Source organism: Ranitomeya imitator, chromosome 9 (genome assembly GCF_032444005.1).
Source record: "Ranitomeya imitator isolate aRanImi1 chromosome 9, aRanImi1.pri, whole genome shotgun sequence".
Taxonomy (NCBI): Eukaryota; Metazoa; Chordata; class Amphibia; order Anura; family Dendrobatidae; genus Ranitomeya; species Ranitomeya imitator.
Window position 1 is genome coordinate 6,906,550 of NC_091290.1, and position 288,358 is coordinate 7,194,907.

At 50.4% G+C, this 288,358-nt stretch overlaps 3 protein-coding genes across 11 annotated transcripts; 1 reads left to right on the forward strand and 2 right to left on the reverse strand.

Moving 5' to 3' along the window:
- Positions 1–42,667: 42,667 nt before the first annotated feature.
- PPFIBP2 (PPFIA binding protein 2) lies at positions 42,668–176,963 on the forward strand. 9 transcript variants are annotated; one of them, XM_069740081.1, is made up of 28 exons: positions 42,685–42,821; positions 58,420–58,502; positions 70,214–70,428; positions 100,659–100,742; positions 107,097–107,210; positions 131,205–131,336; positions 135,640–135,732; positions 141,248–141,359; positions 141,815–141,847; positions 142,795–142,856; positions 144,905–144,980; positions 146,608–146,714; positions 147,328–147,392; positions 147,991–148,059; positions 148,137–148,197; positions 149,191–149,232; positions 150,047–150,188; positions 156,427–156,553; positions 157,555–157,683; positions 158,370–158,520; positions 158,609–158,720; positions 160,715–160,803; positions 163,958–164,080; positions 165,988–166,113; positions 167,165–167,353; positions 167,781–167,936; positions 173,265–173,330; positions 176,248–176,954. In XM_069740081.1, the coding sequence occupies exons 2-28, from the start codon at positions 58,439–58,441 to the stop codon at positions 176,314–176,316; spliced, it is 2,808 nt and encodes a 935-aa protein (XP_069596182.1). In that variant the 5' UTR covers positions 42,685–42,821; positions 58,420–58,438; the 3' UTR covers positions 176,317–176,954. The 9 variants fall into 9 exon arrangements, with proteins under 9 accessions (XP_069596185.1, XP_069596182.1, XP_069596184.1 ...); XM_069740083.1 differs by lacking the exon at positions 149,191–149,232 and having other exon boundaries at positions 176,248–176,963; XM_069740082.1 differs by lacking the exon at positions 141,815–141,847.
- Positions 176,964–178,044: 1,081 nt separating this feature from the next.
- Positions 178,045–206,130, reverse strand: LOC138649668 (NADH-cytochrome b5 reductase 2). Its single transcript, XM_069740259.1, has 9 exons — positions 206,052–206,130; positions 196,379–196,525; positions 195,088–195,160; positions 194,856–194,962; positions 194,419–194,548; positions 194,091–194,174; positions 184,634–184,719; positions 183,698–183,797; positions 178,045–179,275 (listed from the first exon to the last, which is right to left on the reverse strand). Exons 1-9 carry the CDS (start codon positions 206,052–206,054, stop codon positions 179,103–179,105), a joined length of 903 nt encoding a protein of 300 aa, XP_069596360.1. The 5' UTR covers positions 206,055–206,130; the 3' UTR covers positions 178,045–179,102.
- Positions 206,131–217,784: 11,654 nt separating this feature from the next.
- On the reverse strand, positions 217,785–266,184 carry OVCH2 (ovochymase 2). The gene is made up of 25 exons (XM_069738369.1): positions 266,032–266,184; positions 256,516–256,622; positions 253,437–253,528; positions 250,138–250,310; positions 249,839–249,934; positions 249,604–249,755; positions 248,751–248,946; positions 247,912–247,938; positions 247,743–247,833; positions 242,999–243,132; positions 242,532–242,672; positions 239,022–239,152; positions 238,753–238,846; positions 237,895–238,029; positions 233,700–233,768; positions 233,496–233,549; positions 232,129–232,315; positions 231,945–232,014; positions 230,408–230,582; positions 230,081–230,205; positions 227,014–227,173; positions 223,497–223,574; positions 223,026–223,155; positions 222,703–222,833; positions 217,785–219,546 (listed from the first exon to the last, which is right to left on the reverse strand). Exons 1-25 carry the CDS (start codon positions 266,117–266,119, stop codon positions 219,413–219,415), a joined length of 2,970 nt encoding a protein of 989 aa, XP_069594470.1. The 5' UTR covers positions 266,120–266,184; the 3' UTR covers positions 217,785–219,412.
- Between the last annotated feature and the right edge of the window lie 22,174 nt (positions 266,185–288,358).

Consider the following 288,358-nt stretch of genomic DNA (forward strand, 5'->3'; position numbering starts at 1 on the left):
TGGCGCCGTACCTGTGCCATGGGGGTAACTTGCAGCTTATGGCCCCCAATTATTGCAAGTATTTAATAGCATTGGTCCTGTGAACATAGTTGCAGGTTATATTGACACGTTGTGGATTTTCTTCACAAATTTATCTGGAAATTTACACAGCACTGACAATTTCTGAGTGGAAATTGACAGGAGGTGCAGATTGTCAATTCTTTGTGCAGAATATTTAATGCAGATTTCATTTTATGCCATGCAAAGGATACACACAGAAAACTGCAGCAAATCTGCTAAGGCTGTGTGCACACATTGCATTTTTGTCGCTTTTTTTCTGCGCAGATTTGTCACAAAACCTGAAGGGTTTCCTGATGCAAAGTGAATGAGATTCCTGAAGTCTCCTGCACACGTTGCTTGTTGCGCACTTTTGACTTGCGGATTTAAATCTGCATTGTGTCAATTATTTCAGAGTTGTTGCTGCTGATTTCGCCCCATACTAATGAGTGGGGAAGAATCTGCACCAAAACCGCATGTAAAAAAAAAAAAGGCTATGTGCACACGTCCGGAATTTCCCGTGGGAATTAACGCAGCAATTCCAGAAGTCCCTGTCGCAGGTATAACACATGCGGAATTGGCGTTTTCCCGCTAACCACTAGTGTTTTACAAGCGATCTGTAACATCGCTTGGAAAACCGATTGACAGGTTGGTCATAGTGCACAGTGCTTGACAAGTGTGACCAACTTTTTACTATTAATGCGGCCTATGCAGCATCAATAGTAAAAAGATCTAATGTTAAAAATAATTAAAAAAAAATAATAAATCGTGATATTCTCACCTTCTGGCGTCCTCAGCAGCTTTTCCGCTCCTCGCGATGACCCCGTTCCCAATAATGCCTCGCGGCAATAACCCCAGATGACGTAGCATTTCGCGAGACCGCTACGTCATCACAGGCCATTACTGCAAAGTATCACTGGGAACGGGAGCATCGCGAGGAGCGGGAGGGCTGCCGGGGACGCCGGAAGGTCAGAATATCACGATTTATTATTTTAATTCTTTTTTTTAACAATCATATGGTTCCCAGGGCCTGGAGGAGAGTCTCCACTCCTCCACCCCGGGTACCAACCGCACATGATCCGCTTACTTCCTGCACGGTGGACATAGCCACATGCGGGAAGCGGATCAATGCATTCCTATGTGTGCGGAATTGCAAGAATGAACATGCTGCGTTTTTTTCCGGAATGCGACTCCGACGCGGAAAAGGCAACATGTGCACAAAAAGTGCAGATTGCATTCTAATAATAGGATGCTTAATGTATGCATTTATTTCCGCGGTTTTATCGTGTTTTATAGCGAAAAAAAACGCGAAAATTCCTGAATGTGTGCACATAGCTTTAAAAATGCAGCAAAAACGGGTATTTCCCTCTGCATTTTTCCTGCCAAGAGATGCAGAAATTTCTGCATCAAATCCTTAAGGCTACTTTCACACTAGCGTTGGAATTCGGCCCGTCGCATTGCGTCGGGCCGAGATTCCGACGCTAGCGTTGTTAGCACCGCACAACGAGTGCAGCGGATGCATTTCTCCGGCGCATCCACTGCCCCATTGTGAGGTGTGGGGAGGTGGGGGCGAAGTTCCGGCCGCGCATGCGCGGTCGGAAAAAGCGGTCCGTCTGGAGCAAAAAACGTTACATTTAACGTTTTTTGCTCCCGGCAGTCCGCCACAACACGCAACCGTGTGTCAATACGTCGCAATGCGTCGTAATGTTACGCTATGGGGCAAAAACGCATCCTGCAAACAACTTTGCAGGATGCGTCTTTTCCCCTAAACGACGCATTGCGACGTATTACAAAAAACACCAGTGTGAAAGTAGCCTAATACTTGCACTTTTTGGGCGTCTTACGTGTTCTGCACTGTGGTAGCTCAGATTCTAAAAATCCAGGGTGCAAGACCAGGACCCAAGTGAGGAGAGGGGGCTGTGCAGGGCGAGGAGGGGGCTGTGCAGGGCGAGGAGAGGGGGCTGTGCAGGGCGAGGAGAGGGGGCTGTGCAGGGCGAGGAGAGGGGGCTGTGCAGGGCGAGGAGGGGGCTGTGCAGGGCGAGGAGGGGGGGCTGTGCAGGGCGAGGAGAGGGGGCTGTGCAGGGCGAGGAGAGGGGGCTGTGCAGGGCGAGGAGGGGGCTGTGCAGGGCGAGGAGAGGGGGCTGTGCAGGGCGAGGAGGGGGCTCCGGCCAGTGCCCGGGGGGCTCAGCACCTGGGCAGCGGTGACGTCACGGGTGAGTTCACTTTGTAGAACGCTGGGCGCTGAACGTTCCATGCGGAAGTCATGTGACCCCCAGTGATACATTGTAACGGATCTGCGCTGCCTGCATAGAGGGCTGCGGTGTACAGAGAGCAGCAGACTGCGATTTATGGGATTAGTGGGTCAGACCCGACCTGGGGATTATAGTGTCTCCTCTGTTCACGTCTTTATTACACTGGCACCAACTCTGCACAAATGCTGCAAAGTCCAAACACCTGTTACAATGTGACCCAACAACCTGCTGGGAAGTGAAGGGTGGTTTATAAATGCGCTGCCCTGAAAAGAACAAGGGGCGGAATTTCTAAATTTTCCTAAAAAAAGTGATTTAAACCCAGCAGCCGTAATAATACGACCACAACAACGCTATAGGAAAACGACCCTGAAGCTCCCCAGGAAGACGGCGGTGTTATGGACCAGTTGTGCGTCCCACCATATCGGCCCACGGACACACCGCCGTATTAGGGTAAGTGCCGTCTGTGTGGCGGGATTGACGCAGGTTTGGATTCTGGATTCTGCCCCAATTTCTCGAACAATGTCAATGAGTCTTCGTCATCCAAATGCTGAGGACTTGGCCCGTGCAGATTTGGCCACACGGAGCGGAGTCTGACATTCTCAGCGCCTTCGTTACTTTGCGTTTTTTTATTTCTTATTTCTTTTCTGCTGTTGTCTTCAGCGTCCAAACTTCCCCATGTAATGTAGATTTGTCCTTCCAGCCACAGTAGAATTCCCAACTGCAGATTTCTGAGCCGTAACTTCTTTACGTTCTTTGCAGAGAAAATTCTCAATGTCAAATCCACAACAAAACTGTACGAATTATCGTGGATTTCCCTGTGGATTGTTTATTTGCTGCTTGTATGTAGAAGCTGAAAGGAGAAAGGAAGTTAGGAAAATGGTCCCTGTATTTGGGGTGTGAGGGGAGTTCACACTCGGTGCCTTCCTAGGTTCCCCGTGTTTTATTCCAACCACAGAATGCTCCGAGCGCTGTCTTTCATTATTTGTCCAATCGGCTTTTCAATGGGGGAAAAAAAGGCATAACATGAACAATTCAAAATTAAAAACTGCTCCATAAAACTATGCTGGAAGGAGGCCTTGAAGGGTTGTTCCATTTATAGTATATTCACAGTGATGATGAGAGAAACACACAGGGAGAGCGCACACAGCAATATCACTGCATACAGATAATACACACATTGATGTCACAGCACAGAAATAATGCACACAGTGATGTCACAGTACAGAGAATGCATGCAGCAATGTCTTATACAGGGATAATACACACAGTGATGTCACAGCACAGAGATAATGCACACAGTGATGTCACAGTACAGAGAATGCATGCAGCAACGTCTTATACAGGGATAATACACACAGTGATGTCACAGCACAGAGATAATACACAGTGATGTCACAGCACAGAGATAATGCACACAGTGATGTCACAGTACAGAGAATGCATGCAGCAATGTCTTATACAGGGATAATACACACAGTGATGTCACAGTACAGGGATAATGCACACAGTGATGTCATAGCATAGAGATAATACACACAGTGATGTCGCAGTGCAGGGAGAGTGCACTTGATATCACAGCATAGAGATAATATAGCGATGTCACAATACAGCACAGCGCACGCAGCGGCGTCGCATTACAGGCAGAGCGCACTCAGCGGCGTCGCATTACAGGCAGAGCGCACACAGCGGCGTTGCATTACAGGCACAGCGCACACAGCGGCGTCACATTACAGGCAGAGCGCACGCAGCGGCGTTACATTACAGGCAGAGCGCACGCAGCGGCGTTACATTACAGGCACAGCGCACGCAGCGGCGTTGCATTACAGGCAGTGCACGCAGCGGCGGCGCATTACAGGCAGAGCACACGCAGTGGCGTTGCATTACAGGCACAGCGCACGCAGCGGCGTTTCATTACAGGCAGAGCGCACGCAGTGGTGTCGCATTACAGGCAGGGTGCATGCAGCGGTGTCGCATTACAGGCCCAGCGCACGCAGCGGCGTTGCATTTCAGGCAGAACCCACACAATGACATCTCAGTACTGGAAGAATGTGTAAAGTTATGCTAAAGTGCAAAGATAATTTTCCGAGGGGCAGAACGTCCTGTTGATGACAGTGCCCTTATTCTTCTGCAGCAGATATATAAATAGGCCTGGGTGCCATGTGAGAATGCAGCGATGCTCACACAGATGTGCTGACCGCATAGTCGTGCTTACCGCATAGTCGTGCTGTCCGCATAGTCGTGCTGTCCGCATAGTCGTGCTGTCCGCATAGTCGTGCTGTCCGCATAGTCGTGCTGACCGCATAGTCGTGCTGTCCGCATAGTCGTGCTGACCGCATAGTCGTGCTGACCGCATAGTCGTGCTGTCCGCATAGTCGTGCTGTCCGCATAGTCGTGCTGTCCGCATAGTCGTGCTGACCGCATAGTCGTGCTGACCGCATAGTCGTGCTGTCCGCATAGTCGTGCTGTCCGCATAGTCGTGCTGACCGCATAGTCGTGCTGACCGCATAGTCGTGCTGACCGCATAGTCGTGCTGTCCGCATAGTCGTGCTGACAGAGGTGCAGGTAATAACTGATCAGCGACCTCTAGTGCGGACAGAGGTGGCTCCAGTGACTCGCAGGGACGTGCAGTGACCGGTCACAGATAGCACCGCCATCTAGTTACCACATATGACAAGCAGAGTGATAATACCGCAGGATATGTGCAGAAATTCACTGCCATCTGGTGACATCTAATGCCGCCTGCCTTTCCCAATACTCTGCATTACTTTGGACGAAGATAAAGGGGATTTTTTTCACTGATGAGTGGTGGGCCGCGCCGGCTATTCAGTGCCCCTCTATGTGGCTGATATATTCACAGGAGCCCTTTCCACTTGGCGCTGCACGGCGGGTTCCCATATACAGGACAGCAGGTAATTGTGAGACCTCTGCGGCCATAGTGGGCAGTAAGTGTAGAACTGGCGACATTCATGCCAAGGTCTGACGCTGCGTCTGTCCTCTAGATGCCAGCTATGGATCATTAGTCTTGGGTATAAATTATCAGCAGCGGCCATGCCAACTGAAATGCATCATCCAAGGAAAAGTCCCCATCTCGAATTAAAAGGGTTTTGTAACCCGCACAGTCCTGTCCGCATTATATTATAGGGAAACTGGATCCTTTAAAGGGAATCTTTTTGCTATATAACCTGACAGCAGCATAATGTAGGGACAGAGACCCTGGTTCCAGCAATGTGTCACTTAGTTTACTGGGTTCAGCAGTTGTGATAGAATCACAGTTTTCTCTGCTACAGATCTAGCAGAGCTCGAAATGCTGAGCCCTGTATAACTCCGCCCACATCACCAATTTGCAGATTTGTACGCTGTGTATTGACAGCTGCTAATCAGGGGTGGGGTGTGGTTGGACTGGGAGGCACGAGACCATTTGTCCTGTAGTGACAATCTCCTACTGATTAATCACAGCCCAGTAGGTGACACATCGCTGGAATCAGGTTCTCTGCCCCTTTATCATGGTGCTCTAAGGTTAAATAGCAAGAACCCGGTGACAGATTTCCTTTGAGTCAATGGTCATGCAACCCAAGATTTCCCACACAGCGGTCACTGTAGTAGAAATGTCCAAGTGTTGGCAGCTGCCAGGCCTGGAACGATCGACGGAGCATGATCCAACTGAAATGAATCCTATGAGTGCAAGGACTTGTGCACATTCTGGAGGGTCCCAGTTGCCACCGCCCCCCACCCATCAGCATTGCTGACTTCCATGATAAAAATCCATTGGGACAGTAAAGAAATCCTAAAAATGTATAGAAAACTATTCAGTGTGATCTATAGCAGCTCAAGGGTTAACCCTTGCGGAGGACACGGCTCTATCCAGTACTTCAGTCTGGTGCCAGTTGGGTCATGCGTGGTCCTGAGGGCTGGGATTACGGGAGACTAAATATTGCCGGCTATTAACAGCCATGAATAGAAGATGTCGCTGTGATAAATCGGCACGAAACGCGGCTCTGTGGCAATAATCCTACGATGGGGAATGCCTATCGGGGACTTGGCCAACGAGAGCTGGCTGGTGTGTAGGTGCATGGAACGGTCCTCACGGTTACATGGACGGTCAGTATTGTCCGGGCTGCGGTACTCTGCACACCGCCATCTTGGTTCCTCGGTATGGCATTAGACGTATGTTGCTTTCTCACCAGCTGCGATGACCCACCCCGGACCCTCCGCCAATCACTCAGCTTGAACCAAACACCAGATCACCCTACTCTTCCAGCCGTCTCTGTGGCATCAGGTGGGGACCCTCCATCTTTGACCTGCTAGATCACTATGGTGCACTTGGTCTCCGGCTTCCCACGCTTCTCCCACAGCCATCTCCTTCTGTAGGTCCAGGATTAGTTCCCCCCGTCCCCCAGATTTCCTCTTGTGCCATGCTTCTGCCGCCCCATACAGGCTCCTCTGCCCTATCTCATGCAGGGCCCCGCATGCTTGCATTATGCCTGGCACTTCTATTCTGCTTCTGACTCTTGCACCATGTTCCTGCACGTTCCAGGCCACCTCCTTCTGTGGCCCGAGTCCTTCTCCGCCATCGTCTTGGCCAAGTGTTTTCCCTAGTTGCAGACTTACAGAAGCGTTGCTCCTGACGCCCGCCACCTTCCATCGCAGACAGATTGTTCCCTCTAGTGGTGGAGATGGGAAGCTCAGATTTTCACAAGAGACCTGAGGATCCTGGAATACAGCTGTATACTCCGGGGCAGTGCTCCGAAGCATTTCCCCAAAAATCCAGCCACTAATACTGGACATATGTTTCCAAAGACTTCATGTATATATTTAGCAGCAATCTCACGGGACACAGTATCGCTCGGGACGGGACCTTCGTAAGTGACAGTTGACGGGACGTTTCGGAGGACACCTGATCCTGCTTCATTACTCGCCTTAAATACACTGGATGAGGAATTCATGGAAAGGAAACGCGGTGGGGGTCTTGGCCAAACTTGTGCTCTGTCAACAGTTGCTGTGAAGCGACATAAACCACCCCGAGGATAGATGAGCCTCTAGATATAGCCACGGAAGCAGAAGTCAAAGGGTCTATGGACATCATAGACGGGATCTCCTGCTGTGAGTCAGAACAGAGTCTTTCCGGAGGAGCAGCTTCTTTTTTGAAAATTTAAAGGTGTTTTCCTGGCAAAATAAAACTCTATATGTAAAATGTAACAAACCCAATAATACTCACCTGCCGGCACCCACCTGGATCCGGCAAAGGCCGCATCATGATTGATGCAGAGACAGGAAGTGACAGTGTTACCGATCCACCAGCCGCTGCACCTCTGTGGCCTGTGATTGGCTGCAGAGGTCAAGTGACTTGAGCAGCGTGCTTGTGGAGCCCCCCGTGGGCAGTGGGGTACTCGGTACCGGGTCCTTCAATTCTCAGGGGGATGTCACGATGGCTGACCTGGTCCGTGGCTCTTGGGACGTCCGTGTAAAAGGGAAAGGTCTTTAAAGGGGAAATGTTCGTGACGCCACCTGTGGTATTCAGTCAGGGTGACCGACGCTGCTTAGGGGTCCGCTGGGGTGATGGAATGGCAGCTGGATGGTATAGCTTCCCACAGGTGAAGTGTATCCCCAGGGTGTAAGATGGTGGATGGTGAGAGGCGCGGTGAATAACGAGGACACAAGGTTGCAGTCTCTTTACCTTTGCTGAAGGCTTCAGCGTCCACAGTCCAGGGCACCAGATCACAGGGCAGGCAGAGTCCGGCCGGTCCAAAGGCAAATCCAGAGTCCCCTAATCCAGGTGGAAATCAGTAGCCTTCCTCTAGCGCCTGGGTGTTGTAGTATCTTACTGCTGAGCCTCTCATAAGGTCCTCACAGATGTTGTAGATGTTATGTCTCTCTCTGTCCCCCAGATGGATAGGACAAACCCGTATGACCGGGGGCTTGAGGCGTTTTACAGGGACTCTATCATGCCCCAGCCTCTAAGGGGTGCCACCTTGCCTCCTGGGTGTAGGGGCGAACAGGTAACGTGAAATTAGCTGTCCTGCCGGTCTCTGGAGCAAGGCATAAAGGACTGTTGCTCCCTCGGTGTTCCGGCTACGGGATCCTGCGGCTCAGATGGAGGCAGCCTGTGTAGGACAGATCTCCTCCTGGTATCCACTCATTTGCTATGACTTCTTCACCCGCTCTACAATACAGTTCTCCTTCAGTGTCTCTTTCTAGAAGCTGCTGCACGTAGGGCAGGCGCAGCTCCATGTCCTTATGTCTCAATCTCTGACTTGCTCCCACCCCTGTCAGGGACCAACTACCTGAGCGGAGCTCAGCCAGCAACTGTCTAACTTCCTCTCCAGACAACCAGTTTTACCTAAGTGAGAGAAGTGCCCTTATAAATAGGAGCATAGCTCCCCCTGGTGGCCTGTAGTGTGCGAAATGTGTTGCATGTTTACATAGTAACATAGTAACATAGTTAGTAAGGCCGAAAAAAGACATTTGTCCATCCAGTTCAGCCTATATTCCATCATAATAAATACCCAGATCTACGTCCTTCTACAGAACCTAATAATTGTATGATACAATATTGTTCTGCTCCAGGAAGACATCCAGGCCTCTCTTGAACCCCTCGACTGAGTTCGCCATCACCACCTCCTCAGGCAAGCAATTCCAGATTCTCACTGCCCTAACAGTAAAGAATCCTCTTCTATGTTGGTGGAAAAACCTTCTCTCCTTCAGACGCAAAGAATGCCCCCTTGTGCCCGTCACCTTCCTTGGTATAAACAGATCCTCAGCGAGATATTTGTATTGTCCCCTTATATACTTATACATGGTTATTAGATCGCCCCTAAGTCGTCTTTTTTCTAGACTAAATAATCCTAATTTCGCTAATCTATCTGGGTATTGTAGTTCTCCCATCCCCTTTATTAATTTTGTTGCCCTCCTTTGTACTCTCTCTAGTTCCATTATATCCTTCCTGAGCACCGGTGCCCAAAACTGGACACAGTACTCCATGTGCGGTCTAACTAGGGATTTGTACAGAGGCAGTATAATGCTCTCATCATGTGTATCCAGACCTCTTTTAATGCACCCCATGATCCTGTTTGCCTTGGCAGCTGCTGCCTGGCACTGGCTGCTCCAGGTAAGTTTATCATTAACTAGGATCCCCAAGTCCTTCTCCCTGTCAGATTTACCCAGTGGTTTCCCGTTCAGTGTGTAATGGTGATATTGATTCCCTCTTCCCATGTGTATAACCTTACATTTATCATTGTTAAACCTCATCTGCCACCTTTCAGCCCAAATTTCCAACTTATCCAGATCCATCTGTAGCAGAATACTATCTTCTCTTGTATTAACTGCTTTACATAGTTTTGTATCATCTGCAAATATCGATATTTTACTGTGTAAACCTTCTACCAGATCATTAATGAATATGTTGAAGAGAACAGGTCCCAATACTGACCCCTGTGGTCCCCACTGGTCACAGCGACCCAGTTAGAGACTATACCATTTATAACCACCCTCTGCTTTCTATCACTAAGCCAGTTACTAACCCATTTACACACATTTTCCCCCAGACCAAGCATTCTCATTTTGTGTACCAACCTCTTGTGCGGCACGGTATCAAACGCTTTGGAAAAATCGAGATATACCACGTCCAATGACTCACCGTGGTCCAGTCTATAGCTTACCTCTTCATAAAAACTGATTAGATTGGTTTGACAGGAGCGATTTCTCATAAACCCATGCTGATATGGAGTTAAACAGTTATTCTCATTGAGATAATCCAGAATAACATCCCTCAGAAACCCTTCAAATATTTTACCAACAATAGAGGTTAGACTTACTGGCCTATAATTTCCAGGTTCACTTTTAGAGCCCTTTTTGAATATTGGCACCACATTTGCTATGCGCCAGTCCTGCGGAACAGATCCTGTCGCTATAGAGTCACTAAAAATAAGAAATAATGGTTTATCTATTACATTACTTAGTTCTCTTAGTACTCGTGGGTGTATGCCATCCGGACCCGGAGATTTATCTATTTTAATCTTATTTAGCCGGTTTCGCACCTCTTCTTGGGTTAGATTGGTGACCCTTAATATAGGGTTTTCATTGTTTCTTGGGATTTCACCTAGCATTTCATTTTCCACCGTGAATACCGTGGAGAAGAAGGTGTTTAATATGTTAGCTTTTTCCTCGTCATCTACAACCATTCTTTCCTCACTATTTTTTAAGGGGCCTACATTTTCAGTTTTTATTCTTTTACTATTGATATAGTTGAAGAACAGTTTGGGATTAGTTTTACTCTCCTTAGCAATGTGCTTCTCTGTTTCCTTTTTGGCAGCTTTAATTAGTTTTTTAGATAAAGTATTTTTCTCCCTATAGTTTTTTAGAGCTTCAGTGGTGCCATCCTGCTTTAGTAGTGCAAATGCTTTCTTTTTACTGTTAATTGCCTGTCTTACTTCTTTGTTTAGCCACATTGGGTTTTTCCTATTTCTAGTCCTTTTATTCCCACAAGGTATAAACCGCTTACACTGCCTATTTAGGATGTTCTTAAACATTTCCCATTTATTATCTGTATTCTCATTTCTGAGGATATTGTCCCAGTCTACCAGATTAAGGGCATCTCTAAGCTGTTCAAACTTTGCCTTCCTAAAGTTCAATGTTTTTGTGACTCCCTGACAAGTCCCCCTAGTGAAAGACAGGTGAAACTGCACAATATTGTGGTCGCTATTTCCTAAATGCCCAACCACCTGCAGATTTGTTATTCTGTCAGGTCTATTAGATAGTATTAGGTCTAAAAGTGCTGCTCCTCTGGTTGGATTCTGCACCAATTGTGAAAGATAATTTTTCTTGGTTATTAGCAGAAACCTGTTGCCTTTATGGGTTTCACAGGTTTCTGTTTCCCAGTTAATATCCGGGTAGTTAAAGTCCCCCATAACCAGGACCTCATTATGGGTTGCAGCTTCATCTATCTCCTTTAGAAGTAGACTTTCCATGCTTTCTGTTATATTTGGGGGTTTGTAACAGACCCCAATGAGAATTTTGTTACCATTTTTCCCTCCATGAATTTCGACCCATATGGACTCGACATCCTCATTCCCTTCGCTAATATCCTCCCTTAAAGTGGACTTTAGACAAGACTTTACATAGAGACAAACCCCTCCTCCTCTCCGATTTTTACGATCCTTTCTAAACAGACTGTAACCCTGTAAGTTAACTGCCCAGTCATAGCTTTCATCTAACCATGTCTCGGTTATTCCCACTATGTCAAAGTTACCTGTAGATATTTCTGCTTCTAGTTCTTCCATCTTGTTTGTCAGGCTTCTGGCGTTTGCGAGCATGCAGTTTAGAGGATTTTGTTTTGTTCCAATCTCCTCACTGTGGATTGTTTTAGAAATGTTCTTACCTCCCTTCTGAGTATGTTTTCCTGGGTCGTCTTTGTTCGAGTCTAATGTTTTTCTTCCCGTCCCCTCTTCTTCTGTTTGTGATACCTGGATTCAGTTGTCCTTCTTTGCCTCCAAACATAACATCACTCCCACTAGAAGAGAATATTACTGCAACGACCAGCTCCATCCCTCCCATATACAATAGGACCACTTCTTGAAATGCCACTCCACCAGATTCTTGCTTGGATGTGTCAGACCCTGAGGCTTTGTTCTGGGTCTATAAAGAAAAGTTCCCGCTCCCTCAAAAAATATCACAGTATATATAAATACAACAGAGTTGTAGATTTTTCAGATAATACCCTACAAGTAACAAATACCGCCATACTGTACAAAACCCCGGGTATTGAGACCAGTACTGCCAACACTACAGCAATATAAGGAACACAGAATACCGCCTCATCGTGACCACATATTACTACCAACCTACTGATCATTAATAAAGACCACCGTACTAACACGGACATCAGATAATACCCTACAAGTAACAAATACCGCTATACTGTACAAAACCCTGGGTACTGAGACCAGTACTGCCAACACTACAGCAATATAAGGAACACAGAATACCACCTCATCGTGACTGTTGTGAATTCTGTGGCAGAGTTCACTCCTGTGGTCACAAGTGGTACTTCGGCTGATTCTCTCTGGGATCTTCCGTTTGTGGAGGAAAGTGGTACTGCAGCTTCTGAGTCTCCTCCCTCAGGTGATCTGGTGAGCTCGTTAGCTTCTTCTCTACTTAACTCCACCTGATGCTTTGATCTATGCTTCCTGTCAATGTTTCAGTGTGGGACTTGTTTTTTCCCTGGATCATTCCTGTGGCCTGCTGCTCTGCAAAGCTAAGTTTTGCTTTTGTTATTTTGTTGCTATTTTTCAGTCCAGCTTGCTTTATTGGTTTTTTCTCGCCTGCTGGAAGCTCTGAGACGCAGAGGGACGACCTCCGTACCGTTAGTCGGTGCGGAGGGTCTTTTTGTCCCCTCTGCGTGGTTATTTATAGGTTTTTGTGCTGACCGCAAAGTTATCTTCCCTATCCTCGTTCTATTCAGCTAGTCGGGCCTCACTTTGCTAAATCTGTTTCATCTCTATGTTTGTGTTTTCATCTTACTCACAGTCATTATATGTGGGGGGCTGCCTTTTCCTTTGGGGAATTTCTCTGAGGCAAGGTAGGCTTATTTTTCTATCTTCAGGAATAGCTAGTTTCTCAGGCTGTGACGAGGCGCCTAGGTTCTGGTCAGGAGCGCTCTACGGCTGCCTTTAGTGTGGTTTGATAGGATCAGGGATTGCGGTCTGCAGAGTTCCCACGTCTCAGAGCTCGTTCTTTAATTTTGGGTGTTTGTCAGATCACTGTATGTGTTCTGACCGCTATGTCCATTGTGTTACTGAATTGGTTAACATAACACGTGACCACATATTACTACCAACCTACTGATCATTAATAAAGACCACCGTACTAACACGGACATCAGATAATACCCTACAAGTAACAAATACCGCCATTCTGTACACAACCCTGGGTACTGAGACCAGTACTGCCAACACTACAGCTATATAAGGAACACAGAATACCGCCTCATCATGACCACATATTACCACCAACCTACTGATCATTAATAAAGACCACCGTACTAACACCAACATCAGATAATACCCTACAAGTAACAAATACCGCCATACTGTACACAACCCTGGGTACTGAGACCAGTACTGCCAACACTACAGCTATATAAGGAACACAATACCGCCTCATTGTGACCACATATTACCACCAACCTACTGATCATTAATAAAGACCACCGTACTAACACCAACATCAGATAATACCCTACAAGTAACAAATACCGCCATACTGTACACAACCCTGGGTACTGAGACCAGTACTGCAAACACTACAGCTATATAAGGAACACAGAATACCGCCTCATCGTGATCACTTATCATTAATGATCATTAATAAAGACCACCGTACTAACACTGACATTACTGGCATACAGTAACCATATAATGGCAGACACCAGTTGTAAACCATATAGGTGTATATTGTACAGATAAATCCAGTGACTGGTTCTCTCTGATCGTAGCACTTATTTTTCCCTGCTCTTCTCCGTCCGGCCCAGAACACCATGACAACTTCTTCTTGTTTCTGCAGACACAAATCTTTCTTTTCCAAGTATTCTTCTCACTAGAGACGGGAGAATTGATTCTCGGGAACCGGCTCCATTTTGCAGGTCAGTAGTCTGTGACCGCTTTCCTCCTGGCATTCCCTGCTCTTATTTGAGTACCTAGGCTGACAAGACTCCATATGAGCATCACGACACAATGATGACGCCGCACCAGCCCTGACAAATCAAGAGGAACCCAGAAGTCAGGAGGTAAGAAGGTCTGCAGGTCTCCCAGCCAGGGGTCACGAAGTACTGACCAGGCTAATGGACCACCGTCCGGCAAGTCGATTCTCCCGTCTCCACTTCTCACTCTTACCCACATCTGATCAAACTCTAACCCCATCGCCATATACTAGTTTTGTGCCCCCCATAACTAACACTTCATCCCTTACTGTCCCACAGTTGTATATAGTGCCCCCTCTCTGCCTCCATACCGTAATAGCACCTGCTTTGTGCTCCTATACAGGTCATATCTCCTTTACAATATTACATTGTGTCCTCATTCAATACTTATGCCCCGGTAGAATAAATAAACTCCCCTTTGTTGCCCCATACAATATTTGGGTCCTCCCTTTGTGCCGCCGGATACTAATGATGGCCCTGCTTTGAGTCCTCCAATTTCAATGAAAATATAACTCCAACTCGCCTCAACTCACTCCCAAGACAAGAAGCAAGATCCTTCTTCTTCCTGCAACCTCAGGCCGGAAACGTGCGGAAAGATGAAGTGATGTCACTGTGCTGCCCGACATCATTAATATCGGCCTACAAATATCTGAGGGGCCGTCACAGTGTAGAGGGATCATCATTATTCTCATCTACACATGGAAACAGGAGAAGAAATGGGATGAAACTGAAAGGGAGAAGATACGGATTAGATATTAGAAAAAACTTTTTGGCAGTGAGGGAGATCAATGAGTGGAACAGGCGACCACGAGAGGAGGTGAGTTCTCCTTCAATAGAAGTCTTCAGAGGCTGGACAGACATCGGTCTGAGATGGTTTAGTGATTCCTGCATTGAGCCGGGGGTTGGACACGAGGACACCGGGGGTCGCTTCCTACTAACACGTAGGATTCTCCTCCGATCACTCCCAACTGATGATACGCCACAGGCCTCAGGTGGCTTGTGACTTACTGGAGTAATTGGTGGGGCAGGGAGTCAGGGGAGTCCGCTCCACCACACATTTTAACGTTTTCTATATTTTAAGAATGCAGATACAGTTAAAATCAGTGCCTGTATCTGTGGTCCACCTTCTCCTCTAGTCACAGGCGCACATCCTGCAATCGCGATCGTTACGCCACTGCTCATGGATCTCTTGTCTGATCTCTTGGTTTTCCATGTCAGTCTACAACCAGTTTAATTGCATTGGTGTGTTCCCGGCCGCAGAACTCCATCCCTATCATAGATCTCCAGCCTGATCTCAGTTGTCTTAATCAGTCTACAGGCCAGTAGACTTTCCCTCAGAACTCCATCTCTCTAAAAGGTTCTCCAGCCTGATCTCAGTCGTCTTAATCAGTCTACAGGCCAGTAGACTTCCCCTCAGAACTCCATCTCTCTAAAGGTTCTCCAGCCTGATCTCAGTCGTCTTAATCAGTCTACAGGCCAGTAGACTTCCCCTCAGAACTCCATCTCTCTAAAGGTTCTCCAGCCTGGTCTCAGTCGTCTTAATCAGTCTACTGGCCAGTAGACTTCCCCTCAGAACTCCATCTCTCTAAAGGTTCTCCAGCCTGATCTCAGTCGTCTTAATCAGTCTACCGGCCAGTAGACTTTCCCTCAGAACTCCATCTCTCTAAGGGCTTGTTTTCACTTGCGAGATATACGTCCGTGTCTCGCATGTGGAAACGAAGCTCTGGTGCCGGCACTCCGGAGCGAAGCGTGCGACTCCATGTGTTCCTATGCGGCCGCACGCTCCGCTCCACATTGCCGGCACCAGAGCTTTGTTTCCACATGCGAGACACGGACGTGTTCCTCGCAAGTGAAAACAAGCCCTAAAGGTTCTCCAGCCTGATCTCAGTCGTCTTAATCAGTCTACAGGCCAGTAGACTTCCCCTCAGAACTCCATCTCTCCAAAGGTTCTCCAGCCTGATCTCAGTCGTCTTAATCAGTCTACCGGCCAGTAGACTTTCCCTCAGAACTCCATCTCTCTAAAGGTTCTCCAGCCTGGTCTCAGTCGTCTTAATCAGTCTACTGGCCAGTAGACTTTCCCTCAGAACTCCATCTCTCTAAAGATTCTCCAGCCTGGTCTCCTTTATCCATGTGCGAGGCAGTGTGATTACATTGGTATGATCCCGGCCGGGCACGACACCCCTATCATAGCTCCGCAGCCTGGTCTCTTCGTCTTCTTTCTCCGTCTACAAGTCAATGAGTAGTTTGTTCCTGGAAGTTTCATGTAGTACAGAACATGTAGACATTCAGTAGGAAGTCACCGCTGCACCTTGATTCCGTGTTAATCAGTGGAGTAGAGGAACTGACGCCTTAGGCCTCTTTCACACTTCAGTCTTTTGGCGTCAGTCTGAAACCGCCATTTTCCTCAAATAGCGCGATCCGCCATTTTTTGGGGGCGGATCCGCTATTTTCCCATAGACATACATTAGCGACGGATTGTGGCGGATGGTCGTCCGTTCCATCCGTCATGTGACGGATCCGTCGAGATTTGGCGGACGTCATCTAGACATTGACGGACATTATAACGTTTTTTGTCTGCGCCGAAATGGCGGTTTGCGACGGATCTGTCACGTTCGCCATTCCATAGAATGGCCGCCTATGGGCGACGGATCCGTCGCGACCGTCATTTGGCGGATCCGTCGCCCCAATCTGCTTTTTCAATTGCGCATGCTCCAAAAAGTAGATACCTTTCCCAAACAACCCCCAAGTAATGGATCCGTCAAAAAAACGGATCCGTTAGAACCATTTTCTCAACAATTGTGACGAATCCGTCACTATGTCGGAGCAGACTGATGCCAAACAACTGAAGTGTGATAGAAGCCTTAGTAGACACCAGCGAGAGTTTTCTCGGCACCTGGCAGACAAGATGCAGCTACGTGAACGCTCCGTCCATTGTTGTTTCGCTCCACGGTGACATTTAGGATCTAAAAATATCCCTGTATCTGTGATCCTTCTCCTCTTACTGGTGTGGGACCCCGGCACGGCTCCTACGACGCCTTTCTTACTGGTGGAATATGTACATGGATTTGCACATTAATTTCAGATCAAATTCACTAATAATAATAATAATAATAATAATATTATTTTGGAGAGTTCTAAAAAAAACAAGAAAACATACCGTAATTCTGCGTCTGAGGAGTGAATTCGGGAATGCAGTGTCCTCACACAATGGCTCATTGTTTTCTGGGTAGCGCAGCTGTGGCAGAGAGACTAGGGGCACTAGGGGTCATTGGCGAACAGGGAAAATACAGGGGGCTGCATAAAAAAGGCCAGGCTGGGCCCGCCATGATGATGCCATTCGTTCACTTCCATGTTCTTTGACCCTTTTCATCTTACACAAGTTATCGACACTTGATTTTTTTGGGGGGGAATCCAAAGGATATTGAATAACTTGATTCTTGCTGGGGGTCTGGCTGCTGGGACCCCAGTGATTGTGATATTGGACTCTGGAACCCAAAGGATAGGGCTGTGGAGCCCCGTCCTGAATGGAGCAGAGGTGCTCATGTTCGGCCTCCGCTTCATTCACGGCCTATGGGACGGCAGTCCTACAAACAATGATTGGAGCGGAGGCCGAGCGCTCACCGCATCTACTCCGTTCAGGATGGGGCTGCAGAACCTTGTGCTATGGATGGGGAGAACTTAACGTGATGAGGCTAAAAAAATAACTGTCCTTCTCTGGGAATTTTCTGCCATATCGAAAAATGTCTGATATATTCAGGTCTCACCTTTTGGGGCAAGTACTTTGCTCGAGAAATGGGTCCTGTCCACCTCTTGAGACATAGTGGTGGCCATGTTCTGTCCTCTTCTGAAGAAGTTCTATTAGCTTTTGGAGCTTCTGAAGAGGTGTACGAGGAGAAGGTCTCACCTTTAGGGCAAGTACTTTGCTCGAGAAATGGGTCCTGTCCACCTCTTGAGACATAGTGGTGGCCATGTTCTGTCCTCTTCTGAAGAAGTTCTATTAGCTTTTGGAGCTTCTGAAGAGGTGTACGAGGAGAAGGTCTCACCTTTAGGGCAAGTACTTTGCTCGAGAAATGGGTCCTGTCCACCTCTTGAGACATAGTGGTGGCCATGTTCTGTCCTCTTCTGAAGAAGTTCTATTAGCTTTTGGAGCTTCTGAAGAGGTGTCCGAGGAGAAGGTCTCACCTTTAGGGCAAGTACTTTGCTCGAGAAATGGGTCCTGTCCACCTCTTGAGACACAGTGGTGGCCATGTTCTGTCCTCTTCTGAAGAAGTTCTATCAGTTTTTGGAGCTTCTGAAGAGGTGTACGAGGAGAACCACACATATACAGCCACATCTTCCTCCCCAGCGGCCCTAGGCATGCGCCGCCTTTTCAGAATCGCCATAGTTTTGAATAGTGACAGCTGCGCTTGGGCAACCACCTCTCTTATATGACAGCCTGGACTCTGTGACTGGAGCTCACCGTTGCCACCACAAAGTCCTTGGGGGTCACTACAGTCTGTAGAAGCCATTAGAGGGATTCCGGACTTAAGCTTTAGAAGACAAAATTGATACAACTCACAACTTTCTGATCCACTTAGAGTTCCAAAAGATCCTTGTTTCTAAGTTTGGACATGAGCCGTGGGACAAGTCATGTAAGGTTTTTGTCCTGTATTTTGAGGACCTGGCCAATATGTGCCCGGTGTGAGCGGTGCCACCAGTGGCGTGCCGTCAGAGCGAGGTCTGTTTTGCACCAGGGTTTGAGCATGTGTGGTGAATGAGAAGCCCCTGCCTCGTCGTCGACAGCATGCGATCCTCCATGACCCCTCTGTGCCTCCTACAGCCTGACCACAATCTGTTACCGCTGGTGTCAATGCTATTAATAAGATCTCTGATCCCGTGTAATCCCAGGAGCGACGTGAAGATGCCGGGAGGAAGTCTCGCCTCAGGAGTCAGCAGACGTAGGAAGGAGTCATACACTGGAATTACTGCTCCAAGAGGCACAAGTGCTGGAAAGATGGAAATCCCAGGACCGAGACGTTACTGATCTGCAAATGATTAAAAAATATGTATTAACATTTTTGTTTCATCTGGATGTGTCCAATCCGGAGTCTGAGCCTCGTGCAGAAATCTCGGCACCTCCAGCGTCGACTGTTGTGAATGAGGTCATTAATGGTCGTCTGAGGAAGGTTCTGTCATTGAATGGGCAAATCATCAAGATCCCCTGCAGGCAGCTCCTGTGTAATCACCGACTAATGATGTCCCGATGTGCTCGATGGAGACCAGTCCGGAGACACTGCCGGCAGCTCCTGTGTAATCACTGACCAATGACCTCCCCGATGTGATAGATGGAGACCAGTCCGGAAACACTGCCGGCAGCTCCTGTGTAATCACTGACCAATGATCTCCCCATGTGATAGATGGAGACCAGTCCGGAGACACTGCCGGCAGCTCCTGTGTAATCACCGACCAATGACCTCCCCGATGTGATAGATGGAAACCAGTCCGGAAACACTGCCGGCAGCTCCTGTGTAATCACTGACCAATGACCTCCCCCATGTGATAGATGGAGACCAGTCCGGAAACACTGCCGGCAGCTCCTGTGTAATCACTGACCAATGACCTCCCCCATGTGATAGATGGAGACCAGTCCGGAAACACTGCCGGCAGCTCCTGTGTAATCACTGACCAATGACCTCCCCCATGTGATAGATGGAGACCAGTCTGGAGATTCTGCCGGCAGCTCCTGTGTAATCACTGACCAATGACCTCCCCCATGTGATAGATGGAGACCAGTCCGGAGACACTGCCGGCAGCTCCTGTGTAATAACTCACCAGTAACGTTGCCCATGTTCTCGATGGTTTGGTGGTGGAGTCAGTGGTGCAGCCATTTCCTCAAAGTGTCCCAGGAGCTGTTTTTCCACAAGACAACGCCAGGCCGCATGTTCTTCGCACTACTGTGAGCCGCCTGCAAAGCCTAACCCTGCTCCCATGCCTGCAGCGTCTCCAGGCTTGTATCCATCCAGCACATGGGGGACGTCATTGGTTTACTATGAGAAACGGGCATAAGATATAAGCAGATTATGATTAAACATTGAAACGAACCCTCTGCTGATTTAGTGGCTTTTAGCTACACGTAGCGTTTACGATTTGAGTTAATCTACTATATAATTGTCTAAGGGTCATCCTTGCTGTAAGATAAGAATGCCTCATTATCAGTTCCATCAGAGTGCGCTGATAATGAGGCATTCTTACCTTATCCCACTGATGATGGGGGCCTCTGATGGCACTGATAATGAGGCACTCTTATCTTATGGCACTGATGATGGGGTCCTCTGATGGCGCTGATAATGAGGCATTCTTATCTTACAGCACTGATGATGGGGTCCTCTGATGGCACTGATAATGAGGCATTCTTATCTTATGGCACTGATGGTGGGGTCCTCTGATGGCGCTGATAATGAGGCATTCTTATCTTATGGCACTGATGATGGGGGTCCTCTGATGGCGCTGATAATGAGGCATTCTTATCTTACAGCACTGATGGTGGGGGTCCTCTGATGGCACTGATAATGAGGCATTCTTATCTTATGGCACTGATGGTGGGGGTCCTCTGATGGTGCTGATAATGAGGCATTCTTATCTTACAGCACTGATGGTGGGGGTCCTCTGATGGTGCTGATAATGAGGCATTCTTATCTTACAGCACTGATGGTGGGGGTCCTCTGATGGCACTGATAATGAGGCATTCTTATCTTACAGCACTGATGGTGGGGGTCCTCTGATGGCACTGATAATGAGGCATTCTTATCTTATGGCACTGATGGTGGGGCCTCTGATGGCACTGATAATGAGGCACTCTTATCTTATGGCACTGATGATGGGGCCTCTGATGGCACTGATAATGAGGCACTCTTATCTTACAGCACTGATGGTGGGGGTCCTCTGATGGTGCTGATAATGAGGCATTCTTATCTTACAGCACTGATGGTGGGGGTCCTCTGATGGCACTGATAATGAGGCATTCTTATCTTATGGCACTGATGATGGGGCCTCTGATGGCACTGATAATGAGGCATTCTTATCTTACAGCACTGATGGTGGGGCCTCTGATGGCACTGATAATGAGGCATTCTTATCTTATGGCACTGATGGGGGTCCTCTGATGGCACTGATAATGAGGCATTCTTATCTTATGGCACTGATGGTGGGGGTCCTCTGATGGCACTGATAATGAGGCATTCTTATCTTACAGCACTGATGGTGGGGGTCCTCTGATGGCACTGATAATGAGGCATTCTTATCTTATGGCACTGATGGTGGGGCCTCTGATGGCACTGATAATGAGGCATTCTTATCTTATGGCACTGATGGTGGGGGTCCTCTGATGGCACTGATAATGAGGCATTCTTATCTTATGGCACTGATGGTGGGGCCTCTGATGGCACTGATAATGAGGCATTCTTATCTTATGGCACTGATGGTGGGGCCTCTGATGGCACTGATAATGAGGCACTCTTATCTTACGGCACTGATGGTGGGGGTCCTCTGATGGCACTGATAATGAGGCATTCTTATCTTATGGCACTGATGGTGGGGCCTCTGATGGCACTGATAATGAGGCATTCTTATCTTATGGCACTGATGGTGGGGCCTCTGATGGCACTGATAATGAGGCATTCTTATCTTACAGCACTGATGGTGGGGGTCCTCTGATGGCACTGATAATGAGGCATTCTTATCTTATGGCACTGATGGTGGGGGTCCTCTGATGGCACTGATAATGAGGCATTCTTATCTTACAGCACTGATGGTGGGGGTCCTCTGATGGCACTGATAATGAGGCATTCTTATCTTATGGCACTGATGATGGGGCCTCTGATGGCACTGATAATGAGGCATTCTTATCTTACAGCACTGATGATGGGGTCCTTTGATGGCACTGATAATGAGGCACTCTTATCTTACAGCACTGATGGTGGGGGTCCTCTGATGGCACTGATAATGAGGCATTCTTATCTTATGGCACTGATGATGGGGGCCTCTGATGGCACTGATGATGAGACATTCTTATCTTATGGCACTGATGGTGGGGGTCCTCTGATGGTGCTGATAATGAGGCATTCTTATCTTATGGCACTGATGATGGGGCCTCTGATGGCACTGATAATGAGGCACTCTTATCTTACAGCACTGATGGTGGGGGTCCTCTGATGGTGCTGATAATGAGGCATTCTTATCTTATGGCACTGATGGTGGGGGTCCTCTGATGGCACTGATAATGAGGCATTCTTATCTTATGGCACTGATGGTGGGGGTCCTCTGATGGCACTGATAATGAGGCATTCTTATCTTATGGCACTGATGATGGGGCCTCTGATGGCACTGATAATGAGGCATTCTTATCTTACAGCACTGATGGTGGGGGTCCTCTGATGGCACTGATAATGAGGCATTCTTATCTTATGGCACTGATGGTGGGGGTCCTCTGATGGCACTGATAATGAGGCATTCTTATCTTATGGCACTGATGGTGGGGGTCCTCTGATGGCACTGATAATGAGGCATTCTTATCTTACAGCACTGATGGTGGGGGTCCTCTGATGGCACTGATAATGAGGCATTCTTATCTTATGGCACTGATGGTGGGGCCTCTGATGGCACTGATAATGAGGCACTCTTATCTTATGGCACTGATGGTGGGGCCTCTGATGGCACTGATAATGAGGCACTCTTATCTTACGGCACTGATGGTGGGGGTCCTCTGATGGCGCTGATAATGAGGCATTCTTATCTTATGGCACTGATGGTGGGGCCTCTGATGGCACTGATAATGAGGCATTCTTATCTTATGGCACTGATGGTGGGGCCTCTGATGGCACTGATAATGAGGCATTCTTATCTTACAGCACTGATGGTGGGGGTCCTCTGATGGCACTGATAATGAGGCATTCTTATCTTATGGCACTGATGGTGGGGCCTCTGATGGCACTGATAATGAGGCATTCTTATCTTATGGCACTGATGGTGGGGGTCCTCTGATGGCACTGATAATGAGGCATTCTTATCTTATGGCACTGATGGTGGGGCCTCTGATGGCACTGATAATGAGGCACTCTTATCTTATGGCACTGATGGTGGGGCCTCTGATGGCACTGATAATGAGGCACTCTTATCTTACGGCACTGATGGTGGGGGTCCTCTGATGGCGCTGATAATGAGGCATTCTTATCTTATGGCACTGATGGTGGGGCCTCTGATGGCACTGATAATGAGGCATTCTTATCTTATGGCACTGATGGTGGGGCCTCTGATGGCACTGATAATGAGGCATTCTTATCTTACAGCACTGATGGTGGGGGTCCTCTGATGGCACTGATAATGAGGCATTCTTATCTTATGGCACTGATGGTGGGGGTCCTCTGATGGCACTGATAATGAGGCATTCTTATCTTACAGCACTGATGGTGGGGGTCCTCTGATGGCACTGATAATGAGGCATTCTTATCTTATGGCACTGATGATGGGGCCTCTGATGGCACTGATAATGAGGCATTCTTATCTTACAGCACTGATGATGGGGTCCTTTGATGGCACTGATAATGAGGCACTCTTATCTTACAGCACTGATGGTGGGGGTCCTCTGATGGCACTGATAATGAGGCATTCTTATCTTATGGCACTGATGATGGGGGCCTCTGATGGCACTGATGATGAGACATTCTTATCTTATGGCACTGATGGTGGGGGTCCTCTGATGGTGCTGATAATGAGGCATTCTTATCTTATGGCACTGATGATGGGGCCTCTGATGGCACTGATAATGAGGCACTCTTATCTTACAGCACTGATGGTGGGGGTCCTCTGATGGTGCTGATAATGAGGCATTCTTATCTTATGGCACTGATGGTGGGGGTCCTCTGATGGCACTGATAATGAGGCATTCTTATCTTATGGCACTGATGGTGGGGGTCCTCTGATGGCACTGATAATGAGGCATTCTTATCTTATGGCACTGATGATGGGGCCTCTGATGGCACTGATAATGAGGCATTCTTATCTTACAGCACTGATGGTGGGGGTCCTCTGATGGCGCTGATAATGAGGCATTCTTATCTTACAGCACTGATGGTGGGGGTCCTCTGATGGCACTGATAATGAGGCATTCTTATCTTATGGCACTGATGATGGGGCCTCTGATGGCGCTGATAATGAGGCACTCTTATCTTACAGCACTGATGATGGGGGCCTCTGATGGCACTGATAATGAGGCACTCTTATCTTACAGCACTGATGATGGGGGCCTCTGATGGCACTGATAATGAGGCATTCTTATCTTACGGCACTGATGGTGGGGGTCCTCTGATGGCACTGATAATGAGGCATTCTTATCTTATGGCACTGATGATGGGGGCCTCTGATGGCACTGATAATGAGGCATTCTTATCTTACGGCACTGATGGTGGGGGTCCTCTGATGGCACTGATAATGAGGCATTCTTATCTTATGGCACTGATGGTGGGGGTCCTCTGATGGCACTGATAATGAGGCACTCTTATCTTACAGCACTGATGGTGGGGGTCCTCTGATGGTGCTGATAATGAGGCATTCTTATCTTATGGCACTGATGGTGGGGGTCCTCTGATGGCACTGATAATGAGGCATTCTTATCTTATGGCACTGATGGTGGGGGTCCTCTGATGGCACTGATAATGAGGCATTCTTATCTTATGGCACTGATGATGGGGTCTCTGATGGCACTGATAATGAGGCATTCTTATCTTACAGCACTGATGGTGGGGGTCCTCTGATGGCACTGATAATGAGGCATTCTTATCTTATGGCACTGATGGTGGGGGTCCTCTGATGGCACTGATAATGAGGCATTCTTATCTTATGGCACTGATGATGGGGCCTCTGATGGCGCTGATAATGAGGCACTCTTATCTTACAGCACTGATGGTGGGGGTCCTCTGATGGTGCTGATAATGAGGCATTCTTATCTTATGGCACTGATGGTGGGGGTCCTCTGATGGCACTGATAATGAGGCATTCTTATCTTACAGCACTGATGGTGGGGGTCCTCTGATGGCACTGATAATGAGGCATTCTTATCTTATGGCACTGATGATGGGGCCTCTGATGGCGCTGATAATGAGGCACTCTTATCTTACAGCACTGATGATGGGGGCCTCTGATGGCACTGATAATGAGGCATTCTTATCTTACGGCACTGATGGTGGGGGTCCTCTGATGGCACTGATAATGAGGCATTCTTATCTTATGGCACTGATGGTGGGGGTCCTCTGATGGCACTGATAATGAGGCATTCTTATCTTATGGCACTGATGGTGGGGGTCCTCTGATGGCACTGATAATGAGGCACTCTTATCTTACGGCACTGATGGTGGGGGTCCTCTGATGGCACTGATAATGAGGCATTCTTATCTTATGGCACTGATGATGGGGGCCTCTGATGGCACTGATAATGAGGCATTCTTATCTTACAGCACTGATGATGGGGGCCTCTGATGGCACTGATCATGAGGCATTCTTATCTTACGGCACTGATGGTGGGGGTCCTCTGATGGCACTGATAATGAGGCATTCTTATCTTATGGCACTGATGATGGGGGCCTGTGATGGCACTGATAATGAGGCATTCTTATCTTACAGCACTGATGATGGGGGCCTCTGATGGCACTGATCATGAGGCATTCTTATCTTACGGCACTGATGGTGGGGGTCCTCTGATGGCACTGATAATGAGGCATTCTTATCTTATGGCACTGATGATGGGGGCCTCTGATGGCACTGATAATGAGGCATTCTTATCTTACAGCACTGATGATGGGGGCCTCTGATGGCACTGATAATGAGGCATTCTTATCTTATGGCACTGATGGTGGGGGTCCTCTGATGGCACTGATAATGAGGCACTCTTATCTTACGGCACTGATGGTGGGGGTCCTCTGATGGCACTGATAATGAGGCATTCTTATCTTATGGCACTGATGGTGGGGGTCCTCTGATGGCACTAATAATGAGGCACTCTTATCTTATGGCACTGATGATGGGGGCCTCTGATGGCACTGATAATGAGGCATTCTTATCTTACAGCACTGATGATGGGGGCCTCTGATGGCACTGATAATGAGGCATTCTTATCTTACAGCACTGATGGTGGGGGTCCTCTGATGGCACTGATAATGAGGCATTCTTATCTTATGGCACTGATGGTGGGGGTCCTCTGATGGCACTGATAATGAGGCACTCTTATCTTACGGCACTGATGGTGGGGGTCCTCTGATGGCACTGATAATGAGGCATTCTTATCTTATGGCACTGATGATGGGGGCCTCTGATGGCACTGATAATGAGGCATTCTTATCTTACAGCACTGATGATGGGGGCCTCTGATGGCACTGATAATGAGGCATTCTTATCTTACGGCACTGATGGTGGGGGTCCTCTGATGGCACTGATAATGAGGCATTCTTATCTTATGGCACTGATGATGGGGGCCTCTGATGGTGCTGATAATGAGGCATTCTTATCTTATGGCACTGATGGTGGGGGTCCTCTGATGGCGCTGATAATGAGGCATTCTTATCTTATGGCACTGATGGTGGGGGTCCTCTGATGGCACTGATAATGAGGCATTCTTATCTTATGGCACTGATGATGGGGGCCTCTGATGGCACTGATAATGAGGCATTCTTATCTTACAGCATTGATGATGGGGGCCTCTGATGGCACTGATAATGAGGCATTCTTATCTTATGGCACTGATGATGGGGGTCCTCTGGCACTGATGATGAGGCATTCTTATCTTACAGCACTGATGGTGGGGGTCCTCTGATGGCGCTGATAATGAGGCATTCTTATCTTATGGCACTGATGGTGGGGGTCCTCTGATGGCGCTGATAATGAGGCATTCTTATCTTATGGCACTGATGGTGGGGGTCCTCTGATGGCACTGATAATGAGGCATTCTTATCTTATGGCACTGATGGTGGGGGTCCTCTGATGGCACTGATAATGAGGCATTCTTATCTTACAGCACTGATGGTGGGGGTCCTCTGATGGCACTGATAATGAGGCATTCTTATCTTATGGCACTGATGGTGGGGGTCCTCTGATGGCACTGATAATGAGGCATTCTTATCTTACGGCACTGATGGTGGGGGTCCTCTGATGGCACTGATAATGAGGCATTCTTATCTTACAGCACTGATGGTGGGGGTCCTCTGATGGCACTGATAATGAGGCATTCTTATCTTATGGCACTGATGGTGGGGGTCCTCTGATGGCACTGATAATGAGGCATTCTTATCTTACAGCACTGATGATGGGGGTCCTCTGATGGCACTGATAATGAGGCATTCTTATCTTACAGCACTGATGGTGGGGGTCCTCTGATGGCACTGATAATGAGGCATTCTTATCTTATGGCACTGATGGTGGGGGTCCTCTGATGGCACTGATAATGAGGCATTCTTATCTTACAGCACTGATGGTGGGGGTCCTCTGATGGCGCTGATAATGAGGCATTCTTATCTTATGGCACTGATGGTGGGGGTCCTCTGATGGTGCTGATAATGAGGCATTCTTATCTTACGGCACTGATGGGGGCTCTTTTTGTGCTGATGAGGCATTCTTCTCTTATGGCACTGATGGTGGGGGTCCTCTGATGGTGCTGATAATGAGGCATTCTTATGGTACTGATGATGAGGTCCTCTGGCGCTGATAATGAGGCATTCTTAACTTACGGCACTGATGGGGTCCTCTGATGGCACTGATGATGAGGCATTCTTATCTTATGGCACTGATGATGGGGGCCTCTGGCACTGATAATGAGGCATTCTTATCTTATGGCACTGATGGTGGGGGCCTCTGATGGCACTGATGATGAGGCATTCTTATCTTACAGCACTGATGGTGGGGGTCCTCTGATGGTGCTGATAATGAGGCATTCTTAACTTACGGCACTGATGGGGTCCTTTGATGGCACTGATGATGAGGCATTCTTATCTTATGGCACTGATGATGGGGGCCTCTGGCACTGATAATGAGGCATTCTTATCTTATGGCACTGATGATGGGGACCCTCTGATGGCGCTGATAATGAGTACTCTAATGATCATGAAGCCGTGCTCAGTACGGGCAGAGGCTTTTTCTTCTGTCAGACATCGCGTGCCTCTGGCTGTTGGGTGATGGTGCCATCTCCATCTCCCTGAGCCTCAGTCACTGTTCAGACCACTGTGGGTGCAGCGCCCCAGGGTCCTGGTTGTTGCAGTAATATCGTTCTCTTCTAGGGGAGAGTGATGTTACGTTTGGAGGCAAAGAAGGACAATTGAAATCCAGGTATCGCAAACATACTACACATTTCATACTCCAGTCCACCAGGGGGAGCTATGCTCCTATTTATTAGGGCACTCTTCACACTTAGGTAAAACTGGTGGCCTGGAGAGGAAGTTAGGCAGTTGCTGGCTGAGCTTTGCTCAGGTAGTTGGTCCCTGACAGGGGTGGGATCCTGTCAGAGGCCTAGACAGAAGGACATGGAGCTGCGCCTGCCCCACGTGCCGCAGCATCCTAAGAAAGAGACACTGAAGGAGAACTGTATTGTAGAGCGGGTGAAGAAGTCGTAGCAAAGGAGTGGATATCAGAGGAGTTCTGCCCTGCACAGGCTGCCTCCTTCTGAGGCGCAGGATCCCAGTAGCCAGAACACCGAAGGAGCAACAGTCCTTTATGCCTTGCTCCAGAGACCGGCAGGACAGCTAATTTTACGTTACTGATCCGCCCCTACACCCAGGAGACACGGTGGCACCCCTTAGAGGCTGAGGCATGATAGAGTTCCTGTAAAACGCCTCAAGCCACCGATCATACGGGTTTGTCCTATCCATCTGGGGGACTGAGAGAGACACATAACATCTACAACATCTGTGAGGACCTTATGAGAAGCTCAGCAGTAAGGGACTACAACACCATGACGCTAGAGGAAGGCTTTTATTTCCACCTGGATAAGGGGACTCAGGATTTGCCTCCAAACCGGCCGGACTCTGCCTGCCCTGTAATCCTGTACTCTGGACTGTGGACACTGAAGCCTCCAGTAAAGGTAAAGAGACTGCAACCTTGTGTACTCGTTATTCACTGCGCCTCACACCATCCACCATCTACACTCTGGGAAGCCCTGGGGACATACTTCACCTGTGGGAAGTTATACCATCCAGCTGCTATAACATCACCCCAGCGGACCCCTAAGCAGCGTCGGTCACCCTGACCGAATACCACAGGTGGCGTCACGAACATTCCCTTTAAAGACCTTTCCCTTTTCACACAGACCTCCCGAGGGCCACGGACCAGGTCAGCCACCGTGACATCCCCCCGTGAACCAAAGGACCCGGTACCGAGTACCCCGCTACCCTTGAGGGCGATCCATGGGGCACAGAACATGCGACATCTGTTCTCTAGAAACACAACAATGTTCAGGTGTAACTGGAAATGACACGTAATTGTCCGTAGCGCCCAGACATGATTATATGGGGAGCACTGTGCGTAGACGGCGCATCACAGGGACAAAGCCGCCTCTTCTGGTGCAGCCGTGAGGCGTGAATTCATTATCTGGTAAATTGACGAGACGTTGTACAGGACGTGATCTGGAAAGCCTCCTCCGAAAGGAGAGTTATGTCTTGTGACAAGATGGGGAATCTCATAAACGATCTGCAGCCGCTCTGTCAGCTGGATTCACTTTACCCTGTGAGGCCAGTGAAGTAATCTGGCATCCGATAATCCGGAACGTCTGATCGTCCGGCCGCAGTATAATTAGAGCAGCCTTCCCCGGATCAGAACGTCAGTCCAGCAATGCAGAAGGATTGAAAGGCGTCGTCTTCCGTTATTTATCGCGCTACTTTGTGTGCTGTGCAGACGGCTCATAAATAGCTTTTCCCTCCACCTCCGAGGCGCAGCGGGGGGCTACCGGGGGCAAGGCGAGGATTTCGTATCCCCTACACAGTGGATCGTTGAAAAACGCTGCAAAACTGAAAGAATTGACAAACTTCAAATAAAATAAAAACAGAAGAAAAGAAGATTGAGAGTTTAGAAATCTCATTCTCTAAAGTTTCACATTTGCGTTTAAAAACCCAGCGTTAAAAACGCAAACGCAGGTGGTGAAAAAAAAACGCATGTAAACGTATGCAAACGCTGTGTTTTTTAGACGCATGCGTTTTCATATGCTGTAAAAAACGCGGCGTTTTGACGCGTTTACATGCGTTTTTTCCTGCGTTTGCGTTTTTGAAATCAACTAGAAAACCCACTATAAATAGAAATAGCTAGGGTTAGGGTTTGGATCCCTAGGGTTAGGGTTAGGATCCCTTTATCACCTTGATGGTGGGGGGTTAGGGTTTGGATCCCTAGGGTTAGGGTTTGGATCCCTTTATCACCTTGATGGTGGGGGGTTAGGGTTAGGGTTTGGATCCCTAGGGTTAGGGTTTGGATCCCTCTATCACCTTGATGGTGGGGGGTGGCTTATCAGTGTGTAGACTTGTTTTTTTCTATGGAAACGCATGCGTTTAAAAACGCAACCAAACGCATGTGCTTAAAAACGCATGCGTTTACATAGACAGCAATATGTTTTTTTGCCGCAAAAAAAGCCTCTAGAAATTACTACATGTTGCATTTCTGCAACAAAACGCAAGCAGAGAAACGACGCATGCGTCGTCAAACGCATACAAAAAAACGCATGCGTTTTTAATGTTAAATATAGGGAAAAAATGCATGCGTTTTTTTTGCGCTAAAACGCAGTGCCAAAAAACGCAACTGTGAAACCAGCCTAAGCTGGTACTGTAAAATCTGTCTGAAAACACCCCAGGGTTCGGCATATTTTCATGTTATAAGCTGGAACTCACAGGCTGTGTCAGTGAGACCCTGACAGACTCATGCACTGCAGGACACAAGTATTGCAGTGTATGAGAGCAGCAATCAGAGTAAAATTATACATGTCCCACAGGGAGACGAAGTACAAAAGTGAAAAGAAACAACAAAAAAGTAAAATAAAACATGTAAAAAAAAAAAACACAATAAAGCGCACACAAATCACGGAAAGCCATTTCCCCATTGAAAACGCACCATTAATAATAAGAAATAAACAAGAAATGTACACATAATTGGTTTTGCCACATCCGGAGCAACCTACTCCATAAAACTGGCATGTTATTTATTCCATTTGTCAAACACCGTAAAAAAATAAATAAAACACTTGCTAAGAATGTAGCTCTTTCGTCAGTGACTCACAAAAAAAGTGAAAGAAAACTGATCAAAAAGTAAAATGCAAAAAAAAAGTATAAATGAAAACGCCAAACCGTCCCGCAAAAAAATAAACCATAATAAGGCTAATTCGGCAAAAAAATAAAAAGTTAAAGCTCTCAGAATATGATGATGCAAAAACAAATTCATTTTTGTAAAATAGTGTTTTTGGTGCGTAAAAATAGCAACGCATAAAAAAATATAAATCTCTTATCGCTGTAATCGTGTCAAGCCGATGAACAAATTGGCCTCACTTGCTTGTGCCGATCACCGGCAGAGCAGCATGGGAAAATAGACAGACATTTTGCTACACTACACCGTTCAGCGCGGGTCAGGCCGGCAGGGAAGGCAGCATCAGTGACGTCACCGGTAGTTACTGATGCTATGCGGCAGCATCTCCTCATTCCCCAGTAGATTGCAGCTGGGGCGGTAGCATCTTGGCACCGTCCTGGTTACAAACTGTATATCCCCCAGATATGGATTACTGCGTGGGACACATCGACGGACAGGTATGATATATTGTTGGTTTGTTATTTTTTTTTTTTTTACAGGAGATCGAGGATGTCACATGGATTGGCTGTTTAATAAAGATGGCAAACTGTGTTTAGTGATTTTTTTTTTTCATTAAAATACTTTTTTCTGGCTGTCTCTTTTTCAACCCATTACCAACTATAGGATTAGTAATGGATATTTGTCTTATTGACATCTCTCCATTACTAAGCCGGGCTTGATGTCACCTTACAATCCAAAGGTGACATTAACCCCCATTACCCAACTTGCCACCGCTACAGGGCAAGTGGGAAGAGAGCGGCTAAGTGCCGGAATTGGCGCATCTTACAAATGTGCCATTTCTGGGGCGGCTGAGTGTCGATGTTTGTAGCTGGGGGGGGGGCAATATCCATGGCCCCTTTCTAGGTTATGAATATTAGCCCGCAGCTGTCTGCATAGCCTTTTCTGGTCATTAATTATAGGGGGACCCCACATCATTTTTTGGGGGTCCCCCTATTTTAATAGCCAGTAAAGGCTAAATATACAGCTGCAGGCTGATATTCATAGCCTGGGAAGATTCATGGGTATTAGCCCCTTCCCAGGCTAGAAACGTTGACCCCCAGTCCCAGGCTTTCCCTTTCTGGTTTTAAAAATTGCGCTGGAGCCAACGCCAGTTTTTCCCCCAAAATAATCTTTTATTAATTACCGGTGTGTGTGTATGTGTGTGTGTGTATATATATATATATATATATATATATATATATATATATATATATATCTATTCTATGTGTACACATTTATTCTACCTATTCTACTGGAAGCTGTCAGTGTGATATTACTGTACACCGCACTGAATTGCCGGCTTTTCTCGCTAACACCGCTGCGTATTTCTCACAAGTCACACTGCTGGTCCATGTGTGATCCGTATTTTTCTCGCCCCATAGACTTTCATTGGCGGATTTTTTGCGCAATACACTGACAAACGCAGCATGCTGTGATTTTCTACGCCCGTAAAATACGGCAGATAGGAGCTGCCCCATAGAGAATCATTGGTCCGAGTGCAATGCGTTGTTTTTGCGCCTCTCGCTCGTCCGTATTCCTTTCTAGTGTGACCCCGGCCTTACACTCATGATGTTCTGCGTTTCCACATACGGTAATTCCGCTTCGGTTTTTAGAGTTTTGTCTTTACGGCCACTCATTGTGTGTAAAAATCACCGATAACACGATTCCTCCGGTCACCGCGATCGCGGCAATGCCAAACTTGTGCAGGAGAACAGATACATCAGGGATTGAAAAATTCAGAACTTTGTGAAAACATAAAAAACTAACAATGATTTTGTTGTTGGGATTATTTTCTCAGCCCCATCCTTTATTTTTCCCATCTCTGGGGCTTGTTTCTTGCATGACCCGTTGCACTAACGTATTATTTTTGGTGCATGACTTTTTTTGACCACTTTTTATAGATTTTTGGGGGAGGTGCAGGGGGTACGAGTTATGGCGACTGAAAAACGGCAATTGCGGCCTTTCAGTCTTTCCAGCATTTACCGAGGGGCTCAATAATTTCACATTCCGATGGATCGGACTTTTATGGACAAAATTCAAGCTTTTTTTTTTTTTTTTTTTAATCAATTTATTTTTAAATGGGGAGAACGAGCAAATCAAACTTTTATGTTTTTAAATAGTTTTAAAAACTTTATTTCTTTTATAGTCATTGATACTGCAATCGTTTGTCCGCTCACCTCGTATCCTGCAATAATCCGGTTGTGTCAAATCTCCTGCCATAGGAAGACAATGATGGCCACGACGGAGAGGGGGGAGATGGCGGCCAGAATGGTCGCGTGATACAATTACTCCACTTAGATTCCACGGTCAGAGACTAAAAGTGATCACAACTACTTCCAGTGGCTGCGGATAATGGCAGGCGCTGGCTGTATAACACAGCCGACACCCCAGTCTATGAAGCAGTGTCAGAACACTCTATACACACCAGACACTTACCTGAACGGGGAATATCAGGAAGGGGTTAATCATAGATACATTGAACACATTGTTGACACTAGCAATCATATAAACATTGTTATGGACATGTGACCGCTGCAAGCAATCATTGGCTGCAGCGGTGACACGCCAGCTACCAGTGTGGCCACTGATTGGCTGCAGATGCCACATGCCATCCGAACACAGTCGAATAACATTAATGTGATCTGAGCTGCAGTACCGAGAACGGCCACTATGTGGCGCATGGAGCTATGCCGCTCTGGCTCTGTACATTGAGTCTTGGTCGGCTGTAAACCAATCATCTGCTGATTAGTGGTGTCGGACCCCCACAAATCTCGATGACCTATTTTAATGTGTCATTAAAAAAAAGAAACTATTGTTTAAATCAGATTTTAAAGTCACATGAATTTTTTTTATAATTTGTTGCCAATATCCCCGCCCCCCCCCCCCCCCCCATGTCACAATCTGTATTAAAAATATATGAAAAGAAATCTTGCAATTTTCACACTTCCCACCAGGGCTGCAAATTGCCACAACGGCCGTATCTTTTGTATTAACCTGTGTGAAAATTTCAGAATCACCATTATACTTTCTTTTTTTCAAGAATGTGGCAGGTTTGAAAAAAAACAAAACAAAAAAAAAAACATGTAACACAAAAACCTGATGTGAAGATTAGGTCATTTTCTGATGATACAACTCCCTTTAAGGGAACGCCATCAACATTTTAGTGACTGACAACCAATCAATCAGAGATAGGGGGTCCCCAATCAGGACCCCCACTGTGAACCCGGACAGAGCTGCTTAGAAAGAGAAGCTTCCGCTCTGGATTGCTATATGGTCAACCTTGGAGAATGACCCTACCGCTCCTCTAAGGCAGGAATATGGCTGATGGCTCAATCAGAAGATGGCTGAGATCCTCAGGGGCGGGGCCAGTGGTGATTGGCCAGAGAGTGGGCGGGACCTCGCTCAGAGCTTGTGCTGGGTCCTAGAGGGCTGATCAGCCATGAGATTTCACAGTTGTTGTTTCTGTAGAAGTAACATTCGTCAAAGAGGATATAAAGGGCCCCTGCCCACCCACAATCAGAATGGGGGGCTGCAATGTAAGATAGGATCTTAGGGGGAGGTGTCCAGCTCCTGTAGGAGAAAACACAGGAAATATGCCGTTACCATATGGCGGCATTATGTGGGCTGTGTTATCTTGCCAGTTTATGGTGGTATTATATATGGGTGTTATATTGTAGCATTATATAGAAATACTTTAGTGATGAGAATTCCTAATCCATGGATTTATTATAAATACTTGTCAGTGTCGCTCCACTGATTTCTTTTAACTTCGGAAGATCTTGTTTTTTCAGCAACTTCCGCCTCAAAATTCTTTAGGTATTACGCACATAAAATCCAAGGTGGAGGTGCGCTGCCGACCGACATCCAGACAATCGCCGGGGGCTCCCACTTAGCGGGGGCTAAGAGCACAGAAGAGTACGATGACCACTCAGCTGTGGTATTATCTGGGCTTGTTAAGGTCGTATTAGGCAACTGCATATTTTTGAAGAATTATATGGCAACCTTAACTTGGCAGAGGACCACCAGTGCGCCGATCCGACCACCAGTGTACCTGTCCGCCCACCAGTGCGCCTGTCCGCCCACCAGTGTGCCGATCCGCTCACCAGTGTGCCTGTCCGCCCACCAGTGCGCCGATCCGCCCACCAGTGCGCCGATCCGCCCACCAGTGTGCCCGTCCACCCACCAGTGCGCCGCTCCGCCCACCAGTGTGCCCGTCCGCCCACCAGTGTGCCCGTCCGCCCACCAGTGTGCCCGTCCGCCCACCAGTGTGCCCTTCCGCCCACCAGTGCGCCAGTCCGCCCACCAGTGCGCCAATCCACCCACCAGTGCGCGGAACCGCCTACCAGTGTGCCCGTCCACCCACCAGTGCGCCAAACCGCCTACCAGTATGCCCGTCCACCCACCAGTGTGCCCGTCCGCCCACCAGTGCGCCGATCCGCCCACCATTGTGCCCGTCCGCCCACCAGTGCACTTGTGAGCCCATTTTGCATGGGATTAAAACACAGATTTAGCACAACATAGACCCGGAGAACGACAGTTTAGGCAGGAATGGACTTGTGGTTCCCGCCCGATCCTGCAGGAGCATGTGTGTGTGTTTTATTAACCCTTTACTACTATTGGATTAATAATGGATAGATGTCTTATTGACGCCTCTCCATTATTAATTTGGCTTAATGTCACCTTACAATAGCAAGGTGACATTAACCCTTCATTACCCCATATCCCACCGCTACACAGGAATGGGAAGAGAGTGGCCAAGTGCCAGAATAGGCGCATCTTCCAGATGTGCCTTTTCTGGGGTGGCTGGGGGCAGATGTTTTTAGCCAGGGGGGGAGGGGCAATAACCGTGGACCCTCTCCAGGCTATTAATGTCTGCCCTCAGTCACTGGCTTTACTACTCTGGCGGAGAAAATTGTGCAGGAGCCCACACCAGTTTTTTCCGTGATTTAACCCTTTATTTTAACAGCTAGAGCGCCCAAATGTTACACACATACACTTGTAACATTACTAATGAGGAATATGCAAAAAAAGGGAGATGAAATGATTTACTGTATGTAACCATGTCTCATGTCCTGTCGGGTTTAGGAAGGAGAAAGCAAAAGCCGAAAATTGAATTACCGACTCTTAAGCTACCTAGCGCTGTATTAAATATAAATATACTGCATATATATATATATGTGTCTCACTGATATATATATAGACTGTTTATATGTTTTCATGAATATTTGAGCCCATGGATCCATTCTATGTCCATTTTACAAGCCGGTGAGAAACTCTCGCAGTGCGGATTACATACGGAGGATGCCATGCGCAAAATACGCTGCCACACCCTGCCTACGGAGGAGCTACGGACCACTATTTTGGGAACATTTCTGCGTATTACGCATGTAATATACGGACCATATTTCCCTACGCTAAGTGTGACTCCGGCCTTATAGTCCCTTTTGGGCAAATCTGCATTTTTTGGGGGGGCAGAGTTTTGGGCAGAGTCATAACATTCTGGAACATTCTTTCTTGGGAGAATCGTCCATGGACTTATTGTGGTTCCGAAACTTTATAAACTACTTTCCAGATGCTGATTGGCTGAGACGATCGTTCTCTGCATCGTTTAGGGTGATATCGGCCATTTTGGCTCCTATGTATGGGGCCTCGGGTCATTCATGTTGTGTACGGCTGATGATTGACCTGAATAGCCATAGTTCAGGACAAATGATGGTGGTAGTAGTGCTGATTCCTGCTCCGTGCAATTGCTGCTATAAATAATATTCAGATGAACCGGATCATTTTTTTTGCTCTTGAATTTGAGCATTTGGCATATAATGGATGTGATCTGATGGATGTTGTCAGCGTGCATTCTGAGCAGCGGCAGCTCTCGGGGATTTAGCCACGGTTGTTTACCCGCGGTTCATCGGTGGCCTCCCCAGAATGTCATTAGCCTCTTCTGATAAGTCCTGTGTTTGCCTCTGTGACACCGTCCAGGGACCATTCCAGCGCCTCTCTACACGACCTCTCGGACATTGATAGCACAAAGCCTGGGGGCAACTGAGGAATCCAGGGTATGAGATCCTCCTCACAGAAGGACGTTTCCTCCTAATCAGCACTGAGTATTGTAAATATTCTACAGATTCTGGTCCATTAGTTCCTACCAGGGTCAAAGTGGCCCATCAGAGGATCCCGACGCCAAAGCCGGATGCAACAACAGGTCCAAAAAGTCCAATCTATTTGGAAGGATCTTTGGACTTTCTTCTTAGGGTTTTCTGGTTATCTACAAATAACGTAGACCTGTGTGAATAGAACATGTTCTGTATAAATCAGTTAGACCTCCCTCCTCCACCTCCAGACTCCTCTGCCCTCCCTCTTCCAGACTCTTCTCTCCTCCCTCCCTCTCCCACATCATCCAGACTTCTCTGTCCTCCCTCCATCCTCCTCCAGACTCCTCTGTCTTCCCTCCTCCTCTAGACTCTTCTGTCCTCCCTCATCTTCCAGACTCTTCGGTCCTCCCTTCCTCATCCTCTAGACTCTTCCGGCCCCCCTCCTCATCCTCCAGACTCTTCTGTCCTAATACTGTTCCTCCTCTTCTAGACTCCTCCGTCCTCCCACCCTCTTACTCTTCCTCCAGACTCCTCTGTCCTTCCTCTTCCAGACTCTTCTGTCCTCCCTCTGCAGTGCCCCAGAGTCCTGGTTCGTTGCAGTAATGTTCTTCCACCAGGGGGGAGTGATGTTACGTCTGAAGGCAATGAAGGGGATCTTCTGTCCAGGTATCACAACCATTACATACACTTCACACTCCAGTCCACGAGGGGGAGCCATGCTTCTATCTACTAGGCCACTCCTCACACAGGGTAAAACTGGTGGGTTGGTTAGAAAGGGAGTCAGAATCAGTCTGAGGAGGAGAGGAGAGCAGACAGAAGGTCTGCAGGGGGAGAAGGATACGAAGCTGCGCCTGCAAGCTGCGCCTGCATCCCATGCGGCAGCATCCTAGGAAAGGACACGAAAGGAAGTGTGTTGCAGTGAGTGAGCAACGAAGTCATAGCAACAGGAGTGAAACATCAGTGGGAGACCAGCTGGAAGCAGGCTGCCTCCCACTGAGCACAGATCCGGTAGCCAGAACACCGAGGGAGTAAAGAGCTCTATGCCGTTACTTCAGAGACTGACAGGACAGTTAATTCCACGTTGGATGTCCGACCCATCATACACAGGAGGCTCGGTGGCAACTTGTGGGGGCCGGGGCGTCTCTAGGGTCCCTATAAAAAGCCTCAGGCCACCGGTCATACGTGTTTTGTTCTATCTGACCACGGAGAACAGTGAGAGGAGTAACAACAGTGAGGACCTTATTGGAGCTTATGCAAGTAGGGACCTACTGTATTACTGTGCGCTAGGGGAAGGCTACTGATTTCCACCTGGATAAGGGGACTCAGGATTTGCCATCAGACCGGCCGGACTCTGCCTACCCTGTGGTCCCTACCCTGGACTGTGGATGCTGAAGCCTTCAGTAAAGGTAAAGAGACTGCAACCTTGTGTCCTCGTTATTCACTGCACCTCACACCATCCACCATCTATACACTGGGAAGCCCTGGGGATATACTTCACCTGTGGGAAGGTATACCATCTAGCTGCCATAACATCACCCCAGCGGACCCCTAAGCAGCATTGGTCACTCTGACCGAATACCACAGGTGGCGTCACGAATATTATCCCTTTAAAGATCTTTCCCCCCATTTCATCAACGGACCTCCCGAGGGCTACGGACCGGGTCAGCCACTGTGACATCCCCACTGAGAACAGAAGGGCCCGACTCCGAGTACCCCACGGCCCTACGGGCGCGCTCCACCTCCCTCTTCCTCCAGACTCCAGTCCTTCCTTTTCCTCCTCTTCCAGACTCCTCTGTCCTCTCTCCCTCTTCCTCCAGACTCCTCTTCCAAACTTTTCTTTCCTCCCTCTCCCTCCTCTTCCAGGCTCTTCTTTCCTCCCTCTCCCTCCTCTTCCAGACTCCTCTGTCCTTCCTCTTCGACTCTTCTGCCCTCCCTCTCCCTCCTCTTCCAGACTCCAGTCCTTCCTCCTCTTCCAGATTCTTCTTTCCTCCCTCCCTCTGCCTCCTCCTCCAGGCTCTTCTGTCCTCCCTCTCTTCCAGACTCCTCTGTCCTTCCTCTTCCTCCTCTTCTAGCCTCCTCTTTCCTCCCTCCCTCTTGCTCCAGGCTCTTCTGTCCTCCCTCTCTTCCTCCTCTTCCAGACTCCTCTGTCCTTCCTCTTCCTCCTCTTCTAGCCTCCTCTTTCCTCCCTCCCTCTTCCTCCACGCTCTTCTGTCCTTCCTCTCTTCCTCCTCTCCCAGACTCCTCTATCCTTCCTCTTCCTCCTCTTCCAGTCCTCCCTCTCTTCCTCCTCTTCTAGACTCCTCTTTCCTCCCTCCCTCTTCCTCCATGCTCTTCTGTCCTTCCTCCCTCTCTCTCCTCCTCCAGACTCTTCTGTCCTCCCTCTCTTCCTCCTCTTCTAGACTCCTCTTTCCTCCCTCTTCCTCCAGGCTCTTCTGTCCTCCCCCCTCCTCCAGGCTCTTCTGTCCTCCCTCCCTTCCTCCTCCACCATACTGTTTGGGTTAACATTTTTATTTCCAATGCTTTTTCCAAAATGACCATGATGCCATACCATTCACCATTATGCCTACTTGTCTAATGGAGACCAAAAGTTGACTGCTTTGGCCTCTCTTGGGTAAGTAGGCAGTCATGGCTGCACAGAACAGAGCTTGCTTCCCCGTGCTGACCTTTTTGCCTCTGGTCGCATGTGGTGGACGCCATCTCTGAACTCCCGCCATAGACTAGGCCTGATGAAGCTGATGCTCTGGTCACGTGGGCCATTTCCATTGACTTCCGGTGAACTCATGTTCTCTGGACCTTCATGGTGGAGGATGACGCGTCAGCTCGCAGGTCTCCCTCAGTATAACATCAGATGCATATGGCGGCAATAATCGGCGCAGGTCATCTAATGAACGTCATTACAGACAATTACCGATACTTAGTAACATCTTGTATAACTATCGCTCAGCTCACATGAAGCATTAGCCAGAAATGTAAAGAAGAGGCTTTCATGTGTTCATCTCCTAAATCTGACACCATGGAGTTGTTCTCCAGGGTCATTAGCGATAACAGAGAATTTGGGGGCTCTCGGTATAAACCTAAAATTACCGAAGTGTCCACGCCATCATTGATTACGGCCGACATGGAGCCGCAGTCTGTGACGTCTGTATTTTCCTGGACATGTGTGAAATCCGGAGGAACCCTGCAGTGTTCAGAGCTCCGACTGAAGCTTTACCACTGAACTCGATGGGCTATGAGTGCAAGTCCGTCAGGCCGGGCCCCCCAAAGTCTGGTAGGACCCAACTGAAGGAGGATCTGGAGATATAGCAATCTGTATTGAAGTAATAAAGAGCTCTGAGACCCCCCTACCATGACCCACTGACCCGGGACAATCCGATCACCCTACATGATCTCAGGCTGCCGTCACACTATCAGTATTTGGTCAGTATTTTACATCAGTACTTGTAGCCAAAACCAGGAGTGGGTGATAAATACAGGAGTGGTGCAGATGTTTCTATTATACTTTTCCTCTATTTGTTCCACTCCTGGTTTTGTCTACAAATACTGATGTAAAATACTGACCAAATACTGATAGTGTGACGGCAGCCTCACAGATGTCTTGTTACTAAGATGTTCTATGGGGTCTAGAGGAGTGTGGAGGGAGAAAGAGGAGAAGGACAGAGAAGTCTGGAGGGCGGAGGAGGACAGAAGGGTCTGGAGGGCGGAGGAGGACAGAAGGGTCTGGAGGGCGGAGGAGGACAGAAGGGTCTGGAGGGCGGAGGAGGACAGAGGAGTCTGGAGGGCGGAGGAGGACAGAGGAGTCTGGAGGGAGGAAGAGAAGGACAGAGAAGTCTGGACGGAGGGAGAGGATAAAGACAGATGGGTCTGGAGGGCGGAGGAGGACGGAAGGGTCTGGAGGGCGGAGGAGGACAGAAGGGTCTGGAGGGCGGAGGAGGACAGAAGGATCTGGAGGGCGGAGGAGGACAGAAGGGTCTGGAGGGCGGAGGAGGACAGAAGGGTCTGGAGGGCGGAGGAGGACAGAAGGGTCTGGAGGGCGGAGGAGGACAGAAGGGTCTGGAGGGCGGAGGAGGACAGAAGGGGCTGGAGGGTGGAGGAGGACAGAGGAGTCTAGAGGGCGGAGGAGGACAGAGGAGTCTGGAGGGAGGAAGAGAAGGACAGAGAAGTCTGGACGGAGGGAGAGGATAAAGACATGGGTCTGGAGGGCGGAGGAGGACAGAAGGGTCTGGAGGGCGGAGGAGGACAGAAGGGTCTGGAGGGCGGAGGAGGACAGAAGAGTCTGGAGGGCGGAGGAGGACAGAAGGGTCTGGAGGGCGGAGGAGGACAGAAGGGTCTGGAGGGCGGAGGAGGACAGAGGAGTCTGGAGGGAGGAAGAGGATAAAGACAGATGGCTCTGGAGGGTCTGTTCCTTTATAGGAATCTGCAGGTGTAAAACTGCAGGTGAAATCCGCACAAAAAAAACGGCGGAAATCCGCAGTTAATCTGCAGGTAAAACGCAGGGTGTTTTACCTGCGGATTTTTCAAAAACGGTGTGGAAAAATCCGCACACGAATCTGCAACGTGGGCACAGAGCCAAAACGTGCATTTGTAAGTGTAACGCTCATATGAACTGGCCCAGATGAAAGTTGGCTCATGAGTGGCGGTGTTTGGCGGTGTTTGGTGGTGTTTGGATGCTCCCTGACACTAGATATCTGGGTGCAGAAGGATCGGGAATGTTGGATTCCAACTGCTGATGCATTAATCCTACGGGAAATAAATCGCCCCCAGAACACTTCACATCACCCCCACTGGAAACATGAAAATGCAGGAAAGTCTGCATATACGGGTCCGAGAGCTAGTTGTTGGGCCACTGTGACCACCTCTAGGTCTGCACTGCTTCGGACACTTATACAACCTGGGAATTGATGCATTTTCAGTTAATGTCTATTTTTCTTGCTATTTGTTTGATCACAACATAAATCACAACATCACCTGTCAGCGGTGAAACTTGAAGCTTGTGGACCCCAATGCAAAATCTTCCTCAGGACCCCCCAACTACCACAGATCTTTGAGAGTAATGGTCTTTCCCTATGGTGAATTTGTGACCTTTTGTGCCCTCTAGTCTCCAGGTCCCGGGTGCGATTGCAAACCCTACACTTTATATAGTCTCCTGTCATCCTACAGAAACATAAACATCAAGGTCCCTTTAATATAACGCTTTGAAGTTGGCATGGCTGGAGATGGGGCTGAAGCCTGCAGAGATGTCTCCATGCACTTCCTTGTTAGTCAGCAGAGGGGAGGCTGAACTTCAGCATTGAGGGATCACATTGTGGATGTTCTTGTTTGTCCTGGGCTCTGCTCAGCATTAGTGCACTCATGTGCTGCTGGTGTTCCCTTCACTAGCTCCAGAGTCAGCAGGCTGGGACACAGGAGCTGGAGGATAAGGTGGGTTCTCTGGAGGATAGGGTGGGTTCTCTGGAGAGTAAGGTGGGTTCTCTAGAGGATAAGGTGGGTTCTCTAGAGGATAAGGTGGGTTCTCTGGAGAGTAAGGTGGGTTCTCTGGAGGATAAGGTGGGTTCTCTGGAGGATAAGGTGGGTTCTCTGGAGGATAAGGTGGGTTCTCTGGAGGATAAGGTGGGATCTCTGGAGAATAAGGTGGGTTCTCTGGAGGATAAGGTGGGTTCTCTGGAGAGTAAGGTGGGTTCTCTGGAGGATAAGGTGGGTTCTCTGGAGAGTAAGGTGGGTTCTCTGGAGGATAAGGTGGGTTCTCTGGAGGATAAGGTGGGTTCTCTGGAGGGTAAGGTGGGTTCTCTGGAGGGTAAGGTGGGTTCTCTGGAGGATAAGGTGGGTTCTCTGGAGGATAAGGTGGGTTCTCTGGAGGATAAGGTGGGTTCTCTGGAGAGTAAGGTGGGTTCTCTGGAGAGTAAGGTGGGTTCTCTGGAGGATAAGGTGGGTTCTCTGGAGAATAATAAGGTGGGTTCTCTGGAGAATAAGGTGGGTTTTCTGGATAATGTCTGGCTTCTTGTAGTAAAGAGGAATTTGTCATTTGTTTGGGGTCCACATTGTTTTGCAAAGAAATAACCTGGCCAGAAGTTTATTATTGTGTGTTGTGACTTGTGAGACAATGTATCACTCTGTCTTGTCATGTTCAGCTCTGCTGGATGTCTTTGTGTCACTCCCCCATTAGCGATCAATCCCCCCATAATATCACTGTTAGCCAAGTGTCTGCCCCATACACAGTATTTGCTACAAAGTGCTCACTTTTGTTTTTTGTTTTTGTTTGTTTGTTTTTTTATTTAGTGGCAAACTTGTCATCTGCAACATTGTATCCAAAAGTGATAAAAAGTTTCTGCAGGCTTCCTGATTATTGGGCAGTACAATACAGCCGTGTCTTTAAGGCTGCGGTCACACGTTCAGTATGTGGTCAGTATTTTACATCAGTATTTGTAGCCAAAACCAGCAGTGGAACAATTAGAGGAAAAGTATAATAGAAACATACGCTCCACTTCTGCATTTATCACCCACTCCTGGTTTTGGCTACAAATATCGATGTAAAATACTGACCAAATACTGCTGGTGTGACGGCAGCCTAAATGTAAGGGGCTCGGGGGTCTTTGTACTTATAAAAAACCATGTTAAAATCTGTCTGCAAAATAGTGAGGAGTGCCTGAGAGCCAGAAGGGTTAAAACTGACAAAACTGGTAGGACGAGGCGAGGAGTTGGGCCGGTACCATGTCGGCTAATAAACGCCATCACATCCACCCATGTCGTGCACAGTGAATCACTCATTCATTATTGCTCTGTGAGGTTCATATAGATTCATTAGCTGCAGGCTTTATCTGATGATGAAAGCAAAGCTACACTGACGATGGCTTCTCTCACTGTGATTACAGACCGGAGAGAAGATTATATTGTCCGCCCGATCTCCGCGTAACATTAGGAATGGGAAAGAACGCGCTCATTCTGGGTGGATGTAAAGAAGACCCTAAAGAAGGTGTCTAGAGCCCCCTATAGCAGCAGTCTGGAGGTGTAGTCTGGAGCCCCCCTATAACAGCAGTCTGGAGCCCCCCTATAACAGCAGTCTGGAGGTGTAGTCTGGAGCCCCCCTATAACAGCAGTCTGGAGCCCCCCTATAACAGCAGTCTGGAGGTGTAGTCTGGAGCCCCCTATAGCAGCAGTCTGGATGTGTAGTCTGGAGCCCCCTATAACAGCAGTCTGGAGCCCCCTATAACAGCAGTCTGGATGTGTAGTCTGGAGCCCCCCTATAACAGCAGTATGGATGTGTAGTCTGGAGCCCCCTATAACAGCACTTTGGAGGTGTAGTCTGGAGCCCCCCTATAACGGCATTCTCGAGCCCCCCTATAACAGCAGTATGGAGGTGTAGTCTGGAGACCCCCTATAGCAGCAGTGTGGAGTTGTAGTCTGAAGCCCCCTATAACAGCAGTCTGGAGGTGTAGTCTGGAGACCCCCTATAACAGCAGTCTGGATGTGTAGTCTGGAGCCCCCTATAACAGCAGTCTGGAGGTGTAGTCTGGAGCCCCCTATAACAGCAGTCTGGAGCCCCCCTATAACAGCAGTCTGGAGGTGTAGTCTGGAGCCCCCTATAACAGCAGTCTGGAGGTGTAGTCTGGAGCCCCCTATAACAGCAGTCTGGATGTGTAGTCTGGAGCCCCCTATAACAGCACTTTGGAGGTGTAGTCTGGAGCCCCCCTATAACGGCAGTCTCGAGCCCCCCTATAACAGCAGTATGGAGGTGTAGTCTGGAGCCCCCCTATAACGGCATTCTCGAGCCCCCCTATAACAGCAGTATGGAGTTGTAGTCTGGAGACCCCCTATAGCAGCAGTGTGGAGTTGTAGTCTGAAGCCCCCTATAACAGCAGTCTGGAGGTGTAGTCTGGAGACCCCCTATAGCAGAAGTCTGGATGTGTAGTCTGGAGACCCCCTATAACAGCAGTCTGGATGTGTAGTCTGGAGACCCCCTATAGCAGAAGTCTGGATGTGTATTCTGGAGCCCCCCTATAACAGCAGTCTGGATGTGTAATCTGGAGCCTCCTATAACAGTAGTCTGGGTGTGTAATCTGGAGCCCCCTATAACAGCAGTCTGGAGGTGTAGTCTGGAGCCCCCTATAACAGCAGTCTGGAGGTGTAGTCTGGAGCCCCCTATAACAGGAGTCTGGAGGTGTAGTCTGGAGCCCCCTATAACAGGAGTCTGGATGTGTAGTCTGGAGCCCCCTATAACAGCAGTCTGGATGTGCAGTCTGGAGCCCCCTATAACAGCAGTCTGGATGTGCAGTCTGGAGCCCCCTATAACAGCAGTCTGGATGTGCAGTCTGGAGCCCCCTATAACAGCAGTCTGGAGGTGTAATCTGGAGCCCCCCTATAACAGCAGTCTGGATGTGTAGTCTGGAGCCCCCTATAACAGCAGTCTGGATGTGCAGTCTGGAGCCCCCCTATAACAGCGGTCTGGATGTGTAGTCTGGAGCCCCCTATAACAGCAGTCTGGATGTGTAGTCTGGAGCCCCCTATAACAGCAGTCTGGGTGTGTAATCTGGAGCCCCCTATAACAGCAGTCTGGATGTGCAGTCTGGAGCCCCCTATAACAGCAGTCTGGATGTGCAGTCTGGAGCCCCCTATAACAGCAGTCTGGATGTGTAGTCTGGAGCCCCCTATAACAGCAGTCTGGAGGTGTAATCTGGAGCCCCCCTATAACAGCAGTCTGGATGTGTAGTCTGGAGCCCCCTATAACAGCAGTCTGGATGTGCAGTCTGGAGCCCCCTATAACAGCAGTCTGGGTGTGTAGTCTGGAGCCCCCTATAACAGCAGTCTGGATGTGTAATCTGGAGCCCCCTATAACAGCAGTCTGGATGTGTAGTCTGGAGCCCCCTATAACAGCAGTCTGGATGTGTAGTCTGGAGCCCCCCTATAACAGCAGCCTGGAGGTGTAGTCTGGAGCCCCCCTATAACAGCAGTCTGGATGTGTAATCTGGAGCCCCCCTATAACAGCAGTCTGGATGTGTAATCTGGAGCCCCCCTATAACAGCAGTCTGGAGGTGTAATCTGGAGCCCCCCTATAACAGCAGTCTGGATGTGTAGTCTGGAGCCCCCTATAACAGCAGTCTGGAGGTGTAGTCTGGAGCCCCCTATAACAGCAGTCTGGAGGTGTAGTCTGGAGCCCCCTATAACAGCAGTCTGGAGGTGTAATCTGGAGCCCCCCAATAACAGCAGTCTGGATGTGTAGTCTGGAGCCCCCTATAACAGCAGTCTGGAGCCCCCCTATAACAGCAGTCTGGATGTGTAGTCTGGAGCCCCCCTATAACAGCAGTCTGGATGTGTAGTATGGAGCCCCCTATAACAGCAGTCTGGAGGTGTAGTCTGGAGCCCCCTATAACAGCAGTCTGGAGGTGTAATCTGGAGCCCCCCAATAACAGCAGTCTGGATGTGTAGTCTGGAGCCCCCTATAACAGCAGTCTGGAGCCCCCCTATAACAGCAGTCTGGATGTGCAGTCTGGAGCCCCCCTATAACAGCAGTCTGGATGTGTAGTCTGGAGCCCCCCTATAACAGCCTTCTGGATGTGTAGTCTGGAGCCCCCCTATAACAGCAGCCTGGAGCCCCCCTATAACAGCGGTCTGGAGGTGTAGTCTGGAGCCCCCCTATAACAGCAGCCTGGAGCCCCCCTATAACAGCGGTCTGGATGTGTAGTCTGGAGCCCCCCTATAACAGCAGCCTGGATGTGTAGTCTGGAGCCCCCCTATAACAGCAGTCTGGATGTGTAGTCTGGAGCCCCCCTATAACAGCAGTCTGGATGTGTAGTATGGAGCCCCCCTATAACAGCAGTCTGGATGTGTAGTCTGGAGCCCCCCTATAACAGCCTTCTGGATGTGTAGTCTGGAGCCCCCCTATAACACCAGCCTGGAGGTGTAGTCTGGAGCCCCCCTATAACAGCAGCCTGGATGTGTAGTCTGGAGCCCCCCTATAACAGCAGCCTGGAGGTGTAGTCTGGAGCCCCCTATAACAGCAGCCTGGAGCCCCCCTATAACAGCGGTCTGGAGGTGTAGTCTGGAGCCCCCCTATAACAGCAGTCTGGATGTGTAGTCTGGAGCCCCCCTATAACAGCAGTCTGGATGTGTAGTCTGGAGCCCCCCTATAACAGCCTTCTGGATGTGTAGTCTGGAGCCCCCCTATAACAGCCTTCTGGATGTGTAGCCTGGAGCCCCCCTATAACAGCAGCCTGGAGCCCCCCTATAACAGCAGTCTGGAGGTGTAGTCTGGAGCCCCCCTATAACAGAAGTCTGGATGTGTAGTCTGGAGCCCCCCTATAACAGCGGTCTCGAGGTGTAATCTGGAGCCCCCCTATAACAGCAGTCTGGAGGTGTAGTCTGGAGCCCCCCTATAACAGCAGTCTGGAACCCACCTATAACAGCAGTCTGGAGCCCCCCTATAACAGCGGTCTGGAGGTGTAGTCTGGAGCCCCCCTATAACAGCAGTCTGGAGGTGTAGTCTGGAGCCCCCCTATAACAGCAGTCTGGAACCCACCTATAACAGCAGTCTGGAGCCCCCCTATAACAGCGGTCTGGAGGTGTAGTCTGGAGCCCCCCTATAACAGCAGTCTGGAGGTGTAGTCTGGAGCCCCCCTATAACAGCAGTCTGGAGGTGTAGTCTGGAGCCCCCTATAACAGCGGTCTGGAGGTGTAGTCTGGAGCCCCCCTATAACAGCAGTCTGGATGTGTAGTCTGGAGCCCCCTATAACAGCAGTCTGGAGGTGTAGTCTGGAACCCACCTATAACAGCAGTCTGGAGCCCCCCTATAACAGCGGTCTGGAGGTGTAGTCTGGAGCCCCCCAATAACAGCAGTCTGGAGCCCCCCTATAACAGCAGTCTGAAAAAGAAACTCACATTAGATGGCGCTTCCTGTTATAAGGTACAGAGGTAAAGAATATTGAAAAGCCGCCATATGGTGACCCTGGGGTGCCGCCCCTTGGGCCCAACACCAAGTACTGGTATATGTCGCGGTGCGGAGCGCTGCTGCGGTGCGGAGCGCTGCCGCGTCCCGTCACCATTTTCTCCACATGGGCGTAATGAACCTGAACAGGGATCCAGGGAGGTGACAGGAAATATCTGTGACCACTGACCGTCCGCCCTGCGGAGCTGTGAGTTTGGTGGTCCGCGTGGATGGTATAATATACGTTTATTTGCATGGACTATGACACGTTTCAGCCTCAGCACGGGGTCTTCTTCAGCCTCTCCGCTCTGTGTTATACAGCCACGGGCTGAGACTCTCTGGAATTGGGATTTTAACTATTAACAGCAATGCTAGAGTGTTCCAATATAAGCAATTTTTTTTTTTAGTCCTATAAAAACGACTGTAAAAAGTAGAAAAAATAAGGTTAAATGTGTTAAAATAAAACAGATTGCAGTGTGCCTCCTCTAAAAGTAAATAAAAAAAAATCATAATTGGTGTCTCGGCATCGTAAACCTGATCTATCAAAATATATCATTATATAACCAATAAACTAAAGAACTAAATCTTCCAAAGATGACACAATTGCCAATCTTGCTCCCGGAGTCCCCGCTTATTATTACTGCACAGCAAATGCCGTAAAAGCAAAAGTAAAAAAATATTGGCAACAGTTCAGAGTTATTTCATCACACTTGGAAGGTTTTTTTTTCTTTTAATATTGCAATGCATTATATGGTAACATGAATCTAGTCATTCAAAACTTCAACTCTGCCCACAAAATAGCAGAATCTCATATGGGTATGTCACAACCATTTTTTTTATTTTGGTTGTATCACTAAGGGGTTAAACTATTAACCAGTGTGGAAAGCTACAGCATAGAGCAGATCCTGCGCTGGAGGACTCCGCGCAACCACTTTTTACATCGTCTGCCATTGATCAACATGGACTCTGTGTAGTACTGTATATTTCCTGTAGTGGCCGCTGTGTGAAATGTGTGCACTGCCTGCAGCGATTACATGATCTGATGGTGTGCATATCGGTGAAAAGAGAGTATCAAGTGCTAAAGTTGCAAATATTGAATTTTATTAGATATCGCAATAACAAAAGTCACAATAACACAATAAATATGAACTCCCAGGACAGAACACAATAGGTAAGGGTCACCTTTCCATAGTAGCAAAAGATAAAGTGCCAGTGCATAATTCCACATTCACTAGTAGCCAAACCATAGAAGTAACCAACCATGAGTCAAACACACCATGTAATGTCTAACAACAAATGAGGAATGGCTTACCAGGATAGTGACGACCAACTGGTGGTGACCCCCAATAGGATGTGGACCCCGGCGCGCGTTTCGCTGGCTGGAACGCCACTTTATCAAAGGTATAAAGCATGCCGCACACTGATGACACATGGATGACATCCATATGTCATCAGCGTGACATGTACTGGCACATGGGAAGCAGCAGTACAGTTCACACTGTTCCCAGGTGCCGACTGGTGAAAACATCTCTGATCATTGTCATCTACTCTCCCTGATATCAGTGCGACCAGATGACAATGATGGGAGTTGTATTCAGCACCCGCTGTGTGCATCCTGTGTAAAATAAAGAATTAATTACAAAAAAAATAAAAAATTAGCGTGGGTTCCCTCGTAATTTTGCTAACTAGCAGAGGAAAAGCCCACGGCTGGGGATGATGTTAATATTCTGGGAAAGGGCACAATATCTTAAAAGGTTCTCAGGCTATTAATAATAAGCTCACGGCTGTTTACTTAGCCTTTACTGGGTTAGTTTACAGTGGGACACCAGAAAAAAACATGATGTGTGGTCCCCCTATAAGATCTAACCAGCAAAGGCTAAACAGACAGCTGTAAGGTTGATATTATTAGCCTGGGAAGGGGCCAGATATATTGGCTCCCCTCCGAGGCTAATAACATCACCTTCAGCAGCCCCAGAAATGGCGCATCCATAAGATGCATCAAATCTGGCACTTAGCCTCACTTTTCCCACTTGCCCTGGTGCGGTGGCGAGTGGAGTGATAGGGTTGGGGTTGATGTCAGCTTTGTATTGTCAGCTGACATCAAGCCCAGGGGGTTAGTAGTGGAGAGGCACCTACAAGTCACTGACGGCTGTTCCCACGCTCAGTGGTGATCTCATTAAGGTCACTGCAGTTCATTGGGCCGCTCACAATGAGCTGCGCTTGGAAACACAGATTCATGGATCTGCGGTAGCCTCAATGACGTCACTGAGCTGATCGTCCTAGCACAGCTTCAATGTCTCCTGGATGCCAGGCTGAACGGTCGCATCATGTCACCATTCAGCAAGGCATCCTGATGAAGCAGAGATGGATTACAGCGTGGGACAAATGGATTATGGTTGGACAGAGGAAGAATATGTTTTTTCTTTCAATTTTTAAATTACAGTGTAATATATAGGAAAAGGGGGTCGGGGAAGTATTTATTTCAAATAAAGGATTTTATTCTTGCTGGATGTCAGCGGACATCACCCCCAACCCTACTAACCCACCCCACTTAGTGGAAGCTAAGCCCCAGAATTGGCTCATTGCCGTTTCTGGGATGGCGGAGAGCTGATGTTATTAGTCTGGGAGGGGGCCAATATCCTTGGCCCTTTACCAGGCTATTAATATCAGCCTGCAGCTTTCTGTTTAGCCTTTGCTGGTTTTTGATTATAGGGGGGACCCCACATCCTATAAAAACCAGTAAAGGCTAAACAAACAGCTGTGAGCTGATATTAGCCTGGGAACTTTTATGGCTATTGGCCCTTTTCCCAGAATATTAACATCAGCCCCCAGGGGTCGGCTTTCCCTCATGCTTTTTTTTTTTTTTTATTATTATTATTTTACACACTATGTACACACACAGTGGGTGTAGAGTCCAACTCCCATCTTTGTCGCCTCGCAGGGAGACAGGTAACAATGATGAGAGCTGCCTTCAGCACCCGGCACCTGGGATCAGCGCGAACTGTACTGCTTTTCCCTGGCGCCGGTACGTATAACGCTGATGTAACACGCGGACAGCAAACGGATACACGGATGTCACATACGGTTGGCACACGGACCACGGATATTTTTCCCAGGAATCACCAGGACGGGTGAAGAGCCTAAGGGCAAGTCTGCATGGACTCTTTACTTTCTCCCAGTGTTTGTGTAGATTTGCAGGCTCTCCATCTGCCCTGGTGTTTGACTGAGGGCCACCACAGTACAGCGCTATGGAATATGTTGGTGCCATAGCAGGAATGAGGGCTGTTGGCAGATTCTTAGAAGCAATGCAGGAAAAGCTCCATTGTCCTAGGGGCCCTGATGTGATGTCCTCGTGCTACGAATCCGTCATGAATTATCCAGAGCGCGGCGTATAATTACCGCCAAGCACGAAGCTCGTCCCTTATAATGACATGCGTTGTGTAAGACGACGCCGCCTGTATCCTCGTCACCGCTGACGGCTGATTGTGAACATGGCCGATGTTTCACGCTTACAATTAAAAGTCCATCTGCTCAGAGCTATTTGTGGCGCAGGTTCATGTCGGGATCTAATCATCCAGGGGACGAGCCTGCAAAGCTGCCGGGCCGACTCCAGATCTGACGGCCTTTGCTGAATGTGGTTATCTCGTTGTTACCCGCGGCTTCAGTACGGCACCAACTTATTTCTTTTTTTAATTAAGCACCTGTATTTTTCACAAAATAATTAATTTTTTTTTTAATGGGATTTTATTAGGGACTTTGAACCATTTGTCTTCTTCATCCTGTAGGTATGGACGTACATGGCAGAAAGAGTTACTAGTGATCTGTCAGCGAGCTTGTTCTCTGGTCTGTAATCCTTATCTCTCTGCGTGAACCAGCTGATCTATGACCGGGTGATGGACCATCAGGACAAACTCATTTACTGGTAACTCAGTCTGTAGTCTATGTATAGTGGTGCATAGAGGATGGAGAAGAGAGATAAGGATCACAGACCAGGGACCGAGCTCACTGCCAGATCACTGTTTACTCATTCTGCTATGTACATAGAGGATGCAGAAGATAAACGCTCCAACATTTTTCAGTGATGGCCGACAAGATAGTTGGTCTACATGCTTTTGTCTCCTTAACCGTGAAAGAACGCAGCTATATAAACTCACCATTGTGACCAATAACAAACCTTAGAGGTAAATACACCCAATTTTTTGCTCTTGTAGGACATCTATTCTCATTAGAGGGGGTCCTGCCACGACTTCCACTGACTCCTGAGCCCTAAAGTACAGTCCCTGGTCACCAGCCTCAGCGCTGACGATCTGCCAATTATTTCCTACAAAAAATGAACCACCTCTGTCAAGATATTTCTGCACAATCCCCTCAGAGCCTGGATCCCCTTCACTCCTGCATCTATCACTTTCCATCTTTGAGGCTGTCACAGAAGAAGGGACCCGGCTCTTTGCTTCTTCTCGCCCTACAACCTGCACCAATGACCCTATTCCTTCACATCTCCTCCAGTCCCTCTCCCCAGCTGTCATCACCTAAATATAAAATATTTTACCTCTGGATCATACATGTACATATACAGATACCGGCTGATGACGGATCATACATGTACATATACAGATCCTGGCTGATGACGGATCATACATGGACATATACAGATCCTGGCTGATGACGGATCATACATGTACATATACAGATACTGGCTGATGATGGTCATACATGTACATATACAGATCCTGGCTGATGATGGTCATGCATGTACATATACAGATACCGGCTGATGACCGGATCATACATGTACATATACAGATCATGACCGGTGACCGGATCATACATGTACATATACAGATCCTGACTGATGATGGTCATACATGTACATATACAGATACTGGCTGATGACGGATCATACATGTAGATATACATATACTGGCTGATGACCGGATCATACATGTAGATATACATATACTGGCTGATGACCGGATCATACATGTACATATACAGATCCTGGCTGATGACCGGATCATACATGTACATATACAGATACCGGCTGATGATGGTCATACATGTACATATACATATCCTGACCGGATCATACATGTACATATTGTACTTGTTTTATTATGTATACCCCTCCTCACATGTAAAGCTCCATGGAATAAATGGCGCTATAATAATAAATAATAATAATAATATCATACAGATCCTGACTGATGATAGTCATACATGTACATATACAGATACTAACTGATGACCTGTCATACATGTACATATACAGATCCTGGCTGATGACCGGATCATACATGTACATATACAGATCCTGACCGGTGACCGGATCATACATGTACATATACAGATCCTGGCTGATGACGGATCATACATGTAGATATACAGATACTGGCTGATGACCGGATCATACATGTACATATACAGATCCTGGCTGATGACTGGATCATACATGTACATATACAGATCCTGACTGATGACGGATCATACATGTAGATATACAGATACTGGCTGATGACCGGATCATACATGTACATATACAGATCCTGGCTGATGCTGGATCATACATGTACATATACAGATACTGACTGATGACCGGATCATACATGTAGATATACAGATGCTGGCTGATGATGGATCATACATGTACATATACAGATACTGACTGATGACAGATCATACATGTACATATACAGATCCTGACTGATGACGGATCATACATGAACATATACAGATACTGGCTGATGACGGATCATACATGTAGATATACAGATACCGGCTGATGACAGATCATACATGTACATATACAGATACTGGCTGATGACCGGATCATACATGTACATATACAGATCCTGACTGATGACGGATCATACATGTAGATATACAGATACTGGCTGATGACCGGATCATACATGTACATATACAGATCCTGGCTGATGCTGGATCATACATGTACATATACAGATACCGGCTGATGACAGATCATACATGTACATATACAGATACTGGCTGATGAAGGATCATACATGTACATATACAGATCCTGACTGATGACGGATCATACATGTAGATACACAGATACCGGCTGATGCTGGATCATACATGTACATATACAGATCCTGGCTGATGCTGGATCATACATGTACATATACAGATACTGGCTGATGACGGATCATACATGTAGATATACAGATGCTGGCTGATGATGGATCATACATGTACATATACAGATCCTGACTGATGACGGATCATACATGTAGATATACAGATACCGGCTGATGACGGATCATACATGTAGATATACATATACTGGCTGATGACCGGATCATACATTTACATATACAGATCCTGGCTGATGACGGATCATATATGTACATATACAGATCCTGGCTGATGACTGGATCATACATGTACATATACAGATCCTGGCTGATGACGGATCATACATGTGCATATACAGATCCTGGCTGATGACCGGATCATACATGTACATATACAGATCCTGGCTGATGACGGATCATACATGTACATATACAGATCCTGGCTGATGACCGGATTATACATGTACATATACAGATACTGGCTGATGACCTGTCATGCATGTACATATACAGATACTGGCTGATGATGGATCATGCATGTGCATATACAGATACTGGCCGATGACCGGATCATACATGTACATATACAGATCCTGGCTGATGACGGATCATACATGTACATATACATATACTGGCTGATGACCGGATCATACATGTACATATAAAGATCCTGGCTGATGACTGGATCATACATGTACATATACAGATCCTGACTGATGATGGATCATACATGTACATATACATATACTGGCTGATGACCGGATCATACATGTACATATAAAGATCCTGGCTGATGACGGATCATACATGTACATATACAGATACTGGCTGATGACTGGATCATACATGTACATATACAGATCCTGGCTGATGACGGATCATACATGTACATATACAGATCCTGGCTGATGACGGATCATACATGTACATATACAGATCCTGACTGATGATGGATCATACATGTACATATACAGATACCGGCTGATGATGGGATCACACATATACATATACAGATACTGGCTGATGACGGATCATACATGTACATATACAGATCCTGGCTGATGACGGATCATACATGTATTGTACATATACAGATACTGGCTGATGACGGATCATACATGTATTGTACATATACAGATACTGGCTGATGACAGATCATACATGTACATATACAGATCCTGGCTGATGACGGATCATACATGTATTGTACATATACAGATCCTGGCTGATGACGGATCATACATGTATTGTACATATACAGATACTGGCTGATGACGGGTCATACATGTACATATACAGATCCTGGCTGATGACGGATCACACATGTACATATACAGATACTGGCTGATGACGGATCATACATGTACATATACAGATACTGGCTGATGACAGATCATGCATGTGCATATACAGACACTGGACGATGACCGGATCATACATGTACATATACAGATACTGGCTGATGACAGATCATACATGTAGATATACAGATGCTGGCTGATGAAGGATCATACATGTACATATACAGATCCTGACAGATGACGGATCATACATGTAGATACACAGATACCGGCTGATGACAGATCATACATGTACATATACAGATACTGGCTGATGACCGGATCATACATGTACATATACAGATCCTGGCTGATGCTGGATCATACATGTACATATACAGATACCGGCTGATGACGGATCATACATGTACATATACAGATACTGGCTGATGACGGATCATACATGTAGATATACAGATGCTGGCTGATGATGGATCATACATGTACATATACAGATCCTGACTGATGACGGATCATACATGTAGATATACAGATACCGGCTGATGACGGATCATACATGTAGATATACATATACTGGCTGATGACCGGATCATACATGTACATATACAGATCCTGGCTGATGACTGGATCATACATGTACATATACAGATACTGGCTGATGACGGATCATACATGTACATATACAGATACTGGCTGATGACCGGATCATACATGTACGTATACAGATCCTGGCTGATGACTGGATCATACATGTACATATACAGATACTGGCTGATGACGGATCATACATGTACATATACAGATCCTGGCTGATGACCTGTCATACATGTACATATACAGATACTGGCTGATGATGGATCATACATGTACATATACAGATACTGGATGATGACCTGTCATACATGTACATACACAGATCCTGGCTGATGACAGATCATACATGTACATATACAGATCCTGGCTGATGACGGATCATACATGTACATAAACAGATACCGGCTGATGACGGATCATACATGTACATATACAGATACTGGCTGATGATGGATCATGCATGTGCATATACAGATACTGGCCGATGACCGGATCATACATGTACATATACAGATCCTGGCTGATGACGGATCATACATGTACATATACAGATCCTGGCTGATGACTGGATCATACATGTACATATGCAGATCCTGGCTGATGACGGATCATACATGTACATATACAGATCCTGGCTGATGACGGATCATACATGTACATATACAGATCCTGGCTGATGACGGATCATACATGTACATATACAGATCCTGACTGATGATGGATCATACATGTACATATACATATACTGGCTGATGACCGGATCATACATGTACATTTAAAGATCCTGGCTGATGACTGGATCATACATGTACATATACAGATCCTGGCTGATGACTGATCACACATGTACATATACAGATACTGGCTGATGACGGATCATACATGTACTGTACATATACAGATACTGGCTGATGACGGATCATACATGTACATTCACAGATCCTGGCTGATGACGGATCATACATGTACATATACAGATCCTGACTGATGATGGATCATACATGTACATATACAGATACCGGCTGATGATGGGATCACACATATACATATACAGATACTGGCTGATGACGGATCATACATGTACATATACAGATCCTGGCTGATGACGGATCATACATGTATTGTACATATACAGATACTGGCTGATGACGGGTCATACATGTACATATACAGATCCTGGCTGATGACGGTCATACATGTACATATACAGATCCTGGCTGATGACGGATCATACATGTACATATACAGATACTGGCTGATGACGGATCATACATGTACATATACAGATACTGGCTGATGACGGATCATACATGTACATACACAGATCCTGGCTGATGATGGATCATACATGTACATACACAGGTACTGGCTGATGACGGATCATACATGTACATATACAGATCCTGGCTGATGATGGATCATACATGTACATATACATATACAGATACCGGCTGATGACGGATCATACATGTACATATACAGATACTGGCTGATGATGGATCATACATGTACATATACAGATCCTGGCTGATGACGGATCATACATGTACATATACAGATCCTGGCTGATGATGGATCATACATGTACATACACAGGTACTGGCTGATGACGGATCATACATGTACATATACAGATACCGGCTGATGATGGATCATACATGTACATACACAGGTACTGGCTGATGACGGATCATACATGTACATATACAGATCCTGGCTGATGATGGATCATACATGTACATACACAGATACTGGCTGATGACGGATCATACATGTACATATACAGATACTGGCTGATGACGGATCCTGCAGCTTTATATAACCCTCATTTATTATAATGCTGGCCGGACCGTACATGACGGCACATTCTATTGTATCTCCCTATTTCCTCATAGATTGCAGCAGATCATGACCCTCACTGCTCCTGTTACTGGGGAACTATGTTACTTTGTGATATGTTTGTACATGTCCCCGCTTATTGCACAGCGCTGTGGAATATGTTGGCGCTATAGAAATACATTTATTTCCCTGTTTTGCCACTGACTGTAATAGAGAAGGTGAAGAGAAATCCTATGATGTTTAAACAGTTTTTTTTTTTTTTAAATTTCCAGGTGAAAGACTACGGCAATCATGGCTTCGGATGCCAGCCACATGCTTGAGGCGGCCCTGGAGCAGATGGATGATATCATAGCAGGTATGGGTGTGCTGTAGACATCAACTAGTAATTAGTTATACCAGAGTACAGAGATTGTTCTCATATGCAGACCCCGGGGTCAGACTGACCCTCCAGACTATCAGAGGAGGCATCGATGTGCCCAAAGGTGCAGAAGACATCCCCATGTTGACTAAAGTCAATTTCTTGTAAACGTATTGGGGCCCCTGTGTTCTTCCTGACTTTTTACAGTGGTAACTAAGATCAGAGGGTCCTAAGCTACATAATAGGGGGATGCATCAATACTAGTGCAAGGGAAAGGCTAAGAAGCCAGCCACCTGATTCACTAGAAACCAGTGTGGCGATCAGCCGATTGCCAGGGATCCATGTCCAGAATCTGTTAGTGATCAGCCGATTGCCAGGGATCCATGTCCAGAATCTTTTAGCGATCAGCCAATTGCCAGGGATCCATGTCCAGAATCTTTTAGTGATCAGCCGATCATCAGGGATCTATGTCCAGAATCTGTTACTGATCAGCCAATCGCCAGGGATCCATGTCCAGAATCTTTTAGCGATCAGCCAATTGCCAGGGATCCATGTCCAGAATCTTTTAGTGATCAGCCGATCATCAGGGATCTATGTCCAGAATCTGTTACTGATCAGCCGATCGCCAGGGATCTATGTCCAGAATCTGTTAGTGATCAGCCGATCGCCAGGGATCCATGTCCAGAATCTGTTAGTGATCAGCCGATCCCCAGGGATCCATGTCCAGAATCTTTTAGTGATCAGCCGATCGCCAGGGATCCATGTCCAGAATCTTTTAGTGATCACCCGATCATCAGGGATCCATGTCCAGAATCTGTTAGTGATCAGGCGATTCCCACAGGGGACATGTTTAGTTTTCCTTTAAGCCGGGTTTCACACATCTATGAAACACAGACCATGCTTGGATTAGATGTTAAAAGACCAGATCCCACCACTGGTGGTCCCACCATGACCCATCTTTATCATAGACCTATATGAGGCCGTTAGCGGAGGACGGGAGACGCAGCGGTCCGGTTGGGTGTTCGGATTCGAGCACGGTTCGTGTTTCCCGGATAGGTGATGGAGGGCTTACAAGGCGATGGAGTCTTGTTCCTGTATAGACCTGCAGCATGCGGCCTCGTTTATTGTGGAATTTTACCGGACGGCTCGCTCTGCCTGCGTGAAGCTCATTAGGTGGCATTACTTCTACTACACATTCACAGAAGCTGCCAAGTCAGCGAAGTGCCAGCCGTCCCAGAAATGAAACATTAACCATTAGTTATTAGTTCAATCCTGTAACCTTCACATGACCGTAAACCCTAAATAAACACCGCTAGGGGCAAACAAGGAGATAGAAAGTGCGTTCACCTCTGTGTTCCCCAATCATCGCAGGGACGTCTGATATTACAGGCCTGCAATAGTTGTGAATGGCCCTATACCAGAAGGAGAACAGGGCAGCTTAGCACGGGGCCGACACGCTCCTATCAGCCCAAAAGACAAAAAAAAACAAATTGTACTGCCCAGTCTATAGAAAAGATAAAAGAATACCGCGGACTTCTTGATGTAAGTTCATAAAGCGATCCTCCTCACTAGTCAGAGCCGCGGGGAAGAGATCCCATCATGAATACATTAGACTCTCAGCAGTGAGTCCTCTGTATTCATTGATCACGTCTATTAGTCAAGAGGCAAAATATGTTTCTGGCAAGCGGCATGTCCTGGTTATATGCTGCCCTTGTACCTTGAAGATTTGCATTTATATTTTAATTAACTTCTTCCAGTCATTAAAATCTGGTCTGAAAAACCTTTCTTTGGTCCTTCTTGGCCAGACTCGTCCTTCTTTCCTTCTCTCGGCCAGACTCGTCCTTCTTTCCTTCTCTCGGCCAGACTCGTCCTTCTTTCCTTCTCTCGGCCAGACTCGTCCTTCTTTCCTTCTCTCTGCCAGAATCGTCCTAATTTACTTCTCTCCGCCAGACTCGTCCGCCTTTTCCTTCTCTCGGCCAGACTCGTCCGGCTTTCCTTCCTCTCGGCCAGACTCGTCCGCCTTGTCCTTCTCTCGGCCAGACTCGTCCGCCTTGTCCTTCTCTCGGCCAGACTCGTTCGCCTTCCTTCCTCTTGGCCAGACTCGTCCACCTTGTCCTCCTCTCGGCCAGACTCTTCCGCCTTTCCTTCCTCTCGGCCAGACTCTTCCGCCTTTCCTTCCTCTCGGCCAGACTCGTCCGCCTTGTCCTTCTCTCGGCCAGACTCGTCCTTCTTTCCTTCTCTCGGCCAGACTCGTCCTTCTTTCCTTCTCTCTGCCAGACTCGTCCTAATTTACTTCTCTCCGCCAGACTCGTCCGCCTTTTCCTTCTCTCCGCCAGACTCGTCCGGCTTTCCTTCCTCTCGGCCAGAATCGTCCTTCTTTCCTTCTCTCGGCCAGACTCGTCCTTCTTTCCTTCTCTCTGCCAGACTCGTCCTAATTTACTTCTCTCCGCCAGACTCGTCCGCCTTTTCCTTCTCTCCGCCAGACTCGTCCGGCTTTCCTTCCTCTCGGCCAGACTCGTCCGCCTTGTCCTTCTCTCGGCCAGACTCATTCGCCTTCCTTCCTCTTGGCCAGACTCGTCCACCTTGTCCTTCTCTCGTCCAGACTCGTCCGCCTTTCCTTCCTCTCGGCCAGACTCGTCCGCCTTGTCCTTCTCTCGGCCAGACTCGTCCGCCTTTCCTTCCTCTCGGCCAGACTCGTCCGCCTTTCCTTCCTCTCGGCCAGACTCATTCGCCTTCCTTCCTCTCGGCCAGACTCATTCGCCTTCCTTCCTCTCGGCCAGACTCATTCGCCTTCCTTCCTCTCGGCCAGACTCATTCGCCTTCCTTCCTCTCGGCCAGACTCATTCGCCTTCCTTCCTCTCAACCAGACACGTCCGCCTTTTCCTTCTCTCCGTCAGACTCGTCTGCCTTTTCCTTCTCTCCGTCAGACTCGTCTGCCTTTTCCTTCTCTCGGCCAGACTTGTCCGCCTTTTCCTTCTCTCCGCCAGACTCATCTGCCTTTTCCTTCTCTCAGCCAGACTCATCTGGCTGTCTTACCACCCGGAGAGCAAAAAAATCGATCATTGGAAATGTAATGTGCTGGATCCCCCCCATACAGAATAGAATGTGGGTTGATTCTGACAATGTTAGTCTGTTGTGAATAGGGGTCTTTAATTTAAAGGGGTTAATTCATCCTCTACTCATTATTACTTAAATAATAATGGACAGACCATCAGCAGATTTGGCTTTCAGTACCATCTTTATGCTGATGACACAACTATACACATCCTCCCCTGACCTTACCCCCGCTGTACTACAGAACGCCACTGACTGTCCGCAGTCTCCAACATCATGTCCGCTCTCTATCTGAAACTCAACTTCTCCAAAACTGAACTTCTTCTGCTCCCGCCATCTACTAACCTCCCTAAATCTGACATCTCTAGAATCCGCCCTTTTCTCACCATGGAAACAACAAAAACCCTCACTGTCGCCCTGATCCACTCCCGCCTGGACTACTGCAATGCTCTATTAATTGGCCTCCCCCTCACTCGACTTTCCCCTCTCCAGTCCATCCTTAATGCAGCAGCCAGGGTCGTCCATCTGGCTAATCATTACTCAGACGCGTCCGCTCTTCGCCAGTCGTTACACTGGCTGCCCATTCATTACAGGATACAATTCAAAGTACTTGTTCTCCCCCACAAAGCTCTCCACAGTGCGGCCCCCTTGCATCTCCTCCCTCATTTCTTCCATTCCTGTATAAAGCGTCTCCTTCAAGTCCCGCAGTATAATCAAGATAATGTGAATGGAGTACAGACGCTGATCAGATGTGACGGCCGGACGCCGCCTGCGGGGCCTTTCATGCTACTGTTAAAGGCTCCTACACCCCCGGGAATAGGAGTAAAGGTGGCGACTCGTCACATGTCAACTTTTCACTTGTTAATTGGTTCTAGTATTAAAGAATGTTATTTTACGCTGACTTTTGGCACATTTACGTCTTGCGGACTATTGCCTTCTTGCCGCATTCTCTTCAATGCTGGGTCCATAAGAGGAAATTGATTTTTTTCCAGGAGAAATATTCTGATAGTTCAGCATTAAGGATAATTTTCGGCTGATCCGACTCGCTGTCATCTCCTCTAGGTGACTTCATTGGTGAAGCCCTCGCTCCTGTCTCTGGGAAATTGCCAGTATATGCCATCTTTAATGGTATCTCAGGGCTCACACGGACCCTTAGAATGAAGGGGCTGCAGAGCGGTTTCGGTGGATTTCCAGGCAAAATGCTGCAGTGAGGTTCTAGTCAAGTGAACGTGGCCATCTGCCATTCCCTCCACGTCTGATGGCGGAGTAGATACCTCTTTATGTAGCAGACTAATCTGTATGGGAAGTCTAACCAGGCAGCCGCCATCACATCTTCTCGAAGACCCTGAGGTATGAGTGCACCATCCATAACGCAAGGTAAAGCCTCACCTCAGGCGACAGGCTCGTGTCCGTTTTGACGGAGATCATTCCTGCACTTCTCACATTTAAGGTTGGTGAAGTGGGGGCGCCATTTTATACTCTTTTTTTCAAGTAGCATAATGTTTAAATGAACCACTCCATTAGGTAAAGGTACACCTGGGAGGTTGAGTTTCCGGTCAGAAAGGAGATTTCTGTGTTCATTGTTATTTGAGATTCTTATATATATGGAGGCTTGCGTCACTCTGTAGTTAAGACACATTAATCTATTTCTTAGCACTGCCCCTGAGGATCTTGGCACCGCCCCTGAGGATCTTGGCACCGCCCCTGAGGATCTTTGCACAGCCCCTGAGGATCTTGACCGCCCATACGCTACGCACTTAAGAATGCTAATTCAGAGTAGGCACAAAATCCAGAACCATACACTTACAAAGCATAATAACGTAGTGTATCCAAGCATTAACTATTGCTCATAAAGCCCCAAATCGTATGAGTAAAACCTGTTAGTAGCGTTATTATAATTTCCAGCTTCTTTTATGTTTGTGTGTTTTTCACGTCCGTGCTTGATCCGGTCATGTATTGGATTCTCATGGTGGAGATGCCTAGTCATTTTCTAGCAAAGCTCTGTACATATTTGCACTTTTTATTTGCCGATGATTTGTCTATAATGTCGTGGGGACACCTAGTGGTACAAGGAAAAACAGAACGGGAAAGATCTAGGAATGGCGAATTGGTGCGACGAGCCTCGGGGTTAAAGATCGTTACACTTACAGAAATTGACGGTGCCAGCAATAAATCCAGCTGACACATGGGAGTCATGGGACTGTCATTCATCTTTTGCTACAATATTGATCAGTGTCAGACTGAGGTGTCTGGGGCCCACAGGTGAAATGGACTCTAGGGGCCCACCCTACAGCTATATGCAAACACCTGTTAGCCGCTATCCCCGTTATAGTGGAGCGTTAGCTGTAAAACAGGCGGCTCCTGCTCATATACTGTGCGCCATCATAACCGGAATCTACTATTACGGAAGTTTGCATTGAAGGCTTCTTCGGTTACAACACCCGAATCCATGGGCTCCACAGGATCAGTGATGACTTATTGACCGTTTACATCTGACCATTGGAAACCGCAACAATCGGAAGCATGTGGAACTCTTATCCCCGACAGGACACTTTAATCCCCATTTTAAAATACAGCGGCAGGTGGGATGTCTGACCACATCCATTCATCCTCTTTGGGGTTTCCAGAAAAAAACAAGCATAGCACTCCCGGGTACTGAGGGAATGAACGGATCAGTGGTCGAGTCGCACATGTCGCTCCAGTGTATTGGGGATAAAAGCTCCACATTTTGCCGATCGGTGCGGATCGCAGCAGTCGGACCCCCAACAATCGATAAGTTATCACTTGTCTTGTGGAGAGGGGATTTCTTGTATTCACCAGAGAACCCCTGCAAGTGCATCTTGTTCCAAGTATTTAATCACTAATGGAAATAAAGAATCTTCTAATTAATATCAGAACAGATGACCGCCATACACAACACAATCCACTATAGCAAGACCAATAATACCACATACAAGGGACAAATACCGCCACACCATGACCAGACCACATAATGACCAAATAATGCCACATACAGGGGAGAATTGCTGCCACACCATGACCAGACCACAGATTTACACCACATAGTAACTGAATACCACATGCAAGGGACAAATACCGCCACACCATGACCAGACCACATAATGACCAAATAATGCCACATACAGGGGAGAAATGCTGCCACACCATGACCAGACCACAGATTTACACCACATAGTGACTGAATAATACCACATACAAGGGACAAATACCGCCACACCATGACCAGACCACATCATGACCAAATAATGCCACATACAGGGGAGAAATGCTGCCACACCATGACCAGACCAGAGTTACACCACATAGTGACTGAATAATACCACATACAGGGATAAATACCCCCACACCATGACCAGACCACATATTACCACCACATACTCACTCGATAACACCCCATATTGTACAAGGGAGAAATAACACCACACCATGACTGAACTACATATTACCACCGCATAGTGACTGAATAATACCACATACAGGGATAAATACCTCCACACCATGACTGGACCACTTGTTACGACATAATGACTGAATATTACAATAATGATCATTAATTAAAAAAAACACAATACAAACAACACTGTTATCACCACCGGTTACATTATACACAGGAACTCAGTATATTGTATATAGGTAATACAGTGATCACCAGTAACCTTGTACAGAGGAGTTCTGTATATAGTGTCGGTGTACACGTAATTCAGTGAACAGCAGTGATATTATACACAGGAGCTCTGTATATAGAGTACAGGTAATTCAGTGATCACCAGTGACGTTATACACAGGAGCTCTGTATATAGTTTCAGTGTACAAATAATACAGTGATCGCCGGTAATATTATACGCAGGAGCTCTGTATATAGTGTCGGTGTACACGTAATTCAGTGAACAGCAGTGATATTATACACAGGAGCTCTGTATATTGTGGCAGTGTACAGGTAATACAGTGCTCACCAGTGACATTATACACAGAGCTCCTGTGTATAATGTCACTGGTGATCACTGTATTACCTGTACACTATACACTATATACAGAGCTCCTGTGTATAATGTCACTGGTGATCACTGTATTACCTGTACACTGATACTATATACAGAGCTCCTGTGTATAATGTCACTGGTGATCACTGTATTACCTGTACACTGATACTATATACAGAGCTCCTGTGTATAATGTCAGTGTACAGTTAACACACTGACTTACCAGTGACATCTCTAGGTGAAGTCCTTCAACTTTGGTTTTCTTCTTCATCTGGTACAGAGTGCCTTCATTTCTTCCAGCCAGAACTCATCTCTGCAAAAAATAACACAAAGCTATCAATAGCTGATCGCTTCTAGAGCACATTTCCCGACTTCTACACTATGCCAGATGAAGAAAAAATGCGACATAGTGACGCACTACACAGTAACAGGACCCCCCCCCCCCATATTCTATAAATAAAATTATATTACTGCAGCAATACAGTCCGCTAATTGGGCCCCTACAGTAATTGTCCCCCACTTGTCACCATAAACTGATGGATGTACCTTATTTTGGCCTCCATACAGGAATAAAGTCCCTCAAACTGGCCCATTTAATTAAGTGGACCCCAACCTGGGACCCTGTGTTGCTCCATCTTGAGCCTCTATGTTCTTCGTTCTGGTCCTTATGTCCACTATCCAGGGACCCCATGTTCCACCATCTTGGTCCCCAATGCCCCTGGTCCTGGGCCCCCTATATTTTTCCCTTGTCCTGGGCCCCATATATACTGTATTTCCCTTGTCCTGGGCCCATATGTCCCTTGTCCTGGGCCCCCTATATTTTTCCCTTGTCCTGGGCCCCCTATATACTGTATTTCCCTTGTCCTGGGCCCATATGTCCCTTGTCCTGGGCCCCCTATATTTTTCCCTTGTCCTGGGCCCCCTATATACTGTATTTCCCTTGTCCTGGGCCCCATATGTCCCTTGTCCTGGGCCCCCTATATATTTCCCTTGTCCTGGGCCCCCTGTAAATTTCCCTTGTCCTTGGCCCCATATATTTTATGTTCCTTGTCCTGGGTCCCCTATATATTTCCCTTGTCCTGGGTTGCGCATGTCCCTTGTCTTTGGCCCCATATATTTTTTCTTTTGTTTTGGGTTGCATATATCCCTTGTCCTGGGCCCCATATATATTGTCCTTGTCCTGAGCTCCATATATATTCCCCTTGTCCTGGGCTCCATATATATTCCCCTTGTTCTGGGCCCCATATATATTGCCCTTGTCCTGGGCTCCATATATATTGCCCTTGTCTTGGGCTCCCTATGCACATTGTTCTGGGCTCCATATATATTGCCCTTGTTCTGGGCTCCATATATATTGCCCTTGTCCTGGGCTCCCTATGCCCATTGTTCTGGGCTCCATATATATTCCCCTTGTCCTGGGCTCCATATATATTCCCCTTGTCCTGGGCCCCATATATATTGCCCTTGTCCTGGGCTCCATATATATTGCCCTTGTCTTGGGCTCCATATATATTCCCCTTGTCCTGGGCCCCATATATATTGCCCTTGTCCTGGGCTCCATATATATTCCCCTTGTCCTGGGCTCCATATATATTCCCCTTGTCCTGGGCCCCATATATATTGCCCTTGTCCTGGGCTCCATATATATTGCCCTTGTCTTGGGCTCCCTATGCCCATTGTTCTGGGCTCCATATATATTCCCCTTGTCCTGGGCTCCATATATATTCCCCTTGTCCTGGGCTCCATATATATTCCCCTTGTCCTGGGCTCCATATATATTGCCCATTGTTCTGGGCTCCATATATATTCCCCTTGTCCTGGGCCCCATATATATTGTCCTTGTCCTGGGCTCCATATATATTGCCCTTGTCCTGGGCTCCCTATGCCCCTTGTCCTGGGCTCCATATATATTCCCCTTGTCCTGGGCTCCATATATATTCCCCTTGTTCTGGGCTCCATATATATTCCCCTTGTCCTGGGCTCCATATATATTCCCCTTGTCCTGGGCTCCATATATATTCCCCTTGTCCTGGGCCCCATATATATTGCCCTTGTCCTGGGCTCCATATATATTGCCCTTGTCTTGGGCTCCCTATGCCCATTGTTCTGGGCTCCATATATATTCCCCTTGTCCTGGGCTCCATATATATTCCCCTTGTCCTGGGCTCCATATATATTCCCCTTGTTCTGGGCTCCATATATATTGCCCATTGTTCTGGGCTCCATATATATTCCCCTTGTCCTGGGCCCCATATATATTGTCCTTGTTCTGGGCTCCATATATATTGCCCTTGTCCTGGGCTCCCTATGCCCATTGTTCTGGGCTCCATATATATTGCCCATTGTTCTGGGCTCCATATATATTCCCCTTGTCCTGGGCTCCATATATATTCCCCTTGTCCTGGGCTCCATATATATTCCCCTTGTTCTGGGCTCCATATATATCGCCCATTGTTCTGGGCTCCATATATATTCCCCTTGTTCTGGGCTCCATATATATTGCCCATTGTCCTGGGCTCCATATATATTCCCCTTGTTCTGGGCTCCATATATATTGCCCATTGTTCTGGGCTCCATATATATTCCCCTTGTCCTGGGCCCCATAAATATTGTCCTTGTTCTGGGCTCCATATATATTCCCCTTGTCCTGGGCTCCATATATATTCCCCTTGTTCTGGGCTCCATATATATTGCCCATTGTTCTGGGCTCCATATATATTGCCCATTGTTCTGGGCTCCATATATATTCCCCTTGTTCTGGGCTCCATATATATTGCCCATTGTTCTGGGCTCCATATATATTGCCCATTGTTCTGGGCTCCATATATATTGCCCATTGTTCTGGGCTCCATATATATTCCCCTTGTCCTGGGCTCCATATATATTCCCCTTGTTCTGGGCTCCATATATATCGCCCATTGTTCTGGGCTCCATATATATTCCCCTTGTTCTGGGCTCCATATATATTGCCCATTGTCCTGGGCTCCATATATATTCCCCTTGTTCTGGGCTCCATATATATTGCCCATTGTTCTGGGCTCCATATATATTGCCCTTGTCCTGGTCCCGCATCACGTTGCATCCACAGAAGGAGGGAAAAAAAAAGATTCTGCCTTACCTGCCTGCTCTCCCGGTCTCGCACATCGTACTCTTCCTTCAGGTCCAGCGCGGTCATGTTTAAATGGCCGACGAGCTATCAGAGGCGACGACTGGCTTCAGTGCACCTGTCGTAAGTAGCGCACAACAGTGACATCATACGCTTGCGATGTCACTGTCATGCACCGCTTGTGATGGGCACACTGATGTCCGCCAGACCGCCACCATCAGCCATATTAAATATTACAGTGCTGACTTTATGCCCTGGAATACATTTCAACTGAATGTGCGTCCTCAGATGCACATTCAGTTGAAACAAGTGGGCGCCTTCTATGGCGGCTGGCCAAAGACACGTGGCCCACTGGAGAATTCTCTGGTGTCCCGATGGGCCAGTTCAACCCCGATATTGATTATTGTCGGCTTCTGTAGAAAGCAGATGAGAGGTGCCCCAAAAACTAAGGTCCGTTCCAACTTTTTGTCATTGTTTGACTCCATGGGCCCTTCAGAGAAAATGATTCCGGAGTCCCAGCGTCCGTATAGACATAATGTGCATCTCTACCTCTGGACCCACCATAGGATCCTCTGGTACCATGGCTTCTGACATATCTTTAATGCATGTACAGTAGGACGTACATTGAGGAAGGAGGCTCTTACAGCAAAATCAAAATGGCAACCCACATGCCATCCATGCAGGTTTTTCAGTGGTTTCCTGCCTAATTTATGGGCATGCCCCCAAATAGCTGACCATTTTACCTTTTACACCCCCCACTGGCCACAAGAATTGCAACATATCTGTGTACTAATGGTCGCCAATGGTCCTGAATTTGCCCAGACTCTTAGATATGCAAATCCAGGCATTTGTTCGTTGAAGGGGCGTGGTTTCTGTAAATAGTCAATCCCAGGAGTCCTAGAGGCGGGGCTTAAATATTTCTATTTCAGAAATCCAGATGTTGGTGTGAAACAGACACTGCAGGTTTGAGGCAGAAGACAAAACACAGTAGCCGTGGCCTCAGGTGTATTTGGGCCTCTAGTCTGTCCACTCGTGACAACATGGTTACTTAGATTTCCATTACAGTTGAGCAAAAAGATTTGTGCTGCCCTGCTCCAGTGTCCAGTTTGATCCTCCGTGGCAGCCGGACCAGGGCAGTCCGGACTCTAGGCTCCTCTAGTGTTTACTAAGCCCCACAACTAGAGGCCCCTAGGAGGTCGGGCCGACGAGGCCAACTGGATGCTGGACCAAAGGAGCACAAATATGTTTGCCGAACTCGAATTACCTGGTTTCCCCAATCTCGGTTACATTTGTCCTTCCTTCCAATGTAGGTGTCTAGAATTTAGCTTTGGTGGCAGAGGGTCACGGTTTAGCACCAGTGTGTCTGTCCCCTGCCCAATCTTGGCCCCATTTTCTCTGTGCAGACCTCAAACATCAGACGTTTACATGGTCACTCCGCCAAAGAGAAGCGGAGACTGTAATTGCTTCCATTGCTGATTATAAGAAATATTTTCGTGGTCGTTCATGCTCAATTTTTTTTCTTTCTTTTTTTTTTTTTTTTGCATTAGGCACAAAGGTCATCACAGAATTCGCCAATGGAGTCTTTGATGTGGGATCGCCGGTCCCCTCGGAATATTTTGGGACAATAACAATCCTGCATCTAATAGAGGAATTAAAAATATCCCTGGAAATGGTGGAAAATCCTCAGGAGCGAGAAGCTTTACGGAATCAGATACCCGACTCAACAGCGTCGTACGTCATGGCGTGGCTGGAGAGTAACCTGGTGAGTGACGCGTGCAGCAATGTGCCGGCGTGGCTGGAGCGTAACCTGGTGAGTGACGCGTGCAGCAATGTGCCGGCGTGGCTGGAGAGTATCCTGGTGACACGTGCAGCAATGTGCCGGCGTTGCTGGAGAGTAACCTGGTGAGTGACGCGTGCAGCAATGTGCCGGCGTGGCTGGAGAGTATCCTGGTGACACGTGCAGCAATGTGCCGGCGTGGCTGGAGAGTAACCTGGTGAGTGACGCGTGCAGCAATGTGCCGGCGTGGCTGGAGAGTAACCTGGTGAGTGACGCGTGCAGCAATGTGCCGGCGTGGCTGGAGCGTAACCTGGTGAGTGACACGTGCAGCAATGTGCCGGAGTGGCTGGAGAGTAACCTGGTGAGTGACGTGTGCAGCAATGTGCCGGCGTGGCTGGAGAGTATCCTGGTGAGTGACGCGTGCAGCAATGTGCCGGCGTGGCTGGAGCGTAACCTGGTGAGTGACGCGTGCAGCAATGTGCCGGAGTGGCTGGAGAGTAACCTGGTGAGTGACACGTGCAGCAATGTGCCGGCGTGGCTGGAGCGTAACCTGGTGAGTGACACGTGCAGCAATGTGCCGGCGTGGCTGGAGAGTAACCTGGTGAGTGACGCATGCAGCAATGTGCCGGAGTGGCTGGAGAGTAACCTGGTGAGTGACGCGTGCAGCAATGTGCCGGCGTGGCTGGAGCGTAACCTGGTGACGCGTGCAGCAATGTGCCGGCGTGGCTGGAGAGTAACCTGGTGAGTGACGCGTGCAGCAATGTGCCGGCGTGGCTGGAGAGTAACCTGGTGAGTGACGCGTGCAGCAATGTGCCGGCGCGGCTGGAGAGTATCCTGGTGAGTGACACGTGCAGCAATGTGCCGGCGTGGCTGGAGAGTAACCTGGTGAGTGACGCGTGCAGCAATGTGCCGGCGTGGCTGGAGAGTAACCTGGTGAGTGACGCGTGCAGCAATGTGCCGGCGTGGCTGGAGAGTAACCTGGTGAGTTACACGTGCAGCAATGTGACGGCGTGGCTGGAGAGTATCCTGGTGAGTGACGTGTACAGCAATGTGCCGGCGTGGCTGGAGAGTATCCTGGTGAGTTACACGTGCAGCAATGTGCCGGAGTGGCTGGAGAGTATCCTGGTGAGTTACACGTGCAGCAATGTGACGGCGTGGCTGGAGAGTATCCTGGTGAGTGACGTGTACAGCAATGTGCCGGCGTGGCTGGAGAGTATCCTGGTGAGTGACGTGTGCAGCAATGTGCCGACGTGGCTGGAGAGTATCCTGGTGAGTGACACGTGCAGCAATGTGCTGGTGTGGCTGGAGAGTATCCTGGTGAGTGACATGTGCCAGCGTGGCTGGAGAGTAACCTGGTGAGTGACGTGTGCAGCAATGTGCAGGCGTGGCTGGAGAGTATCCTGGTGAGTGACACGTGCAGCAATGTGCTGGTGTGGCTGGAGAGTATCCTGGTGAGTGACATGTGCCAGCGTGGCTGGAGAGTAACCTGGTGAGTGACCCGTGCAGCAATGTGCCGGTATCGGGTCGTGTACCGGTCCACATCCAGCAGGTTCTCTGCGGTGTATGAGCCGGGTCAGCTTCTGGCGACCATTAATAAATTGTGACGTTCCGACCTTGCAGAGTCTTTATCTAGATCTGCCTGCACCAGTCTTGGTGAAATTGGCGCTGCTTATACCGGAGCTGCCACATCCCGATAAAGACTCGGGAGAGTCGGAACGTCTCAATTTATTGGGAAAAAAATGCAAAGAAAAAAACCAGACGACCTTTATGTCTCACTTGACCTTCCCTAGGCATCAGTTTACGTCGCAGGCAACCAGTGTTTGACTGTATTTTTCGGTTGGGACTACACGTGCATTTCGTGGGCAACTTGTCTGACACCGACTTACTGCTGCAAAACTATTTTAAAACTGCAATTTGCCTTAAAAAAAAAAAAAATGAGACAGAAATCTCAGCCAGATCACAAACTGGTTGTGTCTGAAGTTTATAGGAGCAGAGCTGAGACCGAACTTCCGACATGTTTGGCTTTTTTTGGCCGCCGTGTTGCCGCTGTGTTACATCATAAAGTGGATCAGATGCGACAATCTGAGCTTTGTGGCCGCGTTGCTCCGATACACAGCGAGTGGTGTCCTTGGTGCCGTGGCTCGCTGTCGCTGGGCAGCCGCCTGGCGTTCGCCATATCCTTTCTGTATGATGGACGTACAGTCACCTATGTGTCAGCCGGCACTCGGGTGTTGTTACCTTAGTTCCTCCTTTGAGTTATTTGTGGTCAATGTTCAACAGAGCAGACATCAGAGAGTTGGGCGGAGATGGGCCGGGCGGGGGCACATGTCCGCTGTGAACGCCGCGGCTCCTCAGCGCTGACTCAGTGCTAGATAGCAGCTTTTCTTGCTGCCTTGTGTTTGCCTGGAGGAATGTCCGGACAGGGACGACACACGCAGAGCAGGAAGTCCGTCCATAATCTGCGAGAAAAGGCGACATAGAAGGTAAATTACCGCCGTCCTGCGTGATGTCTTACTCCACATAATGTCATGTTCGTGCCGTAACTCGCATTATCAGATCATGGCTTCCGCTTTAGCACTGATATTGTAACCAGGCGGCATATGGAGGGTTAATTATGTGTAGATATTGGCTCATACACACATGACTGCAGTGCAGATCCTAGACAAACCCGTACCCGCACCGCCGCTACATGCCAGGGGTATAAAGACCACCTGGTGCACCATATGGCGGTGTGCAGTGTCTGCAGGGCTGTAATGGTCGGGCTCCATTATACAGATGGAGCAAAAGTGAAATTGCCAAGCCAGTTACACATTGATGATTTGTGTTGCAGGCGCTCATGTAGTTCGAGATTGCGCTTGCGGCACACCGCGGCGTGATGGCTGCACAGAGGAGCCCGCTATCTTTATTCCATCCAGGCATGACCCCTGGAGCAGCACTCCTGGAGTTTAAAGGGTAAGAGCCAAGATTAGGGGGTCCGGCCTCTGGGACCCAATCAATCCTGAGAACGGGGCTCTTGTCCCATCTGATCGTAGCAGAAGCCAAGAATGTGCATCTCTGCTCCACTCATTGTTAATGGCCGTGCCGGAGACCGCCCGAGTGCAGCGCCGGAGACCGGCCGAGTGCAGCGCTCACTAATATCCAGCAGTCACCTAAAGAATGAGTGGAGCGATGGTGCTGATCTTCAGCCTCTATTCACGGCGGTCTCTTCATGCCCTGTTCTCGGGGTCGGTAAGGTCCTGGACCCCTAGCGGACGTGAACTTATCCCCTATTCTATATACAGAGGTCACCTCTAATCTTCCAAATGCTCTAGCATTGGGGTAATAAGCCGTCAGCCTTTATTTCAGACACGTATTAAAAAAGCCATGACTGCGGAGATCACATGGCGGCCATGTTGGACTTGTCCGTAAAGGATTATTAATACGTGTCTGAATTAACGACTGAAGACGTGTCACCCCAATGCGTGTTTCTCTTGTCGATTGTTATCCGTAGTACCAGGACTGCGCCGTGTGTCCGTCACGCCGGTGGAGGGGAGCTGACAGATACCCCGTTACACAGAGCCTCTAATGTTTGTACATTCCCTTTAAGGCCACGTTCCCACATGGGAAATCCCTGCATTGTAGTCCACACTAAAAGACACAATAGCAGTCTGATCCAATTTTTGTGTTTTTGCTGCATATTCCACTTTTTTTCCACTTGGTGTTTTTTATGTATTTTGCTCTTTAAAACGGGTTTTTTACATCCATTTTTCAGGCTCTCCATAGAAGACTATTAGGTGAAAAAAGGCACCAAGAACCGCACAGGTCCACAGCATTATAAAATGTACAGTGGTCATGAGTTGACCCTGGTCGTTAGTCTGAGGCCGCCGGACAGGACCCCCTCCTATCTGCTGGAATTCCCAGCTCCCCTTTTGCTTAACCGGCCTGTGGCAACATCATGTGTGCATCACGCCACAAAGATGACGCCTCCTCAGGCGTACAAATCCGAACCGGAGATGCCAGCAGGTAGGAGGCCTCCGTCCAGGGTCCGGACCATTTACAACGTGCTATATGGTGCGTTCCTGCGATGACACTGTGCTCTGACTGTATATACTCTGCATCAACACCTGCAGACTGGCTAGGATCACACATGTATTGTCAGGTGTCATCAAGCCCACGGATTAGCAATTGAGAGGCATCTATAAGAACCTATCCATTACTAATCCTATAGTTATATGGTAAATAAAGACACAGCCAGAATAAAGTCTTATTAGAAATAAAATAAAACACACTTTTCCATTTGTATTTAAAAATAACAAACAAAGTTATACTTACCTATCGCCTAATTCCATTGAATCCCTCGTCTCCTGTAATAAAACAAACATAAAAAACAATATCCCTCACCTGTCCGTCGTTCTGTCCCATGCTGTAATCCATGTCTGGAAGAAATAGTTTTCAACCTGGATGGTGCAAGATGCGACCATCGAGGCTGAAGACCGCGGGAGAATGAGCTGCTTCGAGTGCAGCATCAGTGTCCAGTGGCAACGTCATTGAGGTTACCACATGTCACTGAGGCTGCGTTCCCAGCCAGGCCCCTGAGCTGTCATGACCTCAGCAATGTAAGCAAAATTCTCTTGATGCAGCGCTCAGCTTAGAGAATTCACCGCAGTTCACTGTGACCACGGTGAACTGCAGTGAACTCATTGAGGGCTGCACCATGAGACTTTTTCTTATGGTTCTAAGGTTACCACAGTTCAGGGGCACAGCTGCGAACGCAGCCTCAGTGACCCACGGTAATCTTGATGTCACAGCATTTTGGCATCGTCCAGGTTGAAATCTATTTATCCCAGACATTACAGCGTGCGTGGGACGGAATGATGGACAGGTGAGGGATATTGCTAGTTTTTTATTTCTGTTTTATTACAGGAGACGAGGGATTCAGTGGAATTAGGCGTTAGGTGAGTGTAACTGTGTTTATTTTTAAATAAAAATTGAAAACTGTGTTTTGTTTTTATTTCAAAGCAAAGACTTTATTCTGGCTGGTTGTTTATTTACCATATAACTATAGGATTAGTAATGGATAGGTTCTTATAGACAACTCTCCATTATTAGGCCGTAGGCTTGATGTCACCTGACAATACAAAGGTGACATCAACCGCTACAGGGCAAGTGGGAGGAGCCGGGCAAAGTGCTAGAATTGTCGTATCTAAGGGATGCGCCTTTTCTGGGGTGGCTGCAGGCTGCTATTTTTAGGCTGGGGGGGGCAATATCTACAGCTCCTTACCAGCCTGAGAATACCAGACCCCAGCTGTTAGATTTAGCTTGGCTGGTTGTCAAAAATGGGAAGGGGGGGGGGCACGCCATTTTTTACATTATTTAAATAATTTAAAAAATACGGCATGGGGACCTGTCTATTCTTGATAACCAGCCTTGCTAAAGGTGACAGCGGAGGGTTGCAGCCCACAGCTGTCAGTTTTGCCTGGCTGGTTATCAAAAATACAGAGCAACCCATTCCGTTTTTATTATTTATTTATTGCGCAGGCAGCGGCTGAAAAATACTCCCATCAACCTGTTATCAATTTAATACAACTCCCAACATTGTCCCTCGCTGGCGTTGATTGCAGTGCGCGCAGCGGACAGTGATGTCAGCGGTCTTGGTCGCCAGGGAATAGTGCGAACAATACCGCTGATCGCCAGGCACCGTTCCGTGTGATACTGATGCGGCACACGGTGGCCACATGTATGCCACACATATTAAACACACAGACACATGAACATTGATCTCTCAGGTACCGGTTTTTCCAGTACCAGAAATATCAGACGTGTGAAAAACCCCTAAAGCAGTGACTTTGTTCTTTATTTCTTTTCTTTTTTTCTTTTTTTTTTTAGGTCTCTCACACATTAGATTTATGTCTTTCATAAAATTTATGGAGAAAAAAAATAGAATAAGTCTTTCATATTCTCTGGATTTTTTTAGAGGAGTGCGGAAAAAACATCGACTATATTTTACTGCACATCCAAAAACCCCACAAAGAGCCGCAATATGATGTAAATCCTCACAAAGTGTACTTAAGAGAACACGTTTTTCAGCATCTTGCCCATTTTAGTCCAGGTTTACACGTATACATCCAAATTCAGGTTTGAGGGTTTTTTAGCAATTCGGACATCTACATTGTTCAGAGGAATGCACTGTATAAATGTGAACCCAGCCGGACAAAGTGCAGACCACCCAGCTGGGGACCCTCAATGCTGAGGATTTATCTCGGCTTGGTAACTTCAGTGATTTACAGCAACAAATATTTACAGGAGGTGAAGTGAGGATTCCTCTGTATATACAGAGCTGTGGATGGCGGGAACAATAGGAAAGAAAAATGCCAAAAAGACACTTCCCAAACACCAGCCATGCCTCACACAGTAATAGTGACCACCTTGTGTTTCCCCACAGCTATAATGCCCTTCTTGTGCCCCCCACTTACTAGAGTAATATTCCACCTTGTGCCCTCCAGCCAATCAAAATGTCAACTTTTTTTCCATAATACAGTAATGATGTAATTTAAGTACCTCTGAGAAAGTTATTGAGCCCCTTGTGGGTCCTCATAGAGGGTAATAAAGCCCCTTGTGGGTCCTCATAAAGAGTAATAAAGCCCCTTGTGGGTCCTCATAGAGAGTGATAAAGCCCCTTGTGGGTCCTCATAGAGAGTAATAACGCCCCTTGTGGGTCCTCATAGAGAGCGATAAAGCCCCTTGTGGGTCCTCATAGAGAGTAATAACGCCCCTTGTGGGTCCTCATAGAGGGTAATAAAGCCCCTTGTGGGTCCTCATAGAGAGTAATAACGCCCCTTGTGGGTCCTCATAGAGAGCGATAAAGCCCCTTGTGGGTCCTCATAGAGAGTAATAAAGCCCCTTGTGGGTCCTCATAGAGAGCGATAAAGCCCCTTGTGGGTCCTCATAGAGAGTAATAAAGCCCCTTGTGGGTCCTCATAGAGAGTAATAAAGCCCCTTGTGGGTCCTCATAGAGAGCGATAAAGCCCCTTGTGGTTCCTCATAGAGAGCTATAAAGCCCCTTGTGGGTCCTCATACAGAGTGATAAAGCCCCTTGTGGGTCCTCATAGAGAGCGATAAAGCCCCTTGTGGGTCCTCATAGAGAGTAATAAAGCCCCTTGTGGGTCCTCAAAGAGAGTAATAAAGCCCCTTGTGGGTTCTCATAGAGAGTAATAAAGCCCCTTGTGGGTCCTCAAAGAGAGCGATAAAGCCCCTTGTGGGTCCTCAAAGAGAGCGATAAAGCCCCTTGTGGGTCCTCATAGAGAGTGATAAAGCCCCTTGTGGGTCCTCAAAGAGAGCGATAAAGCCCCTTGTGGGTCCTCATAGAGAGTAATAAAGCCCCTTGTGGGTCCTCAAAGAGAGTAATAAAGCCCCTTGTGGGTTCTCATAGAGAGTAATAAAGCCCCTTGTGGATCCTCAAAGAGAGCGATAAAGCCCCTTGTGGGTCCTCATAGAGAGCGATAAAGCCCCTTGTGGGTCCTCATAGAGAGTAATAAAGCCCCTTGTGGGTCCTCAAAGAGAGTAATAAAGCCCCTTGTGGGTTCTCATAGAGAGTAATAAAGCCCCTTGTGGGTCCTCAAAGAGAGCGATAAAGCCCCTTGTGGGTCCTCAAAGAGAGCGATAAAGCCCCTTGTGGGTCCTCAAAGAGAGCGATAAAGCCCCTTGTGGGTCCTCATAGAGAGTAATAAAGCCCCTTGTGGGTCCTCAAAGAGAGTAATAAAGCCCCTTGTGGGTTCTCATAGAGAGTAATAAAGCCCCTTGTGGATCCTCAAAGAGAGCGATAAAGCCCCTTGTGGGTCCTCATAGAGAGCGATAAAGCCCCTTGTGGGTCCTCATAGAGAGTAATAAAGCCCCTTGTGGGTCCTCAAAGAGAGTAATAAAGCCCCTTGTGGGTTCTCATAGAGAGTAATAAAGCCCCTTGTGGGTCCTCAAAGAGAGCGATAAAGCCCCTTGTGGGTCCTCAAAGAGAGCGATAAAGCCCCTTGTGGGTCCTCAAAGAGAGCGATAAAGCCCCTTGTGGGTCCTCATAGAGAGTAATAAAGCCCCTTGTGGGTCCTCATAGAGAGCGATAAAGCCCCTTGTGGTTCCTCATAGAGAGCTATAAAGCCCCTTGTGGGTCCTCATACAGAGTGATAAAGCCCCTTGTGGGTCCTCATAGAGAGCGATAAAGCCCCTTGTGGGTCCTCATAGAGAGTAATAAAGCCCCTTGTGGGTCCTCAAAGAGAGTAATAAAGCCCCTTGTGGGTTCTCATAGAGAGTAATAAAGCCCCTTGTGGGTCCTCAAAGAGAGCGATAAAGCCCCTTGTGGGTCCTCAAAGAGAGCGATAAAGCCCCTTGTGGGTCCTCATAGAGAGTGATAAAGCCCCTTGTGGGTCCTCAAAGAGAGCGATAAAGCCCCTTGTGGGTCCTCATAGAGAGTAATAAAGCCCCTTGTGGGTCCTCAAAGAGAGTAATAAAGCCCCTTGTGGGTTCTCATAGAGAGTAATAAAGCCCCTTGTGGATCCTCAAAGAGAGCGATAAAGCCCCTTGTGGGTCCTCATAGAGAGCGATAAAGCCCCTTGTGGGTCCTCATAGAGAGTAATAAAGCCCCTTGTGGGTCCTCAAAGAGAGTAATAAAGCCCCTTGTGGGTTCTCATAGAGAGTAATAAAGCCCCTTGTGGGTCCTCAAAGAGAGCGATAAAGCCCCTTGTGGGTCCTCAAAGAGAGCGATAAAGCCCCTTGTGGGTCCTCAAAGAGAGCGATAAAGCCCCTTGTGGGTCCTCATAGAGAGTAATAAAGCCCCTTGTGGGTCCTCATAGAGAGTAATAAAGCCCCTTGTGGGTCCTCATAGAGAGTAATAAAGCCCCTTATGGGTCCTCATAGAGAGTGATAAAGCCCCTTGTGGGTCCTCAAAGAGAGCGATAAAGCCCCTTGTGAGTCCTCATAGAGAGTAATAAAGCCCCTTGTGAGTCCTCATAGAGAGTGATAAAGCCCCTTGTGGGTCCTCAAAGAGAGCGATAAAGCCCCTTGTGGGTCCTCATAGAGAGTAATAAAGCCCCTTGTGGGTCCTCATAGAGAGTAATAAAGCCCCTTGTGGGTCCTCATAGAGAGTAAAGCCCCTTATGGGTCCTCATAGAGAGTGATAAAGCCCCTTGTGGGTCCTCATAGAGAGTGATAAAGCCCCTTGTGGGTCCTCATAGAGAGTAATAAAGCCCCTTGTGGGTCCTCATAGAGAGTGATAAAGCCCCTTGTGAGTCCTCATAGAGAGTGATAAAGCCCCTTGTGGGTCCTCATAGAGAGTAATAAAGCCCCTTATGGGTCCTCATAGAGAGTAATAAAGCCCCTTGTGGGTCCTCATAGAGAGTAATAAAGCCCCTTATGGGTCCTCATAGAGAGTAATAAAGCCCCTTGTGGGTCCTCATAGAGAGTAATAAAGCCCCTTGTGGGTGCTCATAGAGAGTAATAAAGCCCCTTGTGGGTCCTCATAGAGAGTGATAAAGCCCCTTGTGGGTCCTCATAGAGAGTAATAAAGCCCCTTGTGGGTCCTCATAGAAAGTAATAAAGCCCATTGTGGGTCCTCATAGAGAGTAATAAAGCCCCTTGTGGGTCCTCATAGAGAGCGATAAAGCCCCTTTTTTATCTACATAAAAGCACTATTGCTCTTCATCTGCCCCATAAAATTTGATATTATCCCCTTGTTCCACCCTAAAAGTTAATAATGCCGCCTAAAAAGCCATAACGCACATGTATACACCCTTAAAAATTAAAATAGTCCTTTATGCCCCCCAAAATAATGTGTGATACCACACAATAAAATATCGTGACTTGGGTCTCCAGAAGTAAAGGACGCTTCTACTTGCCTAACCCGGATTACGAGGACACAGATACCGCTGACACCGCCCTGGGTCACAGAGCCCGGAGGTGAGGGCAAATTCTGGGCCAGTTCGGGGCTATCCTGGACCGGGAAGGACCAGGTTTATATGCAGTCCGGTCATGGCTGATTGGTGCTAGTGATGACCACCTAAACCTTGAGGACCATGTATTTTGGCAGCGTGGAGCTGGGGGGCTTGTGCAGTACGGTGGCAGCATCTACAATGACCCCTTGTCCTGCCACGAATTCTAGAATGTTGTTTTTCCGGTCATGGGAACCTTATTATCCGGCCCGTGCTCTCAGAGCAGATCTAAGCAGCTTTGCTGATTCTGGATGTTCAGAATAGTGGGGACGGAGTTGGGTGTTAATAGGACCCTGTATGTGGGTACACTATAGCAGTGATAGTGAATAGGGTTGTGCTGCAGTACCGTAGACCACCATGGACAGGTGGGGGCGCTAATACAAGGCAGCCATGTTTCTTTAGCATCAGGTTTCAGATCAGATCAGGTTTACAGAAGGTGCGATGCCACCAGAATGTGGTGAACCTGGGCAGTACGGGGGGCCCTGGCGCCTGCGGAGCCCACCCTGCTCATGTTGTGTGTGGCGGATGAGCGCACGGCGTGTATAGAGGGTTCAGGGCTGTCTTGTACCCCCGGCACCCGAGTCTAAGTGCTGCGGTCAGAGCAGTTTAACTCCTTCTATGCCCGCTGTCTATAGGAGGCTGGAAATGAGGGAGGCTTCCCCCCGATGCCCGTCATCCCGCTCCTTCCATTGTGCCTGCGGGTGCCGATGGCATTTTGTCCCCCGCGTCTGCCATGTTTGTATGCGGCTTCACAGGAGATTGGTCATTTTACAATATACCGCAATAGTACAATATCGTGCAGGAGACCGCTGGGTCAATTCCTCGATGGTGAACTGATGATGTAGAAAATCTATATTGTAAAAATAGAAAAATGAGCAGCGTTCCTCTCCCTCCGCCACCTCATCGCCCCTGGACATACGTAAAAGCTACAGAGTAAAAGGGTAAAATGGTTTCCGTTCGGTTTTACCGCGTACGTAACTGTCCGAAGAATAAAAGATCAGAATGTTTATACCGTGCTCCGAAACGGGGGGAGGGTGGTCTAAATGACAGAATCGCTATTGGACTGGAATAATAGATGAGAAAGACCCCAAAATGGTGGAAATAAGAACCGCCGCTCATACTGCAAAAAACCAGCCCCAATAATACACTACTGACCGATGCAGAGGAAAGGCTGAAGGCCAAGAGGCGGCCATAGGGGCTCGTGTACGTCTGCAGCCGGCCCCCTGGCTGACCAGCCTGTCCCAGAAGTGGGGGCCGAAAAGCATCTCAGAATTTATCTTTATGTTACCGTCCTAAAAGAGAGTGATAAAACGAACAGTGGAAAGTTCTCTGTCCGTTCCTTATGATGAGGCCTAATGCAGAATCTAGCACAAGGCCCCGAGCTCTCCGTGGTTACATCTGTCTCTGATGCCCACGGCAACCAATCACAGCGCAGCTTTCATGTTCTAAGGGCCCTGTGAGGGATGAAAGCTCTGCTATGATTGGTTGCTATGACTGAGACACTTTTTTTTCTCCCTTAGAAACTGTCATAAATCTTCAACTGAAATGTACCGGGCGCCCTGACATCGCGTATTATGGAAGTGTAGATACTGCCGGTGTATACGGTGATACGAGGAGATGGGTGTAAGTGGCTCTAAGCTGGAATATATATTTTAAAGAGGTTGTCTGAGTCCATAAAACATGACCGAATCTCCGCTGTCCACGGGTTGAGTGCGGTATTATTGCCCAGCCACATTGTAGTGAATGGTGCTAAGCTGTAATACCGCACACAACCTGTTGACAGGTGTGGCGCCATATTTTACATCCACTTCTTCAGCCTCCTATGTACTTCTAAATCTGGTCAAAGCGAACATGATGGGTCAACCTCCGACATGGGCACTCCGCCCCAGGATCTCCTAAACCGCTGACTCGGTGAGCGTCTGCTACAAGTAACATTACTGTACGTTGATTACAATAATTAATAGTTAAATTGCGGTCAGGGCAGCCTCATTGACAGCACAGGGTGAGGCCGGGACGGACGGCGAGGGAGCCACCCGCTATCGCTTTTGAAGAATACGTTCTACATCTCCAACGGTGATGTGGCCTACGATGCTGTCAAGCTCCTGTCACACGGGGTCTTTATGGCGGCTTTGAAAAAGTTCTTCAAGTTGAAAACGTAACTTGTAGCGTAAGTCTGAGATTGTTCTTTTATCTCAATGTCCATGGTGGACCAAATCCAGAAGCTTCCATTACCAAGCCCAATAATGTTCTCAGTGGTGGCTTCAGGATCGGGCAACACTGTAATGATGTTCAGGCCCATTGTTCCTGGGGGCTTATGGCCCCACTTGGAATTGGGTGGTTTTTGGCACTGAATTGGGGCACTGTTTGAGGGTATCATGGCTGACTGTGGCTGGTGCTGTTAAAAGCTGAAGGGCCGGGTTGGTTCCTGGGCCTCAGACAGTGTAGTAGACGGAAGGCCTTGAGTAGGGATGCGCAAACTCGTGGATGTTGGGGTTCTTTGGGTACCAGAACTCTACCCGAACCCCATAGAGGTCAATGGGGACCCGAACTTTGTTGCTGTAAGATGGTCGTAGTAAGGCCTCGGGGGCTTTCTCTCTCAACAGTATATGGGTCCTTTGCAGTCCGATAGCACAATTCCACCTGCTGTTGGAGGTGGATGTGGCCCCTTTACCTCTGGGGCCCCTGTGCGGTGCACAGGTTGCATCCACGGCATGTCGGACCCCGATTCCAGCAAATGTGGGGCCATCCCTGGCCAAAACGGAAAACTTAATGTTAACCCCACTCCGAAGTGAGAGGTTCTAGCTGGTTTTAGGGTGTTCTCAGGAGCGACTGCTGGCCGGACTCATCTGCCTCTAGTCTGCCAACACTAATGTTGGTGCTCCAATGACCATGGCAGCCAGGTCAGGCCACTGTGAACTCCCTCGAGCGGCACATCATATGTGATTAATAGACCCCCGTGACATCATGATATAGTGGTGGCCTAGTGATCATAAGAAGTGCTGAGGATGCTAACATTTGAGTCCAGTTACCATGAAGTACCTGAAAATCTTGACGCTTAACTCTATTAATCGGGCAAATCTGTAATACTAGGCATGGCCACTACTAAAATGATGGCACTGTAGCTGGTCAACAATAAAGGGAGCAGCAGATTAGCAGGGGTGCCCGCTCTCAGACCCCCACCAATCTCTCCTAATCATCAGCCATCAATTTTAAACAGCTGCCCTTAAACTAAAAAAAAAAAAAATCTTTACCAAAAGGGGGCGCTCATTAGATATTTCTCTAATCATTGGGCGCCTCGTCTAACTGCAAATGCAGGTATTAACTGTCAGAACCTTCTGGACCCCCAGGGATGGTACAGGACTAATGTAAATGTTGTGTTCTCCGCATCGGTAGATGAACCACATCGGTTAGTGATGGCATACCAAAGTGATTTTACAGGTGGAGTGCCCCTATCGACACTCTGCGCTGACATTGGCGGGATTATCCCTAAACTACATTTATTACCCTGGATCAGTGATTATCGGATCTGGACGTGTAAAATCCTCTTCTTCTATCAGCCCAACAGGTGACACTGGAATCGGCAGAGATCCCTCCTGACAGCAGTTGTATGTGACAAGAGGAGGACGGTTTACATTACACCCCGCGGTGAGAGGCCCAGGGTTCTGGATATAAATGGTCATGAGCCGCGGATGCTCAGCTGTGCTGTAGAGGTGTCTGCACGCTTCGGCTCATTTTCCATTACTGTATGAGGAAGTATAAAATATACAACTACTGTAGCAGAATCCGCCATAAAAAGTCCAAGGACAAAATGACACGTGAGATGGTGTTAGGAGATCTGTTCACATGAACGTATCCCGGAGTCAAGCATAAGACACCTTCTGGTAACCTTCAGTTCTGGGAGGTTTTTCATAGCTTCCAAGGAAACTTGACATTGCTCTGAGCTCAGGAAGTGTCACCTTTTGCCAGGAGCTGGATAATATGTCTATAACTTTTGGTTCGAGCTCTTACTCCCCAGTTTGCAGAATCTGTAGATCAGGTGGTCTCACAACCCATTAAAAAGGAGCTTGAGCCCAACTAGAGCTGGGTCCAGGTGTAACTTAAGGTTTCTCAGATCTTGATCACCTACTATGTAAACTTTTGCCGACTGTGTCGGAACGACCTCGTGGAGGGATGCGTGGGCCTGGCACTCTCATGCTCCTTCCTGAGTCCAGTGGATATTTCTCACGCACCAAAGGCCAATCTGTGCAGGCACGGATTGAGCCCCACAAGGTCCAAATCAACTTCAGGAGCATGAAGGATCAACTTCAAAGTCAAAATGAATCCGAGGCACCAGGAAAACCATTCTCATTGGGATAAAAATAATAACTTTTTCTCTTTCTTTAAATGAGTAAGTTACAAATGAGGTAGATGAATCGAGCAACGTTTCGGCCATGACAGCCCGGATGGCTTTTTGTAAACTTGTCATTTTTGGCTTGAAAAAGGCCTGTCATGGTCGAAACATTGCTGGATTCATCTATCTGATTTATAACTACTGTCATCTGCTTTTAAAGAAAGAGTCAAAGTTAATTTTTTATCCCAACGAGAATTTCTTTCCCTGGTGCCTCGAATTCTTTTGGACTTTGAAGCTGACGCTCATGCTCCTTCATCAGGTCACACCAAAAGCTGCTATCAGTCTCCAATTTGCTGCTACTGTCTCGATTTTCCGAATACAAATCCCAACAAATTTACGTCTAATTCTAAAATGGGATGAGGTTACGAGAACCCAGTATAAAAGTGTGAGGACACACTCGGGTCAGAGACGTTTTCAGCTGGGCTAAAGCGCCGATATACCACCAACAGTTATACCGAAAAATGCGACAGGTCACCTGCGTACCTGCAGAGGAGCAATTAGGGCTGTGTACCTCTGTAGTCTATGTAAGCATGGCCCTGCCGGATCTCATAACCATGGCTTAGGCCCCTCCGTATGATACACCCATGGCCTGGAGTAAAACATGGATGCTTTGTTATATTTTCTAAGTACCACAAGCTGAAACTTCCTCACAATAGTCACAATTTGGTGGATTTGTGTTACGCCCTTTAACAAGGCTCTGTCACGTCGGGGATCTTCATTCCCAGTATTTCCCTGCAGACTATTGACCCTGACAATCATGTAAGGTGACTTCATCGGAGCGTCTGTGACTGATTTTGTATATTTAATGTGTCGTAGTGGACGGCACTGTTATCTGCAGCATTGGGGTCCTGGATTCAGATTTTGTTGGCGTTACTTGCTAGACATCAAAATGGACAAGCTCCAGACCCCCAGAGTGTGAGAATGGGGTCTCCTTCTGTGACATCTAACATTCTGCTACAAAAATATCCAATGGGACCATTGGAGATGAGGTGTAATTTGTGGCTAGCCTGGCAGCAGTTGTATGATTTCCCTGCAGCACCTCCGCAGGTGAAATGAGGCATTACACATTTTTCTTAGATGCATTCTGCATCCGTCCTCTGCTCTGGATAATTGACAAGGATCTTGAACGATATTTGAATATTAAGTTCTTACATTAGTAATCTCCTTTTTAAAGCTTTCCTTTTTTCTTTCCAATTTTACAAAAAAAAGGGAATCTGACGAATATGAAAACGAATTAATGCAGCTGCGTTATCATGAAGTTGTCTCCTCCAAAACATGAAGTGCAAATTTACACGGTGTCGCCACGCTCCTGTAAAGAAAAGTAAAAGTTAAGAAAAAGTGGCTATGTGCAATGGGGGGCAAATTTTTCAGACCACTTTTTCCAAGTTCTGCCCAATGTTTGCCACCTAGACCCATCGATCTTCGCTCTGAACATGTCCAATGTGGTTTTCCTCCAGCTGGGGAGACGGAGGTGTTTACTTAAAGGTTTCTTTGTCCCTGTCTCACACACAGGAGGACTGAGGGATCACATTGCAGGGGCTGCTGTAAGGCTTCAGTATCTGGCAGGAGAGGAAGGCGATGAGAAGTGACATTGGAGGCAGCAGCAGAAGTACAGGCAGGAAATGGGGGGTCTTGGAGTAATGAGTTCCAGTCTCCCACCACTCTGAAGCCCAGAGCCGGGGCAGGCATCCTAGGAAAATACTTTTCTCCTGACTCCTTGGCAATATTTAGCTTCGGTGCTGGAGGTAACAGGCGGTTCCTCCTTGTTGTCCAACCGGTCTATGATATTTGTTAGGATTTATTACCCAGTATTAGGAAGCCTGAATCATGCGGCAGGCTTAGGATAATTCTCCCCGTGAGCAGCGCTCCGTAGACAGCCCGGGGGCCGCAGCCGGCGTAGACTACGATCCGAGGCTTCCAACTTTGGGGGAAAAAAAGGGAACTCACGAGACACCAGAACAAAGACCATGTCTCCAGCCAAGAGCCCAACGAGGTTTCCAAAGGGAATGTGATTGGCGAAATGGGCGCAGAGAATGGACGTTGAAATCGATATTTACAAACACTTCACGTGGCTCCGCAGGGTAAGTCCGCTCTGCGCGCTCCGAGTCGCCTTAACTTTCCACTTAACATCTTAACGGCGTTCATTAATTTTATAATAATAATTTTCCATGGGTTTTAGCTGCGTTGTGTCACGTACGTGGTAATCTGAAGAAGGCGAATTATGTGATTTGCTTCTCTCGTGTCCGGGGGTCCTCCGGATGTTTATCTAGTGACGTCGGTACCAGTCCGGCAGTGGCTCGCGGGCTGGGATATTTGTGGAGGACAGATATTCAGGGCCGTGTAAATAGCGTGAGAATATTCTGCGCTGATCCCGGGACCGTGTACAATAAGGTTTATTATTCGGCTTTTTCTGCACTTTTCTCCGGTCTACGGTGTGCGGATTCCATGTTGCACGGGACGGATATACTGGATATTTATTGCCTGGCTCGTCGGTTCGCCATAAACGTATTGGATGGGAACACCCCTTTAATGACCTGAGCTGACCGCATCATTGGGGTCTATAATCCGGTCAGTACGGGTCTTAGGCTATGTGCACACGTCAGGATTTCTTGCAGAAATTTTCCTGACAGAAACCGGATATTTCTGCCAGAAATCCGTATGCGTTTTTTACCGCGATTTTACCGCGTTTTTCACACTTTTTTGTGCGTTTTTTCCCAAATGCATAGAATAGCGGGGAAAACGCAGAAAATCCGCAAAATTAATGAACATGCTGCTTTTTTTTTTTACCGCGATGCATTTTTTTCACGGAAAAAAAGTCATCATGTGCACAATACATGCAGAATGCATTCTAAATGATAGGATGCATAATGTATGCGTTTTTAATTAGTTTTTATAGCGAAAAAATGCAAAAAAAAACGTGAAAAAACCTGAACGTGTGCACATAACCTTAAAACCCAGAGTCAGGCCGGGACAGTCAGGCCATAGTAGGGGCGGAAATGGACCCATAATTACTCTTGTCTCAAACTGGCCCAGAACTGCTAAGACCCCCTGAGCGCAGCAAGGTTTACCATCCCACCCAATGAGCGCCATCGTTGGACAATCGTCCCCACGTGTTCTGCTGCTTACTGTAAATAAAGCTTATTGATAACTGAGTTCTTCATCCTCTCTGCATGGACACTGTTTGTTGTTAACAAGGTTTATTGGCATAAGATCTCTGCGCTGAGTACCTTTACCTGGACTTAGTTGCCGTAGTTACCTGTCGAGCTGTGTTTAGTGTAAATAAAGTTGATTGATATCGAGAGGTAATGTCGCCGTCCCGTAGATCTGATCTCCAGGAGCAAATGAATGCGGGCGCCGGTTACAAATGATCCGTTATATTATATAACGCACGGGCGCATTCAGGATCCATATGATATAACTTTATCAGTGTTGGTGTATATGGGTCAGGTTGGTGTCAGCTTCTGGGGCACAGAGGGTTAATCTCGGGCTGTCGGGGACATACAGGAACAGGGTGGCATTATGTTCTGCTTTTGAAGGTTTTTCTGCCCAACCGGTTTTCTATTTATACCGTTCTGCAAAGGTGAACGCCATTTATACAGCCGAATGGGGTAATAAAGGGAGACTGGACCGGGGCAGCCGGGCAGGAGGCGGCCGGATAGGAGGAGACCGATCTGGGGCGGCTGGGCAGGAGGAGACCAGGCAGGAGGCGGCTGAGCAGGAGGAGACCGGACTGGGGTGGCTGGGCAGGAGGAGACTGGACTGGGGTGGCTGGGCAGGAGGCGGCAGGGCAGGAGGCGGTGGGGCAGGAGGCAGCCAGGCAGGAGGAGACCGGACTGAGGTGGCTGGGCAGGAGGTGGCGGGGCAGGAGGAGACTGGACTGGGGTGGCTGGGCAGGAGGCGATTGGGCAGGAGGCGGCAGGGCAGGAGGCAGCCAGGCAGGAGGAGACTTGCCTGGGTGGCTGGGCAGGAGGAGACTGGACTGGGGTGGCTGGGCAGGAAGAGACTGGACTGGGGTGGCTGGGCAGGAGGCGGCTGGGCAGGAGGAGACCGGACTGGGGTGGCTGGGCAGGAGGAGACCGGACTGGGGTGGCTGGGCAGGAGGAGACTGGACTGGGGTGGCTGGGCAGGAGGAGACTGGACTGGGGTGGCTGGGCAGGAGGCGGCTAGGCAGGAGGAGACCGGACGGGGGTGGCTGGGCAGGAGGAGACTGGACTGGGGTGGCTGGGCAGGAGGAGACTGGACTGGGATGGCGGGGCAGGAGGCGACTGGGCAGGAGGCGGCAGGGCAGGAGGCAGCCGGGCAGGAGGAGACCAGACTGGGGTGGCTGGGCAGGAGGCGGCGGGGCAGGAGGAGACTGGACTGGGGTGGCTGGGGAGGAGGCGACTGAGCAGGAGGCGGCGGGGCAGGAGGTGGCTGGGCAGGAGGAGACCGGACTGGGGTGGCTGGGCAGGAGGAGACTGGACTGGGGTGGCTGGGCAGGAGGAGACTGGACTGGGATGGCGGGGCAGGAGGCGACTGGGCAGGAGGCGGCAGGGCAGGAGGCAGCCGGGCAGGAGGAGACCAGACTGGGGTGGCTGGGCAGGAGGTGGCGGGGCAGGAGGAGACTGGACTGGGGTGGCTGGGGAGGAGGCGACTGAGCAGGAGGCGGCGGGGCAGGAGGTGGCTGGGCAGGAGGAGACCGGACTGGGGTGGCTGGGCAGGAGGCGGCGGGGCAGAAGGAGACTGGACTGGGGTGGCTGGGCCGGAGCAGGAGGCGGCCAGGAAGGAGGCTGCGGGGCAGGAGACTGGACCGAGACGGCCGAGCAGTAGGTTGGCCGGCCCAGGACAGGAGGCGGCCGGATTGGGGCAGGAGTAGGCCAGGCAGGAGGAGGCCGGGCAGGAGGCGGCTGGGCAGGAGGAGACTGGACTGGGGCGGCTGGGCAGGAGGCGGCCGGGCAGGAGGAGAAAGGGCAGTAGGAAGCCGGACAGGAGGAGACTGGACTGGGGCGGCTGGGCAGGAGGAGACTGGACTGGGGCGGCTGGGCAGGAGGAGACTGGACTGGGGCGGCTGGGCAGGAGGAGACTGGACTGGGGCGGCTGGGCAGGAGGAGGCCGGGCAGGAGGTGGCTAGGCAGGAGGAGGCCGTGTCTGCTGCTCTCCACTTATTTCTTTTTTCCTCCCTTATAATGTACAGTAATCTTAATCATCCGGACGACCGCGGAGCTGCGGATGTTGTATGTCTGGGCACAATACATATATAACGGATGTGCCAGGGCTCGCGGACAGGTAGATGACCGCAGCCATAGTGGCAGCCATACTGTTTTTTTCTTTTATTATTGGGGTATCTCCGTAGTAATAACCTGGCAGTGCTCGTTCTCGCTGTTGGGCACAGTGTGTTCTGTCCAAAATGTAATCCTGGACTAGGAAGTGACACGTCTGTCCCCGGGGACAGTTTTCTTTAGCATGACCGGGTGCCAAGATGTAACCCAATGACGGAGCCTCTGCAGGGGGTGGTGGCCGGGCCGAGGGCCACAGAAGTCTGGTCCTGAAGTGGGGAAATGAGGACAGAGCGGCCCCGGCCTCCTCCATGACCTGATCCCACCAGACCTGGCCCATGGATAAGAGTGGCGCTGCTTGTGGTGGGAAGAAAGTGTCGCCTAAGATATAAGCGCACACAGTCGTCCGTTTTCATGGTCGGTGGGACCATATTGTATGTGATTTCATGCAGCGCCTGTGGAGGGTCTTTCGGCCAGACCCCCTGTATTCTCCCATGTGGCCGTGGCTCCAGTAGCTTTTCTCTGCCGCCTGCACCTGGTCTGCTCCAGCCGTCTGACATGATGTCACCAGGGAAGGGCAAGAGTGGGACAATGTCGTATTGTAGGGACAGGAATGAAGACGAGCAAGATGCTGCGGCGTGGAGTCAGGCGGAGCGGGACCTGGCAATGACGGAGGAGCGGCCATGAGCGCGCCTGTGACCTGCAGACACAACGGGCCGCCGGGCCATTACTGGTCCAGTCCAAGGCCCAGAGGGCGCTGTAGTCACATGGGGGGCCGGGACCCCTATATATATATAACGGAAAGGTTTCCATAGAGGTAAATGTTGTGCAGCTCTATATGGAGGTAGATGTAGATACAGAGCTGCACAACATTTACCTCTATGGAAACCTTTCTATTCCAGGTGTCATCTGGTCGATGCCGTGAGACCCCCTTGATCAGGAGATTTCTGCAGGACCCTCTCACTTTACACGTCTAAGGCTCTGTGCACACGTTGCAGATTCGCAGCAGTTTTCCTTGCATTGTACAGTACCATGTAAAGCTATGGAAAACAAAATCCGCAGTGCACATGCTGCAGAACAAAAATGTGCGGAAACGCTGTGTTATATTTTTCCGCAGCATTTCAATTCTTTGTGCGGATTCCTCAGCGTTTTCCACCTGTTCCTCAATAGGAATCCACAGGTGTAAAACTGCAGGTGAAATCCACCCAAAAACCACGGAAAAATCTGCACGCCATTCCGCAACGCGGGCACATAGTCTATGGGTTTGTCAGTAGGAAAGACCCCGATAGCGTCACTTACTGGGAGGTTTATGAGGATCCGTTTTCCGAGCCACAAGTAATTAGTGTTATTACAAACACCGTAAATGTAATAGTGGTGCTATTACCGTGCAGGGCGTCGTCAGGTGTGTAGTTCCAGGTACCGCACAGGATTCAGATGTTTGGGCGCCGCCTTTACATCCTATTAATAGAATACAGGAATGAGTGTGAATACCGCCAGACGCCGGCGAGGACGGACGGACGGTGCGGGGCTTATTACACGTATAACCAGCAGAAAGAAAAGTATCACTCCAGTTATGCACACCACGTATAAAAAAATGAAAACATAATGTAGGAAAAAACACAAGATTTTATTGACACACAACATAATAAAACATACTTGAAAACAGAAAGGCAAGGCCCTGTCCATAACACTCAGTAAATACAGAGTACAATAATATATATAACCCATAATAAGCATACTGATAACCAATGCTATAAGCCTGCCTGTACCCTAGGACTAGATGCAGACCATACGTGGCCAGCTCACAGGACAAACTAACCAACCCAGGCGGATGTATACAAAATCCTAAGTGGCCAGTAAACACCCAAATAGTGCATTTAGCCCGAACGGCTCATGGGACAAAAATATCTACCCTAAGCCAGTAAGGCAACAGGATCCCAAAATAATAGTGGGCTTATTACACGTTGCTCCATTGTTTCTCTTCTTTTACTAGAAAGACTCTGATATATAACGCCCCAATAGTGCAGTGTTCAGAGTCCCAGGATCTGCCACGAGGTGGCGCTGTGCTACACAAGGACTGAACATCTGGGGGAGCTGGATTCAGTGCAGCTTCCAAACCGCACTCTGTGTGTACAGGGGTCTCACACTCCCCCCACAGCACTGAAAAGTAGCATCACACCTAGTTATAGGGAGTATTGCTGAAAAAAAGAAAGACCTTGAGAAGGATTAAAAACATAATACATGGCCGTACAACCCAATTCCCTGAACAAGACCTAGTCTTTCCTATTTTCTATTACCTCCTGTACTCCAGAGCTGCACTCACTATTCTGCTGGTGCAGTCACTGTGTACATACATTACATTACTGATCCTGAGTTACCTCCTGTACTCCAGAGCTGCACTCACTATTCTGCTGGTGCAGTCACTGTGTACATACATTACATTACTGATCCTGAGTTACCTCCTGTATTATACCCCAGAGCTGCACTCACTATTCTGCTGGTGCAGTCACTGTGTACATACATTACATTACTGATCCTGAGTTACCTCCTGTATTATACCCCAGAGCTGCACTCACTATTCTGCTGGTGCAGTCACTGTGTACATACATTACATTGCTGATCCTGAGTTACATCCTGTATTATACCCCAGAGCTGCACTCACTATTCTGCTGGTGCAGTCACTGTGTACATACATTACATTACTGATCCTGAGTTACATCCTGTATTATACTGCAGAGCTGCACTCACTATTCTGCTGGTGCAGTCACTGTGTACACACATTACATTACTGATCCTGAGTTACCTCCTGTATTATACCCCAGAGCTGCACTCACTATTCTGCTGGTGCAGCCACTGTGTACATACATTACTGATCCTGAGTTACATCCTGTATTATACTCCAGAGCTGCACTCACTATTCTGCTGGTGCAGTCACTGTGTACATACATTACATTACTGATCCTGAGTTACCTCCTGTATTATACCCCAGAGCTGCACTCACTATTCTGCTGGTGCAGTCACTGTGTACATACATTACATTACTGCTCCTGAGTTACATCCTGTATTATACCCCAGAGCTGCACTCACTATTCTGCTGGTGCAGTCACTGTGTACATACATTACATTACTGATCCTGAGTTACATCCTGTATTATACTGCAGAGCTGCACTCACTATTCTGCTGGTGCAGTCACTGTGTACATACATTACATTACTGATCCTGAGTTACCTCCTGTATTATACCACAGAGCTGCACTCACTATTCTGCTGGTGCAGTCACTGTGTACACACATTACATTACTGATCCTGAGTTATATCCTGTATTATACTCCAGAGCTGCACTCACTATTCTGCTGGTGCAGTCACTGTGTACATACATTACATTACTGATCCTGAGTTACATCCTGTATTATACCCCAGAGCTGCACTCACTATTCTGCTGGTGCAGTCACTGTGTACACACATTACATTACTGATCCTGAGTTATATCCTGTATTATACTCCAGAGCTGCACTCACTATTCTGCTGGTGCAGTCACTGTGTACATACATTCCATTACTGATCCTGAGTTACCTCCTGTATTATACCCCAGAGCTGCACTCACTATTCTGCTGGTGCAGTCACTGTGTACATACATTACATTACTGATCCTGAGTTACATCCTGTATTATACCCCAGAGCTGCACTCACTATTCTGCTGGTGCAGTCACTGTGTACATACATTACATTACTGATCCTGAGTTACATCCTGTATTATACCCCAGAGCTGCACTCACTATTCTGCTGGTGCAGTCACTGTGTACATACATTACATTACTGATCCTGAGTTACCTCCTGTATTATACCCCAGAGCTGCACTCACTATTCTGCTGGTGCAGTCACTGTGTACATACATTATATTACTGATCCTGAGTTACATCCTGTATTATACCCCAGAGCTGCACTCACTATTCTGCTGGTGCAGTCTGTGCAATGTTGAGCCTACATGGAATGCTGGCAGATTTCAGCTCTGGATCTACAGACTTGTGAATGAAGCTGTGTTCTCTAGCATATAGTGCACTGACAATGTGTCCACCCTCTATGTACATTAATCTTGTATGTAACCGCTATAATGGTGCCATGCTCGGTAGATTTCCCAGTTCCTTATCACCCCAGCCAGTCTGGGCTCCCAGTGCAGCTCCTGCCTTCCCAGTATACGGTTCTTCGTCCCCATATTAGGCAGCACTAGGAGATGTGAGGAGACGTCTGATTAGAAGCACATGTCCACAGCCTTTGTTCTACTAAAATCGTTATCTGTCAAAAATGCACATAAAACCCCAAGAGGAGATGTAGGGGATGGAGCTCCGGCCTGTGGCCTGCGGATGGGATCCATGCTGCAGCATTTCTTTTTCCCGCACTTGTAAATGCTGACGTGTAGGGTTATGCTGTAATGCTCTGTGGGATTCTGTGTCTTCACAGTCCACAACCACGGTTTCCTGGGTGCAGGTATATGGGAAGATAATGGGGCACGAGGTGCTGCTTAGATTGAGGAATTCCCGCCCTCGGCACTTCCTAAGACTGCAGAGGTCCCACGCTTCTGCAATTTGCCATTTAGGGCAAAAGAGACGCTACTTCTGCTTGGGAAGTTCCTGCGCCCATTGCCCGTTGTTTGCCCGAGTTCACACCCCTGCAGACCGCTTTACTGCACCTAGTAACTCGTCAGCCCTAAATTCCCAACTTTTGAGGCCTATTGTCGTTCACTATGCTTCAGTAAGGATGGTGACACAGGACGTTCCCCCTGTCATCTTGCGTTGGAGGACCTACAGACCGTATTCTTGCCTTTATGTATGCGGTCACGTTCCTGCTCAGACCGGGCTCCTGCCTTTATGGATGGCGGTCACGGTCCTGCTCAGACCGGGCTCCTGCCTTTATGGATGGCGGTCACGGTCCTGCTCAGACCGGGCTCCTGCCTTTATGGATGGCGGTCATTTTCCTGCTCAGACCGGGCTCCTGCCTTTATGGATGGCGGGCACGTTCCTGCTCAGATCGGGCTCCTGCCTTTATGGATGGCGGTCACGGTCCTGCTCAGACCGGGCTCCTGCCTTTATGGATGGCGGGCACGTTCCTGCTCAGATCGGGCTCCTGCCTTTATGGATGGCGGTCATGTTCCTGCTCAGACCCGGGCTCCTGCCTTTATGGATGGCGGGCACGTTCCTGCTCAGATCGGGCTCCTGCCTTTATGGATGGCGGTCATGTTCCTGCTCAGACCGGGCTCCTGCCTTTATGGATGGCGGTCATGTTCCTGCTCAGACCGGGCTCCTGCCTTTATGGATGGCGGTCATGTTCCTGCTCAGACCGGGCTCTTGCCTTTATGGATGGCGGTCACGCTCCTGCTCATTCCGGGCTCTTGCCTTTATGGATGGTGGTCAGGTTCCTGCTCAGACCGGGCTCCTGCCTTTATGGATGGTGGTCAGGTTCCTGCTCAGTCCAGGCTCTTGCCTATATGGATGGCGGTCAGGTTCCTGCTCAGACCGGGCTCCTGCCTTTATGGATGGCGGTCACGTTCCTGCTCATTCCGGGCTCTTGCCTTTATGGATGGCGGTCACGGTCCTGGGCTCCTGGTATCTTGGATACTGTTTGTCCGGATTATCTTGTTGATTCAGTTCTGTGTTTTCTGCTTTTATTTCTGGAGCAATTTATTTAAAACCAAACAAACACTTCAGCCCTGTCCTACAAGATGTCGTCTTCAATGTGAGGTCATAAACACTGCCGGGATTGCCCTCTGCTTGCTGCATTAAGGGTGATTCCTATCTTCATAGATGGAAACTGTCTGATACTTCTAGTAAATACAAGCACTTTGGGAATATATCACCTCTCACCAGCCATTTTTGAGATATTAACTTTGTTCTTGTTGTCTGAGACCGACCACCTCTGCGGTCTAACTCGTAAGCGCTGTGCTAAACCTTGCTGGAGCGCGCCGTTACCTCTTAGGCAATCTTGGCCATCTTCACAACACTGCTTACAAGCTCAATAGAAGCAGCCATGGACAGTCTACAAGGCAAGAAGCTACAAAGAAAATTGTGAATATCTCAAGAGCAGTTGAAAATTTTAATAAGCAATAACTTGTAAAACTTCTTCTATTTACAAGCCTCATCCAAAGAAGTTGGGAATAATCCTTTAAGGATTAGAAACTGTAGAAATGTCCCCGAGAGGGTTTCAAGACTAATCTAACCTCATCCCTTATAGTAATCTGAGATGATGGCGCAGGGTCCACTCTCCAAATGTCCTACAATCAAGGGTGGGTTGAAAGCAGAACGGGTGTCTGGTATCCATCAGCTCAAAAGAGGCGTCCATGGACCTGTCTGGGACTCGGAAGAGATGATTTTTTGAACAATGTATCAGTGTTAAGGGGGTACTTTACAGTATTATAATTTGGATACCCCACAAACTAGACGACACCCTAATTAGAAGATCCCAAGAGCCCTCTGGCTCTTCCCCTTTCATACTTTCATGGCCGAGGCCCCGGCGTTGTGTCCGTGGAGTAGCTGTGGGGCAGTAGAGCTGATTGAGTTGGTCCGTCTTTGTTCGCGTTTTCCTGATCTAAGGCTACAGATGTCCCAATGAAGGATTGTTTTTATCGAGATCGGTGAGTGCATTCCATTTTTCCCTATTGGATTAGAGCTGATCGAGTTAGTTGTGGTATGTGGCGGAGGGGCCTTTGGGTCCCTTCAGGTATCGGGACCCGTGTGTGACAACTCCTCTACACCCCCTGAAAAAAAAAAAAGCAACCTCATATTGCATGAGTTCAGCAAAGTCCCATCTGTACGCTGCAATGTATTGATGGATAGACTGTTGATTTCTGGAATGTCCTTGTAACCCCATTCCTCAATGGCCGTCCTGGTATAAATCAACCACCACTGTGCTCGAAGACACCGCTTCATAACTTCGGGGAGGTGCGAAAGCAAAAACATGTCAGATCGACCGCCAGCAATTCAATAGATGATGGCCATGTAATGCAAATATCTCAGAAATGTGGCTGTGGTGCGGTGATAAGTTTGTCCATACTGGACTGGCCACTAGACGGGCCAAATACTGCCTCCCCGCGCCACCATAAGAAATACCAGGGCTATTTGTAGAATGTGGAGCAGTATGAGATGGGAAAATCTCACTAAGCGTAAAGCCCCGACCCTTGGAATGTCTTATTGGGATATGAAAACAGGCAGGGACACTTCTGGGTTTCTAAAAAATAGATTTTTCTCCCACGATATTCTGCAGTTTATTTGTGTTGAGATTTTTCCAAAACGTCTGAAGAGCCAAGATCGTTTCATCTAGTTTTCTTGAGGTCGATGGTCTCTGGAGCAGAAGAGCGAGATCATTCCTCAGATCTGGAGTCTGATGTAATCAGGAACTGTCCTTTACCGTAGCCCTTCTGAGACAAGGGTCAAAAATAGAAAGACACAGATGACCACAGTGGCCCTTCGTGCTGCGGGCTGATACAGAACCAGTAAAGTGGCTTCACAGCTTGGGATCCTTCCAAACAACTCCTCCTATGTCAGCTGCCAGCATGGACATAGGGGAGAATTAACTGCTAATTTTTTAACCTTTTTTCTAGAACAAGCCAATCATGCACATGACTAAGTCATGGACCCTCCCAGTGGCAAATGGAGTCCTACACACTGCTCCAGCTGCTCCATGGTGTCCCAACGAGGGCCGGATCCTCCTTAGATACACTATAGGGTACATTCACACCTCTATACGATGACCATCCAAATTGCATTGAAAATTTGTCTTCTTGCAGGGTGGTCCTCATGGAGAAAATGGCAAGTGTGCTTCGTATAAGATGGAAATGAAGATCTGGGAACCTGGGCTGGATAAGATGGGTCTTCTTAAAGGGGTGGCCTTTTGGAAAGAATTTGCTTGGCTCATGTGACCTCTGGTCGTGATCTTGTAAACAACCTTTTTTATGCCATTTATTTTTGTTTTTAGCTATAAAAAAATCACTGATGCTTCTATATTTTATTACAAACACCAGAATTTCCTAATTTTACTGACTGTACAGAATTTACAGATAGTTGGCAAGTCTAAGCTTCACGTACCTGTTGCAGGTGGATCCATTATGCTAAATTCACCCAGCGAGGTCTCCATGGACCTTGTTTGTGCTCCAACTTGTCGATCTGTTCTCATGAAGTTTCCATAGAGTAGGTTCACTGTTGTGAATTCAGCTTTTGGGCTCCCTCCGGTGGTTGTAGACGGTAATGCAGTTGTGTCTGGATTGCAGGAGTGGACAGGTGTATCTACTAATTGCAAAACTGACTGGGGTATATGGCTTTGCAGGATCCTTTAGTCAGTGCCAGTTGTCCATTGTTCTGGAAGGATTCACTTCCCTGCTGGTCTCTCCAGTTTGCTGTGCTTTTCTACAAAGATAAGTCCTGGCTTTGTTTTTGCTGTCCACCTGCTGTCGACCTTATAGTTCTGTGCTTTTTCATGTTTTTGTCTTGCCCAGCTTAGTCTGTGAAGGATTTTTTGCAGCCTAGCTATTTCTCTGGAGATGCAGATATACCCCCCAAGTCTTTAGTCAGATGTGTGATCCGTATTTTCTGCGGTGGATATTTTCTAGTGTTTTTATACTGACCGCATAGTACTCTGTTCTATTCTTTCTTTTTAGCTAGTATGGCCGCCTATGCTAAAATCTGATTTCATATCTGCGTATGTTATTTCCCTCTCCTCTCACAGTCAATATTTGTGGGGGGCTATCTATCCTTTGGGGATTTTCTCTGAGGCAAGATAGGTTTCCTGTTTCTGTCTTTAGGGGTAGTTGGATCTTAGGCTGTGCCGAGGGGTCTAGGGAGTGTTAGGTACCCCCCACGGCTACTTCTAGTTGCGCTGCTAGGTTCAGGGTTTGCAGTCAGTACAGGGACCACCTTCTCCAGAGTCCGTCTCATGCTGCTCCTAGGCCACCAGATCATAACAGTACAACTGGCCAACAATGAGTTAATTACATCTCAGAAGAAGGGTGGAAAGATTTTGAGCCATTTTTTTTTTCCTTAGCCTGTTTGGTATTTTCCTCCCTCTTTACCTCTGGGTGGCTACGGAGTCTAGTATTAACATGAATGTTCAGGAGTTAGTTTCTTGGATGGATCAGCTTGCTGCTAGGGTACAGGGTATTTCAGATTTCATTGTTCAGACTCCTGCCTTAGAACCTAAGATTCCCACTCCTGATTTATTTTTTGGTGCTGTCTCAGGAGGAGGCTCAGCGTTTTGCTAACCGTCGTTGGTGTGTTGGTTCCCGGCTTCGGGTTGGTGATCTGGTTTGGTTATCTTCCCGTCATGTTCCTATGAAGGTTTCTTCCCCGAAGTTTAAGCCTCGATTTATTGGTCCTTATAGGATTTCTGAGATTATTAATCCGGTGTCCTTTCGCCTGGCGCTTCCGGCCTCTTTTGCTATTCATAATGTCTTCCATAGATCTTTGTTGCGGAAATATGTGGAGCCCGTTGTTCCCTCTGTTGATCCTCCGGCCCCTGTATTGGTCGATGGGGAGTTGGAATATGTTGTTGAGAAGATTTTGGATTCCCGTTTTTCGAGGCGGAAGCTTCAGTACCTTGTCAAGTGGAAGGGTTATGGCCAGGAGGATAATTCTTGGGTTTTTGCTTCTGATGTCCATGCCGTTGATTTTGTTCGTGCCTTTCATCGGGCTCATCCTGATCGGCCTGGGGGCTCTGGTGAGGGTTCGGTGACCCCTCCTCAAGGGGGGGGTACTGTTGTGAATTCAGCTTTTGGGCTCCCTCCGGTGGTTGTAGACGGTAATGCAGTTGTGCCTGGACTGCAGGAGTGGACAGGTGTATCTACTAATTGCAAAACTGACTGGTGTATATAGCTTTGCAGGATCCTTTAGTCAGTGCCAGTTGTCCATTGTTCTGGAAGGATTCACTTCCCTGCTGGTCTCTCCAGTTTGCTGTGCTTTTCTGCAAAGATAAGTCCTGGCTTTGTTTTGCTGTCCACCTGCAGTGGACTTTATAGTTCTGTGCTTTTTCATGTTTTTGTCTTGTCCAGCTTAGTCTGTGAAGGATTTTTTGCAGCCTAGCTATTTCTCTGGAGATGCAGATATACCCCCCATGTCTTTAGTCAGATGTGGTGATCCGTATTTTCTGCGGTGGATATTTTCTAGTGTTTTTATACTGACCGCATAGTACTCTGTTCTATTCTTTCTTTTTAGCTAGTATGGCCTCCTATGCTAAAATCTGATTTCATATCTGCGTATGTTATTTCCCTCTACTCTCACAGTCAATATTTGTGGGGGGCTATCTATCCTTTGGGGATTTTCTCTGAGGCAAGATAGGTTTCCTGTTTCTGTTTTTAGGGGTAGTTAGATCTTAGGCTGTGCCGAGGGGTCTAGGGAGTGTTATGCTGCGTCATGCTGCTCCTAGGCCACCAGATCATAACAGTTCACATTGTGTAGACTTTACGCCCAGCATACATGGTACTTTCACTAGCCTGATGGCCACATGTAGAGTGCCCTTGTATGAACTGATGGGACACGTTCTGCTTCTTCATCTAATGTCTGGACAATAAACATACCGCAACATGTGATTTATTCCCGTTCCCGATGGCGATTGATGAGTATTTTTTTCTTTTTTTCCCCAGGTTAATCACACAGTTGTAAATAATGAGTCGTATCAAGAACGACTGACGCGTCTGGAAGGAGACAAGGAATCTCTTATTTTACAGGTAATTAGACATTAGGGGGTGCGATATAAGATTTCATCGTGATCCACATTTATATTGTATCTAGTGTTCAGAATTGATTCCACCGCCACCAGTGAGACATGTTCCTGTCATCAGATCCTTCGCGGTCACCATGGCTGTCCTAATAGAAAAAGTGGCACTTGGCCGAATTTAGTGTGAGGCTTCCAAACCTGGACCGTCTACAAGTAGTGAGGCGCCATGTGATAATGGCCGACTCTCCTCAGTGGCTTTTCATGAAGCTTTATTAGTTCATGGAGAAAAGCAGATCACTGAAAGTTTTCTACAAAATCACTTGCCCCCTCTACATCTCTTCCAGGCCACGTCCTCACCTGAATGTACAATAGGACCCCAGAGCTTTGTCTGATAATGGCCCATTGGAAGGTTTTGGGGAAATTTGTGAGATTTTCAACTCGCTCAGAGGTCAGAAGGTCGCTTCATCTTTCAGGAGCTTCACGGATGATCTGAGATGTGGCACCCAGTCACCAGTTGGGCCACCATCACCAGCCATTTTTTCCTCCAGGGATCAATAAAGCAATAATCTACGATTACCGTTTTTTTCTGAAGTTTCCTTCCTTGCTACCTACCAGCATGGCCTCTATCACTCCCTGAATTGTACCCTAAGGTTTCTTTTCGGGGTTCCACATAGAGCTTCAGGGGGCTCATACTTCAGAAGACCTATACATTGAGGTGGCTCTGGATGTGTAGGGAAGGGAAAAAAAGTTAATCTGCTCAATTTCCAGGGAGGACAGTTCAGTGTGAAAAGTACTTAGGAACCCTGGTAGACCTTGTCTGGTCAGGGTGTGGTGCAAGGAGTATAGGAACACACCGGGTCAGAAATAGAAGAAGGGTCCATGAGGACTGGGCTCCAGCACCAATGGGAAAATGTGAAAACATCACTTTTACTGTGCAATTAAAAACCTGTTGAGGAAAAGTAAAAACTTAAGCGATGAATAATAAGGGTTGCTAACCCGAAAGTCTGTTTTTTAATCTTTTTGCATTTTCTCACCATGTTTTCCCATTGGTGCTGGAGCCTAGTCTTCATGGACCCTTGTTCCTGGCTCCGGATATACCTCCTGGTCCTGGGCCCTGAGACCCCTTGCACTTTTGCATGCGATGAGCTAATTAGGAAAGCATTGCTCAGTCTGTTGGGAGGTAAAGGGGCTTTTTTTTCTCTAACTTTACCCCTTGTATTGGTTGTTTTACTTTGTGACACCATTTTGGTGCAATTTTGCCGTATGTTGTTGCACTTCAAGCCACATTCCCTTCCTTCTAAGTTGTTTTCATCTCCGTCCCGGGAGGCACAAAAGACACACACTGAATGTGGTGCAGGGCATGTACGCCATTTTTTTTTGCTCAAGATCAACCACAATCCACCGCATTGATCTGAGTAAGTTTCCTCCGTAGTCTTCTCCGACAAGAGGCAAAATGTCCTCTGACGCTCTGGGGTGCATTCATAAAGGCCGCCGGCAAGTGCACAGTGTATTTCCCCAATCTTCTGGACTAACCTTTTGGTATCATAACATCTAAAACTTCACTTATCTTTGAGCATGAAGCATCAATACATGCAAAATCAAGAAAAGAAATAAAATATTGGGGTCTGGTAATCAATAATGAGGGTCTAAAAAAATAACCCAAAATCAGGGGAATACGATCTGAGCCCAAGTGTCCTCATGCAGCCAGGGCACATTATAGGAACGTCTCTGGGCCGCCTCCAAATAGTTAATCACCAGCTTAGTCACTGGATGCCGCTGTGAAGATGTAGCTCCGGGCTCAGCTGTCATGTGGGCCTGACCGAGCATGGCCGCCGATCACCGCGCATAAAGAGAAATAGTTCAGATTGCAGGAAAATCCTTGGCATGCCTTTCTGATCAAGTGAATTTAAAGGGGAATCATTGTGGAACTCTATATATCTGGAAATTACGCACCACGTGGATTAGTGCACACTATTAAAGAGAACTGGTTACTCCCTATAAGTACCTGGACATCTCGCGTGTTCTCTGCAGCCCACCTCATGTGTTCTCGGCAGCCCACCTCATGTGTTCTCGGCAGCCCACCTCATGTGTTCTCGGCAGCCCACCTCATGTGTTCTCGGCAGCCCACCTCATGTGTTCTCGGCAGCCCACCTCATGTGTTCTCGGCAGCCCACCTCGCGTGTTCTCAGCAGCCCACCTCATGTGTTCTCGGCAACCCACCTCGCGTGTTCTCGGCAACCCACCTCATGTGTTCTCGGCAACCCACCTCGCGTGTTCTCAGCAGCCCACCTCATGTGTTCTCGGCAACCCACCTCGCGTGTTCTCAGCAGCCCACCTCATGTGTTCTCGGCAACCCACCTCGCGTGTTCTCGGCAGCCCACCTCATGTGTTCTCGGCAGCCCACCTCGCGTGTTCTCAGCAGCCCACCTCTTGTGTTCTCGGCAGCCCACCTCGCGTGTTCTCGGCAACCCACCTCATGTGTTCTCGGCAGCCCACCTCGCGTGTTCTCAGCAGCCCACCTCATGTGTTCTCGGCAACCCACCTCGCGTGTTCTCGGCAACCCACCTCATGTGTTCTCGGCAGCCCACCTCGCGTGTTCTCAGCAGCCCACCTCATGTGTTCTCGGCAACCCACCTCGCGTGTTCTCAGCAGCCCACCTCATGTGTTCTCGGCAACCCACCTCGCGTGTTCTCGGCAGCCCACCTCATGTGTTCTCGGCAGCCCACCTCGCGTGTTCTCAGCAGCCCACCTCTTGTGTTCTCGGCAGCCCACCTCGCGTGTTCTCGGCAGCCCACCTCGCGTGTTCTCGGCAGCCCACCTCGCGTGTTCTCAGCAGCCCACCTCATGTGTTCTCGGCAACCCACCTCGCGTGTTCTCAGCAGCCCACCTCATGTGTTCTCGGCAACCCACCTCGCGTGTTCTCGGCAGCCCACCTCATGTGTTCTCGGCAGCCCACCTCGCGTGTTCTCAGCAGCCCACCTCTTGTGTTCTCGGCAGCCCACCTCGCGTGTTCTCGGCAACCCACCTCATGTGTTCTCGGCAGCCCACCTCGCGTGTTCTCAGCAGCCCACCTCATGTGTTCTCGGCAACCCACCTCGCGTGTTCTCGGCAACCCACCTCATGTGTTCTCGGCAGCCCACCTCGCGTGTTCTCAGCAGCCCACCTCATGTGTTCTCGGCAACCCACCTCGCGTGTTCTCAGCAGCCCACCTCTTGTGTTCTCGGCAACCCACCTCGCGTGTTCTCGGCAGCCCACCTCATGTGTTCTCGGCAGCCCACCTCGCGTGTTCTCAGCAGCCCACCTCATGTGTTCTCGGCAGCCCACCTCGCGTGTTCTCGGCAGCCCACCTCGTGTGTTCTCGGCAGCCCACCTCGCGTGTTCTCGGCAGCCCACCTCGTGTGTTTTCTGCAGCCCATCGTGCGTGTTCTCGGCAGCCCACCTCGCGTGTTCTCGGCAGCCCACCTCGTGTGTTTTCTGCAGCCCATCGTGCGTGTTCTCGGCAGCCCATCTCGCGTGTTCTCGGCAGCCCACCTCGTGTTCTCAGCAGCCCACCTCGCATGTTCTCGGCAGCCCACCTCGCGTGTTCTCGGCAGCCCACCTCGCGTGTTCTCGGCAGCCCACCTCGCGTGTTCTCGGCAGCCCACCTCGTGTGTTCTCGGCAGCCCATCGCGCGTGTTCTCGGCAGCCCACCTCGCGTGTTCTCTGCAGCCCACCTCGTGTGTTTTCTGCAGCCCATTGTGCGTGTTCTCGGCAGCCCACCTCGCGTGTTCTCGGCAGCCCACCTCGTGTGTTTTCTGCAGCCCATCGTGCGTGTTCTCGGCAGCCCATCTCGCGTGTTCTCGGCAGCCCACCTCATGTGTTCTCAGCAGCCCACCTCGCGTGTTCTCGGCAGCCCACCTCGCGTGTTCTCAGCAGCCCACCTCATGTGTTCTCGGCAGCCCACCTCGCGTGTTCTCGGCAGCCCATCTCGCGTGTTCTCGGCAGCCCACCTCGCGTGTTCTCGGCAGCCCACTTCGTGTGTTTTCTGCAGCCCATCGTGCGTGTTCTCGGCAGCCCACCTCGTGTGTTCTCGGCAGCCCACCTCGCGTGTTCTCGGCAGCCCACCTCGTGTGTTTTCTGCAGCCCATTGTGCGTGTTCTCGGCAGCCCACCTCGCGTGTTCTCGGCAGCCCACCTCGTGTGTTTTCTGCAGCCCATCGTGCGTGTTCTCGGCAGCCCATCTCGCGTGTTCTCGGCAGCCCACCTCATGTGTTCTCAGCAGCCCACCTCGCGTGTTCTCGGCAGCCCACCTCGCGTGTTCTCAGCAGCCCACCTCATGTGTTCTCGGCAGCCCACCTCGCGTGTTCTCGGCAGCCCATCTCGCGTGTTCTCGGCAGCCCATCTCGTGTGTTCTCGGCAGCCCACCTCGCGTGTTCTCGGCAGCCCATCTCGCGTGTTCTCGGCAGCCCACCTCGCGTGTTCTCAGCAGCCCACCTCGTGTGTTTTCTGCAGCCCATCGTGCGTGTTCTCGGCAGCCCATCTCGCGTGTTCTCGGCAGCCCACCTCATGTGTTCTCAGCAGCCCACCTCGCGTGTTCTCGGCAGCCTACCTCATGTGTTCTCGGCAGCCCATCTCGCGTGTTCTCGGCAGCCCACCTCGCGTGTTCTCGGCAGCCCACCTTGTGTGTTTTCTGCAGCCCATCGTGCGTGTTCTCGGCAGCCCATCTCGCGTGTTCTCGGCAGCCCACCTCATGTGTTCTCGGCAGCCCACCTCGCGTGTTCTCGGCAGCCCACCTCATGTGTTCTCGGCAGCCCACCTCGCGTGTTCTCGGCAGCCCATCTCGCGTGTTCTCGGCAGCCCACCTCGCGTGTTCTCGGCAGCCCACCTCGCGTGTTCTCGGCAGCCCACCTCGTGTGTTTTCTGCAGCCCATCGTGCGTGTTCTCGGCAGCCCACCTCGCGTGTTCTCGGCAGCCCATCTCGTGTGTTCTCGGCAGCCCATCTCGCGTGTTCTCGGCAGCCCACCTCTTGTGTTCTCGGCAGCCCACCTCGCGTGTTCTCGGCAGCCCACCTCGCGTGTTTTCTGCAGCCCATCTCGCGTATTCTCTGCAGCCCATCTCGCATGTTCCAGGCAGCCCACCTCATGTGTTCTCGGCAGCCCACGTTGCGTGTTCTCAGCAGCTCACGTCGCGTCTGCTTGGCAGCCCACGTCGCGTCTTCTCGGCAGCCCACGTCGTGTGTTCTCGGCAGCCCACGTTGCGTCTTCTCGGCAGCCAACGTCATGTGTTCTCGGCAGCTCACGTCCCGTATCCTCGGCAGCCCATGTCGCGTATTCTCGGCAGCCCATCTGGCATATTCTCGGCAGCCCACGTCGCGTGTTCTCGGCAGCCCATGTCACGTCTTCTCGGCAGCCAACGTTGCGTATTCTCGGCAGCCCATCTGGCATATTCTCGGTAGCCCATCTGGTGCATCCTCGGCAGCCCATCTCGACAGCGATAATAATAAGGTCCGAATAAACTATCTGTTCGGCTGATCGATCACTGACTGATCGCTGTCATATTTACACGGACAAGCGGTCAAGTGATGATCGGCCTTAACAGCCGTGGGCGTCAGTCACTAGAAGGAACATATAGAAATGCCCGATGTGCCAAAGGTTGCTACAGAACAGCTGTGCCGCCCAGAACAACCTGCACTTAAGCATGCAGGGATATCTCCATAATGCCATAATAGCAGTGTGACCTCGCCGCGTGCTCTAGACGTGTGATCCTAATTTACTGAGAGTCGATATAAATCCTGCGGCTCGTCAGCAGCCTCTTGGCCTGGGTGCGCAGACTTGTTCCAGACTCTTTTTTTATAGATCTATATTGGAGTGCCAATTCCACTTGTGTGGATAAATATTCTGCTCATCTCTGGTGTTTTCTGCACTCGTGTAGTAACTTGCTAAGTTAGGAAACGTCTCAAGCCTCCGCTCGGTTAGTGCTTAAACTTGCCCTGCGCTCATTACATGTTTGCCGCCACGGCTGATGCGGATGGCTACGGCTCTCCGCTTCAATTGTCGGCAGTGAAACAATCGCTCGGCTCCCAGAAGAAAGATTTTATTGTTTTTTTCCACGTAAAGCAGAGTGCTGACAGAGCCCGAGTCTGAGATTGCTTCACTGCTGCGAGAAAACAGGGTTGTGAAACCGAAGGCAGCAGAAGGAAGCCGAGAGCCGGCGTCGTCGGTGCGCAAAATATCAGAACTAGGGAGGTAAGAGGGGCTCGTTGTGAAGAAACGTCAGGCTGAGAACGGGAAGTGTCTCGCCTTCTGCTTTCCTCTGTTTACTGCTCTTTACGAGACCTCGTCCCACATAGTCTTCCTCCTGTGACAGTCATGTCCTTGCTCTCGTAGGTGAGTGTCCTCACAGATCAGGTGGAGGCCCAAGGAGACAAGATCCGGGACCTGGAAACCTGCGTAGAGGAACATCAAGTGAAACTTAATGCTACCGAGGAAATGCTCCAGCAGGTAAGATCGCTGCCGAGATCGCGGTCTATCGGTGGGCAGCCAGTATGGGTGGTTCATGGTAGGAGGCAAGTTTGGGATTGTAGTCATCGTAGAACATGGCTGAGACCAGTGAGGTGTCCTTCAGACCCTGGGTGTCCTTCAGACATGCACCCAGTATAGGTACGACCCTGTAAACGAAGGGGAACTACACTTTTAAAACACTTTGATATGTTGTCTCTGTTGTTGAGGAGGTTGTCTCCCTGTCAGTCTTCAGGAGCGCACCGCTCCTCTACCTCCTGACTTCTGGTTTGTCAGGGGAGCAGTGTTCTCCTGATGATTGATAGTGCAGACTGGCGGCATGGCAGCGCCATTTGCATGAACTGTGCGGTTATCAGAGGCAGCTTTACCTTTGTAGGATCGGAGGGAACTCAAGCTGGGAATCCACAATCTGGCTAGAGGTAGAGCAGCGCTTGCAAGCTCCATAGAAAACAGCATGTGAGTGCTGAGCTCATTGCCTAAGACACCGGCCACTGCTGATAGACTGCAGAGGTGGCTGGTAACATAGGCTACAAGCTGTAAAATATATAATTACGATTATAACTTTCAAACCTACCACAGTCTCAGCCCAGACATAGAGTGCACAAATGCAAGGACCGCGCGGCGTGCAAAGTGTAATGTGATTGGTGGTGGATGTAGTTGGCGCTGTAGCCAGAAGGCAGTGACAGCACGTTCATGGCGGCTAAGACAAAACCGGTAATCTGGTGGAAGCGGTGGATCCTATATGAGAGCGGGAGGCGTGAGTGCCGCTGTAGTATCTGGGTAATTGGGCGGATATTGGATGCTTAATGAAATGTTACCTCCAGCGATCAGGTGCAATCTCTGGGGAACCTGCCAATTTCTCTACAGCACCTCCGCAGGATAAATGAAGCATTACATCAATGCGTTGTGTGTGTATAATGCAGGACAAGACTGGTCCTTTAAGGAGCAAGGGATCTTTATTAACTCAAGGAGGGCCTATGTAAATGGGTTTCCTATACTGGACAATCCCTTTAAATCGTATTGTTTCTTTTAAATATGGCTGCACAATTCAGGCCCATGTGACGCCACAGTGTATTCTGTATGATCATTAGGGACCGCAATCTGAGGGGCGATCCTAATAAAGAAAAAGTATATCTGGGAATTGTCCTTCATGCCATGGTAACACCGGCTGTCATTTACAGTTCACTGTGGAGGCGGAGTCTCATGGAGATCTATGTCCAGCCCATAGATCTTAACAACTCATTTCTATCTTAAGAAAAACATGGCTTTTTCTGGAACAAGACATCAGATCACAGATATCAAGGTGTCATTTTATGCAGCTCCCTATAACCTACATGTCCTTATAGATGGTCTTCAAAGTCATGACCCGACCCAGGTAGAAGTAGACACTTTTAGGTGGGGTTTCCTTAGACCAAAGCATTTTCCACCTGGGATTTTGCTGCTTTTCCTAGACTTGTACCTGCTCCTCCAGCCTCCTTAGCTATGAAACCAAGCGTTTCTCCATCTCGGTTATGCAGAACAGTATGGAATCCATGTCCCGCCATTTATTGACATGTCAGGAAGTGTATAGATGTCTTGTGCGCCACAAACGCTGACATTTTTGAGCTCCGTACGGTCCAAACCCTGAAGTTAGCAAAGCAACGGGGAACTGGAAAAAGATAAAAATCTGACTTTTTTTTTTTTAAGCAATTGATGTAAAGCCTAGTAGGCGAGGCGGTCGTCAGTAATGAACTTGCTCGACAGGTTCCTCGTGCTCCGAGCCTCGTCGTGTCTCCGACCACCTCACGCAGACGAGAGCCAACACCGCATGTGCCAAGCGAGGCCAGCCATGGCGTTTCTGCAGGATTCCCAGACCCATCTCTCGTATTGTTCCACGCCGGCCCCCACTGTATATTCCCATCTAGCTGGGACAACATGGAGCTTTCTCAGTAATTATCACGACGGCCTGAGGCTCTGCGGCTGGCGCTCCTTCATGAAAGGGTTTCATTGTGAAGGATGATTGAACGCGCTGTCATCATCGTATGTGCTGGAGAACCAGTCCTTCATCGTAAGCCCACGTGGAATTATTTATGTGTTTATTGCTGCCACTCTTCTGAGTGAGCGTGTGACAATGGTGGGCCGAGTGATCACACCGGCTCCATCAGGGCTGAACATGGCTCTCCCTTCACTAGAAAGCTAGAAATCATTGATGAATACGACAGGAACCATCTTCATTCTATGGATTTAGTGTCACTTATAGGATTGGGAGAAGATGGGTAAAGTCCTTGTATTAAGATTTTATGATCTTACTATTATCTCATAAATATGTGATGAGCGGAGTAAACCCCCCCAGGGTTGCCACAGGGCACAGCAAGTTCCGTGCTTTGCTCCCCATAAGCTGTAGACTGAGGAACAGAACATCTTAAAAATAATGTTATATAGTTTTATATTTTGTATGTATTTTTAATGTAACTACGGTATGTTATCACCATAGCCCTAAACTTAACTCTGGCACTAGTCATAACCTTTACTCATCTTGTCCCCTTAATCCTAGTTTACTCCTTAACCCTAGTCCCCGACCCTACCTCTAGTCCCCGACCATATCTCTAGTCCCCGACCGTACCTCTAGTCCCCAACCCTACCTCTAGTCCACGACCCTACCTCTTGTCCCGACCCTACCTCTAGTCCCGGCCCTACCTCTTGTCCCCGACCCTACCTCTAGTCCCGGCCCTACCTCTTGTCCCCGACCCTACCTCTTGTCCCCGACCCTACCTCTTGTCCCCGACCCTACCTCTAGTCCCCGACTGTATCTCTAGTCCCCGACCGTATCTCTAGTCCCCGACCGTATCTCTAGTCCCCGACCGTATCTCTAGTCCCCGACCCTACCTCTAGTCCCCGACCGTATCTCTAGTCCCCGACCCTACCTCATGTCCCCGACCCTACCTCTTGTCCCCGACCCTACCTCTTGTCCCCGACCCTACCTCTAGTCCCGACCCTACCTCTTGTCCCCGACCCTACCTCTAGTCCCGACCCTACCTCTAGTCCCCGACTGTATCTCTAGTCCCCGACCGTATCTCTAGTCCCCGACCGTATCTCTAGTCCCCGACCGTATCTCTAGTCCCCGACCCTACCTCTAGTCCCCGACCGTATCTCTAGTCCCCGACCCTACCTCATGTCCCCGACCCTACCTCTTGTCCCCGACCCTACCTCTTGTCCCCGACCCTACCTCTAGTCCCGACCCTACCTCTTGTCCCCGACCCTACCTCTAGTCCCGACCCTACCTCTAGTCCCGGCCCTACCTCTTGTCCCCGACCCTACCTCTTGTCCCCGACCCTACCTCTTGTCCCCGACCCTACCTCTAGTCCCCGACTGTATCTCTAGTCCCCGACCGTATCTCTAGTCCCCGACCGTATCTCTAGTCCCCGACCGTATCTCTAGTCCCGACCCTACCTCTAGTCCCCGACCGTATCTCTAGTCCCCGACCCTACCTCATGTCCCCGACCCTACCTCTTGTCCCCGACCCTACCTCTTGTCCCCGACCCTACCTCTAGTCCCGACCCTACCTCTTGTCCCCGACCCTACCTCTAGTCCCGACCCTATCTCTGGTCCCCGACCCTATCTCTGGTCCCCGACCCTATCTCTGGTCCCCGACCCTATCTCTGGTCCCCGACCCTATCTCTGGTCCCTCTCCCCAACCTTTATCCATACAATGGAAAGATTAGACTCTATTGGTTATCCGTCCTGTATAAGTGATAATAGCCATCAAAATTACAACACAAGTAAGCGCACACATTCTGCATCAATGGGCGGGGGATCTCAGAAGCATCGTCTCTGGTGGCCCAAAAGAAGGAGCCTCAGTCTAACACAGTACAGCCACAACTGTGCCACGTGAATACCTGCGGCTATTGGCCAACACCTCCTTATTTACCAGTCTATCCCATTCCCCACACTGTGAAGAGGAGGAGCCATATGAAGTCCTTCTGGTGGGTTTATGTCTATGCTCCTTGGACAACTGGGTGGTCTCTCTTTCTTAATAGTGGGGATTATGGACTGAGTGATAACATTCTGATATAACCTGAGAAAAAAAACACAATATTACACTGGGATTAGAAGATTGTTTGGTTTTTTTATGTCCTGCTGAAGACGGGGCAGAGGGGGGAGGCTCCTGTTGCAGCTAGTTGTCCAACAGCCACATACAGGGCAGAGGGGAGGCTCCTGCTGCAGCTAGTTGTCCAACAGCCACATACAGTGCGGTGGGGGGAGGCTCCTGCTGCAGCTAGTTGTCTAACAGCCATAGCGCCGAAAAGTGAGGAGGAAGAGGTCATGTCTGATCCACTGACACACACAAATATATTTCTTTATGTAATTATGAGACAAAATAGGGTCCATGAAAAGGAGGAAACTAAGAAATGAAGTTTTTTTTTAGTCTTTAAATAACATGTCACCTCAGCCTAATTCCATGTCCCTTTTATATAGTACCAAAACCTGTCCTGAAATTATCTGTCATATTGTGCCATTAGGAGGGAGTAGTTCCTCCTTTAGAAGCCTTATAAAGCTGTTTCTTTAAATACACCTGGTCGATGCTTAATACTGTTGAGTGATCCTATGAGTCTTTTATTAAAGCATCTACTTATTTTTTCGATAAACAGCACCACTTATGTCCCACAGGATGTGTCTGGTATTGCAGCTCATCTTCACTCAGAATGGAGCTGCCCCGCAGTACTAGATTTGGCCTGTGGAGGGGGGTGGTGCTGTTTGTAGGTAAAAAGCAGGCGGCAGCTCCTAGTTCATTTTGCATCGTCTGTAATAGTATATGGGGGAAGGGGTGACAGAAATCTATCTATACCTGTACTGTAAATGTGGTGTAAACTCAAAAACACAGACCTGGAGATGAGGATTTAATCAGATCGCAGATGGACATGTGCAGAACATATTGGGACGTTCCGGGATCCCGGGGGAGGGGTTGGATGAAACTCATTAGGCACCCAGTATTGTTGATGTCTGCGACCCACTGATCAGAGAACGAGCCGCCCAGAGCAAGAAAGCTCAGAAATTGTATGTGGAAAGGGAGAATATAATGTGAAGGAGGGAGGGGAGAAAAGATAACGTTTTGAAAAAACATTTGTAATTGATGAAGCCCCCTTTTAATTCAAGCAATTGGGGGTTTGGCGGAGGAGGTATGGTGCATCGGGGGGCTGGCAGAGGAGGTATGGGGCATCGGTGGGTTGGCGGAGGAGGTATGGTGCATCGGTGGGTAGGCGGAGGAGGTATGGGGCATCGGTGTGTTGGAGGAGGTATGGGGCATCAGGGGGTTGGCGGAGGAGGTATGGGCATCGGGGGTTGGCGGAGGAGATATTGGGCATCCAAGGGTTGGCAGAGGAGGTATAGGGCATCAGGGGTTGGCAGATGAGGTATAGGGCATCAGGGGTTGGCAGATGAGGTATAGGGCATCAGGGGTTGGCGGAGGAGTTATGGGGCATCGGTGGTTGGTGGAGGAGGTAAGGGGCATTGGTGGTTGGCGGAGGAGGTATGGGGCATCGGGGGTTGGCGGAGGCGGTATGGGGCATTGGTGGTTCGTGGAGGAGGTAAGGGGCATCGGTGGTTGGCGGAGGAGGCATGGGGCATCGGGGGTTGGCGGAGGAGGTATGGGGCATCGGGGGTTGGCGGAGGAGGTAAGGGGCATCGGGGGTTGGCGGAGGAGGTATGGGGCATCGGTGGTTGACGGAGGAGGTAAGGGGCATCGGTGGTTGGCGGAGGAGGTAAGGGGCATCGGTGGTTGGTGGAGGAGGTAAGGGGCATCGGTGGTTGGTGGAGGAGGTAAGGGGCGTTGGTGGAGGAGGTAAGGGGCATCGGTGGTTGGAGGAGGAGTTATGGGTCATCGGTGGTTGGCGGAGGAGGCATGGGGCATCGGGGGTTGGCAGAGGAGGTATGGGGCATCGGTGGTTGGTGGAGGAGGCATGGGGCATCGGGGGTTGGCGGAGGAGGCATGGGGCATCAGGGGTTGGCGGAGGAGGCATGGGGCATCGGGGGTTGGCGGAGGAGGCATGGGGCATCGGGGGTTGGTGGAGGAGGTATGGGGCATCGGGGGTTGGCGGAGGAGGTAAGGGGCATGGGGGGTTGGCGGAGGAGGTATTGGGCATCCAAGGGTTGGCAGAGGAGGTATAGGGCATCAGGGGTTGGCAGATGAGGTATAGGGCATCAGGGGTTGGCAGATGAGGTATAGGGCATCAGGGGTTGGCGGAGGAGTTATGGGGCATCGGTGGTTGGTGGAGGAGGTAAGGGGCATTGGTGGTTGGCGGAGGAGGTATGGGGCATCGGGGGTTGGCGGAGGCGGTATGGGGCATTGGTGGTTCGTGGAGGAGGTAAGGGGCATCGGTGGTTGGCGGAGGAGGCATGGGGCATCGGGGGTTGGCGGAGGAGGTATGGGGCATCGGGGGTTGGCGGAGGAGGTAAGGGGCATCGGGGGTTGGCGAAGGAGGTATGGGGCATCGGTGGTTGACGGAGGAGGTAAGGGGCATCGGTGGTTGGCGGAGGAGGTAAGGGGCATCGGTGGTTGGTGGAGGAGGTAAGGGGCATCGGTGGTTGGTGGAGGAGGTAAGGGGCGTTGGTGGAGGAGGTAAGGGGCATCGGTGGTTGGAGGAGGAGTTATGGGTCATCGGTGGTTGGCGGAGGAGGCATGGGGCATCGGTGGTTGGCAGAGGAGGTATGGGGCATCGGTGGTTGGTGGAGGAGGCATGGGGCATCGGGGGTTGGCGGAGGAGGCATGGGGCATCAGGGGTTGGCGGAGGAGGTATGGGCCATCGGTACCATCCTATCCTATTTATTGCAGTTCATGAATCCAAAATCAGGAGTGGAGTGAATAAAAAGCAGCACTGTCCCGACTCGCTCCTGCTTGTCCCTCTGACTATATACCGTACTCCTTCCCTTAACATCAAAAACTGCATCCAAAACTTCTTAGGTTTTTCTGGTGTTCAAAAAGCATAAGTTTTTGCGAGTAGAAACTTTTTTCAGTTAATGCTCTGCTTTGAGGGGAATCTGGAAGAGTAAGGGTATGTTCACACTGAGGACAGAGCCTAGTTTGAAAAGATTTCCTTCAAAATCCACTTCTAAGATGTGACCTGCGTTTTCTATTTTTCCACCAGATGTTTCTCACAAATTAGAAATAGAAAAATTAAATGGCTCAACAGACTGAACGTGTCCAAATATTTTTCCGAATGTTTTTGAGGAGGCTTTTGTAGAGGATCCGCTCCCCAAAAGTCTTCAAAAACTCTCTATCAGCCGCCGGATATGCGCAGACAGAGTTTTTGAGGAGTTTTTTTTGTTTTTTTTTTAGTAGATGAGCTAAAAAATGCCACAAAAGTCCCCTAAAAAAAACTATTGAAAGAGTTCCTATGCATTTCACTGTTAATCTTCTTTCCTGTTCATATGAAGAGTTTTTTTTTATCGTTTTTTTTTCTGCTTCAGGTTTTTAAACCGCTTGGTAAAAAAAAAAAAAAATGCATGTCACTTCTATGAAGCGTCTTCTGATGGAATCCACCCCAAATTAATTCTTGTCTAATAAAAAATGCAAGAAAACCAGTTCAGAAAAAAAAACCTTCACAATGTTTCAAACAAAAAACGTCCTCCAAAAACTCCCTAAAAAGTAGCGTTTCCTGGTTCCTGCTTTATTGCGGAGTTTCTATATAATTTCAGACTTTTTAAGGCTGACTGTAAAGACGAGTCCATTGAGTTCCTCTATGACCCAACGGGAGTTTTTTTTCGCACTCATTTTGCGCCAAAATCCTTTAAAAAAAAAAAAGTTTCAAATCTGCTTCTCATACACTTGATTGGATTTCACCCCATTGTGCCCCTTCTTCCCGCACATGTCAATTTATTCATTGCTTTCTGCTTGTAAATCACAGCAAAAACACAGATTTTTTTTTTTTAACTTTTTTCACATATATATTTTTTTATTTTTTTTTTTGCAATATGTATTTTTTTTGCAAACTTCTTTTTTTTGTAGAAAGAGTCCCCAAAACAAAACACTCCATCTCTGTACCCCATGCCATAATGAAAGATGTGTTAAGGTCCCTTCAAAACCAGCAACAATGTAGCATCAAAACCGCCTCTGGAGAGAAAGTTGATCAGCGCTGAATTCCGAGCAGAATGTCCACAGAGGATACAGGTACACAAACTTCTAGAATAAGTCTAGAAAAGTGTCCAGGAGGTGCAATGGCCCCGCTCATCCTGCGCCACCTGTTTCACCCCAGCAGAGAATAGAACAGTGGCCGCCTCTGCTGCACTTGGCTCCTGCGGACGCAGCTGTTCCCTGCGGCTCCGGGAATGTTAATCCTGCGCTCTCAGCAGTAAAGCCCCCCGTCTCTGGTTGTACCGGAGATTTAGGGTCTCCTCTTACTATTCTGATTGACCCGAGCGTTGTGACTAATCCCGGCCCGTGGACGTCTCGGGGAGCGGCGCTGCAGCTCTGGACTTTGATGTTGGCGTCCATTGTATTCCCGCAGATTTCTGCACGTGTCGGCTCTGTGCCAGGAACAGGAGAAGTCAGTGCACCCTATGGCTCCTGTCCAGTAGGATCCTATGTAACCGGACTACTACTCCCAGCATGTCGGTGAAGGTTCAGTGCTGAGATCTGTGCATTTGTGGCTTCAGTAAGGAAAGAAAAGAATCTAAAAAAAAAAAAAGCGCACAAAAAATCCCCTGCATCAAATCTGCACAAAATAAAAAGCACAAAATAGAGGTTTATTACCATTTATCCTGCAGCTAAGAAATCGGGAGCAGCGAAGACCCATGTACAGCGCCCGTCCGCCATAGAGGGTGGCGAGATTACTGAGTGCGGACAGCTGCGCCCAAACCACAGGGCGACTCCACCCGAGGCCACGGCGAGATTATATGTTGTGCTCCAAACCACCGTCACGTACCAGAGACTCAAAAATAGAAATAATGGAGGAGGCAAATCTGCTGGGGCCGGCCTAACCCTGTGTCTCCATACCAGGACCTTCCTAACCCTGTGTCTCCATACCGGGACCGTCCTAACCCTGTGTCTCCATACCGGGACCGTCCTAACCCTGTGTCTCCATACCGGGACCGTCCTAACCCTGTGTCTCCATACCGGGACCGTCCTAACCCTGTGTCTCCATACCGGGGCCGGCCTAACCCTGTGTCTCCATACCAGGACCTTCCTAACCCTGTGTCTCCATACCGGGACCGTCCTAACCCTGTGTCTCCATACCGGGACCGTCCTAACCCTGTGTCTCCATACCGGGGCCGGCCTAACCCTGTGTCTCCATACCAGGGCCGGCCTAACCCTGTGTCTCCATACCGGGACCGTCCTAACCCTGTGTCTCCATACCGGGACCGTCCTAACCCTGTGTCTCCATACCAGGGCCGGCCTAACCCTGTGTCTCCATACCAGGGCCGGCCTAACCCTGTGTCTCCATACCGGGACCGTCCTAACCCTGTGTCTCCATACCGGGGCCGGCCTAACCCTGTGTCTCCACACCAGGGCCGGCCTAACCCTGTGTCTCCATACCAGGACCGTCCTAACCATGTGTCTCCATACCGGGACCGTCCTAACCCTGTGTCTCCATACCGGGACCGTCCTAACCCTGTGTCTCCATACCGGGGCCGGCCTAACCCTGTGTCTCCATACCATGGCCGGCCTAACCCTGTGTCTCCACACCAGGGCCGGCCTAACCCTGTGTCTCCATACCAGGACCTTCCTAACCCTGTGTCTCCATACCGGGACCGTCCTAACCCTGTGTCTCCATACCGGGACCGTCCTAACCCTGTGTCTCCATACCGGGGCCGGCCTAACCCTGTGTCTCCATACCATGGCCGGCCTAACCCTGTGTCTCCACACCAGGGCCGGCCTAACCCTGTGTCTCCATACCAGGACCTTCCTAACCCTGTGTCTCCATACCAGGACCGTCCTAACCCTGTGTCTCCATACCGGGACCGTCCTAACCCTGTGTCTCCATACCAGGACCGTCCTAACCCTGTGTCTCCATACCGGGACCGTCCTAACCCTGTGTCTCCATACCAGGGCCGGCCTAACCCTGTGTCTCCATACCAGGACCTTCCTAACCCTGTGTCTCCATACCGGGACCGTCCTAACCCTGTGTCTCCATACCGGGACCGTCCTAACCCTGTGTCTCCATACCGGGGCCGGCCTAACCCTGTGTCTCCATACCAGGGCCGGCCTAACCCTGTGTCTCCATACCGGGACCGTCCTAACCCTGTGTCTCCATACCATGGCCGGCCTAACCCTGTGTCTCCACACCAGGGCCAGCCTAACCCTGTGTCTCCATACCAGGACCTTCCTAACCCTGTGTCTCCATACCAGGACCGTCCTAACCATGTGTCTCCATACCAGGACCGTCCTAACCCTGTGTCTCCATACCGGGACCGTCCTAACCCTGTGTCTCCATACCGGGACCGTCCTAACCCTGTGTCTCCATACCATGGCCGGCCTAACCCTGTGTCTCCACACCAGGGCCGGCCTAACCCTGTGTCTCCATACCAGGGCCGGCCTAACCCTGTGTCTCCATACCAGGACCTTCCTAACCCTGTGTCTCCATACCGGGACCGTCCTAACCCTGTGTCTCCATACCGGGACCGTCCTAACCCTGTGTCTCCATACCGGGGCCGGCCTAACCCTGTGTCTCCATACCGGGGCCGGCCTAACCCTGTGTCTCCATACCGGGACCGTCCTAACCCTGTGTCTCCATACCATGGCCGGCCTAACCCTGTGTCTCCACACCAGGGCCAGCCTAACCCTGTGTCTCCATACCAGGACCTTCCTAACCCTGTGTCTCCATACCAGGACCGTCCTAACCATGTGTCTCCATACCAGGACCGTCCTAACCCTGTGTCTCCATACCGGGACCGTCCTAACCCTGTGTCTCCATACCGGGACCGTCCTAACCCTGTGTCTCCATACCGGGACCGTCCTAACCCTGTGTCTCCATACCAGGACCGTCCTAACCCTGTGTCTCCATACCAGGACCTTCCTAACCCTGTGTCTCCATACCGGGACCGTCCTAACCCTGTGTCTCCATACCGGGACCGTCCTAACCCTGTGTCTCCATACCATGGCCGGCCTAACCCTGTGTCTCCACACCAGGGCCGGCCTAACCCTGTGTCTCCATACCAGGACCGTCCTAAACCTGTGTCTCCATACCAGGACCGTCCTAAACCTGTGTCTCCATACCATGGCCGGCCTAACCCTGTGTCTCCATACCAGGGCCGGCCTAACCCTGTGTCTCCATACCAGGGCCGGCCTAACCCTGTGTCTCCATACCAGGGCCGGCCTAACCCTGTGTCTCCATACCCCAGCACCCAGGGAACGCGCCCCCGAGACCCCCTCCATCCCCCTGAGCTTCGGGTCATTCTCCCACCCCATAATATCTCGTCTGCGCCTGCACTAGGATCGATCAGGGGCCACAGAGACAGCGGATGTGTAGATTCACAGCGCAGTGCTGCACCAGCAACGAGGTCAGAGGCTCACTGCAAGCACTGCACAATGCAGGGGCCGCCCACTGCAAGGACTGCACAATGCAGGGACCGCCCACTGCAAGGACTGCACAATGCAGGGACTGCCCGCTGCAGGGACTGCGCAATGCAGGGACCGACCACTGCAAGGACTGCCCGCTGCAGGGACCGCCCACTGCAAGGACTGCACAATGTAGGAACCGCCCACTGCAAGGACTGCACAATGCAGGGACCGACCACTGCAAGGACTGCACAATGCAGGGACCACCCACTGCAAGGACTGCACAATGCAGGGACCGCCCACTGCAAGGACTGCACAATGCAGGGACTGCGCAATGCAGGGACCGACCACTGCAGGGACTGCAAAATGCAGGGACCGCCCACTGCAAGAACTGCACAATGCAAGGACCGCCCACTACAGGAACTGCACTATGCAGGGACCGCCCACTGCAGGGACTGCACAATGCAAGGAAGGCCGGCCTAACCCTGTTTCTCCATACCAGGGCCGGCCTAACCCTGTGTCTCCATACCCCAGCACCCAGGGAACGCGCCCCCGAGACCCCCTCCATCCCCCTGAGCTTCGGGTCATTCTCCCACCCCATAATATCTCGTCTGCGCCTGCACTAGGACCGCCCACTGCAAGGACTGCACAATGCAGGGACTGCCCGCTGCAGGGACTGCGCAATGCAGGGACCGACCACTGCAAGGACTGCCCGCTGCAGGGACCGCCCACTGCAAGGACTGCACAATGTAGGAACCGCCCACTGCAAGGACTGCACAATGCAGGGACCGACCACTGCAAGGACTGCACAATGCAGGGACCACCCACTGCAAGGACTGCACAATGCAGGGACCGCCCACTGCAAGGACTGCACAATGCAGGGACTGCGCAATGCAGGGACCGACCACTGCAGGGACTGCAAAATGCAGGGACCGCCCACTGCAAGGACTGCACAATGCAAGGACCGCCCACTACAGGAACTGCACTATGCAGGGACCGCCCACTGCAGGGACTGCACAATGCAAGGAACAACCCGCTGCAGGGACTGCACAATGCAGGGACTGCCCACTGCAAGGACTGCACAATGCAGATAATGCCCACTGCAGGGACTGCACAATGCAGGGAACGACCCGCTGCAGGGACTGCACAATGCAAGAGGACCGCCTGCTGCAAGGACTGCACAATGCAGGGACCGACCACTGCAAGGACTGCCCGCTGCAGGGACCGCCCACTGCAAGGACTGCACAATGTAGGAACCGCCCACTGCAAGAACTGCACAATGCAGGGACCGACCACTGCAAGGACTGCACAATGCAGGGACCACCCACTGCAAGGACTGCACAATGCAGGGACCGCCCACTGCAAGGACTGCACAATGCAGGGACTGCGCAATGCAGGGACCGACCACTGCAGGGACTGCAAAATGCAGGGACCGCCCACTGCAAGGACTGCACAATGCAAGGACCGCCCACTACAGGAACTGCACTATGCAGGGACCGCCCACTGCAGGGACTGCACAATGCAAGGAAGGCCGGCCTAACCCTGTTTCTCCATACCAGGGCCGGCCTAACCCTGTGTCTCCATACCCCAGCACCCAGGGAACGCGCCCCCGAGACCCCCTCCATCCCCCTGAGCTTCGGGTCATTCTCCCACCCCATAATATCTCGTCTGCGCCTGCACTAGGACCGCCCACTGCAAGGACTGCACAATGCAGGGACTGCCCGCTGCAGGGACTGCGCAATGCAGGGACCGACCACTGCAAGGACTGCCCGCTGCAGGGACCGCCCACTGCAAGGACTGCACAATGTAGGAACCGCCCACTGCAAGGACTGCACAATGCAGGGACCGACCACTGCAAGGACTGCACAATGCAGGGACCACCCACTGCAAGGACTGCACAATGCAGGGACCGCCCACTGCAAGGACTGCACAATGCAGGGACTGCGCAATGCAGGGACCGACCACTGCAGGGACTGCAAAATGCAGGGACCGCCCACTGCAAGGACTGCACAATGCAAGGACCGCCCACTACAGGAACTGCACTATGCAGGGACCGCCCACTGCAGGGACTGCACAATGCAAGGAACAACCCGCTGCAGGGACTGCACAATGCAGGGACTGCCCACTGCAAGGACTGCACAATGCAGATAATGCCCACTGCAGGGACTGCACAATGCAGGGAACGACCCGCTGCAGGGACTGCACAATGCAAGAGGACCGCCTGCTGCAAGGACTGCACAATGCAGGGAACGACCCGCTGCAGGGACTGCACAATGCAGGGAACAACCCGCTGCAGGGACTGCACAATGCAGGGAACAACCCGCTGCAGGGACTGCACAATGCAGGGACCGCTCGCTGCAGGGACTGCACAATGCAGGAACCGCCCGCTGCAGGGACTGCACAATGCAGGGAACGACCCGCTGCAGGGACTGCACAATGCAGGGAACGACCCGCTGCAGGGACTGCACAATGCAGGGACTGCCCACTGCAAGGACTGCACAATGCAGGGAATGCCCGCTGCAGGGACTGCACAATGCGGGGACCGACCACTGCAAGGACTTCACAATGCAGGGACCGCCCGCTGCAAGGACTGCACAATGCCTGGATCGCCCGCTGCAGGGACTGCACAATGCAGGGAACAACCCGCTGCAGGGACTGCACAATGCAGGGACCGCCCACTGCAAGGACTGCACAATGCAGGGACCGCCCACTGCAAGGACTGCACAATGCAGGGACCGCCCACTGCAAGGACTTCACAATGCCTGGACCGCCCGCTGCAAGGACTGCACAATGCAGGGACCGCCCACTGCAAGGACTGCACAATGCAGGGACCGCCCACTGCAAGGACTTCACAATGCCTGGACCGCCCGCTGCAAGGACTGCACAATGCAGGGACCGCCCGCTGCAAGGACTGCACAATGCAGGGACCGCCCGCTGCAAGGACTGCACAATGCAGGGACCGCCCACTGCAAGGACTGCACAATGCAGGGACCGCCCACTGCAAGAACTGCACAATGCAGGGACCGCCCACTGCAAGGACTGCACAATGCAGGAACCGCCCGCTGCAGGGACTGCACAACCCCTTAGATGCTGCAGCCAAGCTGATGGTACATCTCCCATATTGGTACTTCCGTGAAGATCCGACCATGGACGAATAATTCTACTAAAGATACCAAGGTCAATGATTGCGGTGTTTTGTGATCGCAACTTTAAGTTTCCTTGGTGCGACTAAAAAATGTAAAAAGTAAATAAAAACATTTAAAAATGGTTAATTAAAAATTTAGAAACAGAAGAAAAGAACAGAAGTACAAAAAGTAAAGTTGTCAGCGGCAGGACGTGGTTAATGAATTGCCGTTCCTCTTTGTGCCGCACAGCGCGCCTGCCCAGCGTTTGTGGCTGCAACGTGTGAATGCGGCCCAATAAAGTGAGCAGTCATCTGCCTCTACCTCTCGCGCCCCGGCCCACCCTGCCTCCTGTCAGTGAATGGCAGCCTTAGTGGCAGGCTAAGAAGGGTTAAAGTGCAGGCAGCGCTCCTTGTCTGCACATGTTTCTCATTTGCTGGCGGCGGCGGTGCTGCGCGCTTCATCCCTCGGCGCTCACTTATGGCCGGGACTGCGGAGGGGAACACAAGCCTCAGATTAGACTCTAATTATCTGCAGCCGGCGGTCCGCGTCGCTGGCAGCGCACAGTTCTGTAGAAGTCTCCGAAGCTCCACGTGGAAGTCTCCGCCACCGTCAAACCTGCGGCATCGCTCCTGTGCCGGGCGCTCGCTGCGACCATCAGCGGCAGATCTAGGACTCGGCACAGCGGACGCAGATGAGGAGATGGAGACGCGTCCGTGGAAGGTGAGTTTTCCTATTGATTGTCCTTTTTTGCAGATATTTATTCACCTTCTGGCGACACTTTTTTTTATTTTTGCGCAATTTGCACAAAGTTAATGCCGTTTATTAAGGGAAAGGTCACTGCACTCGCCCCGGCTTTTGTGCTGGGATAAGGGGGCGACCATCACAATTACCATTTGTAAAAAAAATCACATTTAATTGTTTTTCTTCCATTAAAGCTGTCATCCGCTTTGTGATGGAGCAGCTGCCTGACATTTCTTGCGCCACTTATCTTGATGGAAACTATACAATGTCTGGCCGGAGCTGCACACATACACGTGCCGTATAAAGTTGTCGCTCCAATGGGGGGTGAGATAAGCGGCCAAGAGTCACTGGTGCCGCTGATCTTCAAGAGAAACAAATGATCAGGCATGTCGAAAGCAATCTGTCTGATCCTGGGACACATCACGGAAGAGGAGATGCCATCAAACCCAGCGGGATTGTAGATTCGCGGCTGTTGGGTGGGACGGCTTCCAAAAATCTCAATAATTAGGTTTTATTGACATTTACTAATCGCCGGGTACTAATTAAATCTCTCATTTTGTCAGTCGCCCAGAAATCTTAGTGATGTTTAGTCCTTGCTGTCTCTTCCTTTAAAGCGAGATGTGTGCAGGATTTTTACTGCAGCTTTGGATGTGACTAGTGTCCGGCATGATAGAACTAGAGGACCGTACAAAATCGGTTAAACGACTGTTATTCCAGCTGCACTCTCGCATCGCTGGAAATCTCCCTAAAAGTGAGCGCGGAGAGTGGTCCCGAGGGTGCAGAGAGTGGTCCCAAGGGTGCGGGGAGAGTCGTCCCGAGCGTGCAGACAGGTGTCCCGAGTGTGCAGACAGGTGTCCCGAGTGTGCGGGGAGAGTTGTCCCGAGCGTGCAGAGAGGTGTCCCTAGTGTGGGGAGAGTCGTCACGAGTGCACAGAGTCGCACATGTGCAGCTACCTGTTCAAGTAGAGCTCCACTGCACCAGTCAGAACACTGATCAGGTACCTGAATCTGGGGACAGGATCCAATCCAAGGAGAAGGGTGGAATCCACATGGACGCCATCGATTAATAATGCAGTCGCCCCGAACATAGAATTGTCCCTGATGTGGCTTTTTTCACACGGCCCCGTGACTGCAGCCCCCGTGACTCTGGCCCCCGTGACTCTGGCCCCCGTGACTCTGGCCCCCGTGACTCTAGCCCCCGTGACTCTGGCCCCCGTGACTGCAGCCCCCGTGACTCTGGCCTGTTATGTTTGCTAATGACAGGTGTTATGAAGGCAATCCAGAAACACAGTGTGCTTAGCGATCAGAGCGCACACAGTGATCTGACAAATACCCAAAAATACAAGAACGAGCTCTGAGACGTGGAGACTCTGTAGACTGCACACCTGATCCTATCCTAAACACAACTAAAAGCGGCTGTGGATTGCGCCTAACAACTACCTAGGCAACTCGGCACAGCCTAAGAAACTAGCTAGCCTGAAGATAGAAAAATAGGCCTGACTTGCCCCAGAGAAATTCCCCAAAGGAAAAGGCAGCCCCCCACATATAATGACTGTGAGTAAGATGAAAAGACAAAACGTAGGGATGAAATAGATTCAGCAAAGTGGGGCCCGATATTCTAGGACAGAGCGAGGACAGTAAAGCGAACTTTGCAGTCTACAAAAAACCCTAAAGCAAAACCACGCAAAGGGGGCAAAAAAAACCCACCGTGCCGAACTAACGGCACGGCGGTACACCCTTTGCGTCTCAGAGCTTCCAGCAAAACAAAAGACAAGCTGGACAGAAAAAAAGCAACAAAAAAGCAAAAAGCACTTAGCTATACAGAGCAGCAGGTCACAGGAAAAATCAGGAGAAGCTCAGATCCAACACTGAAACATTGACAAGGAGCAAGGATAGCAGCATCAGGCGGAGTTAAGTAATGAAGCAGTTAACGAGCTCACCAGAACACCTGAGGGAGGAAGCTCAGAAGCTGCAGTACCACTTGTGACCACAGGAGTGAATTCAGCCACAGAATTCACAACAGTACCCCCCCCCTTGAGGAGGGGTCACCGAACCCTCACCAGAGCCCCCAGGCCGACCAGGATGAGCCGCATGAAAGGCACGAACAAGATCGGAAGCATGAACATCAGAGGCAAAAACCCAGGAATTATCTTCCTGAGCATAACCCTTCCATTTAACCAGATACTGGAGTTTCCGTCTAGAAACACGAGAATCCAAAATCTTCTCCACAATATACTCCAATTCCCCCTCCACCAAAACCGGGGCAGGAGGCTCAACAGATGGAACCATAGGTGCCACGTATCTCCGCAACAACGACCTATGGAATACATTATGTATGGAAAAGGAGTCTGGGAGGGTCAAACGAAAAGACACAGGATTGAGAACCTCAGAAATCCTATACGGACCAATAAAACGAGGTTTAAATTTAGGAGAGGAAACCTTCATAGGAATATGACGAGAAGATAACCAAACCAGATCCCCAACACGAAGTCGGGGACCCACACGGCGTCTGCGATTAGCGAAAAGTTGAGCCTTCTCCTGGGACAAGATCAAATTGTCCACTACCTGAGTCCAGATCTGCTGCAACCTATCCACCACAGAATCCACACCAGGACAGTCCGAAGACTCAACCTGTCCTGAAGAGAAACGAGGATGGAACCCAGAATTGCAAAAAAATGGAGAAACCAAGGTAGCCGAGCTGGCCCGATTATTAAGGGCGAACTCAGCCAACGGCAAAAAGGACACCCAATCATCCTGGTCTGCAGAAACAAAACATCTCAGATATGTTTCCAAGGTCTGATTGGTTCGTTCGGTCTGGCCATTAGTCTGAGGATGGAAGGCCGAGGAGAAAGATAGGTCAATGCCCATCCTACCACAAAAGGCTCGCCAGAACCTCGAGACAAACTGGGAACCTCTGTCAGACACAATATTCTCAGGAATGCCATGCAACCGAACCACATGCTGAAAGAACAAAGGTACCAAATCAGAGGAGGAAGGCAATTTAGCCAAGGGCACCAGATGGACCATTTTAGAAAAGCGATCACATACCACCCAAATGACTGACATCTTTTGAGAAACGGGAAGGTCAGAAATGAAATCCATCGAAATATGTGTCCAAGGCCTCTTTGGGACCGGCAAGGGCAAAAGCAACCCACTGGCACGAGAACAGCAGGGCTTAGCCCTAGCACAAATACCACAGGACTGCACAAAAGTACGTACATCCCGTGACAGAGATGGCCACCAGAAGGATCTAGCCACTAACTCTCTGGTACCAAAGATTCCAGGATGACCAGCCAACACCGAACAATGAAGTTCAGAGATAAGTTTATTAGTCCACCTATCAGGGACGAACAGTTTCTCTGCTGGACAACGATCAGGTTTATTCGCCTGAAATTTTTGCAGCACCCGCCGCAAATCAGGGGAGATGGCAGACACAATGACTCCTTCCTTGAGGATACCCGCTGGCTCAGATAAACCCGGAGAGTCGGGCACAAAACTCCTAGACAGAGCATCCGCCTTCACATTTTTAGAGCCCGGAAGGTACGAAATCACAAAGTCGAAGCGGGCAAAAAATAACGACCAACGGGCCTGTCTAGGATTCAAGCGCTTGGCAGACTCGAGATAAGTAAGGTTCTTATGATCAGTCAATACCACCACGCGATGCTTAGCTCCTTCAAGCCAATGACGCCACTCCTCGAATGCCCACTTCATGGCCAGCAACTCTCGATTGCCCACATCATAATTACGCTCAGCGGGCGAAAACTTCCTGGAAAAGAAAGCACATGGTTTCATCACTGAGCAATCAGAACCTCTCTGTGACAAAACCGCCCCTGCTCCAATCTCAGAAGCATCAACCTCGACCTGGAACGGAAGAGAAACATCTGGCTGACACAACACAGGGGCAGAACAAAAACGACGCTTCAACTCCTGAAAAGCTTCCACAGCAGCAGAAGACCAATTAACCAAATCAGCACCCTTCTTGGTCAAATCGGTCAATGGTTTGGCAATGCTAGAAAAATTACAGATGAAGAGACGATAAAAATTAGCAAAGCCCAGGAACTTTTGCAGACTTTTCAGAGCTGTCGGCTGAATCCAATCCTGGATGGCTTGGACCTTAACTGGATCCATCTCGATAGTAGAAGGGGTAAAGATGAACTCCAAAAATGAAACTTTCTGCACACCGAAGAGACACTTTGATCCCTTCACAAACAAAGAGTTAGCACGCAGGACCTGAAAAACCATTCTGACCTGCTTCACATGAGAGTCCCAATCATCTGAGAAGATCAAAATGTCATCCAAGTAAACAATCAGGAATTTATCCAGATACTCACGGAAGATGTCATGCATAAAAGACTGAAACACAGATGGAGCATTGGCAAGTCCGAACGGCATCACTAGATACTCAAAATGACCCTCGGGCGTATTGAATGCAGTTTTCCATTCATCTCCTTGCCTGATTCTCACCAGATTATACGCACCACGAAGATCTATCTTAGTGAACCAACTAGCCCCCTTAATCCGAGCAAACAAGTCAGAAATCAATGGCAAGGGATACTGAAACTTAACAGTGATCTTATTAAGAAGGCGGTAATCAATACACGGTCTTAGTGAACCATCCTTCTTGGCTACAAAAAAGAACCCTGCTCCCAATGGTGACGACGATGGGCGAATATGTCCCTTCTCCAAGGACTCCTTCACATAACTGCGCATAGCGGTGTGTTCAGGTACGGACAAATTAAATAAACGACCCTTAGGGAATTTACTACCAGGAATCAAATCGATAGCACAATCACAATTCCTATGCGGAGGTAGGGCATCAGACTTGGACTCTTCAAATACATCCTGAAAGTCCGACAAGAACTCTGGGATGTCAGAAGGAATGGATGACGAAATAGACAAAAATGGAACATCACCATGTACTCCCTGACAACCCCAGCTGGTTACCGACATAGAGTTCCAATCCAATACTGGATTATGGGTTTGTAGCCATGGCAACCCCAACACGACCACATCATGCAAATTATGCAACACCAGAAAGCGAATAACTTCCTGATGTGCAGGAGCCATGCACATGGTCAGCTGGGCCCAGTATTGAGGTTTATTCTTGGCCAAAGGTGTAGCATCAATTCCTCTCAATGGAATAGGACACCGCAAAGGCTCCAAGAAAAACCCACAACGTTTAGCATAATCCAAATCCATCAGATTCAGGGCAGCGCCCGAATCCACAAACGCCATGACAGAAAACGACGACAAAGAGCATATCAAGGTAATGGACAGAAGGAATTTGGACTGTACAGTACCAATGACGGCAGACCTAGCGGACCGCTTAGTGCGCTTAGGACAATCAGAAATAGCATGAGTGGAATCACCACAGTAGAAACACAGACCATTCATACGTCTGTATTCCTGCCGTTCAACTCTAGTCATAGTCCTATCGCACTGCATAGGCTCAGGTTTAACCTCAGGCAGTACCGCCAAATGGTGCACAGATTTTCGCTCGCGCAAGCGTCGACCGATCTGAATGGCCAAAGACAAAGACTCATTCAAACCAGCAGGCATAGGAAATCCCACCATGACATCCTTAAGAGCCTCAGAGAGACCCTTTCTGAACAAAGCTGCCAGCGCAGATTCATTCCACTGAGTGAGTACTGACCATTTCCTAAATTTCTGACAATATACTTCTATATCATCCTGACCCTGGCACAAAGCCAGCAAATTTTTCTCAGCCTGATCCACTGAATTAGGCTCATCGTACAGCAATCCGAGCGCCAGGAAAAACGCATCGACACTACTCAATGCAGGGTCTCCTGGCGCAAGAGAAAATGCCCAGTCTTGAGGGTCGCCGCGCAAAAAAGAAATAATAATCAAAACCTGTTGAATAGGATTACCAGAAGAATGAGGTTTCAAGGCCAGAAATAGCTTACAATTATTTTTGAAACTTAGAAACTTAGTTCTATCTCCAAAAAACAAATCAGGAATAGGAATTCTTGGTTCTAACATAGATTTCTGATCAATAGTATCTTGAATTTTTTGTACATTTATAACGAGATTATCCATTGAAGAGCACAGACCCTGAATATCCATGTCCACACCTGTGTCCAGAATCACCCAAATGTCTAGGGGAAAAAAAAAAAAGTGAACACAGAGCAGAAAAAAAAAAAAATGATGTCAGAACTTTTTCTTTCCCTCTATTGAGAATCATTAGTTTGGGCTCCTTGTACTGTTATGTTTGCTAATGACAGGTGTTATGAAGGCAATCCAGAAACACAGTGTGCTTAACGATCAGAGCGCACACAGTGATCTGACAAATACCCAAAAATACAAGAACGAGCTCTGAGACGTGGAAACTCTGTAGACTGCACACCTGATCCTATCCTAAACACAACTAAAAGCGGCTGTGGATTGCGCCTAACAACTACCTAGGCAACTCGGCACAGCCTAAGAAACTAGCTAGCCTGAAGATAGAAAAATAGGCCTGACTTGCCCCAGAGAAATTCCCCAAAGGAAAAGGCAGCCCCCCACATATAATGACTGTGAGTAAGATGAAAAGACAAAACGTAGGGATGAAATAGATTCAGCAAAGTGGGGCCCGATATTCTAGGACAGAACGAGGACAGTAAAGCGAACTTTGCAGTCTACAAAAAACCCTAAAGCAAAACCACGCAAAGGGGGCAAAAAAAACCCACCGTGCCGAACTAACGGCACGGCGGTACACCCTTTGCGTCTCAGAGCTTCCAGCAAAACAAAAGACAAGCTGGACAGAAAAAAAGCAACAAAAAAGCAAAAAGCACTTAGCTATACAGAGCAGCAGGTCACAGGAACAATCAGGAGAAGCTCAGATCCAACACTGAAACATTGACAAGGAGCAAGGATAGCAGCATCAGGCGGAGTTAAGTAATGAAGCAGTTAACGAGCTCACCAGAACACCTGAGGGAGGAAGCTCAGAAGCTGCAGTACCACTTGTGACCACAGGAGTGAATTCAGCCACAGAATTCACAACACTGGCCCCCGTGACTGTGCCGTGACTCTGGCCCCCGTGACTGTGGCCCCTGTGACTCTGGCCCCGGTGACTGCAGCCCTCGTGACTCTGGCCCCAGTGACTGCGGCCCACGTGACCTCGCCCCCGTGACTGCGGCCCCCGTTACTGCGGCCCCTGTGACTCTCACCCTCGTGACTGCGGCCCCCGTGATTGCAGCCCTCGTGACTGCGGTCCCCGTGACTCTCTCCCTCGTGACTGCGGCCCCCGTGACTCTGGCCCCCGTGACTGCGGCCCCTGTGACTCTGGCCCTCGTGACTGCGGCCCCTGTGACTGCGGCCCTCGTGACTGTGGCCCCTGTGATTGCGGCCCCTGTGACTGCGGCCCCTGTGACTCTGGCCCTCGTGACTGCGGCCCCTGTGACTGCGGCCCCTGTGACTCTGGCCCCCGGGACTCTGGCCCCCGTGACTGCGGCCCCTGTGACTGCGGCCCCTGTGACACTGGCCCCTGTGACTCTGGCTCCTGTGACTGCGGCCCCTGTGACTCTGGCCCCCGTGACTCTGGCCCCCGTGACTCTGGCCCCCGTGACTGCGGCCCCCGTGACTGCGGCCCCTGTGACTGCGGCCCCTGTGACTGGCCGGACGGATCGGCCCTGGCTGCTGTGTAACACTTGGCACCTCGTCCTTTTCCCGACTCCTGGAGAAGTTGTTTCTCTGAGGTTTCCAATTAATGAGGCCGGAGTTGTGGACGCTGTCGATCAATGGAGCCTGAGTCACATTTACTTCTACATCACCTGCGGGGCGATTATAAGGCACCGCAGAGACCCCGAGACCCCACATTGCACCCACAGGAGTAGATGTAGGTCACAGACAGCGAGGGTCCGATGTAATGGCGTATAAACCCCCCATAGCGGGGAACCGTCCGTACCCGCAGAATATGGCACTGTAGGAAGTGGACAGCTCCGGGTTATGGGAATGGGGGAGTCCTAGAAATGGAGGAATTGTTGACGTTCTGCCTAATTTACCTACAGTAACGTCCTCCGATGTCACTGCTGTATAGTGGTCATTTGTGGTCACTTTATGTTGGTGGTGTTTGAGCACTGCATGATTGCTTCACATGAGCACTATATAGAGGCATTATTCGTGCACTGTGTGGTGGAATCATTTGGGCACTGTGTGTGGCGGTCTTATCCCTACATTGTATGGTAGTGTTAAGGACATTGTATTATTTGGTCACTGTACGGTGGTATTATTTGGTCACTGTGGTGACCCAAAACAGTGACATTAATGAAATTTATCACAGCAGATTATATCGGTTATACACAGTGACACAACAATATACATCTGTAAATGTAATAAACCTTTTATGTTCCATTATTACATTCACATTTGTGTAGCACTGTGTATTATGTAATGGTATCTGGTCGCTGTATCGAGGCGGTATGTGAGCGCTGTCTGGCGGTATGTACGTGCACTGATACTTATCACTGTGTAACATGAAGGTCCATTATATGGCGTCTTACTGTAAGGATATGTGTACGCCGTATTGTGGAGGGGGCTCCACCGCCCCGATATCTGTGTGTGTGTGTATATATATAATATATATATATATTTGTGTGTATTTTGTGCGGTGTATCTGTAGCATTGATGACTCTTCTCTTTTTAGGAGCTTCTGAGTCGGACGTCTCTAGAGACCCAAAAGCTGGATCTGATGGCGGAGATTTCCAACCTGAAGATAAAGCTGGTCGGTTTGGAGAAAGAGAAAAACGACTGTGAAGATTCGCACACGAAGGCTGAGGTCAGTCGCCCCCTCGGCCCTCCACACATAGTCTTATATACACTCCGACATCTGCTCGGACCCCTCTGGGATTGACGTCCTCCTGCCGCCGGTCTCCATCCCACCCGAGATCAGATCTATTCCCAGAACTTTCCCCGGATGCAGTAACTTCGTTTCTCCTTCTCTCCATTTTTTCCTTTAAGTGTTAGAGAATTGATTTAGTTTTGGATCCAAGTCCCTAAAGTGGATGTGAAATACTAGAGGGCGGACGACCCGAGCGCTCATCGACAGCCTGGCCTGATGCTACCGACGCTCCACTTTTATCATCGTCTTCTTTCCACTTATATCTACATGAACTTTTCACTATTTTTCATTCATCCTTCGAGATCCTCTTTGCCGCGGAGACTGTCAGCAATCAGGCCAGGTGCTGCTTACAGATCTGATTAGGTTGTTAATTCCATTTTTTGGCGGCTTGTAAGAATACACATGAATGCCGGCTAATGTGAATAATGATGTGAAGGACTCCGAGGATTATTCCATTGTAGGAGACCATTATCCATAGGAAGAATAACGGCTCGGTGAGCAGCAGCTTGCTGATGGTTTTCATCTAGATGTTTTACACAATGTAACACGAGGACATAATGGCAGGAAGAGTCAGTGTCCAGTTCTCCATCTGTCAAAAAGAGCGAGGATCTTCCAAATGCAACACAAAAGGGGTCTCGTGGCGGCCCTGTTATATTGGGGGTCCCTCAGGGTTCGCACAGTATACTTCCTCACCTTAAAGGGTTATTCCCAACATTTAAAGTCATAGCTGGACATTACGTTCGCTCAGTTGGACCAGTTTTATTTACTTCAAATAAAATAGTTCTGACTCAAAGGTGTCCTGAAAAGACCCTTATTATCCTCCGAGATCTCTCCAGACCCAGACAAATAAGAAGGAGGTCAGAGAAGGGGTTAAAAAAGAGCAGTCAGTCTCCTTAACTGGTCCCTCGCCCGTCCTTACTCCTCTGCCTCTCCCCGGTCCTCCGCGCTGAACTTCAGTCCTTTGCGGTTCTTCTGGCGCTGTGGTCAGTGATCGGTCACACGGGGGGCGACGCTCGTCCTTCACCATGAGACCATCACTATCCTCAGCGCTACAAGGCTAAAGATCGGAGGAAGCGGTGGTGGAGACATGTTAGGAGGAGGGGAGGAATCTGTGTGAATAAACGAGGACGTCTCATGGAAAGTTCCAGAATTTCGGACATTTCTGGAGTTTTCCTTCCATCGTAAATTGGTCATAAGCAATCATTTTTATTTTGTATATGGATCCCAATAATTTGGAAGGATCCACCTCCAGACGGACCCCTGAGATGGGAGGATGCGCCGTGTGTCGGATGGGACATCCTCACCTGAGCGAACGACATCCTAAATCCTCATGACAATAGAAGTTAGTTTGGGCCATTACCACATTCGGGCCGCTATGTGCAGCCATAATACCCATGCTAAACTGCCCCCGCGTACAGGTGGGTGACAAATAAGGGGGCGCAGATCCAACAACTACAGCTGCAGTCTCGGCGGAGGTTGTTTTTCACGGGAGAAAATAAATAAGTACACACGCTGCTATCGGGAGACATGACTGAGACCATGGGAAGCAGGTGAGGTTCGACCGGTCCACCAGCAGGACTGACATTGCTTTTGGGTGGTCCCGGTGGGCCTCAGAAATCTTTGTTCATCCTTTTTAAAAAGTAACATTTTTACTCTTACCCCTCTGTGATACAGTTCTTATAGATTTGTGTTGTTGTTTTTTATTTGTTGTTTATTTTTGGTGCACTTTTTTTTATCTTTTCATTCTTGCCTTCCTATGACTGTTGTTTTAGTTTTCTGGTTGTTATTTTTTTCTCTTATACATTTTTTCTATTTTTTTGCCTTTCTGTTATATAATTCTTTTAGTTTCACGTTTTTTTTCTTTTACACACTTTGTTTTTTTTTTTTCCTTTCTTTGCCTTTTTGCAGTCTGTAGTCAATCTGATCAATGAGCTCCAGGAACAGATGTGCAAACTCCAACTGGAGATCAATACTAAAATCCAGGAGCGGGAGATCCAGGCTAGCATAACTGACCTGATCGAGCCCGTCCGGCACGACAGCCCAAGCTGTGACCCCCCACAACCTGGGAAGTGCTGCTCTGGCTGTGAAGGGAAGCATGTATGAGAAGTATTCTGAAACTTGCATGCCTTGTGATTGGGTTCTGGACCTTGCACTGAGGAAGTCTGAGAATTGCTGGAGCTTTTTGGAAATGTTTGAGGACTATTGGAATTGTGTTATGTCTCAAACTTCTATTTGTCACTTGGAGCCTAAATATTCTCTGCTGAGGCCTTCGGTCAGGAGGCCCCTTACTCATCCATTCACTATAGAGGGGCTGAACATCTGAGCCGACCCCATCCTATAGCTGCCCCTACGGTTCAGATGTCCTCGGCCAATTGATTCACTCATCGCAAATTACAATTGCCCATTTTCTAGGTGGCCACTTCTTCTGGGGGAAGTTGTGGTCCTCGGTGCTGTCTGTGCTTGCTGTGTCTTCTAGCAGTGCAGTCCCCGTTCTCGAATGGCTCTCTGCTGATGGTTCTCTGCTGATGGTTTGCTGTGACTCTACAGAACGCTTTGCATGATTGTTTGGGATTGAGTAATTCATCACAATCTGCACTTTCCTCCTCTGGGGCACGGGATTTCTAAATATCAGTATGGTGGGGATAAAGCCTCCTACCTCCCACCTTAGAAATTGGAACCCATCCTCTACTGCAATGTTCCCCAAGTCTGGTCCTCAAGAGCCACCAACAGGTCATGTTGTCAGGATTTCCTTAGTATTGCACAGGTGATAATTGCATCCCCTGGACAGGAAAACATTCAATGACCTGTGCAATACGAATGAAATCCTCAAAACATGACCTGTTGGTGGCTCTTGAGGACCGGAGTTGGGGAACACTGCTCTACTGGCTAAGAAGTTCTGGTATCTCCTGATGTCCTCCCAACCTGGTGGTCGCAGTCTAATGACCACGTTATGGTGAATTCCGTACGTAACTGTAGTAAGGCAGCTATAAAAAGGCTTCACGTACTTACAAAAAATAGGGGCCCAGTCCTGCTCAAGAATACCTACAACCCTACTGAGGGACATGCAAAAAAAAAAGCGGGGCCGCTCACCATCAGGATGGGTGTCTACAAAACCCACAACTTCTCAGCTGTAGACTGAGTCAAACGTGTCAGGGTTTTGTGCAAAAAATCAAGATCGTTTCTGAAACGTGTGACTTTTGGCAGCTAGACCGTATTTTTTTTTTCTAGAGCATCTCGGTAACAGGTTGCGATGTGGAGGCACCGTAGATCGGCGCGTGTAATCTGGAACTGTAGGGCTTTGTAGACTTAAGGTCAAGCCAAACTTGACAACTTGTTCTTACTGCGTTACAGGACGTGGGGGCTTGCATGATTGCATGATTGGATTTTTCTTTATTTGCATGACCGCAGCACTTTTTCAGTAGGCGACACCCGTTCCACCAACATTTCCAACCTACAAATGTGCCGCTGGGCTTCAGGGGTCACCGGCAAAGCACTGAACAAATGCTGGGGGAGCACTGCTTTCTGAGAGGCTTGTGCGTTAATCAAGGGGCATTTGCGATCTCTTCCAGGAGTTTGGGGGGGGGTCTCCTCTTGTCTTCTGGAAGCCTCCAACTCATTATGAGTCTCCTCTAGATGAGTCTTCTCTAGATGAGTCTTCTCTAGATGAGTCTTCTCTAGATGAGTCTTCTCTAGATGAGTCTTCTCTAGATGAGTCTTCTAGGCTTTCACATGTCCACAGATGGTAACCAGAGAGGTTTCCACAAGGTTTTGGCCAGAGACATTCCCATATATCCAATTTGTTCACGATCAGTAGTCCATCCATATTGCTTTGGATGAAGGAGATCCACCTCTGGATGGCAGTTGTGCCTTATATCGAGCCATTGGCTCGGCTTCCGTTACTCTCACACTGTCCCACTGTAAAACTATTCAGGTTTCCCCTCCAGGAGGATTTTTGTGCTTTGGAAGCAACAAGTAAAATCTCTTTTTGCCCGGAGCGATGCACGGACTTGCTGAGACACCTTCCAGAACTCGTCCACCTGTTCTCATGTTTTCGTGACATGGGTGGGAAAGTTCCTAATCTGTAAAGCACATCAGACTCAAGTGTGGACAGGCTGGAGAGCGGTGGCGTCTCCTGCGGATCTGCTGTGCGGATGAGCATTGTGAACCTTTTGCCTGCGCTGTGTGGATGTCCGCTCCTCGCCCGCTGCTCATGGAGTATATTTCTTGGTCTCGTTCACAGATGTTAATGCAAGAACTGAAAAGCCTGAAAATTAGGGTGGAGGAACTGGAGAACGAGCGAACACAGTACGAGTGGAAACTCAAGGCAACAAAGGTGAGCTACCAATGTCCATGCACTTAAACTTATACACGCCCGTATCTGCTGTGCCCGCGGAGCCTGTATGGCCGTGATCAGGTACCGCGATGCCAATGTCGTGTGCTGCATGTACAACGTCTCCTCTAGGTCATACTCGTCGTCTACCCTGGGACATCAGGGACGCTCCTGGAAAACAGGAGACATGCCAGTCACCCAGGAGAGTCAGCAAATGTCCCAGGTCTCTCTATAAACCTCCTGAAATCTAACAATTCTGGAAGTCGTCTCAGGGATGTGGGGCCAAGTTGTGGAGAGGGGACAGCAAATGGGGGCGAGCCGGGTCTAGGAAGAGGGCATGGTTACGGCTGGACATGTTCGGAGGTGCACAGAGCGTGCCGCTCAGCTGCCCATCTCCTGGATGCCGTCCATCTACAGTGGGCAGGATCGCCCTGTGCAGGATTCCCTGCAGCTATCGGTGTGAGATCCGAGACGCCCAGAAAGACAAAACCGTCCTGTTCAGGAGCCTAGAGGCCGTCCCTTGGGTAACATTAACAGTGCCAAACTAGAGATACTTTAAAGTATAAAGTAGTGCAAGGGAAAAGCGGAGATGTCGGCCATGGTGGTCAGAATTCAGATCTGGGGGTCTCTAAAAAAATAAATAGATAACATTTGACAACTGTTTAACGTCCCCTTGTCAGTCAGGACTTGTCCCGCAGTGTCTGGGACGGGCAATATACTACGTGGGCTGTGCTATACACTACGCATACATATTCTAGAATACCCGATGCGTTAGAATTGGGCTACCATCTAGTTTATTATAATTAGGAAAGACCAATCTAAGAGTGGTCAGAAGCTGCCATGTTGTGCGCCGTCCGATCTGTGGACGTCCCAGTACAGTGCTGGAGGAGCCAATGAGATGTGTGTATATGTAGATATATAGTTGAGATCCCCAGTGTTTGTGCACGAGTCCAGTGGGCGGTGCTGCTAGTGATTGACAGCTTCCTCTGCATGGACAGTTGTACAGGTAGGACTGTCGATTACTATGTAGTGCCGCCCACTGGACCCATGTGCACAAACACCACAGATTTCGCTGAACAATATACAAGTTTTGCTGACCCTTTCCCCACAGTAATGTCTGACTTCTCGGCTCCTCCTGTTCTATAACATCCTGGCCGCGGATCAGACGGCATTGTCAACATGAACGGTTCCCTTCAAAACTTACTTTTGACTGGTTGGTGGCACCTAGAGCACAAGCCTCGTTGCCGCAGACTGGTGTTGAGCAGACGTGCTCTGGGAACGTCTTATCGGAGCATCTGGACGTCGTCCTATATTGGCGTTCAAGTCCCTGCGCGATTTGCGGCTGTTAGACATCCTGAGCACGTGGGGATTCCCTAACAAGCAGGCCGTCCCTATATGTGATCAGTCTGTCTAACAGCGGCAAATAATGCAGCCACGAGCACGCCCAAGATACTCGGATAAATAGTTCTCTGCGCTCATTCGCTCATCACTACCGCCTTCCCCTCGGCTACACTGCTCATATGCCATTGTAAAGAAGCCTCTGTGTAGAGCTCATTCCGGTCATCTTCTATGTAGTGGCTATGCTGTGTGTAATGTTCATGCTCTCTGTGATACATACAGTGGTCGCGCTCTGTATAGCTGTCATGCTCATTGTGCTCGGTATAGCAGTCATGCTCTGTATAGTGATCATGCTCTCTATAGTGATCATGCTCTCTATAGTGATCATGCTCTGTGTAGCGGTCATGCTCTGTGTAGCGGTCATGCTCTGTGTAGCGGTCATGCTCTGTGTAGTGGTCATGCTCTGTGTAGTGGTCATGCTCTGCATAGTGATCATGCTCTGTGTAGCGGTCATGCTCTGTATAGTGATCATGCTCTGTATAGTGATCATGCTCTGTATAGCGGTCATGCTCTGTGTAGCGGTCATGCTCTGTATAGTGATCATGCTCTGTATAGTGATCATGCTCTGTATAGTGATCATGCTCTGTATAGCGGTCATGCTCTGTGTAGCGGTCATGCTCTGTGTAGCGGTCATGCTCTCTATAGCGGTCATGCTCTCTATAGCGATCATGCTCTGTATAGCGGTCATGCTCTGTATAGCGGTCATGCTCTGTGTAGCGGTCATGCTCTCTATAGCGGTCATGCTCTCTATAGCGATCATGCTCTGTATAGCGGTCATGCTCTGTATAGCGGTCATGCTCTGTATAGCGGTCATGCTCTGTATAGCGGTCATGCTCTGTATAGCGATCATGCTCTGTATAGCGATCATGCTCTGTATAGCGGTCATGCTCTGTATAGCGGTCATGCTCTGTGTAGCGGTCATGCTCTGTATAGTGATCATGCTCTGTATAGTGATCATACTCTGTATAGTGATCATGCTCTGTATAGTGATCATGCTCTGTATAGTGATCATGCTCTGTATAGTGATTATGCTCTGTATAGTGATCATGCTCTGTATAGTGATCATGCTCTGTATAGTGATCATGCTCTGTATAGTGATCATGCTCTGTATAGTGATCATGCTCTGTATAGTGATCATGCTCTGTATAGTTATCATGCTCTGTATAGCGATCATGCTCTGTATAGCGGTCATGCTCTGTATAGCGGTCATGCTCTGTATAGCGGTCATGCTCTGTATAGCGATCATGCTCTGTATAGTGATCATGCTCTGTATAGTGATCATGCTCTGTATAGTGATCATGCTCTTGATGGTGATCATGCTCTTGATGGTGATCATGCTCTGTTTAGCGATCATGCTCTATATAGCGGTCATGCTCTGTATAGTGGTCATGCTCTGTATAGTGGTCATGCTCTGTATAGTGGTCATGCTCTGTATAGCGGTCATTCTCTGTATAGCGGTCATGCTCTGTATAGCGGTCATTCTCTGTATGGTGGTCATGCTTTGTATAGTGATCATGCTCATTGTGCTCGGTGTAGTGGTGGTCGTGCTCTGGGTGGTGGTGGTCGTGCTCTGTATGGTGATCACGCTCTATGGTGGTCATGCTCTGTATGGCGGTCATGCTCTGTATAGTGATCATGCTCATTGTGCTCGGTGTAGTGGTCATGCTCGGTGTGGTGGTGGTCATGCTCAGCGTGGTGGTGGTCGTGCTCGGCGTGGTGGTGGTCGTGCTCGGCGTGGTGGTCGTGCTTTGTATGGCTGTGGTCGTGCTCGGTTTGGTGTTGGTTGTGCTCGGTATGGTGGTGGTCGTGCTCTGCGTGGTGGTGGTCGTGCTCTGTGTGGCTGTGGTCGTGCTTGGTGTGGTGTTGGTTGTGCTCTGTGTGGTGGTGGTCGTGCTCTGGATGGTTGTGGTTGTGCTCGACGTGGCGATGGTTGTGCTCGGCGTGGTGGTGGGTGTGCTTGGCGTGGTTGTGGTCGTGCTCGGCGTGGTCGTGCTCGGCGTGGTCGTGCTCGGCATGGTGGTGGTCGTGCTCGGCATGGTGGTGGTTGTGCTCGGCGTGGTCGTGCTTGGCATGGTGGTGGTCGTGCTCGGCATGGTGGTGGTCGTGCTCGGCATGGTGATGGTCGTGCTCTGGGTGGTGGTGGTCATGCTCGGCGTGGTCGTGCTCTGGGTGGTGGTTGATGTGCTTGGCATGGTGGTGGACGTGCTTGGCATGGTGGTGGTCGTGCTCGGCATGGTGGTGGTCGTGCTCGGCATGGTGGTGGTCATGCTCGGCGTGGTCGTGCTCTGGGTGGTGGTGGTCGTGCTCTGGGTGGTGGTGGTCGTGCTCTGGGTGGTGGTGGTCGTGCTCGGTATGGTGGTGGTCGTGCTCGGCATGGTAGTGGTCATGCTCGGCGTGGTCGTGCTCTGGGTGGTGGTGGTCGTGCTCTGGGTGGTGGTGGTTGTGCTCGGCGTGGTGGTGGTTGTGCTCGGCATCGTGGTGGTCGTGTTCGGCGTGGTGGTGGTGCTCTGGGTGGTGGTGGTCGTGCTCGGCATGGTGGTGGTTGTGCTCGGCGTGGTCGTGCTTGGCATGGTGGTGGTCGTGCTCGGCATGGTGGTGGTCGTGCTCGGCATGGTGATGGTCGTGCTCTGGGTGGTGGTGGTCATGCTCGGCGTGGTCGTGCTCTGGGTGGTGGTTGACGTGCTTGGCATGGTGGTGGACGTGCTTGGCATGGTGATGGTCGTGCTCGGCATGGTGGTGGTCGTGCTCGGCATGGTGGTGGTCGTGCTCAGCGTGGTCGTACTCGGCGTGGTCGTGCTCTGGGTGGTGGTGGTCGTGCTCTGGGTGGTGGTGGTCGTGCTCTGGGTGGTGGTGGTCGTGCTCGGTATGGTGGTGGTCGTGCTCGGCAGGGTAGTGGTCATGCTCGGCGTGGTCGTGCTCTGGGTGGTGGTGGTCGTGCTCGGCATGGTAGTGGTCGTGCTTGGCGTGGCGATGGTCGTGCTCGGCGTGGTGGTGGTTGTGCTCGGCGTGGTGGTGGTTGTGCTCGGCGTGGTGGTGGTTGTGCTCGGCGTGGTGGTGGTTGTGCTCGGCGTGGCGATGGTCGTGCTCGGCGTGGCGATGGTCGTGCTCGGCGTGGTGGTGGTTGTGCTCGGCGTGGTGGTGGTTGTGCTCGGCGTGGTGGTGGTCGTGCTCGGCGGGTAGTGGTCGTGCTTGGCGTGGTGGTGGTTGTGCTCGGCGTGGTGGTGGTTGTGCTCGGCGTGGCGGTGGTTGTGCTCGGCGTGGTGGTGGTCGTGCTCGGCATGGTGGTGGTCGTGCTCGGCGTGGTGGTGGTGCTCTGGGTGGTGGTGGTCGTGCTCGGCATGGTGGTGGTCGTGCTCGGCATGGTGGTGGTTGTGCTCGGCGTGGTCGTGCTTGGCATGGTGGTGGTCGTGCTCGGCATGGTGGTGGTCGTGCTCGGCGTGGTCGTACTCGGCGTGGTCGTGCTCTGGGTGGTGGTGGTCGTGCTCTGGGTGGTGGTGGTCGTGCTCTGGGTGGTGGTGGTCGTGCTCTGGGTGGTGGTGGTCGTGCTCGGTATGGTGGTGGTCGTGCTCGGCAGGGTAGTGGTCATGCTCGGCGTGGTCGTGCTCTGGGTGGTGGTGGTCGTGCTCGGCGTGGTAGTGGTCGTGCTTGGCGTGGCGATGGTCGTGCTCGGCGTGGTGGTTGTGCTCGGCGTGGTGGTGGTTGTGCTCGGCGTGGTGGTGGTTGTGCTCGGCGTGGTGGTGGTCGTGCTCGGTGTGGTAGTGGTCGTGCTTGGCGTGGTGGTGGTTGTGCTCGGCGTGGTGGTGGTTGTGCTCGCCGTGGCGGTGGTTGTGCTCGGCGTGGTGGTGGTTGTGCTCGGCGTGGTGGTGGTCGTGCTCGGCATGGTGGTGGTCGTGCTCGGCGTGGTTGTGCTCGGTGTGGTGGTGGTCGTGCTCGGCGTGGTGGTGGTTGTGCTCGGCGTGGTGGTGGTTGTGCTCGGCATGGTCGTGCTTGGCGTGGTGGTGGTCGTGCTTTAACATTTCACATCTTTGTTTCCCACTAACACTTTTTCTGGCAGATTGACCCTGTAAGTTCTCTTGTGGCAGAATCCGGTTTTCTGACATTTTCTTACTTTTCCTATTAGGCGGAGATCGCACAACTCCAGGAGCAGCTGGCTTTGAAAGACGCAGAAATTGAGCGCTTACAGAGCCACATCTCCTCCAAAACAATCGCACAAAATGAATCTTCAGAACGAGGTAATAAGTGACGGCAGAGACCAAGAGATGCAAAGGAGAACCTGAAAGTCCCCCGCTGTCCTGTGTATACAGCTCCTGAGCAGAGCCATGCGGCTCCATGGCTGCAGACCACACACGACCCCTGGCTGATCTCACCTTTATCTTTATCTTGGCCGCCTATTGAACGCACTTTAGGACGAGGTTGGGGCGACGGCCGGGAGTATGGCGTCAGGATCACACTGTAACTATGGAGACACATAGCCGTGTGCAGGAGCTGCGTACACACAAACGGAAGGACAGCTCTAGTCTAGAGTCTTTTAACAATGGCTTCATTTTGTATGTTAGAAGCAGTTGGCCAATGCAGGTGTTGGTTGCAGAAGTGTGCACGCCCTCTGCTTAGTAGGAGTAAGCGATGCCTCCATCCTACAGAGAGTAACTGCGTTATTTTGCTTTCTTTACTTCTTCCCGTCCCCTAGAAGAAATATTTAAGAGGAGGATAAAAGAGAAAAGTAAGCCATGGTCCTTCTTCCTTCGTGTCCCCCCTGTCGTCTGTAACGCTACATTGTTGCAATAACCTTTCCCTGATCGCTAGCAGCACACAGACGGCTAACCTCCGCGAATCACGGGATTTATGGTGGTCTCCGATCCTGGGGGGTCGCTGTCTGGTTGCTCTGTGTGTGTCAAGATTGGATTAATCCCCTCTGATTGTCGCCTCTGAATTGCCGCCTTTTATTTTTGCCTTTTTTCCTGGGGTGATTTGTTTTAACATTTAATATTTTCTTTCCATTTCACATATAAAGGAAATTCTGGTCACTTATTCCGGTAGTTTTATTTTTTTACAAACGTAAAAAACGGCAGCATATAAAAAAAAAAAAAAAAAAAAGTAAAAAAAAGGTACTTTTTATTTCCAGTTTTCTCCGGCCCACCAGGGGCAATCATTCTAAGGTTAAGGCTAGGGTGATATAGATGCCCCAGGTCTGTTACTTTAGGGTAACTGTATGTGTCAAATTTAAGGGGGTCCTCTCCAGTGTGAAGTCCAATGCAGCTGATCGGGCCGGGGGGATACTGTCAGCCGCTCATTTTCCCTGCAGTGACCACTAGAGGAGAAATGTAGTACTGCGTCTCCTTAAATGAATGGGCAGGGGCCACAGGTTTTCTTATAGATTGATCCCCCTCAGAAGACGTCCACACTGTACAGACCGCCCCCTTAGGACCCCTCATTATGTCAGATAGTTGTGGCCACCTGCAGTACCACGCGCTTCTGATCCCGATAGGCCTGGATCTGTAGGAATAGTCACCGCTCGGGTTCTCCGCACCACGCGCGCTTCGTGTTACAAATCTGCGCTTTCTGCAAACCTAATCATGTGACCGGAATGGAAACCGACAATCATAAAAAAACTATATATATAAAAAAAACCAGGTGACATCATTATTAATGTGATTTTCTGCCCTGCAGATCAAGAAGTCCAGAGGCTAAAGTTGGGAATGGAGACGTTACTGGCGGCCAACGATGAGAAGGTGAGAGCGGCGCTGTCCAGGGGACGCGGATGACGGCGGTCGGGTTCTGTTTGTTTTTAAGATTGATCTTTGCTGTGAATCTCCACCAGATTCTTTAGATTTCCCACTTTCTGCACCTGTTGATTTCTATAAGAAGTTGTTCAGGACTCAGATGTTGGATCAGCGGGTGTTCGGCACCTCCACTGACCGCGCTGTGTACCACTGTGGCGGAAAAATGGGCAACTTTTCTTCGTTTTTCAAAAGTGATGATAAATGCGGACAATAAGTCTCCTGGTCTTGCTGCTTTCCGGGAGATATCAGGGGCTTCAATGGTGCACAGGAGATTTGCCCGCTGTTTGGGACTTCGGGAGGTCTCCCCCTGTTCTTTGGCCTGAGCTGCTCATACCCCAAATTATGAAGAATACTGATTAATGTACAATGTATCCTTGTGGAATAAACGCTGTACTCACGAAATATGGGGTAGATAAAAGTCCGAGAATCCAAGAAACAACAGACGGAGGGACTGTGACGTGGACATCGGCCATAGTTATAATCAAAAGTATGTGTCAGAATATTGGCGCCGAATGCTGTGCCTGACGACTGACGCTGTGCCTGACGCTTTACCTGGCGACTGTCGCTGTACCTGACTGATGCTGTGCCTGACGCTGTACCTGGCGACTGACGCTGTACCTGGTTACTGACGCTGTACCTGCCGACTGACGCTGTACCTGCCGATTGTCGCTGTGCCTGACGCTGTACTTGGCGACTAACGCTGTGCCTGGCACCTTCCCAGCCTTCTACTGTTTCTTCTACCCCAGCCTTTTTCGGTGGAGCGGACACTTTAAACCGTGCATGACTTTACTCTGTTCTTCCATGGACTTGGCAGCCGTGGAGAGAGGGAACACGTGGCGTCTGTTCTGGCACAGGACGGCCCTGGAAACATCTGAGCTGTGAGCCATGAACTCTTCGCTCCGGAGTGGCTTTCTGGTGGTTTCACAGCTACAGCTGTTGTTTTAGGTCTGGTATTCGGTGGTTGGCATCTTGTAGGATGGCACAGAGTCCCGTACATGGCAGCCATTATATAAATGCCCTCATTAGCTCTTGAGAGGCTGAAGGGGGCCGGGCCGGTGCTGTGGGCTGGTTCAGACTTCTATTCACCCTGAAGCCCCTTTTCTAGACAGGGCCCTGCCGTGTGTTGTGTTGTGGGGTTCGTTCTGTGCTCACTTGTTGTTCAGAGTCCTTGTTACCTCCCCGTCCTTGGGATCGGATACAACTGTACACACGACGGGAGACATTTCATCCGGTTCAAAAGTCAGTTTTACCGTGCAGTTCAGATACACTTGGCTGCGGCATACAGTATGAGACCGAGGCCCCTGATTGGTGTTCCCTTTGCCCGGTACGCAACCAGATCTCGCCTCCGTTGTGCCCAAACCGCCCGCTCCTCAACAGCTTCTGTTGGATCCAGGGGTTTTCTATCCGACATAGCTTTTCTGAGGCCCACCATCTTTCCCTCCTTCTGTGACTCGTCCAACCTCTTCAACTTAGGGGAGAAAGAGTCATGGACTTCGAAGCCTCTTCTAGGCCCTGGACCACCCCGGGATCTGCACGAAACTTCAGAGGTCCTCATACTGTTTGAGAAACTTGAAACTGATAGTACCCTTTGGCGCTTATTCATCTGACGACCTTGAACCTGTCGCTACTAACACTGTCAGAGACTTCCTTCCCGCTAGGAAGTGCTTCCCCTTTTTATCTGATCTAACCCCTCCCACTATATGGGCTGTTCCCAAGTTGTTAACTATATCTTACCCTGACTGCAGCTACCTGCATCACTATGCCTTGTCATGGTTCCCCTATGGACAGCCCTCCACTATCCCCGGGGACGGCCTTAAGGTAAAACCTCCAGGAAACCGAGACGCAAACCGGCCATAAGGATAAAATGCAGATTTTTTATAAAACATGTCAAAATTAAATACTTTTATAACATTTTACTCTTTCTTGACACGGCGCCGTCTTCTCACGGTCATCTGTCTGCTATGTGAACGGCTGTGTATTTTTCATTTGCCTTTTAGGACCTCCGAATTGAGGAACTCACCATGCTCCTAAACCAGTACAGACGGGTGAAGAACTTTGTGATGGCAACTCATGGTGAGTGGCGGCACATATTAGATCACTTCGTATTAGTGCCACCCATCTGGAGTCACAGGCAGCCCTTGTGCCATAGGGCAAGGATGCCTAACATGAGTGCCAACCCCTTGACCAGACCAGCCGAAGGTGGCATTTGTGGCTCCCACAAAATATTAGTCACAACCTCTTTGGTACATTTGTAATTTACAGTTTTACACGGATTCTTCCTTGTGGATTCTTCCGCGAGATGAGGCTCATGTACGGTCTCCCTGCCGCGGTATGGTGCTGGTGGACAGAGAGGAAGCTATAGCGGGGTCGGGGTTGCACCATGGCGCGAAAGGTCCCATTGAACCATTTAGGACCAAAGCTATTAAGGGTCTATGATACTTTGCAGTGGGACAAGGTACCCCCCCATTCTGACTATTTTGGGGTCCACAATTCAGGAATCCCTAAATGACTTTGATTTTCTGAACTCAGAATTTGTCTTACAAACTTGTGCAGGTCCGTTCTGAGACTACTATCCATCAAGGTCCTGATGACCCTTAGTTTGCTGGTTCAGGAGGGCTACTTTCCCCAAAGAAGTCAATTGACAGGTGGTCAAGATGGGCTAACCATGGGATTCTATGGGGATCTGATAATGGGTCCGGGTCTTGTGGCCAAATGCTGGCTGACTATGGGACTTTATGGGGGTCCGGGTCTTGTGGCCAAATGCTGGCTGACTATGGGAGTTTATGGGGGTCCGGGTGTTGTGGCCAAATGCTGGCTGACTATGGGACTTTTTGAGGGTCCGGGTCTTGTGGCCAAATGCTGGCTGACTATGGGACTTTATGGAGGTCCGGGTGTTGTGGCCAAATGCTGGCTGACTATGGGACTTTATGGAGGTCCAGGTCTTGTGGCCAAATGCTGGCTGACTATGGGACTTTATGGGGGTCTGGGTCTTGTGGCCAAATGCTGGCTGACTATGGGAGTTTATGGGGGTCCGGGTCTTATTGCCAAATACTTGCCGCCGAAGACACTTGGTGATTTCCACCGCCCCACTCCATCTTGGAAATGGAAGTTTGAATCTCCAGTATTATTTTTTCCAGAGATTATTTGCCTCCATAGCGCCAGCATGTTCCATAGCGCTGTACGGACATTGATGTGGTGTTCTCTTTCAATACAGAATACAGCATTCCTATATCGTTCCTATATGGCGCTCCATTCTGTTGCAATCGCGTTCAGAAAACTTTTCCCCTTCGTCATGTGGATTTAGCAGTGTTTGGGCTGCTCAGTCGCTGTGTCCCCATGATAACACTTCTTGTCATCTGCTTTAGTCCTGGGGGTCATTGGTGTAGAGCCAAATCACCAGCCACATTAAAGCTTTTTCATGTGCATTTGTTTGGGATCATGATTTGGATTTACATAATTCACGTAAAAAAAATATATATATTGAACGCCAGGCAGGAAGTGTTGTCATAGTGGATGTGGATCAGAGAAGCTTGGGCCTGGTATGAGGTTAGATCCTGGCCAGATCTGTACCACTGGTAGAGGGGCCTGGACAAGACCCCGGGATCGTGCCAAGTGCAAGGAGCATCATCAAATTCACCCTTGAAGAAAATTAGGATCTGAGTGTCCTAAACATGTAATGGTCTTCAAACCTTCCCAACAGGCTCTTCAGAACGAATCCTGTCTGCCGGCAGCGAGGACGAGGTGGAGTCCACCATCAAGAAACTGATTCCAAAGAATAACCAGTCGATGGAGTTACTAAAGTCGGAGGTGATGAGGCCTAAATGTGGTACTTACTAATGTGTAAACTGTAAGTCCCACCAATGCCTGGGACCTCTCCCAAAACGCCTACTCTGGCCATGGTCTGGGTGAAGCTCTGCCACTTCTAGCCGCAAATTCTGGACTGTTGCCAAGCACAGACATTCAATTTTGCCCGGCCACTTGTAACGGTCCCGGCACCTGTGGAAAGAGACATGACGGTGTGACAGAGAAATAGGCCTCATGGAAACCAATATGGCCGACAGGAAGCTGCCACATCACTGCTTCCTGTCATAAAAAATGCAATCCAGACTAGTCTACAGGAAGAAATCTAAAATAAAGTGGGGTTTTTTTGTGCCTGGAGGTGCAGTTTCAGTTTTTTTGTGGCAGGAAGTGGTTGTATAGCTGCTTCCTGTCGGCCATCTTGGTTCTCATGAAGATGATTTTTCTGTCGCCCATCTGTGTTTAGCCTGGTATTAGCTATCCATCACTGTGCTCGTGCTTTCTATTAGGAGATTGTAATCTAGGCCTCCATATCGACACACACATAGGCTTTATATATCAGGAGCAGACTTGTCAGAAATGACGGCCATTAATTCCTTATGAGGTTTTTTCTGTCTTGTAGGTGAACTCAACTGTGTCATCCCCAACTGCGCCAACGTCGCCTCCTCAAAACATCTTGGAAAATGGGTAAGAATGGAAGACGAGACTATGGTGGTAGAGCGATGGAGGCGTGAGAAATTCTTACTCACCCTAGGGGTCTTACACGGGGACGGGGGACTAAATACAGAACTTAGAGATGCAAGTGGTGCTGATTCTTAAACCATGTGACCGTGTATTTCTACTTCCGGACATCCCCTTTAAGAGGTTAGGCTGGGTTCAGGACCTGGCTGTGAATGGCCATCAGTAGTCCATTTATATCGATTGCCCTCCGTGTACTATAATACAAACATAGCGCTCAGTAATGTGACAAGCGGCCATGTCGCCTTATTAGAACAGGATGATGAGTTGCAGAACGCATCTGCTGAGTTCGTAATCTTAACTGCGGCTGCAAACCTTGTGCCCAGCAAACTCAGATGATGTTTTACAGCCCGGTTATAACACAGCAGCAGCTTTTTCATCAACCTTTATAACAAGCTTTTGTTATAGAGAAGTCAAATATATGAAGCACTGTGCAAAAGTCTTAGGCAGGTGTGAAAAAATTACTGCAAAGTCAGAAGTTTGTAAAGTTTCTGAATCTCCAGTATAGCCCCAAGAGTTGTCCATTTAAAACCTATATTCATTACAGGATTAGTACTCCTGTACCGCCAGAAAATGTAATCTCTCTGCAAGAAGAAAACTTAGAGACCAGAAATAGGTGAGAAATCTTGTATATCAGTAATGGATTTTATTCTTTACGGAAATCGTTTTAACAAAAAAAATGTTCCTCAATAGAGTCCAACCCCGACTACTGTCCACCAGCTTGGAGGATTTGCAAAGTGGATCTATGGAAAAGGTACAATAATCTTCTCATCAGCAATGTAGGACTGAGTGTTCATTTAGAGAAGTTTGCAGTTCTGTGAAACTTGGTTAAACTATGTATTGCAGGATATATTTTAGAACCTGTGTAAATCCAATTCCGAATAACCATAAGTATAATACATACCATTGAGAACCATTCCCACTGGAAACTAATAATACCCTTGCATGATTTTAGACCCCATGGCGGTCCCTAATTGTTGAACATAATTGTACAGTCAACAGTATTGAAATACATTTTGGATTGCCGAAGATATGGGCATGTAAATATCTAAAATCATAAAGCCACGATCAGTTCATCTACAAATAAAATCTTCAACCTTATGATCCTGAGGGTTGAAAACTGGTTTTGCAGGGGTTAAATGTAAGTTATCAAAACAATATCATTTCTGTTTTTTGGCATAGGAATCATAAAATATTAATATATGGTGTGTGCTTTGTGTGGTGTATACTTGTGAAAGTGAATTTGAGGAAACGTCTTTAGGGCTTGCATGATTTTTATAATTGGCAAATTGTATATTACATTTACAGATTCTTATATCTGATATAATTAGTAATCGGTGTGCACGTCTAATATAAATGTCCTAATTTCTGATGGGGGCACATATTCTCCTGCATGACCAGTGTTTGCAATCCATTGGAGGATTCATACATGTTAGATCATGACCCTACATCAAGTAGGATGAGTTCTGGGAGCTCCTCACCAAGGAGCCACCAATGAGAGTTTAGGACAGATCAATCTTTTCTAAACCATCATTAAAGGGTTATTCCCCAAATATATAGCTTTATGGTCACAATAGAGATATGTCGTTATATCGCAGAACTTAAATGTAGAAGTGTCCTACAAAGGTCCTAAGGAGTAAAAGGGTTAATTGCCGTTGATGTCTTTTATTCTAACCGTTCACTGCCTTTGTTTTTGCACTTACTAACCGTTTGGTGTCCTTTTCCCTTACGTCTTGACACTGTGTAGCATGCGGATGGGGAAATCTCAGAGCCTGTTGTAACACCCGAGGTATTAACTTCATTAAAACTTCTTGTCTCATTAATGAAACTTTGTGTCTGATGTTTTGTAGTTTGCAAATAACGATTTACCGTCCTGTTTGTCTGTGCGGTCGGTCACCTTCATCCTACTAATCATCCAGCCACCCAAATATCAGGCGTCATATTTAATACAGTATAAATATATTATTTGTGCATCAGGGGTTTATCGGCTTTAGTTTTTTCCATTGATGTAAATTGGGGATGAAGCCCCTTAAGAAATGGTATCCCACCCCTCTCCACCTCTGTTGCTGCTGCATCCACTTGGGAAGTGGTGGTAGTGGTGCGCCATTTCAATTTTTCTAAAACCAGTATTCAGTACTTGGTGGTGGAGTGCTGCCCCCCTATGGGTCGCCCCTGGCCATGCTAAACTGTATTTGGCAAAATTTTGTAACTTTTTTACGTTTTTTAGTTTTTGTGATCACAATAGAAATGTTAGGGATCACTCCGGGCAAAACTGATATTGAGGTGTGAGTGGGCGGAGCATGATCAAACATCAAGGGGAGGAGCTTTGTGTCATGCTCCACCCACTCCAGCCCTGCACGAGGTGGAACAAGGAGCAGGAAATCAGTTTTGCCTGAAGTCTGCACCTTCCGACCACCATCCCACACCTCGCCCATAGCTGGGGCCACCACCTTCCCGCATTGGGGGGGAGCAAGGCTACCAAAACAAGGTGCCATCAGCCGCCAATCAGAGCGGAATCTTGAGGATTATTGTTATTTCTGCATTGTTTTCTATGTGCACGTATATTCTGTGTAGGGGTCTAACCAGTCCTTTGTCCATGTCAGAGTAAAGCAGATCCCAGGTACCAGACCTTACCGGGAAAACTGTCCCGCTCCACTCCCAACGGGTCACACGACGGCTACCGGAAACCTGCATCCCAGAATGCTTTGCACATAAACAGTGACACAAACGGAATGCCGAGCCTGTGTAAGTGACAGCCTTCATTATGTAACCGTTACCATGTTCAGCGTGCGATAGACCGTGATTTATGGAGGAACCTAAACTATGCCGGCCGCCTACTGGGCACCGCCACTAGTCTGTACCACCCTTGGTTTTCATATGGCGGCATCCCTCCATAGAGCGTCACAATGGAGCTTGTGTGTGACCTAAGATCTTCACTCTTCAGTGATGTCTGATCTGGATATGGCCCCTCCTCTGCCAGTGGTGACCCGCCCCCGAGGAGCTTTACTTTCTATTCCAGAAGAACAAAGGAAGATTTCTGCCAGTACCAGTGCAAGGTTCCTAAAAAAAGGGTTATTTTCTATATTTTTTTAATTGGCCAATAAGCAGGAAATTAATTTGTAAATGTAACAAGAAAATTAGTCACCCACACTATTTATCTGAAACACGAAGACCTGTGGACTTTCTGCAGAGAAAACAGGGTTAATGTGCTGATTGATTAAATTTGCAGATGACTGAAGACACACCCCCTTAGAAGTGGGTGGGGCTTCGTTATCTGTTGTCCTTTTGCTAACAAGGCAGAGGGGGGAGGCTCCTGCTGCAGTTGTCTTAGGACCACACAGGACAGTGAGGAGGAGAAGGACGTGGCCAATCTCATGGGACACAGAAGATACTTTATACATTTGTAAGATTTAATTGTATTATGAACCAAAATAGGACAGAGGTGCAGATTATTGGAGACAGCGCGGAGATGTCTTTACATTTTTCTGTGTTTAGTGTTCCTTTAGGGAAGATGATCAGGAGACGCCACCATGATCTTTACCTCCTTCCGTCTCTCTGTTACGGTAGTCCCCTGATATACCAGCGCAGTTGTGGCATCTTCAGATATTTCAGTGTTCCTTGCCAGTGCTGGAGCTGATCAGGCGGCAGCCATCTGTGGTGTCGTCTCTGGATTCCACCACCTTCATTTCTGTATTGTCATATTTTGCTTTTTCTCTTTTGTGTGCTCTTGTTGGATTGATGTGAAGATTTCAGCAGAAGTGCCAGCGCCCCAGTAATAGGTACCGTACCTGGAATGGTTGACACCGCATGCGTGTGACTTTTTTCCGATCTCGGTGGCATTTTTGCTCTTTTTCTACTCGGCTGCAAATGTTTAAGTTTTCTGTGAGTTTAGACTTTGTGTGATCGCAGCTGGTTGCTTTGGTCGTGGACGGCTCAACATTTGGTTTGCCTGGACCGCGTTGGACAGGCCGATCCTGCTAGAAAAGTTGTCTCCAAAGTCATCTCTAGATGGGGATTGTCTTCTTCTTTGGCACCCATTGATGACCAGATTATCTGGTGATGGGTCACTCTGACCTGAGGTAGAGGTGGCCCCTAACCGGAGCTAGAGGTGGCCCCTAACCGGAGCTAGAGGTGGCCCCTAACCTGAGCTAGAGGTGGCCCCTAACCTGAGCTAGAGGTGGCCCCTAACCTGAGCTAGAGGTGGCCCCTAACCTGAGCTAGAGGTGGCCCCTAACCTGAGCTAGAGGTGGCCCCTAACCTGAGCTAGAGGTGGCCCCTAACCTGAGCTAGAGGTGGCCCCTAACCTGAGCTAGAGGTGGCCCCTAACCTGAGCTAGAGGTGGCCCCTAACCTGAGCTAGAGGTGGCCCCTAACCTGAGCTAGAGGTGGCCCCTAACCTGAGCTAGAGGTGGCCCTTAACCTGAGCTAGAGGTGGCCCCTAACCTGAGCTAGAGGTGGCCCCTAACCTGAGCTAGAGGTGGCCCCTAACCTGAGCTAGAGGTGGCCCCTAACCTGAGCTAGAGGTGGCCCCTAACCTGAGCTAGAGGTGGCCCCTAACCTGAGCTAGAGGTGGCCCCTAACCTGAGCTAGAGGTGGCCCCTAACCTGAGCTAGAGGTGGCTCCTAACCTGAGCTAGAGGTGGCCCCTAACCTGAGCTAGAGGTGGCCCCTAACCTGAGCTAGAGGTGGCCCCTAACCTGAGCTAGAGGTGGCTCCTAACCTGAGCTAGAGGTGGCCCCTAACCTGAGCTAGAGGTGGCTCCTAACCTGAGCTAGAGGTGGCTCCTAACCTGAGCTAGAGGTGGCCCCTAACCTGAGCTAGAGGTGGCTCCTAACCTGAGCTAGAGGTGGCTCCTAACCTGAGCTAGAGGTGGCCCCTAACCTGAGCTAGAGGTGGCCCCTAACCTGAGCTAGAGGTGGCTCCTAACCTGAGCTAGAGGTGGCCCCTAACCTGAGCTAGAGGTGGCCCTAACCTGAGCTAGAGGTGGCCCCTAACCTGAGCTAGAGGTGGCCCCTAACCTGAGCTAGAGGTGGCCCCTAACCTGAGCTAGAGGTGGCCCCTAACCTGAGCTAGAGGTGGCCCCTAACCTGAGCTAGAGGTGGCCCCTAACCTGAGCTAGAGGTGGCCCCTAACCTGAGCTAGAGGTGGCCCCTAACCTGAGCTAGAGGTGGCTCCTAACCTGAGCTAGAGGTGGCCCTAACCTGAGCTAGAGGTGGCCCCTAACCTGAGCTAGAAGTGGCCCCTAACCTGAGCTAGAAGTGGCCCCTAACCTGAGCTAGAGGTGGCCCCTAACCTGAGCTAGAGGTGGCCCCTAACCTGAGCTAGAGGTGGCTCCTAACCTGAGCTAGAGGTGGCTCCTAACCTGAGCTAGAGGTGGCCCTAACCTGAGCTAGAGGTGGCCCTAACCTGAGCTAGAGGTGGCCCCTAACCTGAGCTAGAGGTGGCCCTAACCTGAGCTAGAGGTGGCCCCTAACCTGAGCTAGAGGTGGCCCCTAACCTGAGCTAGAGGTGGCCCCTAACCTGAGCTAGAGGTGGCCCCTAACCTGAGCTAGAGGTGGCCCCTAACCTGAGCTAGAGGTGGCCCCTAACCTGAGCTAGAGGTGGCTCCTAACCTGAGCTAGATGTGGCCCCTAACCTGAGCTAGAGGTGGCCCCTAACCTGAGCTAGAGGTGGCCCCTAACCTGAGCTAGAGGTGGCCCCTAACCTGAGCTAGAGGTGGCCCCTAACCTGAGCTAGAGGTGGCCCCTAACCTGAGCTAGAGGTGGCCCCTAACCTGAGCTAGAGGTGGCCCATAACCTGATAGCCCGACCATCACAACCACAAACGTCACTAGGTTTAGATGTGGTTTTCTTGATCTAACTTTTACTTTAGGAGAACAGTTGACTAAAACATTTGTCTACCGCGATCGTGCTTGATTTTAATTTACTTTCGGCTTCTTTGAGGACTTTGTGGTAAATGCATGGATGTTTGCTTGAAGGATATTATTGGAGGTGGGAAACTGTAGATATTAGAAATGTGGAATCCAAATAGGAACTAGTGCAACCTTGTGTGGGGGTCCAGCACTAGCTTGGAGCCATGACCTCCATCCAGGTACGGACTGGGACTGAAATTCAGCTCTGGCATTTAAAATCACACAGGCCCATGCTGTCCCCGTCCCCAAGCACCAGATGGAATATATTACTAATATTACCCTGGATGGAGGAAAGCAAGAACTACTACAACACCAATATTTCTAACGATACCCGTTGCCTGCTGGGGTACGTGATGATGTCAGTGACTTTGTGCTCCATCACAACTCTTAACAGTATGAGTGTCTTAAGAACACCGATTCTGTTAACAACATAGCAGACAAGGCAGCCCACGACCAGACAGGCCCTTCTGGCATTTGCCAGAATTGCCAAATGGCCAGTCCGGCCCTGCCTCCATCCAATAACGTACAGACTACTGGGGGTCTGGAGACATCCCCCTAAGAGCAGAGCTATGAAGGTAGAATGTTGCTGGATATCTGGGCTGAGGTTCTGTTTGTGTGGCCCCCGGTGACCTCAATGACTGATTTTTGGTGCCAGGAACACGAGACATCTCCATGTGTCAGGTGTTGGCCTTCACTTAACAGCGAGTCGTTGGCCATCTGCCCATCTCCCAGCCAAGTGTTCATCAGCTGGGAATGAAATCTCTCCATATTTATCAGGGCGCCGTCCAATGCGTCAGTTATCCGGCCTCAGACGTTGCAGTAATTGCATGGACATTAATGATGGTATTTTGCCTCAGATTTGGCAAACGCAATAGGTAAAATCCACAGCAAAAAATTAATGTTCCATAATTGTACAGAAGCAGAATTTGCAATGTATCGATTGTGTCCAAACGATTCTGGAGGTTCACTCTGGAGGAGGACTGGAGGGACCACAGAGGGGGACTGGAGGGTGAAGGGGGACAACAGAGGGGACTGGAGAGTGAAGGGGGACGACAGAGGGGACTGGAGGGTGAAGGGGGACGACAGAGGGGGACTGGAGGGTGAAGGGGGATGACAGAGGGGACTGGAGAGTGAAGGGGGACGACAGAGGGGACTGGAGAGTGAAGGGGGACGACAGAGGGGACTGGAGGGTGAAGGGGGACGACAGAGGGGGACTGGAGGGTGAAGGGGGATGACAGAGGGGACTGGAGAGTGAAGGGGGACGACAGAGGGGACTGGAGAGTGAAGGGGGACGACAGAGGGGGACTAGAGGGACGACAGAGGGGGACTGGAGGGTGAAGGGGGACGACAGAGGGGACTGGAGAGTGAAGGGGGATGACAGAGGGGACTGGAGAGTGAAGGGGGACGACAGAGGGGACTGGAGAGTGAAGGGGGACGACAGAGGGGGACTAGAGGGACGACAGAGGGGACTGGAGAGTGAAGGGGGACGACAGAGGGGGACTAGAGGGATGACAGAGGGGGACTGGAGGGTGAAGGGGGACGACAGAGGGGACTGGAGAGTGAAGGGGGACGACAGAGGGGACTGGAGAGTGAAGGGGGACGACAGAGGGGACTGGAGAGTGAAGGGGGACGACAGAGGGGGACTAGAGGGACGACAGAGGGGACTGGAGAGTGAAGGGGGACTAGAGGGACGACAGAGGGGGACTGGAGGGTGAAGGGGGACTGGAGGGTGAAGGGGGACGACAGAGGGGACTGGAGGGTGAAGAGGGATGACAGAGGGGGACTGGAGGGAGGAGGAGGGGGTAGAGGACTGGAGGGAGGAGGAGGGGGACGACACAGGAGGACTGGAGGGTGAAGAGGGATGACAGAGGGGGACTGGAGGGACGATAGAGGGGGACTGGAGGGTGAAGGGGGACGACAGAGGGGACTGGAGGGTGAAGGGGGACAACAGAGGGGACTGGAGGGTGAAGGGGGACGACAGAGGGGACTGGAGGGTGAAGGGGGACGACACAGGAGGACTGGAGGGTGAAGAGGGATGACAGAGGGGGACTGGAGGGACGATAGAGGGGGACTGGAGGGTGAAGGGGGACGACAGAGGGGACTGGAGGGTGAAGGGGGACAACAGAGGGGACTGGAGGGTGAAGGGGGACGACAGAGGGGACGGGAGGGTGAAGGGGGACGACAGAGGGGGACTAGAGGGACGACAGGGGGACTGGAGGGTGAAGGGGGACGACAGAGGGGGACTGGAGGGTGAAGAGGGATGACAGAGGGGACTGGAGGGTGAAGGGGGACGACAGAGGGGGACTAGAGGGACGACAGAGGGGGACGACAGAGGGGGACTGGAGGGTGAAGAGGGACGACAGAGGGACTGGAGGGTGAAGAGGGATAACAGAGGGGGACTGGAGGGTGAAGGGGGACGACAGAGGGGGACTGGAGGGTGAAGAGGGACGACAGAGGGACTGGAGGGAGGAGGAGGACATACTGAGTCTAAACAAGTCTTTGCTATGGCAGGTAAACATGAAATCTTTGAAATTTGATTTGTATTACTGCTGTAGAAAATAGTATAAACAAATCTACTTAGCGCATAATTTGACCAATTCATCTGGTCCAGCAACCACCACAAGGCGATCCTCTCTGCCGAGAACTTAGTTTAACGTGATTCCTCTCCTGGGCTGATGGTTGACATTTCTATGTGTAGGTAGGATCCTGCTCGGTCAGGGAGCCTTTCTACACAAATATCAGAATATTTCATGTTTTCAGTCTATAGCGTTAGAGTGATCTGTGGAGATGGCTGCTCTCCGTACGCTCCTGTACACACCAGCTTTCTTTCTGTTTGGAAGGGACGCTCAGTCTTTTGATATTTTTGAACACTCGGCTGAGCCCAATGTATGTGTGTGCGGAGCAGTCAGGAGGAATAACAGATCCGTCCATGGTGAATGTGCCGCCTCCTCAGCACCGGGCTCTGTGTGCGGTTACTGCAGGTCCTATGAGGACATGTGACTGAGGAGCCGCCGGTATCCTCCTCTCTCTATAGACGCGGCCGCTTCACAATCTGACTATATCTCGTCACACAGGTGAGACTGAAAACAACCTGGACATCACCTTTAATGACCTCTCTTCAGGGGGGGAGTCCGGGCCGCACTCTCCGCTCTCTCCTGAGGGCAAGAAGAGCCCAAAAGGCATCAAAAAGTTTTGGGGAAAGTAAGTTTTGTCTTTTTCTCATGATGCAGACCTGTAATATGTATATGCTGGCTATGCTGCGCATGGGGCCCGTCTATGCTGCGTGCCTGGGGCCCGGCTATACTGCGTGCATGGGGCCCGGCTATGCTGCGTGCGTGCGGCCCGTCTATGCTGCGTGCGTGGGGCCCGGCTATACTGCGTGCATGGGGCCCGGCTATGCTGCGTGCGTGGGGCCCGGCTATACTGCGTGCCTGGGGCCCGGCTATGCTGCGTGCGTGGGGCCCGTCTATGCTGCGTGCCTGGGGCCCGGCTATACTGCATGCATGGGGCCCGGCTATGCTGCGTGCGTGCGGCCCGTCTATGCTGCGTGCCTGGGGCCCGGCTATACTGCATGCATGGGGCCCGGCTATGCTGCGTGCGTGCGGCCCGTCTATGCTGCGTGCGTGGGGCCCGGCTATACTGCGTGCATGGGGCCCGTCTATGCTGCGTGCGTGGGGCCCGGCTATACTGCGTGCCTGGGGCCCGGCTATACTGCGTGCCTGGGGCCCGGCTATGCTGCGTGCGTGGGGCCCGGCTATACTGCGTGCATGGGGCCCGTCTATGCTGCGTGCGTGGGGCCCGGCTATACTGCGTGCCTGGGGCCCGGCTATACTGCGTGCCTGGGGCCCGGCTATGCTGCGTGCGTGGGGCCCGGCTATACTGCGTGCATGGGGCCCGTCTATGCTGCGTGCGTGGGGCCCGGCTATACTGCGTGCGTGGGGCCCGGCTATGCTGCGTGCGTGGGGCCCGTCTATGCTGCGTGCGTGGGGCCCGGCTATACTGCGTGCCTGGGGCCCGGCTATGCTGCGTGCGTGGGGCCCGTCTATGCTGCGTGCCTGGGGCCCGGCTATACTGCGTGCATGGAACCCGGCTATGCTGTGTGCGTGCGGCCCGTCTATGCTGCGTGCGTGGGGCCCGTCTATTCTGCGCGTGGGGCCCGGCTGTGATTACCACGCGGCTCATGTATCCATTATTTGTTGCAGAATCAGGAGAACGCCATCCGGAAACTTCCATACAGATGAGTTAGGACTGTCTGAATTCAAGAGGGGAGGGATGAGAGCGACGGCCGGACCCCGACTCTCCAGAACCAAGGACCCTTACAATAAGAATAGGTAATGGAGGTTTCCTGCTGATTCCTAATATCACAGCATTGGAAAACATGGCAGCGCTGGTATGTCACCCACCGGGCACAGCCCCTGATGATGGGCGCCGGCTACGATATTACTATTAGATGGAGCCATTGCCCCCTGGCCGTTCATAAAGGACAACAATAAAAATCTGGTCCCTTTCAAGGAGCTGCTGGACACCATGACACCTGGGACAGAAGGAGCTGTTGCCCCCCGGCCATTTCCATGGCTTCAGCATATTATCTCCCCTGCCCTCTGTCCAGGGGCTCATGGGTGGTCTTTGCTTGTGATATTTTTCATTCCCAGGCAGCGCTATCTTTCCTCATTGGCTCCGGTTAGTCCACGATTGGGGTCCTTAGTGGAGACCCTTGTGTTCCGTGCTGCTGGTGGGGAGGAGAAGTTTCTCCCTGAGTGTGCAGAGTTGGCAAGGCTCATGGGGTCCGGTCTCCTTCAGCTGCCCGGACCACCCTGACATGCAGCACTCCCCCGTTTGGCATTGACTATCACTTCTCCCCTTTGTCCATTCTGCAGCAGCCAAACCTTAAGGGGACGTGCAGGGTCCTTGCACAGTTGGGCTCCGGTCACTGCGTACCAGCGCGCCTCATACACCCTGTGCAGGTAGATAATTCCGGGATCTGGTCCCCTCTAACGGCCGAACGTTTCCTCCCCAGTGATTATAACGCCCCGTTCGCTCAGTGGAGTAATGAGCAGGTCTGTAATTGGCTGGAAGATTTCGGTTTGGGACAATACGTTATGTTCGCCCGGCAGTGGGTGAGCTCGGGGCACACGTTACTAACGGCCACGCCGCAGAGCCTGGAAAAGGTGAGAAACGTGTCATCATGGCCGCCGGTGTGGGGTCACCCAGCGATGAGGGATGTAATAACCACCATGTTTGTGTCCGAATATAAAGGAACTGGGCATAAAACACCCGCTGCACCGGAAGAAGCTCCAGCTGGCCATCAGCGCCATCAGCTCCAAAAAAGAGGAGAAATCCGGGCAACTCGATCACATGTGGGTGACAAGTAAGTGGATCCTAAGATCGAAAAAAAGAGTCGTGTCCCACCGTTATGTGTATGCAGCTCCCATGCTCTTCCTTCCTTCTGTCCAATATTTCTTGCATATAAGTATAAAGGAGGAGATAGATGGACGGGATCCTGACTGCAGGATGGGACTGCACGGGGTTTGTATACCGTAACCATGCATACGCATGAGTCTGTACAGGAGCTGTGGACACAAAACGGTGAGATAATTTCAAGAGGTAAAATTGCTTAGTTGGTGGATATGGCCTTAAAGGGCAGAGTCACTTCTGAGCCGCTGTCCAGAAGAATTGGAAATTACAGTTATGCATGCTCTGACTTCATAAAGGGTCTATGTGCCACACGTGGATACTCGGCTGAGATGCTCTGAATGGGGCTGCACTTGGTGCTTGTATCCAAGCTCCTCTTCTCCGCATACACAGGGTGACATATTAGTCCTGTCACTACTTGCTTTAAGGTGCTCACACCTTCACCAGCATTACCACTCTCCATCTAATTGGCCAAGCGCCGCTGCGCCCCCCGAAAAACTGTTCTACAACAAAGGGCTGTGGTGACTATTAGGAGGAGGACCCCCGGAGGGGATTGATTAGCAGAACCACTCAGGTCTGTAGGGGTTCTTCTGTTCTCCCACGCCATGGACGTATAATGCACAGATTCACTGGGCCCAGGGCGATAGTGAGCCGGGGTCCCAAACCGTCTACCGGCTGTGGTGCGGGGCCTCGTGTCATTTGCCGGCTGTGGTGGGGGGCAGCGTGTCGTCTGCCGACTGTGGGGGAAGGCAGCGTGTTGTCTGCCGACTGTGGTGGGAGGCAACGTGTAGTCTGCCGGCCGTGGTGGGGGGCAGCGTGTCGTCTGCCGGCTGTGGTGGGGGGCAGCGTGTCGTCTGCCGACTGTGGTGTGAGGCAATGTGTAGTCTGCCGGCCGTGGTGGGGGGCAGCGTGTTGTCTGCCGGCTGTGATGGGGGCAGCGTGTCGTCTGCCGGCCGTGGTGGGGGGCAGCGTGTCGTCTGCCGGCTGTGGTGGGGGGCAGCGTGTCGTCTGCCGGCTGTGGTGGGGGGGCAGCATGTCGTCTGCCAGTCGTGGTGGGGGCAGCGTTTCGTCTGCCGGCTGTGATGGGGGCAGCGTGTGGTCTGCCGTCTGTGGTGGGGGGGCAGCGTGTCGTCTGCCAGTCGTGGTGGGGGGCAGCGTGTCGTCTGCCGGCTGTGGTGGGGGGCAGCGTGTCGTCTTCGTCTGCCGGCTGTGGTGGGGGGCAGCATGTCATCTGCCGGCTATGGTGGGGGGCAGCGTGTTGTCTGCCGACTGTGGTGGGGGACAGCGTGTCGTCTGCCGGCTGTGGTGGGGGAGCAGCGTGTCGTCTGCCGGCTGTGGTGGGGAGCAGCGTGTTGTCTGCCGACTGTGGTGGGGGACAGCGTGTCGTCTGCCGGCTGTGGTGGGGGAGCAGCGTGTCATCTGCCGGCTGTGGTGGGGGGCAGCGTGTTGTCTGCCGACTGTGGTGGGGGGCAGCGTGTCGTCTGCCGACCGTGGTGGGGGACAGCGTGTCGTCTGCCGACCGTGGTGGGGGACAGCGTGTCGTCTGCCGGCCGTGGTGGGGGACAGCGTGTCGTCTGCCGGCCGTGGTGGGGGGCAGCGTGTCGTCTGCCGGCTGTGGTGGGGGGCAGCGTGTCGTCTGCCGGCTGTGGTGGGGGACAGCGTGTCGTCTGCCGGCTGTGGTGGGGGACAGCGTGTCGTCTGCCGGCCGTGGTAGGGGGCAGCGTGTCGTCTGCCGGCTGTGGTGGGGGGCAGCGTGTCGTCTTGTCAGTATGGATCCAGCTGCAGGCTACTGTCAGATCAGCAGACTCCTTGGTGTCAGTGGATCGTCCGCTGTGGTTCTTGTCGTCCTTCTTGTATTTTGGGGATTTTCCATGCACACAGTTTTCTAATATTGTGAAAATCGAAGCCGAATATAATCATTTAGCCACTTACACCGTCCATTATTCTCAGGGTGGCTGGATGATATCGGCCTGCCGCAATACAAGGACCAGTTCCAGGAAGCCCGTGTGGATGGGAGAATGCTGCAATACTTAACTGTGGTAAGGAGTCCGGGGGGAGGTCCGGGGCAGTGAGTGTTGTGGTATGGAGTCCGGGGGGAGGTCCGGGGCGGAGAGTGTTGTGGTATGGAGTCCGGGGGGAGGTCCAGGGCAGTGAGTGTTGTGGTATGGAGTCCGGGGGAAGGTCCGGGGCGGAGAGTGTTGTGGTATGGAGTCCGGGGGGAGGTCCAGGGCAGTGAGTGTTGTGGTATGGAGTCCGGGGGGAGGTCCGGGGCAGAGAGTGTTGTGGTATGGAGTCCGGGGGGAGGTCCGGGGCAGAGAGTGTTGTGGTATGGAGTCCGGGGGGAGGTCCGGGGCAGAGAGTGTTGTGGTATGGAGTCCGGGGGAAGGTCCGGGGCGGAGAGTGTTGTGGTATGGAGTCCGGGGGGAGGTCCAGGGCAGTGAGTGTTGTGGTATGGAGTCCGGGGGGAGGTCCAGGGCAGTGAGTGTTGTGGTATGGAGTCCGGGGGGAGGTCCGGGGCAGAGAGTGTTGTGGTATGGAGTCCGGGGGGAGGTCCGGGGCAGAGAGTGTTGTGGTATGGAGTCCGGGGGGAGGTCCGGGGCAGAGAGTGTTGTGGTATGGAGTTTGGGGGAGGTCTGGAGCGGAGAGTGTTGCGGTAAGGAGTCCGGTGGGAGGTCCGGGGCAGAGAGTGTTGTGGTAAGGTGTCCAGGGGGAGGTCCAGGGCAGAAAGTGTTGTGGTACAGAGTTTGGGGGGAGGTGCGGGGCAGAGAGGGCTGACAGCAAGCAGAGTTTTTCCCATCGGCTGACAGCGAGCAGAGCTTTTCCATCGGCTGATGACAGCGAGCAGAGCTTTTCACATTGGCTGATGACAGCGACCAGAGCTTTTCCCATCGGCTGATGACAGCGACCAGAGCTTTTCACATCGGCTGATGACAGCGAGCAGAGCTTTTCCATCGGCTGATGACAGCGAGCAGAGCTTTTCACATTGGCTGATGACAGCGACCAGAGCTTTTCCCATCGGCTGACAGAGAAGAGCTTTTCCCATCGGCTGATGACAGTGAGCAGAGCTTTTCCCATCGGCTGATGACAGTGAGCAGAGCTTTTCCCATCAGCTGATGACAGTGAGCAGAGCTTTTCCCATCGGCTGACAGAGAAGAGCTTTTCCCATTGGCTGATGACAGTGAGCAGAGCTTTTCCCATCAGCTGATGACAGTGAGCAGAGCTTTTCACATCGGCTGATGACAGCGAGCAGAGCTTTTCCATCGGCTGATGACAGCGAGCAGAGCTTTTCACATCGGCTGATGACAGCGAGCAGAGCTTTTCACATTGGCTGATGACAGCGAGCAGAGCTTTTCACATCGGCTGATGACAGCGAGCAGAGCTTTTCCATCGGCTGATGACAGCGAGCAGAGCTTTTCCCATCAGCTGATGACAGCGAGCAGAGCTTTTCCCATCGGCTGACAGAGAAGAGCTTTTCCCATCTGCTGACCTCGTGCAGAGCTCTGGATGTGAGGGATTTTCAGGAAATTGCAGAACATTTCATTGGGACAAGTAGCGAGCACAGTGACCCCTGCCGGCCACATCTGATTGCCACTCATCAGGAGTGCAGAATGCGTCGGCTGCGTATTTTCTAATCCTCGTGATCAGCAACAGCTAGAGTCACATTTTGGGGGACTACAACTCCCAGCATAGACTGACAGCCCTGTAGTGTTTGCACCATGGGAGTGTAAATATTTTGCTTGACAACATACCGTGATGAGGATTTGGAGCCCTGGGCCAAATGTGATCCTGTCCTCACGGGGCTCGGAGACAGGTGCTGGGGGGGAGGAGGCCACAAGGAGCCGGTCAGGGAGCGCAGGAAGCAAAGGCTTAGAGAGTCCGCGCTAAAAATGGGCTGTGGTAATCCAATAACGAACCTGAGAAAATCTGCCGCAGGAAGTGGGAATTCTGCACCGAGCGCTGGAAAATAAACAGGAGTGCGTGCCAGGAAGATTTAAAGAGGAATCGCCCCCAGGAGAGAGCATACAGGGAAAGAAAGCTGCAGAGACCTGATATGTAAGATCTCTGCTTGCTGTCACTCCGTGGAATCTGTCCTGTGATGGACGCACTGCGGCTTGTACAGATGTCGGAGCCTTGTAACAAGGATCATCACTGAAGGTCTATTGGGTGACAGCAAGCAGAGATCCTGACAATACTGATGGCGTCCGGAGGCCGAGGGCGGCTGAGCTCCGGGGTTCTGTGTGTCCATACAGCGCGGTTCATCCCCATATCGGGGTCTTCACCTGTATCCTGAGGGTTTGATACATTGTATCCAGTCTGCAATCACCAGGAAGATACATTGTAGAAGCGATCCCTCCAGGAGAGCTGCAGACCTCGGCTGTGTTCACACAGAGCTGTTTTGTTACGGTTTTAATTTGTTTCCATATTACTAAAAAAGCTTCAAAACCACAATGGAGAAAACTGCAATAAAACCCCTGAAATAATCGCTTGACGTGCTGTGTCTTAGGGCAAAAGATGCCAGAAAAAGACGAGATCTCCACGGGAGCGAGATCTCTGAAGACGCCTTCATTCTGCTTTTATTAGAAAACGCTGCATTTTTCCACACACACAAATGGGGGAAAAAAGAAAAAGCATCAAAAGCCGCAGATGTGAACAAGCCCCTATAGTGAGAGCGGACAGTCTGGGATTGTAAATGGAGACTTGGGGTCTATTCCGATTTGCAGCCTCGGATAGAAGGTTTCTATTTCCTGACAGCAAGCAGAGATCTCTGCTGTCCTTCCGTCTGGGCGGGTGACAGACTCCAGTCTTGCAGACACTTTGATGTAATTCTCTCTGACCTGGATCCCTGCGAATTCACGTTTCCCCTTTTAACCCCTAGTGCACTTCTCTATGTATCCAGCAAGCATTTCTATAACGGGGTCCGGGGGGTCCGAGGCGACAGCGGCATCAGCCAATGACAATTCGCTCTGTTCCTTTGGTATAGGGACCCAGCGCTCGGCCCCCAGGACATGGGGACCCCCAGCAGCAGGATTCACTCAGGACTCACTAGTCAGTGACAGGAATGTAAATGCACAGCTGGCGCCCCCCAGTGGCCGCTGCCGAGAACTGCTGTTGGGCTGAAATTCTACATAATCAGACAGTAAAGTTTGGAGCCAAGTTCTGTGTCTTGTTCTCAGGGAATCTGGTCTCTTTCAGAATGATCTCCTGTTCCTGAAGGTGACGAGTCAGCTGCACCATCTCAGTATTAAATGTGCCATCCATGTGCTGCACGCCAACAAGTTCAACCCCAACTGCCTGCGCCGGCGGCCGGCTGATGAGGTCAGTAGTAGCGGATATGTGATTATCATTATTATTATTATTTATTGTTATAGCACCATTTATTCCATGGCGCTTTACATGTGAGGTGGGGTATACATAATGAAAACAAGTACAATAATCTTAAACAATACAAGTCATAACTGGTCCAGGAGGAGAGAGGACCCTGCCCGCGAGGGCTCACAATCTACAGGGGATGGGTGAGGATACAGGAGGAGAGGACCCTGCCCACGAGGGCTCACAATCTACAAGGGATGGGTGAGGATACAGGAGGAGAGAGGACCCTGCCCGCGAAGGCTCACAATCTACAAGGGATGGGTGAGTATACAGGAGGAGAGAGGACCCTGCCCGCGAGGGCTCACAATCTACAAGGGATGGGTGAAGATACAGGAGGTGAGAGGACCCTGCCCGCGAGGGCTCACAATCTACAAGGGATGGGTGAGAATACAGGAGGAGAGAGGACCCTGCCCGCGAGGGCTCACAATCTACAAGGGATGGGTGAGGATACAGGAGGAGAGAGGACTCTGCCCGCGAAGGCTCACAGTCTACAGGGATGGGTGAGGATACAGGAGGAGAGAGGACCCTGCCCGCGAGGGCTCACAATCTACAAGGGATGGGTGAGGATACAGGAGGAGAGAGGACCCTGCCCGCGAAGGCTCACAGTCTACAGGGATGGGTGAGGATACAGGAGGAGAGAGGACCCTGCCCGCGAGGGCTCACAATCTACAAGGGATGGGTGAGGATACAGTAGGTGAGGATAGAGATGGTCATGCAGCGGTTTGGTCGATCGGTGGTTACTGCAGGTTGTAGGCTTGTCGGACGAGGTGGGTCTTCAGGTTCTTTTTGAAGGTTTCGATGGTAGGCGAGAGTCTGATGTGTTGGGGTGGAGGGTTCCAGAGTAAGGGTGATACGCGAGAGAAATCTTGTATACGATTGTGGGAAGAGGAGATAAGAGGGGAGTAGAGTAGGAGATCTTGTGAGGATCGGAGGTTGCGGGTAGGTAAGTAGCGGGAGACGAGGTCACAGATGTATGGAGGAGGCAGGTTGTGGATGGCTTTGTACGTCATGGTTAGGGTTTTGTACTGGAGTCTCTGGTTAATGGGGAGCCAGTGAAGGGATTGACAGAGGGGAGAGGCCGGGGAATAGTGGGGGGACAGGTGGATTAGTTGGGCAGCAGAGTTTAGAATAGATTGGAGGGGTGCGAGAGTGTTAGAGGGGAGGCCACAGAGCAGGAGGTTACAGTAGTCGAGGCGGGAGATGATGAGGGCATGGACTAGGGTTTTTGCAGATTCTTGGTTGAGGAATGTACGGATCCGAGAAATATTTTTGAGTTGAAGTCGGCAGGAAGTGGAAAGGGTTTAGATATGTGGTTTGAAGGAGAGATCAGTGTCAAGGATTACCCCGAGGCAGCGAGCTTGTGGGACTGGGGAGAGTGGGCAGCCATTTACTGTAATGGATAGGTTCGTTGGGGGGGTCGCGTGAGATGGGGGAAAGATGATGAATTCTGTTTTGTCCATGTTAAGTTTCAGAAATCTAGCGGAGAAGAAGGATGAAATAGTGGACAGACATTGAGGGATTCTGGTTAGTAGGGAGGTGATATCTGGTCCAGAGATGTAGATCTGTGTCATCAGCATAGAGATGATACTGAAAGCCATGAGATTCTATGAGCTGTCCCAGGCCAAAGGTGTAAATGGAGAAGAGCAGGGGCCCAAGAACTGAACCTTGTGGGACTCCGACAGATAGGAGGTGGTGTGTGAGTGGGAGACGCTGAATGTCCGGTCTGTTAGGTATGATGAGATCCAGGATAGGGCCAAGTCTGCGATGCCAAGGGATGAGAGGGTCTGTAATGTGGATATATATGATAAACTGAGTGTAAATAATAATGTGTCTAATCTATCCTCCACCGACAGAATAATATCTCCCCCTCAGAAGTGGTGCAGTGGTCCAATCATCGAGTCATGGAGTGGCTGAGATCTGTAGATCTGGCGGAGTATGCACCGAATCTGCGGGGCAGTGGTGTTCATGGCGGTCTGATTGTAAGAAATCTGTTTAGTCTGTATGTCACAGTGTACAGATTTATACAGTCACCACTAGGGGGAGCTCACTGCATACAGAATTATACAGCCACCACTAGGGGGAGCTCACTGCATACAGAATTATACAGCCACCACTAGGGGGAGATCACTACATACAGATTTATACAGTCACCACTAGGGGGAGCTCACTACATACAGATTTATACAGTCACCACTAGTGGGAGCTCACTACATACAGATTATACAGCCACCACTAGGGGGAGCTCACTGCATACAGAATTATACAGCCACCACTAGGGGGAGCTCACTACATACAGATGTATACAGCCACCACTAGGGGGAGATCACTACATACAGATTTATACAGCCACCGCTAGGGGGAGCTCACTACATACAGATTTATACAGCCACCACTAGGGGGAGCTCACTACATACAGATGTATACGGCCACCACTAGGAGGAGATCACTACATACAGATTTATACAGTCACCACTAAAGGGAGCTCATTACATACAGATTTATACAGTTACCACTAGAGGGAGCTCATTACATACAGATTTATACAACCACCACTAGGGGGAGCTGACTACATACAGATTTGCACAGCCACCACTAGAGGGAGCTCACTGCATACAGATTTATACAGCCACCACTAGGAGGAGCTCACTACATACAGATTTATACAACCACCACTAGGAGGAGCTCACTACATACAGATTTATACAGTCACCACTTGAGGGAGCTCACTACATACAGATTTATACAGCCACCACTAGGAGGAGCTCACTACATACAGATTTACACAGCCACCACTAGAGGGAGCTCACTACATACAGATTTATACAGCCACCACTAGGAGGAGCTCACTACATACAGATTTATACAACCACCACTAGGAGGAGCTCACTACATACAGATTTATACAGTCACCACTAGAAGGAGCTCACTATATACAGATTTACACAGCTCCTCTCTCTCTGTCAGACTTGTGTGGTATAGGATACTAGTAGTAGCTGTCATTTCTGGAGCTTCGTTTTATTTTGTCCACAGATCCTTGAGCCCCGGTTTAACTCTGATACCCTCGCCATGCTCCTAAACATTCCCACTCAGAAGACCCTGCTGAGGAGACATCTAGCCACCAACTTCAGCTTACTGATCGGTCCAGAGGCTCAACAGGAGAAACGTGAGATAATGGACTCCACCACGTATACGGCCCTGTCTACCACTGCCAAAGTCCGGGTATGTTCAGTAACTTTCCTCTTACCAAGGGGGCAGAGAACCCCAAATGACTCTGTTCTCCCCAAACTGGGCTGATTTACATTGTGGCCCATGGTTTCTTTTCAAATTATTACAGAGTAACCAGAGACCCTTATCCTTACGGTTTTAGAGATTCATGTGGTCGCTGATCCCTAGGATGGGCCTCCGGTGGCAGATCGGCCCTGCCTTGTTTAGCAGGGACAGCGCCAGACATTCTGTGGTGGCAGTGCCTGGTACTGCAGATCTTTGCATCTCAGTGAATGGTCCTCAGCTGCAGTTCCAGGCATCGCCACTACCGACTGTAAGGCGCTGTGCCCGGTGAATAATTCTCACATGATCCACAGAATCACTGAATTTTGGGTAGTTTTTGCTTAGTGACTGTCATTTATTTTTTTTGTTGGTTTTGCAGCCAAAGAAGCTGGGACTTTCCCACTTCAGTAACCTGCGCAAGAAAAAGTTTGACGACTCCACGGACTTTGTGTGTCCTGTAGACGCCAGCACACAGAAGAGCGACTTCAAGACCCCCAACAACAGTTCCATCAAAGACGTAGACAAACTGGAGCAGGTGGGCAGACTAATCTGAGGGCAGCTGCACTGGCACGTTCCTCACCCCTCACTGTGTTTGTCTAACCATCGCCCCATACCCATCATTACCAGCATGATGCCATCCAGAGACTGACTAATATCTATATGTATCGCCACCTGCGGCCGGAGCGCAGTTGCCCCTGACCACTGACACTTTACAGATTTTATACAGAATCTAATTTATCCAAATATATTTATCTCCAGATCGTACATGTAAATACTCGCTGTATAGTGTAAGGAAATGTTATATTGTGAAGACCAGGAAATAAAGAAACCTGATTATTACTGTGCGTGGATTTACATCACTCTAAAGTGTTTTTGGTACGTAGACAGGCGCCCCCACGGCTACCCAGTATTGTGTCTACAGTATTAGTATGGAGTGGGGGCTGTATAAGTCTGTATATAGTGAGCTCTCTCTAGTGGTGGCTGTATAAATCTGTATGTAGTGAGCTCCCCCTAGTGGTGGCTGTATAAATCTGTATGTAGTGAGCTCCCTCTAGTGGTGACTGTATAAATCTGTATGTAGTGAGCTCCCCCTAGTGGTGGCTGTATAAATCTGTATGTAGTGAGCTCCCTCTAGCGGTGCCTGTATAAATCTGTATATAATGAGCTCCTCCTAGTGGTGACTGTATAAATCTGTATGTAATGAGCTCCCTCTAGTGGTGACTGTATAAATCTGTATGTAGTGAGCTCCCTCTAGCGGTGCCTGTATAAATCTGTATATAATGAGCTCCTCCTAGTGGTGACTGTATAAATCTGTATGTAATGAGCTCCCTCTAGTGGTGACTGTATAATTCTGTATGTAGTGAGCTCCCTCTAGTGGTGACTGTATAAATCTGTATATAATGAGCTCCTCCTAGTGGTGACTGTATAAATCTGTATGTAATGAGCTCCCTCTAGTGGTGACTGTATAATTCTGTATGTAGTGAGCTCTCTCTAGTGGTGACTGTATAAATCTGTATGTAGTGAGCTCCCTCTAGTGGTGACTGTATAAATCTGTATGTAATGAGCTCCCTCTAGTGGTGACTGTATAATTCTGTATGTAGTGAGCTCCCTCTAGTGGTGACTGTATAAATCTGTATATAATGAGCTCCTCCTAGTGGTGACTGTATAAATCTGTATGTAATGAGCTCCCTCTAGTGGTGACTGTATAATTCTGTATGTAGTGAGCTCCCTCTAGTGGTGACTGTATAAATCTGTATATAATGAGCTCCTCCTAGTGGTGACTGTATAAATCTGTATGTAATGAGCTCCCTCTAGTGGTGACTGTATAATTCTGTATGTAGTGAGCTCTCTCTAGTGGTGACTGTATAATTCTGTATGTAGTGAGCTCCCTCTAGTGGTGACTGTATAAATCTGTATGTAATGAGCTCACTCTAGTGGTGACTGTATAATTCTGTATGTAGTGAGCTCTCTCTAGTGGTGACTGTATAATTCTGTATGTAGTGAGCTCCTCCTAGTGGTGACTGTATAAATCTGTATGTAATGAGCTCCCTCTAGTGGTGACTGTATAATTCTGTATGTAGTGAGCTCCCTCTAGTGGTGACTGTATAAATCTGTATGTAATGAGCTCCCTCTAGTGGTGACTGTATAATTCTGTATGTAGTGAGCTCCCTCTAGTGGTGACTGTATAAATCTGTATATAATGAGCTCCTCCTAGTGGTGACTGTATAAATCTGTATGTAATGAGCTCCCTCTAGTGGTGACTGTATAATTCTGTATGTAGTGAGCTCCCTCTAGTGGTGACTGTATAAATCTGTATATAATGAGCTCCTCCTAGTGGTGACTGTATAAATCTGTATGTAATGAGCTCCCTCTAGTGGTGACTGTATAATTCTGTATGTAGTGAGCTCTCTCTAGTGGTGACTGTATAATTCTGTAAGTAGTGAGCTCCTCCTAGTGGTGACTGTATAAATCTGTATGTAATGAGCTCCCTCTAGTGGTGACTGTATAATTCTGTATGTAGTGAGCTCCCTCTAGTGGTGACTGTATAAATCTGTATATAATGAGCTCCTCCTAGTGGTGACTGTATAAATCTGTATGTAATGAGCTCCCTCTAGTGGTGACTGTATAATTCTGTATGTAGTGAGCTCTCTCTAGTGGTGACTGTATAATTCTGTATGTAGTGAGCTCCCTCTAGTGGTGACTGTATAAATCTGTATATAATGAGCTCCTCCTAGTGGTGACTGTATAAATCTGTATGTAATGAGCTCCCTCTAGTGGTGACTGTATAATTCTGTATGTAGTGAGCTCTCTCTAGTGGGGGCTGTATAATTCTGTATGTAGTGAGCTCCCTCTAGCGGTGACTGTATAAATCTGTATATAATGAGCTCCTCCTAGTGGTGACTGTATAAATCTGTATGTAATGAGCTCCCTCTAGTGGTGACTGTATAATTCTGTATGTAGTGAGCTCTCTCTAGTGGTGACTGTATAAATCTGTATATAGTGAGCTCCCTCTAGTGGTGACTGTATAAATCTGTATATAGTGAGCTCCCTCTAGTGGTGGCTGTATAAATCTGTATGTAGTGAGCTCCCTCTAGTGGTGGCTGTATAAATCTGTATGTAGTGATCTCCCTCTAGTGGTGGCTGTATAAATCTGTATATAGTGAGCTCCCTCTAGTGGTGGCTGTATAAATCTGTATATAGTGAGCTCCCTCTAGTGGTGGCTGTATAAATCTGTATATACTGAGCTCCCTCTAGTGGTGGCTGTATAAATCTGTATATAGTGAGCTCCCTCTAGTGGTGGCTGTATAAATCTGTATGTAGTGATCTCCCTCTAGTGGTGACTGTATAAATCTGTATATAGTGAGCTCCCTCTAGTGGTGGCTGTATAAATCTGTATATACTGAGCTCCCTCTAGTGGTGGCTGTATAAATCTGTATATAGTGAGCTCCCTCTAGTGGTGTCTGTATACATCTGTATGTAGTGATCTCCCTCTAGTGGTGGCTGTATAAATCTGTATATAGTGAGCTCCCTCTAGTGGTGTCTGTATACATCTGTATGTAGTGAGCTCCCTCTAGTGGTGGCTGTATAAATCTGTATATAGTGAGCTCCCTCTAGTGGTGTCTGTATACATCTGTATGTAGTGATCTCCCTCTAGTGGTGGCTGTATAAATCTGTATATAGTGAGCTCCCTCTAGTGGTGTCTGTATACATCTGTATGTAGTGATCTCCCTCTAGTGGTGGCTGTATAAATCTGTATATAGTGAGCTCCCCCTAGTGGTGACTGTATAAATCTGTATGTAGTGAGCTCCCCCTAGTGGTGACTGTATAATCTGTAAGTAGTGAGCTCCCCCTAGTGGTGACTGTATAAATCTGTATGTAGTGAGCTCCCTCTAGTGGTGACTGTATAATTCTGTATGTAGTGAGCTCCCCCTAGTGGTGACTGTATAATTCTGTATGTAGTGAGCTCCCCCTAGTGGTGGCTGTATACATCTGTATGTCGTGAGCTCCCCCTAGTGGTGACTGTATACATCTGTATGTAGTGAGCTCCCCCTAGTGGTGGCCGCAGCCTGATTACATTTTATGAAGTAACTCTATGGCTTTGTGAAGTTAAGCAGGGGATTTGGAGCTCTGTATCATGCAAAATTGCTCCTCGATGCCTATAAAGAATTTTGAGCTATTTAGATGCGACGTTCTTGACTCTGAAGTTTCTTTCCACCTTGGAGTAAAGTTGAGGCTCCTGAATTGGAGAATTAGCTGTTGTGATGCACAATGCCTAGAGATGAGGACGGTGCTTCCAGTGAACGTGTCCTCATTCCGTGACCGTCGGACCTGGTCCCTGACCTCTTATGATTGCCGCACGGTGCAGGGTCGTTGTGGTGGGACATACATAATGGCTACCGGAGGTGCCAGGGGACGGGGGTTCACGGGCTCCGGTCCGGCAGCCATGGATTACAGGCCGTGAACCAGGGTCCTGCATGTTGAACAATGGCTGTTGTAACCCGACGACAACGTGACACTTGGAGATGGTCTCAGATGGTGTTTCCAACTGTGAAGTGACTATGAAAGGAGAATATTTGTAGCCACGTGGGACTAATGGACCAGAAACTAAACATCTGCGACATCTCTGGCCGCAGTTCACAGGCAACGTCCGACCATTAACATCGTTTCTGCTTGTTCAGTCATCTCCATCGTTCACATGTCCGTCCTCTGTCCTGTGACTTACACGGTGGATGTTGTGTGGGGATGAATCTAACACCCCAGAACTATTTGTCCCCCAAACATTCGCAGTCTGGAGATGACTGTGCCGCTCCATCCTAACACGAACCCCGCACTAATCATACGCATGCAATACCACCGTACACCACAGGATGGCAGTGCGGAGTAGTGGGAAGTACCTGCCCCGTTACGTGGGGTCACCACCGTGAACACCGTGTGCTGCATGCAATACCACCGTACACCACAGGATGGCAGTGCGGAGTATGGGAAAAACCTGCCCCGTTACGTGGGGTCACCGCCGTGGACACCGTGTGCTGCATGCAATACCACCATACACCTCAGGATGGCAGTGCGGAGTATGGGAAGTACCTGCCCCGTTACGTGGGGTCACCGCCGTGGACACTGTGTGCTGCATGCGATACCACCATACACCACAGGATGGCAGTGCGGAGTATGGGAAGTACCTGCCCCGTTACGTGGGGTCACCGCCGTGAACACCGTGTGCTGCATGCAATACCACCGTACACCACAGGATGGCAGTGCGGAGTATGGGAAAAACCTGCCCCGTTACGTGGGGTCACCGCCGTGGACACTGTGTGCTGCATGCGATACCACCATACACCACAGGATGGCAGTGCGGAGTATGGGAAGTACCTGCCCCGTTACGTGGGGTCACCGCTGTGGACACTGTGTGCTGCATGCAATACCACCATACACCACAGGATGGCAGTGCGGAGTATGGGAAGTACCTGCCCCGTTACGTGGGGTCACCGCTGTGGACACCGTGTGCTGCATGCAATACCACCATACACCACAGGATGGCAGTGCGGAGTATGGGAAGTACCTGCCACCAGAGGTGTCAAACTGCATTCCTCGAGAGCCTCAGACCATGTGTGTTTTCAAGATTTCCTTTGCATTACACAAGGTGCTGGAATCATTCTCTGCAGGTGATTAAATTATCACCTGTGCAGTACAAGGAAATCCTGAAAACATGACCTGTTTGCGTCCCTTGAGGAATGCACTTTGACACTGCCTGCCACAATACCTCAAGTCACCGCCGTGGACACCGTGTGCCGCATGCGGCATCGCTGTTGCAGTTTGTGAAGCTTTTGTTTCCTCCATATTTACGAGTTCACTGATTTTACAGATGGCGCATTCAGAGGGGATGGTAAAGCAAATAGGGGCTTTCTCTGAAGGCATTAATAACCTCACGGTAAGTAACACCTTCCTTCTAACAAATCGGGGAAGCATCAAGTATGGAGGGCGCCCCCTATATACAGTGCAGCAGCGTAACACCCTCATTTACGGAACATCTGCACCCCCTATATACAGTGTAACCCCCTATATATGGTGTAATCCCCTATATACAGTGTCACCCCTATATACAGTGTCACCCCTATATACAGTATCACCCCCTATATACAGTGTCACCCCCTATATACGGTGTCACCCCCTATATACGGTACATCTGCGCCCCCTATATATGGTGTAACCCCTCGTGCACGGTACATCTGTGCCCCCTATATACGGTGTAACCCCTCGTGTACGGTACATCTGCGCTCCCCATATACAGTGTAACCCCCAATATACAGTGTCACCCCTATATAGTGTCACCCCTATATACAGTGTAACCCCCTATATACAGTGTCGCCCCCTATATAGTGTTGCCCCTATATACAGTGTCGCCCCCTATATACAGTGTCACCCCCTATATACAGTGTCACCCCTATATACAGTGTCACCCCTAATATACAGTGTAACCCCCTATACAGTGTCACCCCCTATATACGGTGTAACCCCTATATACGGTGTAACCCCCAATATACGGTGTAACCCCCAATATACGGTGTCACCCCCTATATACGGTGTCACCCCCTATATACAGTGTCACCCCCTATATACAGTGTCGCCCCCTATATACAGTGTTGCCCCCTATATAGTGTTGCCCCTATATACAGTGTCGCCCCCTATATACAGTGTCGCCCTTATATACAGTGTCACCCCCTATATACAGTGTAAGCCCCTATATACAGTGTAACCCCCAATAGTGTCACCCCTATATACGGTGTAAGCCCCTATATACGGTGTAACCCCCAATATACGGTGTCACCCCTATATACGGTGTCACCCCCTATATACGGTGTCACCCCCTATATATGGTGTAACCCCTCGTGCACGGTACATCTGCGCCCCCTATATACAGTGTAACCCCTCGTGTACGGTACATTTGCGCTCCCTATATACAGTGTAACCCCCAATATACAGTGTCACCCCTATATACAGTGTCACCCCTATATAGTGTCACCCCTATATACAGTGTAACCCCCTATATACAGTGTCGCCCCCTATATACAGTGTCGCCCCCTATATACAGTGTCACCCCTATATAGTGTCACCCCTAATATACGGTGTAACCCCTATACAGTGTAACCCCCTATAGTGTCACCCCCTATATACAGTGTAAGCCCCTATATAGTGTAAGCCCCTATATACGGTGTAACCCCCTATATACGGTGTAAACCCCTATATACGGTGTAACCCCCAATATACGGTGTAACCCCTATATAGTGTCACCCCCTATATACGGTGTCACCCCCTATATACGGTGTCACCCCCTATATACAGTGTCACCCCCTATATACAGTGTCACCCCCTATATACGGTGTAACCGCCTCGTGTAGGTACATCTGCGCCCCTATATACGGTGTAACCCCTCGTGTACGGTACATCTGCGCTCCCTATATCGTGTAACCCCCTATATACAGTGTCACCCCCTATATACAGTGTCGCCCCCTATATACAGTGTCGCCCCCTATATACAGTGTCGCCCCCTATATACAGTGTCACCCCTATATAGTGTCACCCCTAATATACGGTGTAACCCCTATACAGTGTAACCCCCTATAGTGTCACCCCCTATATATAGTGTAAGCCCCTATATAGTGTAAGCCCCTATATACGGTGTAACCCCCTATATACGGTGTAACCCCTATATAGTGTCACCCCCTATATACGGTGTCACCCCCTATATACGGTGTCACCCCCTATATACAGTGTCACCCCCTATATACAGTGTCACCCCCTATATACGGTGTAACCGCCTCGTGTAGGTACATCTGCGCCCCTATATACGGTGTAACCCCTCGTGTACGGTACATCTGCGCTCCCTATATCGTGTAACCCCCTATATACAGTGTCACCCCCTATATACAGTGTCGCCCCCTATATACAGTGTCGCCCCCTATATACAGTGTCGCCCCCTATATAGTGTCACCCCCTATATACGGTGTAACCGCCTCGTGTAGGTACATCTGCGCCCCTATATACGGTGTAACCCCTCGTGTACGGTACATCTGCGCTCCCTATATCGTGTAACCCCCTATATACAGTGTCACCCCCTATATACAGTGTCGCCCCCTATATACAGTGTCGCCCCCTATATACAGTGTCGCCCCCTATATACAGTGTCGCCCCTATATACAGTGTCGCCCCCTATATAGTGTCACCCCCTATATACAGTGTCGCCCCCTATATACAGTGTCGCCCCCTATATACAGTGTCGCCCCCTATATACAGTGTCGCCCCCTATATACAGTGTCGCCCCCTATATACAGTGTCACCCCCTATATACAGTGTCGCCCCTATATACAGTGTCGCCCCCTATATACAGTGTCGCCCCCTATATACAGTGTCGCCCCCTATATACAGTGACGCCCCCTATATACAGTGTCGCCCCCTATATACGGTGCAGCCTCATCTTATACTTCCCCCGGGGGAGTTGGGTTTTTCTAGTTCATTGGGGGAAACCAAACCTGCGACTGATCTACAGCACCATCGCACACAGTTCAGATTAATAATCGTCAGCGCTGATTAATTTACAAGATCTTTTGGTGAAATCCCGTCCGACCCCCACACTAGAAATCGCATCAATGGCCCCATTTACAGGGTTAACCCTACCTGCGGCCCCTGGGGCCGGTACGTGGTGTGAGCGGCTCCTCCACATAGGCAGTGGTGTGCAATGTATGGGTCCTCTGCAGAACTACAGCTCCCAGCATTTCCTGCACCGCTCTAGTGCATGTCCTGACCCCGGCAGCTTTTCTCCGTCACCATACTGGCTGTTTCCATTTCAGAACATGCTCAGTCAGGACGAAATCCTCAATAACTACAGGTGTCTGTCCAGCTACGATTCCTGGAGATAGCGCCGCGGAGCCGCCGTGCGGAGCCGGAGCCACGACCGGACTGACGGGGTCCTCAGCACATTATTTATTTTGTCCCCGTACGACCATGATGAAAATCATTTTTTGGGGGGATTTGACTAACGGGTGTACATTATTATTTTTTTTTTTAAAGTTTATAAAAAAAAATAATATAAAAATATTCCGTGCCGACATGTATATAACGGTGTAAGGTTTTACTGTGATGTTTTTTTATTTGATATGAAAGGGGAAGTTCACTTTTGACAACCAGTGTTAAAGGGCTGAGAACATTCATGGATGGCTCCTTTTTTCAGTGCCACCTTTATCCTCGGTCCCATTCACTTAGCTGCACTACCAGACTCAGCCTCGCAGGGGCGTTGTTTTAGGAGTAAGTAGCCATGTGTATTTGACGTTGATACAACCCCTTTAAGAGGCGACTACTACCCCCATCCACATGTCGTCCTAGGTCAAATATGTTGAGGAGAACGATTTAATAAGCTGTAATTAAAAATGAACTTCCCCTTTAAGTGGAACATAGTTTGCTCTGTATCTTCAGTGTTATTTCCTTAAAGGGACGGCGTTGTCTTTGCTGCTGTATATTATGAATAATTCTTGTAAAATAACAAAATAAACTTAATGCATGAAGAAGGAAAGAAATGTCAAACTTTTCTTTTCAACAGAAGCTTCTGCAGCAGATACGGATCAGCGTACCCCTCTCTATTCATTATCGGCTGTGGTATAGAGACGCACTACACGTCCCAGCATGCTCCGGAATGCTTAGCATTTTACACATGGGTGTAGGTTTTCTGCCACTTTTTACTCTGGACCAAGTCGCGTTCTGCAGCTTTTACTTTTAGGGAATGTTATCAGAAAATGATCTAGTGCTTAAATCAAATGATAAAACCTGGTGCATTTTTTTTCGTAAATAATTTTTCATATTCTGATCTATAAAAATAATGGTGACCCTGAAATGTCGCAGTTTTCACATAAGATCTCCGCAATCATCTCGTTATCATCACAGACTGTAACAATGTAACACCTACATATAGAAAATACAGGATCTACCATGGATATAGTGCACCTCCCCCTCTCTGCACAATGACCCCTGCACAGGCCAAAGAGCATGCTCCCATCACTCTTCCATAGATACATCTCGCCTCATCGCCTACTCCTCCTTGTACAATGATCTATGCACTATCACACAACATGGCCACAACTCTACTCCCCCTCTGCAGAGGTCACAGAGCATGCCCACGACACTCTGCCACAGAAGATAGTAGGTGATGGCACAGCTCATCTCTTCTTCTCTCCATAATGACCGCAGCACAAGTTAAAAAGCATGATATCCTATAAATAGAATTCAATGAATATCTCCAGTCTACCTATGGTAGATAACATAGGACCCACAATTCACTGCAAGTTCACCTCTTCCTTCTCCCTGCACAGTGATCTCTGCACATATCACAGAGCATGCCCACAACATTCTCCCATGGAAGACCTGTTGATTCGCTGATCACTGTGGCTGCGGTAAAGCAAACCTCTTAATGCAGCAACTCCGGCAATACATCTGCCCCAATAATCATGTACAGAAATTAGAAGAAATAATCCTAAAATAAAAACAATTTACAAAGCAAAAATATGTATCAGTATCTGGACTTAAATCTAAAAATAACATAGGTGATACATTTTCTTTAACTGGGGCAAAGCTGAAATAACATTTTATGCAACAAACAAGTTTAAAGATGAAGTTTAATCATCTAAACCAGTTCCGATGACAATGGGGCATTATTACAATAAAAGATGTACAAAATGTTACAGTCTCAAATCTTAAGTAATAACTTGATCATGAAACATCTTACAAAGAAATATTGATCCTGAGTTGGTTCTTATTCTGCAATTCACAGCTAGATAAACAGTAGTTCAGTGTATCACAATTTCATCTGCCTCAATGCAAAAAAAATAATACAACTATTAGGGTACCGTAATGGGGTCGACAGCCATCCCATGTTCAGCTTCATAATAGATATACTAAAAATAGATAATTTATGACTGCAGGAAATAGCTTATTGTAGTCGAGTGATCTGTAAACTGTAATACTGTAGCTGCTGAAAATCTACTAACTGTGTAAATCTACGGACGTTCAATGTGTAGAAAATCTTAAACTCCTGCTGGCTGTCAGTGCCTGTTTGGAATTGTAATTTTGCAAAAGCTGAAAAGCAGCAGTATGTAGACCACAGCTTTAGTAACTGTCAAGATATGTTAAAGTTAGTACTCGTTTTGTCACTACCATCTGTAAGAAATATAAAGTGAACAGCAAAAATATCACATCCTCTTACTAAAATAGACATTGTATAGCCCTTACAAAACGTTTACAATTAATGGATTCCCTGTCAGTCTACATGTATTGCATGCAGTGGAGCCAATCTGTGATCCTTGAGAATAATTTGCAACACAGAAGACCCCTTTTATTTGAGCACTACAGTTGACACACAGTTATGCCTATTGCAGGGCCTAAGTCAGTGAAACTTGCCATTTCAGACACTGCCCTACGAAAAACACAGACACACATTATTGACTTCGTGATAATGGTCGCACAACCGCAGTCATCGTGGACAGGAACATATATGACAGCAGTAGGATTAAAAAAGATTTTGAGGAGGAGAACCACAAGATCAGGTAGAGGTATTGAAGGATGTAGGCACCTGGCCCCCCCAGCTGGGTATTGTCTGGGTGGTCCCATCATTCATCCGGATCCAGTCATCCTTTCCAGAATTGATCTGCAGTCCGTTTTAGTAGGAGAATCTCCGCTCCTCCGGGTACCCGAGCTTGGTCAGGTTGTCCTGACATGCAAACTGGATCATAGGTGGGGGGCCGCACATAAGCACCAAGGGGTTGTCTGAAGGGGGAGGCAGATGCTTCTTTATCATGTCGGCCGTGACAAATCCGCTTCCATGTTTCCAACCTGGATACAATGTATGAAGTAGTGAATGTTAGACCCCCAGACACCAGACCCCCGGGATGCTTGTTCCTCCCTGTCCTGCCTTACAGCTTGGCCTTTCCCTTAATGATGTTATTTGGGATTTTTAAGTTGATGGCTATTCCCATGTCAGTAAGTGGCGGCAGAGCGAAGAGGTTGGCGTCCGTGTCCTGTGGAGCTGGAAGCACCAAAGAGCAGGGAAAAAAACACAAAAATGGAGCACAATGCTGAATTTGTGCCCCATACACTCAGAATACACGGGGGTCCTTGAGATGGGATCCCAGTGATATGTTATGGCTTACGAGATGAAAATAGCCCTTTAAGATGGCGTCCTTTATACCGAATGTCTCGCAAACACACAGATATTGTCCCATATACATCTATTAACCTGAGAGCCCAGGGGCGATAGATGGGCCCATATAGAGGGTCAGAAAACCTGTGACGCCATTGTAATCAGAGCCCAGGCGGTGTTACCGGCCCGTTTAACCCAATGACTGGGGTCCGGTTTCCAGCCGATGCCCTGTACTGATAGAACGCAGGAGCAGCCCCTTTAACTAAAAGGATTTTGGGTGATTACAGTCAGAGGCATAAACTGAAGAGCATTAACGAGTGGCCCCCAACTATCTAGTGTCTCCTGTGGTGTAGCGGCCCCTGGACCCCCATGTACCAGTCTCTGGGTCTGCCCCCCTCTCCCCCGGTTATAGGGGCCAGTGCACAGATGCGTTACCTTGTGGCGGAGCGGCCCCTAGACCCCCATGTACCAGTCTCCGGGTCTGCCCCCCTCTCCCCCGGTTATAGGGGCCGGTGCACAGATGCGTTACCTTGTGGCCGAGCGGCCCCTGGACTCCCATGTACCAGTCTCTGGGTCTGCCCCCCTCTCCCCCGGTTATAGGGGCCGGTGCACAGATGCGTTACCTTGTGGCGGAGCGGCCCCTGGACCCCCATGTACCAGTCTCCGGGTCTGCCCCCCTCTCCCCCGGTTATAGGGGCCGGTGCACAGATGTGTTACCTTGTGGCCGAGCGGCCCCTGGACCCCCATGTACCAGTCTCCGGGTCTGCCCCCCTCTCCCCCGGTTATAGGGGCCGGTGCACAGATGCGTTACCTTGTGGCCGAGCGGCCCCTGGACTCCCATGTACCAGTCTCTGGGTCTGCCCCCCTCTCCCCCGGTTATAGGGGCCGGTGCACAGATGCGTTACCTTGTGGTGGAGCGGCCCCTGGACCCCCATGTACCAGTCTCCGGGTCTGCCCCCCTCTCCCCCGGTTATAGGGGCCGGTGCACAGATGCGTTACCTTGTGGCAGAGCAGCCCCTGGACCCCCATGTACCAGTCTCCGGGTCTGCCCCCCTCTCCCCCGGTTATAGGGGCCGGTGCACAGATGCTTTACCTTGTGGCGGAGCGGCCCCTGGACCCCCATGTACCAGTCTCCGGGTCTGGCTGGCCCCCTCTCCCCCGCTTATAGGGGCCGGTGCACAGATGTGTTACCTTGTGGCGGAGCGGCCCCTGGACCCCCATGTACCAGTCTCCGGGTCTGGCTGCCCCCTTCTCCCCCGCTTATAGGGGCCGGTGCACAGATGTGTTACCTTGTGGCGGAGCGGCCCCTGGACCCCCATGTACCAGTCTCCGGGTCTGGCTGCCCCACTCCCCCGCTTATAGGGGCCGGTGCACAGATGCGTTACCTTGTGGCGGAGCGGCCCCTTGACCCCCATGTACCAGTCTCCGGGTCTGGCTGCCCCTCTCCCCCGCTTATAGGGGCCGGTGCACAGATGTGTTACCTTGTGGCGGAGCGGCCCCTGGACCCCCATGTACCAGTCTCCGGGTCTGGCTGCCCCTCTCCCCCGCTTATAGGGGCCGGTGCACAGATGTGTTACCTTGTGGCGGAGCGACCCCTGGACCCCCATGTACCAGTCTCCGGGTCTGGCTGCCCCTCTCCCCCGCTTATAGGGGCCGGTGCACAGATGTGTTACCTTGTGGCGGAGCGGCCCCTGGACCCCTATGTACCAGTCTCCGGGTCTGGCTGCCCCTCTCCCCCGCTTATAGGGGCCGGTGCACAGATGTGTTACCTTGTGGCGGAGCGGCCCCTGGACCCCCATGTACCAGTCTCCGGGTCTGGCTGCCCCTCTCCCCCGCTTATAGGGGCCGGTGCACAGATGTGTTACCTTGTGGCGGAGCTGCCCCTGGACCCCCATGTACCAGTCTCCGGGTCTGGCTGCCCCTCTCCCCCGCTTATAGGGGCCGGTGCACAGATGTGTTACCTTGTGGCGGAGCGGCCCCTGGACCCCCATGAACCAGTCTCCGGGTCTGGCTGCCCCTCTCCCCCGCTTATAGGGGCCGGTGCACAGATGTGTTACCTTGTGGCGGAGCGACCCCTGGACCCCCATGTACCAGTCTCCGGGTCTGGCTGCCTCTCTCCCCCGCTTATAGGGGCCGGTGCACAGATGTGTTACCTTGTGGCGGAGCGGCCCCTGGACCCCTATGTACCAGTCTCCGGGTCTGGCTGCCCCTCTCCCCCGCTTATAGGGGCCGGTGCACAGATGTGTTACCTTGTGGCGGAGCGGCCCCTGGACCCCCATGTACAGTGGGGCAAAAAAGTATTTAGGCAGTCAGCAATAGTGCAAGTTCCACCACTTAAAAAGATGAGAGGCGTCTGTAATTTACATCATAGGTAGACCTCAACTATGGGAGACAAACTGAGAAAAAAAAATCCAGAAAATCACATTGTCTGTTTTTTTAACATTTTATTTGCATATTATGGTGGAAAATAAGTATTTGGTCAGAAACAAAATTTCATCTCAATACTTTGTAATATATCCTTTGTTGGCAATGACAGAGGTCAAACGTTTTCTGTAAGTCTTCACAAGGTTGCCACACACTGTTGGTATGTTGGCCCATTCCTCCATGCAGATCTCCTCTAGAGCAGTGATGTTTTTGGCTTTTCGCTTGGCAACACGGACTTTCAACTCCCTCCAAAGGTTTTCTATAGGGTTGAGATCTGGAGACTGGCTAGGCCACTCCAGGACCTTGAAATGCTTCTTACGAAGCCACTCCTTCGTTGCCCTGGCGGTGTGCTTTGGATCATTGCCACGTTTCATCTTCAATGCCCTTGCTGATGGAAGGAGGTTTGCACTCAAAATCTCACGATACATGGCCCCATTCATTCTTTCATGTACCCGGATCAGTCGTCCTGGCCCCTTTGCAGAGAAACAGCCACAAAGCATGATGTTTCCACCACCATGCTTTACAGTAGGTATGGTGTTTGATGGATGCAACTCAGTATTCTTTTTCCTCCAAACACGACAAGTTGTGTTTCTACCAAACAGTTCCAGTTTGGTTCATCAGACCATAGGACATTCTCCCAAAACTCCTCTGGATCATCCAAATGCTCTCTAGCAAACTTCGGACATGTACTGGCTTAAGCAGTGGGACACGTCTGGCACTGCAGGATCTGAGTCCATGGTGGAGTAGTGTGTTACTTATGGTAGGCCTTGTTACATTGGTCCCAGCTCTCTGCAGTTCATTCACTAGGTCCCCCCGCGTGGTTCTGGGATTTTTGCTCACCGTTGTTGTGATCATTCTGACCCCACGGGGTGGGATTTTGCGTGGAGCCCCAGATCGAGGGGGATTATCAGTGGTCTTGTATGTCTTCCATTTTCTAATTATTGCTCCCACTGTTGATTTTTTCACTCCAAGCTGGTTGGCTATTGCAGATTCAGTCTTCCCAGCCTGGTGCAGGGCTACAATTTTGTTTCTGGTGTCCTTTGACAGCTCTTTGGTCTTCACCATAGTGGAGTTTGGAGTCAGACTGTTTGAGGGTGTGCACAGGTGTCTTTTTATACTGATAACAAGTTTAAACAGGTGCCATTACTACAGGTAATGAGTGGAGGAAAGAGGAGACTCTTAAAGAAGAAGTTACAGGTCTGTGAGAGCCTGAAATCTTGATTGTTTGTTTCTGACCAAATACTTATTTTCCACCATAATATGCAAAAAAATATGATAAAAAAAACAGACAATGTGATTTTCTGGATTTTTTTTTCTCAGTTTGTCTCCCATAGTTGAGGTCTACCTATTATGTAAATTATAGACGCCTCTCATCTTTTTAAGTGGTGGAACTTGCACTATTGCTGACTGACTAAATACTTTTTTGCCCCACTGTACCAGTCTCCGGGTCTGGCTGCCCCTCTCCCCCGCTTATAGGGGCCGGTGCACAGATGTGTTACCTTGTGGCGGAGCGGCCCCTGGACCCCCATGTACCAGTCTCCGGGTCTGGCTGCCCCTCTCCCCCGCTTATAGGGGCCGGTGCACAGATGTGTTACCTTGTGGCGGAGCGGCCCCTGGACCCCCATGTACCAGTCTCCGGGTCTGGCTGCCCCTCTCCCCCGCTTATAGGGGCCGGTGCACAGATGTGTTACCTTGTGGCGGACGGTCCAGAGTGTAGAAAAGCTTAAACTGCTCCGGATGAGACTTCATGACAGATTCCAGCTCTGACCGAACTAAAATGTCGTCTTCAGTCTAAAGAACAGAAACACCAGATCCGTCACCTCCGAGATCCCAGAAATCTGCACCTGCCTCCTCCATACGTGGGATCTACTCCTCCGTGTCTGGGATCTACATCTACTTCCTCCTCCATTTATGGGATCTACTCCTCAATGTCTAGGATCTACTCCTCCTCAATATCTGGGATTTATTCCTCCATATCTGGGATCTATTCCTCCATATCTGGGATCTACTCCACCATGTGTAAGATTTTTTCTTTCCCCTCCATAGCTGGGGCCTATGTCTACCTCCTCCTTGTCCTCCATTTATGGGATCTACTCCATATCTGGGATCTACTCCTCCATGGCTAAGATTTTTTCTTTCTCCTCCATATCTGGGATCTATTCCTCCATGTCTAACATTTTTTCTTTCTCCTCCATAGCTGGGGCCTGTGTCTGCCTCCTCCATTTATAGGATCTACTCCTCCTTCTCTATAGAATATCTCGGATCCATCTCTGGGATCTATTTCTGCATCCTCTACAGCACAGCTTCCTCATCACCGGCACAATCTGAAAGTAATCCACTGGATCTTGTGATATCTAACACAAGGCGATGTCTGTGTACAAATGGATGGGATCTGATGAGGATCAGCACAGGATGTGGTATGACAGGAAATAGATTAAAAAAGATCCCGTGTGAAGGAGAAACTGGAGAAAAACTGCACAAAACCGGAAAATACTGAACACAGAAGGTTCCTATTTCTCTGCTGGGAGCGGCTGATAACTGAGAACAATAGACGGCTTCATGTCCAATAGTCGGCAGCGCGTTATGAGACTTTCACTGCGTTTTTTTCTAGAATTGATTCTTATTACCTGGTTGGCGAATATGAGGGAACATCTCGTGTCATCGTTCGGATCCTGAGTGATGTGACGGATCAGCTGCAGCATTGGAGTAATGCCTGGAGACAGGAGAAAAAATAATACCGCAATACACCGCATGCATATCACTGATATACAGTGTCCACATATCACCGCCATATCCACAGAATACACACAGGCATGACCGACATCACATGCCCATAGGACTGTCATGCAATAGCAGCATTATGCTGCAAAACAGTGCCCACAATACTGCCATATGGTGCCAATATGATATTACCACTCACTGCCCATATATTACCACCATGCAGTGTCTAAACTAAGCTGCCATACACTGACCACATATTACTGTCACACAGTGCAAAAGTGATACCGCCATACACTGACCACATATTACTGCCATACAGTGCAAACATGATATTGCCATAGACTGACCACATATTACTGCCATATAGTGCAAACATGATATCGCCATACACTGACCACATATTGCTGTCATACAGTGCAAGCATAATATCGCAATACACTGACCACATATTACTGTCATACAGTGCAAACATGATATCGCCATACACTGACCACATATTACTGTCATACAGTGCAAACATGATATCGCCATACACTGACCACATATTACTGCCATACAGTGCAAACATAATATCGCCATACACTGACCACATATTACTGTCATACAGTGCAAACATAATATCGCCATACACTGACCACATATTACTGTCATACAGTGCAAACATGATATCGCCATACACTGACCACATATTGCTGTCATACAGTGCAAGCATAATATCGCCATACACTGACCACATATTACTGTCATACAGTGCAAACATGATATCACCATACACTGACCACATATTGCTGCCATACAGTGCAAACATGATATCGCCATACACTGACCACATATTGCTGTCATACAGTGCAAGCATAATATCGCAATACACTGACCACATATTACTGTCATACAGTGCAAACATGATATCACCATACACTGACCACATATTGCTGCCATACAGTGCAAACATGATATCGCCATACACTGACCACATATTGCTGCCATACAGTGCAAACATGATATCGCCATACACTGACCACATATTGCTGCCATACAGTGCAAACATGATATCGCCATACACTGACCACATATTGCTGCCATATAGTGCAAGCATAATATCGCCATACACTGACCACACATTGCTGCCATATAGTGCAAACATGATATCGCCATACACTGACCACACATTGCTGCCATATAGTGCAAGCATAATATCGCCATACACTGACCACATATTGCTGCCATATAGTGCAAGCATAATATCGCCATACACTGACCACATATTGCTGCCATACAGTGCAAACATGATATCGCCATACACTGACCACATATTGCTGCCATATAGTGTAAACATGATATCGCCATACACTGACCACATATTGCTGCCATATAGTGCAAACATGATATCGCCATACACGGACCACATATTGCTGCCATACAGTGCAAACATGATATCGCCATACACGGACCACATATTGCTGCCATACAGTGCAAACATGATATCGCCATACACTGACCACATATTGCTGCCATACAGTGTAAACATGATATCGCCATACACTGACCACATATTGCTGCCATACAGTGCAAACATGATATCGCCATACACTGACCACATATTACTGCCATATAGTGCAAACATGATATCGCCATACACTGACCACATATTGCTGCCATACAGTGCAAACATGATATCGCCATACACTGACCACATATTACTGTCATACGGTGCAAACATGATATCGCCATACACTGACCACATATTGCTGTCATACAGTGCAAACATGATATCGCCATACACTGACCACATATTACTGCCATATAGTGCAAAGTGATATCGCCATACACTGACCACATATTGCTGCCATATAGTGCAAACGTGATATCACCATACATAATACGGCAATACTGTGCCCACATAAGTGTCATACAGTGCTTACATATCGCTGCCATGCCATTCTGACATAATACCGCCATACAATGGTTATATAATACTGCTGTACATTGTCCACATAACACTGACATTCTGTGCCAAAATAATTCTGCGGTGCAGCATCCACACAATGATGCGGGACGTGCACAGAATACTGAGTGACCGCCATATAGTGCATGAGAAAAGCACACGTCAGAGTAGAGCTGTCGCTACAGCACATGCCGCTATAATGTCATCAGGCCATTGTATGTCAGTGTGCGGTGTGTCCTGCAGCCATTCCACGAGGCCTCGTCCACACACCAGCGCGTTTCACCTGTCACTCGGATTATGTCATATTACCGCCATCTAATGTACTACAACCCCCATCAGATGATGTATAATTCCTAGTACATAAGCCGCCCCTCTATATTACAGACGTCTGGTATGGATAATGGCTTAGCATTCCGGCCCCATACCAGCGCAGCTCTCCCAGCCCCCCACAGATGCAGCACTCACCCATCCCCCCCAGCCTGAACAGCACTCACCCATCCCCCCTCCAGCCTGAACAGCACTCACCCATCCCCTCCCCCCGATGCAGCACTCACCTGTGCCCCCTTTCCCGCCAATGTAGCACTCACCTGTCCCCCCTCCCCCCAGCGCAGCACTCACCTGTCCCCCCTGCCCCCAGCGCAGCACTCACCTGTCCCCCCCGCCCCCAGCGCAGCACTCACCTGTCCCCCCTGCCCCAGTGCAGCACTCACCTGTCCCCCCCCACCCCCCGATGCAGCACTCACCTGTCCCCCCTCCCCCCGGTGCAGATCTCACCTGTCCCCCCTCCCCCCAGCGCAGCACTCACCTGTCTCTCCCTCCCCCCGCTGCAGCACTCACCTGTCCCCCCTCCCCCCAGCGCAGCACTCACTTGTCCCCCCCTCCCCCCAGCGCAGCACTCACCTGTCCCCCCCTCCCCCCAGCGCAGCACTCACCTGTCCCCCCCTGCCCCCAGCGCAGCACTCACCTATCCCCCCCAACCCCCGGTGCAGCACTCACCTGTCCCCCCTCCCCCGGTGCAGCACTCACCTGTCCCCCCTGGCGCAGCACTCACCTGTCCCCCCTCCCCCCAGGTGCAGCACTCACCTGTCCCCCCTCCCCCCAGGTGCAGCACTCACCTGTCCCCCCTCCCCCCAGGCACAGCACTCACCTGTCCCCCCTCCCCCGAGCACAGCACTCACCTGTTCCCCCCTCCCCCCAGCGCAGCACTCACCTGTCCCTCCCTCCCCCGATGCAGCACTCACCTCTCCCCCCTCCCCCCAGCGCAGCACTCACCTGTCCCCCCCTCCCCCCGGCGCAGCACTCACCTGTCCCCCCTCCCCCCAGCGCAGCACTCACCTGTCCCCCCTCCCCCCAGGCGCAGCACTCACCTGTCCCCCCTCCACCGGTGCAGCACTCACCTGTCCCCCCTCCCCCCAGCGCAGCACTCACCTGTCCCCCCTCCCCCCAGGCGCAGCACTCACCTGTCCCCCCCTCCCCCCAGCGCAGCACTCACCTGTCCCACCTCCCCCCAGCGCAGCACTCACCTGTCCCCCCTCCCCCCAGCGCAGCACTCACCTGTCCCCCCTCCCCCCGGCACAGCACTCACCTGTCCCCCCTCCCCCAGCGCAGCACTCACCTGTCCCCCCAGGCGCAGCACTCACCTGTCCCCCCTTCCCCGGTGCAGCACTCACCTGTCCCCCCTCCCTCCAGGCGCAGCACTCACCTGTCCCCCCTCCCCCCAGGCGCAGCACTCACCTGTCCCCCCTCCCCCCAGCGCAGCACTCACCTGTCCCACCTCCCCCCAGCGCAGCACTCACCTGTCCCCCCTCCCCCCAGCGCAGCACTCACCTGTCCCCCCTCCCCCCAGCGCAGCACTCACCTGTCCCCCCTCCCCCCCAGCGCAGCACTCACCTGTACCCCCTCCCCCAGGCGCAGCACTCACCTGTCCCCCCTCCCCCCAGCGCAGCACTCACCTGTCACCCCATCCCCAGCACTCACCTGTCCCCCCTCCCCCTGACGCAGCACTCACCTGTCCCCCCTCCCCCCGGCGCAGCACTCACCTGTTACCCCTCCCCCCAGCGCAGCACTCACCTGTCCCCCCTCCCCCCAGCGCAGCACTCACCTGTCCCCCCCTGCCCCCAGCGCAGCACTCACCTGTCCCCCTCCCTGATGCAGCACTCACCTGTCCCCCCTCCCCCCAGGCGCAGCACTCACCTGTCCCCCCTCCCCCCAGCGCAGCACTCACCTGTCCCACCTCCCCCCAGCGCAGCACTCACCTGTCCCCCCTCCCCCCAGCGCAGCACTCACCTGTCCCCCCCTCCCCCCAGCGCAGCACTCACCTGTCCCCCCTCCCCCCAGCGCAGCACTCACCTGTCCCCCCTCCCTCCAGGCGCAGCACTCACCTGTCCCCCCTCCCCCCAGCGCAGCACTCACCTGTCCCCCCCTGCCCCCAGCGCAGCACTCACCTGTCCCCCCCGATGCAGCACTCACCTGTCCCCCCTCCCCCGGTGCAGCACTCACCTGTCCCCCCTCCCCCTGGTGCAGCACTCACCTGTACCCCCTCCCCCAGGTGCAGCACTCACCTGTCCCCCCTCCCCCCAGGCGCAGCACTCACCTGTCCCCCCTCCCCCCAGCGCAGCACTCACCTGTCCCCCCTCCCCCTCAGCGCAGCACTCACCTGTCCCCCCCTCCCCCCAGCGCAGCACTCACCTGTTCCCCCCTCCCCCCAGCGCAGCACTCACTTGTCCCCCCTTCCCCAAGCACAGCACTCACCTGTCCCCCCCTCCCCCCAGCGCAGCACTCACCTGTCCCCCCCGATGCAGCACTCACCTGTCCCCCCTCCCCCGGTGCAGCACTCACCTGTCCCCCTCCCCCTGGTGCAGCACTCACCTGTACCCCCTCCCCCAGGTGCAGCACTCACCTGTCCCCCCTCCCCCCAGGCGCAGCACTCACCTGTCCCCCCTCCCCCCAGCGCAGCACTCACCTGTCCCCCCTCCCCCCCAGCGCAGCACTCACCTGTCCCCCCCTCCCCCCAGCGCAGCACTCACCTGTTCCCCCCTCCCCCCAGCGCAGCACTCACTTGTCCCCCCTTCCCCAAGCACAGCACTCACCTGTCCCCCCCTCCCCCCAGCGCAGCACTCACCTGTCCCCCCCTGCCCCCAGCGCAGCACTCACCTATCCCCCCCAACCCCCGATGCAGCACTCACCTGTCCCCCCTCCCCCGGTGCAGCACTCACCTGTCCCCCCTGGCGCAGCACTCACCTGTCCCCCCTCCCCCCAGGTGCAGCACTCACCTGTCCCCCCTCCCCCCAGGTGCAGCACTCACCTGTCCCCCCTCCCCCCAGGCACAGCACTCACCTGTCCCCCCTCCCCTGAGCACAGCACTCACCTGTTCCCCCCTCCCCCCAGCGCAGCACTCACCTGTCCCTCCCTCCCCCGATGCAGCACTCACCTGTCCCCCCTCCCCCCAGCGCAGCACTCACCTGTCCCCCCCTCCCCCCGGCGCAGCACTCACCTGTCCCCCTCCCCCCGGCGCAGCACTCACCTGTCCCCCCTCCCCCCAGGCGCAGCACTCACCTGTCCCCCCTCCACCGGTGCAGCACTCACCTGTCCCCCCTCCCCCCAGCGCAGCACTCACCTGTCCCCCCTCCCCCCAGGCGCAGCACTCACCTGTCCCCCCTCCCCCCAGCACAGCACTCACCTGTCCCACCTCCCCCCAGCGCAGCACTCACCTGTCCCCCCTCCCCCCAGCGCAGCACTCACCTGTCCCCCCTCACCCCAGCGCAGCACTCACCTGTCCCCCCTCCCCCGAGCACAGCACTCACCTGTTCCCCCTCCTCCCAGCGCAGCACTCAACTGTCCCTCCCTCCCCCGATGCAGCACTCATCTATCCCCCCTCCCCCCAGCGCAGCACTCACCTGTCCCCCCCTCCCCCCGGCACAGCACTCACCTGTCCCCCCTCCCCCCGGCGCAGCACTCACCTGTCCCCCCAGGCGCAGCACTCACCTGTCCCCCCTCCCCCGGTGCAGCACTCACCTGTCCCCCCTCCCCCCAGGCGCAGCACTCACCTGTCCCCCCTCCCCCCAGGCGCAGCACTCACCTGTCCCCCCTCCCCCCAGCGCAGCACTCACCTGTCCCACCTCCCCCCAGCGCAGCACTCACCTGTCCCCCCTCCCCCCAGCGCAGCACTCACCTGTCCCCCCCTCCCCCCAGCGCAGCACTCACCTGTCCCCCCTCCCCCCCAGCGCAGCACTCACCTGTACCCCCTCCCCCCAGGCGCAGCACTCACCTGTCCCCCCTCCCCCCAGCGCAGCACTCACCTGTCACCCCCTCCCCAGCACTCACCTGTCCCCCCTCCCCCCGGCGCAGCACTCACCTGTCCCCCCTTCCCCCGGCGCAGCACTCACCTGTTCCCCCTCCCCCCAGCGCAGCACTCACCTGTCCCCCCTCCACCCAGCTCAGCACTCACCTGTCCCCCCCTGCCCCCAGCGCAGCACTCACCTGTCCCCCCTCCCCCCAGGCGCAGCACTCACCTGTCCCCCCTCCACCAAGCGCAGCACTCACCTGTTCCCCCCTCCCCCCAGTGCAGCACTCACCTGTCCCCCCCTCCCCCGATGCAGCACTCACCTGTCCCCCCTCCCCCCAGCGCAGCACTCACCTGTCCCACCTCCCCCCAGCGCAGCACTCACCTGTCCCCCCTCCCCCCAGCGCAGCACTCACCTGTCCCCCCTCCCCCCAGCGCAGCACTCACCTGTCCCACCTCCCCCCAGCGCAGCACTCACCTGTCCCCCCTCCCCCCAGCGCAGCACTCACCTGTCCCCCCTCCCCCCAGGCGCAGCACTCACCTGTCCCCCCTCCACCAAGCGCAGCACTCACCTGTTCCCCCCTCCCCCCAGTGCAGCACTCACCTGTCCCCCCCTCCCCCGATGCAGCACTCACCTGTCCCCCCTCCCCCCAGCGCAGCACTCACCTGTCCCACCTCCCCCCAGCGCAGCACTCACCTGTCCCCCCTCCCCCCAGCGCAGCACTCACCTGTCCCCCTCTCCCCCCAGCGCAGCACTCACCTGTCCCCCCTCCCCCGAGCACAGCACTCACCTGTTCCCCCCTCCTCCCAGCGCAGCACTCACCTGTCCCTCCCTCCCCCGATGCAGCACTCACCTGTCCCCCCTCCCCCCGGCGCAGCACTCACCTGTCCCCCTCTTCCCCCGGCACAGCACTCACCTGTCCCACCTCCCCCCAGCGCAGCACTCACCTGTCCCACCTCCCCCCAGCGCAGCACTCACCTGTCCCCCCTCCCCCCAGCGCAGCACTCACCTGTCCCCCCTCCCCCCAGGCGCAGCACTCACCTGTCCCCCCTCCACTAAGCGCAGCACTCACCTGTTCCCCCCTCCCCCCAGTGCAGCACTCACCTCTCCCCCCCTCCCCCGATGCAGCACTCACCTGTCCCCCCTCCCCCCAGCGCAGCACTCACCTGTCCCACCTCCCCCCAGCGCAGCACTCACCTGTCCCCCCTCCCCCCAGCGCAGCACTCACCTGTCCCCCTCTCCCCCCAGCGCAGCACTCACCTGTCCCCCCTCCCCCGAGCACAGCACTCACCTGTTCCCCCCTCCTCCCAGCGCAGCACTCACCTGTCCCTCCCTCCCCCGATGCAGCACTCACCTGTCCCCCCTCCCCCCAGCGCAGCACTCACCTGTCCCCCTCTCCCCCCGGCACAGCACTCACCTGTCCCCCCTCCCCCCGGCGCAGCACTCACCTGTCCCCCCAGGCGCAGCACTCACCAGTCCCCCCTCCCCCGGTGCAGCACTCACCTGTCCCCCCTCCCCCCAGGCGCAGCACTCACCTGTCCCCCCTCCCCCCAGGCGCAGCACTCACCTGTCCCACCTCCCCCCAGCGCAGCACTCACCTGTCCCCCCTCCACCCAGCGCAGCACTCACCTGTCCCGCCTTCCCCCAGCGCAGCACTCACCTGTCCCCCCTCCCCCCAGCGCAGCACTCACCTGTCCCCCCTCCCCCCAGGCGCAGCACTCACCTGTCCCCCCTCCCCCCAGCGCAGCACTCACCTGTCCCCCCTCCCCCCAGGCGCAGCACTCACCTGTCCCCCCTCCCCCCAGCGCAGCACTCACCTGTCACCCCCTCCCCAGCACTCACCTGTCCCCCTCCCCTTGGCGCAGCACTCACCTGTCCCCCCTCCCCCCGGCGCAGCACTCACCTGTTCCCCCTCCCCCAGCGCAGCACTCACCTGTCCCCCCTCCCCCCAGCGCAGCACTCACCTGTCCCCCCCGATGCAGCACTCACCTGTCCCCCCTCCCCCGATGCAGCACTCACCTGTCCCCCCTCCCCCGGTGCAGCACTCACCTGTCCCCCCTCCCCTTGGTGCAGCACTCACCTGTCCCCCCCGATACAGCACTCACCTGTCCCCCTCACCCGGTGCAGCACTCACCTGTCCCCCCTCCCCTTGGTGCAGCACTCACCTGTCCCCCCTCCCCCCAGTTGCAGCACTCACCTGTCCCCCCTCCCCCCAGGCGCAGCACTCACCTGTCCCCCCTCCCCCCAGGCGCAGCACTCACCTGTCCCCCCTCCCCCCAGCGCAGCACTCACCTGTCCCCCCCTCCCCCAGCGCAGCACTCACCTGTCCCCCCTCCCCCCAGCGCAGCACTCACCTGTCCCCCCTCCCCCCAGCGCAGCACTCACCTGTCCCCCCTCCCCCCAGCGCAGCACTCACCTGTCCCCCCTCCCCCAAGCGCAGCACTCACCTGTTCCCCCCTCCCCCCAGTGCAGCACTCACCTGTCCCTCCCTCCCCCGATGCAGCACTCACCTGTCCCCCCTCCCCCCAGCGCAGCACTCACCTGTCCCACCTCCCCCCAGCGCAGCACTCATCTGTCCCCCCCTCCCCCCAGGTGCAGCACTCACCTGTCCCCCCTCCCCCCAGGTGCAGCACTCACCTGTCCCCCCTCCCCCCAGGCGCAGCACTCACCTGTCCCCCTTACCCCAAGCGCAGCACTCACCTGTTCCCCCCTCCCCCCAGTGCAGCACTCACCTGTCCCTCCCTCCCCCGATGCAGCACTCACCTGTCCCCCCCTCCCCCCAGCGCAGCACTCACCTGTCCCCCCCTTCCCCAGCGCAGCACTCACCTGTCCCCCCTCCCCCCAGCACAGCACTCACCTGTCCCCCCCTCCCCCCAGCGCAGCACTCACCTGTCCCCCCCTCCCCCCAGCGCAGCACTCACCTGTCCCCCCTCCCCCCAGCGCAGCACTCACCTGTCCCCCCTCCCCCAGCGCAGCACTCACCTGTCCCCCCCTCCCCCCAGCGCAGCACTCACCTGTCCCCCCTCCCCCCAGCGCAGCACTCCTGTCCCCCTCCCCCCAGCGCAGCACTCACCTGTCCCCCCTCCCCCCAGCGCAGCACTCACCTGTCCCCCCTCCCCCCAGCGCAGCACTCACCTGTCCCCCCCGCCAGCATCCCCAGGTGCTTAGTGGACTTAGTCTGAGGCTCCGACTTCTTATCCGGTCTGATGGCGAATTTACCTGAAAGTAAAGAGGAAATGAGTCCGGCCCCGGAGCCGTCATAGCGGATGCTGGGAGGGATGTAGGAACGAGCCATACTGGGAGTTGTAGTCCGTCGCAGAGCTGTGGAATAGGAAATCGCTTATACGGCAATTCCTGGTGAGTGAAGACTCTGTGGATCCCAACGTGTTGGAGTCTTCCTACAATTAGGGAATTGTCATGTAAGCGATTGCCTGTCAGTCACCGGACGGGGCGGAGCACGCACCCTTTCCCTTGTAGACCAGAAGACCATTGGGGCCACGGAAATCCACGGTGTCCCCGATCTTTAGGCCGTCCAAATACTGGGACATTTTCCCCCCATCCGGGAATTTTGGGTGCACTTTTTTGTAGTAAACCTGGGGAGCAGAAAAGGACGAATTATTATAGGTTTATTATGTCCCCCACAATGCAGAGCACAGCCCCCCGCAGACCCCGAACCAGCAGGACATCAGCTGAAGCTGCTATTTGTCTCCAATCACATCCAGAGCTGCACTCACAGTTCTGCTCATTGTCTCTCTCTACAAACAGCGCCCCCTTCAGGTTCAGTGTCTGCATGCAGCGTGCGCTGTGCATTGTGGGAGATGATAAAGTGCATTCTACATTACCCACAATGCACTGCAGACCCCTATACGCATGCTTCTGTCCCATGCAGCAATACTTTACCTTTACAACAAGGTCCACGTGACCTTTCACCTCATCGCTGGACACGGGGGTGTACGCCCGGACCACCAAGCTGCCATTCACTTTTGCTGACAGATAAACGTGTTGCCCTGTGTGGTAAAGTCGGTACAGTTATAGGGAAACATGGCGCAGCGCCCTCACCAGCCGCAGTACCACACACGGCCTGCACACCGTGGAGGCGCTGCTCTCGGCAGCCATGTTTGTTAGTCCTCACCTATAGGAAGCCCCAGGATGTGTTCGGACGACGGGAGGCCAAACCTGAATCTCTTGGTGTCATGGCTGATTTCCTGAAAATAGAGAATAGATCGAATTCTCCTCCGGTGACGCTGGACGTCAGAGCGCTGCATGACTAGCAACTCCCTAAATACCAATAGTCCTACATCCCTGCCCTTACAAAACGGGGAGAGCGCCCGACGCCAAGAGATCCTCCACTAATCAGGTGACGTCATCAGTGGCTCAGCGATGTCATCAGTGGCTCAGCGATGTCATCAGTGGCTCAGCGATGTCATCAGTGGCTCAGCGATGTCATCAGTGGCTCAGCGATGTCATCAGTGGCTCAGCGATGTCATCAGTGGCTCGGTGATGTCATCAGTGGTTTGGCGATGTCATCAGTGGTTTGGTGATGTCATCAGTGGCTCAGTGATGTCATCAGTGGTTCGCTGATATCATCAGTGGCTTGGTGATGTCATCAGTGGTTCTGTGAAGTCATCGGTGGCTCAGTGATGTGCTCAGTGATGTCATCAGTGGCTCGGTGATGTCATCAGTGGCTCAGTAATGTCATCAGTGGTTTGGTGACGTCATCAGTGGCTCAGTGATGTCATCAGTGGTTTGGCAAAGTAATCAGTGGTTTGGTGATGTCATCAGTGGCTCAGCGATGTCATCAGTGGCTCGGTGATGTCATCAGTGGTTTGGTGATGTCATCAGTGGCTCAGTGATGTCATCAGTGGCTCGGTGATGTCATCAGTGGCTTGTCGATGTCATCAGTGGCTCAGTGATGTCATCAGTGGCTCGGTGATGTCATCAGTGGCTCAGTGAGGTCATCAGTGGCTCAGTGATGTCATCAGTGGTTCGTGATGTCATCAGTGGCTCAGCAATGTCATCAGTGGCTCAGTGATGTAATAAGTGGCTTGGTGATGTCATCAGGGGTCACTTGACCCTGTTCCTACTGAGCCAGTGATTGCAGCATGACCAGGGCTGCCCATCTATCCTTCCCAGGGTGCACTGCAGCTGGACTCCCGTGAAGATTTGGCAAATCTCCCAGCACTTCTGGAAGGTCTCAGATGAAGCCTTGGTGCGAAACGCACAACAAAGGGGGCACAACACGGTGTGGGAGGCGCAGGGACTGTAGACGGGGGTCACAGTGATGGCAGATTTTTATGGCATAGTTGGCGGTACGTGATTCCAGGGCCTGTATACCAGGGGCAGAACGTGGCGCACTGTGGGGACCGCGGGGCCCCCGCCACCAGTCATCCTCATCGCCACCAGTCATCCTCACACTGCACTACCTGCTTGTCGATCAGCGGCAACGGATACTTGGTGTTCGGATCCAGGAGGGTGACCGCTGCTTTCTTCTGCTGAGATCCTAAGGATCGGATGAGGAATAATAAAAGGGTGACGCCAACCACGGCAAGCGCGACCACCACACCGGTTTCCTGAAAAACAAGAGGAGCGAAGCGCGTCACTGTGCAGCCATCATGTCAGCACTGAGGACGCAGCGTCCCGCTCTTCTATCTGTACCGTATAATACGGACACACAGCGGCATCTGCCATCGGCGTCTACACGGACCAGGAACGTACTAGTGTGAACGTGATTTTATGCCGCCATCTGTGCCCCCGGGGGCTGTGCCATATTCACTGTTTACCGGGAGAAACTCAGAAACCGCAGACTACAAAACCAGAGGTGCAGAGCAAAAAAGGTGTGCACTGTATAGCAGTATTATTATTAATAATAATCTTTATATAGCGCCAACATATTCCGCAGCGCTTTACTCATGGTATATCATGTGTTACACAGTGACCGTCATATGTGAGCAAGGGACACGGACGACACAGTATGGGCCTGTGTCAGTATAGCGGTATTTCTGCACCATACACGGTGCATTTCTATAATAACCAGACAATACAATACTGAGGATCAGTCCCAGTGACCCCCACAACCCACCTCACTTTAGAAATTGAAATCAATGAACAGATTTGTTAGATGTGTTGGGCAGCTATGTCTGTTTTTCCTGACCTTCCCATAGGTGGCGGGAGTCATACAGATGACTTACCCAGAAGTTAGCACTCAGGCAGCATGATGGCTCAGTGGTTAGCACTGCTGGTGTCCTGGGATCAACTCTGACTGAGGACAGTGAGATTCCTCCTCTCAGGTGTATTTTAGAAATTGCAGTCAGTGATTGTAATGAGACCTACTCTGTTTTTTTTCTGATCTTCCCATAAATGCTGAGAGTCCTATTAATGATCTGGCGAGAAATAAACTCTCAGCAGCACAGTGGCTCAGTGGTTACCTCCATTGCCATCCTACACTTGGGTCCTTAGTTCAATTCTGACTGAGGTCAATGAGATTCCTCCTCTCAGACACATCTTAGAAAATGAAATCAGAGACCTCAAATGAAACCTGATCTTCCTTTTCATGATCGGTCGGTGGACACTGATAGACATATTGATGACCTAGCGATCCGGTAAAGCTAGGGTGGCTCAGTGGTTAGCACGATTACCTTTCAGCACTTGGGTCCTTAGTTCATTTCTGGCTGAGGTCGCAGTAATTCTACCTCTCAGTTGTGATTTAGAAATTGCAAAAATGACCTGCTCTGGTTTTTCCTGATTTTCTCGTACGTGCTGGTAGTAATATCAATGACTTTGCCGAAGGTTATCTCCTGAGCAGCACGGTGGCCCAGTGGAAAGCACTGGTGCTCTGCAGCATGGGAGTCCAGGGTTCTAATCCCACCATGGATGACATCTGCAAGGAGTTTGTAGGTTCTCCCTGTGCCCAGGTGGGCGGCCACCCATGCTCCAGACATACAGGTAGGGGCCAGTGATGGACGTGCTGCTCGGAAGATATCGTTGGGCAAAGTCATTGCTATCACTACCATGGGCATTCCTTCCCAGCTTACCATAGTTATACCAAGCAATCCCGTCCTACAAATGCATATGTACGATGCCATATACAGAGCGCTGGGCCCTGCGGCCGCCTGTCACGATATACAGAGAAGGAAGACAGTGGGAACCGCTAAATTAAATTTGTGTAATATCCACGGTGCTACAGTTGTACCCAAAAGCAGTAAATGTATAAAAAGAAGAAAAAAAGAAGGTACAAACATAGTGCACTCAATCGGTAGCAAGATAGAAAATAGCTTTATTGATAACAAAAGAAAGTGCACATAACATACATAATAAGAACAAAACACTTCAAACAAATACAAGGAATCAAAGTCGCATATGGCGCCAAGATACAGTCTAACAAGATAGAGATGCTACGTGATGATGCTTTATAATTAAATATCGGATGAAGGCATACTATCCCATAATTAATACAAGACATAAGCCGTTATTATATAGTTATGAATATTATACAGGAGTAAAGAATAGATTATATATAGTGTAAATCAGCAGGGTCATAGGCTACTTACAAAATAATTATCTGAATCCTGATCATTACATGCAATGCCAATATAGCAAGTGTCACCCAGAGGTTATGGTGATATAATTAGATAAATAAAATAAAAGATAATATAAACTCACCAAATCTTCAATGGAAGGCAGCATGAATGATCCCCACCATCCCTACATGTATCACTATCAACTGTAGCTTCGTCAGGGGAAGATTCTTTTGTTATCAATAAAGCTATTTTCTATATTGCTACCAGTTAAGTGCACTATTTTTGTATTGCCTGTCACGATATGTAGCGACCCCACAGGAGGTAGCTCAACGGACGGCACAACACACACACACACAAAATGGGATGGAAATGGGAAGAGGAAGGCCCTACTGATAGGGAAATGGGGGATGGACACCTCCTGCTCAAACCTGAGACTGACCCTGCACTCCCCTAACGCCCTAAGTGGGTCCTTCCCCCCACCACTATCAGGAACCTCATCCCCTATTGTCCGGCAAGTGCATTAGCCTCATCACTGCAGATGGAACGACACAGGGAACAGTGACAAACACAAGACAGACTAGGACAAAAACTCTAAACTTAGTTTAATAGCCTTCTCTGCTGCAAAACACTGCACAGCAGAAGAAAGGCACCCCAACCACAAATCCAGCTGAAACACCACAGCAGCCATAGAGCTCCTTCCTCCAGGCTTGGTCATTATAGAATGCTCTATCACCGACAGTCAGCAGATGCATCAGGTGACTATGTAAAGGAAGGTGGGAGTGGTCACCACCCACATCAGCTGACCTAACCACTCTGCAGTTCAGCAGGGTTTCAGCAAAGGAAACTGACATTAACCCCTGCTGGCCCTGAAAGGAAAAAGGCTCCATTTAAATCAAAGTGGAACCAGAGCTGCTACAAATCCAAAAATGAGTTATCCTCGCACTGGGTCAGTGGACGGTTCACCACCGTGTCCGGCCGGTCCCAGATCTTTATTCTGCAGTGCAGGTTTTGCATGTGAGCTGCGGTTATATACTACATAGTGTTATAGTAGATAATTTTCTGGACTGCAGGACAGTATAGATCTCAACTTCGTATAAATATCACATCTCAAAAATACATTGTCTACATTTAGATTGTTGATAATTGTTATCATTGCTACACCCAGAAACCCCTCTAACCTTATTAATATTCCCTGCATGCCTTCTGTCTCTTTCAATTGTGCCCTTTGGAATTCTCGCTCTGTGTGTAATAAACTCTCCTTCATTCATGACTTCTTCCTTTCTAATTCTCTTAATCTCCTGGCTCTTACTGAAACCTGGATCCAGCAGTCAGACACCACTGCTGCTGCTGCTGCTCTTTCATATGGTGGACTACACTTTTCTCATACCCCAAGGTCAGACAACAGAGCAGGTGGAGGCGTTGGTCTGCTCCTTTCACCCAAATGTACTTTCCAAGTTATCCCCCAAGTACCCTCACTTGTCTTCCCTTCCTTTGAGGTCCATGTGGTCAGACTCTACGTCCCCTTCTCCATGCGAGTGGCGGTGGTGTATCGTCCTCCCGGCCCCTCTCATCAGTTCCTGGATCACTTTGCCACCTGGCTTCCACACTTTCTCTCCTGTGACACCCCCACCCTTATCATGGGTGATTTCAACATCCCCATTGCCTCTCCCCTCTCCCCATCTGCTTCTCACCTTTTATCTCTATCCTCCTCTTTTGGCCTCTCGCAGCATACTAACTCTCCAACACATGAAGATGGAAACTCCCTTGACTTGGTCTTCTCCCGACTTTGCTCAGTGGATGATTTCACAAACTCCCCTCTCCCGCTCTCTGACCACAACCTTCTTTCATTCTCTATCAAGAACTGCCATCCCGCTCAGGTCACCCCCACTTTCCACACTTATAGAAACATACAGGCCATTAACACCCAGAAACTTATGAAGAACTTGCAGTCCTCATTGGCCCCAATCTCCTCCATCTCATGTCCTGATTCTGCATTGAAGCATTACAATGAAACCCTGCAAAGTGCTCTGGATGAAGCTGCTCCTCCTATACATAAAACAACTCGGCACAGACGGCAACAACCGTGGCACACGCTGCAAACACGTTTCCTGCAGCGGTGCTCCAGGTGCGCAGAACGTCTGTGGAGAAAATCTAATCTACCCGAAGATTTCATCCATTATAAGTTCATGCTAAAGACATACAATTCTGCCCTTCACCTCTCCAAACAAACCTACTTCAACACCCTCATCACCTCCCTGTCCAATAACCCTAAACGTCTCTTTGACACGTTCCAGTCCCTACTCAACCCAAGAGAGCAGGCCCCAACCACGGATCTCCGTGCTGACGATCTGGCCAATTACTTCAAAGAAAAAATTGACCACATTCGACAGGAAATCATCTCCCAATCTCTTCATACCATGCACTGTCCTCCCTCCCCCACTGCATCTAGTTCACTCTCTGACTTTGAAGCAGTTACAGAAGAAGTAAGCAGGCTCCTTGCATCTTCTCGCCCGACCACTTGCACCAGTGACCCCATTCCATCACATCTCCTCCAGTCCCTTTCCCCGGCTGTCACCTCTCACCTAACAAAAATATTCAACCTTTCCCTCACTTCCGGTATTTTTCCCTCCTCATTTAAGCATGCCATCATACATCCATTACTTAAAAAACCATCCCTCGATCAAAACTGTGCCGCTAATTATAGACCTGTCTCTAATCTTCCCTTCATCTCTAAACTCCTCGAATGCCTGGTCCACTCCCGTCTTACCCGCTATCTCTCAGATAACTCTCTTCTCGACCCTCTTCAATCTGGTTTCCGCTCTTTACACTCTACTGAAACTGCCCTCACTAAAGTCTCTAATGACCTACTAACAGCTAAATCTAATGGTCACTACTCCATGCTAATTCTCTTGGATCTCTCTGCAGCATTCGACACTGTGGATCATCAGCTCCTCCTCACTATGCTCCGCTCCATCGGCCTCAAGGACACCGTTCTCTCCTGGTTCTCCTCCTATCTCTCTGACCGATCCTTCACTGTATGTTTTGCTGGTTCCTCCTCCTCTCACCTTCCCCTTACTGTTGGGGTTCCTCAAGGATCAGTCCTAGGCCCCCTACTCTTCTCGTTGTATACTGCCCCTATTGGACAAACAATCAGTAGATTTGGTTTCCAGTACCATCTCTATGCTGACGACACCCAATTATACACTTCGGCTCCCGATATCACACCGACCTTTTTAGAAAACACCAGTGATTGTCTTACCGCTGTCTCTAACATCATGTCCTCCCTCTATCTGAAACTAAACCTGTCAAAAACTGAACTCCTCGTGTTCTCTCCCTCTACTAACCTACCTTTGCCTGACATTGCCATCTCCGTGTGCGGTTCCACCATTACTCCAAAGCAACATGCCCGCTGCCTTGGGGTCATCCTTGATTCTGACCTTTCATTCACCCCCTACATCCGATCACTGGCTCGCTCTTCTTACCTGCATCTCAAAAACATTTCTAGAATTCGCCATTTTCTTACTTTCGACTCTGCAAAAACTCTTACTGTTTCACTTATTCATTCTCGTCTGGACTATTGTAACTCTCTACTAATTGGCCTCCCTCTTGCAAAACTCTCCCCGCTCCAATCTGTCCTGAATGCTGCAGCCAGGATCATATTCCTCACCAACCGTTACACCGATGCCTCTACCTTGTGCCAGTCATTACACTGGTTACCCATCCACTCCAGAATCCAGTACAAAACTACTACCCTCATCCACAAAGCACTCCATGGCTCAGCACCACCCTACATCTCCTCCCTGGTATCAGTCTACCACCCTACCCGTGCCCTCCGCTCCGCTAATGACCTCAGGTTAGCATCCTCAATAATCAGAACCTCCCACTCCCGTCTCCAAGACTTTACACGTGCTGCGCCGATTTTTTGGAATGCACTACCTAGGTTAATACGATTAATCCCCAATCCCCACAGTTTTAAGCGTACCCTAAAAACTCATTTGTTCAGACTGGCCTACCGCCTCAATGCATTAACCTAACGATCCCTGTGTGGCCTATTTATAATAAAAAAAAAAAAGGTTCCTCGCATCATGTTCTCATACACTTTATGCAGTATTAGCCCTCTGTGTCTGTACTGCTACATACTGGTTCATGCAGCTTTACATGAACACCCGAGCCTTACACTATGGCCGGTCCGAATAACTAAAGCAATTGTTACCATCCACCTCTCGTGTCTCCCCTTTTCCTCATAGTTTGTAAGCTTGCGAGCAGCAGGGCCCTCACTCCTCCTGGTATCTGTTTTGAACTGTATTTCTGTTATGCTGTAATGTCTATTGTCTGTACAAGTCCCCTCTATAATTTGTAAAGCGCTGCGGAATATGTTGGCGCTATATAAATAAAAATTATTATTATTATATTATTATTATTATTATCATTGTGCAAAGAGGAGAAGATCACATCATCTGCATGACCGACTCCAGGAGGAGCAAAAACTACAGAGAAGAAAAATCAGAAGATTCACCATAAACCAGTATGTGGCGGTACAAACAACGAGAGACAATGTAGCTTCATTCTTCACTCAGGGCTATTGTCACTAATGGATGATGAGAAATGGATGAACATCCAGCCAGAAAGAGGAGAACCACAAGAGTCAGTGTCATTATCATAGATCCCAGGAATCAGTGTGTAATTATTCTGCTCCGTAATTGTCAGCATCATTACTCCCTATTCAAGGTATCAGTGTCATTACCCTGTACCCAAAGTGTCAGTGTCATTACCCTGGACCCAAAGTGTCAGTGTCATTACCCTGGACCCAAAGTGCTAGTGTCATTACCCTGGACCCAAAGTGCTAGTGTCATTACCCTGGACCCAAAGTGTCAGTGTCATTACCCTGTACCCAAAGTGTCAGTGTCATTACCCTGTACCCAAAGTGTCAGTGTCATTACCCTGGACCCAAAGTGTCAGTGTCATTACCCTGGACCCAAAGTGTCAGTGTCATTACCCTGGACCCAAAGTGCTAGTGTCATTACCCTGGACCCAAAGTGTCAGTGTCATTACCCTGGACCCAAAGTGTCAGTGTCATTACCCTGGACCCAAAGTGCTAGTGTCATTACCCTGGACCAAAAGTGCTAGTGTCATTACCCTGGACCCAAAGTGTCAGTGTCATTACCCTGTACCCCAAGTGTCAGTGTCATTACCCTGTACACAAAGTGTCAGTGTCATTACCCTGTACACAAAGTGTCAGTGTCATTACCCTGTACACAAAGAATCAGTGACATTACCCTGTACCCCAAGTGTCAGTGTCATTACCCTGTACCCCAAGTGTCAGTGTCATTACCCTGTACACAAAGTGTCAGTGTCATTACCCTGTACCCAAAGAATCAGTGATATTACCCTGTACCCCAAGTGTCAGTGTCATTACCCTGTACCCAAAGAATCAGTGTCATTACCGTGTACCCAAAGTGTCAGTGTCATTACCCTGTACCCAAAGAATCAGTGTCATTACCGTGTACCCAAAGTGTCAGTGTCATTACCCTGGACCCAAAGTGCTAGTGTCATTACCCTGGACCCAAAGTCTCAGTGTCATTACTCTGGACCCAAAGTGTTAGTGTCAATATGCTGTAACCCAAGTGTCAGTGTCATTATGTACTGTTCGGAGGAGGGAAAATGAAGCAAGCACTGAAAGGAACACCCTGCCTACAGTGAAGCATGACAGGGGGCTTGGGCATGTCTACAGTGAAGCATAGTGGGAGCTTAGTGATTCCTACAGTGATGCATAGTGGTGGCTTGGTGATGCTTATAGTGCAGCACTGTTGCATTTGCCGGGTAAAACAATGGATGTTGCCAACTAGTACAGTGGCTCAGTGGTTAGCACTGGAGTGATTGGTTCAACTCTGACCAACAATAATGAGATTCCGCCTCTCAGGTACACTTCAGAAATTAAAATCAATTAACTGATTTGATGCCTTGGGCATGTAGCTTTCTCTTTCATGATCTTGCCATTGCTGCTGCTAGTCATATTGATAACCTACCTATAAATAATCTTCTGGGCAGCATGGTGGCTCAGTTGTTAGTAATGTTGTTGAAGTCATGGGTTCACCTCGGACAGAGCACGCTGAGATTCCACCTCTCAGGCACACTTTAAAAATTGAAGTGATTGGCTGCAATGGGAACTACAGTAGTTTCTCTCTTCACATAGGCGATGGAGTCATTTTTATGACTTAGTGAGTAAACAGCTTCTGGACAGCACGGTGGCTGGGTGGTTATGTTGGCAGTGGATTAATCTGTGTACAGTCCAGCTGTTCAACAGTGAAGATAGATTTATTCATGAACAAAGATAACGCAGCTTACAACTGGTATTTCTTACAGCTTGGGATCTCAGCATCTCGTCTGCCAGCTTGTAAAGTGAAAGCAGAACGTGCTCCAGCTACACACAGTGTGAGCAGCGGGAACGTCCTGGATTACTGACAATATATAACACTATTGTTGGAGACAGCGACTCGTGCACCAATAAACAGTAGGACATTGTAGCTGGAATATGCAATAATAAACATTATTCCCACAGGTCGGCGTTGGAGGTTTCCATCGCTCGGGTTATTGGTTCAAATCTAACCAAGGACAAGCATTTTCCAGTGAGTTACGTTCTTTGCTGGAGGATTTTTCTGTAACATGATCCCGATAGTCAATAATTCGCTAAAGCCAACATGTTAATCCCCGTTATACGTGCAAACAGTGAAATCATGCACCTGCCCCGCGCCCCAGGCTTTATAATGGGCTATCCCAGAACCTGCAGCCACCGACCCTCCCAGGGCCGGACACCACCTCACCCGCTGCATGGGGCTAATGGACGCTCAGCCCTCCCTCTATACATCAGACCAGGAACCCCCCCCCCCATCCCCCGGAGCCATGAATGGAGATACTATACAGGTGTAGCAGAGCCGAGCCGGTCATGGGGTGTAGTGTCAGACAAGGAGGAGGCGTCCAGGCGACGGGATCGCTCAGGTCACTGCGATATCGGAGGCAGAACCGTATTCACACTACGACCTGCTACACCAAGAAAAGCAAACGGAGAGGGCGGACGGAGAGATGGATGGAATAGATAGATAGATAGATAATAATATAGATAAATAGATAATAGATAATAAATAGATAATTAGTGGATAATAGATACAGAACATGTCAGTGCTGTTTGGCTATTTCAGCTGTATCACTAATAGACACTTTGTATCAATATTTCCACCTTTGTTACATTGTGTTGATCCTCTGCTTCTATTAACCCTCCGATGGCCGCAGCTCAGAGTCCTGTGCATCCAGACAATGTAAATCCATGTCTCCAAAGGTGTGATTAATTCTGCAACCTGCCCCAGCAGCAGAGGAGCCCTGCACTTACCATGATGGGACTTACCATGATGGGACTTACCATGATGGGACTTACCATGATGGGACTTACCATGATGGGACTTACCATGATGGGACTTACCATGATGGGACTTACCATGATGGGACTTACCATGATGGGACTTACCATGATGGGACTTACCATGATGGGACTTACCATGATGGGACTTACCATGATGGGACTTACCATGATGGGAGCTCTGCTTCCTGCTGTGGAGGGCAGCAGACAGCTCCTGATATCAGAGGTGCCTCCTCCCTCCAGGCCAGGATCCTCCTCCCTCCAGGCCAGGATCCTCCTCCTGCCCAGGGGCCAATGCCGGGGGAGGGGAGAGGAGGCTGCAGGTGTGATGATGATGATGCATGCTGGAACTTGTGGTGCCACAGGTACAGAGCTGAAATACACCAATGCTCACTCTGCTGACACTTCGTGATGTATTTGAGGTCCATGTTAGGACTTGTGAGTGTGTGCATGATAGGGGTGGTAGTGCTGTTTTTTTTTTTACCTGTAAACATTGGGTCTTGTAGTTCCCCTTTTTTAGTAAAGGTTTGGAAGTTAAGAATGTATATGTTTGCACCACTTTCATCTGACTTTTGCAGTTTTTTGTATTTCGTTTCAAATCCTCCTCGTCTTCTCGCTTGTGATTTTCCATGGTTTTCGGCCACTTTATCATTTGTGACTTTTTGTGGAATATCGCATAATCGTCTTATCTTAGTTTTGCTCCAGGTTCAAAGCGGAGGATAAAATCCATAAAATATTGTAAACAGGCGACAACAAAAGGGTCGTGCAACATTTTACACTAACAATGCGCAAAAGAGAAGACGGAAAAATGACAACGCGACTGATGAACGAGGGCCGCAGTTTATTGTGTCAGGATTAGGCAGAGACGATCTGATCCTTTCTCAGTGCATCCTGGGACCTGTAGTGCCATGTAATCTGGTGTTAATGTTGGACTGGGCCCCGGAGCCGCCCTGGGGCGTTACATAGGATCTTACAGTCACATATAGCGAGGGGCGTAAGGCTGCACCCCAGGGAGCACTGCTGGGACCTGTAGTGCCATGTAATCTGGTGTTAATGTTGGACTGGGTCCCGGAGCCGCCCTGGGGTGTTACATAGGATCTTACAGTCACATATAGCGAGGGGCGTAAGGCTGCACCCCAGGGAGCACTGCTGGGACCTGTAGTGCCATGTAATCTGGTGTTAATGTTGGACTGGGCCCCGGAGCCGCCCTGGGGCGTTACATAGGATCTTACAGTCACATATAGCGAGGGGCGTAAGGCTGCACCCCAGGGAGCACTGCTGGGACCTGTAGTGCCACGTAATCTGGTGTTAATGTTGGACTGGGCCCCGGAGCCGCCCTGGGGTGTTACATAAGATCTTACAGTCACATATAGCGAGGGGCGTAAGGCTGCACCCCAGGGAGCACTGCTGGGACCTGTAGTGCCACGTAATCTGGTGTTAATGTTGGGCTGGGGCCTCGGAGCCGCCCTGGGGCGTTACATAAGATCTTACAGTCACATATAGCGAGGGGCGTAAGGCTGCACCCCAGGGAGCACTGCTGGGACCTGTAGTGCCATGTAATCTGGTGTTAATGTTGGACTGGGCCCCGGAGCCGCCCTGGGGCGTTACATAGGATCTTACAGTCACATATAGCGAGGGGCGTAAGGCTGCACCCCAGGGAGCACTGCTGGGACCTGTAGTGCCATGTAATCTGGTGTTAATGTTGGACTGGGCCCCGGAGCCGCCCTGGGGCGTTACATAAGATCTTACAGTCACATATAGCGAGGGGCGTAAGGCTGCACCCCAGGGAGCACTGCTGGGACCTGTAGTGCCACGTAATCTGGTGTTAATGTTGGACTGGGCCCCGGAGCCGCCCTGGGGCGTTACATAAGATCTTACAGTCACATATAGCGAGGGGCGTAAGGCTGCACCCCAGGGAGCACTGCTGGGACCTGTAGTGCCACGTAATCTGGTGTTAATGTTGGACTGGGCCCCGGAGCCGCCCTGGGGCGTTACATAGGATCTTACAGTCACATATAGCGAGGGGCGTAAGGCTGCACCCCAGGGAGCACTGCTGGGACCTGTAGTGCCATGTAATCTGGTGTTAATGTTGGACTGGGTCCCGGAGCCGCCCTGGGGCGTTACATAAGATCTTACAGTCACATATAGCGAGGGGCGTAAGGCTGCACCCCAGGGAGCACTGCTGGGACCTGTAGTGCCACGTAATCTGGTGTTAATGTTGGACTGGGCCCCGGAGCCGCCCTGGGGCGTTACATAGGATCTTACAGTCACATATAGCGAGGGGCGTAAGGCTGCACCCCAGGGTGCACTGCTGGGACCTGTAGTGCCACGTAATCTGGTGTTAATGTTGGACTGGGTCCCGGAGCCGCCCTGGAGCGTTACATAAGATCTTACAGTCACATATAGCGAGGGGCGTAAGGCGGCACCCCAGGGAGCACTGCTGGGACCTGTAGTGCCACGTAATCTGGTGTTAATGTTGGACTGGGTCCCGGAGCCGCCCTGGGGCGTTACATAAGATCTTACAGTCACATATAGCGAGGGGCGTAAGGCTGCACCCCAGGGAGCAGTGCTGGGACCTGTAGTGCCATGTAATCTGGTGTTAATGTTGGACTGGGCCCCGGAGCCGCCCTGGGGCGTTACATAGGATCTTACAGTCACATATAGCGAGGGGCGTAAGGCTGCTCCCCAGGGAGCACTGCTGGGACCTGTAGTGCCATGTAATCTGGTGTTAATGTTGGACTGGGCCCCGGAGCCGCCCTGGGGCGTTACATAGGATCTTACAGTCACATATAGCGAGGGGCGTAAGGCGGCACCCCAGGGTGCACTGCTGGGACCTGTAGTGCCATGTAATCTGGTGTTAATGTTGGACTGGGCCCCGGAGCCGCCCTGGGGTGTTACATAGGATCTTACAGTCACATATAGCGAGGGGCGTAAGGCTGCACCCCAGGGAGCACTGCTGGGACCTGTAGTGCCATGCAATCTGGTGTTAATGTTGGACTGGGCCCCGGAGCCGCCCTGGGGTGTTACATAGGATCTTACAGTCACATATAGCGAGGGGCGTAAGGCTGCACCCCAGGGAGCACTGCTGGGACCTGTAGTGCCATGCAATCTGGTGTTAATGTTGGACTGGGCCCCGGAGCCGCCCTGGGGCGTTACATAAGATCTTACAGTCACATATAGCGAGGGGCGTAAGGCGGCACCCCAGGGTGCACTGCTGGGACCTGTAGTGCCACGTAACCTGGTGTTAATGTTGGACTGGGCCCCGGAGCCGCCCTGGGGCGTTACATAGGATCTTACAGTCACATATAGCGAGGGGCGTAAGGCGGCACCCCAGGGAGCACTGCTGGGACCTGTAGTGCCATGCAATCTGGTGTTAATGTTGGACTGGGCCCCGGAGCCGCCCTGGGGCGTTACATAAGATCTTACAGTCACATATAGCGAGGGGCGTAAGGCGGCACCCCAGGGTGCACTGCTGGGACCTGTAGTGCCATGTAATCTGGTGTTAATGTTGGACTGGGCCCCGGAGCCGCCCTGGGGCGTTACATAGGATCTTACAGTCACATATAGCGAGGGGCGTAAGGCTGCACCCCAGGGAGCACTGCTGGGACCTGTAGTGCCACGTAATCTGGTGTTAATGTTGGACTGGGCCCCGGAGCCGCCCTGGGGCGTTACATAGGATCTTACAGTCACATATAGCGAGGGGCGTAAGGCTGCACCCCAGGGAGCACTGCTGGGACCTGTAGTGCCATGTAATCTGGTGTTAATGTTGGACTGGGCCCCGGAGCCGCCCTGGGGCGTTACATAAGATCTTACAGTCACATATAGCGAGGGGCGTAAGGCTGCACCCCAGGGAGCACTGCTGGGACCTGTAGTGCCATGTAATCTGGTGTTAATGTTGGACTGGGCCCCGGAGCCGCCCTGGGGCGTTACATAAGATCTTACAGTCACATATAGCGAGGGGCGTAAGGCTGCACCCCAGGGAGCACTGCTGGGACCTGTAGTGCCATGTAATCTGGTGTTAATGTTGGACTGGGCCCCGGAGCCGCCCTGGGGCGTTACATAGGATCTTACAGTCACATATAGCGAGGGGCGTAAGGCGGCACCCCAGGGAGCACTGCTGGGACCTGTAGTGCCATGTAATCTGGTGTTAATGTTGGACTGGGTCCCGGAGCCGCCCTGGGGCGTTACATAAGATCTTACAGTCACATATAGCGAGGGGCGTAAGGCGGCACCCCAGGGTGCACTGCTGGGACCTGTAGTGCCACGTAACCTGGTGTTAATGTTGGACTGGGCCCCGGAGCCGCCCTGGGGCGTTACATAAGATCTTACAGTCACATATAGCGAGGGGCGTAAGGCTGCACCCCAGGGTGCACTGCTGGGACCTGTAGTGCCATGTAATCTGGTGTTAATGTTGGACTGGGCCCCGGAGCCGCCCTGGGGCGTTACATAGGATCTTACAGTCACATATAGCGAGGGGCGTAAGGCTGCTCCCCAGGGAGCACTGCTGGGACCTGTAGTGCCACGTAATCTGGTGTTAATGTTGGACTGGGCCCCGGAGCCGCCCTGGGGCGTTACATAAGATCTTACAGTCACATATAGCGAGGGGCGTAAGGCGGCACCCCAGGGAGCACTGCTGGGACCTGTAGTGCCACGTAATCTGGTGTTAATGTTGGACTGGGCCCCGGAGCCGCCCTGGGGCGTTACATAGGATCTTACAGTCACATATAGCGAGGGGCGTAAGGCTGCACCCCAGGGAGCACTGCTGGGACCTGTAGTGCCATGTAATCTGGTGTTAATGTTGGACTGGGTCCCGGAGCCGCCCTGGGGCGTTACATAAGATCTTACAGTCACATATAGCGAGGGGCGTAAGGCTGCACCCCAGGGAGCACTGCTGGGACCTGTAGTGCCACGTAATCTGGTGTTAATGTTGGACTGGGCCCCGGAGCCGCCCTGGGGCGTTACATAGGATCTTACAGTCACATATAGCGAGGGGCGTAAGGCGGCACCCCAGGGAGCACTGCTGGGACCTGTAGTGCCATGTAATCTGGTGTTAATGTTGGACTGGGTCCCGGAGCCACCCTGGGGCGTTACATAGGATCTTACAGTCACATATAGCGAGGGGCGTAAGGCTGCACCCCAGGGTGCACTGCTGGGACCTGTAGTGCCACGTAATCTGGTGTTAATGTTGGACTGGGTCCCGGAGCCGCCCTGGAGCGTTACATAAGATCTTACAGTCACATATAGCGAGGGGCGTAAGGCGGCACCCCAGGGAGCACTGCTGGGACCTGTAGTGCCACGTAATCTGGTGTTAATGTTGGACTGGGTCCCGGAGCCGCCCTGGGGCGTTACATAAGATCTTACAGTCACATATAGCGAGGGGCGTAAGGCGGCACCCCAGGGTGCACTGCTGGGACCTGTAGTGCCACGTAATCTGGTGTTAATGTTGGACTGGGTCCCGGAGCCGCCCTGGAGCGTTACATAAGATCTTACAGTCACATATAGCGAGGGGCGTAAGGCGGCACCCCAGGGAGCACTGCTGGGACCTGTAGTGCCACGTAATCTGGTGTTAATGTTGGACTGGGCCTCGGAGCCGCCCTGGGGCGTTACATAAGATCTTACAGTCACATATAGCGAGGGGCGTAAGGCTGCACCCCAGGGAGCAGTGCTGGGACCTGTAGTGCCATGTAATCTGGTGTTAATGTTGGACTGGGCCCCGGAGCCGCCCTGGGGCGTTACATAGGATCTTACAGTCACATATAGCGAGGGGCGTAAGGCTGCTCCCCAGGGAGCACTGCTGGGACCTGTAGTGCCATGTAATCTGGTGTTAATGTTGGACTGGGCCCCGGAGCCGCCCTGGGGCGTTACATAGGATCTTACAGTCACATATAGCGAGGGGCGTAAGGCGGCACCCCAGGGTGCACTGCTGGGACCTGTAGTGCCATGTAATCTGGTGTTAATGTTGGACTGGGCCCCGGAGCCGCCCTGGGGTGTTACATAGGATCTTACAGTCACATATAGCGAGGGGCGTAAGGCTGCACCCCAGGGAGCACTGCTGGGACCTGTAGTGCCATGCAATCTGGTGTTAATGTTGGACTGGGCCCCGGAGCCGCCCTGGGGCGTTACATAAGATCTTACAGTCACATATAGCGAGGGGCGTAAGGCGGCACCCCAGGGTGCACTGCTGGGACCTGTAGTGCCACGTAACCTGGTGTTAATGTTGGACTGGGCCCCGGAGCCGCCCTGGGGCGTTACATAGGATCTTACAGTCACATATAGCGAGGGGCGTAAGGCTGCACCCCAGGGAGCACTGCTGGGACCTGTAGTGCCATGCAATCTGGTGTTAATGTTGGACTGGGTCCCGGAGCCGCCCTGGGGTGTTACATAGGATCTTACAGTCACATATAGCGAGGGGCGTAAGGCGGCACCCCAGGGTGCACTGCTGGGACCTGTAGTGCCATGTAATCTGGTGTTAATGTTGGACTGGGCCCCGGAGCCGCCCTGGGGCGTTACATAAGATCTTACAGTCACATATAGCGAGGGGCGTAAGGCTGCACCCCAGGGAGCACTGCTGGGACCTGTAGTGCCACGTAATCTGGTGTTAATGTTGGACTGGGCCCCGGAGCCGCCCTGGGGCGTTACATAGGATCTTACAGTCACATATAGCGAGGGGCGTAAGGCTGCACCCCAGGGAGCACTGCTGGGACCTGTAGTGCCATGTAATCTGGTGTTAATGTTGGACTGGGCCCCGGAGCCGCCCTGGGGCGTTACATAAGATCTTACAGTCACATATAGCGAGGGGCGTAAGGCTGCACCCCAGGGAGCACTGCTGGGACCTGTAGTGCCATGTAATCTGGTGTTAATGTTGGACTGGGCCCCGGAGCCGCCCTGGGGCGTTACATAGGATCTTACAGTCACATATAGCGAGGGGCGTAAGGCGGCACCCCAGGGAGCACTGCTGGGACCTGTAGTGCCATGTAATCTGGTGTTAATGTTGGACTGGGTCCCGGAGCCGCCCTGGGGCGTTACATAAGATCTTACAGTCACATATAGCGAGGGGCGTAAGGCGGCACCCCAGGGTGCACTGCTGGGACCTGTAGTGCCACGTAACCTGGTGTTAATGTTGGACTGGGCCCCGGAGCCGCCCTGGGGCGTTACATAAGATCTTACAGTCACATATAGCGAGGGGCGTAAGGCTGCACCCCAGGGTGCACTGCTGGGACCTGTAGTGCCATGTAATCTGGTGTTAATGTTGGACTGGGCCCCGGAGCCGCCCTGGGGCGTTACATAGGATCTTACAGTCACATATAGCGAGGGGCGTAAGGCTGCACCCCAGGGAGCACTGCTGGGACCTGTAGTGCCACGTAATCTGGTGTTAATGTTGGACTGGGCCCCGGAGCCGCCCTGGGGCGTTACATAGGATCTTACAGTCACATATAGCGAGGGGCGTAAGGCTGCACCCCAGGGAGCACTGCTGGGACCTGTAGTGCCATGTAATCTGGTGTTAATGTTGGACTGGGCCCCGGAGCCGCCCTGGGGCGTTACATAGGATCTTACAGTCACATATAGCGAGGGGCGTAAGGCGGCACCCCAGGGTGCACTGCTGGGACCTGTAGTGCCATGTAATCTGGTGTTAATGTTGGACTGGGCCCCGGAGCCGCCCTGGGGCGTTACATAAGATCTTACAGTCACATATAGCGAGGGGCGTAAGGCTGCACCCCAGGGAGCACTGCTGGGACCTGTAGTGCCATGTAATCTGGTGTTAATGTTGGACTGGGCCCCGGAGCCGCCCTGGGGCGTTACATAGGATCTTACAGTCACATATAGCGAGGGGCGTAAGGCGGCACCCCAGGGAGCACTGCTGGGACCTGTAGTGCCATGTAATCTGGTGTTAATGTTGGACTGGGTCCCGGAGCCGCCCTGGGGCGTTACATAAGATCTTACAGTCACATATAGCGAGGGGCGTAAGGCGGCACCCCAGGGTGCACTGCTGGAACCTGTAGTGCCATGTAATCTGGTGTTAATGTTGGACTGGGCCCCGGAGCCGCCCTGGAGCGTTACATAGGATCTTACAGTCACATATAGCGAGGGGCGTAAGGCTGCACCCCAGGGTGCACTGCTGGGACCTGTAGTGCCATGTAATCTGGTGTTAATGTTGGACTGGGCCCCGGAGCCGCCCTGGGGCGTTACATAAGATCTTACAGTCACATATAGCGAGGGGCGTAAGGCGGCACCCCAGGGTGCACTGCTGGGACCTGTAGTGCCACGTAACCTGGTGTTAATGTTGGACTGGGCCCCGGAGCCGCCCTGGGGCGTTACATAAGATCTTACAGTCACATATAGCGAGGGGCGTAAGGCGGCACCCCAGGGTGCACTGCTGGGACCTGTAGTGCCACGTAACCTGGTGTTAATGTTGGACTGGGCCCCGGAGCCGCCCTGGGGCGTTACATAAGATCTTACAGTCACATATAGCGAGGGGCGTAAGGCGGCACCCCAGGGTGCACTGCTGGGACCTGTAGTGCCATGTAATCTGGTGTTAATGTTGGACTGGGCCCCGGAGCCGCCCTGGGGCGTTACATAGGATCTTACAGTCACATATAGCGAGGGGCGTAAGGCTGCACCCCAGGGAGCACTGCTGGGACCTGTAGTGCCACGTAATCTGGTGTTAATGTTGGACTGGGCCCCGGAGCCGCCCTGGGGCGTTACATAGGATCTTACAGTCACATATAGCGAGGGGCGTAAGGCGGCACCCCAGGGAGCACTGCTGGGACCTGTAGTGCCATGTAATCTGGTGTTAATGTTGGACTGGGCCCCGGAGCCGCCCTGGGGCGTTACATAAGATCTTACAGTCACATATAGCGAGGGGCGTAAGGCGGCACCCCAGGGAGCACTGCTGGGACCTGTAGTGCCATGTAATCTGGTGTTAATGTTGGACTGGGTCCCGGAGCCGCCCTGGGGCGTTACATAAGATCTTACAGTCACATATAGCGAGGGGCGTAAGGCGGCACCCCAGGGTGCACTGCTGGGACCTGTAGTGCCATGCAATCTGGTGTTAATGTTGGACTGGGCCCCGGAGCCGCCCTGGGGCGTTACATAGGATCTTACAGTCACATATAGCGAGGGGCGTAAGGCTGCACCCCAGGGTGCACTGCTGGAACCTGTAGTGCCACGTAACCTGGTGTTAATGTTGGACTGGGCCCCGGAGCCGCCCTGGGGCGTTACATAGGATCTTACAGTCACATATAGCGAGGGGCGTAAGGCGGCACCCCAGGGTGCACTGCTGGGACCTGTAGTGCCACGTAACCTGGTGTTAATGTTGGACTGGGCCCCGGAGCCGCCCTGGGGCGTTACATAAGATCTTACAGTCACATATAGCGAGGGGCGTAAGGCGGCACCCCAGGGTGCACTGCTGGGACCTGTAGTGCCACGTAACCTGGTGTTAATGTTGGACTGGGCCCCGGAGCCGCCCTGGGGCGTTACATAGGATCTTACAGTCACATATAGCGAGGGGCGTAAGGCTGCACCCCAGGGAGCACTGCTGGGACCTGTAGTGCCATGTAATCTGGTGTTAATGTTGGACTGGGCCCCGGAGCCGCCCTGGGGCGTTACATAAGATCTTACAGTCACATATAGCGAGGGGCGTAAGGCGGCACCCCAGGGAGCACTGCTGGGACCTGTAGTGCCATGTAATCTGGTGTTAATGTTGGACTGGGCCCCGGAGCCGCCCTGGGGCGTTACATAGGATCTTACAGTCACATATAGCGAGGGGCGTAAGGCGGCACCCCAGGGTGCACTGCTGGAACCTGTAGTGCCATGTAATCTGGTGTTAATGTTGGACTGGGCCCCGGAGCCGCCCTGGGGCGTTACATAAGATCTTACAGTCACATATAGCGAGGGGCGTAAGGCTGCACCCCAGGGTGCACTGCTGGGACCTGTAGTGCCATGTAATCTGGTGTTAATGTTGGACTGGGCCCCGGAGCCGCCCTGGGGCGTTACATAGGATCTTACAGTCACATATAGCGAGGGGCGTAAGGCTGCACCCCAGGGAGCACTGCTGGGACCTGTAGTGCCATGTAATCTGGTGTTAATGTTGGACTGGGCCCCGGAGCCGCCCTGGGGCGTTACATAGGATCTTACAGTCACATATAGCGAGGGGCGTAAGGCTGCACCCCAGGGTGCACTGCTGGAACCTGTAGTGCCATGTAATCTGGTGTTAATGTTGGACTGGGCCCCGGAGCCGCCCTGGGGCGTTACATAGGATCTTACAGTCACATATAGCGAGGGGCGTAAGGCGGCACCCCAGGGTGCACTGCTGGGATCTGTACGGACTTCATGCATGGAGCTCAATCTGAAAGTCAAAATCTACAAGAAACTCCATTAAAGGGTTGGCCTCGCCTTCCTGTCTTTATGGGTGCACCGCTCCCCTTCACCTCCCTGCTTGGTGAGAACAGTGCGCTCCAGAAGATTGACAGCTCTGGCCTGCAGTTTGGTCGCACCGCCGCTCCGCGCTGCCCCCTCACCTACAGAGGTAACTTTGCCTCTGCAACCCTGAAAAAGTGTAAGGTGACTGAAGATGCCAACTTCAGAGCAGCGCTCACAGGCTCCATACCAAACAGCATGCAAGCGTGCGCTCCTTATCTAAGAAACCAACCACCTCTGATAGATGGCAGCGGTGGCCGGTAACCATGGCAATAATCCGTATACTACGTTATTGAGATCAAAGAGGACTTTTAACAGCAGGTAACATTTCACAGTTTCACAGGATTTTACAACAACTTTCTGTTCCCGCTGCTTCTATTCCTTCAGTTTGTCTTTATTTAAGGCCCCTTCACATTATCCGGATCGCTGCAGCGTCGCTGTTTGGTCGCTGGAAAGCTGTCACACAGACCGCTCTCCAGCGACCAACGATGCCGGTAACCAGGGTAAACATCGGGTAACTAAGCGCAGGGCCGCGCTTAGTAACCCGATGTTTACCCTGGTTACCATCCTAAAAGTAAAAAAAAAAAAACACTAGATACTTACCTACCGCTGTCTGTCCTCGGCGCTCTGCTTCTCTGCTCTCCTCCTGTACTGTCTGTGAGCCGGAAAGCAGAGCGGTGACGTCACAGCCAGTACAGGAGGAGTGCAGAGCGCAGCGCCGGGGACAGACAGCGGTAGGTAAGTATCTAGTGTTTGTTTTTTTTTACTTTTAGGATGGTAACCAGGGTAAACATCGGGTTACTAAGCGCGGCCCTGCGCTTAGTAACCCGATGTTTACCCTGGTTACCAGTGAAGACATCGCTGGATCGGTGTCACACACGCCGATCCAGCGATGTCTCCAGGGAGTCCAGCGACGAAATAAAGTTCTGGACTTTATTCAGCGACCAACGATCTCCCAGCAGGGGCCTGATCGTTGGTCGCTGTCACACAGAACGATTTCCTTAACGATATCGTTGCTACGTCACAAATAGCAACGATATCGTTAACAATATCGTTATGTGTGAAGGTACCTTTACTATCAAAACACGAAGCAACGGGCGATTTGTGGTTTTGTCCTCCGCGGCGCCCGACTGGCACAATAACAGGAAGCCGACTTCACATATTTCCCAGGTTCTTTAGCGCCGTGTTCACACGCGTCATCTGATTCACAGCAATTCTCAGAAATCCTATACAAATGAAGGGAAAAAAATGTGCAAGCGCGGCCACCGCCCCACCCCGAGGACAGAAGATGGCCGCCCCCTGGGAGGGTGGGATGCTATAGGGTGGGGTGCAATCGTGCACTGTTCACACCGGGGTGGGCGGCATTTACAGCACAGGATTTATGGAGTCACTGATAATGGGGGGCTTCAGTAGGGCAGCGCTCGGGGGTGGGGGGCTTGTGGACGTCAGCGTATCCGATACCAACGTGTGACAATCCCGTGTAATAAATGACTTGCGCTGATTACTTTTATTATAGGAGACAGGAAATACAAAATACGCAAATCAGAAAAGATGCAACAAATGTCAGTCTGCACAGCGCTGAACCTGTCTGAGCTGCAGTATGTGCTGCAGAGCTGAACTTCTGGCGACAAAAAGCGCCTTCTAGACTGATAGAGCCTAATAGACAAGGAACAGGCACAAGGGAGGCAACCACGGGCCGGCCCATGAGGTAGCCCATGAGGTGGTTCACTAGGCAGCCACGAGACGGCCCACGAGGCAATTCACTAGGTGGCTACGAGGCGGTTCACTAGGTGGCCACGAGACGGCCCATGAGGCAATTCATTAGGCGGCCATGAGACGGCCCACGAGGCGGTTCATTAGGCGGTTCACTAGGCGTTCACTAGGCGGCTACGAGGCGGTTCACGAGGCGGTTCACTAGGCTGCCCACGAGGCGGTTCACGAGGCGGCCCACAAGACGGTTCACTAGGCGGTTCACTAGGCGGCTCACGAGGCGGTTCACTAGGCGGCTACGAGGCGGTTCACTAGGCGGCTCACGAGGCGGTTCACTAGGCGGCTCACGAGGCGGTTCACTAGGCGGCTCACGAGGCGATTTACTAGGTGGCCACGAGGCGGCTCACGAGGCGATTTACTAGGTGGCCACGAGGCGGCTCACGAGGCGGTTCACGAGGCGGTTTACTAGGTGGCCACGAGGCGGCTCACGAGGCGGTTCACTAGGCGGTTCACTAGGCGGCTCACGAGGCGGTTCACTAGGCGGCTACGAGGCGGTTCACTAGGCGGCTCACTAGGCGGCTCACGAGGCGGTTCACTAGGCGGCTCACGAGGCGGTTCACAAGGCGGTTCACTAGGCGGCTACGAGGCGGTTCACTAGGCGGCTCACTAGGCGGCTCACGAGGCGGTTCACTAGGCGGTTCACTAGGCGGCTCACGAGGCGGTTCACTAGGCGGCTACGAGGCGGTTCACTAGGCGGCTCACGAGGTGGTTCACTAGGCGGCTCACGAGGCGGTTCACGAGGCGGCCCTCGTACAACCGTCCCCTCTCTGGTTTTCTGTAGGATCTTATGGACTGGGGGGAATCATTATGCGCTGTCCCGGCACAGGGGGGCTGTCACCAGGATTCGGACCACCGGTGAGATAGTGACCGCACCGCCGCCTGTATTACTGCGCAGCCTGTGGGAAAGGCGAATGACGTCCCCATGGGGAGAGCTGAACGTCAGAGCTGACATTGTAATGAAGTGAGCACAGTAACATCCCGACAATCCAAAATTTTTAAAAGTCCAATCCTCATTTCTGGCACAAAATTCCTCTAATCCAGGATCAGACTTCAGGTTAGCAAATATTCTGGATTATCGGGCAGTCATAGAAAAGAATATGAGGCTCGCTGGTAATACAGGAATCATCCGGGAATCCTCGGTGATTGTCTTGTGTTTTTCCGCTTCAATTTTGGTCAGATTCCACTTTACATTGAAGTTGAGTGCAGGAGCCGGATTATCAGTATTACTTTCTGGATTATGAGATGCCGGATTACAGGATGCTCACTGACATTCTAGGTAAGGCTCTACAGTTACTGATAGTTTGTTTTGTGTGCCGGGTCAGGCGCAGGTTTGCTCTCAGGCTTCAGTTCTGCTCATGGAAGGAGTAGGATAGCCACAGCTGAAGCTCGGAGCCTTGGGCCGAGCCGCCGAACACTATGGTGATGGCCGAGCCGATGGACTTCATGGTGATGGGGATCTTCTCCTTCGTCAGCCGAGCTGAAGAGAGAGGTTATATGTCAGCCAAGATCCGGCACCGGAGGGAGATGTTACTCAGCGCTGTGCACACAGACATGCAGCAATCGCCGCGATGCCACAGAGCAGCAGCGACGCTTCATGCAGGACGTTTCGCCTCGTCGGGGTCTTTGTCAGGAGTCGCAGAGAATGGATAGAATTACTGTTTGCAAAGTTACAGCCGATGTTGCAGAGAAGTGTTACAAGGTATCAGGCCCCAGCACCGCGCCCACTGACTACGTCAGCCAAGAACGCAGAACAAAGGTGAATCCTGAGGTTTATCTACAGAGCAGAGTCCGAGGGCAGAGACCGTGCACAGAGTCCACACCCGGGAGACACGTAGAGGCGAAAGCTGCACTGCGCTGTATACTATATACTGTGCACCGCGTGCCGTACGCTATATACTGTGCACTACGTTCTGTACACTATATACTGTGCACTACGTGCCGTACGCTATATACTGTGCACCGCCTGCCGTACACTATATACTGTGCACTACGTGCCGTACGCTATATACTGTGCACCGCGTGCTGTACGCTATATACTGTGCACTACGTGCCGTACACTATATACTGTGCACCGCCTGCCGTACGCTATATACTGTGCACCGCGTGCCGTACGCTATATACTGTGCACCGCGTGCCGTACGCTATATACTGTGCACCACGTGCCGTATGCTATATACTGTGCACTACGTTCTGTACACTATATACTGTGCACTACGTGCCGTACGTTATATACTGTGCACTACGTTCTGTACACTATATACTGTGCACTACGTGCCGTACACTATATACTGTGCACCGCCTGCCGTACGCTATATACTGTGCACCGCGTGCCGTACGCTATATACTGTGCACCGCGTGCCGTACGCTATATACTGTGCACCGCGTGCCGTACGCTATATACTGTGCACCGCGTGCCGTACGCTATATACTGTGCACCGCGTGCCGTACGCTATATACTGTGCACCGCGTGCCGTACGCTATATACTGTGCACCGCGTGCCGTACGCTATATACTGTGCACCGCGTGCCGTACGCTATATACTGTGCACTACGTGCCGTACCCTATATACTGTGCACCGCGTGCCGTACGCTATATACTGTGCACCGCGTGCCGTACTCTATATACTGTGCACCGCGTGCCGTACGCTATATACTGTGCACCGCGTGCCGTACGCTATATACTGTGCACCGCGTGCCGTACGCTATATACTGTGCACCGCGTGCCGTACGCTATATACTGTGCACCCCGTGCCGTACGCTATATACTGTGCACCGCGTGCCGTACGCTATATACTGTGCACTACGTGCCGTACACTATATACTGTGCACCGCGTGCCGTACACTATATACTGTGCACTACGTGCCATACACTATATACCGTACACTATATACTGTGCACTACGTGCCGTACACTATATACCATACACTATATACTGTGCACTACGTGCCGTACACTATATACTGTGCAGTACGTGCCGTACACTATATACCGTACACTACGTGCCGTACACTATATACTGTACACTACGTGCCGTACACTATATACTGTGCACTACGTGCCGTACACTATATACTGTACACTACGTGCCGTACACTATATACTGTACACTACGTGCCGTACACTATATACTGTACACTACGTGCCGTACACTATATACCGTACACTACGTGCCGTACACTATATACCGTACACTACGTGCCGTACACTATATACCGTACACTACGTGCCGTACACTATATACCGTACACTACGTGCCGTACACTATATACTGTGCACCGCGTGCCGTACACTATATACTGTACACTACGTGCCGTACACTATATACCGTACACTACGTGCCGTACACTATATACTGCACACTATGTGCCGTACACTATATACTGTGCACTACGTGCTAAACACTATATACTATACACTATGTGCTGTACATTATATACCGTACACTATATACCGTACACTACGTGCCGTACACTATATACCGTGCACTATATACCGTACACTACGTGCCGTACACTATATACTGTGCACTACGTGCCGTACACTATATACTGTGCACTACGTGCCTTACACTATATACCATACACTATATACCGTGCACTACGTACCGTACACTATATACTGTGCACTACGTACCGTACACTATATACTGTACACTACGTGCTGTACACTATATACTGTACACTACGTGCCGTACACTATATACTGTGCACTACGTGCCGTACACTATATACCGTACACTATATACTGTGCACTACGTGCCGTACACTATATACTGTGCACTACGTGCCGTACACTATATACTGTGCACTACGTGCCGTACACTATATACTGTGCACTACGTGCCGTACACTATATACTGTGCAGTACGTGCCGTACACTATATACCGTACACTACGTGCCGTACACTATATACTGTACACTACGTGCCGTACACTATATACTGTGCACTACGTGCCGTACACTATATACCGTACACTACGTGCCGTACACTATATACTGTACACTACGTGCCGTACACTATATACTGTACACTACGTGCCGTACACTATATACTGTACACTACGTGCCGTACACTATATACTGTACACTACGTGCCGTACACTATATACCGTGCACAACGTGCCGTACACTATATACCGTACACTACGTGCCGTACACTATATACTGTGCACCGCGTGCCGTACACTATATACTGTACACTACGTGCCGTACACTATATACTGTACACTACGTGCCGTACACTATATACCGTGCACTACGTGCCGTACACTATATACCGTGCACTACGTGCCGTACACTACATACCGTACACTACGTGCTGTACACTATATACTGTACACTACGTGCCGTACACTATATACCGTGCACTACGTGCCGTACACTACATACCGCACACTATGTGCTGTACACTATATACCGTACACTATATACTGTACACTACGTGCCGTACACTATATACCGTGCACTACGTGCCGTACACTATATACCGTGCACTACGTGCCGTACACTACATACCGTACACTACGTGCTGTACACTATATACCGTACACTATATACTGTAATATAGTGATGTTGTACACAATGACGAGCTCGGCTCTGCTACATCTGCACATGGCTCCTCACTTATTCTTACCTTTAAAGGTTTTATTGTGGGATTCCCCATCGTAAACCATCAGGGAGCAATGATCGCAGGACGCGCTGCTCAACTGCATGAGATTCAGCAAAATATTCTGATTGTGCGGAGCCCGAAATACGACGCGGCACCTGGGAATGTCAGAAATAAGGAAGGATGGAGACCATGAAGTGATGAGCACGACTTATACTAACAATGTACATGGACCTGCAGACTGCGGCCTCGTGTACAGTTTACATACCCCGGCAGAACTTTACATTACGAGATACAAGGCCACAATATGGCGCGCTCCACCTGGTCTGACCACTATTTCGTACATTTACCTGTCGCGGTCCGGACTGTCCTGACCGCCGGCCACCAGCTTGATGTTTCCCGGTGATTGTAGGGACACGTCGTCTTTACAGAGCACATAGATGTTCTGTGCAGAGCCGGAGCCATTGTCTGCAGGACGCTCTGCAAGAGACACACGATCAATAATGGCGGATTTATTTCGATCATGTTCATTTGTGCTCTGGCGGTTCTGGCATATGACCGCTGCAGCCAATCAGTGACCAATAAACCCACTGATTGTCTGCAGCGGTCTTGTGCCTGCATGTCGGACCTCTGCACTGCACGTGATGAATGGGTTGTAATTATTTTGCTGTGTTTTAGTATTTTCTGCCGTTTTGCTTCTTTTTTTCTCCCTAATAACACATTAACCGTTTGTGCTCTGCTTGTTGTGAGGTTATTTCTGCGTCCACACATCTGGCTCAGTCCTGTGATGTAACGTACAGAGAAGTGATGGACGTCAGTACCTGACTGCTGGGAGAGGTCATATAGCTGATCCGGAGGGAGAAGAGGATCCTGGGGCTGAAGACCAGAGTCGCCCGCTCCTGCAACCAAACAGAAAGGGTTAAAATGTATTACACAATGGCTGACGGCGTCACACATCAGACAACACGTGAAGACTACATGCCCCCCACACATATGGCCTCCGTGCATGGCCCCCTCCCTATACACGGCCTCCCCCCATACACAACCCTCATACAAGGATCCATACACGTCCTCCTCCTGTACGGCCTCATCCCCACACATGGACCCCATCCCTAAACACTGCCGTCATACATGCCCACATACACGGCCACCCCCCATACATGCCCACATACACGGCCACCCCCCATACATGCCCACATACACGACCACCCCCCATACATGCCCACATACACGACCACCCCCCATACATGCCCACATACACGACCACCCCCATACATGCCCACATACACGACCACCCCCATACATGCCCACATACACGACCACCCCCCATACATGCCCACATACACGACCACCCCCCATACATGCCCACATACACGACCACCCCCCATACATGCCCACATACACGACCACCCCCCATACATGCCCACATACACGACCACCCCCCATACATGCCCACATACACGACCACCCCCCATACATGCCCACATACACGACCACCCCCCATACATGCCCACATACACGACCACCCCCATACATGCCCACATACACGACCACCCCCCATACATGCCCACATACACGACCACCCCCATACATGCCCACATACACGACCACCCCCCATACATGCCCACATACACGACCACCCCCATACATGCCCACATACACGACCACCCCCCATACATGCCCACATACACAACCACCCCCCATACATGCCCACATACACGACCACCCCCCATACATGCCCACATACACGACCACCCCCATACATGCCCACATACACGACCACCCCCATACATGCCCACATACACGACCACCCCCCATACATGCCCACATACACGACCACCCCCCATACATGCCCACATACACGACCACCCCCCATACATGCCCACATACACGACCACCCCCCATACATGCCCACATACACGACCACCCCCCATACATGCCCACATACACGACCACCCCCCATACATGCCCACATACACGACCACCCCCCATACATGCCCACATACACGACCACCCCCATACATGCCCACATACACGACCACCCCCCATACATGCCCACATACACGACCACCCCCCATAAATGCCCACATACACGACCACCCCCCATACATGCCCACATACACGACCACCCCCCATAAATGCCCACATACACAACTACACAACCACCCCCCCATACATGCCCACATACACAACCACCCCATACATGCCCACAGACACGACCACCCCCATATATGCCCACATACACAACTACACAACCACCCCCCCATACACGACCACCCACATACATGCGCACATACACGACCACCCCCCATACATGCCCACATACACGACCACCCCCATACATGCCCACATACATGACCACCCCCATACATGCCCACATACACGACCACCCCCATACATGCACACATACACGACCACCCCCATACATGCCCACATACACGACCACCCCCATACATGCCCACATACACGACCACCCCCATACATACCCACATACACAACCACCCCCATATATGCCCACATACACGACCGCCCACATACAATTTGTGCTCAAAAGTTTACAAACCCCATCAGAATTTTTGCTTTCTTTACCTTTGTTCAGAGAATTTGAATAACACCAAAGCTTCTTCTCCACTCATGGTTGGTGGTTGGGTGAAGCCATTTATTGTCATCTACTGTGTTTTCTCTTTATAAATCATAATGACAACACAAAACATCCAAATGACCCTGATCAAAAGTTCACATACCCCGGTGATTTTGGCCTGATAACATGCACAGACGTTGACACAAATGAGTGTGAATGGCTACTAAAGGTAACATCCTCACCTGTGACCTGTTTGCTTGTAATCTGTGTGCATAAAAGCTGAGTGAGTTTCTTGGATCCAGATAGACTCTTGCATCTTTCATCCAGCCACTGATGTTTCTGGATTGTGAGTCATTGGGAAAGCAAAAGAATTGTCAATGGATCTACGGGAAAAGGTAGTTGAACTGTATAAAACAGGAAAGGGATACAAAAAGATATCCAATGAGTTGATAATACCAGTCAGCAGCATTCACACTGCGATTAACAAATGGAAAATCAGGGTCTCTGTAAAAACAAAACGACGGTCAGGTAGACCAACAAAAATGTCGTCCACAACTGCCAGGAAAATTGTTCGGGATGCAAAGAAAAACCCACAAATCCCATCAGCTGAAATACTGGACTCTCTGAAAACTAGCGGTATGGAAGTTACAAGATGCACAATAAGAGGCACTTGAAGAAAAATGGGCTGCATGGTCGAGTCGCCAGAAGAAAGCCATTACTGCGCAAATGCCACAAAGTATCTCACCTTCAATACACAAAACAGCTCAGAGACAAGCCTCAAAACTTCTGGAACAAGGTAATTTGGAGTGATGAGACCAAAATTGAACTTTTGTGCCACAACCATAAACATTTCATTTGGAGAGAGGTCAACAAGGCCTATGATGAAAGGAACACCATTCCTACTGTAAAGCATGGAGGTGGATCACTGATGTTTTGGGGATGTGTAAGCTACAAAGGCACAGGAAACTTGGTCAAGGTTGAAGGAAAGATGAATGCAGCGTGTTATCAGCAAATACTGGAGGCTAATTTGCACTCATAAGCCTGTAAGCTGAGCATGGGACGTACTTGGACGTTCCAACATGACAACGACTCGATACACAAGGCCAAATCAACCGGTCATTGGCTACAGCAAAACAAAGTGAAGGTTCTGGAGTGGCCATCTCAGTCTCCTCACCTCAGTATCATTGAGCCACTCTGGGGAGATCTCAAGTGCGCAGATTATTAAAGACAGCCCAGGAATTTACAGGAACTGGAGGCTTTTTGCCAAGAAGAGTGGGCAGCTTTACCATCTAAAAAAATAAAGAACCTCATCCACAACTACCACAAAAGACTTCAAGCTGTCATTGATGGTAGAGGGGGCAATACACGCTATTAAGAAATGGGGTATGTGAACTTTTGATCAGGTCATTTGGATGTTTTGTGTTGTTATTAGGATTTAAAAAGAGAAAACACAGTAGTTTGACAATAAATGGCTTCACCCAACCACTAACGATGAGTGGAGAAAAGGTTTTGTGTTATCATTCATATTTTCTGAAAAAGGCCAAGAAAGCAAAAACTCTGCTGGGTTATGTAAACTTTTGACTACAACTGTACATGACCCCCCCCATACACGACCACCCATCATACACGACCACCCTCGTGTGTGACACCGCGCAGGCGACGGCACAACCAAAAGTGATAGTGACAAAAAGTGAGGAATAAGACTCCAAAGCCAAGACAAAAGCTAGAAAGTTACTGCAAACTAATGGTGCACTTACTGGAGAGAATCCTTTCCCGTATCCACTGAGTAAACATGGGGACCTTGCTGTACACGCCCGGCTTGGGTTTTTTATTGAATCCAGTGCCCCCGATATCAACACCATAAATAATGAAGTTGCCTGTATTAGACATATAGACCAGCGGGGCTCCAGACTGCGCCTATGATGCACAAACACCTCGTTAGTCAGCCATTATCTCATAGGAAATAATAACATAGATTCGCCTGTTACAGCAGAAGCTTGTGCCCCAGAGCTGCTCTTCCCACTGTAATTGGGGACAGATAATACAGTATATGTGATATTACGGAGTCTTCACTAGTTGTGCAAACGTATACATGCGGACTCTGTGCTCTTCATGCTCCACCGGCCTGGGCCTGAAGGGGCGCTGATCCCCGTGTCACCGCAGGGACCTGCACCAAACCCGAGAACTCAGCTCTGAATCAAAGCGGTGGCAGAAACGCTCGTCTCCATCAGTCCCTTAGCCAATGAATGGAGCAGAGAAGCGCATGTGCAGCAACAGCTCCGCTCCAATGAGGCACTTCAGAGCCATGTTGGGAAGAAGTCGTGGTGCTGATACCTGTGGTCCTGAGAAAGGAGTGCTAAGATGTCCGCTGTCGGAGCAGTAGCAGTGCCCATGCGGTCATCACTCCAACCACGGTTATTCTCAAGGTTGGTGGCGGTCCCAGCGGACGTGACACCCCCTGCGGTCTTGAGAAAGAGGAGCTAAGATGTCTGCTGTCAGAGCAGTAGCAGCGCACATGCGGTCATCACTCTGAGCACGGCCATTCTCAAGGTTGGTGGCGGTCCCAGCAGAGGTGACGCCCCCTGCGGTCCTGAGAAAGAGGAGCTAAGATGTCTGCTGTCGGAGCAGTAGCAGTGCCCATGCGGTCATCACTCCGACCACGGTTATTCTCAAGGTTGGTGGCGGTCCCAGCGGAGGTGATGCCCCCTGCGGTCCTGAGAAAGAGGAGCTAAGATGTCTGCTGTCGGAGCAGTAGCAGTGCCCATGCGGTCATCACTCCGACTACGGTTATTCTCAAGGTTGGTGGTGGTCCCAGCAGAGGTGACGCCCCCTGCGGTCCTGAGAAAGAGGAGCTAAGATGTCTGCTGTCGGAGCAGTAGCAGCACATATGCGGTCATCACTCTGAGCATGGCCATTTTCAGGGTTGGTGGCGGTCCCAGCGGAGGTGACGCCCCCTGCGGTCCTGAGAAAGAGGAGCTAAGATGTCTGCTGTCGGAGCAGTAGCAGCGCACATGCGGTCATCACTCTGAGCACGGCCATTCTCAAGGTTGGTGGCGGTCCCAGCGGAGGTGACGCCCCCTGCGGTCCTGAGAAAGGAGCGCTAAGATGTCCGCTGTCGGAGCAGTAGCAGTGCCCATGCGGTCATCACTCCAACTACGGTTATTCTCAAGGTTGGTGGCGGTCCCAGCGGAGGTGACGCCCCCTGCGGTCCTGAGAAAGAGGAGCTAAGATGTCTGCTGTCGGAGCAGTAGCAGCACATATGCGGTCATCACTCTGAGCACGGCCATTTTCAGGGTTGGTGGTGGTCCCAGCAGAGGTGACGCCCCCTGCGGTCCTGAAAAAGAGGAGCTAAGATGTCTGATGTCGGAGCAGTAGCATTGCCCTTGCGGTCATCGCTCCAACCACGGTTATTCTCAAGGTTGGTGGCGGTCCCAGCGGGGGTGACGCCCCCTGCGGTCCTGAGAAAGAGGAGCTAAGATGTCTGCTGTCAGAGCAGTAGCAGCACATATGCGGTCATCACTCTGAGCACGGCCATTTTCAGGGTTGGTGGCGGTCCCAGCGGAGGTGACGCCCCCTGCGGTCCTGAGAAAGAGGAGCTAAGATGTCTGCTGTCGGAGCAGTAGCAGTGCCCATGCGGTCATCACTCCGACCACGGTTATTCTCAAGGTTGGTGGCGGTCCCAGCGGAGGTGACGCCCCCTGCGGTCCTGAGAAAGAGAAGCTAAGATGTCTGCTGTCGGAGCAGTAGCAGCGCACATGCGGTCATCACTCTGAGCACGGCCATTCTCAAGGTTGGTGGCGGTCCCAGCAGAGGTGACGCCCCCTGCGGTCCTGAGAAAGAGGAGCTAAGATGTCTGCTGTCGGAGCAGTAGCAGTGCCCATGCGGTCATCACTCCGACCACGGTTATTCTCAAGGTTGGTGGCGGTCCCAGCGGAGGTGACGCCCCCTGCGGTCCTGAGAAAGAGGAGCTAAGATGTCTGCTGTCGGAGCAGTAGCAGTGCCCATGCGGTCATCACTCCGACCACGGTTATTCTCAAGGTTGGTGGTGGTCCCAGCAGAGGTGACGCCCCCTGCGGTCCTGAGAAAGAGGAGCTAAGATGTCTGCTGTCGGAGCAGTAGCAGCACATATGCGGTCATCACTCTGAGCATGGCCATTTTCAGGGTTGGTGGCGGTCCCAGCGGAAGTGCACCCAGCAATCAGCAAGTTATCAGCCATCCTGAAACTGACACATATGAGAAAAGTGCCAAGGTGGCAGCCGCGGTGAAAACAGAAACAAAATCCTGTCTAAAGATTGCAGGAAAAGTAAAAACCCGCTACGCTACCATGAGGGAAGTTCATGTGGGGGTCGACAGCAGCTAGAGGGGCTGACAGAAGTGTGACCCGGATGGTGGCAGGGACCACACCGATCGGTTCCTCCCCTCGGGTCAGGGCAGTTACAGGACCGAGCAGGACATGGGACTTGTCGGACAATTATTTTGCAGCTCTGTGCCGGATCATTGGGATTTGTAGAGTAACCGGCGCCGGTGCGATGTCCCTGCTGCTCTGAACACAAGTTTTACTTTACACCTGAAGATTCATTCACATTGCAATAAACGGCACAAAAGACTAAGAAGTGCATGGACCGGAGCCAGGTCATCGCGTCTCGGAGATGGAGTCCACCATGACACAGCGACGGCCCTCCCGATGAACAGAAGTTTGGCATTGGCCCCAGAAAGGTTCATCCGTCACATAAGAAAAGGGAACGGAATTGGATTTTCAGTACAAAAAAAAAAGTAATCTCCAAGGAAGAAGCACGAGAAACCATGTTTGTTCTGGTCACTTACCAAATTTTGTTCTGCCACGAGCCCAGCACAAAACATGGTGTCCGTCAGGCCTCTGTAGTATTTCTTGCAGATGTCGTCCAGGAGGATCGGGACTTCCTGCTGCTGCAGTTTCTTAAATAATTTCTCTACAAATGAAATGTGTACAGGTGGTGAGACCCGAGTGCAGACTGTGCAGTCAGTGGATCCAGGCCGGCAGCACACGGCGGATGTGATCACCCCCTGATCCATTGTCAGTCTGTACGAGAGCCCCTTCAATAACACAAATTTTACATGGCGTGTGATGTAGTGGGGCCACATTGTGTCACTGGAGCCTCACATTGCACTCACTATTGAGGCTCCATCCGGTCACGACGCAGAGGTCCGATGGTTCCAGGGTGCTCTGAGGGTCCGGGAGACACACGGGCTGCACGTAGGGGCCGGACTGGAAGGGCTCATCCACGTGGATCAGGGCCACATCATAGTTCTTTTCAGGATGAAAAATAACTTGCTTCACCCGCCGCATCTGAAAAAAGGAAGAGTAAACTGGCAGAGACTAGAGCTAATCCACAAGTCCTAGCCGTGCGTTACCGCAAACTCCGAATAACAAGGTCAGAGCACCCAACGCTTACTGCGTACGGTACCGCAATCTCCGAATAACGAGGTCAGAGCACCCAACGCTTACTGCGTACGGTACCACAATCTCCGAATAACGAGGTCAGAGCACCCAACGCTTACTGCGTACAGTACCGCAATCTCCGAATAACGAGGTCAGAGCACCCAACACTTACAGCGTACGGTACCACAATCTCCGAATAACGAGGTCAGAGCACCCAACACTTACTGCGTACGGTACCGCAATCTCCGAATAACGAGGTCAGAGCACCCAACACTTACTGCGTACGGTACCACAATCTCCAAATAAAGAGGTCAGAGCACCCAACGCTTACTGAGTACGGTACCGCAATCTCCGAATAATGAGGTCAGAGCACCCAACACTTACTGCGTACGGTACCGCAATCTCCAAATAAAGAGGTCAGAGCACCCAACGCTTACTGCGTATGGTACCGCAATCTCCGAATAACGAGGTCAGAGCACCCAACGCTTACTGCGTACGGTACCGCAATCTCCAAATAATGAAGTCAGAGCACCCAACACTTACTGCGTACGGTACCGCAATCTCCAAATAATGAGGTCAGAGCACCCAACGCTTACTGCGTACGGTACCTCAATCTCCGAATAATGAGGTCAGAGCACTCAACGCTTACTGCGTATGGTACCGCAATCTCCAAATAATGAGGTCAGAGCACCCAACGTTTACTGCGTACGGTACCGCAATCTCCGAATAACGAGGTCAGAGCACCCAACACTTACTGCGTACGGTACCGCAATCTCCGAATAACGAGGTCAGAGCACCCAACACTTACTGCGTACGGTACCGCAATCTCCGAATAACGAGGTCAGAGCACCCAACACTTAACTGTGTACGGTACCGCAATCTCCAAGCCATGACACAAGTGATACATGAGGCATCTCTGGGGTAACATACACCCCAAAAGTGTTGTAATTCTACATTTGTAAACCTAATGTTATCATACGGAGTCATCCAGGTCTCCCACGACCATTGAAGAGAATGGACCATCCTCCACAAAGAGGGTCTTGAATAGCAGGACCTCCACTATTAACTAGGAGTTACCAGCCCAGAGAATGTAAAAAGTGATTTCATAGATCAGACACTCCCTTTAATATCATGAAGGAGCCCAGCAGTACCGTACCCCGGGGCATAACCCTCGGCTAGCTGCAGTATAAGGTCTGGACATCTGGACCACGAAGTCTATGGAGGAATCCAGAGGCCAAAGACTCTACCAAAAGTGACTAATAACCAAACCTGAGTGTGCAGAGAGACCTCCAGATCGTGCATTCCGGCCACAATCATCCCGACATCATACAACGACTTCCTAAAACAATGTGGAAAAGGTCAAAAACATCCACAACATCAAATAATCCAGAATTTCGGAGAAATCCTTGCCAAGAAGGCGCATTGTAGACCACGACAGACGGCCTGCACCTACAATTCTGTCACACAGCCCGCAGAGGTCAGGACGGTGCCTTCAGAGACCATCGTTCCGCTACACATGTGCTTGTTACCAGCACTCATGCTGACGTGCCAGGGCCAGGAGTTGGGCATCGCTTCCTCCGCTGTGCTTATGCTGTGAGAGATGAACCAGGGAGGTTTTATGGGGGCTCCGCAGACCTCATCTAGGAGAAAACAGCAGACATGAGAAATGATGGTGACATCCTCCAAACTCTGGCATCTCCTGTGAGGGGTCAGATGGGGAAGACCATGGCCGGCTCTCGGGGCCATTCACACTCTATGTGTTTGCTCTATGATGGATATTGTTCGTCTGGACATGAGGAGGCTCAACAGTAGGTGAAAAAAGTGTAGGCACCGCCAGGTGGGCAGTAGGAGACTAGCCCGAAAACCAGGAAAAAATTCTACAACTCAGAATAAGCAGGAACCAATATGACCTTGGCCCAGGGAAGACCACCACAATGGCCATGGGCACCGAGAGGCACAATGAGCCATTCCCTGCATACGCGGATAGTGAATGTAGACGCCGAACCCTGCCCCTCCAGGGTGGCGAGGATGAGGCCGCGCTCCAAGACGGACTGAAGAACAGAAAGAATCCTAGAAAAGGAGAACCCATGGGATGAAGTCCTGCTGTTCACACAATGGTGGACAGGACCTCCAGTTACGGTGGTAAACCTTGGCAGTCTGGGGCAAGGAGGCCCACCGTCATGCCCTCTACTTTCACTAGATGATGATGCCCTGCAGCAGATGAGGAAGAGATAGAGCAGAGAGAACTGTCCATGGAGGGACCGGAGCGTCTACTACTGAAGCCCTTGGTTCTCGGGACCTGGTGACGCAAGTAGGAATGCATGATTAAAGTGGGACGGGAGAAGGTCCACGTCATCTTCATCATCCTCGTCAGTGGTGCCCAGTGAAGTCGGATCTGGATGAAGATCTCTAGAAGGACAGACGACTCTTCCGGATGTAGAGCTTCCTTCCTGAGAAAGTCTGTGGTGCAGTTTACCAGGCCAGGAACATGGATCGCAGAGAGCACTGGAAGGTGCTGCTCCTCCGCCCCATGAAGAAATACCGCGCGTTCATCTCCTCCATCCGCTACGTGTGACATATATATGAATGCCAAAAAAAAAATCACCGAAATGCGTCTGTCCTGGACAGGTCATAATGGTCTTAGGACGACGCAGGACAAAAAACATGAATATCATGTGCATAAACATTCAGCGAGACTTGTGATATCTGACGCTTTGGTTTTTCTGAGGACAGCAAAAATTTGCACAGGATTTGGAGTCATTTTTGATAAATGTGAATCACAAGGGAATCTGTAAGGAAACAGTACAACAAATGACTTACTGACGTCCTCCGCTGCTTGCTGACTATTCCGCTGGATCTCAGGACTGACATGACCTGTAATGTACAAGAAGTAAACTAGATGAACGGACATAAGCGGATCCTAAGGGGAATCTGTCATCGGATCGTCCCTCCTGAGCCGTCTATAATCACGCCTTAATATCTGCGATCCGATGTAAATCGTGACCGGTACAATAAATCACTTACTGACGTTTCCCTCTGCGTCCGGACTTTTCCGTGGCTGATTCTTGTCTTGTGTCTCAGGATTAATATTACCTGCAATAAAAGAGAAAGGAACAGAGACGATCGGCTCTTTGTCTAGAGGAGCAAATACTTTATGGAAGGAAGAAACCTGGAAAGAAAAAAACGCAATAGGGACTTATCCAGTGACAATGGGGTGTCAGGAAAAGGGGAGACACACTCACCCTGTTATTATGCTGAATGGCAACACTTAACGGGCGTATACCGGCCAAGAAAACGACCAAGGATGTGGAGAGAAGACGGAAGTATCACTCATGCGCTGCTGATGGCGAATTACACAGGGGAACAATTTGAAATCCTATAGTTCAAAAACTTGACGTGATAGAGAAAAACTGAGATCATTTCTGGATTCATCATCCAAAAATTAATTAAGAACAGTTGTCTGACCTAACTCTTAAAAAATTGTGTTCTCCAGTGTTATCGGTCAAATACAATATTTTTATTTAAACAGGTTTAAAAGTCAGAACTTTTCAAGGTCACAAAGGACAAAACCTGGTCATAAGGTGACCCCAAAAAGAGCTGGCTCCTAAACCCGTTTAAATAGAAAAAATTGTATTTCACCGATAATTTGCCATCAGCAGCGCATGAGTGATACCTCTGTTTTCATCTCCAGATTCTCTATGATCACTCTCCCCAGCAATGCACCCCTATATCCCCTCCTCTATCTCACCCGTCCTCTCCATACATTACACCCCTATATCCCCTCCTATATCTCACCCGTCCTCTCCATACATTACACCCCTATATCCCCTACTCTCCCTCCCATCCTCTCCATACATTACACCCCTATATCCTCTCCTTCCCGTCCTCTCCATACATTACACCCCTATATCCCCTCCTCTCCCTCCCGTCCTCTCCATACATGACACCCCTATATCCCCTCCTCTCCCTCACCCGTCCTCTCCATACATTACACCCCTATATCCCCTCCTCTCCATACATTACACTCCTATATCCCCTCTCCCTCCCGTCCTCTCCATACATTACACCCCTATATCCCCTCCTCTCCCTCACCCGTCCTCTCCATACATTACACCCCTATATCCTCTCCTCTCCCTCCCGTCCTCTCCATACATTACACCCCTATATCCCCTCCTCTCCCTCCCATCCTCTCCATACATTACACCCCTATATCCTCTCCCTCCCGTCCTCTCCATACATGACACCCCTATATCCCCTCCTCTCCCTCACCCGTCCTCTCCATACATTACACCCCTATATCCCCTCCTCTCCCTCCCGTCCTCTCCATACATTACACCCCTATATCCCCTCCTCTCCCTCCCATCCTCTCCATACATTACACCCCTATATCCCCTCCTCTCCCTCCCGTCCTCTCCATACATTACACCCCTATATCCCCTCCTCTCCCTCCCGTCCTCTCCATACATTACACCCCTATATCCCCTCCTCTCCCTCCCGTCCTCTCCATACATTACACCCCTATATCCCCTCCTCTCCATACATTACACTTCTATATCCCCTCCTCTCCATCCCGTCCTCTCCATACATTACACTTCTATATCCCCTCCTCTCCCTCCTGTCCTCTCCATAGATTACACCCCTATATCCCCTCCTCTCCCTCCCGTCCTCTCCATACATTACACCCCTATATCCTCTCCTCTCCCTCCTGTCCTCTCCATACATTACACCCCTATATCCTCTCCTCTCCCTCCCGTCCTCTCCATACATGACACCCCTATATCCCCTCCTCTCCCTCCCGTCCTCTCCATACATTACACTCCTATATCCCCTCCTCTCCCCCACCCGTCCTCTCCATACATTACACTCCTATATCCCCTCCTCTCCCTCACCCGTCCTCTCCATACATTACACCCCTATATCCCCTCCTCTCCATCACCTGTCCACTCCATACATTACACCCCTATATCCCCTCCTCTCCCTCCCGTCCTCTCCATACATTATACCCCTATATCCCCTCCTCTCCCTCCCGTCCTCTCCATACATTACACCCCTATATCCCCTCCTCTCCCTCCCGTCATCTCCATACATTACACCCCTATATCCCCTCCTCTCCCTCACCCGTCCTCTCCATACATTACACCCCTATATCCCCTCCTCTCCTCTCCATACATTACACTCCTATATCCCCTCCTCTCCCTCCCGTCCTCTCCATACATTACACCCCTATATCCCCTCCTCTCCCTCCCGTCCTCTCCATACATTACACCCCTATATCCCCTCCTCTCCCTCCCGTCCTCTCCATACCTTACACCCCTATATCCTCTCCTCTCCCTCCCGTCCTCTCCATACATTACACCCCTATATCCCCTCCTCTCCCTCCCGTCCTCTCCATACATGACACCCCTATATCCCCTCCTCTCCCTCCCATCCTCTCCACATTAAACTCCTATATCCCCTCCTCTCCCTCACCCGTCCTCTCCATACATGACACCCCTATATCCCCTCCTCTCCCTCAGCCGTCCTCTCCATACATTACACCCCTATATCCCCTCCTCTCCCTCCCGTCCTCTCCATACATTACGCCCCCTATATCCCCTTCTCCCCCTCCCGTCCTCTCCATACATTACACTCCTATATCCCCTCCTCTTCCTCCCGCCGTCTCCATAGATTACACCCCTATATCCCCTCCTCTCCCTCCCCTCCCGTCCTCTCCATACATTACACCCCTATATCCCCTCCTCTCCCTCACCTGTCCTATCCATACATTACACCCCTATATCCCCTCCTCTCCCTCCCGTCCTCTCCATACATTACACCCCTATATCTCCATCTCTCCCTCACCCGTCCTCTCCATACATTACACCCCTATATCCTCTCCTCTCCCTCACCTGTCCTCTCCATACATTACACCCCTAAATCCTCTCCCTCACCTGTCCTCTCCATACATTACACCCCTATATCCCCTCCTCTCCCTCACCCGTCCTCTCCATACATTACACCCCTATATCCTCTCCTCTCCCTCACCTGTCCTCTCCATACATTACACCCCTAAATCCTCTCCCTCACCTGTCCTCTCCATACATTACACCCCTATATCCCCTCCTCTCCCTCACCCGTCCTCTCCATACATTACACCCCTATATCCCGTCCTCTCCATACATTACACCCCTATATCCCCCTCCTCTCCCTCCTGTCCTCTCCATACATTACACTCCTATATCCCCTCCTCTCCCTCCCGTCCTCTCCATACATTACACTCCTATATCCCCTCCTCTCCCTCCCGTCCTCTCCATACATTACACTCCTATATCCCCTTCTCTCCCTCCCGTCCTCTCCATACATTGCACCCTTATATCCCGTCCTCTCCATTCATTGCACCCCGACATCTCATCCTTCCCCCCCTGTATCACCGTATCCAGGCTTTGCTTTTTTCGTGCTGCATCAGTTCTCCGGAATGAACTACCCCAATCAGAGTGGCCGGTGACGACTCCCGCAGCTGTACATGGACTTCCCTCATATAAGATGTCTGCACCTTCCAATACTAGCACTTCTGACCTCCTGTGCCCATCTCCTTATAGATTGTAAGCCCTTGTGACCAGGCCCGCACCCCTAGCTTATGAATTGTTGATTGTGCCGGAATGTCGGATTTTGCTCGTACATGTATCCGTGGAATATGTTACAGACATATAAAGATTGTTATTATTAGGAATAGTTACATTAAAAAAAAACGGTCCAGGACCAACTCTTCAATTATTGAAGCCTCGTCTTTAGCAAAAAGAATTTCAGAAAATCTATATGCACCTAATTATGAGCTTTGCTTTGTCATAAGCAAATATTAAAGGGGTCATCTAAGTCTTAAAGTAAGAGCAGCAGTAAAGATTATTAAAAAATTGTACTCTCTACTTCTGCAGACCTTACGTGCAGCGACCCGGTCCTATGAGACGGTGGCTGTACGTGACGAATTAGTGGCACCATATGGCAGCACTAAGCCGGGAGCACGTGCCATAGCGATCATATGCTGCTGGGAGGACCGCCGGGGCATCAGTGCTACCAATTCTACCATTTGTGGCCATCTTATATATATTTTTTTAAAGTTGAATGCCTCCTTTAACATTTGGAAAATTGAGAATGGAAATCCCGACACAGCCCTGATTTACGATGTTTCCCGCCTTTACACGACCTATAACTATTATGTGCGTTCAAAAAAGAAGTTTCTTACGAGACTTCGAAAGCACGAAGGAAATGACAGCTCGAAACCCAATGTAATTGGCGGCGTAGTCGGAGATGAACGTGATCTGCAGGACGTTGGAGACGCTGACGATTGGGTCAGGAATGGAAAATCCGCAGAACTTTCCTAGAGAAAGAAAGAAAAAAAATGAATCAAGAACGTCACGTGGCGGCAGAAGGGTGCACCGCCGTCTCCGTGCGTCAGAAGGATTGGGAGTGGGCCATCAGTGCAATGTCCGAGATCGTAGACCCGTGGCCAATCATTAGGGATGACCATGAAGATTGGCAGGACCCCGGGCTGGTGGCCATGTCTGTAGTCCGTGGCCGTTGACCTGAACCCTATGAACCTCCTGCAATCTGTCGGCATCCCCGGGGTCTCTTCGGATTAGTCGGTCCGGCCCACCCTGCAGTACAAGGCACGCATGGCGTCCCACCAAGCCTACTGATCATAAGTGGCACCAGGGATGGCGGCAGGGAGGAGGAGGTTCGCAGGACTCAGATGTAGCGGCTGCGCCAGGGTCCTACAAATCGTCTACCAACCATGCATCACTGATGGAGGTCCCACCCCAATTCCATCAATCAGCAAGTCATCCCTTCACTACGTTGCCTGACGCAGCGACACCCACGCGTATATGGCCGTGTCTGGTACTGCAGCTCATCCCATTTAGCTTCTTTGCTCCTGCTGATTAGTGAGGGGCCCAGGACCCCCATAATCACACTGAAGGCCTAGAAAATCCAAGAAAACGCCAAGTTTCCATTTTAGTAAAGAATCGGTTAAATGAGACTTTCAGCTTATAACCCCAACTCTGTGTGATTGTCTGCAGCGCTCCTCACGACCACAATGTCTGACCTGCCACCATGTTTCCTTGCAGGTCATGATGAACGACCACGTAATCAAAGATGCATTCTTCATGGGACTCAAGCTCGAAGGTTTGAAAAGTTAACTGGAAAAAAGAAAGACGAGACGGTGAGAGGACATTGCCGGACGCGAGGACCCCAACATCATTACATGGAAAAAACGGATATTGGACCCCACAAAAGGTGGTAGATTATATAGATTGGGGTTCATTTAACCCCACATTTCCAGGTAATGTCCCTTTAATTGCAAGCAGCAAGTACCTCGATGACGTGGGATGGTGGACAGTGGACCACCCACTGACAAATGGCGTTACTGCTGTACGGCTCGGGGTGATTCATTGACTGGATTTCTCCTTCCTCAAAGATAACAGGGACAGATCCACATTCAGAATCTGAAATAAGGGTAAAAATAAAGACAAGAACCAGAGGGAGATTGTGACTCCGTAATTAAAGGGGTTTTCCAATAACATCAAGAATCAATCTAGACTAACCCCACCACCCCATATACATTGGACCAACGTCGGACGAACCCACCAATATCGAGAGGTGCAGCCAACAGTGTAATGTGTACGGAGCCCCCTGCAGATGATTATCAGACCGCCGATCCAATGGGGACCCCGTGCAGATGATTGTCAGACCACCTATCCGATGGGGACCCCGTGCAGAGGATTATCAGACCACCTATCCAATGGGGACCCCGTGCAGAGGATTTTCAGACCGCCGATCCAATGGGGGACCCCGTGCAGAGGATTTTCAGACCGCCGATCCAATGGGGGACCCTATGCAGATGATTGTCAGACCGGCGATCCAATAGGGACCAAGTGCAGAGGATTATCAGACCGCCGATCCAATGGGGACCCCGTGCAGATGATTGTCAGACCACCTATCCGATGGGGACCCACGTGCAGATGATTATCAGACCGCCGATCCAATAGGGACCCCGTGCAGATGATTATCAGACAACCTATCCGATGGGGACCCCGTGCAGAGGATTATCAGACCACCTATCCGATGGGGACCCCGTGCAGATGATTGTCAGACCACCTATCCGATGGGGACCCCGTGCAGAGGATTATCAGACCGCCGATCCAATGGGGGACCCTATGCAGAGGATTATCAGACCGCCTATCCCATGGGGACCCCGTGCAGATGATTGTCAGACCGCCTATCCCATGGGGACCCCGTGCAGATGATTGTCAGACCGCCTATCCCATGGGGACCCCGTGCAGATGATTGTCAGACCGCCTATCCCATGGGGACCCCGTACAGAGGATTATCAGACCGCCGATCCAATGGGGGACCCTATGCAGAGGATTATCAGACCGCCTATCCCATGGGGACCCCGTGCAGATGATTGTCAGACCGCCTATCCCATGGGGACCCCGTGCAGATGATTGTCAGACCGCCTATCAAATGGGGACCCCGCGCAGATGATTGTCAGACCGCCTATCCCATGGGGACCCCGTGCAGATGATTGTCAGACCACCTATCCAATTGGGACCCTGTGCAGATGATTGTCAGACCACCTATCCGATGGAGACTCCGTGCAGAGGATTATCAGACCGCCGATCCAATGGGGACCCCGTGCAGATGATTGTCAGACCACCTTTCTGATGGGGACCCCGTGCAGATGATTGTCAGACCGCCTATCCCATGGGGACCCCGTGCAGATGATTGTCAGACCACCTATCCGATGGGGACCCCGTGCAGATGATTGTCAGACCACCTATCTGATGGGGACCCCGTGCAGATGATTGTCAGACCACCTATCCGATGGGGACCCCGTGCAGATTATTGTCAGACCACCTATCCGATGGGGACCCTGTGCAGATTATTGTCAGACCGCCTATCCCATGGGGACCCCATGCAGATGATTGTCAGACCACCTATCTGATGGGGACCCCGTGCAGATGATTGTCAGACCGCCTATCCGATGGGGACCCCGTGCAGATGATTGTCAGACCACCTATCCGATGGGGACCCCGTGCAGATGATTGTCAGACCACCTATCCGATGGGGACCCCGTGCAGATGATTGTCAGACCACCTATCCGATGGGGACCCCGTGCAGATGATTGTCAGACCACCTATCCGATGGGGACCCCGTGCAGATGATTGTCAGACCACCTATCCGATGGGGACCCCGTGCAGATGATTGTCAGACCACCTATCCAATGGGGACCCAGTGCAGATGATTGTCAGACCACCTTTCCGATGGGGACCCCGTGCAGATGATTGTCAGACCACCTATCCGATGGGGACCCCGTGCAGATGATTGTCAGACCACCTATCCAATGGGGACCCCGTGCAGATGATTGTCAGACCACCTATCTGATGGGGACCCCGTGCAGATGATTGTCAGACCACCTATCCGATGGGGATCCCGTGCAGATGATTATCAGTCCGCCGATCCAATGGGGGACCCTATGCAGAGGATTATCAGACCGCCTATCATATGGGGACTCCGTGCAGATGATTGTCAGACCACCTATCCGATGGGGACCCCGTGCAGATTATTGTCAGACCACCTATCCGATGGGGACCCTGTGCAGATTATTGTCAGACCGCCTATCCCATGGGGACCCCGTGCAGATGGTTGTCAGACCACCTATCCGATGGGGACCCCGTGCAGATGATTGTCAGACCACCTATCTGATGGGGACCCCGTGCAGATGATTGTCAGACCACCTATCCGATGGGGACCCCGTGCAGATGATTGTCAGACCGCCTATCCGATGGGGACCCCGTGCAGATGATTGTCAGACCACCTATCCGATGGGGACCCCGTGCAGATGATTGTCAGACCACCTATCCGATGGGGACCCCGTGCAGATGATTGTCAGACCACCTATCTGATGGGGACCCCGTGCAGATGATTGTCAGACCACCTATCCGATGGGGACCCCGTGCAGATGATTGTCAGACCACCTATCCGATGGGGACCCCGTGCAGATGATTGTCAGACCACCTATCCGATGGGGATCCCGTGCAGTCTGCAGATGATTGCCAGATCACCTATCCAATGGGAACCCTGTGCAGATGATTGTCAGACCACCTATCCATTGAGGGCCCCATGCAGATAATTGTCGGACCTCTGATCCGATGAGGGCCCCATGCAGATAATTGTTGGACCTCTGATCCGATGTGGGGTCTGTGCAGATCATTGTCAAAACACTGATCCAATCTGAGAGAAGAGCCAACACCAGAGATGTCAGTCATTGCCTGTCAGAGAGGAGCTCGGCGCAGGGAGCGCTCCTGGGCACTGGCGGACACAGACAGAACAGGGCCCCTTTGCAAGAAGAAAATCTGGGCCCCTGTGCAGTACAATTGCTCATCGTAGTGCACCATTCCAGCTGCTATGGAGGGGATAGTGGCCCCTTGACCTCTTGGGCCCCTGTGCGGGCGGCACACAGGTTGCGCCCTGATATGTGTTCCCCTGCCCACCGTATGGGAGATATGGACGAGATGGCTGCCAGCACAGCGATCGTTTGGCCGACAGAAATCGAAGGTTCTCACGTGCTGCCATTCCTTCTGAAGTCGATGACTGGCTGCAGCGGTCACATACACATGGTTGCTATGTCCACACTGCAGGCAGTCAGCAATGCATATTAAGTTAAAAGTTTGCAGAAATGTTTCCGCACATTCACCCACATAGCGGTAGATGTCAAATCCGAGGCATCCGAAAACTCCGCACCTTTACACAGCACCCACCGCCGCAAAGCAAACTGTACCCCGAAATCAGGAACAAGTTTACAAAAGGCGACGGAGTCACCTGGATAAAGGTTCGGATCCACCGCCTCGTAAGAGAGGGAGAATCCAGAGCGGAACTCCTGAAAATCAGAGAAGAACTTCACAGTGACGTTTCTGTCGGGGATCAGCAATGGCCGCGGCCGGATGTCGCCACAGAATTTCCCTGGAATGAGGAGGAAATGGCAGTCAGTCACTTTGATAAAAAGCAAATTATCTACAGCCCCGGAAAGTTTCTTTGGACACGATCAGGCCGTCATGTACGATGGTGCCGGCTCTCCCAGCAAGGTCACCCAGTCCACACCTGGGTCACGGGTGCACTACAAACTGGGGTGGGCCGGTGAGTGACGCCGGGCTGCACTCTGATGGCTGAGTGAGTAAGAGCCCACCATAGGAGCAGCACTTTCATACTTCAGCAGTCAGGCAGGGCACACCTATGTAACACACAAGCCCCTGGTACACCGCTCTCGCTCCGCACAGTATTGGACTCACCAATGAGATGCCCCGATGAAGAGTACACCCCCAGATAATCCAGATCACAGGAATAATCCCACTCCACACTGAAGCGATGGAACCTCAGGAGGATGTGATTCCCTTCAGGGACGAGAATTCTCCAGACACAATTTCTAGAGAGGAAAAAAGAAATAAACATAAATATAAAAATTAATTTAAAAAATGTAGGGCAAAATTAAAAAATCACCACCCATTTTCTGGGGGTCAGACAATCACTGATCCGATACTTATGTAGGCCTTAACAATATGTGGTTGGAGGCTGCCAACCATACAGGTGCTGGAGCGGACCCAAATGATGGGGGCTCTAGGGTTGGCACCTCTGAGGGCACTAGGGCTGGCACCCATGATGGGGGCACTAGAGATGGTACCTCTATGGGCACTATGGATGGCACCCATGATGGGGGCATTAGAGCTGGTACCTGTGAGGGCACTAGGGCTGGCACCCATTAAGGGGGCCCTAGAGATGGTACCTCTATGGGCACTAGGGCTGGCACCCATGATAAGGGCACTAAGGCTGGCACCTCTAAGGGCACTAGGGCTGGCACCCATGATGGGGGCACTAGAGATGGTACCTCTATGGGCACTATGGATGGCACCCATGATGGGGGCACTAGAGATGGTACCTCTATGGGCACTAGGGCTGGCACCCATGATGAGGGCACTAAGGCTGGCACCTCTAAGGGCACTAGGGCTGGCACCCATTAAGGGGGCCCTAGAGATGGTACCTCTATGGGCACTAGGGCTGGCACCCATGATGAGGGCACTAAGGCTGGCACCTCTAAGGGCACTAGGGCTGGCACCCATGATGGGGGCACTAGAGATGGTACCTCTAAGGGCACTAGGGCTGGTACCCATGATGGGGGCACTAAGGTTGGTAGCTCTGATGGCACTAGGGCTGGCACCCATAATGGGCTCAGGGTGAGACCACGGAGATCGGCAAGACCACCACCATTCCCTACATATAAACCTCTTAGATGCTACGATCAATAACGACAAAACACTGGAAATGCTTTTGCTTTCCATCTACCTCCCTACAAATGGAGTAAAGAACAAAATTCTTCCAATTTAAGCATTGACTCATACCATGATAAAACAAGCCCTGACACAGATCCATCAACAGAGTTATGAGTTATAGCGCTGGGAAGAAGACACACAAAAACTAATCACTTTCTTTTTCCTAAAAAAAAAATAATTTTATTGTACAAAAGTAGGAAAGGTACAAAGAAAAAAAACAAGCAAAAAAAAAAACCCAACAGTATAAACTATACCACCAATCAGTAGATTTGGTTTCCAGTACCATCTCTATGCAGATGACACCCACTTATACACCTCTTCTCCTGTTATCACGCCGACCTTTTTAGTAAACACCAGTGATTGTCTTAGGGTACCGTCACACAGTGCAATTTTGATCGCTACGACGGCACGATTCGTGACGTTCCAGCGATATAGTTACGAGATCGCAGTGTCTGACACGCTCCTGCGATCAGGGACCCCGCTGAGAATCGTACGTCGTAGCAGATCGTTTGAAACTTTCTTTCGTCGTCTAGTGTCCCGCTGTGGCGGCATGATCGCATGGTGTAACATATATCGTATATGATGTGCGCATAGTAACCAACGGCTTCTACATCGCACATACGTCATGAAATTATCGCTCCAGCGTCGTACATTGCAAAGTGTGACAGCAGTCTACGACGCTGGAGCCATATTGTTACGATGCTGGAGCGTCACGAATCGTGCCGTCGTAGCGATCAAAATTGCACTGTGTGACGGTACCCTTACCGCTGTCTCTAACATCATGTCCTCCCTCTATCTGAAACTGAACCTGTCAAAAACTGAACTCCTCGTGTTTTCTCCCTCTATTAACCTACCTTTGCCTGACATTGCCATCTTCGAGTGCGGTTCCACCATTACTCCAAAGCAACATGCCCGCTGCCTTGGGGTCATCCTTGATTCCGAGCTTTCATTCACCCCCTACATCCGATCACTGGCTCGCTCTTCTTATCTGCATCTCAAAAACATTTCTAGAATTCGCCCTTTTACTTACTTTCGACTCTGCAAAAACTCTGACTGTTTCACTTATTCATTCTCGTCTGGACTATTGTAACTCTCTACTAATCGGCCTCCCTCTTACCAAACTCTCCCCGCTCCAATCTGTCCTGAATGCTGCTGCCAGGATCATATTCCTCACCAACCGTTACACCGATGCCTCTACCTTGTACAAGTCATTACACTGGTTACCCATCCACTCAAGGATCTAGTACAAAACTACTACCCTCATCCACAAAGCACTCCATGGCTCAGCACCACCCTACATCTCCTCTCTGGTCTCAGTCTACCACCCTACCCGTGCCCTCTGCTCCGCTAATGACCTCAGGTTAGCATCCTCAATAACCAGAACCTCCCACTCCCGTCTCCAAGACTTTACACGTGCTGCGCCGATTCTTTGGAATGCACTACCTAGGTTAATACGATTAATCCCCAATCCCCTCAGTTTTAAGCGTTCCCTAAAAACGCATTTGTTCAGATTGGCCTACCGCCTCAATGCACTAACCTAACGATCCCTGTATGGCCCATTAAAAAAAAAAACAATCCGGTTCCTCGCATCATGTTCTCCTACACTTTATGCAGGTAATAGCCCGATCCTTACACTATGGCCGGTCCGAACAACGAAAGCAATTGTTACCATCCACCTCTCGGGTCTCCCCTATATCCTCATAGATTGTAGCTTGCGAGCAGGGCCCTCATTCCTCCTGGTATCTATTTTGAACTGTGATTTCTGTTATGCTGTAATGTCTATTGTCTGTACAAATCCTCTCTATAATTTGTAAAGTGCTGCAGAATATGTTGCCGCTATATAAATAAAATTATTATTATTATACCACACAATGAATATCCCCAGAGCTCAGCAATAATTTTACAATGCAACTTCAACTTTTTTTTTTTACCATGGCAACCAGAGCTCAGCATTCCTTCCACCATGGCAACCAGAGCTCAGCATTCCTTTTACCATGGCAACCAGAGCTCAACATTCTTTCTACCATAACAACCAGAGCTCAGCATTCTTTTTACCATAACAACCAGAGCTCAGTATTATTTTTACCATAACAATGAGAGCTCAGCATTCTTTCTACCATGGCAACTAGAGCCCAGCATTTCTTTACCATGGCAACCAGAGCTCAGCATTCCTTCTACCATGGCAACCAGAACTCAGCATTCCTTCTACCATGGCAATCAGAGCTCAGCATTCCTTCTACCATGGCAACCACAGCTCAGCATTCTTTCTACCATGGCAACCAGAGCCCAGTATTCCTTCTACCAAGGTAACCAGAGCTCAGCATTCTTTTTACCATGGCAACCAGAGCTCAGCATTATTTTTACCATAACAACAAGAGCTCAGCATTCTTTCTATCATGGTAACTAGAGCTCAGCATTCTTTTTACCATAACGACCAAAGCTCAGGATTATTTTTACCATAACAACCAGAGTTGAGCACTATTTTTACAATAACAACAAGAGCTCAGCATTCTTTCTATCATGGTAACCAGAGCTCAGCATTCCTTTTACCATAACAACCAGAGCTCAACATTATTTTTACCTTAACAGTGAGAGCCCAGCATTCTTTCTACCATGGCAACCAGAGCTCAACATTCCTTTTACCTTAACAACCAGAGCTCAGCATTCTTTTTACCATAACAACCAGTGCTCAGCATTCTTTTTACCATAACAACCAGAGTGTAGCATTCTTTCTATCATGGTAACCAGAGCTCAGCATTCCCTTTACCATAACAACCATAACTCAGCATTCCCTTTACCATAACAACCAGAGCTCAGCATTCTTTTTACCATAACAACCAGAGCTCAGCATTCTTTTTACCATAACAACCAGAGCTCAGCATTCTTTCTATCATGGTAACCAGAGCTCAGCATTCTTTTTACCATAACAACCAGAGTTCAGCATTCTTTTTAACATGACAACGAGAGCTCAGCATTCTTTCTACCAAGGTAACCAGAGCTCAGCATCCTTTTTCCAAGATCAGTGTAAATAAATGCTGAGCTCTGATACGTTTTCTAGCCTTGGTATCAGATAGTTTTATCCTGTTATGGAGTTGGAATTTTTTTGTTTTTGTGCTTTATTTTTTCCCTTCATTGGCTCCAAGAGCCATAACTTCTGTATTATTTTGGCAACCGCGGTTTGAAGGCTAGTTTGTTTATTTTGCATTATCGGCGGTAGTTTTTGAAGGGCACTGTGTATTTTACCATATAACATAAGGGAACGAGAGGAAATTGAGAAACAAAAAAACACAAAAACTTAATTCTGCCACTGGTTTTTGGGCTTTAATTTTCCATCTTTTATTCTGTGGCAAAACTGACCTGATAATGTGATTCTCCAGATCAGCACGATCACGGTGATACCAACTCTGGACAGATTTTTATTGCTTTAGTGGGGAACAAAATTCAGAAACCTACATTAAAAAGATTAAAAAAGGGAAAAATGGGGGGTGGTTGCTATTTCCTTAGACCTGTTACTTTTTTTTAAATGTTTCTGTCCTCGAGGCTGCGAGTGATCGAAGGTGGACTATAAACAGCTCATCTGCAGCGACAGGACCGAGCTCCGATCGCTGCAGGCACCAGCACATGCTGGCCGGTGACATGTACGTCACTGACAGTTACAGGGTTAATAAATACACAGACGCAGGCACAGACCACCTTACAGGACACTCACTCGTTATTGGAGTAATATCTCCTGCTGCCTCTCGGGTGTGTGATTTCCCCGGCCGTTCCCCTCAGGAGCCCATCGGTCGTGCTGCACCGTACTGCGCCATATGAGAAATCTCTGGTAACCATACGCCGGTCATGTCAATCAGCGAGGAGCGCGAGCAGATAGTAATTACCGTGAGTCGCAGGCAAATGTGGGTCCGCTAGAGAAAACACAAAAATGATACAAAAGATAAAAGTTGTCAGTTGTCAGGTTTTTATCGAAGGTGTTTGGCAGCGGATAATGATCATGTGCAGGATTCTGGAAAGGCTGGTCAGACGTTACATATCCTGACAGTATGGTGGTGAGTGCCCCTGATTAGCCCCAAATGGGGCAGAAGCACCGGGGGTTCACATAATCCCCTTCATCATAATGCAGAATTTATTGAGATTGTTTCCAAAATTTCAGGACAATCCCTCTAAATTCGGCTACTATGTAACCATGGGTAGCCATAAATCCAGCCGTCAGTGGAAGGAATGGAGTGCAGTACTGGAGGGGTATTCCACCACTGGACTGGTGAGGGTCTGATCGTTGGGACCCCAACTGAGTACAATCACTGAATGGAACGGCAGGACTCGCGCTCCGCCGATGCCCCGTCTCGATCTCCAGGCTGTGGTTATGCAGCGGGTAGAAATGGGGAGCAAGGGACCCCCATCCTCATGGTCAGTGGGGGACCCCATTATTGGACCCAGCACTGATCCAACTCACAAATATCTTAAGAGGAGTGAACAGTAAATTCTCAGAATAGGTGATAACCTGATGATCGCTGGGAACCACCCACTGGGACCCCCAATGATCCCCAGCGACAAAAGAGTGGCGGAGCGTATGTGCTACCATCACTCCATTTAAGTAGAGCCCTCCAGAGCCCCATTCTGTGGATCGGTGAGGGTCCCGGTGCTCGGCCCCCAGCGATCACTAGTTTAGCATCCATGCTGTGTGTAAAGTGAGGCTCTGTGATGTCCTGAGAGTAGTTACCTTGATTCAGCTTTGTAGTGATCCAGCCACGAAGCTTCTGAATATCCGTGAAAATACCTGGCGAGCCCCGCTTGTCCGGTGGGCGCAGGAAATTGTCAATCCATTTCCGAGCACATCCCAGTCCCCAGGAGGTCACACCAACCAAAACCCACCTCCCGTGGCTCCTCTGACAGAGGAAAGGACCTCCAGAGTCCCCCTAAAAAGAGTAATAAAGATACTTACTGACATCATAAAACAACTTACTGCTGACAGATGCCCAAAAGTGGCCACTGCAACCAATGACTGGCAGCAGTGGTGACCAATGAGTCATCACTGCATCCAGTGATTGATTGCACTGGTCAGATACCAATCCCGACCATACAGGAAGTGCAGAGACCGGCTGGGGGACCTAGTCTATATTATTGACTGGTGGGTCGTCGTTAGGGTGAGCATGACAAATTTTATTCATTCATAGAATTAATTTTCAACATTTAGTCGCTGGATGATCCCTTTAATGCCCAAAATACAAGACTTTGGGTGATGACACAAGTGACCATAACGCGTTGACTATCCATCGTTTACATATATGTGCTGAGCCAGGTGATCAGAACCATAGAAGCACTGACATTGGGACTAGTCCAGGGTGGTCCCATCATGGATGCCATTAGATGACGAGAACCTATTTAGGACTTTCAAGAGAAGCGGCATTGCTGGCAAACAAAGGGTGGAGAAATCGGCCTGTCCTTAGCCCGTCTGTCCCGGACCCATCCGTCCTGGGTGTGAAGCTTGATGTGATCTATCAGGCCCCCTTTCCATTGATGCCACCACTCTGGAGGACCTCCCAATCCCTCAGGTCATCTCTAACACCATGCACCTGGCAGGCGTCTTTCCCTCCTTCCGGATATCCTGCGCAGACCACCGTTTTAAATTCCGAACGCTGATCCACGGTTTTCATGATGCTCATGCACCTTTTGTTCTCAATGATCGGCAAAGACACTTGCTGCAATTTGGTGGGTAACTTGCCATCTGAAATACCAAATTTGGGGTGAAGAGTAGTTACTGCCAGATATATGAAGTTCTCCTTGCGTGATATGGCCGAGGCTTCTTACTTTCCTCTAGCCGCCCCCATCCCAAAGTATCGCACATATATCCTTTGGGAAATTCCTCGTCCGGGCTTGGCAGGCATGCCGGCTGGATATTGCTGCCTGAAAGGTCAGAATGCAGAAAGATGCATTAATAGTGACGTACATGGACCCTAATAATATTCCCTGGCCCGGTGCATTGGGCGGACTATGTATGATGGAGCTCCCATGAGCATGAGTGCTTCCACTACAAGTCCGGGCCACCTCACCAGCGATGCGGCGCGCCGTCCACTCCATCCCTGGGCAGATCTAAGATTATTAGTTACCAAATGTTATGCGTCCCACCAGCTCCACCACGGCAACGTCGTTGTTGTACGGCTGTTTGCTGTTGAAGTCGGGGTGCTTGTGAACTGCTCGTACATGGAAACTCTGCTCTGTGGATTCCTTCATGTCAAAATCATAGTCTCCAACAAAAACTCTCATGGTAAATTCAATGTTTCTGTGAAGACAGAGACAAAAACAGAGGAAGATTCCGATACATATATTTGTCTCTGGGAATGGTCACTTTTTCACCTGTATGACAGTGCTGTGAGATGAGAGCTGCAGTGTGCGATCAGTACCTGGGATAGATGCAGAACAATGTCTGTAATGACGCACAGCTCTGCTCTCCTACGCCCACGCAGTTAGACATGTTTCTTAACATATCACAGAGAAAAATGGTATTGATCTTTTTTTATTTTTTTCTCATGCTTATAATTGGACAACATCATACAGAGGTAAAAGTAACCACTCCCAGAGACGGATTTATGATAACGCCCCCTTGGTTATCATATAAATAAGAAGATAAGCTACATTTTATTCAGATCTTCAGCCACTTGCCCAGTTTTGCATGTAAAATGTTCTAAAGGTCCTCTCTAAATTGGTTATTTCACTGAACACCTGCAGGAACGCATGGTCTTGCTGCCCCCACATCACTTTAGGCCCGCTTTTGGGGCACATACCAGACTAAGGTGTCTAGGAAGGGTCCCGATTCTCATGCCTTGTAACTTGTCATTCACACTTTGTGGGTGGGCACCTCTTTTATATCAGTATTCTGCCAGCTCTATAGGAGCTGGAACTACCTAACATCCCAGCATACATTTCTCTCAATATTGTCCGAAAGAATGCCTGCTCTGAACGGAAAGATTGTCCTTCCGTTTGCCTGTATACAATTTACCAAAAAGGAGAACAGGAGAAAAGAGCCGCCGCCACTTTCTGTAGACAGACCAAGTCGCCCACCTCTTCTCTTAGAGATACAGACCCACCCCCACCTCCTGTAGAAAGATAGACCCTTCCCCACTTCCTGAAGAGAGACAGACCAATCCCCACTTCTTGTAGAGACAGACCCGCCTCCCACTTCTTGTAGAGACAGACCCGCCTCCCACTTCTTGTAGAGACAGACCCGCCTCCCTCTTCTTGTAGAGACAGACCCGCCTCCCACTTCTTCTAGAGACAGACCCGCCTCCCACTTCTTGTAGAGACAGACCCGCCTCCCACTTCTTGTAGAGACAGACCCGCCTCCCTCTTCCTGTAGAGACAGACCCGCCTCCCTCTTCTTGTAGAGACAGACCCGCCTCCCTCTTCTTGTAGAGACAGACCCGCCTCCCACTTCTTCTAGAGACAGACCCGCCTCCCTCTTCCTGTAGAGACAGACCCGCCTCCCACTTCTTGTAGAGACAGACCCGCCTCCCTCTTCTTGTAGAGACAGACCCGCCTCCCACTTCTTCTAGAGACAGACCCGCCTCCCACTTCCTGTAGAGACAGACCCGCCTCCCACTTCTTGTAGAGACAGACCCGCCTCCCACTTCTTCTAGAGACAGACCCGCCTCCCTCTTCCTGTAGAGACAGACCCGCCTTCCACTTCTCGTAGAGACAGACCCGCCGCCACTTCCTGTAGAGACAGACCCGCCTCCCTCTTCTTGTAGAGACAGACCCGCCTCCCACTTCTTGTAGAGACAGACCCACCGCCCCACTTCTCGTAGAGACAGAACCGCCCCCCCCACTTCTTGTAGAGACAGACCCGCCTCCCTCTTCCTGTAGAGACAGACCCGCCTCCCACTTCCTGTAGAGACAGACCCACCCCCCACTTCCTGTAGAGACAGACCCGCCTCCCACTTCTTGTAGAGACAGACCCGCCTCCCTCTTCTTGTAGAGACAGACCCGCCTCCCACTTCTTGTAGAGACAGACCCGCCTCTCACTTCTTGTAGACCCACTTCTTGTAGAGACAGACCCGCCTCCCACTTCTTGTAGAGACAGACCCACCTCCCACTTCTTGTAGAGACAGACCCGCCTCCCACTTCTTGTAGAGACAGACCCACCGCCCCACTTCTTGTAGAGACAGACCCACCGCCCCACTTCTTGTAGAGACAGACCCACCGCCCCACTTCTTGTAGAGACAGACCCACCGCCCCACTTCTTGTAGAGACAGACCCGCCTCCCACTTCTTCTAGAGACAGACCCGCCTCCTACTTCTTGTAGAGACAGACCCGCCTCCCACTTCTTGTAGAGACAGACCCACCGCCCCACTTCTTGTAGAGACAGACCCACCGCCCCACTTCTTGTAGAGACAGACCCGCCCCTCATCCCTTAGGAAGATCCATCCCCTCTTCCCATAGAGAGACAGACCAATTCCTGTAGGCAGGGCTGCCCTCTTCCTGTAGACAGACCTGCCTCCATCTCCTGTAGACAGACCGTGTCCCACTTCCTGTAGACAGACCCTCCTCCACTTCCTGTAGACAGACCCGCACCTATTCCTGTAGACAGACCCTCCTCCATCTCCTGTATACAGACCTTCCCCCACTTCCTGTAGACTGACCCTCCTCCATCTCCTGGACAGACCCTCCCCCACTTCCTGTAGACATACCCACCTCCACTTCCTGTAGACAGACCCTCCTCCACTTCCTGTAGACAGACCCGCACCTATTTCCTGTAGACAGACCCACCCCTATCTCCTGTAGACAGACCCACCCCCACTTCCTGTAGACAGACCCTCCTCCACTTCCTGTAGACAGACCCGCACCTATTCCAAAGACATACTGATAGGGAATGTAGATTGTGAGCCCCATTGGGGACAGCCATGATAATGTCTGTAAAGCGCTGCGGAATATGTTAGCGCTATATAAAAATAAAGATTATTTATTTATTATTAGACAGACCCACCTCCACTTCCTGTTGACAGACCCTCCTCCACTTCCTGTAGACAGACCCGCACCTATTTCCTGTAGACAGACCCACCCCTATCTCCTGTAGACAGACCCTCCCCCACTTCCTGTAAACAGACCCACCTCCACCTCCTGTAGACAGACCCGCCCCCACTTCCTGTAGACAGACCCACCCCTATCTCCTGTAGACAGACCCACCCCCACTTCCTGTAGACAGACCCACCCCCACTTCCTGAATGCTGTCTCCTGCTTCCTGTACTTGTCATGGTTATTAGAGATGAATTACAATTGACAACAGGCAGTGGGCAGCTAGTGGTCGGCACTTTTTTTGAGAGGTATTAGAAATATATAACGTGATTTTCAGCTCGTCTATCACATTATCAGATGTACATCAATTTCTGAAATACAGAAAACAGTCCCTTACTTGTCCATTAAGCAGTGAGCGGCGGTCACTACACGGTTATCACTAATAATGGTTGCTCCACAGAAGTGTTTCCCATCTTTTTTCAATGAAGCCTAAAAAAATAAAAATATTTTTGAATTCTGGTAGTTTCATTCATGGTGAGTATACAGAACTAGTAGTGCTGGATGGCCAAACTGCACACAGCTCGGAAGGCTATGAGCAACCTGGGCTTGGTATTTATTACTCTGTTTACATCTTGAGTAAAAAAGCTGCACTTTGGCTTGATTTACGCAGCGCTCATCTGTGCTTTATGCAGCGCTCATCTGTGCTTTACGCAGCTCTCATCTGTGCTTTACGCAGCTCTCATCTGTGCTTTACGCAGCTCTCATCTGTGCTTTACGCAGCTCTCATCTGTGCTTTACGCAGCTCTCATCTGTGCTTTACGCAGCTCTCATCTGTGCTTTACGCAGCTCTCATCTGTGCTTTACGCAGCGCTCATCCGTGCTTTACGCAGCGCTCATCCGTGCTTTACGCAGCGCTCATCCGTGCTTTACGCAGCACTCATCTGTGCTTTACGCAGCTCTCATCTGTACTTTACGCAGCTCTCATCTGTGCTTTACGCAGCTCTCATCTGTACTTTATGCAGCTCTCATCTGTGCTTTACGCAGCTCTCATCTGTGCTTTACGCAACTCTCATCTGTGCTTTACGCAGCGCTCATCTGTGCTTTATGCAGCTCTCATCTGTGCTTTATGCTGTCTGTCCGAGGCTCCCTGAAAAACGAGACTCAGATGTGCCCCAGATAAAGCCATAAAGTCCAACGAGACTAATGGAATTGTAATGGACGCCGTTTGTGCTCTTTTGCGGTGAAGTTTGTCTGTTCAGATGGGCATAAGGCAATAGTCTACTATGTCCTGATGCCCATCTAAAAATATGGACAACACTGCAGAGGCGCGAGTCCATTTGTTTTTCTCATTGCACTGAATGGCTCTGTCCACAGGGCAAAACATCCGAAACACATTTTTTTAATGATTCCGAGGCCATGAAAGCAAAGCTAAGCACAGAGTGAATGTAGCCTACGTTTCATCCTGCAATCTCCATTCCTTAATTCTCTTTCCCCTGATTTGAGACTTTTCTCCTGTGATTGTGTCCCCTCTAGTAACATATGCTGGATGTGAAAGCTGTGTGTCCATGATGCTTCGGCCTGCACTAGCTCTTATGTACAACCCCTGGAAAAAATTAATCACCGGCCTTGGAGGATGTTCATTCAGCTGTTTAATTTTGCAGAAAAAAAAAGCAGATCACAGACATGGCACAAAACTACAGTCATTACAAATGGCAACTTTCTGGCTTTAAGAAACACTAAAAGAAATCAAGAACAAAAAATGTGGTAGCCAGTAATGGTTACTTTTTTAACCAAGCATAGGGGAAAAATTATGGAATCACTAAATTCTGAGGAAAATTTGGAATCATGAAAAACAATCAAACAAAAAAGACTCCAAAACATCACTAGTATATTGTTGCACCACCTCTGAGGTCTGCAGTCTCTGAGGCCTGGACTTACTGAGGGTCACACAGGACTCTCCATCAATCTGGCTCCAACTTTCTCTGATTGCTGTTGCTGATCAGCTTTGCAGGTTGGATTCTTGTCATCGACCATTTTCTTCAACTTCCAAAGATTTTCAATTGGATTGAGACCCGGACTATTTGCAGCCCATGACATTGACCTTATGTGCCTTTTTTCAAGGAATGTTTTCACAGTTTTTGCTCTATGGCAGGATGCATTATCTTGAAAAATGATTTCATCTTCCCCAAACATCCTTTCAACTGATGGGATAAGAAAAGTGTCCAAAATATCAACATAAACTTGTGCATTTATTGAAGATGTAATGACAGCCATCTCCCCAGTGCCTTTACCTGACATGCGGCCCCATATCATCAATGACTGTGGAAATTTGCATGTTCTCTTCAGGCAGTCATCTTTATAAATCTCATTGGAACGGCACCAAACAGAAGTTCCAGCATCATCACCTTGCCCAATGCAGATTCGTGATTCATCACTGAATATGACTCTCATCCAGTCATCCACAGTCCACGATTGCTTTTCCTTAGCCCATTGTAACCTTGTTTTTTCTGTTTAGGTGTTAATGATGGCTTTCGTTTAGCTTTTCTGTATGTAAATCCCATTTCCTTTGGGCGGGTTCTTACAGTTCGGTCACAGACATTGACTCCAGTTTCCACCCATTCGTTCCTCATTTATTTTGTTGTGCATTTCCTGTTTTGGAGACATATTGCTTTAAGTTTCCAATCTTGATACTTTGAGGTCTTCCTTGGTCTACCAGTATGTTTGCCTTTAACAATCTCCCCATGTTTGTTTGTATTTGCTCCAGATTTTAGACACAGCTGACTGTGAACAATCAACATCTTTTGCAACATTGTGTGATGATTTACCCTCTTTTAAGAGTTTGATAATCCTCTCCTTTGTTTCAATTGACACTCTGGTGTTGGAGCCATGATTCATGTCAGTCCACTTGGTGCAACAGCTTTCCAAGGTGTGATCACTCCTTTTTAGATGCAGACTAACAAGCAGATCTAATTTGATGCAGGTGTTATTTTTGGGTATGAAAATTTACAGGGCGATTCCACATTTTTTTCCTCAAAATTGAGTGATTCCATAATTTGTCCCCAATGCTTTGGTTAAAAAAAAAGTGACCATTACTGACTACCACATTTTTTGTTCTTGATATCTTTTAGTGTTTCTTAAAGCCAGAAAGTTTCCATTTGAAATGACTTTAGTTTTGTGCCATGTCTGTGATCTGCTTTTTTTCTACAAAATTAAACTGAATGAACATCCTACAAGTCCGGTGATTCCATAATTTTTGCCAGGAGTTGTATAAGCGAAGCTTCAACCCTCTAGTGATTTCCTCTTCATGTGCTTTCTTCCCTATCTACACCCTTTTAGCTCTGTCCTCCCAGAGAATGTAGATGCTTTTTGAACTCTCAACATTCTGATCTGCTCTGTACAACCCTCTCCTTGCTACTATCTCCAAAACTGAGAAGAGAGAGAGGGGGACAGAAATATTGCATATGATTGTCGCTTACTATCCACGGACATTCCTCTTTCTTTGCAGTTGTTCCTCCAACAATACGTGAGAGCAGACTGTAGTTGATTGATTCACTGGTAGCTGGACGCTCTCCACACCTAGAAACTAAGGCAATAGGTTACGTACATTTTATGTGCATACAGTTAGGTCCAGAAATCTTTGTCCAGTGACAAATCTTTGTGATTTAAGCTCTGCAGTTCGCTATTTTGCTATTTTTTATTTTAAATAAAACAACTGAGACAATTGAAGTGGAGACTTTCAGGTATAATTAAAGGTGTTGAACAGAAATCTAAGGTGAAACGATTAGGAATTGCAGCCATTTTCCAACAAATCCTCATTTCAGGGGCTTAGAAGTAATTGGACTAATTCACTTTCCCATAGATAAAATATTGATATTTAACCCTTTGTAGAGAATCCTTTACAGTAATGACGGCCTGAAGTCTGGAGGCCATGGACGTCACCATTGCTAGTCTCCTCTGGTGTGAGGCTTTGCAATAATGACGGCCTGGAGTCTGGAGGCCATGGATGTCACCATCGCTGGTTTCCTCCTGTGTGAGGCTTTGCAGTAATGACGGCCTGGAGTCTGGAGGCCATGGATCTCACCATCGCTGGTTTCCTCCTGTGTGAGGCTTTGCAGGAATGATGGCCTGAAGTCTGGAGGCCATGGCAGTCACCATCGCTGGTTTCCAACTGTGTGAGGCTATGCAGGAATGATGGCCTGAATTCTGGAGGCCATGGATGCCACCATCCCTGGTTTCTTCCTGTGTGAGGCTTTGCAGGAATGATGGCCTGAATTCTGGAGGCCATGGATGTTGCCATTGCTAGTTTCCTCCTGTGTGAGGCTTTGCAGCAATGACGGCCTGAAGTCTGGAGGCCATGGCCGTCCCCATCGCTGGTTTCCTCCTGTGTGAGGCTTTGCACCAATGACAGTCTAAAGTATGGGGGCCATGGACGTCACCATTGCTGGTTTCCTCCTGTGAGGCTTTGCAGCAATGATGGCCTGAAGTCTGGAGGCCATGGACATCACCATCACTGGTTTCCTCCTGTGTGAGGCTTTGCAGGAATGATGGCCTGAAGTCTGGAAGCCATGGCAGTCACCATCGCTGGTTTCCACCTGTGTGAGGCTATGCAGGAATGATGGCCTGAATTCTGGAGGCCATGGATGCCACCATCCCTGGTTTCTTCCTGTGTGAGGCTTTGCAGGAATGATGGCCTGAAGCCTGGAGGCCATGGCTGTCCCCATCGCTGGTTTCCTCCTGTGTGAGGCTTTGCACCAATGACAGTCTAAAGTCTGGGGGCCATGGACATCACCATTGCTGGTTTCCTCCTGTGTGAGGCTTTGCAGTAGTGAAGGCCTGAAGTCTGGAGGTCATGGCAGTCACCATCGCTGGTTTCCTCCTGTGTGAGGCTTTGCAGCAATGACGGCCTAAAGTTTGGCGGCCATGGATGTCACCATTACTGGTTTCCTCCTGTGTGAGGCTTTGCAGCAATGATGGCCTGAAGTCTGGAGGCCATGGACATCACCATCACTGGTTTCCTCCTGTGTGAGGCTTTGCAGGAATGATGGCCTGAAGTCTGGAAGCCATGGCAGTCACCATCGCTGGTTTCCACCTGTGTGAGGCTATGCAGGAATGATGGCCTGAATTCTGGAGGCCATGGATGCCACCATCCCTGGTTTCTTCCTGTGTGAGGCTTTGCAGGAATGATGGCCTGAAGCCTGGAGGCCATGGCTGTCCCCATCGCTGGTTTCCTCCTGTGTGAGGCTTTGCACCAATGACAGTCTAAAGTCTGGGGGCCATGGACATCACCATTGCTGGTTTCCTCCTGTGTGAGGCTTTGCAGTAGTGAAGGCCTGAAGTCTGGAGGTCATGGCAGTCACCATCGCTGGTTTCCTCCTGTGTGAGGCTTTGCAGCAATGACGGCCTAAAGTTTGGCGGCCATGGATGTCACCATTACTGGTTTCCTCCTGTGTGAGGCTTTGCAGCAATGATGGCCTGAAGTCTGGAGGCCATGGACGTCACTGCAGTGCCCCAGGGTCCTGGTCGTTGCAGTAATATCATTATCCTCTAGGGGGGAGTGATGTTATGTTTGGAAGCAGTAAAGGAGATCACTTTACCAGGTAACACCAACATACAACACATTTCATACTCCAGTCCACCAGGGGGAGCTATGCTCCTATTTACTAAGGCACTCTTCATAATTAGGTAAAACTGGTGGCCTGGATAGGAAGTTAGGCAGATGCTGACTGGGCTTCGCTCAGGCAGCTGCTATCTGAGCTCCGCTCTGGTAGTTGGTCCCTCACAGGGGTGGGATCCTGTCAGAGGCCTAGACGGAAGGACACGGAGCTGCGCCTGCCCCACATGCGGCAGTTCCTAAGAAAGGACACGAACAGAGAACTGTATTGTAGAGAGTGAGAAAGAAGTCATAGCAAAAGGAGTGGAAACCAGAAGGAGTTCTGCCCTGCACAGGTTGCCTCCTTCTTAGGCGCAGGATCCGGGTAGCCGGAACACCGAGGGAGCAACAGTCCTTTATGCCTTGCTCCAGAGACCGGCAAGACAGCTAATTGCAAGTTACTGATCCACCTCATACCCAGGAGACACGGTGACACCCACGAGAGGCCAGGGCGTGCTAGAGTCCCCGTAAAATGCCTCAGGCCACCAGTCATACGGGTTTGTCCTATCCATCTGGGGGACAGAGAGAGACATAACATCTAGAACATCTGCAACAGTTGTGAGGACCTTACGAGAGGCTCAGCAGTAAGGTACTACTACACCCAGGCGCTACAGGAAGGCTACCGATTTCCACCTGGATAAGGGGACTCTGGATTTGCATCCAAACCGGCCGAACTCTGCCTGCCCTGTGATCTGGTGCTCTGGACTGTGGATGCTGAAGCCTTCAGTAAAGGTAAAGAGACTGCAACCTTGTGTCCTCGTTCTTCACTGCGCCTTTCACCATCCACCATCTTACACACTGGGAAGCCCTGGGGACATACTTCACCTGTGGGAAGGTATACCATCTAGCTGCCATAACATCACCCCAACGGACCCCTAAGCAGCGTCGGTCACCCTGACCGAATACCACAGGTGACATCACGAACATTTCCCCTTTAAAAACCTTTCACCTCTACAACGGACCTCCCGAGGGCCATGGACCGGGTCAGCCACCGTGACATCCCCCTGGAGAACCGAAGAACCCGGTACCGAGTGCCCACGGGGGTGCTCCAATCATTTTGGCGTCACAAACAGGATCTACTTAAGCCTGAAAATCGGGTCATGTGCGCCTAAGAACTGTGCCAGAATTGGGCTTGAACTGTGGTTTGCTAAAAGACTGTGTACTGCAAAAGACTGCCAAAATTCCCGCCCAAACCGCCGCCATTACAGCGCCACGAGGAGTGCAGAAGAAGGGCGTGCCATTGTGGGCGGGTCCCGCAATGCGGCGCCAAAAATATGCCCATTCCTGGCCAAGACTGTGATGTGATGAAGGAGGAGGTGCCGAAAAACAACATGGCGGATGGAGTTGAGCGGACCCCGGAGCGTGGGATGGAGAACGAGGACTCTCCCAGCAGGGCCTGCAAGAACTGCACCCTTCACCAACGATGAATCCGGACCTCCTGCGGAAGGAAGAGGAAGAACGCACCTGTCAGCTCGTGCGCCAGGACCTGGAAGCTGTGGCCGGGTGGAAGAAGACCTCCATCGGGAGCCTCACCAGATGTCTGTCGGCAACCTTGTCTGGTCTGGAGCAAGAAAGAAGCTCCGGCGCTCCGAAGCCAGAAAGCAAGGCCCTGCTGGAAAGAGAGATGCTGCAACCGGAGACGACCACGCCGCAGCACAAGGCCCTGCAACCAGCGTTCCAGACCCCAGCAGAGGAGCAGACCGGCACCGGAGGGACCGCATCTGAAGCAGGTATGAAGAACGACCCTGCCCTGATAACCGACCCCACTCCAGCGACTGCTCGTGCCACAGCTACTGACCCCGCTCCAGTGACTGATCTCACCGCGGCCCCAGACTGTGCCACGCTGCAGGCCGACAAGTCACTGGTAGGCCTGTTCTCAGCACCATCAGCCCTCCGATCTGATTGGGCCATTGCTACGTTCCCTGGGACCATGGCTCTGATATGGAGAGACAGTGGCCCCTGACCCACCAAGCATAAGAGAAAGTAAAAGAAAGAATGTGACTGTAAATAGTTAACTGTTTGCTGCAAGTTCCTGAATTGACTGTTGCCGTTTTCAAGTTTATTAAACCCGTTAAGGGTTATTTCTTAAAAGGGGTCCCACGTCTAAAGGGATCCTCAGTTTGCACAAGTTTCATCATTGCCTTAAGAACGTTTGAATCATGGACAGTGAATGGTTCACAAACTGTCTTGTAAATAGTTTGCACCTTCTTAAAGGTGCTTCCTACTGGTTTTGCAACTGAGGCTTTTACAGAGACTGCCTCCAATGGAGACTGCTATCAATCCTGTTGTAAGAATTGCTTTGTTTTTCAGACCTGAAGAAAAACCCGTTGGTGTGGCAGAATTCCGGGTCAGGATACACGTCTTGTTGCCCGCCCAAGACCAACGTTGGGGGTTCGTAACGGGTCCCTCGCATTACATCACTTTTGTTGCTAAACTGACTTGATTGATAATGTGATTGATACTTTGCACTACCTCAGAAAAGACTTGAGTTCGCCCTGAAAGGGAATGTTTAAACTGTTGTATTTAAAAGAGTTAATATAATAGAGAAGAATTAAGTGTACATAGTCGATAGTATGTAGCCAATATTATAGAGTAGAAGTAATACTTAAATGATGCACTTTTGAATAAACTTGTCACGGAACATCAGCTAGGCGGAGTTGGTACGATAGGAGAATAGCTGGGCAGACGTGGGAGTCTGTAGCTCCTAGTAAAAGAAAGAACTGAGAATCAATTTGAAATTGACGTTTGTTGTACACGTGAATAAAATGAAGAGAAAGAAAATGCAGTGAGCCCATGGGGGTTGATAGACTCATCTGCAATTGAATAAAGTAAGCCCGTGGGGGTTGGTTGATAATTTTGCACTTAGAAGAGAACAATTGTTTTGCACTTGAATAAAGATAGAATGTTTGCCTTTGCACTTGATAGATAGTATACCTGTATGGGTAATCGTATTTCATAGTTAGTATACTGTTTACTAGATTGGTCTCACCATGTAAATATGTTTTTGTTTGTAACGTTCAAGTGTTCTCACCTCCCATAAAGGGAAGCACAGTTAAATTAACTTGTTTTATAGCATTTTAAAAATTGCATGTCTTTTTTGCTAATGTATTGTTGTTTTCTTTTCCCAGTCCCGGAGTACTGGATTTAACGGGGGGTGGGGGGTTGGGGTAGTGCAGCGCCCCAGGGTCCTGGTCGTTGCAGTAACATCATTCTCCTCTAGGGGGAGTGATGTTACATTTGGAAGCAATAAAGGAGATCACTTTACCCGGTAACACCAACATACAACACATTTCATACTCCAGTCCACCAGGGGGAGCTATGCTCCTATTTATTAGGGCACTCTTCACAATTAGATAAAACTGGTGGCCTTGATAGGAAGTTAGGCAGATGCTGACTGGGCTTCGCTCAGGCAGCTGCTATGTGAGCTCCACTCAGGTAGTTGGTCCCTGACAGGGGTGGGATCCTGTCAGAGGCCTAGACGGAAGGACACGGAGCTGCGCCTGCCCCACGTTCGGCAGTTCCTAAGAAAGGACACGAACAGAGAACTGTTTTAGAGAGATTGAGAAAAAAGTCATAGCAAAAGGAGTGGAAACCAAAAGGAGTTCTGCCCTGCACAGGCTGCCTCCTTCTGAGGCGCAGGATCTGGGTAGTTGGAACACCGAGGGAGCAACAATCCTTTATGCCTTGCTCCAGAGACCGGCAGGACAGCTAATTGCAAGTTACTGAACTTCTCTGACTGCATGTTGTGGGTTCACAGCAACAGCTTCCAAATCCAAACGCAATCAGCTCCATACCTTTTACTTACTTAACCAATGATGCAATAACCCATTAAAGAGCCTCTGATATAACTGTCCAATCACTTTAGGTCCCTTTCAAAAGAGGCGGCTCCATATTAAACCCTTCCTCCAATTAGGATGCGAATCCCATCAAAATTGCAGCTGAGAGTCGGCACTTTAACCCCATATTTATTATAGAACTGGATCTTGAATATGTTTGGGTAAAAAGCTAAGAGGCCAAAACTTGTGTCACTGTCCAAATATTTCTGGACCTAACTGTATATAGGATCCTTTGGCAGCTGCGATTTATACATACAGTATAAATGGAACTTATACATTCATCATGTCTAAGGATTCAATAAAACTTGTAAAATACTTATTATAGTGTCCGCTTTTTTAGGACCTAGGAGTCCAGGGGGCGGTCCCACAACATTATTTTCTATATGTGTACATAAACAGCTCGCTGTCAATCACACTGCATCTTCTCATAAATTATATCTCTGTCTGCTCGGCTTTTCCATGCACATTGGGCGGTGTGGTCAATGTGGCCGGTTCCTCATACAGCAAAACTCCTCTGTAAAAAGTCTTATTTATGAATTTGGCAGATCAGTTTCATGTGCGGCACTGTGAACACCAGGCTGCATGACTCTCCAGATGAGGATGGCTCGGTGATGACATACACATGGCAGGGAATTACTTCTGCTTGAGACAGGACCTAACACCGGGTACAGGTCTTTGAGGACACAAATGTGGGAGTTTCACATCAATGATGGAACAGATTGTGGAATTACACCAATAATGAGGAGCTGAGCTTGTAAGTTACACAAGAATACTGAGGCGCTGAGCTTGTAAGTTACATAAGAAAGAATACTGAGGCGCTGAGCTTGTAAGTTACACAAGAATACTGAGGCGCTGAGCTTGTAAGTTACATAAGAATACTGAGGCGCTGAGCTTGTAAGTTACACAAGAATACTGAGGCGCTGAGCTTGTAAGTTACACAAGAATACTCAGGCGCTGAGCTTGTAAGTTACACAAGAATACTGAGGCGCTGAGCTTGTAAGTTACACAAGAATACTGAGGCGCTGAGCTTGTAAGTTACACAAGAATACTCAGGCGCTGAGCTTGTAAGTTACACAAGAACACTGAGGCGCTGAGCTTGTAAGTTACACAAGAACACTGAGGCGCTGAGCTTGTAAGTTACACAAGAATACTCAGGCGCTGAGCTTGTAAGTTACACAAGAATACTGAGGCGCTGAGCTTGTAAGTTACACAAGAATACTCAGGCGCTGAGCTTGTAAGTTACACAAGAATACTGAGGCGCTGAGCTTGTAAGTTACACAAGAATACTGAGGCGCTGAGCTTGTAAGTTACATAAGAATACTGAGGCGCTGAGCTTGTAAGTTACACAAGAATACTCAGGCGCTGAGCTTGTAAGTTACACAAGAATACTCAGGCGCTGAGCTTGTAAGTTACACAAGAATACTGAGGCGCTGAGCTTGTAAGTTACACAAGAATACTGAGGCGCTGAGCTTGTAAGTTACACAAGAATACTCAGGCGCTGAGCTTGTAAGTTACACAAGAATACTCAGGCGCTGAGCTTGTAAGTTACACAAGAATACTCAGGCGCTGAGTTTGTAAGTCACATAAGAAAGAATACTCAGGCGCTGAGCTTGTAAGTTACACAAGAATACTCAGGCGCTGAGCTTGTAAGTTACATAAGAAAGAATACTGAGGCGCTGAGCTTGTAAGTTACACAAGAAAGAATATTGAGGCGCTGAGCTTGTAAGTTACACAAGAATACTCAGGCGCTGAGCTTGTAAGTTACACAAGAATACTGAGGCACTGAGCTTGTAAGTTACACAAGAATACTCAGGCGCTGAGCTTGTAAGTTACACAAGAATACTGAGGCGCTGAGCTTGTAAGTTACACAAGAATACTGAGGCGCTGAGCTTGTAAGTTACACAAGAATACTGAGGCGCTGAGCTTGTAAGTTACACAAGAATACTGAGGCGCTGAGCTTGTAAGTTACACAAGAATACTCAGGCGCTGAGCTTGTAAGTTACACAAGAATACTCAGGTGCTGAGCTTGTAAGTTACACAAGAATACTGAGGCGCTGAGCTTGTAAGTTACACAAGAATACTGAGGCACTGAGCTTGTAAGTTACACAAGAATACTGAGGCGCTGAGCTTGTAAGTTACACAAGAATACTCAGGCGCTGAGCTTGTAAGTTACACAAGAATACAGAGGCGCTGAGCTTGTAAGTTACACAAGAATACTGAGGCGCTGAGCTTGTAAGTTACACAAGAATACTCAGGCACTGAGCTTGTAAGTTACACAAGAATACTGAGGCGCTGAGCTTGTAAGTTACACAAGAATACTCAGGCACTGAGCTTGTAAGTTACACAAGAATACTGAGGCGCTGAGCTTGTAAGATACACAAGAATACTCAGGCGCTGAGCTTGTAAGTTGCACAAGAAAGAATACTGAGGCGCTGATCTTGTAAGTTACACAAGAAAGAATACTGAGGCGCTGAGCTTGTAAGTTACACAAGAAAGAATACTGAGGCGCTGAGCTTGTAATTTACACAAGAATACTGAGGCGCTGAGCTTGTAAGTTACACAAGAATACTCAGGCGCTGAGCTTGTAAGTTACACAAGAATACTCAGGCGCTGAGCTTGTAAGTTACACAAGAATACTGAGGCACTGAGGTTGTAAGTTACACAAGAATACCGAGGCACACTGAGGTTACACATTAAGGGCTCTTTTCCATTTGCAAGAAACACGTCCGTGTCTCGCATGTGAACACCAAGCTCTGGCGCCGGCACTTGGGAGTGGAGCGTGCAGCTCCATGTGTTGCTATGCGGCCGCACGCTCCGCTCTGGAGTGCCGGCACCAGAGCTTGGTTTTCACATGCGAGACACGGACATGTTTCTCGCAAATGGAAAAGAGCCCTAATACTGAGGCAAAGAGCTTGTAGGTTGCACATTAATACTGAGGCACGGAGCTTGTAGGTTGCACATTAATACTGAGGCGCTAAGCTTGGCGGCTTCACATTAATACTGAGATGCTGAGCTTGTAGGTTGCACATTAATACTGAGGAGCTGAGTTTGGCGGCTTCAGGCGGTCAGTACTTTGCCAAGGGTACAAGTATTGCTTATGGTAGAGAAAGTGGTGCCATATATACGCACCATGCACATGACACCTCCTGGTACAACATAGGAGCTCTATACAGAGGCATAACACTCCAATGTAAAACATGTAACATGGCCCATGAACCATTACGCCTCACTTCATATTCTCGACTCCTCAAATTCAGCAGAGGGAAGCCTTCAGCCTCCAGAAGGGACTGCGATCTTTGCCCCCCTTGGGTGACATTACTGGTCCAATATACTGACACAACAGAAGATTTCCTAAAGTAGAGGGCACCAAGTATCTATGGCGGTGTCCATGTGACCGTGAAATAATAACTTTCCTACAAGAACCTCCGATAACAGAAATAAAGTAATAATATAGTAAGAGTCATAAAAGTCAAGTCCGGGAACACTCCGGCTGGAACCGCACTTACGTCTGCCATAGTTGCTAGTTTCTCCTCGCCCTGTGTGGCTCATCACTGTCAGCAAGATAACAACATAAGAAAGAGATGTGTCCGCCATGTTCTCCCATGGAAATCTCCGGCGAGCGGCTGGTAGCAGTTTTATAGGCGGCTCTGGTCCTCCGTGGGGGAGCTGGCACTGATTGAAGAGCACCCTGGTTGATTATTGACTTTTCACGGCACATCCTGCATTGCCAGGTGTAGCCAACCATTGTGTCCTGTGCCCGATGCGGAACTTTACTTTCTTCCAGCAATTACCTTAACCTGGGAAATGTGATCAAGCGTAAGTGGAAAGGAATAGTAAGTCAGGGAACGAAAGAGGTGGGAGGGCAGAAAACAAAGCCGAGAACGATAAGAGATCCCGGAAATGTTCATTCTCATTCTGGGGACCTTGATGGATGTTCCCAAGACTTTCACAAGAAAACGTACGTCTGGTGTGTATTACGGCATGTAGTGGTCACATACGATGGTCTGGACAGCCCACCCAAGTATAAGGACTGTCCCAAGACGCTCCCCCGGCGGTCACTTACAGAAGACACAGCCCTAAACTGTGTTGTATTGGATACGTGAAATTTGCAGCCAGCCCGAGGCACGCGGTACCGTGCCTACCGTTTTTACCGTACAGTTTTTATTGTCACTGACACCATCCATGAAATGCAGCCGTTGTACACGTGGAGTGTGAGAAGCCGCCATATATAATGTATGGAAATAGGCCGGTGCCATCATAGAGCTCTACCCCATGCGCAGACTGCTGACGTCATCTGTGCAGAACACAAAGGCGGTAAGGTGCCTGGTGGTCTATGTGGTGGACATTTGGGAGAAGTCTGTCGGCTAGTAATGGCAGTAAGATCTGTTGGAGATTGCAAAGAGAGAGCAACTTGTTACAGACCTTTCCCCAGAAACTGTTGGTGACTGGGAAGTGTAAGAAAACCCTGACCAACTTTATTGACCTTGAGGAGGGAACCCTAAAGTGATCTGCAGCTACCGACTGTCCGACCCCGAGACCTCATGTGGGGACATAGCACGGTGTTGTGAATTCTGTGGCTGAATTCACTCCTGTGGTCACAAGTGGTATTGCAGCCTCTGGGCTTCCTCCCTCAGGTGTTTTGGTGAGCTCGTTGGCTGCCTTGCTATTTAACTCCACCTGAGTCTGTCTTCCTTGCTCCTTGTCAATGTTCCAGTGTTGGATCTGAGCTACTGCATCTTTCCTGTGGCCTGCTGCTCTGCTAGATAAGTGTTACTTTGTTTTTGTTTCCGTTTTTTCTGTCCAGCTGTGCTATTCTCTTTTGCTGGAAGCTCTGAGACGCAAAGGGTGCACCGCCGTGCCGTTAGTTCGGCACGGTGGGTCTTTTTGCCCCCCTTTGCGTGGTTTTGCTTTAGGGTTTTTTGTAGACTGCATAGTTCTCTTTGCTATCCTCGCTCTGTCTAGAATATCGGGCCTCACTTTGCTGAATCTATTTCATTCCTACGTTTTGTCTTTTCATCTTGCTAACAGTCATTATATGTGGGGGGCTGCCTATTCCTTTGGGGTATTTCTCTGAGGCAAGTCAGGCTTGTATTTCTATCTTCAGGCTAGTCAGCTCCTCAGGCAGTGCCGAGTTGCATAGGTAGTGATAGGCGCAATCCACTGCTGCTTATAGTTGTGTGAGGATAGATCAGGTACTGCAGTCTACAGAGATTCCACGTCTCAGAGCTCGTCCTATTGTTTTTGGTTATTGCCAGATCTCTGTATGTGCGCTGATTACTGCACGCTGTGTTGCCTGATTGCCAGCCATAACAGTACAAGGAGCCACACCAATGATTCCCAATAGAGGGAAAAAAGAAATCCTGACATCATTTTTTTTTCTTAGCTCTGTCTTCAGTCTTTTTTTTCCCCTAGACATTAGAGTGCTTCAGGACACAGCTGTGGACATAGATATTCAGGCTCTGTGCTCCTCAATGGATAATCTTGTTATAAATGTACAAAAGATTCAAGATACTATTGATCAGAAATCTATGCTAGAACCAAGAATTCCTATTCCTGATTTGTTTTTTTGGTGACAGAACTAAGTTCCTGAGCTTCAAAAATAATTGTAAGCTATTTCTGGCCTTGAAACCTCATTCTTCTGGTAATCCTATTCAACAGGTTTTGATTATTATTTCTTTTTTGCGCGGCGACCCACAGGACTGGGCGTTTTCTCTTGCGCCAGGAGACCCTGCATTGAGTAATGTTGATGCGTTTTTCCAGGCGCTTGGATTGCTTTACGATGAGCCTAATTCAGTGGATCAGGCTGAGAAAAATTTGCTGGCTTTATGCCAGGGTCAGGATGATGTAGAAGTATATTGTCAGAAATTTAGGAAGTGGTCAGTACTCACTCTGTGGAATGAATCTGCACTGGCGGCTTGGTTCAGAAAGGGTCTCTCTGAAGCTCTTAAGGATGTCATGGTGGGATTTCCTATGCCTGCTGGTTTGAATGAGTCTATGTCCTTGGCCATTCAGATCGGTCGTCGCTTGCGCGAGCGTAAATCTGTGCACCATCTGGCGGTATTGTCTGAGAGTAAACCTGAGCCTATGCAGTGCGACAGGACTATGACTAAAGTTGAACGGCAAGAACACAGACGTCTGAACAGGCTGTGTTTCTACTGTGGTGATTCCACTCATGCTATTTCTGATTGTCCTAAGCGCACTAAGCGGTCCGCTAGGTCTGCCGTCATTGGTACTGTACAGTCCAAATTCCTTCTGTCCATTACCTTGATATGCTCTTTGTCATCGTATTCTGTCATGGCGTTTGTGGATTCAGGCGCTGCCCTGAATCTGATGGATTTGGATTATGCTAAACGTTGTGGGTTTTTCTTGGAGCCTTTGCGGTGTCCTATTCCGTTGAGAGGAATTGATGCTACACCTTTGGCCAAGAATAAACCTCAATACTGGACCCAGCTGACCATGTGCATGGCTCCTGCACATCAGGAAGTTATTCGCTTTCTGGTACTGCATAATCTGCATGATGTGGTCGTGTTGGGGTTGCCATGGCTACAAACCCATAATCCAGTATTAGATTGGAACTCTATGTCGGTAACCAGCTGGGGTTGTCAGGGAGTACATGGTGATGTTCCATTTTTGTCTATTTCGTCATCCATTCCTTCTGACATCCCAGAGTTCTTGTCTGATTATCAGGATGTATTTGAAGAGCCCAAGTCCGATGCCCTACCTCCGCATGGGAATTGTGATTGTGCTATCAATTTGATTCCTGGTAGTAAATTCCCTAAGGGTCGTTTATTTAATTTGTCCATGCCTGAACACACCGCTATGCGCAGTTATGTGAAAGAATCCCTGGAGAAGGGACATATTCGCCCATCGTCATCACCATTGGGAGCAGGGTTCTTTTTTGTAGCCAAAAAGGATGGTTCGCTAAGACCGTGTATTGATTACCGCCTTCTTAATAAGATCACTGTTAAGTTTCAGTATCCCTTGCCATTGATATCTGACTTGTTTGCTCGGATTAAGGGGGCTAGTTGGTTTACTAAGATTGATCTTCGTGGTGCGTATAATCTGGTGAGAATCAGGCAGGGAGATGAATGGAAAACGGCATTTAATACGCCCGAGGGTCATTTTGAGTATCTGGTGATGCCGTTCGGACTTGCCAATGCTCCATCTGTTTTTCAGTCTTTTATGCATGACATTTTCCGTGAGTATCTGGATAAATTCCTGATTGTTTACTTGGATGACATTTTGATCTTCTCTGATGATTGGGAGTCTCATGTGAAGCAAGTCAGAATGGTTTTCCAGGTCCTGCGTGCTAATTCCTTGTTCGTGAAGGGATCAAAGTGCCTCTTCGGTGTGCAGAAAGTTTCATTTTTGGGGTTCATCTTTACCCCTTCTACTATCGAGATGGATCCGGTTAAGGTCCAGGCCATCCAGGATTGGACTCAGCCGACATCTCTGAAAAGTCTGCAGAAATTCCTGGGCTTTGCTAATTTTTATCGTCGCTTCATCTGTAATTTTTCTAGCATTGCCAGACCATTGACCGATTTGACCAAGAAGGGTGCTGATTTGGTTAATTGGTCTTCTGCTGCCGTGGAAGCTTTTCAGGAGTTGAAGCGTCGTTTTTCTTCTGCCCCTGTGTTGTGTCAACCAGATGTTTCTCTTCCGTTTCAGGTCGAGGTTGATGCTTCTGAGATTGGTGCAGGGGCGGTTTTGTCACAGAGAGGTTCTGATTGCTCAGTGTTGAAACCATGTGCTTTCTTTTCCAGGAAATTTTCTGCTGCTGAGCGTAATTATGATGTGGGCAACAGAGAGTTGCTGGCCATGAAGTGGGCATTCGAGGAGTGGCGTCATTGGCTTGAGGGAGCTAAGCATCGCGTGGTGGTATTGACTGATCATAAGAATCTTACTTATCTCGAGTCTGCCAAGCGCTTGAATCCTAGACAGGCCCGTTGGTCGTTATTTTTTGCTTGTTTTGATTTTGTGATTTCGTACCTTCCGGGCTCTAAAAATGTGAAGGCGGATGCTCTGTCTAGGAGTTTTGTGGCCGACTCTCCGGGGTTATCTGAGCCGGCGAGTATCCTCAAGGAAGGAGTCATTGTGTCTGCCATCTCTCCTGATTTGCGGAGAGTGTTGCAGAAATTTCAGGCTAATAAACCTGATCGTTGTCCGGCCGAGAAACTGTTCGTCCCTGATAGGTGGACTAGTAAAGTTATCTCTGAACTTCATTGTTCGGTGCTGGCTGGTCATCCTGGAATCTTTGGTACCAGAGAGTTAGTGGCTAGATCCTTCTGGTGGCCATCTCTGTCACGGGATGTGCGTGCTTTTGTGCAGTCCTGTGGGATTTGTGCTAGGGCTAAGCCCTGCTGTTCACGTGCCAGTGGGTTGCTTTTGCCCTTGCCGGTCCCGAAGAGGCCTTGGACACATATTTCGATGGATTTCATTTCTGACCTTCCCGTTTCTCAAAAGATGTCGGTCATTTGGGTGGTCTGTGATCGCTTTTCTAAAATGGTCCATCTGGTGCCCTTGGTTAAATTGCCTTCCTCCTCTGATTTGGTGCCTTTGTTCTTCCAGCATGTGGTTCGTTTGCATGGCATTCCTGAGAATATTGTTTCTGACAGAGGTTCCCAGTTTGTCTCGAGGTTCTGGCGAGCCTTTTGTGGTAGGATGGGCATTGACCTATCTTTTTCCTCGGCCTTCCATCCTCAGACTAATGGCCAGACCGAACGAACCAATCAGACCTTGGAAACATATCTGAGATGTTTTGTTTCTGCTGACCAGGATGATTGGGTGTCATTTTTGCCGTTGGCTGAGTTCGCCCTTAATAATCGGGCCAGCTCGGCTACCTTGGTCTCTCCATTTTTCTGCAATTCTGGGTTCCATCCTCGTTTCTCTTCAGGACAGGTTGAGTCTTCGGACTGTCCTGGTGTGGATTCTGTGGTGGACAGGTTGCAGCAGATCTGGACTCAGGTAGTGGACAATTTGACCTTGTCCCAGGAGAAGGCTCAGCTTTTCGCTAATCGTAAACGCCGTGTGGGTCCCCGACTTCGTGTTGGGGATCTGGTTTGGTTATCTTCTCGTCATATTCCTATGAAGGTTTCCTCTCCTAAATTTAAACCTCGTTTTATTGGTCCGTATAGGATTTCTGAGATTCTCAATCCGGTGTCTTTTCGTCTGACCCTCCCAGACTCCTTTTCCATACATAATGTATTCCATAGGTCGTTGTTGAGAAGATACGTGGCACCTATGGTTCCATCTGTGGAGCCTCCTGCCCCTGTTTTGGTGGAGGGGGAATTGGAGTATATTGTGGAGAAAATTTTGGATTCTCGTGTCTCTAGACGGAAACTCCAGTATCTGGTCAAATGGAAGGGTTATGCTCAGGAGGATAATTCCTGGGTTTTTGCCTCTGATGTCCATGCCCCAGATCTTGTTCGTGCCTTTCATGTGGCTCATCCTGGTCGGCCTGGGGGTTCTGGTGAGGGTTCGGTGACCCCTCCTCAAGGGGGGGTACTGTTGTGAATTCTGTGGCTGAATTCACTCCTGTGGTCACAAGTGGTATTGCAGCCTCTCGGCTTCCTCCCTCAGGTGTTTTGGTGAGCTCGTTGGCTGCCTTGCTATTTAACTCCACCTGAGTCTGTCTTCCTTGCTCCTTGTCAATGTTCCAGTGTTGGATCTGAGCTACTGCATCTTTCCTGTGGCCTGCTGCTCTGCTAGATAAGTGTTACTTTGTTTTTGTTTCCGTTTTTTCTGTCCAGCTGTGCTATTCTCTTTTGCTGGAAGCTCTGAGACGCAAAGGGTGCACCGCCGTGCCGTTAGTTCGGCACGGTGGGTCTTTTTGCCCCCCTTTGCGTGGTTTTGCTTTAGGGTTTTTTGTAGACTGCATAGTTCTCTTTGCTATCCTCGCTCTGTCTAGAATATCGGGCCTCACTTTGCTGAATCTATTTCATTCCTACGTTTTGTCTTTTCATCTTGCTAACAGTCATTATATGTGGGGGGCTGCCTATTCCTTTGGGGTATTTCTCTGAGGCAAGTCAGGCTTGTATTTCTATCTTCAGGCTAGTCAGCTCCTCAGGCAGTGCCGAGTTGCATAGGTAGTGATAGGCGCAATCCACTGCTGCTTTTAGTTGTGTGAGGATAGGTTCAGGTATTGCGGTCTACAGAGATTCCACGTCTCAGAGCTTGTTCGCTTGTTCTATTGTTTTTGGGTTATTGCCATATCACTGTATGTGCGCTGATTACTGCACACTGTGTTGCCTGATAGCACAGCATAACAGCACGGCCTAAGACGGCAATACAGACTGTGGCCTGTGTGTAACGTGGAGCCCTGGCCAGAACCAGTGGAAAGGGCTGCGAGGACACGCTCAGTCATGGCCTCAGATAGCAGCATGGAAGATGGGAAGCGATGTTGGAAAAACTGCAGAGATCGTGTGTTTGTGCTTCTAAGTATAATTTTGTCCTGCACCCGTGAGTGCACATTATGGATCGATGCTGGAATGTGCTGACACTTTCTGGAATTATACCTGTTTATGTTAAAGAAAACATTTCTGTAAAATAGATGTAACCACCAAAAACCATGGAACCATGGTACTGTACAGAACTGGATCCATCAAGTTAAGTGCCCCCTGTAAAGGGTGTGTCACCAACAAGCTCTATGCCTCTGTACAGGGTATGTATCCAAGCTATCCCATTATAGGGTAGTACAGCCAAGTTCTGTGCTCCAGTAAAGCACCGTGACCATGTTACGTGCCCCTACATAGGACGTGTAACCGCCAAGCTCAATGCCTCTGTACAGGGTATGTATCCAAGCTATCCCATTATAGGGTAGTACAGCCAAGTTCTGTGCTCCAGTAAAGCACCGTGACCATGTTACGTGCCCCTACATAGGACGTGTAACCGCCAAGTTCTATGCCTCTGTACAGGGTATGTCTCCAAGCTATCCCATTATAGGGTAGTGCAGCCAAGTTCTGTGCTCCAATAAAGCACCGTGACCATGTTACGTGCCCCTACATAGGACGTGTAACCGCCAAGTTCTATGCCTCTGTACAGGGTATGTATCCAAGCTATCCCATTATAGGGTAGTACAGCCAAGTTCTGTGCTCCAGTAAAGCACCGTGACCATGTTACGTGCCCCTACAAAGGACGTGTAACCGCCAAGCTCAATGCCTCTGTACAGGGTATGTATCCAAGCTATCCCATTATAGGGTAGTACAGCCAAGTTCTGTGCTCCAGTAAAGCACCGTGACCATGTTACGTGCCCCTACATAGGACGTGTAACCGCCTAGCTCTATGCTTCTGTACAGGGTATGTATCCAAGCTATCCCATTATAGGGTAGTACAGCCAAGTTCTGTGCTCCAGTAAAGCACCGTGACCATGTTACGTGCCTCTGCAAAGGACGTGTAACCGCCAAGTTCTATGCCTCTGCACAGGGTATGTATCCAAGCTATCCCATTATAGGGTAGTACAGCCAAGTTGTGTGCTCCAGTAAAACACCGTGACCATGTTACGTGCCCCTACATAGGACATGTAACTGCCAAGCTCTATGCCTCTGTACAGGGTATGTATCCAAGCTATCCCACTATAGGATAGTACAGCCAAGTTCTGTGCTCCAGTAAAGCACCGTGACCATGTTACGTGCCCCTACATAGGACGTGTAACCGCCAAGTTCTATGCCTCTGTACAGGGTATGTATCCAAGCTATCCCATTATAGGGTAGTACAGCCAAGTTCTGTGCTCCAGTAAAGCACCGTGACCATGTTACGTGCCCCTACAAAGGACGTGTAACCGCCAAGTTCTATGCCTCTGTACAGGGTATGTATCCAAGCTATCCCATTATAGGGTAGTACAGCCAAGTTCTGTGCTCCAGTAAAGCACCGTGACCATGTTACGTGCCCCTACAAAGGACGTGTAACAGCCAAGTTCTATGCCTCTGTATAGGGTATGTATCCAAGCTATCCCATTATAGGGTAGTACAGCCAAGTTCTGTGCTCCAGTAAAGCACCGTGACCATGTTACGTGCCCCTACAAAGGACGTGTAACAGCCAAGTTCTATGCCTCTGTATAGGGTATGTATCCAAGCTATCCCATTATAGGGTAGTACAGCCAAGTTCTGTGCTCCAGTAAAGCACCGTGACCATGTTACGTGCCCCTACAAAGGACGTGTAACCGCCAAGTTCTATGCCTCTGTACAGGGTATGTATCCAAGCTATCCCATTATAGGGTAGTACAGCCAAGTTCTGTGCTCCAGTAAAGCACCGTGACCATGTTACGTGCCCCTACAAAGGACGTGTAACAGCCAAGTTCTATGCCTCTGTATAGGGTATGTATCCAAGCTATCCCATTATAGGGTAGTACAGCCAAGTTCTGTGCTCCAGTAAAGCACCGTGACCATGTTACGTGCCCCTACAAAGGACGTGTAACAGCCAAGTTCTATGCCTCTGTATAGGGTATGTATCCAAGCTATCCCATTATAGGGTAGTACAGCCAAGTTCTGTGCTCCTGTAAAGCACCGTGACCATGTTACGTGCCCCTACAAAGGACATGTAACCACCAAGTTCGATGCCTCTGTATAGGGTATGTATCCAAGCTATCCCATTATAGGGTAGTATAGCCAAACTCTGTGTTCCTGTAAAGCACCATGACCACCATGTGACGAACCCCTACAAAAGGACATGTAACCGCCAAGTTCTATGCCACTATGAAGTAGTGTAACCACCAAGTTATGTTCCACTGTAAAGGGTGTGTAACCGCCAAGTTCTATGCCTCTGTACAGGGTATGCATCCAAGCTATCCCATTATAGGGTAGTGCAGCCAAGTTCTGTGCTCCTGTAAAGCACCATGACCATGTAACGTGCCCCTACAAAGGACGTGTAACCGCCAAGTTCTATGCCTCTGTATAGGGTATGTATCCAAGCTATCCCATTATAGGATAGTATAGCCAAACTCTGTGTTCCTGTAAAACACCATGACCACCATGTGACGAACCCCTACAAAGGACATGTAACCACCAAGTTCTATGCCTCTGTACAGAGTATGTATCCAAGCTATCCCATTATAGGGTAGTACACCTAAGTTCTGTGCTCCTGTAAAGCACCGTGACCATGTTACGTGCCCCTACAAAGGACATGTAACCACCAAGTTCTATACCACTGTGAAGTAGTGTAACCACCAAGTTATGTTCCACTGTAAAGGGTGCATAACCGCCAAGTTCTATGCCTCTGTACAGAGTATGTATCCAAGCTATCCCATTATAAGGTAGTATAGCCAAACTCTGTGTTCCTGTAAAGCACCATGACCACCATGTGATGAACCCCTACAAAGGACATGTAACCGCCAAGTTCTGTGCCTCTGTATAGGGTATGTATCCAAGCTACCCCATTATAGGGTAATATAGCCAAACTCTGTGTTCCTGTAAAGCGCCATGACCACCATGTGATTAACCCCTACAAAGGATGTGTAACCGCCAAGTTCTATGCCACTATGAAGTAGTGTAACCACCGAGTTATGTTCCACTGTAAAATCGTGTAATCACAAAGGGACTGTTCCTTTAATTGTGTAACTGCCTCAATATTGTCATGTAACCACCAAAATTGGGTGTTGTAACCAATAGAATTTACTTAAGTAAATCAGGTTCAAGTTAACCCTTTAGTGCATGTGAATCTGCCCCCTACTATTCATCTGTCTCCACACCCTCCATGCACATAACTGCACTTGATACTTGACTATTGCACTTAAACACATGGGCTGATGAGCGGATCATGCAGCTTTGTATGAAAATCCCTATTATAATTGCCAGACCTGAAATAACGAGCACTTTTCACCCATTGTGTCCCCCATTTCCCTGTAGATTGTAAGCTTGCGAGCAGGGACCTGACCCCTAATGTCACTGTTTACATTGTCTTAACTCGTATCGAATTTATTGTCTGTACATGTCCCCGCTTATTGTAAAGTGCTGCGGAATATGTTGGCGCTATATAAATAAAAATTATTGTTATTATAGTGTCCGTCACGGCGCCATCCTCAAGCTGGGAGCCAAGCATAGGGTCACATCTGCATTCTGCTCCCTTACAAGCCTGCAGCAAGGCAATGAAATAAGCAATATTACGGTAATATTTTGTGGCCACTACAATGAAACCAGCCCTAAGAAGAAGTCGTATCACCAGTGCACTGCCCCACCGTAACACATAGCGCGGCATAGTGTAGGGCACGCTTACTGTGAGCTCATGGCCCGCTATGCAAAATCTCCAACAGGGCCCCCGACTATCACACGTCTGTCCTAGAATTGGTCTCATATGAACAAAAGGGACCTTATGGACCCCAAAATCCCCAGGACCCGGGTGTGACTAACCCCTGCACCCACTATAGTTACACTCTTATAAAAGGGAGTGTGTGAATGCAGCCACTCCTCAGTCACCACCGCCTGCCTAACCGGACTGGTCAGGTTACCAGTTTTGTGGCATTTTTTTGCATAATACTGAGACTGAAGACCCCCCTCGTGGCTGCTTGGACTGGCGGTCTACCACAAGGTGGCAAGCACTAGATAAACCCCTCTAAGCAGCGATAAAGGGGGCCACGTTACATGAAATGTCAGTCATATGAGCGCTCCTGCTGCTAATTAGTGGCCAGGGAAGATTAATTGGGGCCCGAACCCCTCCGGACCCTCTGGGACTCGACCCTCTCCCCCGAACCTCCACAGCTAGCAAAGCCCCAAGAAAGGACCTTATGGGGGACAGCCAGACCCAGTGCCCCGAAATGGGGCTTCCTTGGCACATGATGTGACGGGCAGGGATGGACACTTCACCTTTGGTAATAATAATAATGTTATAGGTAATTTAATGTCAGGCATGGCCGCGCCTAGAAGATCATCAGCTACTGAATGAGCCGTGCGAGCAGAACCGCCATCATGGGGGAGCTCATCGCCCCGCGCAGCCGTTACGCTCCACGTCGCTGACTCCCACGCCATGCACCAATGGAACCTGTGGCGGGAGGGGGGCAATTACTTTATTCGTGGGATTGGGAACGATACGGTTTTATGCTTCCATTATGCATCATGGATTTCATTTTCTAGGACCGCTCTCCTCTCCGTAATGTAATGAATTATGTGGTGGTCCTCAGTGCAGACCCCCAGGTGCTGTGCCGACCGCCGCACTCGCCTGTCCCAAAGACCATGACGTGAGCGGAGGCTGCGATGTGCACGGCTGCTCCACTCAGGACACGGACGCAGGGTCTCGTTCTCAGGGTCCCAGAGCCCCGATACCAGAATTACTGGGTGTCGGACCCTCAGCGATCAGCAGTGTGCCCCCCCCCCCCACGCCTTCCTCCTCGTGAAGGCGGATAACATTACAGAATTCCTGATGTTCCCTCCGTCCCCCCAAGAGTTCCGCGCTTCTTAGAACACACGCTTTATTGGGTGGAGGGTTAAAGACGTCATCCAGTATCCGTCTCCCTCCATCACATTTTCTATAGATTTCCACTAACAGCTCCTCATGATGCAGGAGGATCAGTCACCACTAGATGGCGGTACATCACATCCAGGTGATGGAGGATCAGTCACCACTAGATGGCAGCACGTCACATCCAGGTGATGGAGGATCAGTCACCACTAGATGGCGGTACATCACATCCAGGTGATGGAGGATCAGTCACCACTAGATGGCAGCACGTCACATCCAGGTGATGGAGGATCAGTCACCACTAGATGGCAGCACGTCACATCCAGGTGATGGAGGATCAGTCACCACTAGATGGCGGCACCTCACATCCAGGTGATGGAGGATCAGTCACCACTAGATGGCACGTCACATCCAGGTGATGGAGGATCAGTCACCACTAGATGGCGGCACGTCACATCCAGGTGATGGAGGATCAGTCACCACTAGATGGCGGCACGTCACATCCAGGTGATGTAGGACCAGTCACCACTAGATGGCACGTCACATCCAGGTGATGGAGGATCAGTCACCACTAGATGGCAGCACATCACATCCAGGTGATGGAGGATCAGTCACCACTAGATGGCAGCACGTCACATCCAGGTGATGGAGGATCAGTCACCACTAGATGGCGGCACGTCACATCCAGGTGATGGAGGATCAGTCACCACTAGATGGCAGCACGTCACATCCAGGTGATGGAGGATCAGTCACCACTAGATGGCGGCACGTCACATCCAGGTGATGGAGGATCAGTCACCACTAGATGGCGGCACGTCACATCCAGGTGATGGAGGATCAGTCACCACTAGATGGCAGAACGTCAGATCCAGGTGATGGAGGATCAGTCACCACTAGATGGCAGCACGTCACATCCAGGTGATGGAGGATCAGTCACCACTAGATGGCGGCACGTCACATCCAGGTGATGGAGGATCAGTCACCACTAGATGGCAGCACGTCACATCCAGGTGATGGAGGATCAGTCACCACTAGATGGCAGCACGTCACATCCAGGTGATGGAGGATCAGTCGCCACTAGATAGCGGCACGTCACATTCAGGTGATGGAGGATCAGTCGCCACTAGATGGCGGCACGTCACATCCAGGTGATGGAGGATCAGTCACCACTAGATGGCAGCACGTCACATCCAGGTGATGGAGGATCAGTCACCACTAGATGGCGGCACGTCACATCCAGGTGATGGAGGACCAGTCACCACTAGAGGGCGGCACATCACATCCAGGTGATGTAGGATCAGTCACCATTAGATGGCGGCACGTCACATCCAGGTGATGGAGGATCAGTCACCATTAGATGGCAGAACGTCACATCCAGGTGATGGAGGATCAGTCACCATTAGATGGCGGCACGTCACATCCAGGTGATGGAGGATCAGTCACCACTAGATGGCGGCACGTCACATTCAGAGATGGAGGATCAGTCACCACTAGATGGCGGCACGTCACATTCAGAGATGGAGGATCAGTCACCACTAGATGGCGGCACGTCACATCCAGGTGATGGAGGATCAGTCACCACTAGATGGCGGCACGTCACATCCAGGTGATGGAGGACCAGTCACCACTAGATGGCAGCACATCACATCCAGGTGATGGAGGATCAGTCACCACTAGATGGCGGCACGTCACATCCAGGAGGTGGAGGATCAGTCACCACTAGATGGCGGCACGTCACATCCAGGTGATGGAGGACCAGTCACCACTAGATGGCAGCACATCACATCCAGGTGATGGAGGATCAGTCACCACTAGATGGCAGCACGTCACATCCAGGAGGTGGAGGATCAGTCACCACTAGATGGCGGAAAGTCACATTCAGAGATGGAGGATCAGTCACCACTAGATGGCGGCACGTCACATCCAGGTGGTGGAGGATCAGTCACCACTAGATGGCAGCACGTCACATCCAGGAGGTGGAGGATCAGTCACCACTAGATGGCGGCACGTCACATCCAGGAGATGGAGGATCAGTCACCACTAGATGGCGGCACGTCACATCCAGGTGATGGAGGATCAGTCACCACTAGATGGCGGCACGTCACATCCAGGTGATGGAGGATCAGTCACCACTAGATGGCGGCACATCACATCCAGGTGATGGAGGATCAGTCACCACTAGATGGCAGCACGTCACATCCAGGTGATGTAGGATCAGTCACCACTAGATGGCGGCACGTCACATCCAGGTGATGGAGGATCAGTCACCACTAGATGGCGGCACGTCACATCCAGGTGATGGAGGATCAGTCACCACTAGATGGCGGCACGTCACATCCAGGTGATGGAGGATCAGTCACCACTAGATGGCGGCACGTCACATCCAGGTGATGGAGGATCAGTCACCACTAGATGGCAGCACGTCACATCCAGGTGATGGAGGATCAGTCACCACTAGATGGCAGCAAAGTCACATCCAGGTGATGTAGGATCAGTCACCACTAGATGGCGGCACGTCACATTCAGAGATGGAGGATCAGTCACCACTAGATGGCGGCACGTCACATCCAGGTGATGGAGGATCAGTCACCACTAGATGGCAGCACGTCACATCCAGGTGATGGAGGATCAGTCACCACTAGATGGCAGCACGTCACATCCAGGTGATGGAGGATCAGTCACCATTAGATGGCGGCACGTCACATCCAGGTGATGGAGGATCAGTCACCATTAGATGGCGGCACGTCACATCCAGGTGATGGAGGATCAGTCACCATTAGATGGCGGCACGTCACATCCAGGTGATGGAGGATCAGTCACCATTAGATGGCGGCACGTCACATCCAGGTGATGGAGGATCAGTCACCACTAGATGGCAGCACGTCACATCCAGGTGATGGAGGATCAGTCACCACTAGATGGCAGCACGTCACATCCAGGTGATGGAGGATCAGTCACCATTAGATGGCGGCACGTCACATCCAGGTGATGGAGGATCAGTCACCATTAGATGGCGGCACGTCACATCCAGGTGATGGAGGATCAGTCACCACTAGATGGCAGCACGTCACATCCAGGTGATGGAGGATCAGTCACCACTAGATGGCGGCACATCACATCCAGGTGATGGAGGATCAGTCACCACTAGATGGCAGCACGTCACATTCAGGTGATGGAGGATCAGTCACCACTAGATGGCGGCACGTCACATTCAGGTGATGGAGGATCAGTCACCACTAGATGGCGGCACGTCACATCCAGGTGATGGAGGATCAGTCACCACTAGATGGCAGCACATCACATCCAGGTGATGGAGGATCAGTCACCACTAGATGGCAGCACGTCACATCCAGGAGGTGGAGGATCAGTCACCACTAGATGGCGGAAAGTCACATTCAGAGATGGAGGATCAGTCACCACTAGATGGCGGCACGTCACATCCAGGTGGTGGAGGATCAGTCACCACTAGATGGCAGCACGTCACATCCAGGAGGTGGAGGATCAGTCACCACTAGATGGCGGCACGTCACATCCAGGAGATGGAGGATCAGTCACCACTAGATGGCGGAATGTCACATCCAGGTGATGGAGGATCAGTCACCACTAGATGGCGGCACGTCACATCCAGGTGATGGAGGATCAGTCACCACTAGATGGCAGCACGTCACATCCAGGTGATGGAGGATCAGTCACCACTAGATGGCAGCACGTCACATCCAGGTGATGGAGGATCAGTCACCACTAGATGGCAGCACATCACATCCAGGTGATGGAGGATCAGTCACCACTAGATGGCAGCACGTCACATCCAGGTGATGGAGGATCAGTCACCACTAGATGGCACGTCACATCCAGGTGATGGAGGATCAGTCACCACTAGATGGCGGCACGTCACATTCAGAGATGGAGGATCAGTCACCACTAGATGGCGGCACGTCACATTCAGAGATGGAGGATCAGTCACCACTAGATGGCGGCACGTCACATCCAGGTGATGGAGGATCAGTCACCACTAGATGGCGGCACGTCACATCCAGGTGATGGAGGACCAGTCACCACTAGATGGCAGCACATCACATCCAGGTGATGGAGGATCAGTCACCACTAGATGGCGGCACGTCACATCCAGGTGATGGAGGATCAGTCACCACTAGATGGCGGCACGTCACATCCAGGTGATGGAGGACCAGTCACCACTAGATGGCAGCACATCACATCCAGGTGATGGAGGATCAGTCACCACTAGATGGCAGCACGTCACATCCAGGAGGTGGAGGATCAGTCACCACTAGATGGCGGCACGTCACATCCAGGAGATGGAGGATCAGTCACCACTAGATGGCGGCACGTCACATCCAGGAGATGGAGGATCAGTCACCACTAGATGGCGGCACGTCACATCCAGGAGATGGAGGATCAGTCACCACTAGATGGCGGCACGTCACATCCAGGTGATGGAGGATCAGTCACCACTAGATGGCGGCACGTCACATCCAGGTGATGGAGGATCAGTCACCACTAGATGGCGGCACGTCACATCCAGGTGATGGAGGATCAGTCACCACTAGATGGCGGCACATCACATCCAGGTGATGGAGGATCAGTCACCACTAGATGGCAGCACATCACATCCAGGTGATGGAGGATCAGTCACCACTAGATGGCAGCACGTCACATCCAGGTGATGGAGGATCAGTCACCACTAGATGGCACGTCACATCCAGGTGATGGAGGATCAGTCACCACTAGATGGCGGCACGTCACATTCAGAGATGGAGGATCAGTCACCACTAGATGGCGGCACGTCACATTCAGAGATGGAGGATCAGTCACCACTAGATGGCGGCACGTCACATCCAGGTGATGGAGGATCAGTCACCACTAGATGGCGGCACGTCACATCCAGGTGATGGAGGACCAGTCACCACTAGATGGCAGCACATCACATCCAGGTGATGGAGGATCAGTCACCACTAGATGGCAGCACGTCACATCCAGGTGATGGAGGATCAGTCACCACTAGATGGCAGCACGTCACATCCAGGTGATGGAGGATCAGTCACCACTAGATGGCGGCACGTCACATCCAGGTGATGGAGGATCAGTCACCACTAGATGGCGGCACGTCACATCCAGGTGATGGAGGATCAGTCACCATTAGATGGCAGCACATCACATCCAGGTGATGGAGGATCAGTCACCACTAGATGGCAGCACGTCACATCCAGGTGATGGAGGATCAGTCACCACTAGATGGCAGCACGTCACATCCAGGTGATGGAGGATCAGTCACCACTAGATGGCAGCACGTCACATCCAGGTGATGGAGGATCAGTCGACACTAGATAGCGGCACGTCACATTCAGGTGATGGAGGATCAGTCGCCACTAGATGGCGGCACGTCACATCCAGGTGATGGAGGATCAGTCACCACTAGATGGCAGCACGTCACATCCAGGTGATGGAGGACCAGTCACCACTAGATGGCGGCACGTCACATCCAGGTGATGGAGGACCAGTCACCACTAGAGGGCGGCACATCACATCCAGGTGATGTAGGATCAGTCACCATTAGATGGCGGCACGTCACATCCAGGTGATGGAGGATCAGTCACCATTAGATGGCGGCACGTCACATCCAGGTGATGGAGGATCAGTCACCACTAGATGGCGGCACGTCACATCCAGGTGATGGAGGATCAGTCACCACTAGATGGCAGCACATCACATCCAGGTGATGGAGGATCAGTCACCACTAGATGGCGGCACGTCACATCCAGGTGATGGAGGATCAGTCACCACTAGATGGCAGCACGTCACATCCAGGTGATGTAGGATCAGTCACCATTAGATGGCAGAACGTCACATCCAGGTGATGGAGGATCAGTCACCATTAGATGGCGGCACGTCACATCCAGGTGATGGAGGATCAGTCACCACTAGATGGCGGCACGTCACATCCAGGTGATGGAGGATCAGTCACCACTAGATGGCGGCACGTCACATCCAGGTGATGGAGGATCAGTCACCACTAGATGGCGGCACGTCACATCCAGGTGATGGAGGACCAGTCACCACTAGATGGCGGCACATCACATCCAGGTGATGGAGGATCAGTCGCCACTAGATGGCGGAAAGTCACATTCCGAGATGGAGGATCAGTCACCACTAGATGGCGGCACGTCACATCCAGGTGGTGGAGGATCAGTCACCACTAGATGGCAGCACGTCACATCCAGGAGGTGGAGGATCAGTCACCACTAGATGGCGGCACGTCACATCCAGGAGATGGAGGATCAGTCACCACTAGATGGCAGCACGTCACATCCAGGAGATGGAGGATCAGTCACCACTAGATGGCGGCACGTCACATCCAGGAGATGGAGGATCAGTCACCACTAGATGGCGGCACGTCACATCCAGGTGATGGAGGATCAGTCACCACTAGATGGCGGCACGTCACATCCAGGTGATGGAGGATCAGTCACCACTAGATGGCGGCACGTCACATCCAGGTGATGGAGGATCAGTCACCACTAGATGGCAGCACATCACATCCAGGTGATGGAGGATCAGTCACCACTAGATGGCAGCACATCACATCCAGGTGATGGAGGATCAGTCACCACTAGATGGCAGCACGTCACATCCAGGTGATGGAGGATCAGTCACCACTAGATGGCACGTCACATCCAGGTGATGGAGGATCAGTCACCACTAGATGGCGGCACGTCACATTCAGAGATGGAGGATCAGTCACCACTAGATGGCAGCACGTCACATCCAGGTGATGTAGGATCAGTCACCACTAGATGGCGGCACGTCACATCCAGGTGATGGAGGACCAGTCACCACTAGATGGCGGCACGTCACATCCAGGTGATGGAGGACCAGTCACCACTAGAGGGCGGCACATCACATCCAGGTGATGTAGGATCAGTCACCATTAGATGGCGGCACGTCACATCCAGGTGATGGAGGATCAGTCACCATTAGATGGCGGCACGTCACATCCAGGTGATGGAGGATCAGTCACCACTAGATGGCGGCACGTCACATCCAGGTGATGGAGGATCAGTCACCACTAGATGGCGGCACATCACATCCAGGTGATGGAGGATCAGTCACCACTAGATGGCGGCACGTCACATCCAGGTGATGGAGGACCAGTCACCACTAGAGGGCGGCACATCACATCCAGGTGATGTAGGATCAGTCACCATTAGATGGCGGCACATCACATCCAGGTGATGGAGGATCAGTCACCATTAGATGGCGGCACGTCACATCCAGGTGATGGAGGATCAGTCACCATTAGATGGCGGCACGTCACATCCAGGTGATGGAGGATCAGTCACCACTAGATGGCGGCACGTCACATCCAGGTGATGGAGGACCAGTCACCACTAGATGGCGGCAAGTCACATCCAGGTGATGGAGGATCAGTCACCACTAGATGGCGGCACGTCACATCCAGGTGATGTAGGATCAGTCACCATTAGATGGCAGAACGTCACATCCAGGTGATGGAGGATCAGTCACCATTAGATGGCGGCACGTCACATCCAGGTGATGGAGGATCAGTCACCACTAGATGGCGGCACGTCACATCCAGGTGATGGAGGATCAGTCACCACTAGATGGCAGCACGTCACATCCAGGTGATGTAGGATCAGTCACCATTAGATGGCAGAACGTCACATCCAGGTGATGGAGGATCAGTCACCATTAGATGGCAGCATGTCACATCCAGGTGATGGAGGATCAGTCACCATTAGATGGCGGCACGTCACATCCAGGTGATGGAGGATCAGTCACCACTAGATGGCAGCACATCACATCCAGGTGATGGAGGATCAGTCACCACTAGATGGCAGCACGTCACATCCAGGTGATGTAGGATCAGTCACCATTAGATGGCGGCACGTCACATCCAGGTGATGGAGGATCAGTCACCATTAGATGGCGGCACGTCACATCCAGGTGATGGAGGATCAGTCACCACTAGATGGCAGCACGTCACATCCAGGTGATGTAGGATCAGTCACCACTAGATGGCAGAATGTCACATCCAGGTGATGGAGGATCAGTCACCATTAGATGGCGGCACGTCACATCCAGGTGATGGAGGATCAGTCACCACTAGATGGCGGCACGTCACATCCAGGTGATGGAGGATCAGTCACCACTAGATGGCGGCACGTCACATCCAGGTGATGGAGGATCAGTCACCACTAGATGGCGGCACGTCACATCCAGGTGATGGAGGACCAGTCACCACTAGATGGCGGCACATCACATCCAGGTGATGGAGGATCAGTCGCCACTAGATGGCGGAAAGTCACATTCCGAGATGGAGGATCAGTCACCACTAGATGGCGGCACGTCACATCCAGGTGGTGGAGGATCAGTCACCACTAGATGGCAGCACGTCACATCCAGGAGGTGGAGGATCAGTCACCACTAGATGGCGGCACGTCACATCCAGGAGATGGAGGATCAGTCACCACTAGATGGCAGCACGTCACATCCAGGAGATGGAGGATCAGTCACCACTAGATGGCGGCACGTCACATCCAGGAGATGGAGGATCAGTCACCACTAGATGGCGGCACGTCACATCCAGGTGATGGAGGATCAGTCACCACTAGATGGCGGCACGTCACATCCAGGTGATGGAGGATCAGTCACCACTAGATGGCGGCACGTCACATCCAGGTGATGGAGGATCAGTCACCACTAGATGGCAGCACATCACATCCAGGTGATGGAGGATCAGTCACCACTAGATGGCAGCACATCACATCCAGGTGATGGAGGATCAGTCACCACTAGATGGCAGCACGTCACATCCAGGTGATGGAGGATCAGTCACCACTAGATGGCACGTCACATCCAGGTGATGGAGGATCAGTCACCACTAGATGGCGGCACGTCACATTCAGAGATGGAGGATCAGTCACCACTAGATGGCGGCACGTCACATCCAGGTGATGTAGGATCAGTCACCATTAGATGGCAGAACGTCACATCCAGGTGATGGAGGATCAGTCACCACTAGATGGCAGCACATCACATCCAGGTGATGGAGGATCAGTCACCACTAGATGGCAGCACGTCACATCCAGGTGATGGAGGATCAGTCACCACTAGATGGCAGCACGTCACATTCAGGTGATGGAGGATCAGTCACCACTCGATGGCGGCACGTCACATTCAGGTGATGGAGGACCAGTCACCACTAGATGGCGGCACGTCACATCCAGGTGATGGAGGATCAGTCACCACTAGATGGCAGCACGTCACATCCAGGTGATGGAGGACCAGTCACCACTAGATGGCAGCACATCACATCCAGGTGATGGAGGATCAGTCACCACTAGATGGCAGCACGTCACATCCAGGTGATGGAGGATCAGTCACCACTAGATGGCGGCACGTCACATCCAGGTGATGGAGGATCAGTCACCGCTAGATGGCAGCACGTCACATCCAGGTGATGTAGGATCAGTCACCACTAGATGGCGGCACGTCACATTCAGAGATGGAGGATCAGTCACCACTAGATGGCGGCACGTCACATCCAGGTGATGTAGGATCAGTCACCACTAGATGGCAGCACGTCACATCCAGGTGATGGAGGATCAGTCACCACTAGATGGCGGAAAGTCACATTCAGAGATGGAGGATCAGTCACCACTAGATGGCGGCACGTCACATCCAGGTGGTGGAGGATCAGTCACCACTAGATGGCAGCACGTCACATCCAGGAGATGGAGGATCAGTCACCACTAGATGGCGGCACGTCACATCCAGGAGATGGAGGATCAGTCACCACTAGATGGCAGCACGTCACATCCAGGAGATGGAGGATCAGTCACCACTAGATGGCGGCACGTCACATCCAGGTGATGGAGGATCAGTAACCACTAGATGGCGGCACGTCACATCCAGGTGATGGAGGATCAGTCACCACTAGATGGCGGCACGTCACATCCAGGTGATGGAGGATCAGTCACCACTAGATGGCGGCACGTCACATCCAGGTGATGGAGGATCAGTCACCACTAGATGGCAGCACATCACATCCAGGTGATGGAGGATCAGTCACCACTAGATGGCGGCACGTCACATCCAGGTGATGGAGGATCAGTCACCACTAGATGGCGGCACGTCACATCCAGGTGATGGAGGATCAGTCACCACTAGATGGCAGCACGTCACATCCAGGTGATGGAGGATCAGTCACCACTAGATGGCAGCACGTCACATCCAGGTGATGGAGGATCAGTCACCACTAGATGGCACGTCACATCCAGGTGATGGAGGATCAGTCACCACTAGATGGCACGTCACATCCAGGTGATGGAGGATCAGTCACCACTAGATGGCGGCACGTCACATTCAGAGATGGAGGATCAGTCACCACTAGATGGCAGCACGTCACAT

Excerpts from the sequence above, each read along its gene's own strand:
- PPFIBP2 (XM_069740081.1), top strand. The coding sequence starts at position 58,439 with ATGGCTTCGGATGCCAGCCACATGCTTGAGGCGGCCCTGGAGCAGATG. Across the intron at positions 141,848-142,794 it reads GAGGAGGATAAAAGAGAAAA|ATCAAGAAGTCCAGAGGCTA; the intron begins GTAAGCCATGGT and ends TCTGCCCTGCAG. Across the intron at positions 144,981-146,607 it reads CTTTGTGATGGCAACTCATG|GCTCTTCAGAACGAATCCTG; the intron begins GTGAGTGGCGGC and ends CCTTCCCAACAG.
- LOC138649668 (XM_069740259.1), bottom strand. Across the intron at positions 194,175-194,418 it reads TCTGGTCTACAAGGGAAAGG|GTAAATTCGCCATCAGACCG; the intron begins GTGCGTGCTCCG and ends CTTTACTTTCAG. Across the intron at positions 184,720-194,090 it reads GATGCTGGCGGGGGGGACAG|GCATTACTCCAATGCTGCAG; the intron begins GTGAGTGCTGCG and ends TCCTGTCTCCAG.
- OVCH2 (XM_069738369.1), bottom strand. The coding sequence starts at position 266,119 with ATGGCGGACACATCTCTTTCTTATGTTGTTATCTTGCTGACAGTGATG. Across the intron at positions 249,756-249,838 it reads ATGGGGGCGGCTAGAGGAAA|ATGGCAAGTTACCCACCAAA; the intron begins GTAAGAAGCCTC and ends TTGGTATTTCAG. Across the intron at positions 233,550-233,699 it reads GGACGCAGAGGGAAACGTCA|GTCATGTCAGTCCTGAGATC; the intron begins GTAAGTGATTTA and ends TGTACATTACAG.